The sequence below is a fragment of the Aquila chrysaetos genome, chromosome 16 (assembly GCF_900496995.4).
Source record: "Aquila chrysaetos chrysaetos chromosome 16, bAquChr1.4, whole genome shotgun sequence".
NCBI classification, from domain to species: domain Eukaryota; kingdom Metazoa; phylum Chordata; class Aves; order Accipitriformes; family Accipitridae; genus Aquila; species Aquila chrysaetos.
In genome coordinates this window covers 9,109,279-9,397,636 of record NC_044019.1, presented here as the reverse complement: position 1 = coordinate 9,397,636, position 288,358 = coordinate 9,109,279, and the positions used below count along the sequence as shown (strand labels likewise).

The 288,358-nt window shown below is 42.3% G+C and overlaps 2 protein-coding genes and 1 long non-coding RNA gene across 14 annotated transcripts; 2 read left to right on the top strand and 1 right to left on the bottom strand.

The window, feature by feature from the left end:
• The first annotated feature begins 22,157 nt into the window (after positions 1–22,157).
• On the top strand, positions 22,158–53,469 carry C16H11orf24 (chromosome 16 C11orf24 homolog). Of its 10 annotated transcripts, none has more exons than XM_030039132.2 (6): positions 22,882–22,997; positions 23,956–24,078; positions 28,351–28,397; positions 45,564–45,802; positions 50,325–50,441; positions 51,632–53,469. In XM_030039132.2, the coding sequence occupies exons 4-6, from the start codon at positions 45,646–45,648 to the stop codon at positions 52,813–52,815; spliced, it is 1,458 nt and encodes a 485-aa protein (XP_029894992.1). In that variant the 5' UTR covers positions 22,882–22,997; positions 23,956–24,078; positions 28,351–28,397; positions 45,564–45,645; the 3' UTR covers positions 52,816–53,469. The 10 variants fall into 10 exon arrangements, with proteins under 10 accessions (XP_029894997.1, XP_029894992.1, XP_029894989.1 ...); XM_030039129.2 differs by having other exon boundaries at positions 28,301–28,397; XM_041129192.1 differs by having other exon boundaries at positions 22,931–22,997; positions 23,546–24,078; positions 28,301–28,397.
• A 41,586-nt stretch (positions 53,470–95,055) lies between these two features.
• On the top strand, positions 95,056–265,934 carry LRP5 (LDL receptor related protein 5). 3 transcript variants are annotated; one of them, XM_030039100.2, is made up of 23 exons: positions 95,056–95,248; positions 130,172–130,568; positions 147,769–147,966; positions 152,338–152,534; positions 154,501–154,632; positions 174,082–174,478; positions 174,952–175,123; positions 221,489–221,705; positions 223,260–223,549; positions 225,446–225,672; positions 226,005–226,189; positions 229,023–229,346; positions 231,525–231,727; positions 234,090–234,301; positions 235,927–236,117; positions 241,423–241,632; positions 243,823–243,948; positions 246,948–247,184; positions 250,360–250,470; positions 253,373–253,618; positions 256,064–256,203; positions 259,098–259,195; positions 259,825–265,934. In XM_030039100.2, the coding sequence occupies exons 1-23, from the start codon at positions 95,155–95,157 to the stop codon at positions 260,084–260,086; spliced, it is 4,866 nt and encodes a 1,621-aa protein (XP_029894960.1). In that variant the 5' UTR covers positions 95,056–95,154; the 3' UTR covers positions 260,087–265,934. The 3 variants fall into 3 exon arrangements, with proteins under 3 accessions (XP_029894960.1, XP_029894961.1, XP_040985112.1); XM_030039101.2 differs by having other exon boundaries at positions 95,057–95,248; positions 253,373–253,609; XM_041129178.1 differs by lacking the exons at positions 95,056–95,248; positions 130,172–130,568; positions 147,769–147,966 and adding an exon at positions 150,071–150,334.
• Positions 256,210–263,654, bottom strand: LOC115351821. Its single transcript, XR_003926920.2, has 4 exons — positions 263,556–263,654; positions 260,964–261,168; positions 257,214–257,366; positions 256,210–256,555 (listed from the first exon to the last, which is right to left on the bottom strand). It is a non-coding gene; the product is annotated as an uncharacterized LOC115351821 (long non-coding RNA).
• Positions 265,935–288,358: the final 22,424 nt, after the last annotated feature.

The window sequence follows — 288,358 nt, the reverse complement described above, 5'->3', positions numbered from 1 at the left end:
AGGAAGAGCCTGAAGATATCACCAGCTGGCCTCCCTCCTTGGGAGTCTCCTTGGAGGAGAGGGTTAAACCGTAGAGTTGTTGCAGAGCTAGAGATTGCTCCCAGGCAGAGAGGTCTGAGGCTGCCAGTCTCAGCCAGGCCCTGGTGAAGCTAAAGGAGTCAGCTGAAACACCCCCAAGGTGTGCAGTTCCAGAATCCCACTTGTGTGCAGCACATACCTCTGGCAAGATCAGAGGCTCTGAGGCCAGTCTAAAACATGCAGGGACCTTCTGATGATAAACAGCATCTGTGGATGCAGCTGATACCTGAACTCAAAACAAAAAGCAGTTTGCTGCTTCTGGTAAACACTATCCCTATAGGAGAAATGCAGTTTCATCCTCCTTCCTGGCTGAATGAGCTAACTAGAGAAATCGAGCTTTTGTGAAGTGTCCCTAACCAATACAGAACTACTATGGGCCCCTGGTGCCCAGTCTTTCTCCTATAGAGTATCTTGTTTCTGACTGATGGACCAAATCTTGCTGTAGTTTCAGCTTTGGGGCTCTCCTCCTCCTCAGAGGCCTGGTGCCCTCATAAACCACCCTGGCTTTGCTCTTGTGTCTTGTGCTTTATGGTGTGAGTCTGACACTTGCTGGTTGCTTTACAGCCTTCTGTCCACTCCAGTAACACAGCCTTGCTGCAATCCAACAGCACCCTCCTCCAGCCAAGCTAGGAGAGGACACAGACACTAGTCCTCTGGTCCCAGCTTGTAATACCCCCATTCCAGCCGGTTTTAAGTCCCAAGTGTACACAGGTCAGTAGCACCCTCACTGACAGTGCACAGTCCCACCGCACCTGAGCTGGGGTTGGGGTGCAGGGATGGTAACGGCAACGGGTCCCATCAATGCTCTTGTGACGGTCAAGTAGAAGTAAGGATGCAAGTCAGGTCTGAGGTCGAGTCAGGAAATCCAAACACCCCAGGAAGAGGTGTGGGAGCAGGTATGCCTACAACATATCTCAGGCCAGGACTGAAGAGGCAGGGATGAACTTAAACAGGGCTCCTGGGCCCATGGGCAGAGGTTGTGGTGGGGGTCCCAGGTGAGGCTGGTTGGGTTGCCTATGGATGTCCTCAGGGCCCTGACACAGAGCTGCACATAAGCAGTTGTTAAAGTTGTGAATGACTCTTGGGCACAGTGAGAGCCTCCAAGTCACCTTGCTTCCTCTCCTGTGGCAGTGGGCAATCACAGACACCTGAAGTAGAGCCTAAGAACAGAGCAAGCCCAGAGTCAAACTTCTGGGGGTTTTCACAGCCTCCACCAATGTAGGGTTTAGGCACTACCTGAGCCAAGTAGGGCTTCTGTGTCCTGGCGGATTTGTCTTCCCTGAAGCCGTCCCATCTTTCCTGTCCAGCATTCACCACATCCTGCTGTGGGCAGTTCTGCAGCATCACCGCACATCATGTAAAAGCTGCCTCTTCCTGAACGTTTCGAATCTGCCACCTCTTGCCTTCATTTGAGCCCTCTGAGTTTTTGTATCAGAGGAGGCAGAGGTTAGTTATCTTTGCTAATTTCTTCCATGCCATCTGAACCACTGATTTCACATCAATGGGCACAGAATGGCTGAAAGCTGCAAAGTCTGTGTGCTGTAACATGTCAGTGGACATACAGTGGATTGGTAGAAGAATCTGTATCCTCTCTCTTAGAATCATAGAATCATTTAGGTTGGAAAAGACCTTCAAGATCATTGAGTCCAACCATCAGCCATGCCTACTAAACCATGTCCTGAAGTGCCTTGTCTACGTGCTTTTTGAATACCTCCAGGGATGGTGACTCAAGCACTTCCCTGGGCAGCCTGTTCCAATGTCTGACAACCCTCTCAGTAAAGAAGTTTTTCCTAATATCCGATCTAAAACTCCCCTGCTGCAACTTGAGGCCATTTCCTCTCATCCTATCACCAGCCACCTGACAGAAGAGACCAGCACCCACCTCACTACAACCCCCTTTCAGGTAGTTGTAGAGAGTGATAAGGTCTCCCCTCAGCCTCCTTTTCTCCAGACTAAACAACCCCACTTCCCTCAGCCGCTCCTCATAAGAGTTGTGCTCCAGGCCCCTCACCAACTCGGTTGCCCTTCTCTGGACACGCTCTAACACTGAACACAGGACTCGAGGTGCAGCCTCACCAGTGCTGAGTACAGGGGAACAATCACCTCCCTGCTCCTGCTGGCCACACTATTTCTGATACAGGCCAGGATGCCGTTGGCCTTCTTGGCCACCTGGGCACACTGCTGGCTCATATTCAGCCGGCTGTCGACCAACACCCCCAGGTCTTTTTCTACTGGGCAGCTTTCCAGCCACTCTTCCCCAAGCCTGTAGTGCTGCATGGAGTTGTTGTGACCAAAGTGCAGGACCCAGCACTTGGCCTTGTTGAACCTCATACAATTGGCCTCAGCCCATCGATCCAGCCTGTCCAGATCCCTCTGTAGAGCCTCCCTACCCTCCAGCAGATCAACCCTCCCTCCCAACTTGGTGTCATCCGCAAACTTACTGAGGGTGCACTCGATCCCCTCATCCAGATCACTGATAAAGATATTAAACAGAACTGGCCCCAGTACTGAGCCCTGGGGAACACCACTTGTGACCCACTGCCAACTGGATTTCACCCCATTCACCACCACCCTCTGGGCTCGTCCATCCAGCCAGTTTTTTACCCACTGAAGAGTACACTTGTCTAAGCCATGAGCTGCCAGCTTCTCAAGGAGTATGCTATGAGAGACAGTGTCAAAAGCCTTACTAAAGTCCAGGTAGACAACATCTACAGAGTTTCCCTCATCCACTAGGCGGGTTGGTCAAGCAGGACCTGCCTTTCATGAACCCATGCTGGCTGGGCCCGATCCCCTGTTTGTCCTGCACATGCCATGTGAGCGCACTCAAGATGAACCATTCCATAATCTTTCCCGGCACCGAGGTCAGGCTGACAGGCCCATAGTTCCCCGGATCCTCCCTCCAACCCTTCTTATAAATGGGCATCACACTGGCAAGCCTCCAGTCATCTGAGACCTCCCCCATTCACCAGGATTGCTGATAGATGATGGAAAGGGGCTTGGCAAGCACCTCTGCCAGTTCCCTCAGTACTCTTGGATGGATCCCATCTGGTCCCATAGGTTTGTGAGTGTCCAGATGGCGTAGTAGGTCACTAACTATTTCCTCCTGGATTAAGGGGGGGTATATTCTGCTCTTCGTCCTTGCCTTCCAGCTCAGGGGGCAGAGTACCCTGAGGATAAATGGTCTCCCTATTAAAGACTGAGGCAAAGAAGGTATTAAGTACCTCAGCCTTTTCCTCATCTCTGGTGGCAATGTTCCCTTCTGTATCCATTAAAGGATAGATATTCTCCTTGGCTTTCTTTTTATTGTTAACATATTTGTAAAAGCATTTTTTTTTTTGTTGTCTCTTACAATAGTGGCTAGATTGAGTTCTCTTCCTTTGAATGAGCTGATTTTGGTAACTTGATAGCACAGAGGGAAAGAGATGGAGGTACCTAGGCAGATGCTTCTCTCCAGTCTCACAACTGCTAGACTCTTCCAGAAAAAATAAAGCTCCCAGTGCTGTGAAACGATGGCCTCTCTTGCCTTATCCCAGGTTGGCTGGTTGCCAGGCCAGCTAGGCAGATCAAATCCCCTTTGCACCTCACTGCTTGCTGTGACCTGATGCCGAAAAATGCACTTTTTCTGTCCATGTTCTTACCTGTCACCCATTTCCTGAGTCAGCCTGTGGAAATTCAGTTTGAGATAGGGAGTGACATTCAACTATGCTCTTCTCTCCTCCACAAGTATAAGTATTTCTTTATATGTTTGTAGGTTTTTTTTTTAAGTCAGGCCCTCTGGGAAACAATCCCTCCTTTCCCTAAAATACTGGGAGTTACAAACACTGAGGCCTTGGCCTCTGTGTTAAATGTTGCTGGAATAAGCTGCATCTCTCCGCTTGTTTTTTCTTTCAGTTTTACCCTTCAACTCTGAATGTATCCCTGGAAATGATTCTTTCAGACAGCTAGTCCCCAGCAGCTTAGAGGATACTACTGCCTGCACAAGAGCAGCTGGACGCTCTGCATGCCTGCAAGGCTAAAAACTGCTGATTATTTCACGGGAGGAGATGGGAATGGAGAAACCTGGACAGCCAGAGCAGAATGGCTTAACGCCTGAGCAGCTGGATCTCCTACCCCACTGTTGTGCTGGTGATCTGGCAGAGCATGTGTAGGCTGGGATACACCCAGGCACTGCCTGGATGCCCTCACTCTTGGAAGAATGGTTGGTAGGAGGAAAAGAGGTGAAGGTGGTACCAAGCAGCAAGGAAAATAATGCAGCATCAAAAAGATGCAGCACCTGCAAGTATCAAGGAGAGACAGCAGAGAGAAGCTGGGAGATGCTGGTGCATTTCCTGCTGAGCAGAAGCAATGCCAGGGCTGGGTATCCTTTCTGAAACAGCCGTGTTGTAGTTGTACCGTTTTTTTCTCACCTGGAGTCATCCTCTGCTCTCAGAGGCAGAAACATCATTGTTCCTAGAGGGTCAGGCTGTTATGGAGTGCAAGCCAAAGTGCCCTGCGGATGGTGAGGACCACCAGCAGCCTGTGGAGGGTGAGGAGAAGTGGGCAGGTGGGGGCACGGTTTCTTGGAAGAAAGCCCCTCTGTTCTCTCCCCCTAAAGCCCCCTCCAGTAGCTGGAACCTTCAGTCCTCCCCAGAGCTCTGTCTGATCCCGAGGCATCTGCCAGGCCCTCTGCCTTGCTTTGTGGAGCAGCAAAATCCCTGGGGACTCAGGAGAATTTTCTCTTGTGCCATTGCAGACCTTTTCCTATTTTACTCCTCTGGCTTGGCTGTCTGCTGGGCTTTGTGCCATCCTCAGCCCCAGCTGGTAGGCATAGCTCCCCGCTGGACACCATCCCTTCCTTCCCCACACCCCCGCCACTTGCAGGGCCACCCTCCAGCTGTGCATTTGCAAGACTGCGAGTGCAGGCACTCAAAAATGGTCCGTGATGCTTTGCAAGGAGACTTAGGGATCACTTGCAGTGCCCTCCCCTTCCAGATCACTCTAGTTCTTGCTCCTAAATACTCCTGTTTGCTTCTGTTCACCAGCACATGAGTGGAGCCAGTGTGTTGTGAGGCCAGCGAGCTCTTCAGTGTACCCCAAGTATGGAAAAGCAGTTGTACATCATATTTACAAATGAGGGCTTTCCACCCCTCTGTGCTTCTCCCCCTCCCCAGTGGCAGCCTCCACCGCTCCTCCCATGCACTGAGTGAGGGCTGCTCTGCTGGGCACAGCTACGTCCCTGCGGGACAGGAGAGGACGCACTGCAGGCACCTCAGCAGCATGCCCTCCTCCTTCCCTGCCGGTAATGCTGGGGAGCTGCATCAGCCTGAAGGAACTTTGAGCCGAGCTGTCACAACACGAGTGGGAAGTGGCAGCACAAAGGGACTTGCAGCCTGTATGTGTCTGCCCACCATCCTGCCTCCTCGCTCCCTTCACACCCAGGCTGTGGCTTGCTTCCTGCAGAAATTCCTGTACTGTCAGTGGCAGGAGCAAGGCGGAGAGAGAGGGATGCAGAGGGGATGTATTGCCCCACAGCATGGGACCCAGCAGCGAGCAGGTAGTGACCCAACACACCAGGACACTCCCAGAGCTACAGCTGCTCCATGCCGCACAGGCCATCAGCATGTTTTATGTGATGGCTCTGGGATGAAGCCAGTCTGGTTTTTGGGTGTGGATCAGGAGAAATGCATCCTCGGGGTAACACCCCACAAGGCATGTTGCCATGCCGCCTGCCCCTTCTTGAAGCAAAGTTTCAGCATGTCTCGCCCAGATCTCTCTGCTGTCCACTTTATCCGGAGTCCACCGCACTTGGTGGGAACAGTTCAATCAGCTTTGGATGGGACCTATGTCAGCAGGGATCAGCAAAGCCCGCCAGATGAGGTGGAGGTGCCAGTAAACCAGTGGCGCCCTCTCCTGCCTTATCCTTCCTTTTTGGTTTGCAGCCAAGTCCTCACTGCCTTTACAGGGTTTTGCTAGGCAGAAATACCCTCTGTCTCTCCCCCACCCCAGGAAAGCAAAACTTGGTGCATCCTCCTGGAGACCTCTTCTCCCACAGCAGTTTGCAAGCCACCACTCTTACGTAAAGCTTGGCACTTTGCCCCCTTCTGCCTCTCATTTCCATCTAACAGTCCCTAAAATCTTGCAGACTCACTTATTTCCTCTGTCGTGTGCTGCTGGCAGAGATTTCCCTGTTCCTAGTTTGGCTGAGGTCTGAGCGGACCCTGCTCTCACCTATCCTGCACCAGTACTCCTAATGGTGGCAGCTGGACCCTTTCTATCTGCAGCACACCCTAGGCTTTATTTGCAGCTGCCTGGTACATTGACCTGTACAGACCTGCACTGGTGTGTAGTGGGAGAGGTCTGATTCATTCAGCTACAGGGCTTGCAGTTCCACCAGTGGGGTCCTGCAGCAATGAACCAGTCTCAGTCTGACACAGATGCACACCTGGCCTGCAAACTCAAGTGTAAGAAGTGAATTTGCTAGGTAATAATTTTTAATCTATATAAACAGCAGCTAAGGGTTTATTTATTATTTCCCAGCAAGCAATTGCATTTAAAGGGGAAAGAAGACATTTTGCCATTGACTGTAGTAGTTATAAGAGTATGATGCAGGTTTGGAGGTCCAGGTTGTTTTCTAGGGTGCAGGGAGCTAACTTTCCACCTAGATCTCATGTGTGAATACAGAACCATCTGCAGTGAAAAAAACCTGCATCTTACTCTGCCTATGATTCCCCCCTAAGGTACTTCTCTGTTTAGGTAGAAATTTCCAGCAGTCAGTTGTCCTTCATAACCCCAGCAGCTAATGCTCCAACCCAAGCTGTCCAGAAAGTTGTCTGCTGTGGGGGAAGAGGTCTCCAGGCAGATGCACCAAGTTTTGCTTTCCTGGGGTGGGGGAGAGACAGAGGGTATTTCTGTCCAGCAAAACCCATAAAGGAGCCCTGCAGAGAAGGACTTGGAGGTATTAGTGGGTGAAAAACTGAGTATGAGCCAGCAATGTGCGCCGAAAGCCAATCGCATTCTGGGCTGCATTAAAGGCTGCGTGGCCAGCAGGTCGAGGGAGGTGATTCTGCCCCTCTACTCTGCTCTTGTGAGACCCCACCTGCAGTACTGTGCTCAGCGCTGGGACCCCCAACAGAAGAAAGACATGGACCTGCTGCAGCAGGTCCAGAGGAGGGCCACGAAGATGATCAGAGGGTTGGAGCACCTCTCCTATGAAGACAGGCTGAGAAAGTTGGAGTTGTTCAGCCTGGAGAAGAGAAGGCTCTGGGGAGACTTTACAGCAGCCTTCCAGTACCTAAAGGGGCCTACAGGAAAGCCAGAGAAGGACTTTTTACAAGGGCATGTAGTGATAGGACAGGGGGTAATGGCTTTAAACTGAAAGATGGTAGATTTAGATTAGATATTAGGAAGAAATTCTTTACCGTGAGGATGGTCAGACACTAGAAAAGGTTGTCCAAAGAGGTTGTGGATGCCCCATCATTGGAAGTGTTCAAGGCCAGGTTGGATGGGGCTTTGAGCAACCTGGTCTAGTGGAAGGTGTCCCTGCCCATGGCAGGGGGGTTGGAATGAGATGATCTTTAAGGTCCCTTCCAACCCAAACCATTCTATGATTCTATGATTATTGTGGCTATTGCCATTAATGAAAACTTCCAGCTTAAGTGGGAGTGTCATTATCTGTAATATGGTACTAAGGGCAATGGTTCCAGCAGCAAATGATGAAGCCTGAGAAAACTCTGCAGGCTTGAGATCATGGGAAATACAGGAATCTCTGACCTTGTATAGTCTGTGCAATTTTTCTGCCAGCTGATGCTAAAGTGAACAGAAAAGAGGGAATAGATTGGCTGGCAAAGGGTGAAGTCAGGATGCCCACTGATCTGCCTATGCCCTTGCTCTGAAGTTTGACAGTGTTGTTGGAGTCATTCAAGCCCTTCTGTTTTCTTTTGGCAGCCACTGCGGTCCAGCCCAGTGGGAGAAACCTTGCTAGCTGAGCTGGAATGTGGTTTTATTGCATTGATGCTGACTCAGCTGGTTCACAAGGGTAAATTCTGAACCTCATCTACCTGCTAATGTTTCCTTAGATGTCTGGGGAGTCAGAGCATGGGGGCAGACCATCTGTCACCCCCAAATCAGAAGAAATACTTGAAAAGTTCACTTGGAAACAGAAATGTTTGTAGGCTTGGGGTCAAATCTTGGACTCTCTTACACTTGAATAACCCCGCATGGATTGCCGTTGTAGGAACCAGCAAGCTCTAGGGCATACAGACATGCCGCATTATGCATCTGAAATGCATGGCCATACATGAAGATTGCTAGAGTCAGGAAGAAACAGCTGCAAAAAGAAGCACCAGGTTTTGATGAAATACGTACTGACTTCTGTAGGATCAGAAACAAAACCCGTGGGGAGGAGGAAGGGCTGTCCTCTCAGGTGACCTAGCTTCCTGTCCTAAAATGGTCACTTCACTGCCAGCTTCCAGCAAAGGTTTAGCTCCCGTCAGCAAAGTGAGGCCACACAACCTAGACCCCAGGGGCACCCACAGGGTGAAGCAGTCCCAAGGACCATCAGAGGCATGAGGACACAAGCTGCAAGGACAGTAATTCTTTCTGAGAGCACAACAAAATTTGTATATCACTGTTGGATTTGGGGCTTTTAGCCTGCTATGACACCGTGAGCCCAGGAATTGCCAAGGAGTGGGGTGGCTACCAATTTTTTCTGATATAGGTCTTGGATGACCAAGAGTGGGTTAATTACAGATCAATTCACTCTGCTCTGCTTGACCTACGAAAGTTGTTGTATGCAGAGAGAGAAATAAAAGGCTCAGCTCAGCTGTCTCTCAATGGTGAAGAAGGACTGGTGCCCTTAGGCAGTGGTGGTGGGACAACTAGGTTGGAAGGAGGTGTTTTACTAGCTCAGTGGGAGTCTGGTTCAAGATTCAAGAAGTGACTTTAAACTTCGGATGCCTCAAAGGAGAGTGAAGCTGGAGGCTGGAAAGAGTGATCATAAGCATCACAAGTGTTAGTTCAGTGGTAAGCATCCTGAAATATTAAGGGTTTTTTTTCCCCTAAAAACATAGCTCTCTGCTGGTTACTGTAGGCTACAGGGTGCACTTGTTCTTAGTTTTTTTTCTCTAATCCTAAGGATTATAAATCTGTATTATTGCTACTAGGTGAAAGCTCAGGTATCTAAATCACTGTTAAGAAGCTGGAAACCCACAGCCCTGTTGCATTACTGCAAAATAGCCAGAGTTGACAATGCTGCAGATAAGTCAGGCCCAAAGCATCTGAGTTAATTTCCAAAGGTTCCTCTTCTGCAATTCCTCCTTCTAAAGGCTCCTGGCTTCTCTGATGAGGGTGACCTTGATTAATGATGAAGAGCCATGTGAGAAGGCAAAATCAGCAGCAATCCTAGAGACAGTTCAATAAAGCAACAAATGCTGTTTTCCCCTGAAGTTTTTATTTATCCTGGCAGTGCTGTGATGAGGCAGAAGAAAAGCCAGGTAGGAGGGCTGGTTCTGGTGACTCCTGGAGCAACAGGCATTTTGTGTGGCTTCCCTTCTGTCTCATAATGGATATAGGCTTAGTGCCTCCTCTTCCTCAGCAGGGGTACTGCCAAGATCCTTCCTCCTTCCTGTCTCAGCTCATATGAACTCAGCATCAGAGAACACAACCTTTCTGAACACAACCTTTCTGTCCCATGGGCCCCAGTGGTACTGGAGGGTAGGACTATAAACTTCACTTCATAGGGAAGCCAGAACAACAAATATGTAGTTGAGGATTAAAAAGAAGTGCTTGGAATTGGAACCTCTTCTGTGTCTGGTCTGTAGCTGCTTTACCAGGGAGGTGCAAGATGGCTGGAGAAGCCTGGGATTAGCAGACATGGTCTAAATGCTCTTGCCATGGTTATTTATTTAAGACGCATGATATCCTATGGAATGAAACAATGCCCTGATGAGCTCACTCTCCCATTCTCTATTCACATTGTTCAGAGGTGCAGTAACACAGGTTCTCAGTGAGGATAAAATGTCAGTGCTCCTTTCCTTTCAGAAGAAAAGCCCGTCTTCTCACCCACAGATCTAGCCTAGGAGTCTCCTCTTCCCCCATGTTCTGAACAAACCCTTGGACCACTGCTAATGCAACCATGCTCTGTCTTCCTGCATCTCGCTGGCAGGAGCTGGTCCAACCAGCCACAGCTCCACTTAACGCCCTCCTGACACGCTTCTACAGACTGTGCTGCTGCTCCTCTCAGCTCCCCCAAATCGTGCTGGGAGCCCATGATCCCAAGGCCTTCTTGCCTCTGGGCTCTACCACCAGCTTTAAGACTGCAGCCCACCTCCTGGGCTGGAAATAAATGGTATGTGTATGTGATTGTTCATACTGGGTACGTGACCCGCAGCAAAATGGAGATATGTGAGAAGCAACTTCACCACTATGTCCAGAGGGACAAGCTCCGATGGCATACATGCATGTCCATATTCAGAGAAGTAGGCCTCAGTTCATGCAGTGACAACCAGCTCAAATGAAACTTAACATGAACCAAAAAGAAAAAAACATCTTGACAACACAAACCCTTGGCAAAATGAAACCAGTTTGAAAGCCCAGCTGCAAAAAATATGGCCAATAACAATTTTAATTCTCTTGTGATGAGTAATGTCTCCTGGCACCTAGCAAGCAGTTGACATCAAGCTAGCAGAAGTCAGGAAGGACGTTGAATAATCCTGTGGTTTGCGGTGATGTCAGCAGGTGTGACCATTCTGGAGCCAGAAAGCAGGCAGCAGCCTCCTGAGATGCCTAACAGTAATAACAGACCCCTTCTGGTACTCCATGAGTGGGCAACTGTGGAGCTAGTCTTGTGTCGTGGTTTAACCCCAGCCAGCAACTAAGGACCACGCAGCTGCTCACTGACTTCCCCCCCCCTGCAGTGGGATGGGGGAGAGAATCAGGAAAAAAAAAAAGTAAAACTTGTGGGTTGAGATAAGAACAGTTTAATAGAACAGAAAAGAAGAAACTAATAATGATAATGATAACACTAATAAAATGACAGTAATAATAATGAAAGGATTGGAATATACAAAACAAGTGACGCACAATGCAATTGCTCACCACTTGCTTTCTCATGCCCAGTTAGTTCCCGAGCAGTGATCCGCCCCTCCTGGCCAACTCCCCCCATTTTATATACTGGGCATGACATCACATGGTATGGAATACCTTATTGGCCAGTTTGGGTCAGCTGTCCTGGCTGTGTCTCCTCCCAACTCCTTGTGCCCCTCCAGCCTTCTCGCTGGCTGGGCATGAGAAGCTGAAAAATCCTTGACTTTAGACTAAACACTACTAAGCAACAACTGAAAACATCAGTGTGTTATCAACATTATTCTCATACTGAACCCAAAACATAACAGTATACCAGCTACTAGAAAGACAGTTAACTCTATCCCAGCTGAAAGCAGGACATCTTGGCAGCTCCTGAACTGGTGTAGTGGGTACAAACTATACCATTTCCCAAATCAGTTTGCAGCAGCTGGTGGAGCTTCTGAACTGAGATAATCCCTGAAGCCCACGTGCTGCTCCTGCAAACACCAAAGCTGGGGGGTGGGTGGGGAGTACAACACTGCAGTAAGCACGAGAGCTGAGCAATACCTTTCTTTGTGGAAGATACCCAGTGAGCAAGTGTCTTCCCTGGCTCTTCTAAAGGCTCTAGCACTTTCAAAGGGAAGGCTGCAAGCCATGGTTGCAATCCATGAATATGATCTCTGAAATTTAGTTATTTTTTTGAAGGGTGCTAGCCTTCTCTTGCAGGAACTCCAGCTTTCATTTCCCCTTCTACTCCCTTGTCTATTAAACCAGAGAATATATGTTACTGTAGGTAAGGTAAAAACTACTTAAAATGGTTTGTGATCTCCTAAAAATCTAGGAAGTTTTATCTAGCATTTTGGGGAACCGTGTGAAGTATTGTCTAAGTTGCTTGGTCTACTGAAGGTTTGATGTGGCTTGAGCAATGCAGCAAAAAACAGTTGCTGCACTTAGTCTTTAATGAATGGAGGGCCATATATCTCACTTATTCAGCTCATATGCCAGCAATGACAGACTTCTTCAGTGTGTTACGTTGTTCCTCAACACATTACGCAGCCACTCAGGGTTTAGAAGGACTGCACCCGGTACCTTATTAATTCAAATAGCATGGTGCCAGCCTCAGATCAAGGGGAACTAGGGACCTCTTGCAGTGTCAGTGGTTTGTTTGCATTGTTTTCTGTGCCAACAGCTGTGAACATTTTCTCTGGACAGGAGTGATGAAACTTCCTCTAGTTGGGTTCTCACTGATGACCAAATGAGAAGTGGCACGTGGCCATATTGCTTCACACTGATAGACAAAAAAAGCCTGCAAGTATATTTGTTTGCTTAAGGGTTTTCTTTCCTGATGTGATTATGCATTTTTTTTCTATGCTTCTGCAATATCAGGGATGTCAATTCCTCTTATTTCTCACTGTTGATGGAATACTTGTAAAGTACTGAAAAGGTGCCTAACATACAGATATGACTCACGACTCTAACTCTGATTGCCAGTTGTCAGCCCTGAATAATTCCCAGGTTCCTTTTCCTGTGCTCCCCCTATATACAACTCTTTAGGATACACAGATCTTTGATATGAGCTCCCAAGCCACCTGCTCTCTCCTCACCTGCTGCTCTTTCTCTCTCGGCATGAAACGTCTGGCTAAGGTTACTGGCCTGAAGGACCTAACAACTGCTGAACTGGGTTATTATCCACAAAGAAAGGAGCTAGGGAAATAGAAAGACCAGTCACTCAGCTGTATTTTTTTCCCCTCCAAGCGAGGAACACTCATGAGAGTAAAAGGCAAGAAAAGAAGATTTGTTTGAATTGCCGGTTTTGTGTCCTACCTCCCTCAAGCGTGATCAATCTATATGGCTTCTGCCAGTCCAAAGCTAATTCTTAGTACTCAATAAAATAGAGTTTTTCCTCTATACCAACAGAGACCTCCTGTTAACTCACCCCAAAGTTGTATTAGCTGTTTCTGCTAAGTCTTTTGCAAGGCTCCGTAGCCTGTGTTCAGCTTGTGTTTTACCACATTCACCATGTCCCTATCCAAGATGTAGCCTGTGCTTTTCTCTCCTCCACACCATCTCTTGATAGCTTGGGATGAAACTCTTTTATTTCTTGGTGTTTTTCCTTCCACATGGTTGTATTAAAAAGTCCTTTGATTGAATGGGCCCATGGCCAAGTAAGCCAGCCCACACCATATGAGTGATGGTGGTAGGTACTCCCCTGTAGCCTGTAAGGATTTTTGCAGGAGTTGAACCACCTGGAAGTATTGTGCTGCCCCTAGGCACAGTTGTCAGAGAGTACAGTAGTACAGTGCGATTATTATTAATTGCATCCTTTTCTTCCCTCTCTATCCTCTTCCTTCTTACAAAAAAACCCAGATTTAGTCTGAGTACCACAATGTATCCATAAGACCTGGTGGACTTTGGTGTAAGAATATTTCTTAGGGACTCATTCAACAGCTCCTGCTTAAACTCTTCTTTCCCTTCCCCTCCCATGATGGAACACTCTTACTTCTCCCTTCAGTGGTTTCCCTCTCTCCTCTAGCAAATGCCCTTTGAGCAAGCCAATTGGCATTGCAGAAGAGCAAGCCTGGACCAAAGAAGTTTCCACACTTCTGATTTAGGAAACAGAGATTAGATGAGTCATCAGCCCAGAGCAACAAGCAGGAGGGTTTAGCTGTCCGCTAGATCAGTGGTCTCCAAAGTAGGGTGCATGCACCCCATGGGGTGTGCAAGATGATCCATTGAAGTGCAGGAAGAAAATACTGTAACTTCAGTACTACATGTATATAATGTATAAATAAATAAATATACATCTACTGGGGATGTGTGCTCAAAATTTTCTTACTGAGAGGGGTATGCAATTAAAAAAGTTTGGAGACCACTGATCTACATTACCACAACACGCCTCCCCTCCCAGGCTGGTCTGCCTGGAGGGTCTGAGCTCTACATTTGCAGTCCAAGGAGCCAACAGCACCAGCCATTGCAAGTGTACTTTAAACTTGGCTATAAACAGAAAGACCTCAGAGACAGGAGGGCCACATGAAAAAAAGATGACCAGGGAGAGACCTCTGATGACCTGGTTTCTGCATACAGACAAGCTAGAGGCTATTATTTGCCCTGTGGACAAGCAGAACTCCAAGGGTCGGCATGAGTCAATGTTTGCCAAGCGGTTGTTTTCTGTTTTGAAGGTGATCCTCTGAAGTCCTGAGCATAGATGCTGACAGATGGTGATCTCTGGTACAGTGAATGTGTATGTAGGAGTGTTTTCCAGTATAAGAACATACATTTTAGTACCATTCTGAAAGCAATACTTACACTGTATATAAAGGGCAACAGATATTTTGCCCCATTAATATGGACATTTGCATACTTGCAGTTTGCTGTTGTGTTAGGCAGTGCTTCTGCATTCATATTCAGTCTCTCATCTTAATGAAAATAAAGCACGTGAAGCCAAAGAAAGCAAATATCTGTCCACTGATGATTTAGGGACATGGATGTATTTTTGTGTGTATGTATTTTGGAGACACTTCTATTTTTCCTACCACTATCTAGGTGTGTGGTTACAGGGTAAGAGAAGAGTAGTGTCTTTCCAGGTTTGAGCAGCTGGGTGCCACTTCTAAACAACTTACATTTTAAAGTCATTATCATTAGGTTTCAGAGTTAAATGACCTAGTTGTAAGGATGGAGGCAGTGCACACCTTCTGCCACTCTGAAAGAGGCAGAATAGACACTGCTATGACCAGAGATTGTAGTGCAGCTGTAAGATCAAGTACTTTGAAGAGCACTTTGAAGTCCATTGAAAAGCACTTTGCTAGTTCTGAAGGCATCACCATGGAGCAAAGGGGCAGAAGGACATACCAGGGCTGAAGGAAAGGTAATGGATACAACCAGCAGCTGGTGATGGTCTGTTCTGCACTGTTTGTGTGAAGTGGTCTTTGGGGGGTATAGATGTCAAAGGAGATCCATTTGCCATGACACCAGCAGGCTGAGGAACCTCGCAAACAGCCCAGGCTGCAGTATGAAACTCAGACTGCTTTGTAACCGTGTTGCAGAGTGGGGGTGGGACACTTACAAAACATCCCAGCTTGTCTCAGAAATGTGCAAGTCTGTGGGGCAATGAGCAAGTCTCCCCTGCCAGCATGCTCCCACATTATGCTGTCCCTTTGGACCGCCTCGTGTTTATTAGCAGCTGCTTTGCCGAGATGTGCAGGAGAGCTGGTGCAGCGGGAGAAGGTGGTCGTGGTGCAGAGTCCCTCTCCACCCCCCGTGCTCCTCATTTCTACCTGCATCCAGCGCACACCCTCCTGCCTGTGTGTGCGTGCACGTGTGTGTGTGTTTGGGAGCAGCCTGGAGCACCCGGAGTGCTGCAGCTTTACTGCCCGGTAGTGGGGCACGTTCCCCACCAGCAGATGCTGGTGTGAAGGCGAACGAACACTCCTTAGCCAGCTGCTGAGTGTGGCTTGTGGAGTGCAGGGTGGCACATGCATGAATGGAACGTGGTTGCTTTGCTTCTAGGACGGGGTCAAGTCCAGAAGAGAAGGTCAAAGAAAGCCTTAAGGGATCCGGCTGAGTGCTGGTCTTGGGGCTTTACAGAGTGACTTCAGCTCTGTTGCCAAAGTGGCATGAGGGTGGGCTTATATCAAAGACATTCATTTTGGCTGACAGGATAGCAATAGGTTAATCAAGCAGAAAAAACAGCGAGGAGAAGAAGCTTTAACCCTTCTCTGCTTCCTCGCAGGCTCTGGGAAGGGGAGTCAGTCCCTAAGGCACCCCTGGACTTGTGCATGCACCTCCTTGTCTAGCCTGCTTTCCAGCCAGTCCAACCCCCCACTGGTGTTCAGGCAATCTTCTTCCACCACCCCGCTCCTTCTTTGAGGCTTTTGGTAGTCCTGGGGTTTCCTGGGTGGAGGCTGGGAAACCCACAGTGTCCTGGGCAGGCTGGCGAGGAAACTCTCATATGGCACCCAGAGTGTCCCCCGCCATAACTGCAGCCTCCTGCTGCCCTTTCCCCTGCCAGCCCCAGGGAAGTTTCTGAATCCCTTTGCTGGGATATGCCTCCCACATGGAAGGGGAAAAATCCATAATCAGCTCAGTTAATGTTAAACAGATTGTTATTTAGGAAACTAAGCACCAGAAAGTATGTTACTGGTTAACTGCCCTCTCTTGCCCTGGCTGTACCTGAACTCAGGAGGAGACTGGCACCATGCATTGCTGTCCTCCAGCTTATGTGGACACTGCATGGACCCCTGTTCAAAAAGATGTAAGTGTTTGTGGGCGTGCTGTGTCATTAGAGCAGCTACCCTGTTCTTCCATCAGTGCTTCCACTGTTTAGACTGCTGTGTGATTTGTTTGGGTTCATTTTTCTTTTTTCAAAAAAATCTACAAGTACAGACTGTGATGGCTTGTTAATAATACAGTGCCTCTTTCTATGGAGGGATGCCTCAGAGCTTGTCTGAATCCAGTCAAAAAGCTTTTTTTTTTTTTTAATAACTAGCTTCATTTTGAAGCACAACAAACCAAACCACATGTACTCCATGCTGAGTTCATTTGTTTAGGCTTCTGTTCACCTCACATTTTAATATCGAAACTATAAACCCTGGAGTGGAAAGGTGGTGGGCAGAATGATGTCTTGCAGAAATGCCACCAGACATGAGGCTGACAGCAACACTGCCAGGCATTGCTGTAACGATCTTTGTTTCTTTGAGTCATGCAAATAGCTATAGCCTCTTCCTTCTGTGCCTGTCTAAGGCAAGAAGGCTGATGGTTCAATGGATGCTACTTTTAAGGCAGCGAGTAGAGAGAAAACAACACAAAATTCATTAGCAAATCCATTACTTGCACACACACAAGCTGGAAAAAGCAAAAAATCAACAGCAACATTCACAGAGCATTCAGTCAGCTCCGGCTTCAGCTGCACGTAATCTTCAGGTGTTCTTGGCATAGGATCAAGGTCCTGGTTTGGGGTGTGAGGAGGGAGGGAGGGAGGAGGATTGAAGCAGGATGCCCTGTATTTGACTTGAATACGTTGCACTCAAAATCAGGTGTGGTGCAAAGTCTGCCGCTTATTTGACTGGGAAAGTTGCTTGATTCCTTATTGTGGCTGGTCTCTTCAAGCAGGACAAACACTGCTTTCAGCATAAAGGATACAGGCTCAGGTTCCAGGTTATTTTTTTTAAGCACTTAATCCCTCAAGTTGAAAATCCTCCTGGCATAGCTCTAGGGAAAGATGGGATTTGGCGACTACTCTCACTACTTCTTTTTCTTTTCTGAATGGCGGTTCCCTGTTCTCTGCCACCCCACTCAGCAACCCACTTTTTTCACTGTTTGGACTCTTGCTTATGTTGCTTTTCCAGCTTTACTTTCTGGAGGGATTGTCTCTTGTTCCCAAATGCATTGTTTGCATCAGCTTGGGCTGTCCTTAAAAAAGGGAAGCAGCCAGTGGAAAGCATTCTGGTGTGAGTCAGATATCCTCATGGATGAGCTAAACACAGCACAGCAGAAACCAGGTCAACAGTAGCTCTCATGCAAATTTAGCTATATCCCTGGCATGGCACTTCTGATCTGTCTCTCTCCCAACCCTTCTACTTCCCTGTATGGCCACACCTATGCCAGAAGGAGAGGCGTGCTTAATATCTTTGTGTGGACAAGGCAGGTTGTATTGACCAGTCAAAGCATGTTTCGCTTTCCCTTAGGGAAAATTCATCAGTTAACGCACTGGAAACATGTCCCTTCTCCTTTTCCACCCCCATTAGTGAGGACAAAGCCTGTCTGCTCTTCTTCAGGATGGCATTTTAGGAGTGCGGACCGGCTCTTGTGTGTGGCTGTACAGTACCCATCAGACATGTTCCATGCCTGTTCAGCAAGAACACTACAAACCCGAAGTAGAAAACAACCATATGCTACCCCTTTGTGGTGATGTTGGGGTCACTGTGTCATGAGAAATCCAAATGCTAGAACAGCCAAGAAGCGTGAATTTGGGCCCTTGGGAATTGGAATGAATTTATATTGTAAGCTCCAGTTCTGGTTTTATTATATATCCCTAGAGTATATGATGGCACCATTGCCTACTGGAGTGTATACCAGGCCACATCAGTGGAGTGTAGCTGCCAACTGCAGCCCAGAGATGAGCTATGACAGCACTCCCACCCAGTCTTCACATGGCACAACATCTGCCATGGATGAACCATGCATTTGTACTCGGCTAAGAGATTTTCTAGGTTGCAGTGTGGTAGCAGGGTAACATGGTGAGACTGTGGTTAGAAACTTCTCAGGAGCTGCTTTCTGCCTTGTGCCATGGCCTAAAGGAAATTTTAACAGTTTGCTGGCACCCCCTTTCTGCCCTACCTCTTGCACAGTCTGTGGCTCTCTTCAGTCCCAGGTTCCCTCCGCTCTCAGCCAGTACTTTCTCTTCCACTCCATCAAGGATGATGAGCCTAGAAAGGAGCTGCACCAGGAAGCAATGCTAGCCAGCAAGGAGAAAGATAGTGAAGTACAGGACGTTGCAACACATTGTGCCATGATGTCATGTACAATATATGTCTGATAATGCACTGCTAGAAATGTCTTTCATGCTGCTTCTTAGCTGTGAGGAGTTAATGTATGTTTTAACTTGTGCTTCAGAGATTCCCATGGCTTCAGAGAGGCAGGATTTCTGGCAGAGCATGATATCCATTTTTCATGATGAAGCTGCAGTAACATGATGCCAGTGGGACAGCTCTAGGAGTTTGAACATAACTGGAGCATCATGATGGGTCCTGAGTAATGTTATTTCTGCGGATGCACAGAGAAGATAATTTTTAGCTGTTTGCATGTATTTAATTCTTTATAATAATTCAAAATGCAGTCAATTTGATGGTCTCTCCCTGTGACCAATTCTTTAATTTGGTGCACATTGCTACAATTACATTACATGAGAATCTTGGCTTTAAAATAAGTTTATAAAGAGCATTTGGAATTATAATTATGAAATTTGACTTTTAAGTGACAGCTGTCAGTGGATGGGAACCCTTGTGCTCAAACATGAGGAGTTCAGCTCACTGAAATTGAGATATGCTTATCCACATTTCCATGTTTCAGAGCACTTTTGTTTCACATCTCCAGACATTTCCTCACATACACCAAGCCATTCTAAAATGATAGTCAAGATTCTCATGCAGTATCTTGATTGAGGAAGCTAGAACGCTCAGAAAAGACTCAAAATTACAAGAGCTGGTCAGACTCACGATTTGATGGGACTGAATTCCGGGCTGGGAAAGATGCAAGACCAGAAAGGAACCATGGCCAAATCCCTTCAAGACCATCATGCCAAAGCAAGCCATTGTAGAGCTGGCTGCAGGTACTAGTCCTGCTGGAGAAGGGCTCTCCTTCCCCAACTAAAATGTCCTTCATTTTGGCCTAGGGCTCCTCGCGAGGGAAACCTGCACTCCTGCAGTGTGTGCTGCCTCAGTTCCACAGAGCAATAGTGCCTACTCCAGCACTGAAATTTTGGAGAGAATGTGATTCCTAAGGAATGTATTTGCTTATCACACCATTGTCTTTAATAAAATAGCTCCAAAGAATCAGCATGGACTGTTTTTTCACAATGTGATTTTTATTAGTAATTTATTCAGCCTAGCAGATGACAGCATGCAAACTATGCAAAGAGCAAATCTCTTCCTCCAAGTGTAAATATTTACAGACCATATTCAATGGTATTTAGTACTCTGCAAACATATTGTCAACATTTCTATCCAGACTCTTCCCTAATCACAGCCTGAGAGTTGGCAGAGGCATGTCCTCCGTGAAAAGATGGTTATGGAAAAAAATGATAGCAGGCTGAATAAGTTCTTGGCTTAATTAGACTGGAGTTATACCGGAGGTGAATCTGGCCCATGCCAAGCTAAAACTGTTATAGGAGCTTGTACCTGCCACATGCAGAGTTGGAGGGATGACGCTTGTAGGGGGACAGCTCTCCCAAGGTTCCCTGGGAACCTCTCTTGGCACTGGACGAAAACGGCCATTACAATGCAGGGCAGGGAGGTTCAACCTTCCATGTGTTTTAAGGGACGTAGTTCCACCTTTTCTTAGGCATAATAGGAGATGTGTGACTATTCTTTGCATTGCATCAACTGGCTAAGATTATCTGAATAGTCCAGAAGAGCAAATATTCCCTATCCCAATCAACATCTGTTCTTAAAACAGAGTTGTGTTATTTCTTAAATGCAGACCTGCCTTTTGGTCTCTAGCTCAGTAAGTGCAAAACCCCTGAATGAGTTAACATCTGGGACATAGCTTGACTATATTGGAGCCATTTCTGTTTAAACTAATATCCTAAAATCTCCTTCCTGCACCTCCAGCCCAATCCCCTTTGATAGCATTTCATTACATCCCATAATCTCTGCTCTCCTGACAATGTGGAATAAATACAAACTGAAAGCTCAATGGTGGTTTAGCCCTCATTTACATTCTATGAAAACCTGCTATTGCAAGCATGTCTTAGCACCCCAGCTTTTCACACAACACATGTAAAGTTGCAAAGATCTCTAAACACTTCAAAATTATGTTTGTCCTCTGGGATTGTCAAAGGAAACAGACTGACCTATTGACATTCCCCGTGCATCATAGGGAGAGAAGTGAGCGAGGGCACATTCGTGACATCCTGTTCTCTTTGCGTGATCACAGCTTTTTTTCAGTGCCTGTATTTTCCCATTCCACATCTGGGCTTCTCCATGTACATTTTTTTTTCCTCCTGAGACTGTTTTCCCAGAAATGTGCTCGTTCCCCACTACACCAAGCCTTAGGGCCATGTGCCCTCCTCCTTTGCCTAACAGCTTCACATTATTTCCTCCATCGTTGTGCTTGGTCCTGCCAGATAATCTGTTCTACAGCAGACAGTCCTCCTTCCCCCTTCAACTGTCTCTTCTAATTCTCATAAATTGCAGAGCTTCCTTCTCCCTTCCTCCTTCTCTGGAAAGGAGGGGAGGGAATATTTCAGTAGATGTCAGTATCCTACGTGAATGATGGAATGATATATCTATAAAATATCTACAAACAGACAGGCTTTAAATTGAGTCCTTAATGTGGAGTGCTGGCCAGCTCTGCATTTTGTCTGCTTTTAATTAACTGATGGACCAGCGTAACAACTCCTCCTCCTCCTCATTGCTCCTTTCAAAAAGCAAATGTGTGTGTTCTAAAATTACACTGGGATGCGCGAACGATTTCAGCATCACTTTCATCTATGGCCAGATTAGAAGTAGCAGGGGAAATCCTTACATGATTTGAAGTAGCAAGGGCTCCTTCTTCACCTGTTCAATGCCACAATCACTATGTAAAGCATCTCACAATACGGACTGTGCCTGTGTGTGCACAGTGCTGTTTTCTGCACCTTTTTTTTTGATTACTCTTCTTTGGGCAATCTGGAAATAACCCGAAGGAGCTGAATTCAGAAGATGGTGTGCTTGCTCTAAAATGGGCACCCACGGCTTAAAGGAAGTCCTGCACCTTTGGCCATTTCATGGAGCTGGCTCCATGCTTCAGAATGTGGGTCAGACACTTGTATCATATGTGTGTCTGTATATGCATGTATATAACGTGGTATAGAAAATCTTCAAAGCTCCACAGCTGCTAGAGTTTGCCCCAAGCAGCTGTGGGCTGCTGCATGCAAACTTTTGGCATAGGCAGCAGCACTAAAACCAGTAAAACAATCAACAAGGAGCTGATTTCTGCTGTTTGATTCAGTAATTCAGCAGCATTCTCTACTTAAACAATGCTGTTGACAGTGGACTATCATGTCTAGTAAACCAGAGACTTGCATAGTTTAGGGATTACACGGGAAAAGTTATGCCTAGATTATGGTGGAGTTATCTGTGTTCTTCATAGTCCAGGGTAGCAAGAAGCTGTTGCCCTGTACATTTTTCTGTTTTTTCCCCCTTGGTGGCGATTATGAAAGTTTGGACCCAACCAACCCAGCCACAGGTCCTCTGCTTGTTGCAAAAAATCCCGTGACGTCTGCTTGCAGGAGACACGGGCAAAACGTGTTGGTATTAAACCCCAGTTTTGCCAAAAAGACACTCCTGCTGCTGTGCCGCAAGTTGCAGAAGATGGCAGATGCTGGAGTTTGTGTTACGAAGATTCAGGAGGAGAACGAAAATACTTCATCTGACTACAGGTTCTCACTGGCGTATCCTAGGCCAAACTCTAAACCCCACGGATCTCAAGCTCATCTCTGGCGCATATTTAGGGTAATTTATACAGAGTAAGTGCAACCGGGGCCATTTCTGTCTCGGTGTAGCGGTAGGGAACCGGCAGTACGGCCACCGCTGACGCTCGGGCCGCGCTCGGGAACGGCGGGCCCGCAGCGAAGGCAGCAAAGCTCTCCCTGAGGAGACGGGTCGGTACTGGCCGGCCCGGCCGGGGCTCGGGCAGGCGGGGGACGGCCGGGGCCGAGCTCGCGCTCCCGCCAGGCGGGGCCCGCCGCACAAGGCCGGCCTTCGCACCGCGGAGCCGAGTGGCGACTCGCCCGGCCCGGCCCCGCCGGCCGCTGCTGCCGTTGCCCCCGCACCCCCCCCCCCAGCCGCTTCCGCCCCCTAGCCCCGCCCCAAACCCCGCCCCCGCGGGCACGTCATATCCGCGGGCAGGTAGCCTCCCTCCCCCTCTCTGCCCCCCGCGCCCCGCTGTTTCCGGGGTGAAAGGCCCTGCCTGCGCACGGGGAGGCCCCGTCCCCGGCGCGGGCGGAGGGGGGCGGGGCGGGAGGTGCGGCCGGGGCGGGGAGATAGGCGGGAGAGCCAATGAAAGGCGGAGGGAGGCGCGGCCGGGGCGGGGCGCGGCCGTGGCATGTGGCGGGGCGCGGGGCTCCTCTCGCTGCCCGTGGGGGCCGCGGCAGCGCCGGGCGTGCGGCCGCCTCCGCCGGGGTAAGCGTCTCTTCCGCCCCGCGGGCCGCGCCCTCCGCCGGGCTCCGCCACGTCGTCGGGACGGGAGGGAGGGAAGGGGGGGGCGGTGGCTCGTCCCGGGCCTGGAGGAGCGGGGCCGGGGGGGACGCCGTGCCGGGTGAGCGGCGGGGACGGGGGTCTCCGGGCCGGGGGGGGGGGGAGGGAGGGAGGGGGGGGGCTGTGGAGCGGGTGTCGGTTTGAACCGCTGCGGGCCGCGGGCGGGACGAGGACGGGTGGCCGCGGCCTGGGAGCGGGGGAGCAGGGTCTCGGCAGCCGTCCCCATAAACTGCCGCAGAAGTGGCAGATAAATTTGCAAATGAGTTGTAAATACATTTACAAGTAACTTGCAACCCCGCTCTAGCAGTCATGGCAGTGATGGCTTTGCGCTTGCCCGTTGCTCTCCTGCGATGCAATGTGCTCGCAGGTGATGTTCTTGGGGAGGTGGGAGTGGAGGAAACTCCGTTTCACTGTGGGGAAGAGAGCTGATTGACTCAGCAAGTAATTCACTGCCTCAAATGTAACATTTTTAGGCCCTGTGGACCACTTCAGAAATACAGGGTCTGTGGCAGGTCACCCTTATGCATGACATCACAGATACGTAAAAATATCTTGTGTCTTATTTATTCAGTAATGTTGAGAGTACAGTTGAGATACCTTTGTCAACGGAATCCTGCTTTGTGTGGTATCCTACTGAAATCTTCTTCATCTTCTTGTAGCTTCAGTAAAGGTTTTCAGTAGGTTTAACTGTACCCTGGGCAATGATGTTAGCAAGGTGTCAGCTGGAATCCAGTAAGTGGTAGGAAGAATAAATACTGTTCTTTGACCAAGCTCTCAAATACAGCATCCTGTGAGGATATCCTATCGCAGTAGATCATGTTCTGGTGGATTCAGTGAATCCCTTACCTTTCCCTTCTGCTGTCTCCCAAACTTTGTCTTCTAGGACTGGCAAAGAAAAATCCTGTCTCAGGATCCTGTCAGGTCAGGTGCCTTGGTGTCCTATATGTTAGCCGACTGAATCCCTGCCAGGCTTGGTCATGCAACAGCACTCCTGTTTCCTGATAAAGTGAGTTAACTGATTGCTTACTGGAGGAATAAACCCATAGATACACTAATCCTCCCTGCCTTGAGCTAAGTTGCAGCCTTGCTGAGTGAGGTAAACTTGCTGATAATGAGCGTTTGGTGCCCTTTAGACCTCAGAGGGTTTGTGGCTGATCAGTAGCTTTGAAAACTAGGCTGTAAGATGCATGGTGATGCAGTATCTCTCTCTAGAAAGTGCATGTATTTCTGTATTAATCTTACTTATCTACCATAATCATCCAGTACTATATATGTTAATGCAGTCCATTACATGGTAATGGATAGTTTAAAAGGAATCTATCCATTTTTATTAGCTTCCATGTCTGTAGTAGATTAATGCACTTACTGTGCATGTTTGCTGCTTGATTCTAGTTTTTACACACACACACACATATATATATATATATATATAAAATGTATGTATACGCGCATGCATTGCTTTAGTACTTTCTGGGCGAAATTCCAGACTACATACCTCTTAACACGTTGGTGCAGACATCTTTATTTTTTGTTTTAATTGCAAATTCCCTGCTGGATTTATAAACCCATCTGCCAGAAAACAGGCTTTGCATCTGGTTATCTCCTATTGAAATTCTAATTGGCACATCCATGCAACCTGCAGTCTCTGGCTTCTAAGGGAAGTCTCCTGGCACAGACAAATTACTGCGAGTAATTTGCAAGCAAAATTTCAAGCTTCAGTGGTGAAAAACATCCATGCTGAAGGCCTGGTAATGTATTTAAAAATGTCTGGCTTCATACCCTGGATTACAGTGTTAGGTAATGTAGCTACTTTTAAAAGTAATAGCTGACTTTTTCAATTGTATGTGACTGACTAAATTTTTAAGTGAAAATGTCACAGGGACATTAAGGAATGAAGATCTTTGTTTAAAGCAGTGCATGCTGGAAATGTCCAAAACTTTGCTTGAAGAAACCATGAAGAATTGATTTGTTTGGGTAGAGTTTCTTACCTCTTTTTGGTTTTGTTTTTGGTTTTTTTTAAGGTGTGGATAAAACTTTTCTCCATGAAGCTTTTAGTATACAGTTCTGCTGATGTCTCCCCATGCTCTGACACATAGTGTTAACCGAGTCCATGTTCTATGGATCTATGTATCATCATCCATGTTTGAACGCAGTTTTATAAACTGAAAACACCGTAAAGCATGTCCAGCAAGAGTTTACGCCAGCATATTTGCAGTGAAAAATTACAGGGGACCTGGATGCAAGGGGAATGAACTTGTTGCTCTGCTGCGTACCCACAAACCAGGTGTATCGCAGCAGCTGCTTCATCCTGGCTGACGTGCATGTTCTGAGTGATGCTGGGCTTATGGCTCAGAGCAGTCATCTGGGTGGCTGGGTGTTGTGCACATGCATTTCCTCGCAGCCCTCATCTCCATATGGAGATCATCTGCATTGCCTGCATGTGTGTGCTGAACAGCCATGCTCAGATCCATCTGCTCTGGCCTGTTTCTGCTCTCATCACTGGACCCTGTGTATAAGCATGTTCAGGCACTGCTAATGTCTGTTTTAGATTTATCCTTGCCCTTTAATTGTTGCTTTGTGTTTGATACAAACTTCTAATAGCAAGAACAATTATGCACTGGGAAAGCTGGAGGAAAAAGCAGTCAATTCACTGGCACTTGCATGTACATCCTCAGCTGCTGTGCATTGCTACAGCTCCCTTGCAGAGAAATAACAATCCATGCCAGCTGGCCATTTGCCCTTTGAAGTGTTTAAATTGGGATCGGGTGCCTTTCTGAAGGAGGGGGTTCATTCCTACAAACACAAGAGCTGGCACAAAGTTCATTTGTGCGTTAGATGAGATACCCTTCCCCGGTCCCCACCCCCAGTACAGTAATTGCTGGATGAAACTCCATGGCTTATGCTGTACCAGGAGCCAGACTAGATGATCTTTGAGGCTTTTTTCCTCCTACCCTTAAGAGGACTGGGAGGGCAATATCCCTACTGTGTGCACTGTTGCTGGATGCCATCTGACACTGTGTGCTCTGGCTCAGCAAGGTGGCTTCCCTTCCTGGCTTCCAGCCTGTCCTGCAGGTGTAACCCTTCATCATACCCTGCCTGTCAGTGATACCCAGCCCCTCTGGATCTGGGAAGGACTCCCAAAGGACTGTTGACTTTGTTGACTGGGAAGCCAAGAAGTCCTGTGGAGTAAACTGCGATTGAACCCTTTCTGTCTGGATGGTAGCAAGCGCTTAACATCTTTGTTCCTCCTGTCAGTTCTGCTCCCTTGGACTGAAGTTGTGGTTCCCTCTCTACAGCTTAGACTTGGAGGAGTCGGTGGGGCTTGTGAGTTGACCCCTGGGGTGTAAGGATGCTGCTGGTGCTGCAGGGACAGTAGCGATGCTGAAAATGAGTGAAGGAGGAAGCTGGTTGTGCACTTTGGAAACGTTGTTCACAGCTCCTCCAGCTTTTCACTGCTGGCAGTCCAAGGAGGTCACCATGCAGGTAGGGCACCCAGGGTGCCTGTGGTACAGCAATTCATCCAGGAAAGGACAACGTATCTCCAGCATGGTACGGGGGCCCCCTTGAAGGAATGTCTGCATGGACATTGCCGCATGATCCTGAGAACAACTTCTCCAACAAAAGCAAGTGGCAAGAACTGCAGAAGTGGGTTTTAATGCTCAGTGGAACCACACACTTGCCTCGCTGGTGTGTAGAGCAGTGCTTGGCTGCTTGCTGTTGTGCTGTCTGGCTTCCTTGTTGCTTTAGTTCTTCAGGCATGTTCGTGGAAACCCTACATTTAGCTAATTGCTCGTCTGTGCTGTTATTGTGGTTATCACTGAAATGAAGTTTCCTCTGGGCAATTTTGAATGTTGATCAGTGTAGGTGCCAAAACTTCTGTCAGTCTTCCATTGCCGTTGCTGGCTTTGTTTTTCTTTGCCGTTGTGGGCTTGGCCTCAAGGATCAGATCTTGGGTTGCAGTGCTGAGAGGTAGGAGTGCTACTGCACTGACACCGAGTTGGTGCTGTGCAGTGTCATCAGACAGGATGAGACCAAAACACGGTCCCTGATGGCTGCATCACTGTGGTGGGAGAGCTAGTCTTCAAATGCACTTTGCAGAATGTGAGATCTCCGGAATGACAGTGTGTGAGCCTGGATTTTCCATCACGTCCTTTCCTCGCAGTTCACATGATAACTTGTCAACCACTTGGAAAGCATGTTGGGCACTTGTTTGTTTGTTTTTTCTTGTAGGACAATGTGGTATGAAGAAAAGAATGGAGGGCAGAGAGCCAGGGATATGGGTACTTGCTTATATGCAGCCAGCTGTACAGTCCCCCAGTGCATGTGGCAGGACCCACAGTCCATCTGTACATCTTGCACCTGCTTGAGGAACCAGCCGGGTCCTCCACTTGAGCAGGAAGTTAGGTCTGCGCAGTCGGTGCAGGTTGCAGTTGCATGCCTGGATTATCTCTGTACATCACCACAGCTCCTGTCACCTTTGCTTGGGGAGTCTCAGTTGAGCTGTGTCCTCTAAAGGACAACTAAATTGTGCTCTGCAGACGTGGCTATGGAGTGTCCAAGCCCCCATAGCCACCTCCGTTATTACCTAAATACACAGGGAAGGGGAGGTTGTCTGTGTTCAAGGGCCATTTTTTTAATTTATTGAGACATTCAACAAGTCCTCTTCACAACCATCACTGCTTCTGGTAATGATGACCCTCTTGCCTCTGACTGTCCAGGACGGTGTTGGGATTGCCTTCCCTGAGCTCCAGCTGCCTTGGTGCCAGCCTGGAGAACTGCTTATGCAATAGTTCAGCAAAACACTTGAGCACATACTTCAGATGGAGAAGGTGCACTGGTTTTAGATTTGTTTCATAAAAAAAAAAAAAAAAAGGGAGAAATTGACTTTTGCATGTATATTTGTGTTGGATTTATTTTTATTTGGCTTGGGGAGACTTTGCAGCACTTTAACCAAATCTGGGTTTAAATCCACTTAAGTTAAACTCCCAATATGACTTGTGTGTGGAGACCAGGGTGAAATCTCATTAACTTTAATAGGATTAAGCATGTTCTTTTGCTGAGTTGTCTTCTCTATCTTTTTTTTGTTTGGCTTCTCTGTATTAAACGGCAGGATAAACCTTTCCACTCTTCTATCTCTTTGTGAAGATGCTTTGACAGTCTCAGAGAAGTGGATCTCTGGTAGCATACAATAATACTTCACACGTTTATTTTTTTCCCTATGCTTTCAGCTGTAGTCCTACTGTATCCAGGCTTTTATCGGCCTTTGCATCCCCTACAGGTGCGATAATTCCTGACAGCAAGAAAACGGTTAAAAGTGTTTGCCTGGTAAGTTTCTACACTCAAAATTTTTTTTTTTTTTTCTTTTGCTCCCTCTGGACAGATTTGAAACTGCTGTGAAACAAGTCCATTAGTAGAGGGAAATTTTGTAGAAGTCAGCAGGAAATGAGCATATGTGGATGGGTGAGCGCAAAATTCATCCCTATTCATGAACTGGGAATAAATTGAAGAACAGGGAATAAAGGTAGAAGTGTTATGAATGCAAACTGGTTGAAGGGAAATACTGGGGATCCATCTAAGATCAAGCAAGCCATTAATTGGAGAGGAGGCTACTTCACACGTTTGTGCTAACTCTTCATTTCCCCATTTCTCAATATACATCATCCCCTGAATCTTACTATTGATTATTTTTGATTTGTATGTGACTTATGTATTAGGAACACTCCTCTTCCCCCTCTCCTTCAGAAAAAACAAACCTCACAGCAGGTATTTCTGGATGTTCCTGAGATGCTCTTAATGACACTCTTACTAAATATATGCTTTCACAGGAAAAGTAGACTGTCTTGTAGCTCATGCACTAAGCTGGATTTAAAGAGACTCAGTTTTCATTTCCAGCTCTGACCAGTTCCTGCTATAGCTATACACAAATGGCTCAGTCTTCTCACGCCTGTCTTTCCACCCTGTGAGATAAGGGAGGGTTGGTCTACCTTATCTACACTCTGCTCTTTTGAACTGATGCCCTGTTGTGCTATGGACTGACCTGTGTTACAAAGATTGGGCTGGTGTATTTGTGTTAGCAGAGCTCCTTTACATCGTCATCCTTTTGGTGAAACTTCACAGCATCAGTGTGTCTTTTTGCTGGCAGTAGCATCTGGACTCCCATATCTAATTAAAAAGGAGAGCATGGTGGAAAAGAAGCCCTCTAATTTTTCTGCCATAAGATAAACAGGAGATTGGCCTATTAAGGGAGTTAAGGATGGGGGTTTCTGATGGGTTAGAAATGCCCAGTGATAAGTTGAAGTTCTCAATGTCCAAGCAAAAAGCATTTACTCCCTCAATCTCTACCCACAGTAAATAGGTGCTAATCCAGTTGTTGACTTAATAAACAGTAAGTATTGCCATAAACATTCTTCTGCCTTTCTCAGCTGTGCTGATCAAGGTTTTTTCCCTGCTGAGACTGGTTTTCTTTTAAGTTATCATTTCTTCCCATTTCTAAAGCTCTTTGTATCCTAGCTGATCTGGAAGGATGATAATTGTCACTAGGATTTCACAGCAACTTGTGTGAATCATTGTGTGGGTTTCTGACACTCTGACCTGATGAGGCTTAAAAAAGGAGTAACGTGCTTCCCTCCTTTAAAAGAAAACATCCTATACCTAGGTTTCATTTTTGTAAAAAAATTTGTTTGGAAAATATCTCATTTGTGAGTGTGATGGAAAGTGCTGGGACTGTAGGCATGACCAGCTGGTCTGAGTGTGAAAACTTGAGACCAGCTTTGAAAAGAGCAAACACACTCCCTCCTCAAGTGTTTTTTTGTCATTAGTCCTTTTTGTTAACAAATCCTGATTATCTAGAGCTTTACAAAATGTGCAAAACCTATTTAATCTTTCCAGGTCCTTTTTATAGTGAGGCTTTTGTGGGATAGTCACGGTATTTTCCTTGTTTTGTGATACAGATGATGTAGTGACTTTACAATACTTGCTTAGGCTGATGTAGAACTGCTAAGCCTGATGTATCTCAGATGCTTTCCATGTCTGGAAATGGCCTCGTTTGCAAGAGCAGCAGCTCCTGCATTGTCTCAATGTGGTACTGCTATGCAGAACTCCTTTAGGAAGAAGAGGTGTAAGTGCTATGGCGGAAGACCACCTCTCACCTGATAGTGAGGTGGAGCATATGCCCTTGAAGGTGACAGTTCTTCCTGACAGTGCATTAAGCCATATCACATGGCCATTAGTGCAGTCCATATGAACTGTCCTTCATTTCTATGTTTGTAGAGGCTTCTGTTCTTGAATTGATTTTGCAACTTCTGTTCTGGGAAACTGTCTTATGAGGAAAGGCTGAAAGAGCCGGGACTGCTCAGCCTGGAGAAGAGAAGGCTCAGGGGGATCTTATCAATCTATATAAATACCCGAAGGGAGGGTGTTAAGAAGATTGGAGTCAGGTTCTTCTTAGTGGTGCCCAGTGACAGGACTAGAGGCCATGGGCAGAAACTGAAAACACAGGAGGAGGTTCCCTCTGAACATCAGGAAACCCTTTCTCACTGTGAGGGTGACTGAGCCCTGGAACAGGTTGCCCTGGAAAGCTGTGGAGTCTCCATCCTTGGAGATACAGAAAAGCCATCTGGACATGGTCCTGGGCAACTGGCCATAGGTGGCCCTGCTTGAGCAGGGAGATTGGACCAGGTGACCTCCAGAGGTCCCTTCCAACCTCAACTATGCTGTGATTCTGTGAAGATTGTACAGAGAGCTTCTTTAATGTCTAACTGGAAGTCATAACCCTGGCCAAGCTATCTGGTGCAAAATAAACTTAGTTTGCATGGTGTGTAGGTTCCCATGTCTCTACAAGAGCTTCTGGCCTTTGTCATCTGAACTGTATGTCCACACCCCTGCTTCTGGGCCTTTATTAAAAATGGTGCAGTGGACATTTGGTCAATAAGAGCTGTAGAACTCATTCATCAGTCAGCTTATTGCGCCATGGTAGTGGACCTTAAGTGCGTGAGACTCACCTGTGTGAGGTAGAAGTAGAGGTCTGTCTAGTACAGTATTGTCTTCAACAGTGATCAGTAGTGTTGGATAGAGACATCATCCCCCAGTGCTTGATATCATGAGACCCTCTGGCAGTTCAGTTAAAAGCCAATATCCTCCCACCATTCCCTTTATTTTCAGATCTCTTCTGTGAGTTGAATAGCTGAGGCCCCAGCACAGACCTCTGGAACTTCACTGGTGGTCACTTGTCTTCATGAAAACCTATGGCTTCTTTTTGCTCTTTGTTTCCTATTCTAATCAGTTATCCGTCCATGCAAAAGCCTTTCTTTGTAGCCAACAGCTCCTTAGTTTGCATTAGAACTTTGAAATGGTCCCTCACCAAAAACCTTTATACAAATCCATGTGTAATGAATAGCCTCAAAGTTTTTAGATATGAAAGATAATTTCCTGCTACAAAAGCTGTGGTGACTTAGAGCCTTGCCTCATGGCTTCAGGAAAGCTGACACCAAGAACAATTATATCTTCATGTATGATGGTGTTTTTCGAGGGACGCCCAACAGTTTATATTTGCCTAGTGGATACAGCAGGATCCATGTGTTCTGGCTGCAGTGACCATCTCTGAGATGGCTGGACTACGCATGTGCTGCGGCTGAAATGTGTCACTGGTGATGTCTGGAGTACACCTGGCTCTAGTGGGCACATTTTGGGCAGTGAAGCCAGCAGGGGTATGCAATGTCATGAGCCTGCCAGTGGTTATGTGACTTAATTTTATGCAGGTCATAGGTTCCGCTAGTTCTGCTAGACTTACTCTCACGTATAAAGTTAAACACATGCTTTGTGTGTTTGAAGAATTGCTGCCTAAGGCAGATATGCTGACTTGGAAAGAACTGATAACGTTCTTCAGGGACACTTGCTGCTTGAGTTTGAGAAGCACGTGGCCTGGATGGAGCTGTAATGCAGATGGCTTTTGTTACCAGCTAACTTGAAAAGCAAAAGCATGGAAGTTGGGTTTGTTTTCTATTTAGCAAACAGCTTTTGACTGGATCTGGTGTATTCATGGATTCCCATTTGTTGCTTTTCTGTCTGTTGCAAAGGGAGCAAGGATTTCTAGGCTTTGAAAAATCTTGTAATGTCTAGAAGCTGGATATGTGTTGATGCAATGAAATGCATTCTGCAAATAAACAGCTCTAACAGAAGTGGATTTCTGGTGCTGATGACCCGTCCTCCTAAGGAATAGCTGAATGAAAGGGAGTTTTAGAATAAAATATAAACAGAAAATGCTGGTGAGGTGGGGGGTTTTGGTTGCCGCCGTTCCCCCCCCCCCCCCCCCCCCCCCCGCAGGTTTTGGCAATATTAGCAAGCAGTTCTTTCTGGGTAGTATGTTCTCCACTTGGTCTTTGACCCCTCTGAAAGTGGAAACATATGTAATGCAAACCGTGGAGTGGGCAAGCTGTCCCCTGGGAGCTGACCGAAAACTGCAAACCCTTCTGCTAAATGAGCTCTTAGGTTATTGTATGTCTTGGGACAAATTTGTTTGCAGAGCCATATTGAAATTGGTAGGATTACACCTTCAGGGGTTCCTTCTGGAGTTAAAATACATGGCCCAAAATTGTGATTCATTAGGTATATCCCACAGCATGCTCAAGCATTCACGTTTACAGTTGCTTCTGAGCAAGATACAGTGAATGTCATCCAATGAATATACAGCCATAATACTGGATTTCATATGGCAATTCATCTGCATACAGGATGTCTGGATGAAGGAGAGAATTTGTAAATAAAATACATGTACAAATTTATTTCAGTATTTTTCTCTCATCTCCAGGAAAGTTATTGCTGGAGGGAAGTGAAGGAAATGTGCAGCACCTTTTAAAAACAAAGACTGACATGGTGGGCATGCAGTTTAAGTGGTTAGAGATTGCTTGATGTTGTAGACATTAATATGTGGGAAGAGAGAGTTTTCTATCTTGGCCTATCAGTGCTAGAGGATTTGCTAAGCAAGATTTGATGTGTAGTTCCTCTTCAGATGGCTGTCACAAAAAAAACCAACCAACAAACCCAGACCCAAAAACAACCCCCAAAAAACCCCAACCCATGCTGTGAACATCTAATCCTCACTGCAGGGCACTTTTTCTGCTCCATTATCTGCTTGGGCATCTTTACCTCGTGATACTATTTCAGGCCATTGAAGTGAAAGTGCCCTCCTGCAAAGTGGCTCAGATGCCCAAGAAGCCGAGTGCTGAGACAGAAGCTGGATTTTGTTGGGAAGCTGGTGGAGGCAGAAGCGCTGCTTTCTAGGGCAGAGGAAGCCTTTAATTTCTCCACACTTGCAAATGAAACTCATGAAGATCCTTCCACTGAATGCTAAAAGTACTTGACTGTTCAGTTACAGCCAGGCTCTTGGGAAAATTAGTGAGTTTAAAGAGTGACCTGTTATAATAGCTTTGTTAAACCCTCCTGTGGGTGCTTGCATTGTTTGAGATGCAGCTGTTAGGGGAGATGGTGTCTCCTTGCCCTGCTGAATGCTACCTGTGTGTCTCGTGCATCATCACTCTGAAATGGAACCCTGGACCTGGAGCAGAGACCCTTCTGATGGAGAACCCTTCTTTTCCATGGTGGTTCACCTGAATATTATCTGCACTCTGCCTTCTGAAGTCCTCATGGTTACTAACATGATAATAATTTATGTACTTCCTGCTGATGAAAAGGTGTCAGATACAAAGTCATCAGGCTTAGAGCTGTGTTTTCAGGTCATCTCATGCTTTCGCCAAATACATAGATGTTCTGTAGCCAAGAACAGGTTGTGCAAATGTTTCATTGATGATAACTAAGGCTTATTGCTAGCTTTAGGTACAGGCTAACCATGCTAGATAAAAAGACGTGCAACTCAGTCGCAGCTTCTGGTCTCAGAGAGATAGTCACAGTGTCCCGGCTGGAGCTGATTCTTCCCTAAAGTGGAGCGTGCCAAGTCTTTTCTCTGTTAAAAGCAAATGCACCTTTTTTAGTACCATGACAGGTCTTGTAAGACTTAATCCTTGCTAGATTGAGATTCGCTCTGTTGGCTCTTGCATTATAAGCCTGAAGACAGATTTCTGTGTGAAATGCCAAAATACCTCTTTTAAAGAGGTGCTTCAGAGTTTGTTAAAAAAAAAAAAACAACAAACTGTGGAGTTACAGAGGAGAGCTGGAAGAGCTGAGGGTTGTTGCCCAACATCCAGTGGAAATGTTCTTTCTTTTTCTTGTTTGTTTATGCTTGAAAGTTGGTGGCTTCATACTGCTAAAGCCTGATGCCCACTGTTTGTTAATGGAGAAGGTAAAAACCTGCTATCAGTTGCAATCTTCCTTCATATTGCCTTGCCAGGGCACCTTGTGCCCAACCAAGGCTAGGGGAACTTACTTTCTCTGCCTCTTTAATTTTTGGCCTTTTGCAAGTGAGCATTGGCATTAGATTTACCAGAAACATGTTGGGAAGTTGCTTTTCCAGCTTCTTACAGAGATGGCCACAGTCTTCACAAAAGATCCTTCTCCCTTAAGTCCTGAGAAGATGCTGCTTCTCCACTAAACTGACCCAGAATAGAGAGGGAACCTGAAGAGACTGCTGGTCCTCTGACCCACGCAGTCACTTAAAAGATAGCTCTGGAGTTTTCTCTGATCTCCTTTGGAAGCTTTCAGGCTCCTGAATGATTTTAAGAAGCAAATATGCTTCCTAGTAGTTGGCAGTTACCATGCCAGAGCATGCATTATGTTACTTGGAGGTTCCTGTCCTTCTGTACAGATGACTCTGCTGCTTATGGGGCAGTTCTCGGTTTGCTACAAATTGCAGCTTTCAAGGAAAGCAGAATTGGTGACAGTTCACCTTGTGTACCTGGCTCTAAACTGATGTAGTTTACTGGTGTGATTTACTGCTGCTTCGTGAGTAGTTGAGCAGTCCCTAACAGGAGCAAGAGCAGCTGAAAGGGCTGAGCTGGGTTGATGGGTGGGAGGCCCCTATGACCAGCTGATGGGACTCTCCAGACTGCAAGCTGGACTTGTTTGTCTGATGTCTAGTTCTGAGGATCCTAAACTTGCTTTAAAGGATGAGGCTGAAGAAGCGTTGTACCTCAGTGCTGGCCACCTGGGTCCTTGCTCTTCTGCATTTATAGCCTTTTCTCATTTCAGGCTTGCAGAGACTCTAGCAGCAAACTGGATTGGAGCAAAAGGTAGGGTTTGGTAGGCAGGATGTTCATGTTAATTCAAGTGTGAATTATTTAATTCTTGGCATGTCCTTTGTTTTGTATCTGATTTCATTCAGTCACAGCCTGTTCCACCTCTTGCTTCCTGACCTGTAATGGTGTTCTGCTGTGATCTGATGATATCAGACAGGTTTGTATTGGATTAAGCTGGAGCCAAAGTCTTCAAAACACCATTCAGTGTATCGAAGCAAGTGGTAAGAGTTACTACTTGTAGTATGGCTTTCACATGTTTGTCCTTATCCTTGTTTTTGTTGTCTGTGCTTGGACAACATCCCCCAGGCAGTCTCTTGACCTAGATAATTAGTGTATGCTGAGCTCATCTTTGGACCAGGGTGGACTGATCTTGTTGGTATTTTGCCTTTTCTAGTTCACTGTTCCCCTCGTTACAGAATCAGAGCGTCTTTGGCACAAAATCAGTAGCCAGAAGTTTCTAATGGGTTCAGTCTGTGCTGCTGCTTCTAGGTCACAACTTCTGGAGCAGTAAGAATAACCTCTTGCTTTTGTTTCAAGTTCAGGTGTTACAGCTGAGAGAGAGGTTTCAACTTTGTTTTTTCCATATTCTGTTGCTGTACTGCTGAGCAAAAATCGAAGACTGAGATAAGCAAGGAGGTATCCCAGAGTGGTTTAGAAAATATCTGTATTTGGACCCCATCTGTCCAGTAAAATACAGAGCATGAGAGAGATTATGGGAAAACATGCAGTTTTTCACTTCCATGTCTTTGGTATAAGTTAAACTGATGTTTGTGGTTGTTGTAATCTCTCTTGGTGAGCTGCTTTGCTCACTGTCTGTAGATGCCCATGGTATTCAGGTAATCCTATGGAATAGTTTTGAAGTCCTTGTTAGCAGCATCAGCAGCAGACTGATAGATGGACAGGCCTTCCATATATTGCTCAGAAAGGTTCAGAAGAACCTGCTACTGCCTGTGCAGTCCCCCTTCCATGAAAAAGGGGCTCTTTGTATGAAGAATTTTGTACTGGAAAAGCTTTGAGGAGCTCAAACCAAGCTTATTTTGCTTTGACCTATTAATCAGGTAGCATCAGGACTCAACACTTAAATGAGTTCCTCTGAAACTGAAAAGAGGGAACGTATAACAAGGTAGCACAGCTGCTACCGCATCGGAGATGAGGCCCAAGAGTTGGGCTGAAGCACTTCTACAGATGCTGCCTTGGCAGCCACGGACATCCATGAGAGTAAGGAGGGGGAAGGATGTTTTTCCTCTAGGTTCTGATGACCCATAGGTTTAAATTCAGGTTAGTGCATGACTTGAAGATTTACTGGCTATGAAGAACCTGCCACAGGGAAGGCCAGCAAGGATGAGGAAAGCTGCTATTGCATTTAATTCTCTCTTTGTTTGGAGAAAATAGACTTGGCTAAGCTTCCCCACGCACCCTGCCCTGTGATTTCCACATCTTTCAAGCTGTCAAAATCACAAAGCAGGGAGGCATGTGCCAGCAACCTTCATTTGGTATTGCTATAAATGTCTTCCTGGCTTGGAGAGTTTGGGAAGAATCTTTTGGTTTGTGCTAATATATATGGTGAAAAGCTCCTCAGTATCATATTGCATTGTGATAAGCTGCAGTGTCTTTTTGCTGCATCTCACCTAGCAGACGTTCCATATAAAGCTGTCTTTGTTTTTTAACCAGAGCTGTTAGCTTAAAAGGAAGAAACCTCTTATAATCTAGGAGCCTTCAGGTTGTTTTGCTTGTGAGGATAGCTGGAGGAGGAGACACCTATCTTTTGATTTTTTTAAAAAAATATTTTTTTTTATTCTCCTTATTTGAGGATATGCACAAAGATCCTAATTCCTTGCAGAAAGGAGAAATAGCCCCAGATGCTTTCCTTTCTTGCAGTTCTTTTAGCAGTGAGCAGAAGTTCCCCTTCAGTTGTTGCACTGGGACCATGTTTTGGCTGTTTCCAGGCTGTCTGAACTTCTCCGTTTCTGAGCTCTCCACAATATCGCCTAATGCTTTTGTAACTTAGGGTGCCATCACTACTGTGTGTAATCCTGCTGAAAACCATACATAACCTTAAATTCCTGAACAAACTGGCAGAACCTTATGTTCTGGACAGAGATGTCCTCTGTTTCTACACACCTAAAATTAGTATTACAGCTACATGAACCTATAGAGGAGCATAATGATTTCTCAAAAATGACTGGAGTCAAAGACAGCATTGAAACTATCAACTTCAGTGAAATTTAACTTGACCTGAATTGCCAGGAAATTGCTGACTGCGGTAAAATTCTGCAGGGCAGGAGGTGGGTGGGTGACCAGACTTTAACACACTGGCAGTTTTATTTGCTCCAAAAGTAACACTTGGTTAATTGTACCTTCAGGCTGAAGTTCCTGCTTGTTTAAGTCTCTGTTAGCTCCAGACTTGGCAGGTTTGAATTTAATAGCACCTCAGACACAATTTATTCCTGTGCACATACACTGTGCTGGTTCTAGCTTCTAATGCAGTCTCTCAGCAAGCATGAAGCACCCATGCTGCAGAGTATCTGCTTCTGCAGGCACTTGGAGAAGCCAACATCATGAGCTTGCCTTTTACCCTTCTTGACCTCCTTTGCTCTGTATTAGCTCAGTGGCTGCAGAGTTCATGTGGGTGCCCACTAGGATGGTTCCTTTGAGGGTCTTGTTGAAAGCTGTTTAATTTGAAACATGTGGTAAGAAATGCCCTGCATACCATCTCCTGTTCCCGTGAGACAGCAGCATGTCTGAAAATTTGCTAGCTGCTTGGGGTGTGGATCAGACCAGGGAAGGTTGCAGTTGAGCCATAGTGCCCATTTTTATTGCTTGGAGGTATTTTTGTTGGCAGATTTATTGTCCAGTCACAGCTTTATGCAGTTAGCCTTTGGCAGTTCATTTTTCTTCCTATTAAAACTGGATTGTTTCAGATATTCCGAAACAAGCCACATTCACATAAATAAAATAGCTGTCTGGTCATTTTTCACAGGAAAAGCATCCCGCTGAGTAGTACTTCTCACCATCTGAACTGCAGAACATGGCACTAATATGGGTGAGAAAGGATGATGGATGGGTGATGCTGGTATTGGAGTTTTAGGCTTTAACATTTATTTTCTCAGAGGCAAAGTGTGATGGCCACGAAGCCTTAGTGGTGCCAGCGTGGGCTGCCCTCGTTAGTGGGGTAACAAATGCATAAGCTTTCTGCCTTGTGCCCTGAGAGAGGAATGTGGGTGGGGAACTGAGGCACAGAAAGATGGAGATGGGTAAAGCCGGTACTACTCAAAACAAAACTAACCCCCCAAAACCGCCCACAAAACCCACTGTGGCTAAATGTGCAAAAGATTGTGAATCTGTAGCCCTGCATCACTTCCACAGGAAGCTGGAAGCAGGGAAGGAGCCTGAGCTCGGGTTGTGTCACTGTCAGATGTGGGCTCTAACCACTAAAACCTCCTTCCTCTCTGGGTTCCTGGTAGGGAAAGGAAGATTGAGCGAGCTGCTGAAAATCTTGAACCTGAAGGATACAGCACTTCAATATCTGCGTGAATGAGGTCTGCTGTTCAGAGCCTGCAATTAATCTACCACTTGCATGAAAGTGGCTTTCCATTCCTTTTGTGGAGCGTAGTGGTGTTGACCTTGCAGAGATGCTGTTCCTCATGAGCTTTGCACTGCCTTGGCCCTGTGTAGCATAAGGTACCTTTGTCAGCATGGAACCTGAAGTGCATTATACTTCTGAAAGTTGGCCACGTCCAAGTGTGATCACAGAGTTTCTCAGCAAAACTTGGCATTCCACCTCTTTGAAAGAGACTTTAAGGTGTTTGTTCTATTCATGCAGAACATCCTGAAAGTCCTGAGCTATTGTGTTTGGCCATTTACAAACAGAAGAATGGTTTTTCTTGCAGAGAGTAATATGTAGCAGCTGGAGAAATACTTCAGCAGCTGCAAACTTCTTTTTAAAAGCACTGTTTCCATACTAGTCTTCCAGAGGATGCAGCAGCCTTCTTAGAGGCTGTCTGCTCAGTGATATTGGATTATTTCTTGCTCTCTGGCTTAACTCCCATCAAAGTCAGTCAAATGTGAATCTAGAGGGTGTGTTGGGTGCACTGAGCAAGGATGCTGTCTCTGTTCTTTTGACTTCATTGTTTGCGGCTGTTGGCATCTTTTTAGCTCATTCCCTGAAGCTTGTAGATGCTGCTGAAGGCATCGCAGTAACATTTCCTGTGGGATGTGTGTCGTGCAGATTGATGGGAAATTCAGCCATAGATGGGGACTACATCACAAACTGAAGGAGATGGTTCATATTTAGGGGAGGAGAAGATATATAACTTTACGGCTGCCTAATTAAAGTGGTTTTGCTTATTGGGCTGTTGTGCATCCACACATTCCAGTGTGATGCAGTCTGTGTGGACTTTTTGGCTTTTAAAATCTTTTTTTTGTGGACACATATCAGGAGGAACATCAGAAAAGGCAGCAGCAGACCAAACCAATGTCCATCCAATACCCTATTCTGCCTGCTGCAGTGAGGACTGTGCCTGCTAAGGTGGAGGGATGTGCCAGCTCTTTCGTAATACATGGTCCGCTGTGTGGTGTTACACTCTGAAGAAATTGTGTGGTAGGAGAAGGAATATAAGTGATGGTCTTCCGGACCTGAGCTGGCAATGTTTCTCCTCTGAATCACATTTTGGAGCATGTGTAATTTGCATCCTACTGTTGCAGCAGATCAGCCTCGAATGCTCTGCTGGCCTCATGTCAGCCCCAGGTGTTTATCAGATCCAGCTTGTTGGTCACCAGCCTAGCCTGGCTGATGTATCCATGAGATAAGACTCAGTGATTTCTAGGCATATTTTTCTTCAAAACTCCCTCTGAAAGTATGGAACTGTGCATGTCCCACCTCAGTCATCCTCCCAGAGGAGCATTTTGTTTATATTAGAAATGCCGGTGGCATGGAGAGCTTGTATTGTGGCAGCAAATGGACCTTTGACCATTGCATCCTGGGTTTTCTAAGGAAGTGGGAACACTTCAGGCTGTGCAGGCATCTGGGGAAGTCAAAGGAACTATGTCCAGACCAGGGACCTACTAATGCATTTCCTCCCCTATAATCAATAAAGCCCCTCTGCTTCACAATCTCTCTGTTCAGTTTGTCCTTCATTGTTGATAGCACATGACATTTTGCAGAAACAGCTTTGTAGCTTGCCATTAAATTTCTTTGGGAGTCAGAGGAACCTAATGGCTCTAAAGCTGCTGTTCTGGGAATGATACAACTTCATCTGGTCATGCTCGGCTGACAGTGGGTCAGCCTCATGTGCCTTGGTGCTGCCCCTTCTGTCTCCAGACCTATCCACATGTGCAACTTCAGCCTTGGAGGTAAGCTTGGGAATCCAAATGTTTCTCAAGATTGCAGCACAGATTCCCTGCCTCCTGCATTCTAGCCTCAATTCACAAAATGAGATGTGCTTGTCTTCCCTTAGCAAAATCCGGTTTAATTCTGTTTTTCTAAAGAGTGAAATATAGCACTTGTTTTGAGAGCTGACAACATGTGAAGTGTTTAGCAGCAATTGCAAGTTGAAACCAGGCTTTATGTCTTCTCAACTTGATGGGAGGGTAGCACTGTTATCTGCAAAAGGTATTCCACCCTTGTTTTCCCTGCTTTGTTGTTATACTGAGGATAGAAGATTTCTTTGCAGCTCTTTGACCTTACTTCATGCCTCGTCCATGCATGCTTGTAAGTATGAATTTGGGGGCAGTGTCTGCTGGCTCTTTGATGACAGCTTAAAGGAGCATGTGTTACCCTAAATGATTTGCTTTGTTCACTTTGTACCTGTGATCTCTAACGCGTACACTCGTCCCATGTTTTTTGTCTAGTTCTATATCTCTCCTTTTGCCTTGGTGCAGTCACTGCATGCACCTTGCAGCTACTTAACCAGGAGCCAATGAGGCTGGCTGGGAGGGCATGGAGACAAGGAGTTTATATTCCAAAGGCTTCACTCTGCTCTTGCACAATCACCCCAATCAATATTGTTTGAAATAATACTTCGATTTTTTTTTTTTTTTCTTTGCACAAATTCCTTGTCTCAAGCACAGGGAGATCAGCAAGAAGGGAGGAACGCTTCTGAAACCTAGCAGGCAATGCCCTTTGGATGTGTGTGTGCATTGCAAAGTCATCAGTCATTTAGTTGTTGACTCAGTTATTCTGGTTTTCCAGCATGCTGGTTCCCTGCTGAGTTATAGCCACAGATGGTAAAAGTAAACTTTGCACTTTTCAGAGTGTAGTCCTTTCCCAGATTTTTTTTGTTGCTGTCTTTTGTGGTTTGGTTTGACTTTCAGTTTCCTTGGGGATGCTCTACAGATGGAGAAGGTAGTGCTCAAAGAGTGAATTTTGCCCAGATTTCTCAAAATTACTTCTGATGGGAACAGTAGTGTTCATCTCTTCCTCAGTGTTGTCTCCGACAGCCAAAGGGTGGTTTCTTCTGGGGAGCAGCACGATCTGGAGGAGAAGCTTTAGCTGGTGCTTTTCTGGGATGTAGGTGTGTGGGGTGGGTGCTCAGTGGGATCTCAGAGTACAAATGGAGCCATGTGGGACTGGCTAGAAGTGTGATGGGAAGGCAGAAATGAATCTTATTGCTTGTAATTATAAAAGGCAGTTGTTAAGTTGGGAAAAGTGATCTGCAAGTAATTGCGACTCTTGTTCTGGATGTATGGGATTGTGCTAAGGTGGAAGAAGCCAAAAAAACAACCACCCCTAGCTGGAGGTTCTGGTATTTAATACAGCATCCCAAGCATCATCTGGACTGCATTAAGGTACAACTGCTTCTGGTTATCCCTTTGCTGGACTTGGGAATGAGCTGTTTGCTTGACTACCTTACTTAGAGTCTGTGTATTGTGTTTGTCTACTTCGCACGCTCACTCTGCAATTCATAAAGGGATTTTTAGAATTGGCTAAAGAACACTTAAAATTCTTTTAAGCTTGTAAGTTTGTATTGAGCACCTTGGGGGAGGGATTAGCAGTTGGCCCCTGAGGAGACCATGCTTAGTGAGAGGGAAAGGGGAGACAAACCTCTTGCGTCTGAGCTCAGCGTGTCCCCCTTAACCGGTGCTGGCCTAATCCAGAAAGGCTGCCAGGTGCTTTGGAAGAGGTGAGAGGCAGTTACTGGGATTTTGCTTTCCTCTGGAGCTGTTGCAGTCAAGTGGGACCAAAGTCAGCTGTGATGAGAAGGACTTCTGGTGGGTTAGTGTGGTTGGGGATACAAAGCATCTCTGTGCATAGGGGACAGGTGGCTATGTCCTTCTAGACACTGAGTATGATCAACATTTGATCTTACAAATATATGTAGCTTTTGAGTCAGTTGAGATGAATTAAGATTATTTTATTTGTCCTAAAAGACTGAGATTTAAAATATAATAATAATTACAGTATTTATGCATACATATAATGCTGCTATATCTGCATTTCTGAAATGCAGTGGAAGATGTTTATTCTTTGAGGGTTGGTTAGTATAACTACAAAGGTATTAGTAATGGTAGGAAAACTCCCCTATAATAAGAGAGTGCTCTGTGTTTGTATTCATTGCTGTTATTTACCATTTTCTTTAAAATAGTAAATGCATACATTATTGCACAGCCAATTCATTCTCAGGGTCACTTGTTAGGCTAGAAAATGTTGCTTCTTGTAAGCCTTTTACCTTGAAAAGGGACAGCAAACATAAGCTGGACTCTCTTTAAAATGTAAAATTTACCCGTAATGATGTATTTTTTTCTTTTTTTTCTGTGGGTCAGATACTGCTTGCTGAATCTGCCTGTGACCTGTGAACCTTACAAAAAGTCCACTTACTTCTGCGTAGTGTGGTGGGAGTGCAGGTTGACAAACAGTGCTCTGAGTGTCTTGGTGAGGTACCTATGGTGTCGGTGAGGGAACCCAAATCACCTGCTTTAAGTTGAAGGATTCAGCATTTAAAGCAAACTTGTGCTGTCTGTCAGCGGTAAGGGTCTGTCTGCTCTAGAAAAATCTCCCGTGCGCAGAGTATTTCATATCTACCCTTGCTTTCTCCCCTTGCTCCCAGTCTTGTCAACTGGAGTTTTCAGTGTACGCATGTGCTAAGAGTGACAGCAAGAGCGTGCTACAGGCTAAGGCAAACTTGTGGAAGTGCTTTGTAATTCAGAACAGTTGGAAAGGTATTGAAGTTATCTTGGCTGAGAAACACAAACTTGTATTACCAATTCCCTGCCGAAGATGCGAGACCACTTTCCCGGGCAGCCAATGCCTGTGTACCATGTTGGAGGGGCTGCGGTTGCATATCTATCACACAGCTCCTCTCCTCTCCTCCTCTGTGCTGATTCTTGCAACTCCTGCAAAGTTGTACTTGGAAGAGCAAGTGATGAGGAGGAGGAGGGAGCAAAGTGCGCACTGTGAAACGCGGCGGAGCTGGTGCTGGCTGGGAGCAGTCTCTGGTACGCGGGGCTAGATGGGGCTGGTGAGCTGCCTTTCCCCGCCAAGACCTCTGTTGTCAGGTCAGACTTAGAAATTCTATTTCCAGCTGCCAGGTGGGGTGACCCAGGCATGAACTTTTGGCTGCAGTGAGAAACCTGCTTGCACAAAACTATCGTGATGCTGTGCACACTTACTCCAGGGAGAAAGCCGGAGAGGAGCGCACGAGCTAAGGTCAGCTGTGCAAGTACCCTGCAGTCCAGTCCTTTTGGGCTCCCCTGCTCTCTGGGAGAGCAGAAGATGTAGAAATGCTCCATCTATTTTCAACATGCAAAATAACTCTTTTTATTAGAATTAAGTAAAAGGGCAGGAAGGAGGCTTTGAGTTCCTTAGGGAACTTGTAGGGTGACTAGACATGCTAAATTTGAGGCGCTGCATTTTAGTATCAAGTTTTGCCCCCACCTTTGACTCTTTGGTAGTCCATTGTGGACCTCTGTGTTGTGTGTCCTCTGCGAAGCTTGGGGTAGCTGTTTATCTTTCACCCTTTTTCAGGCAGGGTGGTTCTGAGGCTAAAACTCTGTTACCCTGTTGGGGCTTTAGGACATAGAGTAAGGAGGGAAATTTGGAAACAAAAGTTTCATGGTGTGAAGCGTCAAAATGTTGCAATCTGGGAGTCAAAGCTAATAAATGTCATCTTGGGCTTTCTTGGAGGAAAAAAAGGCTCTTACTCAGACTCTTAAATTCACAAGCATGGTTGCAGCTGGAGTTGAGAGCTCAGGATGAAACTTCTTGCATGGATGGCTAAATCAGGGTCTTAGGCGTGTTACTGATGACTGTTGGATGTTGTTCACTATGCTATTTATACCATTCACACATGCTACTCATTCTGTGTTGTGAACCGCCTTTGCATCTTTAACTGCAGTTGTCACGTACACCTCTGATGTCACGCAAAGTTGAATCTCAGCACTCTTCGAAGGCCATGACATTTCTCTTCATAACTGCAGGGTGAGGACTAAAGCTTGCTCCAGTGATGAGGAAGAGGGTTGCCCTTAAAAACTACTTAGGAAAGAGACTTACAATTGGTCTGGTTCAGGCTGAACTGTTTGGAAGCTCATATAAAGCTTTAAAAACTCTTGGAAACAAGAGGGTAAATCCAGGTAAAAGCTGACGATCTGCTCCGAAGTCAATGGGAGCTGCTCCAGTGACTTCAAGGATGAGAGCCCATCCATTGGGAGAGAGTCTTGTGTGTTCATTAATAATGAAGAAAAGACATTGCCTATTTATTGTTTTATGTGGGGAAATGAAGGCTTACTGTTGCTTACTTCTTCAGCAACAGCTGATGTGTTGGTGTAATCTCTTGGAAGACTGGAAATATTGGCTTTTGCTTGTTTTCAATCAGAGGGATTTTTTTAGCTTATTGCAATGAGCAGGAAAATCAAAGCAGGAATCAGCTAAGGTTGATGCTTGGTTTTGACTGACTTGGTGTAAAGGCAGGGCCAGGACTATAGTTCCCCATATTATCAGTGTGCTCAAGCTGGTGCAAACCCTTCTGCTGAGCCTGGGAACAACATTAAGGATCCCAGAGTGAGTCAAAAAACATCATGTCTGTGCTGCCGTATGCCTGTGGGCTTTGAGTTTGGCTTTGTATATGTGGCTTTTGACTTGAGCTGTTCTGTGGTTGGGCCTGAGGGAAGAAGAACAAAGTACCGTTTCCAAAGAAAAAGCCTCTCTGTGAATTTGGGTATGGTCTTTTCTCTTCCTGCCTCTGCATCATTGCCTGTATGTTGTGTGTATTGATACTTGCCTTTTGTATTTTTTTTTTCTATCCCTGCTGATAGGAGTGTGTTTAGTAGAACACTCTCTTGATATAAATTGATAATTTTTTTTTTTTTATAGGTATATTGCAGTGGATCTGAAAGTGATATAAGAAAGAATTGCTCCTGGGAAGAGAAGCATCCCTGCAAGGCCAACCTTGAAGATGTGGACTGCCATTGTATTCTTCCTGCTGATTTCCTTCTGTATATGTGAAAACAGGTTTTCTGTCCTGAAAGGGAGAGGAGTCCATGTAGTACGAATAAACAGGCTTACAACTGAAAAGCAGTGCAGGCAGGCTTGTCAAAGCCCAGGTGGTTCAGGTGAGGTTCTTGTCCCTTAGCTGGAATTCCAGCTGGGTTTTCTGTTCCTTAAAGGTCTCTTCTGCTCCCCTGACAACTATCTTTCTTAATTTCAGTTGTTTACAGGCTTTTACAGTTATGGCTTCTCTGTGCAGTCTTGCGGTGCTAAATAACTTCTGACAGCTTTGGTTAAATTGAATCCAGAACAACCATATCCCAGGGCCCTTGTAGCTTCCGTAAGAAACAGAATGCATGTGCACTTGGTATGTGCTGGTAGCGTGCAAATGGTGTTAGGTCACTTCACTTGAAGAATGATTATTCCATGCTGCCAGATGTTTGCAAGTAAACAGTGCTGTTGAAGACAGCTGCACTGGAATGAGTAGTCTTTGCTCACTGATATTTGTTTTTTCTGCCTTAGAAGAAACCGGTTGTATCCTGCAACCAAGCACAGGGTTAAACAAGTCTGGGGAGATGAAAGCCTTCTGCTGTCTACCTCTGGGATGTCTTTAAAAAGCATTAAACTTCTAAATGAGTCTTTCGGAGTTGCCCTATCTTACCTAGCCGCATGTGAAAGCTTGTAGCACCTACAAACTGGGCTGCAGTGGTGAAGATGAGACCTTGGCTCAGGTGGATGAATGTCTGACAATCAGATTGATAGGAACATCATAAAGATGCCTTTTTTTAATGCCCAGTGGTTTCAAACCTTTGTTTTAAATGAGACATCTCTTCATAGTGGAAAGAAAGCACCTTTATAAACTAAGCATTTTACTTAGGAGGTAAAATATGAGTGGGTTTGTCTCCCAGGCACTAAAGCTGTGAAAACTTCAGCTTCTGCTTTTTAAGGTAGTAAACCCTAGAGAGATGACACATTCACACTGACTGTGCTGACACTTAGGGTCTGTAGCACTGCATGTTTGTCTGTTCCACCTGAGAATCTCTCAATACAGTGCATGTGTCTTCTTAACCTTCTGATATCTTAATAAGGGTAGAAAAGGTGCTGTCTGCTGCCTCTTCCAGAGGAGGGGCATAAGGAATTTAGTTTGTCTGTGATCAGGGCTGGGAGATTATCTGAGTGCATACTTTGGCCTGTTGCTGACTTCAGCCACTTTTTTTTATACCCTTTACCTCGTTCTCTCCTGACGTATTTTGTACACAGCAAGTCCAGTTGGGTGTTAGCTTTGTTGGGCAGAGGTGGTTGAGCCTCTACAATTAGGTGACTTGTTCCATCTTCAGGAAACCACGTAAAACTAAACCCAAAAGCTTTTCGGGTTTTACCTTCTGTATTAAGCCCACTTAATTCCTTTTTGTTACTTGATGGCCAGTCTGTTGCACTGCTTGATGTCAAGGGAGATGGAAAAGATACAAACTCTTGACGTAAATGTATAGCCATGTGCAGAGAGATCATCTGGAGAGGAGGACCTGAAATGTCTTTTTTTTATGATTAGCTTTAGGTTTTAAGATCAGTTTTACTTCTCTCCTTCTCCATTCCCACCTTCCCCAAGTATGTTTATTTTTGTGCTTGCTTTCATTACAGACGTGAGGCCTGAGGCTTAGATGTCTGAATAGTTACACCTATGTAACTGGCAGTAAAGGAGCAGTGGTGGTTATTTTTTAAGGTATTATGGTGTTAAGTTGCAGGCCAAAGTTGCATGGGGAGACATCTTCATAGCTGCATTGCTTGGAAAAGTGGAAAAATAACATTCCTAGCTGGTTAGGCTCTCTTCTGTAGATGTAATTTATACCCTTGCTGACAGAACATCACTAACTTAGAGAAGTAGTGCAACTATCACAGAAAGAACTGCTTTTGTCAGTATATTCACATCTCAAATGTGCCCTGCAGAAAAGGGAATGGTTGCTGATCTAGCTATTCCAGCATCGTCTTTGAATATCCACACCAGAGGCCAGGATACATAGTTAGCAAACTAACGTATCGCAAAATGATTGTACCAATATCATGAGACGGTTTGACACTTCAATTACATGCTAATAAAAGCAGCAAAACTCTCTGGTGCTGACAGCATGGATAGTAACTCTAACCTCCGTACGTTGTCTAACGGAATGGGTTCAAGTCTCCATATGCTGCTAGGGTAAGTGATATACTTGATGGAGAAAGTGCCCATCCTAGCAAAGATCTGGCAATCCAGAATTCCCAGATGCCTGATGAGCACAGTGAACCCATGTTGGGAGGTAAGATAAGCTCGTACTCTTCCCTTTGCATCCCCAGCCATATTCAGAGCTCTCCCAAGTTTCTTCTAAGGTGGCCAGCCCAGGGCTGGGGGGAAACCTCTTGGCCGTCAGAGCAGTTTGGCTCTGAGAACAGAGCCCCTTGGCCGTACTTCTGGGCTATCTTGCATGCTCTGGGGAAAATGAAGGGAAAATATGACATGGCTGTGAGAGCAAATATTCCTGCTCCCTACTTCCACAATACATTTGCTTACCTGGGTTCTGCTTGCCTTTGGGCATCTGCGATTCCTTTCCAGTAACAGCATGCTTAAAAATGAAATAAACCAGTTTGATAGGGCAAGACCTTGGCATCTGCCTATGTGGTTTCCTTTCAAAAGAGCTCTGAAGAGCTTTTGTTGCCCTTCCACTTTCTATTTATTCTTTTCTTTTCTTTTTTTTTCTTTTTTCTTTTTTCTTCTGTCTCCTAATTGGAAGTGAGCAAAAAGGAACCACTGGGTAGCAAGGATCTTGCAGTGGACACATCAGTTGGAGCCTCAGTCTGGAGTTGCATCAGAGAGTACTAATCAGTCCGGTTCAATAGAGGTGTCTGCTTGTCCTGGGGAGCAACAGGGAACTCATGAGCAACTGGATACCATTCTGATGGCAGCAGAAACCAGGGTGCTTTAACCATGCTGTCCCCATTAATCACCTGACCTTTCTGAACTGACTGACTTAGATAAGTAGCCAATGCAAGATAGCTGCTGGCTTTTTGTTTGCCCCTTCCCAAGAAGTGAGAAATGGCACGATTTACATTAGTAGATGGTCTACGTTTCTCCACTAGTGTGGCTTATTGAGTGAGGGACAGGAGGTGTGATGGGGAGTCAGGGCACATCCAAACATGCTTTCATTTCTGAGGAGTGGATTTTAATTTCTTGAAGGGCTGCTGCTGTATCTCCTGCTCTGTGTGACTGTTGAAGCTTTTTATTTTACTGCTTTTGAAGTACCATTTTTTAAAGGCTTTGAATGGTTTCAGGCACTTTCTTAACATTTTATCGAAGACAGTAAAATTCCACCTTGACTAGTTTCTTTAGGACTTTCGAAACAGACTGCAGTTCTTGGTACAGGAATTTCTCCAAGTTCATAAGTTTTCCACAAGCCCTCTTAATAACTGTGGTAACATAAATGTTTTTTTAATGAAAAGTTCAAGCTTCCCATAGCCTTAATCCTCAGTGAGAGTAACTCTCTTTGTAGATAACAGCTTTAAATATAGCCATATGTACTACATAGGTGTGTTCTTTGCCCTTTGTCACACCTATAAACACAGAAATTAATTTATCCTGCTGTACACTTAAGTTCCCTTTAATCCACTGATGGGGGGTCAGTTGGGCACACGTCTGCTTCATCCCAGACCGAGCACTGTATTACCTTCTTCTGGTTTTTTGTTACAGCATGTCCCAGAAATTAATTGCGTGCTACTGTGATATTACATAAAATAATAGCATAATTTACACAGGAAGGATCTTTTGAAGATCTTTGGTCTGAACTCAACTTAGATCTGGCTGTCCAGCCCAGTGTTTGAGTGCCCTTGTGGTGGAAACTAAATTTTTCCCTTGATGTTGAGTTGTAAATCATCTGCTTTGGCCCCTCAGACACCTAGTAGTCTCCCTTGGACCCACTCCAGTACATCAATACTGTTCTCGTTATGCTGGGGAGCCCAAAACTGGGCACAGTGTTTGAGATGTCTCCTCAGCACTGATTAGGGGAGGTTCATTCCTTCCCTCAAAGCTTGGTTATGTGTATGTAGACATGCCCAGAAAGAAGTTAGTGAATTCAAAGGGATGCCAGGAGAGAGAGTTCTTGCTGTGATGAGCTTATTTAGCTTGTGTTGGGATTTGACTTACTAAAAGACAATTTCTGTGATGGCTCCCATGGCTAATGGTATCATTGTTCAGCAAAGGCAGAGTAAATTTCAGCGTAACTCCAAGCACTGAGGTGAGAGCTGTCTCCCATGGGTTATAAGATGGGTGTCTTCTCAGTTTCAGCGCACTTTTTTCCCCTGATTAAGACATCTAGGTGAATGCTAGCATTTAGATGAGTCCAAGCTGTAGTGCACTCTCTTGGTCCCTGTCTGGATGAGTGAATTGCTGTTGTTAGGAGATGTTGGTACCAGAAGACAAGCAGGAATGTAGGCTGCAGCTGCTATATTGATTTCATTGACTTTCCAGTTATTTTCACTAAGGCTGAGTCAGGATCCTTTAAGGCCAGACCTTCCAGCTATCATGTTGGGTTTTTTTTTTTTTCTCTAATTCTTTGATTACAGCCATGAAGCAGTGTGTTCAGTATACTGTGTGTAGCGACCCATTTTCTCTGCTGTTTTCAGGTAACCATCACTGTAATTGGGCTGTGCCCTACCAGAATCACTGCATCCTCTTGCAGTGTCACCAGCTGAGCGTGTGCCAGAATGCCAGCGAACAAGACATCAGAGATCTGCTTGGAGGTAACGCCATGCTTCAGGCTCCTGCTAAATCCAGGATCCTGGTCCTTTTGCTTTAAATGCCTACATTTAGACCTTGACTGGCTTTCAGCTGAGAGAGATGGGTTGTGAAATGCCTGCAGGGTGATTCCATAGGTGAAGTTGGTTCACTGAAAGAACTGTTTCAGTAGCCTGGTAAGGGCTCTGGCACTTATATGTGCATGATGTGTCTTTGAGTAACTTTTGTAGCTGTTACTGAGTAACAGTTTGTCTCCATGTTGAAGACATCATTCATTCAAGCCATTTGCACTCCACACACTGTCCTTTGGAAAATAAAGGCATAAACAGGTGTATTTATATTTTTTTAAGAGAAAGGAAAATGTCTTGGCATTGTTTTTTTTGAGATTGCCAGGATTTTGTGCCAGAGGCAGCAGGCTGCTTCCATAATCAGAGAAGCCTTAGCAGCAATTGCTCGTGGTGACTTTCCAGTGCCAGGATCTTCAATTTTAATTAAGTGATGCAATAACAAAATGCAGCTTGTTGGTGATTGGGGAATCAGTCTTCTAAAGTATGTTTCAGCAGTTCTCTGTACCCAAGTTAAAAAAAGAGAAAGTTTGTTCATGGTTCTTTTGGGTTGGCAAAGGTTTCTCTGCAGCATAGCAACCAGACCTTTGATAAGCAGATGGGATTTATGTCACTATAAATCTAGAACACTAGTTGTGAAGGAAATTCTCCCAAAGTATGAAGGTGTAAGTGGAAATTTCCACTCAATTTTGAGAGGTGAAAATTATGAATCTAAGCATAAAGGGTTTGTCAGTGCTGTGTAGCTTTGAACGCATGAGTCTTCTCAGGAGCTGGCATTTGTAAATGCTGCAGCTCTTGTTGATAATGTGCTTCAGCATTGTAGGTCAGTACTTTGTTACCTCCCTTTTGTGGAATTAATTCCCTGGTTGGGCAAATGCCAGAGGTCTGTGGCAAAAAAAACAAAGCAAAACAACCCCCCCAAAACAAACAAAAAAACCTCACCCCAAAAAACCCGAGAGGGAGCAGGGGTCTGAGTTTTCACGTTCTTGCTGACTTCAGGACTGATTTATTCCAGTTGTACTACATGTACTGCAGAATTTGTGTTCTGGTTTGCATGTTGGGGGTATGAGGTCAGATTTGAGCTTGAGAGTTTTATCCTTACGAAACTTATTGGTTTTGTCTTTTTGAAGAAATTGTCGGTGGGAAAAGGCAAACAGTCCTGTTTCACCACCAAAGCTATCCACAGAAAAAGGAGAGGATGGTGAATGCACAGGTTGACCAACACAATGTCGAAAACCTGCTTTCCTCAATTCCTCGAACTCACAAGATCCAACTGAGGCATTTGCTTGAGATTCAGAGTGAAGGTGTAATGACAAATGCAAGAAAAACAATTGCAAGAAAAACAATTGCAAGCAATGCTACCACCACCACAGTGACCACCACCACAGCCACAGCCGTAACAACAAACATTACAAACACAACTGTCCTCGCTACAGCTTATGAAACAACTGCCAAAGCCTCAAACGCCCCTGGAAGTTCTGGTGTCCTTGCTGAAGCCATGTCATCCACTGCCTCTTCTCCCACTTCTGGTCACATCCCTGCTTCCACTTCTAGCCATTTCACCAAGCTTGTGACCACCAACAAAAAATCAGGAAGTAGTAGCTCTGTCTCAGTATCCTCCCCCACTTCGGCTCCCCTCACTGTCATTTCTCAAGCAGGTACTCAAATGCCTCAAACAGAGCAGTTTAACCCAACCACCACTGCCAGCGCTTCCCGCTCTAGCAGCCCCACTGCTGTTGGAGCTGGCCCGAAGACAGTGAGCGCAACTTTGACTATCCTCATCCCGCAGGATGCAGGAATGTCTTCCACCACTTCTGCTCGTGCTATGGCACTCACTCCCTCAGAGATTTCACACTCTGCGAACCCACTGCCTGTCGTTACGTCGCTATATCTAGACCCAGAAGCAAGTAGAGCCGCAACATCCTTGAGTAAATCAACTTCTCAGGGCTCTACGAGAGGTGCCACGGTTTTAACTACTGCCTCTACAGCAGAAACAACAGCTAGGCATGAGATAAAGTCAACATCTCACACTTTTTCAACAATGACGGCTCCAGCAGATGCACCCAAAACAACAGCTTCAGGCCTTGCAGAAACGCTGGACATGGACAATGAATATCTTCTCATTGCTGCCGAGCCCCTGACTCAGTACTTAGTGGATAAAAGTTCACTTCTTGCAGTGCTTTTAGTTGGTACATTTTTTTTCATAACTGTTATAGTTCTTTTCCTTATGCAGGCCTATGAAAGCTACAAGAAGAAGGATTACACACAAGTGGATTACCTGATCAATGGCATGTATGTGGACTCGGAGATGTGAAAGGGTGGGGATAAAACAGCGGGCAGAGAGATGGAAAGGAGATTGAAAGCCTGCCTGACTTGTTTTTCTTTCCTGTTTGCCTATAACACAAACTTAAAGTGCTTCCAAATTTACTTCTAGTGCAATTGAGGAGAAATGCCATGTACTGTATTAAGAAAAAAAATAATTTTTTTTTTATCCAACTGTGCAACAGGTTGCTGTAAAAAAAAAAAGTAGTAATTTTTAAAACTTTCATAATGCACAATAGCTTTGGCCATTATTTTTCGTTGTAAAATAAGCCTAACAAGGGGTAAGCCATCATCCTCGGAAAATGCTGTGGCACTTTTTCAAGTGTTTACACTGCAAGTTCCTTATGTTATATTCATTTCACGTGTGCTCTGAAAACAGAGCAAATAATGCTCTCACCTTTTGCAAAGTGCTTGGAAATTGCCAGATGAGAAGTGTGCAGTTTTGCTGCAACAGGGAACTTTTAATCGAATGTATGTCATGTTTCAGTATGCTTCTTGCTTGTAAAGAGGTCTGTTTACAAAGCATTGTAAACTCTGTTTACTGCTAACCCAAGATACCTTTTCACCGTGGAGCAGATTACTGTGCCTCTGCACTTAAATGATCTTATTTTTATATTCACTTAATAAAGGGGGCCCTGGAAGGGCATATCTTGTTGCATTTCTGTTTTCATTCCTCTCCCTGCCAGTTCAGAAGCAGGCAAGTGGGCTTTTGGGGCTTAAGCAAATTAGCTCTACTTCAATATTCCAAGTACAGGGGCTTTGAAGACCTCCCTGGAAGTATGGACATGTCACAGAAGATGCTAATCATCTTCCAGGCTACTGCTGCTGTGCTTTCAGAGCAGTAAGCCGTCGGTCTCCCAGGTATACAGACCCATTCACTGCTTTTTATCTTTCATGCAAAAAGCATCAGGCTCTGTTTTGTTTTTTGTTTTGCATTTAGGACCAGCTCAGAGTTGCTAGTAATTTGGAAACCTTATTGCACGTGCAGTTGCAGCTTACCTCCCAAGATCTGCAGCTGAGAGAGTGAGTAGAAAACACTTGATTTTTGGCAAGTATTCTTCAGTGATGAATGCATCTTATTTGAATGACACACGTACATACCAATAGCAAAATGCTGGATCAAGGAGCATCATATTTTTTTTTTAACCAGATTGATAGCTTGTGTCTCACTCTGAATTAGTTGGCTGCTCTTTAATCCTGCTTGCATGTAAACTTGAGGCTGATAACAGGCAAACCTCAGAATTTGAGCTGTTGGGTTTTGGTTTGGGTATTTATCCAAATTCTTTGGCTGTTTGGAATTTGGAGGGAGTCTTTACCTTGGAAGAGGTTACTTTGGAGACTTCTTGTTCATCATCAAGCTGAAAGTGCTACGAAAACAGCTGCAAACAGCACAAGTAGCAGCAAAGGCAAGGGGTTTGAAAGAAATGGATGGGAGGTAGTTTCCTAAATCTTACCCAATACAAATTTTGAGGACAAAATTTCAGCAAGTAGAGTATGTTGAGGAAAGGAAAGAGATTGCTTTGGAAGTGAGATGACTTGGTTGTCAGCATCAGGTTGCATTTTGCAGTGCTTTTGCATGGACTGCATCTGCATGCTGGTAGGCTAGAGCATCTCTCGGGGTAAAAGGATAGCGTGGTTTTGGGAGCCTCCCTCCTTGGAAGGCTTGAAGTATAAGCCACAAAATTCACATGATGTTTCCTGGAAGGGAAAAAAAAAGCTTGAGGGACTGAATTTTGTTGTATTTTAAGGTTATTTTAAATTGGCTTCTCCTCAGCAGAAGGGAACCAAACCTTTATTTCTGCCATCTTCCAGGAGCTGCCCGTGTGCAGTATCTGTGCAACAAGGTGCTGGGAACATCCCCCAGCGTGGCTGGGGACTTGCACCCCGTTGAGATGTTTGGGACTGTTCGCCTCTCAGCACAACTGTTCTGAGCTGTTAGCAGATGTCAGGCAGATGCTGCTCTACAACCACAATGTCCAGAGACTTATCTTTACTTAGGGATCTTGGGTTTCACCTTAATTGCAGGTGAGTCACTAACCATAGACCTAAGCATGTGGTCTTCGAGCTCTGCTCCAGATACTGAGATAAGAGCTGTCTCCTTCACTCCCAAGTAAGGAGACGGGTGTTACCTCAGGTTCAGCTCACTTCTTTTTCTCCTTATTTAGGCAACTCAAATAAATGTTTGCATTTTGATAGGGTGAATCCAGGCAATAGTGCTTTTCCTTGTAATTTATCCCTGCCTATGTAAGTGAATTCCTGTCTGTAGGAAGTGCCTTCCTGCAAAAAGGCTCAGTGTTGCAGCTGTTCTGCTAGTGCTCTGCAGTATTTTATTATTTTTTTTTAAGTTGCCTGAGCCATTCACACAAAGGCAAACTACCATCATCAGCCTTGTAATTGCTTATCCTGGAAACGGGGAAATTTTTGGATAAACTTTGCACTAACTGTGGCCTTGTTTCTTTTGGTCTCTGTGGATCACTTCATAGACCCAAGGTCGGACACCAGATTCTGTGGAGTGGAAGCTTGTGAAGTTGCACCAAGTTTTATTTTCTTTGAAGAGATATTGGGCTCCTGTGCTGATTTCCTGGAGGGAGTAGGAAGGGAAGGGAGAGGAAAGGGGTGTTACTTAAACAAAACTCTGAAAGAGTTTTCTATTCTAAAAACAGATACTTTCTAAGATTGGTTTATTAAAAACAAATAAAACCCTTCGGGCATAATTTAAGTGGGTTTGATGTAATTACAGGAGTTGGAATTGGGTTACAATTCTATTTACAAGAGTCTTAGGGAGTTTCTCATGGACACAGTGAGAATATTACAACTACATCATGTCTAAGAGAAACCACCACCATAAAAATCTTTGTGGCTTCTTAACAGGTTCTTACAGGAAGGTGAGTACTCATCAGAAGCTTGTTGCAGTTCCCACAGTCCTGGTATGTTTACATCCAGGTCTCCTCTTCAGATACTGGCACAGCCTGTCTTTTTTGTTCTTATTTGAGTTACTGCACTTCCAGCTGTGAAATACTTTCTCAGCAGAAACTGAGCTTTTTAGTGTAAGGCTGAGCGCCAGAGCAAGTCTTGCCTCAGTGCATTTCTGCACACAAAGTAGAGATCTTCATGCTTACCATAGAATCATAGAACGGTTTGGGTTGGAAGGGACCCTTAAAGTTCATCTAGTGCAACCCCCCTGCAATGACCAGGGACGCCTTCCACTAGACCATGTTGCTCAGAGCCCCGTCCAGCCAGACCTTGACTGTTTCCAGGGATGGGGCATCTACCACCTCTCTGGGCAACATCTTCAAGTGTTTCATCACCCTCATCGTAAAAAGTTTCTTCATCTAGTCTGAATCTGCCCTCTTTCAGTTTAAAACTGTTACCCCTTGTCCTATCACAATGGTGCTCAAAGTGCAGTGTCAGCTAGAGAAATGTCAAGTAGGTTTTTCTTTGCATCCCAATGGTTTTGTCTTATACTAGCGCTCAGTTTAGGCATTAAAAAATAAAAATATTGGGCTGTAGCCTGGCCACTGAAAGTTAAGGTGTGTTTTCTGGCTGGTACGTTGAAACCCAATTGTAAAGATTTGGCAGCTTTGGTGGTTCTGTTTTGCATCTAGCTACTTGTGAGAATTGAAGGAGAGCAGTGGGACTGTGGAAGGTAGACTGCATATTCAGTCCTCTAAAGGGCTCTTCCGGAGTGGTGGCTTGATGTGCAAGTCCAAAGCAATTAGGATTTCTTCCCTTCTGGTTCTTTTTGTGTTGGAGGTCACCAGCAGCAAACATTCACTTGGTTGTTTCTACCTCCAACCTATCGTTTCTGTTTGGGCCAAAGCCAGCCTCCTAGAATGGCTTCACTTGTTTTGCTTTTGAGACTGCAAATGATGGCAAATCTATTCATTTCATGGTGTACTGTTGCAGTAGTTAATAGTGAGTATATTAGATGAGGAAATGCAACACCTTTGAAAGTTTGCTTGCAGAATTGACAATATAACAATAGATGGGGTTCTACCAAGTTATCTAGAAGACATCTGCCAAGAGACTGCCAAAAACAACATTCCACTGCTGTGAAGCATAGCATGTCTGGTGCACATTGGGTTTCATTGGGTTGCACAGCCTCTTTCTCAATAAAACACAAGAACATCCTGGAATTAAATTTAGATTAGATTGATTCTAAATGCCACCTCCCTCTTATTTAATTGCCTGTATTCAAGTATGTTGTTCTAGGCAGCAGAGAAGAAAGGAAATAATGGAATATTAAAACATTTAAAGGAATAATAGGAATGAAGAACTTTTTGACTGCAAATGTGAGTTTGCAATATGCCATGTGGTGTCTAGAGAATTGGGGAGCATATGCAGAACTCTAAAGCATGACCTTTAAAACAGCTAATGCATGTAGTCGGAAAACACCCAGGGAGCTCTGGCAACAGAGGTATATCGTGGAGTTGGTTTCTCTGGATTTGTCTGGTGGCTGCTTATTTCTGGCATCAAAAAAGGAAATCTGAGCCCTGCCCTACTGAAGCATTTCTAAGGGCTTTTTCCACTGTGGGTTCTCTGGTATGCAGTAAAGGCAAGTTCACATTGCAGCATCTCCCCTGACCAGCGCAACTCTAGTTGTCTCCTTTCCATGGCCTCTAAGTCTTAGGAAACTTAATTACCTTTGTTGCACTTGGCTGAGGTTGGCCTGTGGGTTCAAGAGCAAATGCTTTCATCTTGCACAAAGCATGGGCTCGCAAGTTTGTGCTTTCCTAGAAGAAACCAGGCTAAACAACAGCAAAGCCTAGAGCTGCAATGATTCCTATCTGCTAGAAGGCCTAAGGTAGTTCAGGGTTAGGACTCTGCTTTGACTTTTTGTTCTTGCTGGATAGCAAGTTATTGTGGGCAAAGCTGGTCTTTGCTCTACGGCATTTTGGGTCGTTTCGGGACAGTTGCGACGTTCGGGTCATTGGGACAGTTTCATGTCCTTGGACCTTGTCTTTCTGTGCTGCTGCTAGGCTGGATAATTTATTTAGAGCAGTCCTGCCTTGGCTGAGAGATGCCAGCAGGTTGTGCTGCGGGGCAGCTCTTCAGGAGCTTGTCTGCTCAGCCTCCCTCTGGCAGGGAAATCCCAAAGGGTCTGGGGAAAAAGGAGTCTCCGCCTCATCTGGGGCTTCCTGGTTAGCCCTGGGTGATGTTCAACTTGTGCTTTGGCTGGAGTTACATTTGAATTACGAAGCATGTTTGAAGGAGAGCTCCTTTGCTAGCATGCAGAACTTGCCCAATGTCCTGCTGGTCCTAATTAAAAAGACTAAAGCTGCATGGATGGGATTGTACAATCTGTTTGAAAAAGCAAACAAATAACTTCATGAAAAGTGGCTAAATATTTTAACCCCTTCAAGCTGGGACAAGTGAAACTAATTACACTGGCTTGAGGGTCATGGACTTATTCGAGTGGTTCCTGTTCTTTACTACATGCAGATGAAATTGTAGAGCCCAAGCTTATGAGTGTAAACACTGTTAAATCTTCCCACATAACTCTTATAACAGTAAGGAATGGAGAAGAAAGGAGGAGGGATTTATTCAGCTTGAAAATGCTCACATTTTGAAGTGACTATTCAGGGCTAGTTTAAAAAAAGTAAAAAAAAAAAAAAAAGTAAAAAAAAAAGTAAAGATTTAACCAAATTCTGGAGTTAGTTTAATCACAAACTCTGCTCTAAGGACTTGAGATTTCAGCCACTGCTGCAGATTAGAAGGTGAGAGTTTTCAAAAGTATCTAAACAGGGACATAAAATCCCAGTTATGTTATGATTTCTCACACGTGCCCCTCCCCTGCTGTAGGCATGTTTCTGAGCAGCTTTGCTGATCCTTGGTCAATGCAGCAGCTAAGCTGAAGTCAGCAGCTGAATAATGATTAATGTAAGCTGTACCATGGGGCAGAAGTTCCCTGTGCTCTTGGGAAACTGAGACACCTTTTACTGCAGTAGGGGAATGGGGAGGTGCACAGTGGCTGCCAGCTGGTCCTGCAGCCTTGTGGTATCAAGCAATAACAAGAATATCCTTCGTATGGTGTGGTACCTTCTGTGATCCAGGTGTTGCCAGAAGCAGATAAGTCTGTAAAATGCCAGAAAAGAGAGTTTGCTCAGGGAGGAAGCTTTGCCGATATTGGTGCACAGGGCAGTACTCTTGGGGAGTGGCTGAAATCCTTGCTGATGACTTTAATCAGAACTAGGTAAAGCCTGTTATGGAGGTATGTGCTAATATGGCTATTCAAGGTGCACAGGGTAAATGGAGGAGATGTGTGCTCTGAATGAATGTGCTGTGCACTTCCGACCAGTTACAGGGACCTGTTGCTGGTAGAAGATAGCTCTAAACTGGTTCTTCCTGCACACATCCTGGTGAATATTCCCACCAGTGAGAGGTCAGCAGCAGCACTGTATGTTACAAGCCAATGTCTACAGATTCCAGGCAGAAAGGCTGTGATCTGTAGGATAAAAGCCAGCTCTTCTACCTCATCCTCCTGTTTGCTGTGTCAAAGTGTATTGCAAGGATGTCGTAAGAGGTGAAGGCACTTTTTTTTTTTTCCTGATTTATTAATTTTTACGTATTGCTACATGTCTTCAGGATTTAGATTGTGCTTAGTATTGGGCTAAAGATCTTCAGGAAAAATGAGCTTCCCTGGAAACAGCAACCTGGAGTGGGTCAGTTTTCACTGGAGCTTTCCCCAGGGCCCGGCACCTGGCTGGGGTTGAAGTCCCCAGCGTCTCCCTGAGGGTCAGGCAGGTTCCTGTGGTCCAGAAATGCCTCCAGAATTTCTGTGGAAAGTTTTTCACTTTCCTTTGTACTTCAGTCTGCAAGGAGAAGTAGAGAGACTCTTCTGCAGGAGGGAGCAATCTCGTCCCCCAGCAGTTTGTGACATGCAGCGAGCATCCCATTTTGAAGGAAATGCTGAGCCTCATTAACACGGTCTCTGTGCCTCTCCTGGATCACACGCAGCTCTGGGGTCTGTTTGTAGACAAACAGAAAGCTTTTTCAAAAGGCGATCTCACCAGTTGAAAACCACATGTATGTGAACCGAAGCAGGAAGGGGAGCAGTGGCTGAAAGGGTTGGAGGGCTCCACATGGGCAGCAGATGCACATGGCTTGCACTGGGACAACCCGTGCGTTTTTTTTGAGCTGTGAGCCTTGGTTCTGCCATCAGAATGTGCAGGGCTTGGTAGAGTGTCCTTTTCTTTGAATGTTTGCAGTTTTGTTAGCCAGTGGGAAATTCTGGAAAATGTTAGTGAGAGCTGTCAGGCTGTGTAGTGATCTCCCAAGGGAAGGAGTAGCAACCCCACAGGAGTTCAAAACCTTGCAGGCTAATGTAGCACAGGAAAAATCCTGAGGATGAGTGGGATGACCTGAGAACTCTTCCGTGGAGAAGTAATGAATGATGGAAGAAACCAGATGAGCTGGAGAGAACTGTGTGTATGCTAAAGGAAAAGAAAGACCAGCCACTCCCATGAAGAATAGTCCTTTCTTAACTGGACTGGGCTATTAGTCTTCATGCTTCTGGGTATACATGATTGCTAGCCAGATGAAAGAGAAATACACCTCTGTGTGCATTTGTACAGAACTGTCTGCAGAGGGAATTAAAAGCCAGAACAGAAGCATTCTTTGAGGTACCTGATGTTAGTGCTGAAGAGATGTTGTTACCCTGTTGAGTTGCTAGCTGAAAATACTGGGCTTTGCTGATCTATGTAGCAGTGTCATGAAGCCAGTTTCTGGCTGCAGGACTCTGTAAAGGTTTGCTTCATTACCTTGTCCTTTTCCTAGCTTAGCTTTAAAGCTCTTTCCCGTTGCCTCTCGCTAGGAAGAGAGCGCTGCAGCAGCAAGGTGAGACTGCCTCATCTCCCAGGTAGGGTATGTGGATACCCACTGTGGCTGCTCCTTCCCACCCTGCAACATATGTGTGTTCATGTGTGCATGTGTTGGTTTAGGAACTGTTGTCCCACAACAGCTTTGAAGTGTATATACTTCACCCATTGCCAACACAGATGTCACTCCTCTTTTCAAAGGAAAACGCAAGACCTCTCCTGTAAAAAAAGGCATGTGTGAGATGTCTCTTCCACATCTCTGACTCTGGCTCCAGCCCTGAAGCGTGAGGTTTAATATTCCTTCGTGTCTTGCCATTTCCTGCCAGAAATGACCAGCAAGGTGCCACAGGGAGGCTAATCCTTATTCTGAGATTTATTACACCACAACCCCCCCTTTACCACTGCTAATTAAAACTAAACTCCACTTATCAAATGACCATGTACCTTTTGCAGGGCTACCATGTGCTATCTGTTTGTTCTCTCTCCATGGGTCTCCTGGTCATTCCAGTGAGTTGAGGAGGTTGTAATGTAGATGAGACTAGTAATAAACCTGCACTAAAAGCAGCTGCATTGTGGAGGAACTTAAATCCAAAAGAAAAGCAGGCAGGGACAGTTTTAACCGCAATGTGCTCTTTAATTGAAACCTGGGCTGGAGCTGACCTGCCTGCCTTGTGATACTGTGTGGGTTGGGTGGGGATGCAGTCTGCATTATTAACCTACTGCTATAACATTTACACAGATGGTTTTAGCCTCTGACAACGGGAAAATTATTTTCTGTACAACCTTTTGGCTTGGGCCACCCATGTGCCACCGGAGAGCAGAGGTTGCAGGAGCACTGGCATCGCTCCTTCTGCAAGGTTCTCGTGCTCCTGAGAGGTAAACAGTCCCTGGGCATGAGACAGAAGTACCTCCAGGGAAGGTGGATTTTAAATCACCTCACCTTGTCTTTTGTTCATCCCCTAGCTATAGCAGCCTTGCTGAAGGCTTTTTCGAGTGCAGATCCCTCTCATTGTGTGCTTATGTAGGCTTCACAAGAGACCCTTGCCTCTACCAGCTGGCTTTGAATTGCACTGGTGGAGCTGGGCAAGGGTGTGGGACAGATGGAGCAACCTGTGCTGCAAGTTGAGCTGGGGCTGAGGTATACCAAGGCAGGTCACTGGAAGGCTGAGACTGCCTTTTTTTTTTTCGTTTTCTTTTTTTTCTCTCCAAGGTTTCCAAAGTGCCTGGCCAATACATTTTAGCTACAGCTGTCATGTGTTGGGGATGTGCTGCAGTATCACCTTTTTGAGCCAGCAGAACCTAGAGAAGAAGGGGTGCTTTAAGAGAAAGGCCATGCTAGTGAGGCCTCTGGGCTGATTTGCCGAAATGGCTTAGGCAAAGGAAGAATTTCAGTGCTGATTTCATTGGGACCTCCTGAGGTGCCTCCTCGTTCACTGGGAATCTGGACCACAAGCTAAAGCAGAAGGTTTCCCGAGCACAGCTGCTGCTCAGCCCCAAGCAGGGGTGAGCTGTGGCTGCCCTAGCCAGGCAGCAGCTGTTTTGTGTTACTGGGTCCCAATAACAACTTCCTCTTCCCTGTGTGTATGCTGGTGGCTTGGTGCTTGTGGGGCTGTAGCTGCTCCTTGCCCTTGGCGCTGCTCTCTGGGCAGTCTGTCTGTGCAGGCAGCAGAAGGGAGGGCAAAATACTGATTTTCTAGCTTTGGTGTCAGGGCAGGGTTTCTCCTCTTGGCTCAGAAGAGAAGGGGCTAGGAGAACTGAAAATGAGCTGAGGGGGCTGCTGCTGCTTGTTTTTGGGCCAGCTGTTCTTGCTCACAGCTGCATTCACCAGAGTCAGAGAAAGGCAGAAAATGGGAGTGTTCCGCAAGCTACAGTAAAAGTAGAGAGCAGGAGGAAGAGGAGATAGGTCCTTGAAGTTTTTTATCGAGCACCCTGTCTGTTGAAGTTTGGCTACCTGCTCAGAAAGAGCAGTCCTTGCATGAGCAGGCTGATGAAGAGCACCACGTTCTCCTCTTGCTTGTAAGATGGGCTGGAGGCATGATCCCGGACAGCTGGCAAAGCAGCGGCCGTGGGATGGGTGAGAGCATGGAGGGGAGAGTGGCTGCACCTTGTTCATCCCAGATACAGTGCAGTGTGATCAGACACACTGGTAAACCTCACTTCCTGATGGTGCATTTGCCAGGATGTGGTGCTTGACGTTGTCGCCAGCCTAAGGAGATTTAGGTGTGCCTGAAAATGTCACTGGTAAGCTGTGCCATGTGTCATGATACAGCTGCTGTAGAGAATGCAGGCCACTTGAAGCCAGAGGAGATGACCCCATTGGCTTGGTGGGGTTGGAGCCAGGGCCAGAGGGTCACTTAGGCTCTGTAGTCTTCTAACGTGTTGCATTAGTGGCACTGACAGTTTCCTGTAGTGCAGGTGCCTGGCAATGGGTGACAGGTGAATTCAAGTGACAAGAGCCAGCCTTGCTGCTCATGCTCTGGAACACCTTGGTGGTGGGGTCTGTTCTCCATCATTCTGTGTCTGTCACCCAAAGGCCAGAGGTACTTTTAGATCTTGGGACAGAAGAGCAAGAGATGCTTCCTTAATGTTGCATTCTCCAGAGTAGCTGACACAGGCATGTGCTACAAAGCATTTAGCCTTCAAGTGCATAAAAAGAAGAAAAGCTGACCAGCCCCTCCTACACAACGTGGTTTTCATTAATTGATATTTAATTATTTAAAATATTTTAGTCATGCTACCCATTGCATTAGGTTGGAAGCATACATATATTGAGATGCTGCCCACGTCTTGAAGAGCTTGTGACGTGTGCAGACTAGACAGCTTTGGGGTAGAAAAGAGAGTGAATGCAGAGAAGTGGCAACTAACTTAGGGAGGTACAGAAGAGTGGTGGAGTCAAGAGAAGTGGCTGGGCCTCTGGTTTCCAGTTTACTGCTTCCCGCCCCATCCCTGACGATACAGCTTCTCCTGTTTTTATACAAGCAGCAGCATCTGTGGTAGGAGGGGAAGGAAACAGAAGCTGTCCTGCTCTAGAGGTAGTGTCAGTTCTGCTTTGAAGCTTTCCACGAGGCATCAGCTCACCATCAGAGATGTCCGCTCCAAATAAAACTGTTCCAGGACATTTCCTCAGCATGCTGCGCCGCAGCAGTCCACGTTGGCTGTAACACTGAGCAGACCGCTCAGGGCGGTTTGGAAGAGCAACAAACTTCTTGCCAGGAAACACGCCTTCATTTTGTGGCAGGCCAGGAGAAAATGTGTACAGGGCTGCAGTTGTTTTGCATGTAAAAAACACTGGGTATTTCAAATCACAGGAGAGGGAACATGGTACCAAGGCTCAGCATGCCTTAAAAGGACCAGAGATGGTCTGCTGAGTACAAGGTCCTAGAATACATGGATTTTTCACAAAAATATATTTCTAGCCTTGTCTGGGATATAGGTGGCCATGGCAAAAAAAAAAAGATACTTTTGCATTGTCCTAATATCCATATTCTCCTTCTGCTAGCTGGATAAGAGTCTTGTGTTGAACCTGTGGCTTCGTGCTGCTGTTCTGTCAGCTATAGGCCCCATTTGAGGTGTCACTTCATCAGGTATTTGGTCCCCAGGGGTTGCTGCATCTTCTCTGGTACTGATTCATATATTTCTGCTGCTCTGTACTGAATTAACAGCATGACTTGTTGGGGGTGGGAGGGTGTTGCTTGCTTTTTTACTTTTCAACAAAAAAAATCAGGAACAGGCTGTTCTCCAGCACCATCTTCTTCTCTTCGGATGTTGGATGCAATGTTTCCTTTAAACCACCTTCCTTTGACCTGAAGAACAGGCTCTGCAAAATGTCTTTTCTAGCATTCAAGGGCCATGACCTCTATCATCATTGCTGTTATTGAGTGGCTATTGCCTAAGAGACTCATCTCTGGATTTGTTCCTGGATTTTAAGTAGTGGATTCTGGGTCGGTTAGCTCAGTAGGCATTGATGTGATTCAGCTAATTTGAGATGTGTTTTCACTGAAAAACTAACAAGTGTATGTCTGAGCCAACTTTAAAAGTTCTCTTTTCTTGGTGAAGTGTGGGATTGCTCAAGACAAGGTGACAGAATATTTATTTTAACTTTTAAATCATGGCAACAGTTGTATTTTTCCCTGCCTACTTGCTGCCTTAAAACTAAAAAACAGCTGAACCAAACTTTCAAAAAATATTAGGCAGGAACCAGAATGGCAAAATTCCACCTGAAAAGGTTAAAGTTTAATGAAGTTGCTTACAACTGAAAAAAGCCATTTGAGAATAGAAATGAGAGCTGTCCATACATGCTTCTCTTCTAATATTAATAGTAATAAGAGTGCTAGATGGCCAAGGAGCATTTTATAGGTACTTCAGGTACCTAAGAAGATGCCAGAAGTCTGTCATGTCAACAGGTCTTAACAGTATATGGCAGCATTGCACAACAGCTCTTCAGGAGTGGAGAAAACTGGTTCCTGGTGAAAATTGAATTAAAGGGAACTATAACTACTCCAGCTGGGGTATGGCCTGGCCAGTAAGACTCCTAAAACTTTGCCTGCTGTAAGCTGTGTCAAAAGTGGTCAGTTCTCCACTTTGCATCTCATGCAGAAAAGGAACCTCTGACAGCGAAGCTTCAGCTGGCACTGTGGGAGGGTACAGAGCTTAACCTGGGAAGGGAATCATCTAGTAAAATTCAAATGCCACTGCTGGCAGCACAAGGTGTTTCACTGGCAGCTGTTTATTCAAGTGTTGACTCAGCCTAGCTTTTGAGATCTGACAAGATCGAGAGCCCTAAAGGGCTATGGCCATGGGCATTAATAAAGCAATCTCGTTAAGAGATAATTAAGTCACATTTATTAAATTCCTAATTAAGCAGCCAAGTGTAAGTTTGTTAGGTAAGGAATGCTCAATTGGGATTATTCACTTTCCACACCCTAGCAAAAGGTTAAAATGGGGGGGGAAAAAAAACCAAAACAAAACAAAACCAAAATCCCCCACCTTCTGGAATATAATTTATATTTCAGGTGTGGTGCCTGTGAAGGAAGCAAAGACTAAAGCCTCTGCCCTGCTGAGTTGGAGGGATAGTATTTCCATAAAGTTAGCCGCCGCCTCCTAGGAGTGATTGCACAGTGGGAATGGATGGTACCACAGCAAGAGCTCTGCATAGGTGCTGCTCCTTCGGAACAAGAGAAATGCAAATCTGAACATGGGAAGGGATCTCTGTTTGCCTCTCGGTGTCTTAAGCAGCTTGGGTTTAACTCAGCTCTGTTGTGAACCCATGGCCTCAAGTCTTAACAAAGACCACAACCAGACCTGAACTGCAGGCTATACAATCTGGCCAGACAAAAGGGATGCGGAGAAATGAGATATTTTGCTACCCCTGTTTAATAGATGGGGAAAAATAGGACCTAAGAGGAACTGATGACATACCTAAGATGACCCAGGGAGACCGTAATTGTAAACCGAATTCAAGGCTTTGGAGCAACCTCCCTTAAGCAGCATATCCTCCCTCTGTACTGTGAAGGCTGGCTTGTCCTTTATATGGCACACTTTGGGCTCCTTAAAACAGTTTTCTGCTTTTACTTTCCATTAGCTTCAGCTCTTTGCAGAATCCCAAACAGGTCAGTTTTTTCTCTGCTTAAACTGAACAACAACAAAAAAACCTCCTGAATCGATATTTACTGGCTTGGGAACATGGGAATCCAGAAGAAAAACGTGTCAGTATTATCTTGGGGGTTTTTGTTTGATGATGCAGAGAGGAGGATGATGGGAGAGGGCTCCACCAGTGCCTGTGAACCTTGCACAGAGCTGGCGAGGGCACAGTGATACCGGTGGGTTTGGCCGCACCTGGGGAGTGGATGGTAGGCAGCAGCGTTTGGCCTGGGGCTCTGGGGCAGACTTCTAGGTGGAGCCTAATAACCATCCATTCCTGCTCCTCCTAGCTACTGACAGCAGCACTGGAAGCTGTGCTGGGTTGCTAATTTGCCTCCCAAACTGTGCTCCTTTCCTGAAAACTCTTCTGGAGCCTATCACTAAGATAAATGTCTTGCCACAGGGTTTACCTTCCCTCTGTCCTTTATATTGGAAGGGATGGATGCACGTATAGCTGTAGACAGCTTGTGTATTTGGACTGATCATAGGCATCTCTGATCTTCTGTTTCTACTGTTTGTCTGTCTGGTTCAAGCTCCCCTGTTTTCCAGAAGATGACAAAAATGCTGATAGAGTTATTGGAACGGTTAATAGTCTGGGGCATTGGCTGTTGTCCAGGTTTAGCAACTGCTAAACTGTGGCTCAGGGCAGTGAATTCCAGTCCAAGCTATTTAAACACCTGGCCTGGCTGGGAGGAGTTGTTTCTTTCAGCAGTCCCAGAGCAGCAGTTGGAGTCAGGAATAGCAGATTTCCAGATCAAATGAGGATTATTTTCCTTTCGCACACACACCGTGGCTGGAGATCACATCCAGGGCTAGTGTGGATCAAAATCGTGACTGAGGGATAAAAGTGGTAGGCATATACGTACACAGCAATAAGCAGTTTATGAATAGTTTGCACTCCTGTTTTGTTCCTTCAGCCTTTCCTGCTGCCTCTGTCTTTGCCTCCCATTCTGCTATGTGTTCCTCGGTCTGTAACAGGACCTACAGCATTAATGACATTTTCAGCCAGAGCTGAGTCTGCTCCTTGCTGTCCTGAGTCCAGTAAACTACTGTCATTAAGTTTCAGGCTTTCTTTGGCTTGCATAATTTTGAGAGGCCCCTTGCTTCTCAGAGCCTGGGGTTTAAGGATGGCAGTAAGCTCAAGGTGCTCCAAAGCTCTTAAAACTCTTAACACAGCTCACAAAAGAGAGCTAGTGGTGTGGTTGGGCTTGTATGAAGCAGGCTGAAGCTCTGAAACATAGGGCTTTAGGCCAAGTTGCCAGCTAATTTTATCATTTTCAGTTATATTTTGCCCTTCACCGTTGTAGGGCATGCAGGTCAAAGGGGCCAGTCATGCTGCTTTCTTTTACCTTGCCCAGCTTGAGCAGTCTCAGTGAAGGTCTAGGTTACAAGGTGGACTGTGAAGATTAAATTCTGATGATGGAGCAGAGGCACTGTGGTGTGGAGCAGTTTATGCTGCTTCATCACTTGCATCTAGTCCAGCTCTGGATTCGCCTTCAGACCTTCTTTAAGGAAAGCAGGTCTGAGCAGATAAGCTGGTTGAGAGACAGGACCTGGAATTAGAGGCTGAGACTATGCATAACAGTTTCTGAAAGACTTTTGTTGGGGGGTGGCTGCAGCTGGAGCCACGTGGTGCCAGGTGTCTCCCATTTAGGGTGGCAGAGCTTGCATGTAGCACACAGAGCTGGACTGTGCCTTAAAGCCATTCACTTCAAATCACTTCAGGTGTTAGCATCATTACAAGGTGGATGAATGTAGACAAGGAGGATGTTTCCTTTTGACTTCTCCCTTTTTCCCATTCAAGTAGCAGGCCCATCACTCAGAGCAGTATTTTCTTGAGTATACTGTACCTGGGTCACATAAGTACCCCTAGTATCTATTTTCATTTCAGCCAGGCAGGAAAGCAGTTAACGCAGAGGTGACATCTCAGATAGGATCAGTCCCTTGTCTGACAGCTGTGCAGAGTTGGAAATTGTTATGAGGATATAAAGTGCCTGCGAAATGATCTATCAGTCTTTCCTCCCCTGTTGATCTAGGTCCATGGTTTGGTAGAAAGGTATGGTCTTGGGCAGCAGGCAGAGCCATCTTTGGCACACCAGGAACACTAGCCAAAACTGAAGCCTCCCTTCATATGGACTTGAATTTGCTGATCTGAATTTGCACTGTCAGAAGCTGAGGGATGCTTGTTACTTACGCAGATTTATATTCACAAACACACAGTCACTTCTACATACTACTAATAGTTGGTTGTTTTTTTTTTCTCCTTTCTTTTCTTTCTTTTAGGTTTGCTTTCTCCATGTGAATTCTGATTTACAGTGATTCTCTTTCTGGTTATTAAGACTCCTTTTCTCTACACCCTTCCTCTTGCCTCTTTCACAGCCTAAGCCAAAAATATTTGTCTACCACAAGCGATCAATGCCAGATTTGTTGTGTGGGCAGGACTAACAGTGAGTAAGGGATAACAAAACAGAGAAAATTGATGCTTCACTAAAAATAGACCTGCTACAGAAGGTGGAAACTGGTTCCTCATGTTGAAGCTAAAGGATAATTAATTGAGCAATTGGGATGAATTTGGAAAATGATTCTTGGTGAACCACATCCTTCCCGAGCTCAGTGAGGAGGCAGAAGATGATAGAGTTTTGAAGCAAGCGCAGCAGTGGTGAGAGGGCCATGTTCGCAGCCATTGGTGACTAAAGCTGCCTATCATTTGGCTTTGTTGTAAGAGGTTAGAGCATTATTGCCCACGGTGCATGCTGGCAATTTTTGAGATCTTCCTTTCTGAATGAGTAGGAATCTATGTGGAGCTCAGTCTCAAGTGGAGCAGACAAAATTTGCAGAGAGAGGGGACGCGACAAGGTTTCCTTCTTGCTTGCTTGTCTGTTTTCCCCCTGTACTTTGCCTGTCAAGCTCACAGTTTGGGGGACTGTCACTTGCCATGGCCTCAGGCAGTGCCAAATACTGATTTTAGTGAGGGCATCCATACTCTAAGACAGCAAATGCTACTGGTCTGGTCCAATGCTGCTGAAGGTAATTTAGACTTAATTCAGTGTTTTGCACTCTGGATCAAGCTCTGAAACTTAACCCAGCTATGTTATTGCACCTACTGAAGATCATTCCATAATTTAATCTGTTGTGCTGTAACCCACAGCCTCTGCACCTACTCAAATGATGTTTTCATCATTTTACTACAACAGATTATAGCAGCTGATTCCCAAGGCAGTGCCTGCTGTTTAATTATAGCTAATAGATCGTTAGCTACAAGCACCATGGTTGCCAACATGGGGAAGAAACCTGTGCCAGAAATAAGCTGTTCCGGATGCTGGGGAGCTGGAAGCTGCTTGACAACAAGGAGAATGCCTGGCTGAGTCTGGTGCACTCTTCTTTGAAGGTGATTTGCAGTGAGAGCAGGGGCAGAAATGACCTAAAATGTCCTGGGATGGGGTTAAAGACCATTCAGCGGGCTAGAGGAAGGATGTGTCCCACTGAAACCAGTAGGTGAACCAGTCACTACTTGAATCATTTATTTCCTATGATGTCCACTGATGACAAATTAGGCAGAGGGCTTGCCGTCACAATAGTAAAGTGCCTATAAGTTCAATGAAACCCCTGGGTAGGCAGAAGAGAGGAGCATAGATCGGTGCCCTAACTGGGGAAGAGACCAGCAGAACTCAGCTGTGACACTGTCCTAGTATCTGTTTTTCCAAACCAGTACCATGTGGGCTGGCCAGCTAGCACATGTGCTAAGCAGATGGTCAGCCTACGCATAGCACTTGACTAGCAGCAAAGCTTTATTTTTTGCCTGGTGGGCATGAAACAGGGGAGCTGCAGGGTTTTTAACTGTGGACATATCACAGTGGACACAGGACATACATCAGTGGAAAGAGTTGTATCAATTCTACTTTTTCCAGAGCAACTTATTAACATCTTGACAATGATTTGTCTATACCTGTTCCTGAAGATCCTACCTGAAGAGGATTCTACAATCTCAGTTCTCTACTATAATGCTTAACTAACTTCATAATTATGAAGTTTTATTGCAATGATTAACTGAAATCTTGCTTATTATAAATTTAGCCTTTTATATTGTTTTTCCAGGCAGAGAACAGTTTGAACAATGTTCTGTAGTTTAAAAAGTTGATGTATTTAAGGTTTTGCCATATATTCCTCATTTTTTTCCTGTGATGCAAAACAAGTGTGTTCTTTCTAACCTTTTTTCTTGATCATAATTCCTGAACTATCAATATTATTCATTTTCCTTTAACTAGATCACATTTTGAATGAAAGAGAATTGGAAAAGTGTAAAACTCTGCTAAGGCAGAGATCTGTATTTGTAGAAGAACACTTTAATACCAACTCCTACAAAACAGTTCAGCCCAGTATCAGGTGTCTCATATGGCCAGTAATGAATAGGAAAAATATAAAAATCAGGGTATGCTTACTCCATAAGGCGCTCTCAGCAATCAGTGGTTTAAAAACTTCCTGAACTGGAGGTTACATCTATATCATCACATTTAATACACCCTGATGGACTAATTTAATTGGCTGAAAAAGAGATTAGACAAATTTTATGGTTAATCTTCAAAGCATCTGGTGACATTGAGTTCCTCAATTTACATGCTATCCACACAAAAAAAACATATTTCCTGCAGCTTGTCTCAGATGTGTTTGCCTGGCAATTTAACCACTGCTCCCACCCCCTTTATCCCCTGTTAGCTCTTGCATTGTGAGAAATAGCAAGTGTTCTCCGTATCATTCAGGTTTGCACAGCTCAGTGGTAACATGTTTGGGTTTTTTCCTAGTATCAAATGCATATCGCTCCTAAAGTCCTAGAATAAGATTGACCACCTCTAGACAAATTATGGCAATTGGTCTGTACTCCTGGCTCTTGTTTAGTTTGTGGTTTAGTCCAAGTCCTGACCCTTTTTTTCAGTGCATTCTCTAGTCAGTTACTCCCCTTTTTGAATAGGTGTGCTTGATTTATTATTTTCCTTCTCCTTCTTTAGGGTAGTCCCTCACACTTTTCTTCACTGAACTTTGCTTTTCACGATGCAGACATTTGTCTGCAGGTGGAGACCACTGGAAGCCTTACTGTTAGTCTTCATCAAGGGCAGAGCCCTGCACCCCGGCACCAAAACTCTATGTCTCACAAGATATGTATAACCAGCAGTTTGCTTTGGAGTTGTCTACTTCTAAAACATCTTTGTTTGCAGGAACAGAAGGAGAAGCCTGTCTTCAGGAAGAATCTAGACTGAATCATTTTGCCTGTGCCAGGGAATTAGCATGCTTATGGACAGTTACTGCAGGTTAGGTGTCACATGGGCTGTGAACTTTGAGAATTGAGGATTACTGGCTTGACTAGACTAGACCAAGAACCTCCTTCATCCACCTTGATTGCTGGTTCCACAAGAGAAAGTAAAAATTAAACGCTGGGCCCTGGCCAAATTAGTCTGCCAATTCTTGCATCATATGTGGTATTTCACCTTAACAGTTCCATCCAGCTAAACAGGTAAGATGATCACTTAAGGATCAAAGTTTTCATCTGAAAGTTTAAGGATGAGTAGATGTGTTGGGAAATGTGACCCCTAATGACAATTAAAAAAAAAAAAATCAATGGGAATTCATGATTTCTTGAAAGCTTGTTTGCAAGGACTCATCACCAGGAGCCAGTGACTGCCACCTCGGCACCTGAGCTGTTGGGTTCCAGCAGTTGGCTGTGAGGTTTGGATAGTTTGATGATAATCCACCTCCTCGTACCAACCTCAGCCTTGATGTTCCCGTGCTACACTGTGCCACCAAAGGAAGATGGAGGGCAAACTTCTCGGTGGACCTGGTTTGGGTTCTCCAGCTTCTCTGCAAGCTTTCCAGGGCACTCCTGTATGTTGAGGACTGCCCCTGTGTGCTGCTCCAAGGATGGACAGGTTCTACTCCAGGTATTGCATGTGTGTGTGCACCTGTACATGTTAAGTTATAAAACTACATGACCTAAAACAATTACAGCAGCAAAAGATCCCCAACACAGGTCGTCATGATCTCTTGCCTCTCTTCCAAACATGACCTGATTTAATGGCATTGGTTGTGACCAAACAACCTCTAGCACTTTGTAGAAGGGAGTTCTTGTGGCTGAACAAAGCGGCATAGCAGTCGTTTGGACTCTTCCTCTTATTACTTGTTCTACATACCTGATCTCAGGAAAGTTACCAGGAATCTTCCAGAGCACAGCTAGGTGCTGGAGATGATACGTGCGGGGAGACATAGAAACCATAGAGTGGCCCTGCCTCTTTATTAAAGGGTAGTACAGTTGTGTGTAATACAGGAAATTATAGGCCAAATATTGACCACCGCATCCATGTAGATCTTGCTGAGATGGGCTTTGATTGCCAACTGGTGGCCAGAAACTGTCTCTGCCTCAGTCATTCCCCAAGGCCACCCACCTGGTGGCTCAGGGGCACTGGAGTAGGCAGATTGCTTGTGGCTGCAGCAATGCTCTAGCCAGAGGTCAAGTGAGCATCTCCTGCCAATGCATAACGGGCTGTCCGGATCCCATCTTATTTGTAGATTTGTGTTAAGAAATTAGGTAAGCTCCATGTCCCGTGGTACTAAAATGTCATATATATTTATACAGCCCCTTCTACTGGAAAAGCGCAAGTATCAGGGTTTGACAGTAGTTTGTGAAAATCTGTTGGGAGGGCAGGTAGGAGGAAGTATTTCCAAACCATCCCCCTGGGGACTTCTGCTAGCAGACTCATCGACTTACTGCAGTAAATTGGCCAAGAACCCCAGTGGGAGGTGAACTTTGAGATGCTTGCGGATGGGGCTGGGATTGCCTTAAGAAAAACATAGCTGCCTGCAGGTACAAGCTCTAGGGAGTCCCATGAAGGCTGGTGTTTGCTACTTATGGCCTCTAGGTACTCTGGTGAGACCGACCTTCCTGGGATATCTGAGTGATTTGCTGATGGTCTGGAGTAGGGAGAATGTGGCAGGGGAATGATTGCTCTATGGCGTGTGATCTAGCAAGCTGCCTGCGTAGCAAAGCTGCTGGGCTGCGAAGGAGAACCAGGTGGGAGTTAAAAGGCAGGAAAGCTTGTTCTTTGGCTGTCAGGCTGACAGAAGACTTGCCTTTCTAAGCCTCAAGAATTCCAGTGTTAGGGAAATTGGTGCCTGAAGATAGCTTACAGGAGAGCAAGCCTTGAGGTAGTCTTAATATGTCCTGGCTATTCAAGAAGTAGCGTCCTCAATAAAGGTCTTGCGGGAGAAGCTGCTTTTTGACCTTCCTTTGCTTGGCTTTGCTTTCAGACTCTCACTCGCTTGTTTGTGTAATGTTGGAACAAACTTTGATAACTTAAATTGCTGGCCTGGAGCTCAGACAACTGGCAAAAAAATGGTCAGGAAGGAAAGTATAGTGCTACTGCTTTCCCCTGGCTGGTGACCACTCCTTCTCCCCATCACTGAGGCTGTTGGTAGCTCAGGTTGCCCTTGTTCTTGTGACAAAGATTGCTGGATAGGAGGAGAATTGAGCAGCAAAAAGGCAGACAAGACCTCAGCTTCGCAGGAGCACGTTTTAAGGCTTGGTCTAGACTAAGGGGTGAGCATAGCCTGCACAGAAAACCTTATCTGCAAAAAGCTGCACAAATCTTGGCAAATATACAGCCCTGTGCTCCACTCTCCATTTCCAGACTGCAGTCTGTGGCTGGTGGAGTTGAATCCTGCTCATGGGAGACTTCTGCTAAGCTCTGTCATCTACCTCATCCTTGGCAGTGACTGAGAAGAGCCTTACACTTACTGCTGGTGCCACTTGCTGCTGGGGGTAAGGAAGAGGAGCAGCATGGTAGGGGTGGGTGCCAGTTACCAGCTGTGAGAAGAGAGGAGGTGCAAAGCACCCCATTGGGTACCCTAAAACCTATCTGAAGCCCCTGTATGGCAGCTGGGGGCTGTGTGGGACTCAAGCTGGTTCATTCTAGATCACCCTAGTACTTAAAAGTCACCACATTACAACAGGATATACTGCCATGTACCGCTGGTGCCTGAACTCATCCTGTATGTCTTGGCTATGTCAGTGGTTTGCGTATGGTTATTTTTGTCTCTTGTGAGTAGCAAAAATAACAGATGATAACTCACTGGGGTTCATGGAGTGGTTCAGATCAATGCGTGTTGTCCCCAGGTTTCTGAGAGTGCAATCTACAAAAATCAATTTAATTGCTTTTGTGCCAGCACAGGTCCAGTTCAAGACTTGGCTTTCACAGCCAAACTGAAGGGGTAAAATGCTCATTGGCCTGCTGCTCACAGTAGGCACCTACCACTTTTCTTTGTACTGAAACCTAAACTGAATTGCCCAGGCTTCTTCAGTTTGCAGAACTGGACCTGAAATATCCCAAGCCCAGGCTTTCCCTCTGAATTTTGCCACAGTAGTTTCTGGTCAATACTGCCAGAAAGTAGGATGCAAAGTAAAACACAAGTGAGAGAGGAGAGATGTTCACTGCCTGCCTGTTTTTGAACAGGGGTCCACCTGGTGAGAAGGTCTAGTGCAGTTCAGATGGATTCTTGTTGTGCCCCAGAGATTTTCCTATCTCTACTTCAAACCACCCTCTGCGGTCTTTTTCAGAGAAGGAAGAATGTGCTACTCTGCTCCACAGAAGCTACTTATAGCAATGTTCATGGTGCTGGAGGGCTGTCAGCTTTGCCGGGTGCTGGGGCAGGGGGGAAGCAGGGACTCGAGATAAGAATAGTACGTGAAATCTTATATTTGATGGGCCTGTCAGGGAGGAAATTACAGCTTGGAGGAGGAAAAGTGGTTGTGTTTTGAATTTTCTGTAGTAAATATAAAGTCTGGGGGTTTTGGCAGTGAGGAGGCAGTTCCACCAGGAATGTGTAAGGCTTTGTTTGGGACATGCCTGCCACAGCTGTTTTTCATTATAAGAGAGCAAGAGGAGGACTTGGTGACAAGGAACCCTTATATACTATGGTAGAGCTGGTGTAAAAGGTGCAGGAAGGCAGGCAGGGATGAGTGTGAAGGGAGACGGGTTAGAGCCTGGAGGACAGTGGAAATCACTTAAACAGCCCAGGTGGTACCTGAATGAATCTGGCATAGGATTGCCCTTTCCTCCCCATCTGCAATGAAACAACAGATTGCTGACCTCACCTGGCAGTAACTGCTGTGCCGTTCCCAGCTGTGCCAGGGGCCGGGCACTTGTCTCTTTATGGTCTGTGTTTAAGAATATGTTGCTCGCTTTTTAAATTATATTTTAAATTCTGCTCTCAGGCCAGCTTGACCTTGTACTGTGGGAGAAGTTCTAGTATTTATGGCTGCTCTGCTCTGCAAAGATTTCTGCCAGAGGGAGTGGAGGGTAGAAGGGGAGGTGAGGGACATGCAGAAGAGCTCTGCAGGTCCAATCTGGAAATGCGCCACCATGCAGGCACGCACCATCACCTGCTGTTCACAGGAGGCAGAAAAGTAAAATAACATGTCCAGGGCCACACAACAGGCTGCTGTCAAAGCACGAGCAGTGCAGCCGTGTCTCAGCCCTTTCTGCTGGGCTGTGCACTTCTCTGGCTAAGCTGTCCTAGCTGTCCCCTGGTCCTCCATGTGGAGCATCAGCTTCTTTTTCTGCAGGATGTGTCCATGTAAACTGAATGCAGTTTGGAATGAAAATAGAAGAGAGAAACACCTTCATCCTTTTCTTCCCAATCAGGCTACTGAGAAGGTTTGGTGCTGTACCGGTAATGCCACCAGTGATGTGGTTGGCAAAGGGAGGATCTGGGGCACGAGAAATGACAGTGCTGCAGTCAAAGGATGTTCTGGTCTCATCTTCGAGGCAAACTCTCAGTGTATTGTCCTAGCGTTGGAACAAAGTTGTCCAGCGGGCTGACGTTGAGACACTCCGTAACAGTGTGCTGTGCTGTATGGTGTCCCCTGGACGGGACTCCTGTTTGCCAGCTCCTGTGCAGCTCCTTCAGTGGAGTTCAGTCTGTGACCTGTCTGTAAGCCATCCTCACCTCAGCAGGCTTGGGCTGGCTTAGGCTGTTGGGAGGACCTTCCCCAAGGGAAAAGGGGACGTTTCCAGATAGTGCATGTGTTAGTGGAGTGGGGCCAGATACCCTAATGCTATCAATACCCAGCAGCTGGTCTTGGTTTTTGCAAGCGTGACCCCCAGGATCAGTCTGTCCATACTTAGCACACTGAGATGTTTAAGAAATCTAGCCCTTTATTTCGATGCTTTTCTGCCTACTGGTCTAATTTAAATACCTGGTCTCAAGAAGTGAATGCTGAAGCACCTCTAAAAGTTGCTCTTTCAACAAGTCACTCTTGGATCGCTGTTATAGTGTGGCGCTCAAACTGTGGCTTATAAGAGATCTAGCTCGTAGCTGCCTGGGCAGAGGTGAGAATGAAGCTGTTCTATGGATCTGTCTTTTACTCCTATGGAATCTTCAGTGCCTACTAAGAGAGAATCTCTGTTTTGAAAAATTACTTAGACATGGGATTCCCATAATGAGTCTTGTCCTGTACAGATTCTCTGGCGTCTTAAGAAGAGTTCAGGTCCTGCCTGTCCCTTCCTTTTTATGGGAATACTAATAAGGTTTCTCTCCTCAACTAGCCATCTATTTCTGTGAAACTTGTGCACATTTGGTATCTTTGAGCCCTCTTCTGTCAAGACTGACAAACAGATTTAAAAGATTTCAGGAGGAAAGAGAAAATGACGACTGCTGTCTGCTAACAGGCATAGGTAGAGCATTGTCACATAAACTGAAAATACAGTTCTGTTTCTGCCCATTTCTGGCCATTTAAGAGGGCCATGATGCTCCTTGGATTGTGTGTGTAAGATACCAGGTATTTGTATTTGTACTTCTCACATCCCAATAGTTTGGGTTGGATCACAAGTTAAGCAGTGGGCTTCATGTCCTCGCTCCTGGCAAAGACAGTGCAGAGAGGATGTGCCGGTCATGTTGCCAAAGGAGAGGGTGGTGATAAGGCATTGCTCAATTTCAGGAGGATAGCTTGAGAGCCTGGCTGTTGTTTCTCTAGGTCTGTCTTCCTTTTGGCTCCCCAAAGAGGTTGCAATACTTGAGAACAAGAGCAGGTCTGGCTCCTGCATCCCAGTCAGCTAAAATGCCACAGAATATGGCTTCTCTGTTTTTCCTTTCTAGTCCTCCGGGGACAAGACCTTTGTATTCCAAATACAGCTACTTCGGAGGGGCACGGGTAGATTTTCCCACACCCACCTCTCTGAGCTGAGTGACTTGCGTGGTGTTCCTTTGACCACACAGCAGTACACTGAGTCCTTTCCACAGCTTCTTGCTAAAGTTAACTGCCATAGCTATCACTTGCTTTCTTTTAATTTCAAATTATTAACAGACTAAAACATACGTTTTAATTCAAAAACAAGGAGTCCTGATATTTTATACTAAGTAGACTCATGCTCATATTTCAGCCTGCAGTTTTTAGAGCCTTGGAAATAAACATCTGTTTTTTCTCAAAGACAAGTTGCTTAATAACCTGTTACAGCCTACACCTACTAATGCTCTCAGAGACAGAGCTATTGCCCCTTTATAGATTTTTTTTTTTCCTGGGCATGTCTTCTTGAGGTTTATTTTTTCAGTCTTGGCAGATAAAGTGCAATCGCTTTGTGAGTAGCCACTTTAAACTTTCCACTTTGGCTTGTTATTGCCCAATTGCTAAGAATCCGTCATTCCTATTGTATTTTCCCTTTATTTTCCATTTGGTTTTGGGTAGTTCCTGAGTTATGGTGTCTTCTCACAATAATAACAGATGTCAGCATGGCTTCTCTTGTGTCATAGACTGTATAGAGCAAAACGGTATTGCCCTCTGTGCCCATTCATATGAACAGGCAGTGCATCCTAAAAGTCCTTTAGCGCATAAAAGAAGGTAAATATAGACTGTGGTTTTAATGTGAGGAAGCTTTTGCCTGCCTTGCTGATGAACTGATGGAACTAGTGTGTAGCTGTTCTGTAGTGTGCTTTACTGGTGGACTTGAAAGCATTTTGGAGGAAAGCAAGATTAGTTCCCACCCTTTTATAGGTGGGAAAACCAAAGCACGTGGAAAAGTTATTCAGCAGATCAGCTGCTGAACTGAGAATACAATCAGAATACAAGTCTCCAGCCTCTCAGACCATGCCCTACTCATTAGGCGATGCTGCCTCTATTTTCATTCCCTTCCTATCCAAATCTGCCTGCTGGTGTCAGGTCTCCCATTACACAAACATTATGTGGGCTAGCAGGACCTCCCTGGCATTTCCCAGAACAGCCCTCCCGCAAGGCATACTGGGAGGTCTCACTGGTTTAGGCATTGGCCCAAACTTGTCTCCTGCCCAAGCTGGGTACAAATCCACAGCTAGACGCATGTGTGATTCCAGGGCAGCGTTGGGAGACTGTCCTGCTGAGGCCATGCTGTGGGTTGGGTAGGGTTTGAAGAGCAGCTGTGGAGGAAGGGGGAGATAGACCTAGTGTACAGACAGTGAACAGCTTTGGGAGATGGGAAGCCCAATATCACAGGGGAAGAGTGTGTGCCATGCCTGGATGGGCATCCTCTCACCTCATGAACGCATAGAGCAACACCAGCCCTTTGGAGCGTGGCAGAGTTCTTCCTAACCCTGTGGCTTCCCCCTCCACTGTGTGGACAGGGTTAATGCACAAGGATGATTAAAAATGCCAAAAAGCTGTGCCTTGTCCAGGTTATTGCCTTCATGGCAGCCACTGTTGACATCTGCTGATGTTTTCCAAGGCTTACATAGCAAATGGCGAGAAAAATCCAAAACTATAGAAAGAGTTAGAATGTGTTTGCAAAGTCATAGCAGTGACGATGGATCAGGGCAACATGGTAATGTAAGTAGAAATCTTTTTCAAGGGGAAATAAGGCTTAGGAACTGCTCAGATTGGGGAGCATGATGAATCATTCAAGAGGTTGCATGAAAAGGCATGGGATTACTTGCAAGGAGTAGAAGATCCATCATAGAAAAAGAAGTGCCGGGGAGATCTGTAGGGCATGGGGAATCCTAAGTCAGGCACCGCAAATCTCGCTCTCTCACAGAGTCCTGGACCCATCAGGTGAGAGGAGCCTTGAGAGTTGGAGGGGGAAAAAGCAGCACCAGGTCACTTCTGGCAAGTCCTACGTCACTTGGGAGAGGAGGAGGGAGGCTCTCTGGTCATGGGTTGGGTACCTCTGTGTGCCCATTCTGGGGCGCTTACAAGAAAGAAAGATGTGTTGGACTTCCAGATCATTCACAGCAATGGAGGAAAGAAATTATGGGAAAGTAAGGTTGGGGAGTCTTGTTTTTTCTCACCCCTTCCCTTCCTCCTTTGAATCTCCACTGTCCTCTAAATGAGAGTTTCTGAAATCACTGAAAACTCTTTTTCCTACAGGACTTTTAAAGAGATTTTATTAGTTGTTGATGTTGCCCTCTTTAAAAATGTTTGGGTTTTTTTTAGTGTTGTCTGATATTACAGAAGTCAGGTGGTTCAACAGCCTTATCTACTTGTTTTATCTCTTTTTTTTTTTCCTGTGTATATTTGATTCTTTTCAGTCTGGGCAAGAGAGAGAAGCTGATCAACTTGTACTTCTGTTCATTAGCACTGGTTTACCTCTCTATACTGGTGGACATCCTAGAAAACGAATGTAATTCTTTGGTAAAGAAGTGTTAAGATTAAGGTAAACAAGGGAGAAAAGGGACATCAAGAAGTCAGCTGCCCCATGCCCCAGCCTCAGGACAGAACTGACTGTGTACAATAAATCTGAGAGGTGTTTGTCTTACCTGACCTCCTAAAACCTCTGGCAGGGCTGATTCCTCAATCTCCTTGAGTATTTGTTCCAGCTATGCACATCACTGTAATGTTTTTCCTCATATCTAACCTGGACTCCTCTCTTGCTGTGATTTGATTCCTGTAGTTCTTGTGCTGTTTACCAAGGGCATGGAAGGTAGGTTATTTCTTCTCTCTTTACAGAAGCTAGTACTGTTCTCACCTCTTCTCTCAGTCATCCTTCCTTTAGACTGCCAATCCTGACGAACATTGCAGCTACTGATGCAGTTTTACAATGAATATCACAGTTACCCCATAATATTTTCATCCAGAGCATATATCTCCTGGTTCGTTTTTGCCAAGGTCACGTGAAACAGTGTTAAAGCCCTCAGCAGAGTCAGTGTATGTGGTTCCTTGTGCTTGCTTTGTCTCTCTACAAGGTCTTTGTCATAAAAAGAAATTAAACATGCTACATTGGATCTGTTTGTGACGGATATGGGTTGGATGTTACCTACCTCCCGATTACCTGGTAGGTGCTCCCAAATGGTTTGTTAGGTTTTTTTTTTTTCTTGGAATTGAAGTTAAATGAAGCAAGTCATAATTCTAACTCCTCCCTTTCCCCTTTTCAAAGATAGACACTGTCTTCACAACTCTTCTGGAAACATGCTTGTCCTGCACAGGCTGTCAGATACTACTGCTGATGGCTCTGAGGGTTCTTCTAAATTTCCCTGGATTAATTTCATCCAGCTAAAAACTCTGTAGCTTATCTATTCTGTTCTTTCTGAATTCTAGCCTGAGGTTATCCCTGATGTTGCTGATGTTAATTCTGTTGACTGCCTGATCCACAATGACTTTTTAATAGGCACTGAAGCAAAAAAATCACTAAACACTGCCTGCTTCGCGATGTCTAATAAGAGCTTTCACTGCCTCTTAATAGATCTGTTCCTTGGTTGTTTTCCTTTTACTAATATTGTACCAATGCAAGGCTTATCATCTTTTTCCTCTGTGCTAGTTGTATTTTACTTTCTGCCATAGCCTTTCTGGTTTTTATCTCTGTAAGTCTGTACCATCATTGCTTGTAATTTTTATCTCTTTTCCCACAATCTACATGTGTTCTCTCTACGGGGGACGTTGCTGAAGAACCTCGTGATTTAGCCTCTTTCTCCCCACCACTTCTACATTAGGACAGTTTGTGTCTTAGGTATGCTTTGTTTAAGGACTGGAGATCCCTGTGAACTTCTTTCCCATGGGATCTGAGTTCTGTTCATTTAATTCCGTGTTCTTTACAACAGCTTATTTTGCTTTCTCACTCTTTCCTCTCCTAAGACTCTGAGACTTTATCATTTGCTCCTTCTCAACCAGCTTCCTTTCCTGCTTTGCTGTTTCAGTGCATTTCAATGCTGTCATCATCAAATAAGGAGGACTTCGCTTCTCTGTGTGATTTCTCAGAATTTTGCATCTGCAGCATTTCTCCTCGCATATGGCTGAACAACCTGTGGAGCAGCCTGTCCTCTGGGGCATTCCTGTCTCTGCAGTCCCTTACTTAACCTGGCAACTAAAGGTAACAGTTGCCATGTTTCAATTTGGCTAAAGTTTTGTAATTTGGTTTCTAGACTGTTTTCCTATGGCCTGAATTTACCCCAGCCATCTCTGCACTCTCTGTCAGATCTTATTCCAACTTAGCAGCCGCACTGAGGAGTTTAAATGGTTGTTTTACAAAATCACTCAGGGAAGATAGCAGCAAGGAAAACTCGGAAATGCTGGATGTGTGTGCGGCAGAGGGTGATGGAAATCAGTGTAGCAAAGCTAACTTCAAGGCTGGCTGTTTCTGAAGTGAAGTCAGTAAACTGAAGACAGAGCTGATAGAAGTTTCTTGTAAGGACCCCATTTGCCTCTGGAGTGAAGGGGACCGAGACCTTACCTCAGGCACGTCCTCCTCTTTGGAAAAGCGCCCAACTGCATTGGCTGAAGCAATTGTTCTGATCTCATAGAAGTCCAAGAGGTAATGAAACCTTAAACATTCTGTTTCCTAAGCAGAACATCATGTTTTCTCTATTTTAACTGAATTGAAGCCATACTGGTACTTCATTAGTACAACTATTAGCCTTACATAAATTCTTGTGCATAAGTTCTGAACTCCTGAATGGTGCTTCAGCATCACATTCCTGTGCCTGCTGTATCATTTTGTCAAAATTCATGTCTGTTACATCTTTGCTGTGCAAATATTGTATGATTGATGCATACACCTAGTATCAGAGAAAGATCAGTGAAGGGAAACTGTAGAGTCCAGAATATGCCAAGTATCTGATCATAGAATCATAGGATGGTTTGGGTTGGAAGGGACCTTTAAAGATCATCTAGTCCAACTCCCCTGCAATGAACAGGGACATCTTCAACTAGATCAAGTTGCTCAGAGCCCCGTCCAGCCTGACCTTGACTGTTTCCAGGGATGGGGCATCTACCACCTCTCTGGGCAACCTCTTCCAGTGTTTCACCACCCCCATTGTAAAAAATTTCTTCCTTGTATCTAGTCTGAATCTACCCTCTTTCGGTTTAAAACCATTACCCCTTGTCCTATCGCAACAGGCCCTACTGAAAAGTCTGTCCCCATCTTTCTTATAAGCCCCCTTTAACTATTGAAAGGCTGAAATAAGGTCTCCCCGGAGCCTTCTCTTCTCCAGGCTGAAACAACCCCAGCTCTTTCAGCCTTTCCTCATAGGAGAGGTGTTCCAGCCCTCTGATCATTTTTGTGGCCCTCCTCTGGACCTGCTCCAACAGGTCCATGGCTTTCCTGTACTGAGGACTCCAGAGGTGGATGCAGTACTGCAGGTGGGGTCTCACCAGAACGGAGTAGAGAGGCAGAATCACCTCCCTCGACCTGCTGGCCCACAGTTCTTTTGATGCGGCCCAGGGTACAGTCGGCTTTCTGGGCTGCAAGCGCACATTGCCGGCTCATGTCCAGCTTTTCATCCACCAGAACCTCCAAGTCCTTCTCCACAGGGCTGCTCTCAATCCCTTCATCCCCCAGCCTGTATTGATACTGGGGATTGCCCTGACCCAGGTGCAGGACCTTGCACTTGGCCTTGTTGAACCTCATGGGGTTCACATGGTCCCACTTCTCGAGTGTATCCAGGTCCCTCTGGATAGCATCCCGTCCCTCAGGTGTGTCAACCGCACCACTCAGCTTGGTGTCATCTGCAAACCTGCTGAGGGTGCGCTCAATCCCACTGTCCATGTCATTGATGAAGACATTAAATGGTACTGGTCCCAGTACGGACCCCTGAGGGACACCACTCATCACTGATCTCCATCTGGACTTTGAGCCATTGACCACTATGCTCTGGATGCAACCATCCAGGCAATTCCTCATCCAGTGAACAGTCCATCCATCAAATCCATATCTCTCCAGTTTAGAGAGAATGATGTTGTGGGGGACCGTGTCAAAGGCCTTACAGAAGTCCAGAGAGATAACACCCGTAGCTTTTCCCTTGTCCACTGGTGTAGTCACTCCATCATAGAAGGCAACTAGGTTGGTCAGGCAAGACTTGCCCTTGGTGAAGCCATGCTGGCTGTCTTGAATGACCTCCATGTGCCTTAATACAGCTTCTAGGAGGATGTGTTCAATGATCTTCCCAGGCACAGAGGTGAGGCTGCCAGGTCAGTAGTTCCCACGGTCCTCCTTTCCACCCTTTTTAAAAATGGGTGCAATGTTTCCCTTTTCACAGTCTTCAAGGACTTCACCTGACTGCCATGACTTTTCAAATATCATGGAGAGTGGCTTGGCAACTACATCCCTCAGGACTCTGGGATGCATCTTGTCAGGTCCCATAGACTTATGTATGTTCAGGTTCCTCAGGTGGTCTCAAACCTGATCTTCTCTTACAGTGGGAGGGACTTTGCTCCCCCAGTCCCTGCTTCGAGGTCCATCCACTCGAGAAGTGGGGGAAGAGAGGTTGCCAGTGAAGACTGAGGCAAAAAAGTTGTTGAGTACCTCAGCCTTCTCCGCGTCCATTGTTACCAGTTTGCCAGTCATGTTCGTTGGGGGGATACACTTTCTTTGACCTTCCTTTTCAGGCTGACATACCTATAGAATCCCTTCTTATTATTCTTTGCATCCCTTGCCAAGTTCAGCTCCAGTCACACCTTGGCCTTCCTGATCCCATCCCTACACAACTGGGCAATGTCCCTATACTCTTCCCAGGACACCTGTCCCTGCTTCCACTGCCTGTGCATTTTCTTCTTGCCCTTTAGTTTGACCAGCAGGTCTCGACTCATCCATGCTGGTCTCTTGGCATCCTTGACTTCTTACACCTGGGAATTGAGAGCTCTTGTGCTTTATGCAAAGCGTCCTTAAAGATCTGCCAGCTCTGTTCTGCTCCCTTGTCACTGACGGCAGTTTCCCAGGGGGTCCTACTGACTAACTCCTTGAACAGCTGGAATTTTTCTTTCCTAAAATTCAGGGTCCTGACTTCAGTCTTTGCATGACCCATATCCCTCAGGACTGCGAACTCCACCAGTGTGTGATCGCTGCAGGCCAGGCTGCCTCCAATCCTGATGCCACCAATGAGCTCACTTGCGTTGGTCACCAACAGGTCCAGTAACGCATCCCCTCTGGTAGGGCTGTCTACTACCTGGCTTAAGAAGTTATCCTCAATGCACTCCAGGAGTCTCCTAGATTGTCTACAGCTCGCCGTGCTACTTTTCCAGCAGATGTTGGGGTGGTTGAAGTCTCCCAGCAGGATGAGAGCCCTGATTAAGATTTTCAGCTTCTCTTCTGGACACTACAGCTTTGTAAGGTGCAAACTGTGTGAAGAACTGAACAGATACTAGGAGCAGAAAATCCAGCCCCAAACCCAGTTTGTAAGAATTAATGGTTTTAGGGTAGAGAAGCTCACAGAAATAGTGTTGTCATGGTTGCTTATCACTGTGGATGCAGTCCAACCTGATCAGTTCCCCCATGCTGTTTGCAAAACAAATTCAACAGCCATCTGCTGGCACATGGGAGTTTGAAACTCAAATTGACTTTAAAGTGAGAACAGGTTTTGTAGTTCTGTATGAGCAAAAGTGTGTTCATTTTATAGTTAATCTTGGACTCCCTGCAAAAGAAAATGTATGTTCTTTAAATAGTGTTGACAGACCAGTAGGAACTCAGGTTTTGCCTTCAGTAGGCTCCTAAGCATTGTGATTTATGACTCTCCCAGGAATAGCAGCGATCCTTATTATAGCTAGATAGTACCCATTGCAGCAAGTCCCTTATCACTGACCAGAGTTCCCATGAGCTGCTGAAACAGTTCTGATTTTTTTCAGAGAGGTATTGCTGCCAGGCCAATGTGCTTTGTCCAACAGGGATGAGAGAGAAAATACTAATTATTTAAAAAGCACAAATTGTGAAAAGTAAATCAATGATGAAAAAACCGCCTGTTTTCAACAACAAAAAGTGCTACAAACCCTTTGAATAAAAGCATAGGTGTTGGTTAGCTGGGCTCTGTGGAGCTGTGGTTTCCCGGGTGGTGCTCACCAATGCTGCCATCTGCAGCTCCTCAGCCTGGGGCCGGACCTTCAGGAGCACTTCATGCTCTTGCACCGCTGTGGAAATGACTTCGTTTGTCCCTGCAGGCAGAGTTTCAGTCATCTGATTTGCCACATAGCAAACTCAGTATAGGCATATTTATATATTCTTATATATTACAAAGTGCTGACCAGATACTGTTCAAGAGATTGTTAAATGCAATAAATTTGTGTGTGCATTGATGTCTAGTAATACATAAATCTTGTAGGAAACTTTATCAGGACTTTTTTTTCCCCCAGTTATGCCTGTCTGCAACTTTCCCCCACAGGTCACCTTCCTTTTTTTCCTTCCTTAACTTCCTCCTACTGTCTTTGGCAGCCAACAGGAGCATGCAGTGTAATCCCAGCAAGAACCACTCCCAGTACTGTCAGCAAACAGATAGCAGGTAAGAGTTCATATAGCCAATTGCATTCAGGATTGGTTTCGACATCCACCGTTTTAATATCTAAATAGTCATGGCACTGAGCCATATCATGGGGCCTTTCCCACTGCGTACAGGAAAGATTCCCATCTTGCCGGGACAGAGCAAGTCTTGCCTGGCATCTTAACCACCCACAAAAAATAGTCAGATGGTAACTAGTCGAGCATGGCTTCACCCCTGCTTACAACATTCTTTATCTTGAGCAGCTTTCAAAGGTAGAAGAAACTTTTTTAATGCTGAAACTGTCAAAGAAATTACCTTAGTCTGTGACCTTGTCTGTGATCTAGTTAAGGGAGCACCTTACCACCAGGTTGTTCTGATTCTATTTCTACATTCTACATTTTCCAGTCTTACAGTACTTGACTTGGTGATGCTTTTAATGGTGGAAGTGAGCTTTGTAATTTAAGGTATGAATAAATATGACAGGCATGTACTAGTGCTAACAGATCACAGTGTTTTGCAATGTTTCTTCCATACACCCAAGTGCTCACTGAATGGGTAATCATACTACAAAGGTTGCATACTCCATGGCATAACAAATTACTATTATTTATTTTACATGTGCGTATCAACCGCAGTTGGTTGGGGTTTAAAGTGAAGCAGGACTTGGCTGTTACATGAATAAACATTGTGTTTATTCTTCCTTCAAAAGAAGCTTTTCTTGCTCTACTCAGTACCCAGACACTTGTGCAGTGCAGAGATGCTTGGAGCAGTGTAGGGGCATGTAAAGATGCTACCCTAAATAAAATCATTTCTCCATGACCCATTCAGCATCTGTTCTTGCATCCTCACTATCTCAAGGACAGCTCCGTCTCATTAATACTGCATTTGGAGAAGGCTTCTCCTGTTACCCTCTTTCCTGTGTTGTTTAGGACCCTGCAAGCTATGGAGAGAGGGCAGTGCCTTGCTTTACAAACAGACCTGCTTTGTTGGTTGTGGAGATGCAGCTTAGGCTAGATAATGACCTCGCAGTCTGGGGAAAGCAGAAGGAGGAGGCAGAACATATTTTCTTGTTATGTTCAACTTTTAATGTTAATTTCTCTATAAGGAAAGTATTTCACGACATCCTTCTCTCTAAACTGGAGAGATATGGACTTGATGGATGGACTGTTCACTGGATGAGGAATTGCCTGGATGGTTGCATCCAGAGCATAGTGGTCAATGGCTCAAAGTCCAGATGGAGATCAGTGATGAGTGGTGTCCCTCAGGGGTCCGTACTGGGACCAGTACTGTTTAATGTCTTCATCAATAACATGGACAGTGGGATCGAGTGCACCCTCAGCAGGTTTGCAGATGTGTCGTGGTTTAACCCCAGCCAGCAACTAAGCACCACGCAGCCGCTCACTCACTCCCCTCACATCCAGTGGGATGGGGGAGAAAATCAGGAAAAGAAGTAAAACTCATGGATTGAGATAAGAACGGCTTAATAGAACAGAAAAGAAGCAGCTAATAATGATAATGATAACACTAATAAAATGACAACAGTAATAATAAAAGGATTGGAATGTACAAATGATGCACAGTGCAGTTGCTCACCACCCACTGATTGACGCCCAGTTAGTCCCTGAGCGGCGATCCCCCACCCCCACTCCCCCCAGTTTATACACTAGATGGGATGTCACATGGTATGGAATACACCGTTGGCCAGTTTGGGTCAGCTGCCCTGGCTGTGTCCTGTGCCAACTTCTTGTGCCCCTCCAGCTTTCTCGCTGGCTGGGCATGAGAAGCTGAAAAATCCTTGACTTTAGACTAAACACTACTTAGCAACAACTGAAAACATCAGTGTTATCAACATTCTTCTCATACTGAACTCAAAACATAGCACTGTACCAGCTACTAGGAAGACAATTAACTCTATCCCAGCTGAAACCAGCACAAGATGACACCAAGCTGAGTGGTGCGGTTGACACACCTGAGGGACGGGATGCTATCCAGAGGGACCTGGATACACTCGAGAAGTGGGACCATGTGAACCCCATGAGGTTCAACAAGGCCAAGTGCAAGGTCCTGCACCTGGGTCAGGGCAATCCCCAGTATCAATACAGGCTGGGGGATGAAGGGATTGAGAGCAGCCCTGTGGAGAAGGACTTGGAGGTTCTGGTGGATGAAAAGCTGGACATGAGCCGGCAATGTGCGCTTGCAGCCCAGAAAGCCGACTGTACCCTGGGCCGCATCAAAAGAACTGTGGGCCAGCAGGTCGAGGGAGGTGATTCTGCCTCTCTACTCCGTTCTGGTGAGACCCCACCTGCAGTACTGCATCCACCTCTGGAGTCCTCAGTACAGGAAAGCCATGGACCTGTTGGAGCAGGTCCAGAGGAGGGCCACAAAAATGATCAGAGGGCTGGAACACCTCTCCTATGAGGAAAGGCTGAAAGAGCTGGGGTTGTTTCAGCCTGGAGAAGAGAAGGCTCCGGGGAGACCTTATTTCAGCCTTTCAATAGTTAAAGGGGGCTTATAAGAAAGATGGGGACAGACTTTTCAGTAGGGCCTGTTGCGATAGGACAAGGGGTAATGGTTTTAAACCGAAAGAGGGTAGATTCAGACTAGATACAAGGAAGAAATTTTTTACAATGGGGGTGGTGAAACACTGGAAGAGGTTGCCCAGAGAGGTGGTAGATGCCCCATCCCTGGAAACAGTCAAGGTCAGGCTGGATGGGGCTCTGAGCAACCTGATCTAGTTGAAGATGTCCCTGTTCATTGCAGGGGGGTTGGACTAGATGATCTTTAAAGGTCCCTTCCAACCCAAACCATCCTATGATTCACTTAGGGATTCTTTTAGTGTTACTTCAATACTTATTTCTGTGCTGACTTCTTTAATTTTTGCTAATGCTTTAGATTGCTACAGAAATATTGGTGGTGTTTGTAAGAAAAATTGGTCCTTCACAAGGAACATAAGGCAAAGGAACTGTGAGGAGAGGAATCCTACTTTGTCACACTGGAGATGGTAATCTTCTCCTTCCTTTGCAACTGAATTTCCATGCGCATTCAGAATAGTTCCTCTCATTGATACAGAACTTTTGTGACTAAGAAGTAGATATAAGGTGCAGCTCCAGTGCCAAGAATAGTTAACTTTTCAAGCAGCTTTGCAAAGGTAGCTGTCATGGAGGTTTTAAAGAGAATCTCTTGCTTATACAGTGCAGGGAAATGCGATGACTGCTGTTCTGGTAGCTGTAGCAGGGAATGTAGTTGTAACCAGAAAAGCATTCAGAGTCCAAGAATCACCACCAAAGAAACCCACTGAACTATTTTTATGTTTTCAGAACTTTTTATGGTGACATGTTTCTCAAGCAGTGTCAGCCCCTCTGTTCCTGAGGTTGGTAGCCAGCAGGAGGCTTGGGGAACAGGCTCTTTACCCTCGTCATCTCACTGACACAGAAAACCCTTAAATGTTGTTTCAAATTATATGAGTGGGACATTTTTCATACTTTTTTTTAATATTAGTTTTCCTCTTGCAAACTTATGTGGGTCATCTCTCTCTTTAAACTCACTTCTGCTGGGAAGTCTCTGTCCTGCAGCACTCTGATCCCTTGGCTTGCAATGTCTCCAGATTTCCCTGTATTTGAGTTACTGGCATGTGTGTCCTATTTGTCCCTGTTGGAGCAGAAGCTCTTGGCAGATGGGCCCTGGGTATTGCGGGAAATCTCAAGCACTGGCAAATGCTGAAAGACTGATATTGTCTGTCTTTTTCCTTCTGTAGTCCCACCTAGATTACTTGCAGCACTTCTGTCCCCTAAAATATACCATAATTATTTCACAAAACCATTTTTTTTGCGAGCTCCCAGCCCTGTTTGTGACTGCCATAACCAGCCTCTCTGGGGTCATGACACTGGAAATGGCTGCACTGGAAATGCTGGGGTTGCAATTCCAGGTGTGGCACTGGAGCCCTGTCTATGCAGGAAAGTTCTCCAGATTAAATATAATGAATATAATATAATATAATGCTTTTCTCCAGTTATACCTATAATGCACCTGTGCTCTTTCGCATGGCTGCCTAGGCTCTGGAAGAGTAGCTTGCTTTGATATTTAATGTTAACCTTTCCCTGAGCAGCCTAAGCATTTCAACCTTTTTCAACACTTAAAGCTTTCCCAATAAGCATAAAGAGTCCTGTATAGAAGATTTAAATGCGCCAAAGTTTGGCTTGGTTTTCGTTGTTACTTTTAGGAGTGTCTTAAAAGTAGCATACAAACCACAGACTGAAAGATCACTGGTTTTAATCTAAACTGAAAAAGTTGCTCCTTTTTGTGTCTGCATGGCAGATTGTGCTGGTTTAACTGTTCAATTTGTGTAAGAGTTTATCTGGGGAAGGGGGATAAAGAAGAGGAAGAAAACTGCCATGTAGACAAAGTTGGGTTGCTGAGATATTTTGGGGAATAATTACTTTGAACAAAATCTGCTATTATCCTTGTGCAATGCCAAGGAAACTGCATGATATAAACAAAGGTATTTTTTGTTTTACTGTCACCTCTTCTATGGATAAGGAGGTGGTGATGATAACACTTTCCCACCATTTCAGGCACTTAATGAGTGGCAGTGCAGTGATTCAGTTTTTGACATTAGAAGGCACCTTTTTCAAAGCAGTGCCTAGAAGCCCCATACACCCCTCATGCCACTATTGGGCTAGCTTGTGCTGAGAAGGATGTTCTGAATGGGCAAGGCAGATAAAGGAGGAGTGAAAATACCACCTGAATGGGACAAACATGAGCACCTGATGTTGGAGGAGAATCCAAGTGGTGTCTATAGAGTCTGTGATAGATGGACCTGGAGACTAAACCCAGGTTTTCTGAAGCTTGTCCTGGTGAGTCCTTGACCAAACCCATCCCTTGCTAAGATTACACGTCCTGAGGAGAAATCTGAAGTAATCTTAACTATGGCTGTTGTATGTATATGTTTCCTTAGTGTGCCTATTTTTTGGAGGAGATGAGGGAACTTGCATCCGGATGATGCTTTCTTCTGTAATTTCTGACTCATTCTAGATTACCTGTAAACATTTTCTCCCATGATACAGGGTGAGAAAGAATAGGGGTCCCTACATATGTTTAGTTTGAGACTGCTTCCTAGCTGAAAGCTGGGAGAGGAAGTGTGAGGAAGTGTATTTGAGACACGGGGAAAGGAAAATGATTTTGTCCTATAGCCTTAGAAGTAGCGAAGGAAAATGTTTTGATGCTGTCTTTGTTTCTCATTGTTCACTTTACCTTCCCTTTGCAAAACACCAAAGAGCATCCTCAGCCTATCCAGATCTACTGACTTTATCTTAACTAAATAGCTCCCCAGAGGAGCAAAGATTCATGTCTTGGTATGATATTCATCATAAAATAAACCTGGGTGTCATTTATAAGGCAGTAAATTCACTTTAGGGGCTTCTGCAATTGTCATTAAATGTTAGCTCTACAGGAGCTCAGACAGCTCTGGCAGCTGGGAGAGAAGGATGCTGTAAACTGGGGTAGGAGGGAGAAATCCAGTAGGAGTAAATGTGCAGAAAACATTTGGAGCGTTTCAGTCAAGCCAAGTTTCCCAGCTGTGGTGGGATGGCTAGGTTATCCTGGAGGACATCTCTAGGTGCTCAGATACAGCTGGGCTCTTTGTTTTCCCTCCTTTGTCTCTGCATGTCCCTCCTTTCTCCATCAGTGATGGCAATGGCAGAATGCAGGAACTGGCCTGCTTACAGCTTGGCAGGGGAGTGCTGGGCTCCCAGTCTGGATTTTTCCCTTTCCTGCTTCCTACAGCCAGGCCCCAAATTTGCTGCAGCTTCCTTCACTCTATACACAGAAAGGATGAAAGTTAGGAAAATTATTCCCCCCGTTCCTTTTATTGTAGGAGAAACTGAGGAAATGCTGGACTGTGACTTGCCCAGGATTACACAAGAAATCTTGGGTGCAATGGGGTTTTGGCTCTGTTTCTGCAGTCCTACTTGGGCACTGTGAGCATACAACAGTATGGGAAGGGATCCCTCTTTCTTCCATTAAAAGGAAAGGTAGGACCATGCTTTTGCTATCCTGATAAGTTTGTTTTTTTGTTTTTTTTTTTTTTTCTTAAAAACCTGTTTTTTACTTTCTTATAGAAATCTATATATTGGACATTTCAGGAGTGTCGCAGGTTTGCCTCCCCCAGTTTTGCTGGAGGAATTCTTGCAGGGCTGGAAAACAGGTCAAGGCAGCTTTCTCAGCACATGGGTGAGACTTCTTTTCAGAGTTGCCCAACTTTCATTTCCTCCAAATTCCCCTACAACATATTAACGGAGTTTAAGATGGCATCTTCTGGTTGGAGGAATACTGCATTCCTGGCTGCTACTAGATTTGCCATCACTTTAGATCATGACTAATGTCTTTTTAGCGGAGGTGTTATGGTCAAAGCCCCGAAGATGCATTCTGGTAAGAGTCTCTTCCCTAGCTGCCTGCCTCCCTGGACTGGTTTCTCTCCTCATTTTGTTTTAGCTTTGAGTCTATCACCCACCGCTAATTGTGGTAGACCTAGTCAGGAAGGAAAGGGGGTACCAGGCAAGAATACTCCACTCTCAAAATGAACTTTCATACCAGATCTGTGCTATGGTGAAGAACGAACTTTAATGTGGTGTGAAACTCTGTGGTTTACACCTGTGAATAATCATCCATTGCAGCAAGGTTGGTGTGTGGTTCTGATCGGTCACCAGTGGATCTACCTGGTCTCAATATCTCTTCTTATGGTGGGTACCTTCCTTTGAAAAATGTTCTAGTTTGAAATCTCTCTCTCCAAATCCCTTTGTCAGTCAGTGTCATCTTTATCTCTTTTAGCCTCTTGTATAAAATACTGGTTCTTTCTCCAGTGTGGCCATTCACATGCTGCTATTTCTCTCCATTGGTATAAAATGCTGCCAATCTTAAATTGCCCATGCACTTTGACAGGGTCAGATAGGGATATAAACAAGCAACACTTGGATGGAGCAGGGATAGCAGCAGCCATATTACATCCCAGTATGGGACATTGGGCCCCAAGACACCAAGTGGTGGGAGCAGCTGCCAGCTGAAACAGAAGTTGCTGCTCCCCTCCAGCAGCCTTACGGGCAGGCTCACCCACCCCACATGGCTTGACGCTGGCTTTGGTGCTGTGGGTAAGTCATCTTAGGAACTGGTCCCTGCTCCTGTCAGGAGGAGGATGGGATAGGGAACCCAGTTGCCCTGGTGGCAAGAGGGACTCAGGTGGTGCCACCAATGCCATCTCAGGATGGCCTGGCTCTCCGTGGAGGCACACAAACCAGTTTTGCGTATGGGTGCTGCAATTCTCCCAAGCTGCTGGGGGTGTGGGATATCGGTCTCCATGCCCCACTGCTCCCCGCTGCCTGCTGCAAGTGCAACTGTTTCACCTGCCCCTTCTCTGTCTCTGACTTTAATTACCCCCAGTTACTGTGATGCCAGCACTACCGGGTAATTTCCATGATGCAGGAGGTCAGACCCATCAAAAGTAAAGTCCGATCGCTGTCTTCAATAAAGAAATCTTTCTTCCAGTTATTTGTCTGGTGTTGGGCAGGTTTTTTTAAACAGATCCAAAACAAAACCCTTATTCAGTTGATGTTCACCCAAAGTTTTGCCATTAATGATTTACAGCAGCACAGATTTGGGCTCCAGTTTATTACAGACCTTCTATCAAGAAAGACCAACTTTTGGTTTTCCTGTCTTCAAGGAAGTTGAGATTTTTCTAGGTTTTAAATGCCACCTAAAATGAGCCCTCTTTAAAATACATGTTCTTCATACATTAAAACAGCCGCAAGATAGAGAAGAAAACTTTATTTTCCTTTGGAGTTCAACTTTAACATCAGCACTATAAGCCTTTTGTAACTCCTTGAAATTTTAAACTGCTTTCTTAGCTAAGTTGAATACCACTGACTAAAACCAAAACAAACTACTAGACCTTTTCCCCTTCTGAGGAAAGGAAGTCTGAGGGGAGGTCTGCAACGGAGTAACCAACAGGACCTAAAACAATTCCCAAATATTTGGTCCTGGTATTTGGGATGGACAGGGATCCACAGGGCACCAAGAAGAAATCTCAGCTGCTGCTGTAGCACCTACAGCAAGGCAGCTAAGTTGGTACATGGCAACTGGGAAACCTGGAACTTGCTCATCTCTGAAATGAAACAAAACTATTAAGCTTAACCTCCACTTGTTAAGTAATTGTTTGTGATTTACAGCTTCTGCTCCAAGACTTGCAAAAATGGTTTAAGGGGGTGCCAGGCAGACTCCGGTTGTTTCCATCCCTGTATAAGGCCATCTAGCAACTTTTTTTCCTGTTGTAGAATTGGTGCCAGCCCAAGGGAAAATGCAGACTCAAATGGACCTTCTTGACTTGGGCTGTTTCTTTTCGTCCTTGCTAGGGAGGTGGGGGCAGTGTCTGATGTGTGGAAGGCGCAGGACGGTTCAGTGAGAGCCGGGTGCTGCCCAGCTCTCTGCAGCCTGTCCCCAGCACGGCAAAGGCCTCGTCTCACGGGGCAGAGTTTCTGCCCCTTTCCTAGTGCTAATGTGTTTACGCGAGCAGGTGGCCTGTTTGGGGGGGGGGGGCCCGCCGGACGACAAAAGGTTGTTGTTGAATGCGCCTTTCTTTGAAAAGTAGCGTTTTGTAGAAGAGCGGCTTTATAAAACGTTTGTTTTGGTGGGAGGAGGAAGGCAAAAGCGAACCTCCTCCTGGAAAGCAAACAGCCACCCTCTTCCCTGGAGACAGAAAAAGGGGCGGGCGTCCCCACGCTCAACTTCTAGATCTACCACAGAAAGGTTGCTTTCTGAACGCGCAGCGAGCCATCTTCTCCGACCTTCCTGGCTGCTTTTGGAGTAATTGCTCCAGAACGAAAGAGGGGAAAAAAAAAAAGAAAGAAGAAAGCCCTGAGATCCCACCTCCTGCCCCCCTCCCCGGCCAGGTGTACCCACGCGTGGGCTACGCTGCGGCGGGACGCTTCGCCCTCGGCTCCTCCCAGGGCCGCGGGTGCGAGCGGCGGCTCCCAGCCCCCTCCCTGGCGGCGGCGGCGGGAGGAGGAGGAGGAGGAGGAGGAGGGAGGGTCGGCTCCAGCGCCTCCCCCCTTCCCCGCCTCCCTCCCTCCTCGCCGAGCGCAGCGCCCCGAGCATGGAGCCTGCCTGAGACGCTCCGCGGGCTCCGGCAGCTGCTGCGGCGGCACAACATGGAGGCGGCGGCGGCCCCGCCGCTCCCGCTGCTGCTGCTGCTGCGGCTCCTGGCCGCCTCGGTGCTGCGGTGCGGGCCGGGCTCGGCCGGGGGTAAGCTCGCCGGGGCGTCGCGGGGCCCGGGTCGGCGGGGAGGGGGAGCGCCGCTGTCCCTTTTGTTGTCGGACTTGGGCAAACTTTCCGCCGCGCTCCGCCGGGAGGGCTGCGGGGGCCGCGGCGGCGGGGAGGGGGGCGGGGGGCGGGAGCGGGACCCTGCGGGGCGGGGGGGCGCGGGCCGGGCTGCCGCGGGGGTGCCCGGAGGGGAGGACGCGCACATGGACGAGACGGGACGGGGCGGGAGGAGGACGGGAGGCTGGATGCATCTCCCCCCCTCCCCCGGCCCCGCTCCCCAAACTACTCCTCCTCGCCCCCCTTTTCTTCAAAAGGGGGTCGCAGGAAGAGGAGGCCTCTCCTCCCTCTTCTCTGCGGACCTGTCCCGCCGCGGTGGGGAAGCCGTTTCCCCCGGGGGTGGCTCAGGTAAACGCGTACAGTTGCAAAAAGAGAGACAAAAGTCGCTCCCCCCCCCGCCGCCCCCCCATCCCCGCGGCCGTCCTTCCGCGATCCCGGGCAGGGATTTCTCTGGGGTTTGGAGAGGCGGGTGTCGGGTGTCGCTTATCCAACTCTTGGCAGGGCTGGGGAGGGGGTGGGGGGAAGGCGAGTGTCCCCCCCGCAGCTCCGTTTAAGGCTGTAGGCGGGCGACAGGGCCGAGGAGGGGGGGGATGTCGCTGCGGCGGGAGGAACCGGCCGGCCCGGCTGGAGGCAGCGGCGGGCGGGGGTGCGGGGTCCGGCCCGGCCCGGGGGTCCGGGGTCCGGCCCCGGTGCAGCCCCGCGGGCGCTGCCGGAGCCCGGTCGCCCCGCGCCGGCGGAGCGCTGGGCCCCCCGCTAACCCGCATTCTGTCCCGGGCACCGAGCCTGCCCTTTGCTTTCCCTTTGCAACACCGTTTTGAAGTGCATGCGCTAATGCTTTAAAATCAGAAATAAGCGGAGGCTCTGCTCTGCCTGCAGCACCCGTGGGGAGGGGGCCGGGGCGCGTCCCCCAGCCTTTCTCCCTGCGCGCTGCTTCGGCCCCGACTTTGTATCGCTGAAGATGCAGAGTTGGGGCAGCGTGTGCGGGACTTCTGGTTTGTGGCTGCGCCTGGTCTGCCTGAATACCTCAGGCCGGTGCTTCAGCAAGCTGAAGCCTACTTGTTGCAATTTCCGAGGTAGTTTAGAAAACTCAGCAGTGTGGCCAAGGCTGTCAGAACATCACCTCAGGGCCTCTTTTATTAGGCCACCCACCTTTTCAAACCGTCTGTAATTATTAGAACTGTCATTTAGAGCAAGAGAACTGACCATTTTCTGCTGGCATCGTTGTTCCATCTTTAGTTGGAGCTCTGTGTAGGTGTGTCTTATGTATTGCTTATTCTGTCAGGATTATATGAAAAAGATGCCCTTTGCATCTCAGGATGCACCTTCTCCATACACATTGCCACAATCTTATAAAAATGTTTCAGAAAACCTGAAGTGTGGCTTTTTCCTTTCTGAACATTTATGCTTGTGTAAAGACGTTCACGTTTCTACTTGACTGAATGAAGCTATGTAGCTGGGGGGGGGGGGGGGGGAGGAAAATCAACTTACAGGAGTTAAATGAAGAGAGAACAGGCTGATAGTGTTGCTTGAGGGTTTCCTTACATTTACTTAACAGACTCTAATAGAAAGTATTTTTTAAAAGGGGTAACTTTGCTTTTGGAACTCTTAGGAAAATAAGAACTCAAACTTGGAGTTTGGTTTTCATTCACTTCATTTTAGGGACAGTGATTCTTTTAATATAGTGTATGTTCTGTATCAATAGTCACCTTCCTTAACATGCATGGAGAAACTCTTCTACAAAGGTACCGTTTTTCAGTAATTAGCTAAAGAGTCTTGGTTATAAATCTTAATGACATTGCTTTTGTTCTGCCTACTTAGTAGGAAGGTATGTGATTCTTTTGTTAGGTTGATCTGGACAGTACTTTTAAGGACAGCTTATCTGTCCTTTTAGAAGGAGCATGGATGCACTATGAGAGGCTCTCCATGTTTTTAGTTCCATTCCTGAGAACCCCCACTCTGTAAGCAGACACCTGACTTTAAGGGACTTTTACCTCTTAAAAGTATTCTGATGTGCTTATCTTACAAATATGTAAATACATCTCTGCAAGATGGGGAATGTGCTGGAACTTCTGCAGTGTTAAAGCTTCTGTGAAGTTTGGCATGTTATAATAGATCCTGAATACTTTGACTGTGAAATAATTTTGCTGTGGAGCTAAGTCCTTGCTCTATATGTGGTGGTGTCAGGGGTGGTTTTATTTATGTGGCTTGAAATAATGATAAACCTGTTTCAGATGTGGGTTATACTTGAGACTTCTTTCACTGAGGTAAGACAAAATGATCATTGCATTTCGGGCTTCCTTGAAAGGAGGAATCTCTTGCTTGTGTAAAGTATTCAGGAACAAGATGGTTATGACAATGGCATGTTTTTGTCTGCAGATATTGTAAGTTCTGAATGTTTAATACTACACAGCAGGTGTTTTATGTGGGGCTCTTAAAACCTGGAAGTAGCTGAGATAATTCTTGTTGAAGTTCTTGTTTAAGAATTATCTCAAACAAGAATTATTTTTACTTAAACTCATAAAAGCTTGGTTAGCTATTGGTTGTCGTGTACTAGAACATTTCCCAAAATTGTGAGACTGTGTCTTAGTTTTCTTTAACAGAAGGACTATTTGCCTGATATAAGAAACACAAGATACAGAAAGGTGAACAGAGAAGTGTGACAGAATGGTTTCAGAAGTTTGAAACTAGGGACACAGCATGGAATAAAAAATGCATTTGAGCACAACCCTAAAATGACTTTTAATTAATACTGTTTTTCCTGACATAATTGAAAGCTAATGCTACCTATCACTATGTTTAAATGTAGAATGTAGTAGGAAAGAACACTTGCTAATTTTATGATGGGGAAATGTGCTATCTAGGAGTCCTCAACTGCATTTCAGTGCCATTTCAGTCAGTCTGTCATTGATTAGGGGGCTATTTTCCTAGTAACTACTACTAGCATGATGTGAGGGTCTGTCACAAATTATGGTCATAAATCCTCTTGAAATAGTGAGGAAATACTGAAACTCCAGACTGACTCTGAAGCTTAAGTTGATACTTTCAAAGCACTGAATCTTCTCTCTCCAGACAGAGGATAATGGCTTTAACTGTCTTTTAGGTATAGTGTGTGAATTAATTTGTTACTATTTCATTTTAGATTAAATTAATTTCATTTTAAATTCATCTTAAAGCATCGAGATGCTTTAAAATTACTCATACTGTAGACGTGTCCGTAATACGTAAATCAGCATGATACACAAAGTCAATACTTTAGAAGGGTGTGAATGTATTTTATCAATAGCCCAGTGTAAATTCCACCATTGCCTCTTGCTATTTTGGAATCTTTTTTTTTGATCTGAGCTACTTTAACTTTTATCTTAAGAATTTTTTTTTTTTTACTTGTTGATAATGTAGTCATTAGTAAAATAGGCCATGAGTTTTGTTCCAGCTGTAAATTTTCTCAGTCCTGCATGCCTCTTGAATAACGCAAGCCAAGGTAACTTTTTAGCAAACACAGAGATTGTTTTTGAGAACTTGTTATCCTTTATTGTTAGGGTAAGATCTGGCAGTGTAACAACAATTAAAGGTTACAAAACCTCTCCTAGAATATAGAGGCATGTGACTTATAAAGAGTGTGTAATGTAACATTGCTTCTAGTTAAAATTTAGCCAACAATGTAGAGTTAAAAGTAGTTGTCTCGCTTTTTGTCAAAGCAGAAATAAAAGAAATTTCTTTATTTGTGATGCTCAGAAATAGCTTTAGTGACGAGGTTTAGTTCCATGTTAGATCAGTATTTTTTGTGAACATACTGTATTGTATGAAAGCAACCTGCCATCCTGAGGTCGAGAACAATAACTAGGCTTAAATTCCTTGTTTAGAAAGAAGCTATTGTGGGTAACTTTATTTCTCTTCATTCTAAGAAATGCTCTTAATTTTTCCTTACATCTTTAACCAGAGAGCTATTAAACATTCAAAATGTCTGGCTTTTGTAAGTTCAGAATTTCTCACAGGAGATGATACGGCTGAAAAAACCACAGCACTGAGAACACTTGAAGGAAATAGTTGTTACTTTCTGCTCAAGACTTTTGTGAAGAACTCAAATAGGTATCGACCTGAGTCTTGAGGGAAGAACAACGGTAGAATAAGTATCCCCACAGTTTACAGCACAGGCCAGCAGCGATGCAATTCTACTATGCACAATGGAGTCAGCATTTTGTTTAGAGATTGAGACACGTGGATTATTTTCCTTTTTCGCTATATTGCTTTCCAACAGGACCTGTCCTACAACACTGGAAGTTCACTTCGGGCAGGAGCAAATAATTAGGATATTGGCTGGGGACACTGGCTGGCCAAAGCCACGTGCTGTTTGGATGCTTGGGACTTTCTGAAGAAGTCGAAGATGTGCCATCTCCTGACAGCCCACAGCTAGGACTTCTGAACTGGGAAAAATACTTCTGGAGAGTCCTACCCCCGTTCAGTTAGGCCAGGGAAAGTCTCACGATAGAGTCAAAGAATATTTTGAGCAGTTCTTGAGATGTTGGGTGATTAAACAGTTGTGATGAGAGGAAGAGAGAAAATGGGAAGTATGTCCCACAAAGTATTGTTCACTATGGCTGTTAGAAGTTTGTGGGCCAACAATCCTTTCGATTCCTTCTCTCGGGAAAATCAGGATGTGGAGCTCACCAGCGTTTCATCTTTGTGGTTTTTGTTTACTAAAGATTTAAAATATCTGTTAAGCCACAAAATTCTACTGAGAAGCTCCAAAGAATGGGTGATGGGTTGGTAAGGGTGGTGAGGGTCCATGTAATAAACAGGATTTTTAATTTAGCTGTTGTTTCCTTTACTCTTGCTTGACTCACACTTAGCCTGCCAGCATAGGCAGTTGTAAGGTGTCATTTTGTATTGATGTTAAATCCATGGGAGACTTTGGCAAGGACGCCAGTAAACTGACACATGCTTGACTTAAATTGGTTTGTTTGCTCTGGATGATAAAAGGGTTAAAGCAACTGAAACCACTTTTAAACCAGTAAATACTTTATGTGAGTGTGTTGTGTTAGATTAGCTTAATGGGGACAGTCTGCTGGGAGAAGGAATTTCTCGACTGTGAATCAGCTACAGCATTGTCTTCATTTCACAGTATGAAGGTTTATTGCTATTGCAATAAACAGCACTGACAGCAGATGCAATAGTAAGTTCCTGGTGCGATTGTCATGGTCTGAGAACCTCAAATGTTGGCATATGTATTTAAAAATGTCCCTGCTTAGTAATATAATAGTTGTTGAATATTGTTTGGCACTTTAGCTTTCTGAAGTGCTGTGCGAGTATTAGCTAATTCTGAATATTCTGCTAATATAGCATCTATTATTTATCTTTTATACATACGGAAGTTGAGCTTCCCCAGTTTGAGTTGACTGCATTTAAACAGTAATAAAAGTTGTCTTTGTGGCAGGCAGAATTAAGGTTTCTGAACTCTGGTTGTCCTGTTGAGACTACAGAGGTAAAACAGGTAATTGTTCAATAAAACTATGAAGTGTGCTGTTCCTGAGCTGTGGTGAAAAATGATGCAACTGGAGAAATGAAGTTGCAAGTGTGTTAGGTTCTAAGTCTCCCCTCTACTATGAAAAGCAGAAGGATGAAAGTTATATTTCTGCCTTTGGTGTGGTTACACAAAGGGCTTGATTTTCAGTTTTTTTCTCATGGATTCTTGTTAAAGGGCATGTGGTGTCCTGTCAAAGTGCAGTGCTCTTAATTTGGGGGTTCTGTCCTTCTTGCAGGACCCCTGTTGGCTTGAGTTTTGTCTGAGAGGGAGATAAATGGTTGAGTTGCTTACCTTGGCATCTCTTCATTTGGCTTGGGATTTGACAACATATTGTGATTCTAGAGGTGCTCTGTTGCCCTTTCTTTAGGTTGCCTTGAGTGTATATTGACTTTAATTTCACCATGTTGTTGCATTAAATGTGATTCATTAAACATTTATTAATACTTCTTTTTGGAAGTGGCTTGTTACACATGCTAGTAAAGGTGATAAATTAGCCCTGGGGACTCTTGATCCTCAGCCTGCAAGAATTAGATTGGAGGTAGGAGGTGACAGTCAGTGAAGACAGAAGCTTGACCTCTTCTTTCTGTGGTGTTTAATTAAGAGTCAAAAAAAAGCCAGAGAGTGTGAGCAAGTGTTGGCTGCTTCGTGTTTCAAAACCTCTTGGTGGATTAGGAGGACTTGTGGATTGAGTGGACCTGCTCAGTGAATTTCTTGGCTTTGGGGTTTGGGAATCAAATAGTATTACTACAATGTGATTTTGTAGATGTTCTTTTTCTTTTCTGCTGTTCAGTGCTGGTTTTAACTAAATCAAAAGGAAAAGGAGTGGAGGATCTGAGAAAATGTGATGAAAGTGTACAGTGCTGCTACAATCTATGGGTTATTGATATGTCATTTGAGAGCTTTCATGGAACACTGTAGGTACTTATGGTTTAACCCATATACTCCAAGTTTTGAATTAGGCACAGATTATGCCTAACAGCAGTAATGCACTTAAATACTTGTTGATAACTTAAGCACACCTTCTGTGGAAATTTCAGTTTTACTTGGATTCCAGATCCATGGATGGTTTGTCCAGTCCTTGTACTTTTTTTTTTTTCATTCACTTTGCATGAGCATGTTCTTTTCTGTTCTTCCAAATTAAAACTGTCCTAGCTAGACTTCAGAAGGAAAAAAAAACCAAAAAAAGTGTTTAGAAGACCAGAAATGTAATTAAATCTTTTTGGGGTTGTTTTTTGTTTTTTGTTTTTTTTTAATGCAAAACTTCACACTATAGAGTATGGCTGTCGAGAAGGTGAAGTTGCTTCCTTTATAAATTGAGAGGGAGACATACCCCTAAGCCTACCCAGTGTAATTGTCTTTATATGAATTAAAAAAACAACAGCACAGAATGCCTAAGTGGCAATATATCTTGTGGATCAATCAAAACAAAATGCTTTTGTAAGACTTAATGTTGCTTCAAATTAGCCAGCTTGTAGGACGCCCTGACCTACAGCTGCTCTTTGTTACGCCATGCTTCTGCCATTCTCTTTTCTCTAGATAATTCTTAAATAAAGATTTGCATTTGGCCTTGTTATAAGAGATGAAATGCTTTTTTCAGTGGACTCTCTATGACAGTGGTGGTCAAAAGTACGCCGTTTTCATATTGTAGGTGCTCCCGAAGTAGAGACCTGGGTTGTGCGTGGTGTAGGAAAGTGTTTTGCAGGTTTCCCACCATGACACATCTGTAGGAGCTTTCTGGATTAGCTGGTGTGTGCTACCTGAAGCTTTATTTCTTTGTACTGTCGATTTTTTTTTTCTTGTTTCTCAGATTTCCTAAATAACATACTCCATGTCTGGCTCTTCAGGTAAGACTGAAGGGTACTTTTTGTGACATTGAGTTTGTGGTCTGCCAGGTACTTTGTCATTACCAGGTTTTGCTCTTTCTCACACCCGGTGGGGTGCGTGGGCACTTTGTCACGTCCTTTTCTGTCAGCCAGCCCATCATTTCTAGGTTGCTACATAAGCTGTGGCATGTTTCTATGTCACCAGACTTTGTCTGAAGAGGCTGTTGAGGGTTGAAATCTCAGTGCATCAAATTTTAGAAAGTCTTCAAAGCTGATAGATATCTCTAGTTTTAGTTTTAGAAGTGGTGCATACTTGATATTTGAGGTGATGTGAAAGACCTCATTTTTGTCTTTATTATTATTATTGTTCAAGGATTCTTTCCAAACAATTGGTAAAGGACAGTTTCTACAAGTTTTTGTGCAGATGGAAAAATAAGTTTTTGGGGTCAAAGAGTGATTGCTTTGAAAGGACAATCCCAAAGCTGTGGCATTTGGAGTAACCTAGGAAATGTTGCTGCTGTGTATCTGTCTTCAAATAATGTTTTTAGTTCAATCTCTTAGACCGATGTCTTGGTGATGCCACAAAAAAAAAATATTGTGAAATAGAAGTATATTTGCATCTGGTTTACATTTCATTGTGGAGGAAGAGAAAAAGCAAGAGTTTAGCTCTTGGATAACAAGCTGTCTCTGCTGATGACAGTGAATAATTCAAGGAGGAGAAGGAATGAAAGGTTATGAGATTTATTCTCTGATGTGTAACTATAGGGGATATCTGTATAACATACTTAGTGTTCCTTCTTAGCACTTGTAGCTTAATACAAAAGTCAGAATGCTGTTTCTTGAACTTCTCAAAGCAGCAGAATTTAAAAAACAAAAACCTCATCCTTTGTTTTATAGAAGGTGTCACCTTTGACCACTGAATCATAAATTACCCAGTGTTAAATGTATATCGATCACTACTTATGTTGTGCATATAGTTTAAAGGAGCTTTGGAGGCTTTAATGTGCATAACTAGTTATTTCAAATATACTGTGGCTTACTTATGAATTCTGTCCTGTTTAAGGACAGTCACTCATGGCCACCAAGTTTCCCATTTTCTCTGTCACATTTTGTTTTCATTTGTCATTGAAAATTTTCTAGTTCTAGAACAATTGAGAAGCTCAGCATAGAGCTGCCTGCCCTATAGGGATGAATTTTGACATTAAATAGGTTTTCTTCAGATTTTTCTCTGATTGCATTCCCTTCTTGAGAGTTGGCAGCTTGAAGTATGATGTGTTTAAACATTTATTTTTTTTCTTTCCAAGGGGAAAATGTTTTAGCCTCAGAAATCTTTATTGGTGACTTACCTAGATGTGTCTTTCACAGATTATATGAAAGCAAATTAAACTGCTGTGTTAGCATTTTCCACCAATAGAAGGTCTGCCCAGCTGTGGATGATTTAAGAAAAAAAAAAAAAAAAAAAGGTTATACATTATCTGCATCGTTAGCTGAGTAAAAGAAATCTGTAGTTATGGAGAATTTTTCTCTGACTGGGTTTTAACACCATGTTTTCTACTGTCTGGATAAAGTTGACTGTTACCCATATTCTAAAACTCCAGTTTGCAGGTGTTGAAGTGCTAGAAAAAGTGTATAGTCAGAAAGAGTTTACACATCTGGACTTATTTAGGCAAGCTGCATAGTGAGAGTTAGGTAGGCTGTGGCTAGTGCAGGCAAAACTGTAATGAAGTCTCAATAAATTGGACTTGAATCATCTGTCCCTTTTACCTGCCCCCAAAACCTGTATGAACCTGGATTTTCATCTCATCTAATCTTTCTTCAACACCCACCCCGCCTGGAACTCAAAACTTAGTTCTGTGGACATTGTAGTTAATGGTAAAATTGGGAGAAATTGCACACACACCAGCAAAAATCTAAGTGAGCATTGGATGATACTTGCAGTAAATAAACCATTATCTGCAGGTGTTCTGTAAGAGCTGCAGACGAATAAGTGAAGTGAGCGCTGTAGCTTGTGTGCAAAACTAATCCATACCATTTGAACTTCGAATGGCGTGCTTGACACTTGGTAAGTCTGCTGATAGATCTTATTTGCCTAATAAACTTTGTCAAACAAGTTCTACAGATGGTTAATATTTTCAGAAGAATTGCTGTCTGATCACAGCCAGTTTGTGGCCAAAAATGTGATATAGGTTGTGATTAATCATTCCACTCATTGTTACCATTGCATCTGACTGCAACTGAAAAATGAAATGCTCAGCTAGGAAGATTTTTAATTTCATTTTAAAGGGCAGAGAGTTGGCCATGGAGTTATCCTGGCTACTTTTGAACTTCCCTTCCTCTATCAAAGCAGCAGAAAACAACGTGTTTGTCAGGATTGGGGGGTGGTAATCCTTCTACTTGAAGGAATCCTGGATGGTTGTGACAAAAATCCCCGTGTTAGATGCCTGTTAGTGCTGAAGTCATTCTGCTGTTTGCAAATTTTAGTGTCTTAAAGAGCCTTCAAGACATTTATGGAAAGTGAAACCATTTTGCGTGAGCCAGAGAACTGGAAAATACCTGGATTTTACTTTAGTGACTTGTAGTTACTTGGAGTTTAAATGTGCTACCAGACCACTCGGTTCCCTGGAGCAGAGGCAGATTTGCTTGTAGTTCGCAGAAGTGCTGCTCTAGGGAGAAGTAATCTCTTACAAGGTCCTGGCTAGTTCATGCTTGTATGTACATGTGGAAGGGTGTAAGATTTTTTTTTTTCTTTTTGGGGGGGCGGTATTCCACATATGTGTATGTGTGAGTGCGTATATAATATGTATGTAGGTTCTTATGTGCTTAAATACTTGGTTAACCAATTTCTCCTGCTCTGTTTTTTTCCTTTCATTCTAATGGTTGTATTATTGAATAACCTTCTGTTTCTCAAAAAAAACCCCTGCTTTTTATGTAGACTTCAACTCCTGATGTTAGATCTTGATACATAACTTTATGGAGGAAAGTTTCACAGTCACTAGGTATGGGACTGGAATTCAGTATACCTGGATTTGGTGTTGTTACTGAAGCATGCCCTTCAGTCTGTGAACTCCCAACTTTTCACCTGAGAAAAGGTGACAGTGATACATAAATGGTCTCTCTGAACGCATCTTGCAGTGTTTTACACAAGGGGCATCTCAGAGTAATCTTTTCCTATACATATGCTTTTTAAATAACCTTCTAGTAATAAATCCGCTTTGACTCCATTGTATTACTTTCTCAATGACTGGTGTTTCATTAGAGAGAAACGAAGCTGCAAACTAACAGAATGGTAGGTAAAGTATCCCTGGAAAGGTAGGGTGATGTGCATTCTATTAATCAAAATTGTATGCCTGAGCAATTTTGAGCACCTAAGTCTTTACTCTTGGATAACCACTTTCCATACCTTTTGCAGTCCTTATTTTACCATTTCTGCATGTCGTATCCTTTTCCTGTATTGGTAGTATTTCTTAGAGTGAAAGCTCTTCTAGGCAGGGATCTTGTGTATTGTTTTTTCTTTTACCTGCTTGCTTTGTGTTGCGTTTGGCCCCTCCCCACCCCTGGCCACTGTCTGAAGAACCAAGATTGCTAAAGGCTGGAATGTCTGTAGGTGGGTAATTAAAAACAGTGGTCAAGAGAGCTCTTGGAAACTTGTTGGGTTACTTCTGTAAGTAGGATGATGAGGCAGCATCATTGAATGGAAGGAAAAAAAGCCCAACCCAAAACAAAACAAACAACCCCAAACCACCCTCCTTTTTCTGGCAGTTTGAAGAGGCTGCCTGCTCCCCTTAGCGTGTGGCTCCACTAACATTGTCTGCCCATGACAGAATTGATAAAACTGGAGAAGCTGCAACTTAGCCTCAGTTTGAGGATTGCTGCTTAGCATTCAGCCTAGTGCACAATGGAGAGAAGATGAGCAGGTAGAAGTACTTTATGCTTGTGACCTGTGTTCCATATTATCTCTCAACTTGCATGGTCCACATTAAGGTTTTCATCGTTATCTGCAAAAGATTTAAGTGATCTAGGATTCATTTACCTTGGGGATTACCACCTTCACACATCCAGCCCTTCTCCATCCTGCTACAGTAATTACAGCTCGTGGAAAATAACTCAGGTTGCTGATCCCCAGGGTGTGGAACTCCTGGCATCTGGAGATAGAGCACATCTGGCGCTGGTCCTCAGAGGCAGAATTCAGCCAGCCCAAAGCTTATTGCATGTGGGGAGTGATGCAAGTGACTTGTTTTCTCTGAACAATGGCTATGGGATCTTTGTAAGCATTGGCCTCTCGCCTGGTTATTCTGAGTTGGTTTTTTTGTTGTTGTTTTTTTTTTTTTTTCCTGAGGAAGTCTGTGTGCAATGAGGGAGGATGTGGAGTACTGTGAGTTCTTGATACAGCTGTCTCAGTCCTCCACGTCATACTTGCTCCTTGACACTGGTGGGCTTACATATGCAAAATGCATGTGTAAAAGCCACTGTGCCTGTCCAGAAGGCACTTGGTAGATACAGGTAAAGATTCTGGCATGATTTTTTTTTGTGCTTTTCTGATTCCTAGGATTCTGTGGCGTTAATGTTGCAGGGACACAGAAGAAATTTTTCTTTTTAAAGGAGATGTACTGCAGTGCCCTACTTTGAAGAATGTTCTTGGGACCTGTTAGTATCCTTCCTTGTACAGATTATAAGGTTTCTGTAGGGTAACAAAACTTGCTTTGTTTCAGATAGAATATGAATTCAAAACCTAACAGCTATTCCACAATTACTTCCCCAAGGGTGCTTGTATTTTGGAATGGTTTCCCCACAAAGATCTGTTCTGGAATACTTTATTACAGTCCTTTCTGAGTCTTAGCCTTTGAGCTCATTTCATACTGTAGGGATTGGGATTGTGTAACAGGCTCGCGTTACTGAATCTGAGCATCTGCTGGTAACATCGTGATATAAACTGATTCATTATTGTGGTTGTATATAACATCACACCTGTCCATATGCTTGTTGACAGCCTGTTAGGACCTTCTTGTCCACAAATGCTAGTTTCTGAGAGAGGATGCCTTCTTTTAGGTATTCCTTCACTTAACTTATTGCCAAGAGCCTATGAGGACGTTTCAGGGCATGAGGCAAGAGTGTCTTCCAGACACGTTTTTGGCCCTTGATTGGCACTGAGCCTGCGGAAGGTGGGAGGACTTGTTCGAATGGACGACAGCAAAAGTCATGATTTGCTTGGGAGCTCACACTGCAGGACAGGTACACTCAAACCAGTGTACTAGTATGGGATAGGAATTTGTTCTTTTACTTGTGAATTCTGCTGCTCTTTTTTAATCACTGCTAAATTCTCCAGCTGTGTAGTTCCCTGGCCATTAATTGGGAGGAAGCTGCTTTACACATTCTTTCTTATGCTCATTTTGAGACTCTAGCAGCAGGGTTTTTTTGTTGGTTATTTTTAAAAATTTTTTAATAAATAAAATCTTGGTCTGTGTTGGAAACTAAATGACTTCAGGTCTTTCTTCCCTGCTGTGTGACTGTCATTGCTGTTGCAAACCACTATGTTGACAGGAACTCATCATTGGTTCAGTAAAGCTTCATAGCAATTGAGAGACTATGTACCAGTGCTAATGAAAAGCCTTTGCGTTTTTTCTGGAGGCTTGGGCATCAACAGGCACGTGGAGAGGTTGCAGGGATAAAAATATAACTTGTCAGCTGCTGTGCTCTGAATTACAGCTGCATGCAATGCTTTCTCCTGTATAACATGTCCACCACTTTATTGTGAGGCAGAAGGAATATACTGAATTCTACAAAAACATCCCTGTTTTCTCCAGGAACTAGAGTTTTGATAACTTTTTTTTTTTTTTTTTAAAACTGAAGTGTTTGTAGGCACGAATAGAGCAGTCAAGCACGGTGGGAGATGGGTAAGCGTTATGCGCACACACTTCGGACTGCAAAAAGAAACTTTAGCACCAGTTTGTTATTATAAAGTCTGAACTAATGTTGGCTGTTTATAAAAAGGAATGGACTTTGCAGGGTTATTTTCCTATTTAAACAGCAGCGGGACACTGGAAACAGATTACTGTGAGTATTTGAGTAAGTTGTGTTTGCTTAGTGCTTGGCAACATTTCTTTCAATGAAAGTTTAACTTTTAAGCTATCCATGTTCAATTTCAAAACTTTGGCCTTCATCAGGAAGGTAACATGGCGGGGGGGGGGGGGGGGAGAAAAAAAAAGTGGGTTGTTTTTGGTTTTTTTGTTTGTTTGTTTGTTTTGTTTGTTTGTTTTTGTTTTTTTTCCCAGCTATTGATGTGTAAGATGTCAGTTGTCACATCATGTGACATCATGTGTATGTGGCCAGAAGTGAGTGTGGTTTATTATGTTTATTTAGAAAGGCTTTGAAACATGGAATGGTAATTTATTCAAAGTCCTGTCATATATATTGCTTATTCCTAAGAGGATAATTTTTTTGGAGATGATCCCAAAACACTAACAAATAGATCAGTCTACAGCAGATAGCATTCTGTGCCTGTCTTTCCTCCACGTTTGGCTGAGCATGTGCCCAATGTACGATCAGACTCTTTTCGCTGGATACTACAGATCTTCCAACTTCTACTCCACCTGTTGCGCTGTCTTCAGCGATGCATCGGCAAAGCAGTAATGATTTCAGAATTCTTCCCAGTGTCTGAAATGGCATGAAACTTTCTAGTTCTGACAGCCATACATTCATGTTAAAAACCAAGAATTCCTGAAACTTGTCTATTAGCAACCTCAAAGCACATCTTTTTATACAGTTGTAAAATTGGCACTAATAAAAAAGGCTTTATTTGACTAGTACATAAAAGTTTACATGCAAACCCCAAATAGCCCCAAATTCGGTTTATCTGCAGCTTACTGTTTAGATTTTAATTAATTTTTTTTTCTTCCCTGGAGGCTGATTTGATACTTAAATTGAACTCAAAAGTGGTTCTCTTGTTGCTTCCTAAATCCTGGAGAAGTTGTTTTTGTTGTTGTTGGTGGTGGGTTTTTTGGTTGTTTTTGTTTTGGTTTGGTTTAGTTTTTTTAAAACAATTTAAACAACATTTACGCACAGGTCACTGCAAATGAGGTTGCAACAGCGTCATGCTATTCAGTAGATGTATTAATTTTAAATGTTCTAGAGTCTACTGGGAACCTTTTCGTAACTAATGGTGTTGCTTTAAGCCTGAACAAAAAGGAATTTGTTTGCAACACCTGGCGCAGGTTAGGAAGAGACTGTGTTTCAAAGGGAGTATTTTGTCCAGTGGTTTTAGTTTAAGCAGTATCCAGCTTCCGTAGCATGCCCCATCCAGTGACAGCAAAAAATGTGTGGCCATGTAGTAAACTAGATTAGAGGACTGGGCTGAAAGTAACCTCCTGAGTTACCTTTTGTTTTGTGGGATTTCTTTTCCTTGCTCAGTTTTTTTTAATTATTATTTTTTTTTCTCTTCTCCCTCCTTCTTTCCCCCCTCTCTCTCCCTTCTCTCATCAAACATGTTTATTAATAAACACCTGCATAAGAGAGGGGAAGAAGAGAGGCTGCTTTATGATATAGGGTAAAAAATGATTTAAATAGTTTTTTGTCTAGTCTAATAAAACTGTGATAATGCAAGATCAAGGATTTGATGGGTCTAACATGTTCAGCTTTGAAGGAAGGATAATGCCATGTTTCCATGCAATTCAGATGTTACACAGCTTATGATGTTTTGTTCTCTGTGTTCTTTTTTGTTTTGGTGTTTTTTTTTTTATAAATAAAATCTAAACTCAATGTGTTATTTTTGTGAGTCTAATTGTGCTGCACCTCATTAGTGACAAGAATAGCATCTTGGAGAATCTTCTGAGCAACACAGAAATGGAACATGTGTTCGCATTTATAGTGTGATGTGATAGAGGGTTAGTTGTATGGATTAACTGTTCTGCAGGAGTAGATAGATGTTTTCTCCTTTGATGTTGTGCTATTCTGTGGTGTCCTTGGACAATTACTGCATGAGATGAAGTTTTTAGTTTGAAAGCTTCAACCTAAGTAGCCTTTAGAAATATTTGGTGTCGTTTGATGTCAAGTCTTGTTACCTTATTAAGTGTGTGTGCATATATATATACACACACACTTGATACATATATATGTATATATAAACATACTTTGCATTCTAGGGTTTTATAAAGGAAACAACATAATGCTGTAATCAGTAGAGCACATTCTTGAAAGGTTTTAGATGCCCTAACTTCCTCCAAGTAAAACATAAGAAAGTTGATGTTTTTCACATGTTGATAACATAAAGGAAATCAAGTGCATCTTCTCGCTTCAGAGCTTCATGGTGCAATTATCGAGAAGAAGTGGTGAATGGATGGATGATAATGGCTTCTAGTTATTGTCTCATCAGTGACTTTTATAAAATGAGTTGGTGATTTTGAATATCATTCCTGATGAGTTGATAACGTGTATTGCACAGTGCTGCTCTACATTGCAAGTATTAGTGACAGCAAAGGAGACAACAAAACTTGAATTGTCCTCAAAAGTGAATTACTTTGTCACCCAAGTGAGGTCTGTTGATGGCAAGGTTGACCCATATTGCGCATGGTAATTAATAGAAGACTGACATGAGCAGGGAGTTCTGGATTTTAGGTCCTCTTTTTAAAGGAGAAAGAAATCTTCATTTTTATTTGTGTTGTCTTTAGTTAATTTCTGCATTAGATGAACTTAATAAAGGAGTTATCTGTTTCTACTCTGTACTACTTTTATTGTAATGTTACAATGCTTTCTGTAAGTAGAACGTGAAGGTTGCCCTAACTCTGAGCAAGTATTTAGTTACAGTATGAGGTGCCTAAGTTTAGTACAGAAGTGAAAGGCTTCTGTCAACTGTGCTTCAGGTTAGTGCTTGTTTGGTGTGGGTTTGTTTGTCGTTTTTGTTTTTTTTTTTTTTTTTTTTTTTTTTTTGTAAGTTGGCACTTGTTTTTGAGGAGAAAGCTGTTTTTCATAAAAAGCAAGTGCTTTTGTGGTCTAGTTTACATCTAGTTTTTAGAGAAGGTAGGTTTTTCGTTTAGTTTCACAATACTCTGGTTGTTCAGTTCTCTCTTTCAGATGGTGCTTCAAAGGCTAGGTGGGTGCAGGCACCATGTTCAATTTTCTTGCAGTTCACTAATGAAATTTAAGATGTCTTTGTTTTTTAAATTATTCACATAAGGCTTACATTTGGGGCATAATATAATTTTTTAAGCAAGACTTCCATCTTTACTATGTAGGAAAAACAGCCCTTCTCCTTTGCATGTAAATATGTGGGTTAAATTGGGTCCATAAGGCCCTGTTGTATTTTAAGAGGGTAGATGTCTGCTTCTGTGTTTAGTCATTATTGTTCATACCTGGAGGGAGTTTACTAAAATGCATGTGGTCATTTCTTGCATGTATTTCATGTTTATTAACAATCTGCTGCAGAGTCTTGTTTATAAAAAGTTAAAATGCAGTTGTTAATTAATTGCTGGCAGTATGCTAGAGTCTGGCATGTTGAATGTGCCATGTTTGTCACGTTTCTGGATTGGAAATGTGATTTTAGGCTGTGGGTCGTAGCTTTTTGTATTAACATTTGTATTTTGCGGTGTTTTTAATTAGTAAAAAAATAGGCACATGTGTAATAGGGACGGCAGAATCCAGAACATTTAAACTCCAAACCAGTCTGCAACAACTGGAAATAGAAGAGGTGTAAAAACTGGTTGTAATAAGCTTACTGTGCTTAAAAGGCATTCAACAGAGAGGGGACACGTGGCACTAATACTTAGTCCATCTATGAGTGTGTGAAATGCTAGGCAGTGCATTGCAGCGGTGAATGTTTTAAGTGTATTCTGCCTTAGTCAGACTCCCAGTCTGGCTCCTGAAGGACGGCAGTATTAATTTCTTTTTCTCAACTATAGCATAGGGTTGGAATAGTTGTTTGGAATATCATTTCATCTGAAATGCCCTGGATGTTTTCCAGACACAAAGGGAGAAGGCTTCCTGCTCTGAAAGTCCCAGGTCATGTCTTCATTGCTGAAACAGGTGCAATTATTACACTGATATTGTTATCTTGACGTAAAAGTCCTGATAGAGTCAGTGCAACTCCATGCAGATGATGAAATCTCAGGTGAGGAGTGAAATAATGACACTGGCTTTTTACTTGATGTGAAAGTTTCCTTTTCGCTGCTGGCATTTTTACAGTGCAATAGCTGTCTCAATGTAATAATTACATCTTTCTTTTAGCAATGAAGACACAGCCAAATAGTGCAAATGAAGGGTGGAGGAAAGGGATACAGTGCACAAAACAGGATAATCAGATCAGTGACAGCCACACATCGCTTGAGTTAATTTTGTTTTAGTATAAACAAATGCACTTTGCTCTGCCCTCCATGATACTGCTTCCTTGTGTAATGCTAATAGGCTTGTACCCTTCCTTCTGCAGAAATAAGGGGTAGGTTTTGGTCAAAATTAAATAAATCAAACACCCCGTGAATGCGTTTTGTCGACTGTGTGCTACAAGCAGTTTTAGAATTTATATATTTTAATTTATATGTGGGGAAAAATGTCTGCATTCCTGTTTTTCTGTCTACCCTTCCAGCAAGGTGCTGCTTATATTTGTGGCCCTCTGATTTTGGTGATGAGCTATGTGTCTTTTGACTCCCAAAAATGGCAGCTAGGATTTTCTTTGAACTGGCACTGTGGCATTTGTGTCTTTTTTTTTTTTTTTTTTTTTTTCCCTTTCTGTTTTCTTCTGTATTTGAACCATTTGCACTGTTGCATAGTCATGGAGTTATTTCTTTTGGCACTTAAATTCGCTGAAATTAGAGCATAGAGAAGATGAAAAAACATTTAGTCATACTTCTCTAGATGTGTTGTGTATCAGGAGTCCAGCTTCTTACTTGCAGTACACCTTGTCTAGGCTGCCAAAGGGATGGGGGAGTTGGGGTGGCTGAGATCGTTCCTAAACCATTTGCCATAGTAAAATGTATGCCTTTTTTTACTCTATTAAAATTTGTTTGTAAGGTCTAAAAAGGTTGTAAGTTTACTCTGTCTGGAAGGAAACATTGTTTATGGTTCTGCTTGGCACATTGGGTTCTCATCTTGGCTATGCCATGGACTGCGTGTCTTGCTCATAGGCAAGACCCTTAATCCTGGTCTTCTGTGGGCTTCCCTTCATTCTCTGCCTTGTGTATCTAGACAGCAAGTTCTTCAGGTAGGACAATCCTTCACAATGTGTCTATGTTTTGTCTTTCCGGGTGCAAATCTCAATTCTGGCTTCTAGGTGTTGCCATAATATGGATGATGACAGTTCATGTTGTGTAAAGTTTGTGCTGTTTCTTTTTTTTTTCTCCACGTAGTTCTTTTGTAGGGAACAGATTGACTTCCTTCTGATTTTGGACCCCTTTTATGATGAACTGAAAGCTTTTTAGACTTTCATTTCCTTTCTTGTTTGGGAAAGGCAGATGTGTGTTGGGTTAAAAGAATAATTAGGCTTGGCTGTTTATATAGGTGGGGAAACCATGGGTAGAAGAAAACTGAAGAATTAAGTCTCAGAGTGAACTGGGAAGAAAAGAATAGTATGTTTTTTTGCTTCTACCTGCTGCTGAAGTTGAGGTGCAGCGTATGTTTCTAGTACCTCTCCTACTTTGTGTTTCAGCCGTATGAAAGTATTTGACAACGTTGTGGCAGATTCTCTTGTGTATGCATTGCAGACAGTTAATTTCTTATGCCAGTGGGATGTTATTGAGACTCACATGAAAATTTCAAGAGGTAAATAAGCCTAAATTGAAAAATAAAAGATGACTAATAATTTGCTCTAGCTCTACATAAAAATATTTTGAAGTCTTAAGTTTGTGAGTTTGTGGATGGCTGGGTTTATGCTTAAAGCATATGAGTAAAGCAAACCTGTGTGTGCCACTGTATTATTTTTTTTTTTTAAGCACAAACCCACCTATAAAGTTCCTTCCCCTGAGCATCATGTGTACAAGACACAGCAGCACAGAGACAGTGCTCTGCAAGTCTGCAACCAGACAATATTCTGGCTGCAGCTGAGCTGGACAAAGAAATTGCCATAGTCCCTTTTTTTTTAATCAACTTGCCTTTTTAAACCTGGCACCCTTTTAAACGAAGACCCTTTTGACAAGATCAGTTCAAGGAAAGCAACTATGTGTGCAGTCACGCTGGCAGATTTCAGGGCACCAAAACATCTGTGAGGTAGTAGGAGACTGGGGGATGGGGAGCAACATGCAACTGGGGATGGGCAGGAATGGGGAGGGCAATTAAAAAATTAAAAAATTCAACCAGACTCAGCTTCAGGCAGAACAAAACACATCTGACCCAGCCCAATACAAAGGGCATATTTAAATCAAGATCCCTCCTAACACAGTGTAGCTGGAGTTTGGTTTGTACAGAGTTTATGGTTTGGCCTGGAATATGGTGTTTGTCAGGGGAGTATGTACTACACCATGCACTGCCCTGGGAGCTTGAGGAACCCTTCCAGCTGCTCAGCCTTTTGCAGTTTTACAACCTTCCCTCAGCTCAGAGTGTCACCACTTCTTTAATATTGTTTTTAGTCTCCTTTTTGGGACCTTGATAGTGCAATATGTAATCAAGAATAACATACATACGTATCACAATTCTGCAAACACCAGAATTCAACAGACACTAGGGAGAGTGACCGATTCATAACCATGAGATTGTACAGATCAGTAGGCAGCTGCAGAAAAAACAGACCCAAAAATGTTAAACAGTCCTGTGTAACTCATCTTTTAAGGCCCCAAACTTCCACTCTCTCAGATTTTCTTCAGTTTTAAATAATAATCTAGACGCAAAACCTTTTCCAAGAAAAAAAATGAGGCATTCTGGGGCTGAGTTCCAAAACACGTTTCCCTTTTTGCACACACAAACTACCAGCCTATAAAAATAGGTACAAGGAGACTGATACAGTCTGCTTTCTTTTGAATATTACCAACGCAGGTCCAAATGTAGTGAGCCTCTTTTATTCTGGAGGTTTGGAAGTGACAACTGTTTATTTTGGAAATGTCCTTAAATTCCACATTTTGGAGGGACAAATAGCACAGACAATTATTTTATGTTTCTTCAGCTAGGCTAGCATTTGTACTTTATTGCTCTCTGTTGGGACCCTTTGCACACTTAGATAAAGGAAGGAGCAATTTCAGGCAGTTTATGATCTTCACTAATTTGCAATACAGCAGAATTATGAGCAAGCCACATGCACTTCCAATGTAAAGGGAAAATAATTTCATGGGGAAAACATCACTCAAGCTCTTCTGTCCAACAGTGATATTCTACCAAATCTTAGTTTGGTACTAAGAGTCCTTGGGACTCAGTGTTGAAGTAAATACAGTTACCGGTGGAGACCTTAACAAAAATTTTTGGACCCAGCGATGAAAATATATCACAGTTGCAGATGATGACTGCCAGGTAAATGATAATAGAATGTGGTCTACCCTCTAAAGCAGGAATATCATCAGTTAATGAGCAATATTCACTTACCTACCTTATTCAGATCAGTTTGATCTAACCACGTGCTTTGCAAGTATGTGAACTGCAACACCATTGAAGATAATGCTGGCGTTAATTTGCATTAACAGCAGAGTACAGGCATGCCCCAAAGAGCATAGGATCCTACTCCGTTATGTCCGTAAAAGTCACACACTGATCACCAAAGACACATGAAATCAATTTATCAGAACAGCTCTATTCAATGGCATTGTGACACCTCTTTAATTAACGCTTCCCTTCAGACCTTGGAAGAGTTGAATCTTGAACTCAATTTGTAATATACTATGATCATTTTAACCCAAAAATAAAGCAAGTCAGATTTTTTTTTTTTTCCCCCGACCCTTGGCTGACTTCTGACAAAAAATGGAAGAAAAGTTAGTGAAATCCTGAACATGCTCTCTCTTCCAGCAAATCCACTATTTTTGAACAGATGTTTGAGAAGAAGCTAAATTATCAGAAGTGCCATGTCTTTGCCATCACAATACTGAAAACCAGTTAGATTTATAGAATCAAAATAATAAGAGAGAGCAGAAAGTCTTCCTTTGTGTAGTTCTGGCAGGACAAAGCTCCAGATAACTTGCAGGACAAACGCTGACCTTAGACAGGCAAAAGGAGCCATAAGAAATGAATTTAGTTTAATCAATGTTCTTGGCTAAAGCAGAATCATCTCCAGCAAGGAGTGATTTACAAAGCTTGGAGCAGATTACTGTATTTATTTGCTACGTTAGAGGAGGCGAATTAAGTATTAGCAGCACTATAAATACAAGTACAATATTACGGATTTCATCTTAAATAATCCATTTCATCTCATCATCTTTTTGCTCTCCTTCCTAACAAGCTCTCACAAAACCAAAATCTTTGGAAGACAGTCAGGAGACTTGCACAGAAATCAGAAGTCCTGTCCACAACTTGGCACTAAAAACTTCTCTCAACTTCGCACCCTCTAAAGCCCAGTATCATATGGCAGGTTCGCTTTAACAAGGTGGTTTTATCTGGGAAGATTCTTAACTGTTGGAAGAAAACCACATCAGACTGTGGAACCTACGTTTGAGTCTTCCACTTCTGACTTGACTACACTTTAGTTCCAATGAAAAACATTTGCCAGCAGCTGAATCCAGCGCATGCTATTTCTGAGTAATTTTCTGCATTTTAGAAATATGTTACATTTTCAAGGGTACATATTGTACATTTGGTGGACATAGAAGCAAAATGTCCTTTTCCACCTTTCTTAAGATTTGCGTCTTTCAGAGTTAACATAACATCTGGAACTGGAACTAGAAAGTGGAAACAATTCCGATCAGAAACAAGCATACCTTTGTCAAGCCTGTATTTGTTCAAGTCCTGGAGAATATTTGCAAGCCAAATTTTCCAGATGATGTAGAACGTCTATTTTATCCATTAGAAGTTTGGAACCATCATCGCTGCATAATCTACTATATTATTGGCCAGACAGCTGTCTGCCAAACCAAGGAAGAATAAAATAAACTGCAAAAAAACTCCCAGAAAAGAACCTTGCTCCTGTTGGCATGCAGAATCTAAAAAGGGGACACTGCAGGGTTTTTTTCCATTCATGGATTGACCTGAACTGTTATTCACAGCAAGAGTTGTGTTTAGATGTTCAAGGAGGTCACCCCTTTGCATTCTTCTAAACCAGTTTATGCAGAAGTAGGACAAATCTTCATTTTTCCTCTATAGTTTTAAAACTGTACTGAGCATAACATGGGGGCGGGGGGAAATCCATGCCTACTGCATTTAAAGTAACAATAGCAAAATTATTGCCATGTACTCTGCATCACAGAATGTGAAACATCCAAGTATGTTTTTTTCCTGCCACATCCCCCATCCCTATTTTTAAGCACTGCTGTTGCACTTACCCGTTTTGGCAAAGCCCAACGGCAACACCACGTAAGAGACTACTTCAGTGCCATTTCTGCTTATTCTAAAATCAGAAAATACCAGAAATCTCAATGGGCAGGCTGTTTCCAATTTTTGTGGATACAAGCAGAGTGCCATATTAATTCTCACAAAGAAAACCATCATGAGTCAGCTGACAGATAGCTCCATTGTGGTTTAAATATGGTAAACACTGTTATGGAAATGAAACTAGTGTCCTATGGTATTAGACAAAATACAAGTTTGTACTTTAAAGAATCCTTAATCAAAATATGAAACCTTCTCACTGATAAGAGAATGAAAGTATTCGGTATTACAAAATTGATGCAAAGGGAAGTGATATTTGAACAGGGTGGTCTGGTAGAATGGAAATCAAATCCTCATTGGCCAAGTTCCTTCCCAGTACCACCACACCACGAGCACCCATTCCTAACTCAACTCTCTGGGTCCAACATAGAAACACAGTCCAGTAAGGAATTAATGCACAATCCACCACCTTGCAAAGAGAGGGTAATGGGGTGGACTTTGCTAGCAGCATGCACGTGAACACCACTGCTCGTATCAAGTTGAAGCCATTAATTTCTTAAGTTCCACATCAGAATAGGTCGATGCCTGCTCAGACAGCATGTTTGCAATAAACAAATTTGTGTTTTGGTTAACGAGCCAAGACATGTAACAGGCTGAGGAGAGAGGTAAAGTATTTGTTCTTTAGCATCTGAACAGCTATGGGTAACACAAGTCTGAGTTTTTATTTAGCAAACGCTTTGACTAGTGCTGCAGTAGTGATGCCAGTGTATTCTTATAAAAGGGCCATGGACCTCCCCTTGATGTGAATGTGCCTGCCATAAGCAACTGTATTTTTATGATGATATCTTCGCAGTGACTTGCTTAGTGACTTGCCTCAGAACATGGTCCTTGGAGACTTCTGAACTGAGCTTCTAGCTGAGGTAGGGTCACTGCGGGCTTTCGCTTGAGAGACGCTGTAAAGCAATACTCCTCTTCCCTCAGTGCAAGTAATTGGTCATTAAAGATTGCCTGTACAGTTCGCTTTTTTGACCCAGGGTTACAAAATGTAAGTGCTTACAGCTTATTTCACTCTTACAGATGGCAGCGTAAAGACCATAGTTTTGTATAGCTGGAGGAGGTGGGCGTCCAGTGCGGTGGTTTGTGATGGATCTGGACAAGTTTGCTTGTTGCCTACCTTGTATCACACCATTCTTAATTTAACGTGGAGGAAGTTTGGAGGCCACCTGTGGTGCAGGTCAGTAGATCGCCTGTGCGTATGTGATCCCTCTGCTATCCAATTCCTCTGTTTGGATGCAGTGTCGGACTCAAACATCCCAGCGCAGACCTGTGAGGTACTGCTGCCTAGTTGTTCTTAAAGAGCGGGAAAGTTTTCACCTTCCTTGTGGGGCTTACTGTCTACATTTAGACTGGGATTTTCAGTGGACCTTGGGACCTTTCGTCATCATCACTGAAGTCTGATGGAAGTTGTCAGTTTAACGCCCCTTGGAGTTCAGTGCAGGTTCTAATCTCCAACCAGCACCGAACTCAAAAGTTAGCTTTTAAGATTGGAGGATGCTCAGTTCAACAGCCATTTTCAAAGTGGTAGTTTTCAAAGCTTGTTGTTGGTGTCTGTCTGGAGCCAAAACGCCCTAATCCCTAATAGACAGTCTATTTGCATTTAAGCTATCGTGTGCATAGTGGTTCTTGAGCAGCAAATTGCAGCAGAACCCTCAGAAGAATAAGCAAATTATATCAACAGTATACTTCTGCTTTTGGGAAAAATCCCACGTATGTTTTAACCTCTGTAAAATGGTCCAGTGAGAACCTGAGGTCAGGAAGAGGTAGGGGTTCAGACTGCAGAGATACTATCTGGTTAGCATTAGCTAGTCAGAATTGCACGAGACTGCAATCCTCACAACTGTTTGGCTGAACACCAGTTGTGCATTGCACAGGGAGAGATTGCCAAGAGCCAGTTTTGCAGTAATATTTAGAAATTTCCTCTAACAAAACAGACCAGATGAAAATTGCTTTATGCTCTAGTGAATCTGTTTTCTCCTCTAAATAAAATGGTTAAAGTGCTTGCGAGTCTTATCTAATGAGTATCTCAGCAACTTGATGTAAGTGTCCCCAAATCACAGCTGATATTCTGGGTTTTGTTTAGTTTTTCAGCAGATCTCTAAATATGTTCTGTATGCTGCTTGGTGGTCCATGTAGTGTTGGCTGCTTGCATGGACTTGGCTGTCCTCCTTTCCAGCTGCTAAACTGTGTTAAAAGAAGGTGAAATATGCTCTTCCATGTAACCAATTTCAGTATTTGCTATAGGGGTATTAAGGACAGTCTGATGGAGCCATTGCCTTGTGCACCAGGAAGGGAGTTCATGGGGCATGCTTAATGGGTGGTCTGTGGGAAAAGTCTGAAAAGTTTGAGGAACCCTCCTTTAAAATAATGTGTCCATAGAAAAGTGATCTTTAACACACATAGTTTTCTGCCAGCCTCTGCAGAGATGGAAGTCCACTAAATGAAGCACACTGAATCCAATCACTTGGCTCTTCTGGTATGTGAAGATTTTTACTTGAAGTAGGTAATATAACTAGAAACTGGACAAAACAATAATGAATAAGTTCGGAGTGTGCTGTTGGAGAGTTTTAAAACATTCTATTGCCATCCCAGACAATCTGAACAAATCCTAAGTTTCATAATTAGCATAAAGCACCTTTGCTGGACTTCTTCAGAGCATGCTCTTCAGAGGAATCCTTTGGCATCTCTTGACCAAGGGAAATGAACTAGTTCAGGTCAATGGTGATGAAATGGTATATAATCAGCGCTATATTTTGTTGTTACTGATAACATTATTATTTAAAAATTGTAGGCTGCCAAACAAAACCAAAACCAACAGTCTGAAGTAAATCTCTTGTCTTCCTAAAACGCTGTCATTACGGGGCGGGGGGGAACCCTACACTATCCAGAAAATGTAACAAGATCTTCAGAAAACTTACTGCTTGTTTACTTAAAAAAATAAAATAAAAGGTAGCTAGCAGGTTATCTAACAACATTTTAACGCTACTGTTTGATAAAGCTACTAAATTAATCTGCTTCAGGAGGGCAACAGAAACAGTTATGTGAGTATTATGTTACAGGGAGAGTTTTTAAAACTGTTTTGTGTAAAACCAAGCATAAACACAAGCAGCCCCACAGCCTCGTAGTCAACATTTTTAGTGAAATGCTATGGGGAGTTCAGTCCACTGAGCTCTTTTTTTTTTGTCTTCGATTTCAAGACACACACATGAAACTCCTTTGCTGAGGCAGGAATTAATTGTAAAAAAGCCATACCTGAGGAATGGCTATCCAACTGCTGTTAAAAATCACCTTTTGCAAGCAATTCTGCAGCTTCTGTACTGTGCTCCAGTATCTTCAGAGCATGTTTCTCACTGCATCATTTCTACTTTCCCTTCCCCATCAATGAAAAACCCAAAGCCTAACCTGATCTAATTTCTTTAGTGTGTCCTTTCTCTAGTGGCTAAGAATAAATGATCTTCAGCCTCTCAAAACCGTTTACTGGTTGGACTGTTGTTTTACTCTTTTTTTTTATCTCGCTGCCTTCTCAGCTCCTCTCCTAGAAGAGAAGAACAAACTTTGTATGTTTTCTAAACCCACTTAAAACTTTTTTTTTTTTAAATACTGTTCTGTGGACCCTTTCCGGCTTGCAGCTGCTAAACCAGATGTCCTTTAAACTTACATAATTTATTTACATACTCCCCCCCCCCCCCCCCAACATATTTGTGGCTAAAGCCATGTCACTTCTTGTAGGTACACTGATGGATGAACAGCCTCCCTTTTACTATAGCCTGATGGCAAATAGATCACTGAGATCCTGCCTGTCTTCTAGTATTCAGCAGTGATACTCAAGATAATACTTAGGACATATGAATAAAACTGGCACCAAATATATTTCATAATATGGGATACTAGTGTGGATTGGATTACTTTGCACTGGTTTATGCCTGGTGTGACCCTGTAAACAATTTAAAATACAGGCTGTTAAAGCGTAAAATTTACAAAAATTCCCTGACATCTGCTGCGCATAATGTGTATAAATATGTATAATATTCTTAGTGGTTTAAAATGACACTCCTGTCTCCCCCTGAATTTCAGACCTTGATTCTACCTAAAATCAGATAAAATGGAAATGAATCCTCCTTACTTGATAACCAGAAAACTTTGGTTCATGGTTTGGAGAGGGAAATTACTATCAAATGGCTTGAGCTGCAGGGTTAGAGGAATGGGATGGAATTTGGGGAAGGAGTGTATTTTCCTCTTAAAGTAGTACTGTAAACTAGCCATCACTGACAAGCCATTCTTTCACAGCTCACTGACCCACACACACTCCCTGATTCACAGAGAGGAGAAGTCTAAGCTGTGTCAGGAATGAAAAGCTGAGTGTATCATGGAGCCTTCTGCTGGAAGATCTTCAAGCGCCTTGCTCAAGCATGAGTAGGCTTCATGACAGTCCTTTGAGATAATTAATGTCAGAAGGAAGGGTATGTTTGTAGCAGGTGGAATAATGTTTACAAATCATTGGGCTGAAGCCCCTGCTCAAGTTCACTAAGGGGGTCTAAGTGGGAGTGAAACCGAGGAGCCCCAATTTTTTTAGTCTTGCGCTCTACAGACTGCTACCACCTACAGCAGCAAGAATATTCTATGATTTAGTAATTACACTGGGAATTCACCTTATCTACAATAATGTGTTTTGAGAATGAAGGCAATAGCCCTCTATTCTTTGGAGGACTGTACCTGGCAAGTTTATACTTGGGTTGAGTATGTGGAGTTAGTACAGGAAGATCAACATTTAATCTGTCTTTTGAAGTTGGTGATTTCAGAATGTCTGCAGCAGCAACAGCTGCCAGTAAAAAGGACCAGGGTCCAGAATGCAGAGCTTAGAGTATTTGAGGAAGAAACTTTTTTTTTTGTCCTTCTAAATACATAACAGTTGCATTACACATAAGTTTATTTTAGTCTTTATCTGTGGGATTTGTACCTGCCATATTCCCTTCTTGCCTAGCAAGGTGTCAGACTGTGTTTTTTAGTTGTGCATGCTTTTAGGAGACAGGTTTGGCTAAACTCTTGATTACCTTCCTTTCTCTTCCATGCCTGAATCTCTCTCCTTTCTACCTTCTTTCATGTGTCTTTATGGCTCCAGTGGTGTCTGTGTGTCCTGGCACATGAGCTTCCTGCTGCCACCAGCTGCTGTCTCTCTCCCCTTGAGCTAAGCCATGAAAAATGGGGATAACGCCCAAAAGGCGTTATCCAACAGCATGTGGAATAACTTCCTTCCCTAAATGTTTGGAAGGAACCGTATGCTACACATCAAAGGTCTAAGCCTCCTTATGCTCCAAAAGAGTTAGAGCTGGATAGGAGCACTTTGTGCTGTAGAACTGGTTTCTCTGATTGATTTATGGCTGCTAGGACCCTACCTACATGGTCTTGTTTTGGCATAACAGCTATTTTTAAGCGTAGAAAGCTGATGCATGCTTACTCCATATCCTGTCTTAGGGTTTCCATAAAACTCTACACCCTTGGGTGCAAAAGTTTTGACACGTTTGTTTTTTACCATCTGGTGTGCCTGTGGCGGGGTGGGGGGGTTGTTTTTGTTCCTTGGTAATGAAAGTTTTTGCCGTTTGGGACACTGACTGCTGCAAGAATTGTATGCTATTCTTTCTGTCCAGCAGTACAGATGGCTTAACCACAGAGGTCCCCTATGCATTTGTCTTGTTAAGAATTGAAATAATATTTAAAATACAAGTTGTTGCGCATACTGTAATTTTGGATGGCTATTTTTGCTTGTATGCTTATTAAAATGAGATCTTCATTTTATGTTGTATACCAGGCTCCCAAGATCTTCGTTCACTTTTCTTAAAAGCACAGCTAAACCTTTCCATGACCTTTAGCCTAGTTAATTGGTTTAAGAATTGTTAAATAAGGCTTTTCTCCTGTGCTATACATAGGATTTGTGTGTGTTCTGCACTTCTGGTGCTTTCAAGAGTAGGAATCATGCATGTGCCCCAGTATTCTCATGGCTTTCTATTTTGGCTTTAAGGGGAAGGAGACAAAATGTAGGAATGTCAACAGGTATGAAGCAGTAGTATAAATATAACTTTTTAAAACTCTCTTGCTCAGCTTGTCTTAGAACTGTTGCAGCTTTGCAGCTAACCAGCAACTGATGACAAATGCTCTGTTGATTGTAATTCATGATCATCTTAGTCTTAATATGTAAATGAGTTGAGCCCTGTCAGACTGGTTTTCGGAACTACTACTGAAACTAATAGCAAAGATCATATAGTGCAATTGTTAGTGGTTTGTCTCATGTCAGCTTCCTGGGGCTAATGGGTGCCCCTGAAGCACTTAATAAAATTTAAGTGCTGTATATGGGATTAGTACAATTACAACAAAAAAAGAAAGTTAATGGCTGAATTCAGAAGCAACACACTGGCCTGTTCTGTTGGAAGGTAGTTACAGCTGGGCAGATGGCAGTAGACTTGCCGTACTTCATAGAGCTTACATTTTTAACAGGGATGGATGGAAGGCAGAGAAAAAAAGAAAGATTATTACTGCCTTTTTTTGTATGGTGAAGTGCAGAGGAGTTGAAGCCTCAGTGCTTTTAAAAAAATGCTTTTTTTTATTGCTTATATATGTGATAAGAGATGGAGGTAAGGGAACTATAGTATATATGCTAAAACTGATACTGTTTGTAGTGGTCCACCAAATGAATTATACATAATGTGTACAAATCTTCCAGTCTTATATTATGTCTGCACAAGACAGCTTTCCCAATGCAGGTAAAACAATTAAAATTCAGTAATTAAACATAGACAAGGAACAGATTTTCTCAAGAGCATTCAGGAGATCAAGAGCAAAGCTGGAAATTGAACCCATGCTTGATTCCTAACCAGCTGGATCAGGAGGGTTTCCTTTTCTCCAGTTAATAAACTGATGAGAAGCTCTATTTTCACACTGTTGTACGCGAAGCCTCTGTGTAGATAGCTCCGTTATCAAGTCAAGGGTGTGTTTTCCACTTAGCAGAAAACCACTGGAAAATTGGTGGTTTTTTTAACAGAAATAATATGTCTTTCTAGAATGAAGGATTGTTGATCAACTGCTTCATGATCCAAATGAGATTGTAGAATTGCTGCAAGAAGTCTGTAACTTTCTACAGTTTAGGCTGTTATCTGTTCAGAGTTCATTTGATAATTTGTGGGATTTCAGGTTCTTTTTTTGCTTTGTCAAAGGATTGCGGACTCCAGCTATGTACAGAGGTTTTAAATATTGCCTATTATGGAAAAATATGAACTTTTCTAATTTTACTGAAAAAGAATACAGCTTTTTTTTTTTTTTTTTTTTTTTTTTTTTTTTTTTTTTTTTTTTTTTTTGTAACTACATTAAAATGTTGTCCTTTCAATTGGGTGGTAATAGACTGGATACAAACAGTTTGTCCTCCACATTCATCATTCATCCTGTTACTGTTTATTCTTTTCAAAATAGAAGCTGGTGTTTCCCTTTTCAAGCAATTTGCAGTTGTCGGGAGCATTGCTGATCAAAATAGAGCATAACACTAAGTGTTCCTTTGAGAGTCTCCTAACTTTCTAACCATGGAATATTTTCTCAAGTAAGGGATACTGCCTCTTGTTGTGTAACAGATAAACTCATTTGAAGGTCAATGGTAATCATAGTTGTTGCTAGTTTTTTTGGGTCTCCCCCATCCCTCCATCCCTCTCCTCAGAAACTGCTGTTAACTGGCCCTTTGGTTTGCCTCATCAAGAGTTGTACAGTAAAGAATTAAATGCACCAAGGATAAGAGTGTTCTTTGGACCTTCAAGTCCAGTTCAGGATTGAGAAGACAGCATGATTTGAAAGGAGATTGGTCTGCACGTTTTTGGAAATGAACCTTGGATTCTACATACATGTGTGATTCAAAATAAACAAACTTGCACACTGTATCGGTGGGATGATCTTGAATCTCTAGGATGGTTTGTTGATGGTGCAGCAAATCAAGTTTTTGGTCAATGCCATTTGTTTTGTTGCTTTTTGAGCTTGCTTTGTTTCTCATTATAATGCCTTAAAAAAAACTGTTGGTTATAATCACATAGACTATGAATGTGTCTTTTGAATTGCTAAACTTTTGAGTTTAGTAATTCTATGAAACTAAATGCTATGCATCTATCCTTCTAGAAAGGCATCTGCTTGCTTGGTCGCCTCTTTCAAATTTACTGCTTACTAACAGGGAAAGTTGGACATTTGAAAAGTTCTGTAAGCTTTTCTTGGGGCATCTTGGATGTTGTATTTAGTTGAAGCTGCAGAGTTACCAGAGCTAGCTTTGCCTGCTAGTGAACTATCACATTCTGAGCTGATGTGATAAATACAAGGCCATGGAAACAGAGCGTTTAATCGCTCTTCTGACTTTGGTATTATTTTTAAAGGTGGGAGAGCCTGTGTTTCTTCAGCAGCATTCCAGGCAAGAATCAGTGTTGAGAACCAGTTACTTGTTCTGATCACTGTTTTTTGGGTTTTGTTTTGTTTTGTTTTGTTTTTTGTTTTCCCATACCAGTAATGCTTTAAAAGGGCTCTGCAACCATTTTTTATAAAATTTGGACTGAATAAAATAGGCTGGTGGGGAGGAGCTGAGAAGTGAATATGCTTGTCAAAGTCTCTGCCTCATCTCTTCTATTTTTTCCAAAGGAAATTGAATACTCATTTGTTCTTAAAGGGGACAAACTCTGGCCATTTTCAATAATCAATCAGTTTACATCAGTGTATAAACACAGTAAAATTCTAATGCAATTGCAAGCAGGGCAATGTGATTTCCCTGCTGGATGTTCATAGCCAACACAATGTGGCTACACATCAATCAGGATGACTCTGAAGCACAGAAGTGACACAGAACACAGTGGTTAATGTGTTATCTGTATGCTGTTGCCCTACTGTGTGCATCAGTGGGGAAGAATTCTCTTGAAAGGGATGGGGAGCTGGGATAATATTGATACTGATTGGATTAGACATTGTTCATGTCTGATCTTTAGTTAAGAAGCTGTTGAGTTCCTCTGCTGTTGATTGGAGTCGATATTTCAGGTTCCTTTTTCCTTTGTAATAGCATTAATAATGGCTTCAGCGTGGAAATGTCTAGATGAAAATCTGTCTATTCATGTTCCTCAAAACACAGTTTTGGGACAACGTTTTTTTTTAAATTTGTACATAGACTTTTTACGGCTTTGATCTTTGGCTTGATATGGGGCTGGTTTTGTGAGGCAATGTGCATAACTCGAGAAGTTCTCTACCCCAGAGAACTTGTGACTTAAACAGAGCTGGCTAACATCAAACTTTCCAAGTGTTCAAATGCTTTGGTACAGTGCCACTTAAAATAGACATGGTTACGGGAAACGAATGAGTTGCAGAGAAGAAAACAAGTACTTTGCATTCTAGACATTTTTTCTTCTGTTTTCAATAACTAACCTGTCGGGCTTTCATGATACTATTCCTAGTGTTTTTAAAGATGACAGAGAGGAGGACTTGGCAAGTTAGGAAATGAGATAGGAGTGATACTGAGACTTCATTTCTTAAGAAATAATTCTCAAGCTGTATAAATGTTCTTGAGTTAAATATTGTAGAAAACAAAGATATTACATTTTCAGTGAAACATTTGTGATAACAATTGTCGGTGTCCTTGCTGTCCAAGATCCTCACTAAAACGACCAGCTGATTTAAATTTTCCTTATTACTTTCATCAGCATAGACTTCCTCCAAAAAGAAAAATAAAGCAATCTCTTTCCTGACTTGGGGGAAAAAAAGACCATGCAGAATAATAATAAAAAGGCTGAATTTTTATGCATGTTTTTTAAGCTCATCTGAAGCTGAGTTGTAGATTCTAACTGAGGTCCTTGGCCTGCACATAAATACACCAGCTGTTGTCAGAGACGTACCTTGCTTTGGCCTATGCAGTGGCACACACTCTCCAGTGAGTGTGTAGCTGGAGCCAGAGTTCACAAAAAAGGCAACAGCATGTGGCAGGGTTGCTGCCATAGCAGACCTGCAGCTCAGACCTCCTATAAACTGTCTTCTTTTAAAAGTGCAAGAGGAATTGAATCTGAAAGAAAATATCAAGAGCTAACTCTCATATATTATATACAGTAACCTGAATTTGAAACTAAAGGTATTTATATCACAGGCTTGAACCCCTAGAAGATGAAATAACATACCTGTTTTTTCTGCTCTGTTCTGTGCGTTGTTCGTGGTGTTGAGTGGCCAGTGTTTGGACCTCTGATGGGTGCGTGTGGGAAGCAGCAGCATCAAGTGAAAGGGTTGGGTATGAAGCTCGGAGTCAGCAGTTGCCTGGTGTAGAACTCCAGCAGCTGCCGCTTGAGTTAGAATTGGGGTAAGGAGTGAGAAGGGTAGTGGGGTTCAAGGTGACAAACAGTAGGGGCAAATGAAAATAGCTTTTTGTTTGATGACATAAGATCCCTACCAGACTTTGGCAATTGGAGGAGAGGCTGAGGGAGCTCCATTACTTCCAGCATCTAGTGGCTTTTTCTGAAATACTGGCGTTCTCCTCAGCTGCCAGTGGCGTTCACAGTTGGGGCTGGTATGATGGCATCTTTGTACTTGGCTGCTGCCTTCCCAGCCATATCTGCAGATAACCATTTTTCTTGTTTACTGCTGGATGAAGAAGCAAGCCTGCACTTTTAGGAGAGAAATGGTTTACTTGGCCATCAGTCTGGCTGGTATGGTTGGGAAGGAATGTTCTGCAGTATGTCTACTTAATGTCCTCTTCTGGAAGAAGCAGTTGGGCCGAATCATGCCTTTGTCTCTGTTTGTTTGAATCATGCCTCCTCCCACCATAGTGGGTCCTTCAGAGGATCTTTACAGTCTCCCTCTGCCAGAGTTTTGTAATATTCTGCCTGGGGAGCGGAGGGAGGAGTTGTAGGACTCAGACCTTCACACCTTTCTCTCCCTCTCAGTGTGTGGAGGGACAGCCTCAATTGCAAGCACAGATTTCTCTCTCTCTTTGTATAATGGCAGATGAGATCTGGTATGACAGAAAAGTCATCCTGTCTGTGCTAAAATCTCTGCTAGTGTTACTACTGCTTTTGTATGTCTTGCTGTCAGATCCAACTCAACGACGTTCATTTCCTTGCCTCTCATGAGTCTCTCTCCACACCTCCTTCTTTTCTGTCTGTGAATGCCAGCGTCATCTGCTGAGGTCCTGTCATGGTCCAGATGAACCTCGCACAGAAGAGATGTAGAATTTGTGCAGGTACTGCTGGAATATCTCTACGGCTGTCACTTGGACATATCTTTAAGCTTCCCATCCCTTTTGCATCAATCATAAGTTAGCTCCCCTTTTAAAGCCTGTTCCCTGTCATTCAATACTAGGACTCCAGCTTCCACCACCCACTTAGAGCTTCAAACAGCAAGAACCTTTGTCCTTTTTCTCTGGCTGCCTCTTCCAGCTAACAGCAGTCCCCACAAATTTCCACAACCCGTATCATCATCTTCCTTCAAACTTTCCTTGAATTTCTCTCCCTTTGTGGTGTAAGGGAGAAGATAGTAGTTCTGAACCTCTGTCACAGTCTTTGCCATCTAGGAGGGCACTTGGTAGGAGCATTTCAGGGTGTTGTGTCTAGTGCTGTTAGCTTCCAGCCTGCTACTAAAAGGCATCAGAACTTGCCTTCTGTGTGTTGTTACTACCTCAGCTGGGTGAACCAAGCTTTTAAACCGTGAAGACTTAATTTGTTCTAAACCTGGGTTTATGGATTGACAGAAGGTATTGTTGAAGGGCCACAGTTTGAACTCTTAACTATGGTGAAGGCGCTATCCATATCCTGTAGATACAGAATTGGGCCTGCTTTTCCCTCTGTCTTTTACTCCTTTGTCTGATGTGTGGAAGGAAGAGGTTTTTGGGTAGTGTGCATTTTTCTCTCATGTGAAACTTCCATGTTCCTTCTGCTGTACTACCTGCCCTGCTGATCTCGGAAAAGAAATCCTCCTCTGCCATATTCATACTCAGTGCTTTAACATCTGTAGATGCCAGTAATACTAACATGTTTTCATTTTTTTCTTCTGTAGCATCTCCCTTTCTGCTTTTTGCCAACCGGCGGGATGTTCGACTTGTGGATGCTGGAGGCACAAAGCTGGAGTCCACTGTGGTGGTCAGTGGTTTAGAGGATGCTGCTGCGGTTGACTTCCAGTATTCGCAAGGCATCGTTTTCTGGACAGATGTGAGTGAAGAAGCCATCAAGCAAACTTACATTAACCAAACTGGGAATGTGGTGCAGAATGTCATCATTTCTGGTCTGGTTTCCCCGGATGGCCTGGCATGTGATTGGATTGGGAAAAAACTTTACTGGACGGATTCAGAAACCAATAGGATAGAAGTAGCTAATCTCAATGGAACATCTAGAAAAGTCCTCTTCTGGCAAGACCTTGATCAGCCCAGGGCAATAGCTTTGGATCCTGCTCATGGGTAAATATTAATTTGACTTAAATGCTTAAATGGATACAGTGGTGACTTATGTTGAGTTTTTAGTTCTGAAAAAGAAACACAGCCTTTTGTTTCAGTTCACATTTTCCCGAGGTATTTTTTGCAAGATCTGTAGCTGAACATATGTTTGAGCTTAAATATTTTGTGGCAAGAAATGACAGGCCAGACATAGAGCCAAAAAGAAAAATACAGCTGTTCTTAGATGCCAAGCCAAATATTCAACCAGTATGATGGCCTAACTTACTCCATTGCACTTCTGAAAAGTAATTAATTTTCCAATCCTTTTTTATTGTTATCTTCTCAGTTGTCTTGCCTGGTAAGTTAACTTTCATTTGATATGTGATGTCTATTTAATGTATCTAGACAGCAAGGCGTGTAAATCTGCTTGAGTTGAAACAGGAATTCTCACTTGCTATGCTCTGGTAAACAAAATCAGGGTATTTTTGAGTGTTGATATTGATAATCATTTTTGTGCCAGCAAGTAAAAGAATCCAGGTGAAACTGGGGACTCTCAATGCTGTTAGGTGACCAGGTTAGGAAGTAATAAGGGAGCAGGCTGGATGTGTCACTTCTAGTGCTCTTGAAAATACTTGTACCTCTGTATGGCTCCTCCCTCCCTCTTCAATACTCCCCACCATTTCACATGTGCTATTTGCTATCCCTGTGCATGAATAGTACTGATGTTGTGCAGTTTGGGCCCCATATTCATTGTAGTGATGACTGAAGATCTGCTGTGCTAGTTGGATCCCTGGAATAAGGGGAAAAGAGAAGAAGTGAGGTGCACTTCTCTTGTGTGCTGTGGTGGGTTGACCCTGGCTGGAGGCCTGGTGCCCACCAAAGCCGCTCTATCACCTCCCCCCCTCAGCTGGACAGGGGAGAGAAAATATAACAAAAGGGCTTGTGGGTTGAGATGAGGACGGGGAGAGATCACTCAACCAATTACCGTCATGGGCAAAACAGACTTGACTTGGAGAATTAATTTAAGTTATTGCCAATCAGATCAGAGTAGGATAATGAGAAATAAAACCAAACCTTAAAACACCTTCCCCTCACCCCTCCCTTCTTCCTGGGCTTAACTTTACTCCCAGTCTTCTCTCCCTCCTCCCTGCCAGCAGCGCAGGGGGACGGGGAATGGGGCTTGTGGTCAGTTCATCACACGTTGTCTCTGCCATTCCTTCCTCCTCAGGAGCAGGACTCATCACACTCTTCCCCTGCTCCAGCATGGGGTCCCTCCCACAGGAGACAGTCCTCCACGAACTTCTCCAATGTGGGTCCTTCCCATGGGCTGCAGTTCTTCATGAACTGCTCCAGCGTGGGTCCCTTCCACGGTGTGCAGTCCTTCAGGCACAGACTGTACCAGCCTGGGTCCCCCGCAGGGTCACAAGTCCTGCCAGAAAACCTGCTCCAGTGTGGGCTCCTCTCTCCACAGATCCGCAGATCCTGCCAGGAGCCTGCTCCGGGGCAGGCTTCCCACGGGGTCACAGCCTCCTTCGGGCATCCACCTTCTCCGGCGTGGGGTCCTCCATGGGCTGCAGGTGGATATCTGCTCCACCGTGGACCTCCCTGGGCTGCAGGGGGACAGCCTGCCTCAGCATGGTCTTCCCCACCATGGGCTGCAGGGGAATCTCTGCTCCATCACCTGGAGCACCTCCTCCTCCTCCTCCTCCTCCTCCTCCTCCTCCTTCACTGACCATGGTGTCTGCAGGGTTGTTTCTCTTACATGCTCTCACTGCTCTCTCTGGCTGCAGTTTCTGTTGGGCAGCAACTTTTTTTTTCCCTTCTTAAACACATTCTCCCAGAGGCACTACCACCATCGCTGATGGGCTTGGCCTTGGCCAGCGGCGGGTCTGTCTTGGAGCTGCCTGGCATTGGCTCCATTGGACATGGGGGGAGCTTCTAGCAGCTTCTCACAGAAGCCACCCCTGTAGCCCCCTGCTACCAAAACCTTGCCACACAAAGCCAATGTGTGTGCACAAATCCATACAAGTGAGGTGGTTTGCACTAATCTACTGCCGTTTTCACAACTTTTTCTCAGGGACCACTTTATCTTCCTCTTCTGTACGGTATGTGTAGGTAGGTTTCTCATCTGTAAGAAAATCTGGCGTCAGCTGGCATTTTCACTGAGTCTGGCCTCATTGCAAAGGGATGGTGAGTTAATACAAGGGCTTAGGATAAACTACAAACTACTTTATATTTGTGGTTTATCCTACACTGGGAGTTGGACAGTCTCGTGAGAAACCACCTTCTTCAGGTGTATGAGAAGTGAAAATTGAAACTAAGCAACAGAGGGCAGCTTAAGGTTGCCATGTCAGCAACTGCCATGCTACAGCCTGGAAATTTGTCAGGTGGTTTTTGCAGTCATTCCTGCATAAGGCTTCCCAGATGAATGTGACGAGTTAGGGGTACATTTATGATTAATATGTAAAGGATGTATAAGTACTAAATGAGACTGTATGTACCCAAAGAAACAAAATCCTTAGTTTTGTTGACAAGTCAAGTGCTGGGGCTGCCTGTATCCTTCAGATAACTCGTGGAAAGGTACAGCCATAATCAGTAAAAGGGAAAGTGGAGCGACTTTGTTGGAGCAAAGGAATTTTCCAGAGGGGACCTTCTCCTCTTAATCCTGACTTCACTATGGATGCCTTTAGGTGAAAGGAATTCTTCCCATAGCAAATTGCTGTATTGAAGTATTTTAAATAAATTAGCAGGAATCCTGTGTGTATCCTGACAGCAAGTAATCCATGCAGAATTAATTAATGCTGAAGACTAACTTTAGATCTAGAGTTCAGTAGTATAATTTAAAGAGGGAATATGATGTTAAATTGAGTATTTTATAATGAGGTAGATCAGAGAGAGTGGAATGGTGCTTTCCATGAAATACCAGTGCTAGGCTGACATCTCATAAGTGGATGCAGTTCCTTGCCTTTTGACTATTTTCTTTAAGGTAGCTTAAATATTGGTTGTGGCAATACATTTCATGCCATATTATGTGCTTTTTTACTCTCCTGTTTTGCAAAACTGAAGGGATTAACTGGGGATTTCTGGTAGTATATTGCTCCTATGCTACAGGACATAGGAGATTATTATTTTTAATGAAAACTGCATTAGAACAACCGGGAGAGAAAGTATTGTTGGTACAGGTCAAAAGGAAGGCTTTCTTAAAATCATCAGTGATGATGGTGAAGTTGCAGTGCTTCTGCACCAAGCAAACTTCTGTTTGTGTTTGGAAGGAGGGATGCAGGCATGGTTTATTTTGCGTGACTTTGAAAGGCAGTTCTTTGCAGCAGAACTGTGCAGCAGTTTGCAGCACTCTGTGCAGAACAGATGTGCTACATTTCTTAAACATACACAAAATCCAGTAACTGTAACAACAGAAAACACTGTTTTGGTGTGTGTTAGGTATCTTACATTGTTTTTGCCTTTCTGTAGATTTGTGGTAGCCTATTCTTTCTTTCCCAGAAGGGTTCTCCACTTCCAAGTATCTTGCATTTACTCTTCTAGGGAAGGTGTGCAAGTATGAACAGTTACTGTGGAATGGGCTAATATAAAGAAGAAGATTCATTTGCCAGAAATGTAGATGTCTGATTGTGAGCTGGTCAACTTGAGACTTTCTAGTATTAATCAACAAAATTGCTTGAGATGAGGAGAGAATGACAGTTCTTCTGACTTTTGCTCAGATCAGTTCCTTGAGTTGCCAGTGCTGCTGTCCTGATCATTAGTTCAGTCTACAAGTTGGGGTTTTTTTCCACTGGGAGCAGCAGCTTTATGTGAAACGCCTTTATCGGTTTTACCTTGTGGCAGACGTTTCTAATTGTTAGCCTGTTTGATTTGTGTATTAATCCAATGCAACAAAGCAACATAAATAAATGGTCTGTGAAAATGTATTACAGCGATACGTGTATCCTTTATAATTAACCAATTAATCCCTGCTATGGTCTATTAAAATTAGCCTCCATATTGCTGCTTTTCTGGGTAAAAGTGACAAAGTCCAATATTGCAGAAGTGTCCTGTTGAATTAAAGGCAGGTTTTCCAAATAACTATCTAATATAGTAAACTTAATAAACCAAAAAATCATGCTTTCTGTATATTTGTGGAATAAAACATTCAAATTTAATTTGCTTTTACAACCACTTCATTTCACATGGTAGTTCTGAAATATTTCATAGGTGCATCTGTGAAGTACTGATCATTACATTTGATTTAGGCACAGCAGGCTCTGGGTTTGAGCTCCCCTAGAACCAGTTATTCCTGGTTTAGTGGTATTTTCTGGGAAAAAAAAAAGAACCATTTAGTACCTTTTAATTTGTCTTTTTGTTAATAAGTTTTTGTGATCAGGTGGCTAATGCAGTTATTACAACTGACAGGAGTAAGAATTTGTGCTAAAATTTAGAGCACTTCAGTAAGTTTGTGGTTTTTTTTTTCTGGATCATAAAATCTGATGACATTTAGACTAGGATTCTTCAAATAGTTGATGCAGCCTTAAAGTTGCTAGACATTTGCTTTTGGTCTGGAATAATTTCCGCAAATGTGATTTTGGCCTTTTAACAGTTTCTTCTAGAAAAGTGTGGGAAAGCTTAGAAAATGAGGAAGAAAACTTCATTAGGTATAGGCCAGTCAACTTCTGTTCCCAGAAGAAAAATGGGACAAATAAGCAGTTTGTAAATGTTTAGCCGATACTAATAGTGCCCAAGCATGGGTTTGTTAAGAATGCTCCGTGTCAAACAAATCTGATTTCCTTCTGTTGACAAAATAACATGTCCTTGTGTAGATGGGTGACACCTTCTCTTCTCTTTTAGCTTTAGTAAGGCTGTTCTGCAGAGATGGATGCAGGACTCCATTTAATGTTATGGTGTTCACAGTGGGATGTCGTGCCCAGCGTGGCATTTGCCTAATAAATAGGTTTTATTCCATTTTGAGTGCGGTTCTAAGACATAGACTAGTTCTAGAGAATAGAGGAGAACATATTGAATATACAGTGATCATCTCTCAGGAATGTTATAGGTGTAATGACGAAGCCTTAGGGCATGGGAGATGAGCTAGCTGACTTATAGCGATTCCTTTCGAAGCCTGTTTTTCTGTGATTTCCGGCTGACGCTCAAAAGTCTGATTTTTTTTGATGTTTTGGTGGGCTTGCTAAATATTAAGTTTGATGGTTTTGGCGTAATGCCATTTTTAAAGACAGCTTCATCATTTCGACACTCAGCCTACCTTCCTCCTTTAACGGCAATGCTTATCTGAAGGTTATAACTTGAAAGAGAGAAGCCCTTGTCATCTCTCCCAACAATCATTCAGATCATTTCTAAAATGTCTTTCTTTTAAGGCAAGCTGTGAGAGACTATTGCAGATCGTCTGTGGGTCTCTACTCTTCCCAGCTAGTGAAAATCATTAAATGTACAGGATTTTCTGATGCTCCAAGACAGTATCATATGTAACATGGCATTCTTTTCCATACACCTTAAAGTTTTCTTGCTGGATCCACTAGATATTCTAGGAATCAAAGCAGGCAGAATATGTGATAAACCAATTATCCTGCTTCCCTGAAATTAAGGATGAACTAAGCAGACAGAGGAGAGTACAAAACATTTTTTCTGCAAATTCACTGACATTTTGTTCTGAACATCCAGATCCCAGACCTGGTGTAGGTTATGTGAAGCTGAGTTTATTTAATGGAAGACATTAGGCTAAAATTCATAGCACTGTTTTGGAGAACATTAGCATTTATATACATTCTTGCTAGGTGGACCGCTGATGGGGGATTCAGTAGTGTTGGTATTTTATTAAGTTTGAGTTCACAGCTTTTGCATAAGTATTTTTGTGTTTTCAGGACAGCAACTTCTAACAAAACTTAGGTTAGTGTATGTAAAGATTTTATTTAAGACCAACTAAAGACATAGCTCAAATTCTGTGCAACACAGTGCAAAGAACCAGAAGCAGGAATGCATTTCAGAAGCAGGTCCTTATCATGTGTCGAGGCAAGCAAACTTCAGTTTCCCAAAAAGAAATTTTGAAGAGAACATATGAATGCATAGCCAAAACAAATGAGTTAATTCTCAGTCCTGTAGGGAAGATCTTAGATCTGAACAGCCTAGAATGTGTGTTGATAAGGGCCATTAAATCTTGGACCTCTAAATCTAATTCTAAAGGCTTGCTACCTTCAACCTGTAACACAGGGCTCTGATTCTGAGAAGCTGTGGCATATCTGTAATCCTCAAATCTGATTTTCACTGCTGAGTGCTTAATGAAGTGGTTAGTTCACATTATTAAAGCCTACAATGTATTAGAAACATCTGCTTTGGTTAATATAAATCTTGAATTTGTTCCTAGTTGTGTGATGGCTGCTGCGATATCTTCCGGAGCAAGCGTACTGTTTAAGTTCAGGCTGTATTTTCTATGGTTTGGCTTATTCAGCAGACAGTACTGCTTGAGAAGTTTCTGCCCCCTCTGTCTGCTGAAGCACAAAGAGCTGAAACATCTGACATCTGTGAAATGGTTGTTTTAAGGAAAAATAAAACCTGATTGCCTCCAGAAAAACTGTGCTGTCTTGTGGGGTTTTTTGCATGTGTGTAGCAGCAGCCTTGGTGCAGTCACTGGGGTTGTTGAATTGGCCAGACCCGAGCTGGCATGCTAACTTTGGTGGGGTTTGTAGAAATGATGTTTGTGGAGGAGGGGAGCAAGGACTTTTGAAGTGGTGTGACTGGCTGAAGGAAAGCTCCAAACCTGTTTCTACATTTCCTCCCTCATTTTAGTTCTTAAAATGTCTTTCATGACTTGCTATGGGTCTGTTGGGCAGTGGAAGTGCCAGCGGACTAGCGCAGAAGCCGACTTCATTTATGGAGCAGTCTTCCCCTTTTGGAATAGCAGAGGCTTTAGGGGAAGGAAATAAGATGCAAATTAGAAAACAGCAATAAAAAAAATTATTGAGTACAAAGGATAAAGCTATTAATCATCAGTTTTGGCATTCTGCAGAGTGGCCATTGGTTTAGAGGTGAAAACAAGTCTAATCAGGTTCTGAACACCGTTAGGGAAGTGTGTGCCATAGCCCAGCCTAACCATCGCTTCGGGTTGCTTATGGCAAATTAGCCAAAATCTGCAAGCAATGACTGTCACTGGCAAACTAGCTAAAATCCACAAGCAATGATTGTCATTGACCTAACATATATTTGGCACTGAAGGAAGGAAAGGATTGGATGACTAAATATCACAAGTGGGATATTCAAAAATGGATTTAGAAGGGACAGCTATCAAGATTAGAAAGCTCTCAGTTCAGAGTCTAAAGTTAAAAGCCTCAGACATGCCTAGTTGTTAATCCAACTTTTCCCCAGTGTCACAGCAAAACCGTGAATCAGACCTGTAGCTGTTCTTACATAACTCACAACTGTGTTTATAGCAGCACTTAAATAAAACTGTAGTGGTGTTTACTGCTGATTCACCAGGACCTTGGTCCCACACAGCAGTATGTTGTGTACTTAAGGTTAAGCATGTTGGCTTTCTGTGTTGAAATCATTGGGATCTGTATGCTGAAGCCTGATCTGTATGAGCTGCAGTAGACTGAGGCTTTGAATATTTTGATTTAAATGACTGTGAATGGTGAAATGTTTTTAACAGTGTATCATCTGATCTTATCTCCTTTGCAATAGTTGAGGGGAGAGGGAATACTGAATAAAATTCGTGACTGTTAAAAATACTGAAGAAGAAAAATATCAAACATGGTTTTGGTAAAGATTATGCTTTTTTAGCAACTCTTACTTCTGCTTATGGCTACTCAGTTAAAATGCAGAAGATGTCCTGTTTTTGAGTGAAGCATGATTATTGCTGCCTTGAAAGCTGGAGATTAGTTTATATTCTGTGTGTCTCTATTTAGTAATTAATTTCAAGTATAAAATTATTTTGAAGCTTTTGGTTAATTATTTGAAACACTGTAATGAGGATGAATATGAGTAGCACGGTTGTTTTCTTAGAATGTAAGAAAAGTACTCAACCATAAAATTGGTTACGAGTCATATCCAGTATCTTGGTATGGCTGTAATTTCTGGGAGTTGGAAAGTTTTTGATATGTTGTGTGGCCAAATAGCTGCATATAGTCTCATGCATGTGAAACTTGAAGTTCGTGTGGGAAGTGTTATTTACTCTAATTTTCAGATGGATGCCCTTGATGGTGGCAGCCTTTCCATAAATGTTTCATCAGTCTCTTTTCCTGCTCATACATATGACTAAAGGGCATAAATTGTTCAAAGACCATTTGCTTCATTTGAGAGCAGAGCTGCCTGTTCAGAGATGGCAGAAAAAAGTGATTCCCCCCCCCCCCCCCCCCCCCCCCGCAACTGGAATTGCATGGGGAAGAGGTAGAAATGTGTAGACTTCCTTAATAACCCCATTGAACTCACTCCACTGTTAGCATTCTTTTTTTGCTACAAGTTCTGTGATTCCTCATATCCTGAGTCCTGGAGACTGAGGCTTCTTTGCCCTGTATGCATATAGTCTTCTTAAGTAGTTTGGGAATTACGGTATTCTTATCTTTTTAATTTCTACAGCATTTCTTAAGGGAACAGGATGGCTTTGGTTGTCTCAGTGCCAGTGTGTCTTGCATTGGGTTCTCAGGTGAAGTGAGGAATGTAGCTTTGGGACCAAAGAGATGGTGGAAGCTGGGATTCTCTTTGATTAGAGGACGTGATGGATGCAGTTTATAGCTGCACAGAGGCAGTGTGGAAGTCATGGCATATATGACGTGTTGGTCTGGCTGGACTGGCACCATTCTGTTTGTCATGAATAGGTGGCTTTGGTTTAACTCAAAACATGTTTCTAATTTTTTCATGTAAAATTAAGCAATAGTATAAGCTGAAGTAAGAGTTTTTCCACATAACCTGTTGAATGTGTACTTAAAACAGGGTTTTGTTAAATTGTGTTTAAAATCATAAGCGTGGAAATGAACATGCTTAGATTGCATGCCTTGACAAATTATTGCCTGTTGAGTGTACTGTTTTCCCAAACATTGAGTTAAACTGCATCAGCATGCTGAAATAGATAAAACGCATTGGCTTGAGCTAAATGTTCAAGGGCAGTTGTGAGATCTGTAAGAGAGCAACCATCACCTTACTTGCACAATTGAATTACTGTTGTTCAATATGTTTGCTGGACCCCTGTCCTCCATTAAGTCAGTACAGTGTGTAGACATAATTTCTTGAACTGTCCTGATACGCTTCGATCCAGTGTTCCTTATGGAGAGAGGAAGAAATCTAGGCTTAACTTTAGGTAGAGGTAGTTAAGTCAGAGGTTAAGTCATGACTGGGTCTACCTGTAAACAGCAGAGGGTGGGAGGTGTCTCACAAGCTGATGGAGAGAGAGTTTAACAATTCATTCTACACCTTTTGGTAGGAGGATCCCCTGACTTTTGAGTTGCTGCAGTGTGTCTTAAAATGGGTTGAAGGTAGTGATATTTGGACTATTTTTCCCTTTCCTAAACTAAATCATACTTTTTGAAAGAAGAGGAGGACCTGGGGTCAATGAACTGAATATGAGCCAGCAATATGCCCTTGCTGCAAAAGAAAGCCTGGGCTTCATTAGGAGTGTTGCCAGCAGATCAAGGGAGGTGAGCCTTCCCCTCTACTCAGTGCTGGTGATGCCACCCTGGAGTACTGTGTCCAGTTCTGGGTTCCTCAGCACAGAAGAGATGTGGATGTGTTGGTGTGAGCCTAACAAAGGGCCACAAAGATGATTAAGGGATTGGAGCATCCACCATAGAAGGTGGGGCTGATTGAGTTGGGATTGTTTACCCTGGAAAAGAGAAGGCTCAGGGGATCTTATCACTGTGTATAAATATGTGATGTGAAGGAGTAAAGACGATAGAGCCAGACTCTTCTCAATGGTATCCAGTGAAAGGACTAGAAGCAATAGGCACAAACTGAAGTAGAGGAAGTTCCACTTAAATGAAGGAAAATACTTGTCTACTGAAAGAGTGATGAATCACTGGAACAGGTTGCCCGGAGAGGTTTTGGAGTCTCCAACCTTAGAGATACTCAAAACCTGACTGGATGAGGTCCTGGGTAACCTGCTCTGGTTGACCCTGCTTTGAGTGGTGGAGTTGCAGCAATCTCCAGAGGTGCCTTCCAACCTCAGGAATTCACTGATTCTGTGAAAAAGCAGCCTTTTTGGTGCAGGGCTTGTGACCTCAATGAGGTCCTTTCCCTACCTTGTTTTCTGCGACTTCCCTGACCACCCTAGAGTGGTGGTGTGATGCTGAGTTGCTTGTGAAGTGCTTTCAATATGAAATTATTTCTTTATGTATAATATTGCTTCATGTCTCCTCAGAAATGTCTGGGAAGAAAAAGTTATATTGTGTTGTCTTTTGTACCTTATCTAGTGACCATGAGGAGCAATTATGAAGGCTCATTTTATCTTCTTACGGCTGTTTTTCTGTTCCCTGTAGAGTTTTTGCATAGAATGTGCTGGACATTCTTTTAGAGGGGAAAGTGTGTAACACACAAAGCATGTGCAAGTCTTTTTTTTTTTTTTTTTTCCCCCCCAGGAAATCCTACCAGTGCAGTTTCTTTTTCTCAATGTATCAGAGATATTTGCAGTAATACTGCATTCCAAGTTGAAAATTCTCTTTCTAACCTCCCCAAGTAGTGTTGCAAGTATCTCATTACTGCTGCCCTCCTTCTCTAACTTAATGTGTTTGGAAATCTTCTTGAGTCCCTCTCTCCGAGGATTCTTCAGCTTCATGGTGTCATGTATCCTGACTTTTTAACAGGCTGTTGAAGCTGTATCGAGTGTGTGCTTATTTACCTTTGAGAAATCACTAGGGTGTCTTACTCCCTTCCATATGGGTGAGCAGGGAAAGATGTGGTCTTTCTTTGCAAGCACTTCATTGCAATGGTATTTGAGCATCCATCAGTTGACAGGCAATTATGTTTTTCCTCTTTGTTCTCAGTTGCCAAATAGCATACTATTTATATGTGTAATGTATATATTTTAAAAGAATAAACTTGTCAGAGTAAAACATGTTGTAAGAAAACTGTAGTGGAGAAGGGTGGTTCTTGGGGGTTTTGTTTGCTTTGCTTTAAATACATGTCTTTGAATACAATGTGATTAGTTGTGATGGTTACCTGCTGTGGCATATTTTGGGGTTTGATGTAATGTTTTTTGTCAAGAACATCCAGGTCTCAACGTTCAGTGCTTGAAAAAAACGAAAGAGGTAATTTGAGTAAGTAATTTGCAGCTTAATGCTCTACAAGATAGCCATTCTTTTCCCTTCTGTAAACAATTGGTGCTATTTAATTTCACGGTTGAGTTTTTGTAACTTTAAAGGTGGGATGGGGGAAGTAAGTTTTAAATGTGCAGGAATCTAAACTTTGTAGCAATTTCCTGTAAACTCCTGTTTTGTGCCCTGGGCTCATATAAGTTTGAGAACATTGTTGAAATTGGAGGAGTTTTTGCTGATTTACATCATCTGTACAACTGGCTCCTTTTGTGTAAGCAGGTTATGTAAGATTTGGCAACCTTACTGCATTTCAGGAGGTGGAAAAAGCGTTTGGGCAGTGTTGGCCGCTTTTTATTATGTCTGTGATACCTTCCAGTTCCGATGGCTGATTGGCTGCTCTTTGAGGGCATGGCCGTGATTTCTAATCTTTGCAAAAATGATGACAAGAGAGGTGAAGCGCCAGGAAATAAGAAATGACCTGCAGCTTTAAAACTGAGGGGAAGTATGGTCTTCATCCTGTTTTTGCTCCTGCACCTGGTTAAAATGAGTTAAGCAGGAGGAAAAAAAAAAAAAAAAAAGACTGCTGGAGTGCAGTTTACCAACTTTAAAATCTGATTATTTTTGCAAGGTGACTTTCAGTCCCATTCTTATGATAGTACTGAAGCACTATTCAAGCCCTGATTCAATGTGGTAATTAAGTATGTGCCAAAACCCAGTGACTTGCTGACTGCAGTTGAACTGCATTTGTTTAATTGCCTTCTGACTAGAAAGCTTGGTAGCAAAGCTTGCAGCTACTGTGCTTACTAATAAAGCAGTAACTGAATTTTACAAACTGTTGAGTCTGGTACTTCTGGCTACTGGATGATAGACTGGATAAACTGTTAGTGGTTGTGTGTTCAGAAAGAAGTATAAATTTACATCATCTCCCTGATGAAGCTTTGGCTTTTGCTCTGCTTTGTTCCTGCTGGTTTCTTTGGTGTAACAAAGTGCAATTCAGTTTAGGGACAGAATTGGTGTAATTGTTGCAAAATTATTATTAGATGTTAATCTCTTCTCCCCCTGCCCCCCCTTCCTTTTTGCCTTGAAAGTCTGGAATTAAAGGTTAAAACCCAGTAAGGGAGAAGACACTTAAGCTTCCTTGAAGAACTGAATAAAGTAACCTGAGAGTTTGTCCCAGGGCTGCTTTTTGTTCAGTGCTTCTCTAGTGCTGTTTGGTTGGGGGTTTTTTAAGAGCATTGGTTTGTGATAGCTGCTTAGCAGGGAATTTTGCTCACAATGGCGCTTTTTTTTTTTTTTTTTTTTTTTAATTAGCCCTAGCTAATTGTAGAGTCCAAGGCCCTAATTTGTGAGTGACTTATCTAGGGGGAGTTGGAGAGTAGTGCTTCTTTCTCTGGGGAAGTTTCATAGATGGCTTCAGCTGTGTGGCCGCTGCCTTTATTTGTTCCTTCTGTTTAAGCACCACTGCTGTGGAACCATTGGCTGGACTGATCATTTGCTAAGGTAACTGAAAGTTGTTTTTGTTTTTTTTCTTGTAGGGTGCTAATGTCAGCACCAGGGGTAGGAACCAGGGGAGGAACTGCTCCATTTGGCAAATGTAAACCAGAGACTCCCACTCCTGTTACACAAACAACTGGTCTCTTCTTACAGTGATATCCAAACTCCCACTCCCACTTCAGGGTCTTGATGTGTTCAGAGACCCCCAAACCAGAGCTGATTTCCTATAATTGATGGCAACTCAGGACCTGCTGCCTGCAGAAAGGGTGGAAACCTGTTGGAAAAGGGGAGGAGGTTAAATGGAGACAAGAATTGCTTTTGCCATTCTCTTGCTTGGCATGCTTTCCTGTGATGGACCACGGGGGTGCTTTGTAGCACATGGAGGGAGTGAAACCATTACTTCAGTAGGTGCTTGATTACTGCAGAGACTCGATATATTCTGGAAAGTTCACCAGGAAGATCAGCTTTATGATACTTCCAGGATTGCAGAGACACCCTACAATCAGGATGAGGTGGTGACAGGGTAATAATAATCTTTTATATGTTGCATTAAAAAAGTCCAACTGGGAGAGAAATGCTTTGAAAGAATGCTGACTGCATTCAGATTGTTCTACATGCTGTCTAAATGCATCTTCATCCTGCTAGCTTTCCTTTGTGGTACACTTACTTTGCTAATACTGTGTAGTTTTAGACCTTTGACTGACACAGACATTGGTGAGGATTGAACTTGGTACCTGTTAATGAGTTAAAACCTAGGGATCTCATTTTCCTGTGGCAAATTAATGTGTGAAGTTGAAAGTACTACTTTTGTCCAACAGTGTCTGTGTGGCCAAGGATAAACACACATCACCTATGGAAATAGCCAACAGGTTTTTTGGGGGGGAGAGGCTCTTGAGCTGGAGCTCCTTTAATATAGAAAATCCGTGAGGGCCCTTTGGCTTACAGACTTGTTTTTTCCTTTGCTTCATCTGAATGCATTGAGCTTCAGGGCAGGCTGCAATTTTAATGGGAGGTTTGAGGAGAGGAATTTTGCTCAAGGGTAATTTTGGGGATATTTTTTCATTCTTTTTATTTTAACCTACTTTTAAGGTTTAATTGGACTTAGCTAGTTTTGTCTCCTTTGGTTTTGCTTTTAAATAACTGTCATGGGATTTTTGATTTTGGTCTAAGCTCCTTTTTAGTCTGCGTTTATACATTTCAATATATGAGTAAGTTTGGGACTGTCATAGCCATATGATATAACCCAAAGTCACCTTTAATAGCCAGGTTTTTCTTAATTCAACAGTCCATCTTTTGTCCGTCTTCATTCCTGCAGAGGTGGATCACGGTGTCCTTTTGTCATGGTTTAAGCCCAGCTGGTAACAAAGCACCATGAAGCTGCTTGCTCACTCCTCCCCACTGGTGGGATGTAGAGGAGAAAAATATAACAAAAAGCTTATGGGTCGAGACAAGGACAGGGAGGGATCACTCACCAATTATGGTCATGGGCAAAACAGACTGGATTTGGGGGGGGGGGGGGAACCCCAATTTAATTTGTTACCAATCAAATCAAAACAAGGATAATGAGGAGTAAACCCCAAATCTTAAAACACCTTCCCCCCACCCCTCCCTCCTTCCTGGGCTCAACTCCACTCCTGATTTCTCCACCTTCTCCTGCCAGTGGCACAGGGGGATGGGGAATGGGGGTTGGGGTCAGTTCATCACATGTTGTCTCTGCCGCTCCTTCCTCCTCAGGGGCAGGACTCCTCACTTTTCCCCTGCTCCAGCGTGGGGTCCCTCCCACGGGAGACAGTTCTCCATGAACTTCTGCAGCATGAGTCCTTCCCATGGGCTGCAGTTCTTCGTGAGCTGTTCTAGTGTGGGTCCTTTCCGTGGGCCGCAGTTCTTCAGGTACAGGCTGCTCCAGCACAGGTTTTCCCATGGAGCCACGGCCATCTTCGGGGGCATCCCCGTGTTCCGGTGTGGGCACCTCCCCAGGCTGCAGGTGGGCATCTGCTCCCCCGCTCCCCTCCATGGGCTGCAAGGGGACAGCCTGCTGTCTCCCCATGGGCTGCGGGGGCATCCCTCCTCCAGCGCACCTCTTCCCCCTCCTTCTTCACTGACCTTGCTGTCTGCACAGGGGTTTCTCTCACATCCCACTGCCCTCCTCCACTGCAGGTTTCCTCTTCTTAACACAGAGGCACTACCACTGTCACTGATGGGCTCAGCCTTGGAGAAGCTTCGAGCAGCTTCTCACAGGAGCTACCCCTGTAGCCCCCTCCCCCACTACCAAAACCTTGCCACACAAACCCAAAACACCTTTGAATACTTAAAGGTTGTGCAGGTGAGCCAGATCAGAGAACTCATTTGGCCTGACCAAAACCGAGTATTTGGCCGGATCAGTTCCACAGTCTGATTCACCAGCTGTTTGTGTAGACAGTTTCTTTTATGTCTGCTTTTCTCTGGCTTCCATTGTTTCTCAATAGCTGCTTCCCCACACAGTTTGAGCTGCCACAAATTACAGCCTGACTTGTTGAGGAAAACCAAAATGAGTGGCAATTTACATTCATAGGTTGTCCTATGAACTGGGGCAGCTCAGCTACTGCTGCCGCTTCTTCAGGAGCAGTCACTCTGTCCTGGCTGCTGGAGTTGAGATGTTTTGGGGAAGGCATCTGGGGACACGAGTCCGCTGCAGCCACTCTGAGGTGAGCTGTCTCAGAAGCCTGAGGACTCATCTGAATGGAAGCTTTACCATTTCAACTAGAAATTCCTTGTTTTACCCTCCCATGCTCAAGTGTATGTGTATTGTGATACAGGTGAGTCATTTCTACCTGTCTGTGTGTATCTGTATTTTTATCTATATTCCCCTCTTCAGTAGGATACCCATGCTAATGATTAGGTATGCTGCTGTGATCAGAATGGTCTAAACAGGTGCTGTGACTGCGCTGGAACTGGAGGTACAGCTGAATCAGGGTGCAGTATGTACATGGAGAGCATAGCATTTTAAGCCTAAATGAGTTGTGAGGCACGTGTGCTGGGGATAACTGTACAGCTGCTTGTTCCTCCTTGGCTGAAGTGATGGTCCCAGCTGCACATGAAGCAGCTACAGAGCTACTGCAGTTTACAGGAGCAGCTTTTGTTGCGAAGGGGAGAACATCCTGCTGAGGAACATGACAGCAATTGCAAATGTAGTCCCCTCTTTGTTCCCAAAGTGGATGGCATTCTTTCATAAAAGAAACCATGAAGCTTTTTTCCTCTGTGTGTGTTCATAGTGCACATTCATTTACTTCCTTTGTGGTTCCTAGCATGGTTGCATAGCCAATGCTGTCTTCTGCAGGGGATCTGAAGGTCTGGGATAATCCAGGTTATGAAAAGTCTGGCTAACCGTGGGCTCTGCAGGACTGAATAGATGCCTCTTTACCATGCTTTTCTGGAGCTCCAGTGGTAGCAGGACTTAGCTTAGATGTAGCTCGGTGCACTTACCCAGCTGATGCCCATCCGGCACCATTGTTGATCTACTATAGTGCAATGAACTGGAGTGGTGGAGAGTCCAATCAGTGCACATACACCTAATTTTGTTTGAGGGCTCACTTGGGTCAAAGGCTTCCTGACACAGGCCCTGCCAGAAGTGGCTGTATTGGCAATATTGTTTCTCTGACTGGCCTGAGGTAGCTGTGCAAGGGGTCGGCTGTGTTGTGTTTGCACCCCTGGCATGCCAAATTTGCAACCTGGATATACTATGCTGAGTAATGTTTGCCAGCTGGGAACTGACTGGCCTCTTCTGATCAGACAATTTCTCTCCTAACTGTACAGTCTCAACTTTTCAGTCAGACGTTGCGCGATTTGCCACATTTTGATCTGGTCCTTTCCAATTGATAAGTGCTGTTAGTGTCTCTATTCAGGCTACTTAAATTGCCCATAGGTAGGGTGACAGGGGAACTGGGACATGGATGGGAGGGGAAAAAAAAGCACCCCAAAATTTAATCTAATGTCATTCTAAGTCTGCATGGAATCATGATTTATTTATTGACAGAAACAAATTTCAGGGCACTTGATTTATTTTATTCTTTTCTGTGTACAGACTTGCAAAAGGAAGCTTGGCTATGGTCATTGCCTGCTTGGATAGGTAATTAGTTGCTTCGGAATGTGATTTAGGTTATTAATGTGTAATAGCTGGCCATGCAAGGATGATACTCGGTTGTAAATGCTTATAGCAATCAGGTGCTGCCCAACATTGAAAGAGAATGGTAATACATTATGCAGAGGCAATGCTTGTGAGAGATGCTCTCATGAAGGACTTTTTTTTGCACCCTCTGGAACTGTGGTTTGATTCACGTCAACAAGTATGTTAATAAGTATGTTAAAGTTTTGGGGATATACATTTGTGTATATACACCACTCTATGTATATATACTTACAGGCTTTGCAAAGAGCTGCCATCCCTTCTGTTCCTAAAGCTAACCAGCATTTATTGTGATTTAATTTGTGTGCACCTCTGCTTTCTTTTTCAGATACATGTATTGGACTGACTGGGGTGAAACACCTAGAATAGAACGGGCAGGAATGGACAGCAGCACGCGAAAAATAATTGTCGATTCAGATATTTATTGGCCAAATGGACTCACGATAGATCTTGATGAGCAGAAACTTTATTGGGCTGATGCAAAACTGAGTTTCATTCATAGGGCAAATCTGGATGGTTCCTTTAGGTAAGTTTCCTTTAGAAAATAATATGGTGTAAGTTATTTCTCACTTCCTGCATTTATTTTGAACTGAGGTGGGTTTTTTTCAGTAATCTAGAATAATGCCAATACCTTAGTGTTCTTTTTAAATGCAGTTGCTAATAGCCTTGCAAAAAGTAAAATAGCCTCACAAACTATAAAGCTGGTTCTAAAAGTAAGACTATTTGTATCAGTATTTCACTATAGACTGTTTATAGCCTTCTTGTACAACAGGATTTTTCATTTTTAGGCTCATATTTGTCTTGAAAATAGTTGGAGATGCTTATCATTGGCCCTAGCCAATCTAACATTTAACTAATGACTGGGATTTTGCAGTATTGTTACTGTATTTTCTTTCAGCAGGAAATACACATTGAGACACACTTGTCCTTGGCATCATCCAAACATGTCCTTTGTAGCACGCCTATAAATTAACCAACTTCACCTTATTTCAGATGCCAAGCAAGCAGGAAGCAGATTTTCCTAAAGCCTGATAGAAAGCACAGTATGGAAGTTTTGGTTGGTGGCTCCTGTCTAAGTGTGCTGTTGAGTTTTGGCTTTTGTAGATGCAGAGAGGTGACCCTTCAGACGGAGCAGACCTAGGTGTTTGAGATTGCACTTTGAATTCTATGCAGTGTTCAATGGGCAGGTTGTGTTGGTCCTGAAGGGCGAGTGTCATCTGCCAGTGAAATGTCCTGCCGACACGGCAAGTCTCTGCATTCTGGTCTGGCTTTGGCCTTCAGATAGTTTAAAATGATGTTTTCATTTTCATAATTTCATAACATTTTAAATGTCTGTGTTATGAAGTCATTCTGCTTTGGTAAAAAGTTGAAGGAGTTTTATTTTATGTATATCTGTGTAATAGAATAGTATGCCTTCCCCCAAAAAACCACTGCATTTTCCATGGTGTTTTCCAATTTTTTTACTGTGGTGCATCCTGTGCCTGATTTTCACGCTCCTAAAAGAGGAATAACAATATTGACATCCTTTATAAAACACTCTTAAGTTCTTTGAGAGCGCTATGTAAGAGCTAGATAATGGCGGCATTGTAGTACATGACAAGTACTGACTGACAGTCAGAAGTATAGGCAAGGGAAGAGGCCTTTATGGAAGGGAGTGGTAACTCAAAGGCTAGGTGCAGGTTCATAGACAGAAAGAAAATGCTCTCTCAAAATTCAAATTCTAAGAGAGATTTTCATACAATACAAGGTGAATATGTATCTCTGATTTGGGTGAGTGGCAGAGAGTAAGGTTTCCGGACCTGATTCTGCAGTTACTATGCACATACAAATTGTATAAACTTTACTTGCCTGTCTGTGTAAAAACTTAAAGTTGTAATTGGTAAGTAAAATTTATTTTGCTCGTTTTAGGGTAGAGAAAGGCCACCTGAAAGGAAGCAAGCCTTTGAATAGACTAATTCCACCAATCTGTCCAAATTACTTTGTGATAGATTAGTGCATGTGCCCCACCTCCCAAGCAGTTTTCCATTGAACCATAAATGAAACAGTATGTTAGGAAAAATTAATGTATTTTGCATTAAAAAAAAAAAATCAGCTCACTGGTGTACACTTACATATTTTACTCAACTGGAATAAATGAGGTTAGTGGAGTTAATGAGTCCAATTGCTGCTGGAGGGTGTAAATGCACACTTGAGGTCAGGATATGCCTGTGCAGGATGCATTCTGGAAATTCCTTGTGTCTAACTGCATGTGGACTTTTAGGTGTTGTCCAATATAATAGCTTGATGTCATTTAGCTGTGTATATTTTATATTGTTACCATATCATAAAACTTCCTTCCTAAAATGTTATGCATATTAATAAAATGCCATGAATATTGATCTTAATTTAAACTGTTTTAAAATGAAATTTTTATTTATTCTTTCCCTTCCACTGATCAATGTTGAAACAGATGTCTGTGAAGTTGTGACTCTTAGGTTCTGGTGTCAAGGTAGACTTCAATAATGGTTCAAACTAGTTGATAACTTTGGAGGTTGCTTCTGTTCCTTAAATATAGAGCAAAATAAGTTTCACCCAGACTTGTCAATAAAGAAATCTTATGGTGTTTCATATGCTTCTACCCCTCCCATCCCAGAATCATTTCAGAATTCAAATAAAAAGGAAATTTGCATTTTGCATGGTGGGTTAATGTTACTGGAGCAATCTGCCTGTTGCATCTTGGCAAGCTTCCGTTTGCAAACACATCAGCTGGAACTGTTTCAAGGGATGTAATTACAGGAGAAGGGGAGACTTGATATCTAAGAATGATGGAAATAGGGGTAATATATAATGGAAAACAGCTGCTATGATACTAGAATACAGCCACTGCTGTTACTAGTAAAGAGGCGACAGCAACGGTGAGAGTGGAAAGAGAAAGTGAAATCAGTATTTCTATTTATTCTGTCATGTTTTATGGTGAGAGAAGTAGTAGTGATAATTTGAAAGACAGAAATTTTAGAGCAGTTTCAATTTTATTCTGTTCTAGAGAAAATAATAATTTTGTTTTCTTTTTTCCACATTTTCTGCTTTGTACATGTGTATGTAGATACTTGTTTGTATGTGTCAGTCTGTTCTAAACTTGTCCATGTCTGAATACATATGAAGAATTTTGGGGGTACTTTTTATATTCCGCCCTGCCCCCGCAGGAAACGCAAATGGTACCTATGCTGCTCAAAATGAAACAGAATCCTTCCGTGCCAAATGTTAGCTGTTTTTTGGTTTTTTTCTGTAATCTCTTCAATGGTAACAATTTAAATGCAGATGTGAATCTAGGTATAAGAAAAATGTTCCTCGTTCCTTCAAGATGATGCTGAGACTTCAGCTTTTTCAAAGCTGTGTGATAGAAAATTTTGAATACTGGTTTGCTGTGTTAGAACACTGGTTTGGAAGGTGTATGTTTGTGCACACATCAAATGCATGAATTTTGTGAAAACGGAGTTCATATTGTTTTGACTGAGGAATTGTTAAGTATGTTTTCACTGGCTTAGTAAATGTCCCCAAAACTACTGAATCTAATTTATACAAATTTATTGCAATGTGTATAAATTTGGGGATCCCGTGAGTTTAGAAGACATGTTGGGATAGAGTTAATATTCTTTCTAGTAGCTGGTATAGTGCTGTGTTTTGGATTTAGGATGAGAAGAATGTTGGTAACACACTGATGTTTTCAGTTGTTGCTAAGTAGTGTTTAGTCTAAAGTCAAGGATTTTTCAGCTTCTCATGCCCAGCCAGCAAGAAGGCTGGAGGGGCACAAGAAGTTGGCACAGGACACAGCCAGGGCAGCTGACCCAAACTGGCCAAAGGGATATTCCATACTATGCGGCGTCATGCCCAGTATATAAACTGGGGGGAGTTGGCCTGGACTGGGGACGTGTTGCTGCTGAGGGACTAACTGGTCATTGGTTGGTGAGTGGTGAGCAATTGCATTGTGCATCACTTGTTTTGTGTATTCCAATTCTTTTATTTTTATTATTATTATTATTATCACTGATATTATCTTTTTCCTTTCTGTCCTATTAAGCTGTCTTTATCTGAACCCATGAGTTTTAAATTTTCCTGATTCTCTCCCGCGTCCCACTGGGTGGGGGGACAGCGGGCGAGCGGCTGTGTAGTGCTTAGTTGCTGGTTGGGGTTTAACCATGACAGTTGGAAACATCATGCATTTTGTGGCTTTCCGTTCAGCTAATAACCAATGTGAAAATATATGCATCCCCAGCAGAGGTGTGGCTGAATGAGGTCATTGAAAAACACCTGAAATGTTTCTGATTTATATTAGTTATAAATATTTAGTCTTAGAAAAAATATAACTGAGCCTTGCTCTACATTTGAAAAGATAATCTGAAATACATTTGTTTCTGCAGTTGACCAAGTTAAGAGAGGTAATTTAAAGAGACTCTTGGGTTGTTTCTTCCTTTTCCTGCTACAAGAAAGGACTGAGTGCAACTCAAGTCCTGGGCAAAGATGTCATATATTGCATAGGGGGACAAAAAGAGTAATGCTTTGATTGGAGGAGCCCTCTTTGGACCTGTGTTTCCTCCAAAAGGCAAGTGTGTTTTGGTATCTGCACAACCCTGTTAAGGAGCTTCAATGTGGCCTTTCAGAAGTCAGTGTGGAGCTGAATTAGATACCGTGTCACTATGAAACCCAGTATATTTGTGTCCTTATTGCTATGAAGGGGCAAAGCCTTGTTTTACATACTTCAGTCTGATTATCACTTTTACCACCGGGTGAATCTCTCAGTCCAGTGAATTCGTTAAAAGAAGACGATTCCTATATGAGTTTTTACAAAAACAGATTTTTTTTCTGCATGGTAACAAGTGGAAGCAATGCATTTTTAATCCTTGCTCTTTCTTTCATCTAGGCAAAAGGTTGTTGAAGGTAGTCTTACTCATCCCTTTGCACTGACATTGTCTGGAGACACTTTGTATTGGACAGACTGGCAAACGCGCTCCATTCATGCCTGTAACAAAAGGACAGGAGAGAAAAGGAGAGAAATATTGTCCGCCCTATATTCACCGATGGACATCCAGGTCTTAAGTCCAGACCGGCAGCCATACTGTATGTTTTACTTTTCCCTGAAACTTTTTGCATGACTGTTACTTATCTATCAGGAAAAACGTTAATCATAAAAGTGGTTTAGTGTGAAGTTGTAAGGTTGTGAACACTTGTCAGGAGATTTGTTGTTAAAGGTATAAGTACCCAAATCCTGTACCTTTCTTTGAAAATTCCAGCCTGAATTGGTATGAGCTCAGTTATCATTCCAGTTGGTGACAAAATCCAAAATCCAGTGGAGTACTTCAGTGACATCTTTTGATTTGGAATATCTGAATGAGAATGATAAAGACTCACCTGGCATGTGTTTAACACCATTATTTTAAAGACAACTGAAAAAAATGTTTACCATTACTTTTTTTTAGTAAGTAGAATTACCACAAAATATGTAATGTTCAGGTACTTGCAAGTCTGGTTTTTGCAGTCTAGACTTGATCGTGTTTATCTTCAATATGTAACAAATAGTTTATGAATGCTTTGGTATGGAAGGGATTTAGTTCTGAGCTTTTGTAATAAAACATATATGTGCCTCTATTTTTTCCTTTATGCATGATCCTACTTCAAAGGAAGGCAGGTGTAGAGAATCGAGAGTTGAATGAGGCTGCATATATTTTGTATATGCCTGTGATTCCATGTGGGAGTTGGTCTAGGGTTTTTTTAGGATTGTGAGAATGGGACTTAAAAGCAATGGTGTGGAAACATATATAATTGAGTAGCTATGAGAAAAATCATTTCTTGCCTAGGGGAGATACTCTTGCCATTTGGACTGGCTGCTTTATTTACGCCAACTGTAAAGTTTGCTTCCCCAAAGATAACGTTTGTCATTCCAGTAAAGTTTACAGTATGTCAGTAAACAGGCTAGAAAGTAAGTAAAAGGAGTTTGGAGATCATCTTGGTGATGGAACATGTTTTCATTGAGGTTGTCGGGTATGCACAGCACCCTGGTTTATCTCACAGCTCCAGATAAGAGTTTGTCTATGCTGAATTTTTGTCATTGCTTTTAGCTCAGGGAAAGTCCCAGCCTTGGGTCATAGTATTTCTGGGCCAGTCACAAAGAAAATACAGCACGCAGGGAAATAGCATATGCTGAAAGTAGCTCAGATGCCATTGACTTCATTAAGATCAGGCTTGGATTCCTTCCTCTCCCTTTTTTACCTCTTTTTGACTGTCAGTGGAAGCAACACAAGCCAAATTTTCTGGTTTTATATTAAAGCAGTTCAGATGCTTATTCAAACTAGGATTGATTTTGGAGACCTCTTGCACAACTTGCAATATTTAATTTATTTTTTTTTAATAGCTGGCAATATTCTCCATAATTATTTATGGTTACAGTTTCATCTCTTGCTGCCACTTTTTTTCCCATGTAAATGAGATAGGTGTGTGCAGTTGTCGTGTGTCTGTCCCCATCCTGTCGTCATCCCCTCCCAGTTTTTTTGGGTTTTTTGGTTTTTTTCATTTTCAAGATTGCTGACTTTACATGTTGCTCCTCTGGATTTCCTGGTGATTCAGGGATATGTCTGGCTGTGAAGGCTTTCCAGTAGGAAAAGATATTTCTGACACGCAACGCTACTGTAATGTAGGAATTGTACAAATTGTTATGTTTTGCTTTCTTTCACAGAACTGGTTACCCCCCCACCATCACCATCTTCCAAGCCCTGTTTTCCATTTTCATGATGCTTAGCAGACCTGATATCTGCAAAGTAACTGATGTCCAAAGCTCTTAGCTGTGTTCAGCTTTAGAAACATTGAAAGAACTGTATAGTGGGAATGTGCTGAGCTGTCAGCTCTTTAAAAACCAGTGTTTGTGTGCATCTCAATTTAGGTGCCCCTAGAAGCAAGGTGCTGGGGAGGGGGGAATCAAACACTTTTATTTTGTGGTTCCTCTGTCTTTTAGCACTAAAGCTTGTGCCAGTCATTTGGGATCTATAATTTCTTCCTCATGGAGAAAATAAATCTGTTTGGTTTCTTGAAGTTCACACTCCATGTGAAGAAAACAACGGTGGTTGCTCCCATCTGTGCCTGCTGTCTCCAAGAGACCCCTTCTACAGCTGTGCCTGTCCCACTGGTGTGCAGCTAGAAGACGATGGCAGGACATGCAAATCAGGTAGGAGCTTGGCTTTTCTACAGTCATAGTATTGAGTTGTTTGGGGTTTGCTGCTTAGAAGTTGAGCCTTGAAAAAGTGAGTTGAGAGGAACTGCCTGACACTGAAATGTCACTCGTCCTGATGAAGATGCAGAAATTTTACACTCAAATCTCCTGCCAGGCTACCACAGACGGTGATTTTTATGAACTAAAGTAATCCCTTGCATCAGAAATTGGAGAATTTGACTGTAATTTATTTTGTGTCTTTTGACTGTATTTTGTGTTGCCAGTTCTCTGTAGGAATGAAGTAGTATGTGGACCCCATTGTGGAATTTTATTAGAAGTAAGCTATTGTAGGACATCTTTCCATTTAGACAATAGACCATGGACAGACTTCTGCTCCTTCTACTCCCGTCCAGTAGTGGTCAATGATGCAGTAGTGGTGGCCGACTTGTTGCCCTCCAGTTGCATCTTAAAGTTAGCAATATGCTTGAGACATGTTCTGCACACCGCTGTGCCAAAAATTTGTCCACGTGCCCATGTAGTATTTTAGAGATAAACCAGTGAGTTGCCCCTGCTTCGATTAGTTTTATAATGAAATAATTTGTACTGAAAAATTCAAAATTAAGATTTAAACTAAAATACCGTTTTGCTGGTTCTGAAGATTAATCAACCCTCTGTTTCCCTTTGGGCTGCTCTGTGGGAAGGATTTATGAGAAAATTGCACTGGGAGTTTTTTTTTTCCTGGGTATAGTTTGTGTTTTAATTGAGAAGTGTAACTAGATGCGTATTTTTGTATCCCTAAGTTGAATAAGTCTAGTGGTATATTTTGAAAGCTTGGTTTTATCATTGACCAGGAAGCCTCTTTTAAAAATGCATCTTACAAAAGCAGGCATTTAACACCGATACGGCGGTAGGACACTAGGAGGCAAGGTTTTGGAGAATGTTCTGCCAACAAACTAAAAGACACTCTGCTGCCTGTCTCTGATGCGTTTGCAATGAGTCTAGTCAAAGAGTATAGTCATTTTCTGATGTGGCTTGATTCCTCAGAGTACTAAAGCAAGCATAATAGATTCCTTTCATTTGTGAACTTGAAGCAGAATTTGAACACTGAACCTCCAGGGTTTAAGGGCCAGCTTTATTAGCTCATCCTGCTGCAATTGAAAGGCTTATAAGGTAGTTTTTGCAGCTGCTGAAATACCTTTCTCTTTCCTCCTTCCAGCTTTGGAAATTTTCCCTTTCACAGCTTTTAAAAAAACATTGCTGAATGCTCAGGACAACCTTTTTAGATGTTCATATTGACCTTATGTTTCTGGCAGTGGGAATGAAGGTCAGCCTGCTTTTGGCATGTTGGCGGATAGCACAAGCAGGAGTGACTGCTTATACTGTGCTTTCACCTTTCCATTGTCAGGCCAGACAATCTGTCAAGGGTGTTCAGTCAAAGGAGGGCAAAAAAGTGGAATGGGAACAGGAAATCTGGTTTTGCATAAGAATGTGCCCTTTTGGTTCAGTTTTATGGATTATTTCTTTCCCAAGCTCCACATCTTTTGTTGTCCTGTCTGCCTTATGCCAACATCCATGTGCTTCTCTTTCCCCTCTTATTAATTAACTCCTTGGTTGCAAGGAACTGACTTTTTGTTCTCTGCACGAGTCCTTTGTAGTAAAGTTGTATTGGGAACTATGGAAGCAACAGTGTTGACCACCTCTCCATTTTGTTCCCTATTGGCTTGGGCAAAAGTGCAAAAGTATAAAGTCAGTTGGGTATATCAGCGGCTTTTAAGTGAATTACACAAATGCTACTGGGGATTTGTCTGCACGAGGAAAAAGCATTCTGTTCTTAAAATCTGTGTCCACATGGGGAGTTTATTGGCGCAAGTATAACTATATAATGTTACTGTATAGCTCTGTCAGAAAGTATTCTTGTGCAGAAAAGCCCTGAGACTCTTAGGCGATTTCAGCTCTCTTGGATATTGAAGAACACATCTGTTGGTAATGTTCAAGTATGAGAGCTCTGTAGCTCTTTACAAAGAGTGTTCAATGGTAATAGGCCTAGGTAATTAAGAAAACATGAATTCAAGGACAGACTGTGCCACTATTTGCTTTGCTGTGGGTTGTGTCTGTATGCATTGAAACTCTGGATTTTTACACTTTTTCTAAACATATAACTGTTGATATACTGAAACTATAAGGATTGTGTCTGTGTTAAAAGAATAGTTCATTATTTTGTAGTTTTGGCTTTTGGTGTCGATTCATTCTTGCTTTCTCTCTGGTTCTAAACAGTTGCTCTGAGTAAATAAAAAAAATTAGCTCTACAGTAGATATCCATCACTAATAATTGATATTAAATATAAGGATAGATTGCAACTGGCATCAAGTATAAGTTCCTTTCTGGGAATGTGTACTGGTTTTGTGCAGGTAGATGTTTTGTGTTGCTTCCCTCCAGATGTGTGATATTAAGTCTGTTTTCCTCTGTTGACTGTGAAAATGCTCTGGACTTGCTTGAAGTTCCCATATCAACAAGGAGAGGGGTTATAAGTTTGGAAAGTAAATCAGCTGCACCTGACCATGTACTCTTAGCAAAGTGAGCATTCAAGCTATGATCTTTGGAATTACTTAAGAAGTTGTGTTGGACCACTGCTGTCTTGGTGGATGTGTCCAAATACACGATTTTAGATAGGTATCTGAACCCAATCTTGCCTACATAGAAGATAATGAAGTCACGGTTTGTAATGCCCATCAGAGCCTGACGGCTCTAGTCTGAAGTGCCTTTGGAGGATGGCCTAGTCAGTAGTAGCTCTTATTACCTCGTAACTTCCAGGAATGACTGACCTCTGAAATTCCATGTTTCAAAACAGAGCTTCAGTTCTTAGACCAGGTGGCTTTCTTGATTTGTGCTTGGTTTTTGTATTTGTTTGGGTTTTTTTAATTTGCTTTTTTTGTTTGAAAGTCTTCTCTAAGCCTGCTTGAGCAAAGGTGCGAAGGTTTGGTTGCAGTCATTTAAAAGGGATGTGTAATTCTTCCCAATTAGCTCTTTATTCATGCAGTCATAAAATTGTAAGTCTGCTTTAGTTAATCTTCAGTTTCTTGCTTTAGATGCTTTCTGATGCAAATAATCAAAGTCTTAAGACCAAAGTAAAAATTATGTGTGTTCTGTGCATATTTTGAGAGAAGCAAAGTTTGATATGATCAGCGATGGACAAGCAAATAGGCCAGTTTAGCAAGCAGAGCAGAAGTGTGGAAATTTTAAAAGCTTGGGGACCTTGTTTCAGTCATCTTGCTGACTTAGGGCTATCCTGAGGCTTTTCTTTCTTTCTTTCTTTCTTTAAGGATCAAATTTATCATTTTATGAACAGAATTACTTTGATTCATGAGTCTTTTGTTTGTCTGTGAGGGCTCCTTTCAGGCAGCTGTTCCTTCTCCTGAGGTTCCCTTCCTAGGATTTAGTGAGTTCTGTTATTGGGCTAGTAGTGGTTTCAAGTGTTGTGAGAAAGACAGATGTATTAGTGCCTAGTGTCATGTCTCCAACAGTAAACCATTTGAACCTTTCTTACCTTGCAGGGCAGAGTCTTCAGGTGATAGCTGCATGCCATCTCCTTTGAGCAGCTTCACCTTCCTCGTGCTTCTCATTCTTGCTTTCTTTGGTACGCAGTGAATGACATGAATTTATCCATTTCTGACTACAGCTCTGGTGCACCTTTGGTATAATTTGCACCACTTAATGTGAATATTTCCAGGCAAAATGGAGCCAGAATCTTTCCATCCTGTTCCGCTTTCATGGAGCGGGTTTGTTTTGCTCTGCTAGGTGGAGGTACTGTCTCAAAATGTTGGATGACTCCCCCTGCTTTTTCCTTTCCTCTTTGACTTGACCGTGTGGTTCAGTTTAATCACATTCACGCAAGTCTAGAGGTTTGTTGTGTATCTTGTCAGCAAATTGTGATTAAACCCTGATCCCAGTCTCTTGTACACTATCTGTATGCTACTATCTGTAGCTATCTGTATGCATCCTTCCAAGATTGAGCTGGTTTCTGTAAACAGCGTTCAGTAGCCTGTTTCTCTTATGTTTCTGGAAAAGATATAATTTCTTTCTGCTGTATTCAGTGTTGCTGGCATACAGCTATTGCTGCAGGCCTTCTAAAAGAATGTCAAAAGCCTCATCTTTTTTCTTAGAAGTCGATATATTTCCCTGTAAGTGGTCACTCTGTCTTCCTAACTGCCCTCTGCCTGTTAATGTTGTATTCCCAAAGGATCTTACTCTCATTGCACATCCTTTTCTGATATCATGGTACCAAGTAAGTCAATTGTATATGAACTAAAATTAATTTGACAGAATTTTCAAACTGGTCATCCATGCCTGATACCACAAAACATTTTGAGTGAAAGCTCAACTACTCCCCACCTTGCCCTCCCAATTTTTTACTGGCTTGGCTCTATGGCTATGGAGCTGTAATAAGTAGGATAAACTAGGACTTCAGCCAATGTTCTTTTTTATTGTATATTTTTTAACTTCAGCTAGAGCATTCGGAGCTATACAATGTCAGAATTAGTCCAGATCCGTGCAGCTTCTGGAAGCTGTGTACCCCAAGGTTTAAAAAACTATTTTCCAGTTTTATTTTTGTTTTACATTAAATGTGCAATGTTTTGCTGCAGTATATTGTCCTGGTTTCAGCTGGGATAGAGTTAATTTTCTTTCTAGTAGCTGGTATAGTGTTACATTTTGGATTTAGTAGGAGAATAAGGTTGGTAACACACTGATGTTTTCAGTTGTTGCTAAGTAGTGTTTAGTCTAAAGTCAAGGATTTTTCAGCTTCTCATGCCCTGCCAGCAAGAAGGCTGGAGGGGCACAAGAAGTTGGGAGGGGACACAGCCAGGGCAGCTGACCCAAACTGGCCAATAAGGTATTCCATACCATGTGATGTCATGCCCAGTATATAAACTGAGGGGAGTTGGCCAGGAGGGGCGTATCACTGCTGAGGGACTAACAGGGCATCGGTCAGTGAGTAGTGAGCAATTGCATTGTGCATCACTTGTTTTGTATATTCTAATTATTTTTATTATTATTATTGTTTATTATTATTATTAAATTTTTTTCTTTTCTGTCCTATTAAACTGTCTTTATCTGAACCCATGAGTTCTACTTTTTTTTTATTCTCTCCCCATCCCACTGGGTGGGGGGAATGAGCAAGCGGCTGCATGGTGCTTAGCTGCCAACTGGATTAAACCATGAAGATGTGGATAAAATATTTCAGTAAAAGCTACAGAATTTTACTCTACTTGTTAACGCAACTTCATTGCAGCAATTTCACTTGGCCTAGGCATCATTAGGTTTTGATCCATTTTACTAAAATTGCTGCACTGGTTTTGGCTGGGATGGAGTTAATTTTCTTCATAGCAGTTTGTACGGTGCTCTGTTTTGGATTTGTGACCAAAACAGTGTGGATAACACAGGGATTTTTTAGCTAGTGCTGCACAGTGCTTGCACAGTGTCAAGGCTTCTCTGTTTCTCACCCTGCCCTGCCAGCAAGCAGGCTGGGGGCGCACCAGAAGTCGGGAGGGGACACAGCCGGGACAGCTGACCCCAACTGACCCAAGGGATATTCCATACCATACAGCGTCATGCTCAGCAGTAAAAGCTGGGGTAAAGAAGGAGGAAGGGGGGACATTTGGAGTGATGGCATTTGTCTTCCCAAGTCGCTGTTAGGTGTGACGGAGCCCTGCTTTCCTGGAATCAGCTGAACACCTGCCTGCCCACGGGAAGCGGTGAATGAATTCCTTATGTTGCTTTGCTTGTGCGCGCGGCTTTTGCTTTACCTATTAAAGTATCTTTATCTCAACCCATGATTTTTCTCACTTTTACCCTTCCCATTCTCTCCCCGCCCGACTGCAGGGTGCCAGTGGGTGGCTAGGTGGGACTGAGCTGCCCACCAGGGTTAACCCATAACAATTGTGCAAACAGTAGCTGTGTTTTCTTTATCTTCTCTGGAGTTTGGAGGAGAAGCTATTCATTTCTGTAAAGTCCTCCTGTTAATTTTCCCTGATGTATTTTTATACTCTCTAATATGATGGAAGTTCCCTGATGATATTTTATCTGGTCATTCTGTGCTGGGTGATTTCTGTGTTTCCTGTGCAACCTGTGGCATATGTACTTTTAATAAATCAAACATTCCTAAGTGTTATACACACTTGTTATATCTAAATTCATCTCCAACCAAATTTAAGTCTCCCGTAAGAGGAATCTTTTTGTGCTTGCTTCCACAAGAAAACCCCAATCCTTTCTGTGCGTTTCTGTAGGCATTGTTTACACTGAAGTCTCTTGGAGATTTAATTTTGCACTGATTTATTTTCTTTCCATTTGTGTTGAAAAGATGATGAGTCTCTTCCCTTTCTTGTACTTCAAAGCAAGATGAGAGACCTGTTGGTAAGAAGGCATATGGGTGGTTGAGGTATTGGTGTATTTGCATGCCATGCAAACAATGGACGACAAATGTGACATCAAGTGCAACCTAAGCAAGTATTTGGCAGGGGGAAGCATTTAGTGGCCGAGTCATCAGTCTTTCATCATAGCTAGACTACTCCTATCTTCTAGTGCTAAATCCAGGCTCTGATCTTTAACACCAGTAAAAGCTTGATGTCCATCTATATGAGATACCCCTTCTCTGTCCATGACCTCCAAGTTTGCCATACTCTCAGAGAAATGCTCTTGGCGCACAAAGGAGCGATGCCTGGATCTCAGGGCAGTGCCGAGTAAAGTATGTTCCTTTAATACGCTGAGCATTGCTCAGTATAGATCTAAGTCAAGGAGCGACTGGACAAAGCTCTTAGTCACATGGTTTAGTTTTAGGTAGTCCTGCAAGGAACAGGGATTTGGACTCGATGATCCTTATGGGTCCCTTCCAACTTGAGATATTCTATGATTCTAAGGAGACTGAGCACAACCATCTCCAGCAAGGGCTATAAAAACGTAAATGATTTTCTGCAGTAACTGAAGACAAGGAATTTGGCTGCAAAAGCAACAACATAGTAATGGTACCTTAGCTTCTGCTTACCTTGTTATTATTACTGAACTAGGAAAAAGTAAATGCCTATATACTGTAGACGGCTTTGTGAGCTTGATGCTGTACTTAAAATGCTTGATAGTAGATTACTTCTATCAGGGATCTTTTCCTAAATGCCGTGTAAAAAAGTTCAGCTGGTTAATATGTTAAGGATCAATGTCCAGGATTACATTTACTCCTACCTAGTGACTTGCTTTAAGATTTGATAGAGGGGAAGTATAGAGCAGAAATAAAGGAAATTTGGTTATTTGCATCCCTGTAAAGAGCAGGACCTATTAGATACTGCAGCTGAATACAGATACAGAAAATCCTCCGGTACAATGGCAAGTGCCTGCTTGGTCCTCTACAGGTATAGATGATACTATTTTGGTTGTTAACACATCTTTTTTTTCTATGACTTTTGCTTCTTTCTGGTTTCCTCTTCTCAGGTGCTTTTATATATATTTATACATAAACATGTGAGATTTTTAAAAAAACCTTTCAAGTTTAAATTTCTCATTCTTAAGCTAGAGGTAATGTCGAGGTGAGTTGATAAGTTGAATAAAGTACACTGAAAAATGATTTGTCCATTTCATGATGGTAGTGAAAACTGGCCCTACTGAGATCACAGGAAAGTTCCCATAAGTTTCCCTGGGACCAAGGATTGCGTCCAAGATCCTCTCTGGATATTTTTTTATGCCCTTTAATAACCCTAAAGTGTTTGTTGTTGTTATTTTATATTTTAAATTCTTTACATCATCTGGAACAAAGGACGATCAGCTTTATTGTGTTGGGGTAAATTGGCATACAAGTTAGGGTATGAATTTTTTAAAAATATATATATATGTACACACTCAGTGTGTGCTATAAGTGCTCAATTGCAGGAACTTTTAGTGTCTGTATGTCACAGGTTACCCGTGAATGGCCTGCTGACATAGCTGGCAGGTTTCACATTGAAACAGGTACCTGAATTGTCAATTGCGTTGGTGGCTTCTTTACCCTGGCAAATCTACGCTTACAAAAGAGAGGGTTTACGCTACTTGAAATGTGGAAATTAAACTCTTACTGTATGTCATTGTGAACATTCCTTAAAGCCAGCATAAGAGCCACTGCCATATCTCTAGCTTTAAACATGAGTCAAACTAAAAAAGTTACTCATTTTCAGAACCTTCTTTTAGTCAATCAATGGCAGGAGGTAAGTTGTTTTAAAGCAGTAAGAAGGAGAGTTCCTCCCTCTCAAATGGGTGATGAGTACTTTCTAGAAATCTGGTTCCTTTAAGGTATCTCAGTCTAGCCAGCTGCTTTAGCAGTAATCTTATCCCTGATATGTCAGAATGTAAGTGGTCATTTGTGACATATGGCATGTTGACCTCAACTGATCAGAGACACGTTTCTCCAGTTGAAGGCAACTGTTACTTGCTTCAGAGTGGGAGAGCTTTGGCTGTTGAGTCAGTCTCACATGGTGGTAGGGGCTCTAGGTTTCTGCTGGGGTAGTATGACAGCTGTAGTTTCTCAAATGAACTAGGAAATTCTGTTTTCTCAAGTGAAAACCGGAAAAAAAAAATTGTAATTGGAGAAGAAGATGCTACCTTCAGCCATTTGAAGAGTCACCTTTCCTTATTTATCCTTGATCCTGTTGGTGAGGCAGTTGATCAGGGTTGGGTAACATTCCCAGTGTCGAATTTCTCCGTGCCATTCTTCACAATGCAAAACAGAAAGCAGTGGTTTTGGAACCTGCTGGTTAATACTGCAGGGCTGAGACTGGTTTTTTTGTGCAGGAGATAGAAGAGTAATGAAGGAAGAAATGTTAAGGCACTCCCTTCTCATCTCCCTTGTGTTTCTTGGTGCACATCATATGTTTCAAAAGTTTTGTGTCTGCAGTTCTTGGCTGAGCAATTGTCAGGTTATTTGAGCAACTAAGCCTCCAAGCAAGACAAGCAGGCAGACAAATACTTCCATTGTAACGTATTTATTCTCATGCGATTTAACCACCAGAGAAGAAGGTCCCTTTGCTAATGCATCTTCCTGATTAGTAAAGAGAAACAGTATGGGCTAATCCAGACTTTCTGATTAAGTAGATCAACTACTAATTAGAGATGAACAGCCTCTTTGTGAAAGGGAAGGGTTAGGGAGACATTTGTTATTTGGGATAATTGCAGTAAATCAGCTCTTTCAAGTACCTGAGAAAGCTTCTGCTATCGTTGTGTGAATAACCTAAAATAACTGTCAGGAGTCATAGCACTTGGGAGATGCTGGAAGAGAAGTCTTGTATATCAGTAGATAAACTCTGATTATATTCTGGCATTGATTTGGGGCTGTATTGGGAAGGAGCACTCGTGTCCTAATCTGTTTGTCATGAGGTAAGTAAACAAAAGGAAAAATCTGTTTTCCCTTATTTCCTAGAACCTTAACAGCTGCCTGCATGCCTGTCTCTCCCCCTTGCTCACTCTGTGATTGAAATGCACTGTGGAAAACCATGATCTTTGGTTTGTGAGATGCTTTGACTTCATACGTGTCTTCTGTTCTGTGCCTTGTGTCTGACTGCCATAGGGAGATGTTATCCAGAAGTTCTTCCTCATTCCCCCTCTCCCTACTGCACTCCCCAAGGTGTATCACGCTTCTTTTGCTTATCAAGAAATTGTCGATCTCATGTTTTTCCTTTGTTAGGCTGAGATGGGCTTCTTAAAGATTACTGTGATCCTTCTCTGAAGGAGGGATTTGTGTAGTTGGCATGTCCCTTAATGCCTGCAGCCACATTAGTTCACTGATCATAGCAGTGTCTTCTCTTCAGCCAGCAGATGATCTACTGAAAGGACCTCTGGGTGTTTTGTGCCAGATGAGAGGGAAAGTTTGGATATCAAATGTACAAGTAGTCTACGGTGGTTCCTGCAAGCTGGAAAATTATCCAGATTCCAGGCTATGAAAATGAGATGCAGTGGGTTGAATGAGGAAATAGCATTTCACTTGCTGCATCTGGACCTGTGTTACATTACTTACTCCAAACACATCCTATTGAGTCTTTAGCACTAAAACAATGGGCTAGGATGTTATTTACTCAGTAAGAAATAGTATTATGTGGAACTATATTTCACTGAGATACCTTTGCAATACACCGGAAGGGGTTGTAGAAACAGTTGTAGAAACTGTCCAGCAATGGGTACCTGACAGTCTAGGAAATCTAGAGGTTACCTCTTTTATTTCTACTCTATTTCATAAAAACCTCATGAGTTTTTTTTTTCTTTTATTCACATGTAGGTCTTGTTTGTTTTGAATATGTTTTCCCCTTGCTTTTGTTAGTACGTTATGTTTATGATTTTATTTGATCTGTATGAAAAAATTGTATTACTTTCTATTCATAGCAGCTTTTATCCTCCTAAATGGGGAGTACTTTGTGTAGCAACAAAATGAAATAGCCTCATATGGAAATGGCCTTCTTTATAATTTCGTTGGATAAAAGCCATTAGAAACATGCTGTAAGGAAGAAACCTGGAGGGAGTGAGGAGCATTCTGGAAGGTCTGCCATATCATCTTCTAGCTCTGTTGTCAGTGGTTTTGCTGGGCTAGTGAATGAAACTCTCATTTTGGGCTTTGGTGCATGTTTCAGATTGATGACTACTTTCCAGGACTCTAAAACACTGCCTAGTTAGAGATGGTAACCACCTCATTTTGTGTGTGGTTATGGGGGTTTTCTTTGTGTGTATGTGTGTATAAAGTAAGAAGCAACACTCTCCCTTTTCAGCGCTATTGAGCCTCTGGATTGATTCTGGTTTTACGCTGCAGGAGAACCACACCCTGCGTCTGCACTGAAAAGGTTTATGTGTAAACTTTGTTATCTTGTGTTCACCATGGGCTAGGTACATACACATGGAAAGTTACTAAGGCCCAGTGATAAGTTGTTAAGCTGCTGTAGCTTGACTGCCTCTTCAAAAATTGGGTGGCCAAGCTCTATTTTACTGCATCTATGTAGTAACAGTGAGGTTGAGATGCTCCCTAGATTTGCAAGCCCTAATTTATAGCTGTTTATAACTTTTTTCCATGATGTTTACCCTTTGACAGATGATTGTGTTTGCTTGGAATTGAATTTTCTGTGGCTCCATCATACTTGGAACATAATGAATAACTCTTAAACTTCAAAGCATTATACAGCTATGAGCCTCAGAGAGGGCCTGTGGGATGTAAAGTATTTCTGTTTGTGTAAAGAAGGACAGCAGTGCAGAGGAACTAGTATGCTCAAGGTCTCTTGGTGAGTGAGAAATGTCTGCAATTAGAACTCAACAGAAGTGGGATGGTAGAAAAACTATTGTAAGTGTATTTCAGTATTTTTTTTTAATGTTATTTATTTATCTTGTTGGGTTATAATGAATTTTTGATCATCATCTGTGTGTATTTGAAGGTGTCACTGCCAAAACTCTGTTTAGCAGAAACTAGGTGGTTAAATAGCTGTCACCTCTAAATTCAGTGATTCCTTGCTCTGAGCCAGTGGGGTTGTGTATCTCCAGCAGAGAATAGGTGCATTTAAACTTTAAAACCGTGCTTTGCAAGGAAATGCCAGAATCCAAAGACTGTACCCTTTTTCTAGCAGTGGGGATTTCTGACAGACTTTTTCTTGGCCCATCCTTTTTCCTATGGCTTGCAATGAACTGTTATTAAGAGTTCTGTGCAAAGGGATGTTAAATTTTTTTGTTAATAAAAAGTAGAAGCTGGGACTATGGTATCTGTAAGCTAACATTCAGATTTACCACTTAACTTTTCCAACTTTCTGTTCTCTTTCTTTAAAGCACATGTAGTATAGACAGACCTCAGGGTGGGGAGGTGAGACTTAGTTGTTCCAGTGCTTTGAGGTCTTTGGATGAAACCTCTGTATAAAGGCAGATTCTTTGCTTGGTACAGCGGTAGCCAGACAATTGTTCTTATCTTTGATTCTGGTTACTACCAATGCAGTTATGACTGTTATGCTATTTCGAGTAAGTCTTCGTAAGAGTTATCTACTCCTCTGCTAGTAGTAACTTTACAAAGCTTTGTGCTCGCAAGTGTAGCACTGGGTATGTACAAACTTGAGGTGTCTCACAGAAGCTCAGTCCTAAATTAGAGTAGGGTAACTGTGACTTCTGTCTTGAAATGGCTTTGTCTGGAAGAAACATTACTTTTGTCTTAGCTGTTTCATGCTAATGATTTTATCAGCTGTACAGTTTAATTAATATTCTGTTTGTGGGAGTTTTTTTAGTGGCTGTATAAATGTGTCAAAACCCTGAACTGTAGGGGTTTTTTTCCTGGTTCAGGCAAAGTAACTGTTAGAAGTCTGCTACTGCGATAATGGAAGGAACAGTAGACAATAGCTTTTCACTGTAACATGCAGACAGATATGATGTAATTTATGAGTTACGTGAGTGCTCTGGTATTTCCTTTCTTTGTCATAAGTGTTAGTTTTCCTTATGCCTACTTACCTTTCAATTAAATCAAGTCCTGTCTGAATTTGGGCACTCAAAACATTCTTTCAAAGAAACCTTTCCTGTTTCTATTTTGTTGGTTACGTATTCCCACCGCACGCAACTCTTGGTTTTAAATTGGGAAATATGATGTGCGTTGCACGCTCTCCCCAGTCCGCAGTGTCAAGTAGGAGACTACATCACCAGTTTTTCCCAGCCCACCGCCATCACACTGTATGAAGCAGTGTTCTCTTCCTCTCAGACTGGAAGATAAATACAGACCTGAACTGGGATGTGTAGTGCTGTTCATGTTGCAACGAGCCCTTTTAATGTACCCAAGGAGAATATATAAAAAGAATTTCCATTTGTTTCTAGGTATTACCAAAGTTTGTTTCAACTCCTTAAATATTTTTATTTTCTGTGGAAGTTGAATAGCAGGAATGGGATTTTACATGGTGTTGTTGATTTAAACTTCTTATAATGAGTTTCATTACATCATTATTCCTGTGGTGTGAAGAGCAGCCAATGCTAATGTAATTGTTTTGAATATTGGCAAGCTTATTAAACAGCATGGGAACGATACCTATTTTCATACACTCCATGCAGAATAATGAAGTTTTCTCCCACCCCTATGTTCTGCGCCCCCCCCACTCCTTTTTGCCATACACTGAAACTTTGCCAGGTAATTCACTGTATTACAGCAACTAGCAAAATCCCTTGCTTTTCTGATAAATCTTCTTAGTTTATCAAGAGTGCTGAGGTAGCTGTACTCAAAGAGCTTGTAAAAGAGTTGCCTGCAGTCAAAGTACTTCTAATGCACTTTTTAAAATGCACTTACCATTTTGTTCTTCAGAGAAGAGCTAAAAGCTTTCTGGTTGTTAGAGTTTATCTGATTTTTTTCACCACAAATACAGAGATTTCCAAAGTTGCCTGTAAATAGACTGCGTCTGTACGTGCAGATGCATGCACATGGACGTACATAAAACTGGGGGAAGAGTCCCACAATGGAGCATTGTTCTAACCTAATTAGCAGAGAGACAAATGGGAAAGGAATAGCATGGTGTTTTCTGGCATAGATTAGCAGAGGCAGCCACCACAGTCTACATTTGTTTAGGTTGGGTGAATAAATTGGAGCATTTGTTACTGTATTATAGATGTCTTGTCACTTGTCAAATGTGAAGTGTGCCAAGGGAAGAATAAAAAAGGCTCTCTTGTTAAGCTGGTGAGATGGCCTGCTTCGCTGCTGTCAGCTCTGATTGCAGTTAATTTTGCAAATAGAATACAGTTGCCATTTCTAGCACTGAAGCATGAATTTTTAATAACAAGAGCACAAACCGATGAAATCAAAGCAAACACTTTACCTAGCATAGATATTAAAAATAATTGATCAGTGGGTATGGGAGGAAAGCATCACATGTACAAGCAAAAAAAAAAGTCTCTTAACCTGTTTCTATAGGATTTCTGGATTGCAAAGGGAGAATATAGTCTTCAGGGAGTGAGAATGACTGCCTTGAATGGTATTATTTTGTTTTCTGTTCTGTTTGTTTTTTAAATTCAGATACTGTTCTGCATGTTAACCAGAACAGTTCATTGGCTTTTATGGATATGAGACCTAGTGAAAAGTTCTGTGGAAGGTCTGCAGAAAGCTTTTGCTGAATAAAAAAAGACTAGAGAAAAAAAAAACAACAACCAGTTCAAAGTTTAAACCAGTTGGAAAAATAAAACAACAATTTGAACTTGGGTCTTTTGAAATGCTTTCTAAATGGAAACTTTAGAGTGACCTAATTCCTTCTGTTTTTCTGATCTATGATTTGCACAGAGGACATTACATAAACTTCTGCTGAAGTGTTTGGTCGCTGCAGTTGTGATGTTGGTATAGCTTGCATTCCCCGCTCCCCCCAAAAAAGGCTTTTGTTCATTGTATGGTGTTATATATGACCATGTTATAACAGTTAGCAATTCTGCTGGGAATCTCTTAATCATGTGGTTACAAAAGTGACTGCGGTGAGGAAGGTTTTTGAAGATGAATTTAATTAAATAAATGCCATAGCACTTTAGCACTAGGTAAATAGCTAGCTGTAATTTATTAGGCAGGTTCTAGTATATCTAGGATAACACTAGGCAAGTCACAGCATAACACTTCTGTAGCCCTGAAAACATTCCTACCAACATTAATAATCAAAATACCTCCATGATACAGATAAAACTAATGAGCCAGACAAGCATGTTTGTCCAGGTTTTTAGAGAGAACCAATGTCAGGTTCTCATCTTTTAGTGAGGTGCTCAGAGCCTACTGCCAACTCTTTTTTCTGTAGCAGAAATTTGTTAATAGAGTCAAATACGGTTATAACCAACACTGTGATTTTAAACTGCATTGTAATAAAAGCCAGGATTTTTGCACCTATCAAAAATTACCCATGATAACAATCTTTTACCAACTTTCAAGGAGGGGGCGGATCGTAGTGAGATATGCTGTGATAACATTTTCTCTGTTCATGTGTTTTTTAAAATGTCCAAGGATGTAAATGCGTGTCTGTCAAGTTCTTGTTGTGTAATAATTTAATTTTAGGCATCCCTACAGTAGAAATTGCCAAGCAGCCAGAACTTCAAATTGGCCAAGTAGCTCATTCCCCTTATTATTTCTTAAGTCTCAGTTAGAAGTGTGTTAGAAATTAGAAGAATTTCCCAAGGAGTATTCAGTTCAACTACCAATAAACTGTCCCAGTTGTCAACTGAAGATTTTTTTTTTCTGGTCTGCTAGGTCAGCAGAGAAAAGTTTTCTTCTCCTTGTTCGTTTTTAGCTGTGTATGTCCGTGGGACAGAACTGAGGTTGAGAATATTTCTACAGTAGTGTTCGCCTGCAGAAAAAGCCAGAGCAGCTGAATATGTCAGAAACAGGATTGTTTTCTTCCCTTTGCAAGAAGGTTGTAGTCATTATGTAATTCAAGGGGTCCTGGCTGTCCTGTTCCTGATCAAAATATTATTTTGTATGCATGTGAATGTGTGATCATTTGCAGCGGTGAGTATATGAGAGCTGGATGAGATAAAATCGAGTCCAGTTATTGCTGCTGTGAAGAACTGAAGACTGTTTTGGTATTACTTGTGAATTTTAGGGGAGTATTAACAGTGTCTTTCAGCCTGTTGTCTAGCCAGCACCTTTAGGCATAATCTGGGCGTTAGACTGCCAGTTCCTTCCTCTGGTACGTTCAACTCTGGCCTTGTTCACAGTGAACCACGGTGAAGCTGCAGTCAGTTGTGTGAAGAAGCAAAACACATGCATTTGATTCTTATCTGTCTGTTCCCATGCAATGATGCTTGTAATGTTAGTTGTCTTAGAAATACATGTAATATTGGTAATTGCTGTGTTATCAGTTGCTAGGCATGTGTTTGATGCTCTTCTGCTTCACACTACTTGTACTTTAATATTAAGATTATGATTGCAGACACATTAATATAGTAGAAGTTCAGAAGTTAAGGTGGATATGAAACTGAGCGCTGTGGGGTGGATGAACAGCTGCAGTGCTGCTCATTTTTTGACAGTTGAGCTAAAATAATTTAAAATTAATATATAATTTAAAGATCTTCTGTGTTTGTAGAGCACTTGGATGACCTGGTACATCCCCCTTTCCATGTTGAGTTTTGAGGCCTGAATTTTTACTTGACTTACACTGAACAGGAGGTTTTATTTTGACTCCCACAAGTGAAATATTTCAGAAACACAGAAGCAAGACAAAACTTTGTTACGTGAGGTATTTGTTTCTGCTGTAGTTGCTATGCTGTTGTAGCTTGCTCCCTGACCTCTGCAGTTGCAGATCAGTGTCCTGGTTTGCAGATGCTCTCTCTAACAGTGATTCCCCCCCGCCCCCGCTTTGGCTATTAAGCTGTAATTTTCATTTGTATTAGAAAATCAAATGTTTTCTGTGTGTTTAAATGTATTAAGAAATAGGACCTTTTGGAAATTTTACCTGTAAAGAGACTAAAGGTGGTGGACAATTTGTACTGTTGGAGGTAATATGGAGGTAATATTGATCCATATATTAATATGACCTGGGTGCCTTTTCATTTCTGCTGTTGTCAAGCTAACATGCTCTGGACAAACCAGTGTCTGGTGACACTGTAAGTTCTTTGGAGATGGTAATGTCAGGGAAAAAAAAAAGTATGCTTAATACTTCGCAACATGGGACTTGATACCAGTTAAGTACTTCTAACAAAATGTCAACACAAATAAGTTAATGAAACAAAAGAGATCTAAAAGCCTTTCTATTGGAACAGTGTCCATAAAAATACCGTATTTAACACTGCGTAGATCAGGTTTGAATACAGCCCTTTTACTATTTTGAAAATCCTCCCTTTCTGCTTAAAGTTGATTCTCTCCATATTGTTTTGGTTTTGACCTGTTTTCTAATCCAGAGATGTCAGCATAGCCCCAAGACTACTGTTCCTGGGGTAATCCTTTATGTAGAGAGCAGGAACAGCATCACAGACTATGGACTGCTTTTGTTCCCAGATAGCTTTTTAAAATAGCTGTCTGGGAACTGTCTTGCATTTGATGTACTGTGAAGTAGTTACAGTGAAGTAGTTGATAGTGTCACCTTTCGCGCACACTGTTTGCCATTATATGTAGTTAATCTTTCAGAGGTGATATGTTGCAATATACATCTAGCCAAGAAGCATGGTAGAAGAGGAGGTATAAGCTATATATTGGACTTCTGTCCACCATGGTCTTTTTTAAGAAAACAGTTGATTGATTTTTTTTTTTTTTTTTCACTGTTCAGGAAGTAAACCAACATTTTTAAGCATAATATAAAATATCAAATTCTGTTTTAGGTATCCCATTATTTTTATGTAGTAAAGGTGCTAAAATCCTGGAGATTCATAAAGCTTTTGAAAATGAATACTTTTGTTAGCAGTGCCTTCTAAGGATTGCTGATGCATGTTGTTCCCTTAACAGCAAGGAAACTTGAAAAAATGAAAACCTGTTGCCATGCTTACTTAAGGGGGCAATGGAGGAAGGAAGCATTGTAAGTTGTCTGGTCAGCTGGGGCTATTCCCTTCTCAACTTGGGCAACAGGTTACTAGTTTTGCTGTGTCTAGGGAAGCGAGCAGAAGTTTCAAGCGTAAGAAACACTCTTCCTGCAAACCTCTTTTTATTTTGCAACCTGTGAAGTTAGAAAAATCTGTATTAAGGAAATTTGATGGTAAACATCACTCTTGCTTTGCTGTCAAGAATATATGGGCTTTCCCTCCTCCCTTTTCTCCACGTGGTTTTTGAGCTCTGAGTTATTGTTGCTTTCCTTCTACCCAAGCCTTCCCTCAAAGTTTGTTCGTGCAGCTGATGCTGTAGTTATCAAACCTTGTCAGCTAACGCTGACTGGAAGAAGCATTCTTGCTGGAGTCCCTCCCCGTGACAGCACAAGTGTTTGTGGAGCTCTGCAGTGAACCAGTCTAGTTGTTAACTTAGGCTGATGGCTTTATTTCTGTTAGTTTTTGTTTGGATCACCTCTTTAGTGTGGTTTGCAACACACAGCCATGCTGTGCTTGCATGTGAGAATGAGTGATACAGAAGTGAGAACAAGCAGCCCATGGCAAAGAGAAGGGCAGCACCACTTAATCTAGGAGCTGCGGTAACTTGAGGTAGTTGAAAGGGCACATCAAACTATGTCCTTCGTGCTGTGTAGCAAACTTGTTCTGGTGATGTTACAACACTGCTTCTCTAGATCCTTGCCTTTTATTATACACTTGCAGCTTGAGCACTGTTTTTTTTTCCAGAGCTTCTGAGATCTTATTTGGAGACGAAGCTCTGATTTCCAAACCCAAAAAGCAAATAGCAGCACAGTCCAGCTCCCAAAGCAAATGTGAATTTGGTTTTGATGTGCAATTGATTCAACTTCTGAGTCTCCAGAACTCCATATGCATGCCTAGGTGTGAATTATTTCTAGAAGAATATTCTCATGAGGATTTGAATTTCTGTTATTCTCAGTGGTCTCAAAAGATATGTCCTGTGTTGGCCATATTGATTCAAATTGCGGTGTTGGTGGGAACTGGAAGTTACCACCTCCTGCTGCTGTTTGCTGGTCTGGATGAAATGTGACAAGTTACTTTTGTTCTGGTTTCCAGTTTTGGAGTGTTGCTAAATGATAAAAACTCCTTGTCAGTTTTCAAACTATACGGCATCGCTTTAGTAACAGAGTAGGAAAAAGGCACATACTTGTATTGCTCTTTTTGTGCTGAAGCATGCATGGGTGAATGTGGGGAAGCTGTGTTAAGCAACTGGATGGTTCACTGTGTGTCCTGTTTTTGTACTGATAAAAAGTTGCCAGAAAGGCGACACTGACAGTGCCATTTGTCTTTGAAATGTGCTCCAGGTTGTTGTTGGACACCCTTTCCACAAGCAGTGAAACTTCACAGTGGGAAGGAAGAATACAGAAAAGATCAACAACCCTATTGCCTTAGAATTTAGTTTTGCATCAACTTTGGCCAGATGAGAAATACTTGCTGTAGTTGTGACTTGCTTTCTTGTTGGGCTGTCTGGAGCAAATAATTAATGTAATTTCTTTACAAATACTCAAGTTTTCCATTAGCCCTTGTCATTTATTATGTAGGGCTTGTGTGTGAAAACCACATCTAATGCACTGATACAGCTAGTGGGAAGTTTGGCTGAGCTGAGGAATTCTGTAACGTGATGAAATATTTGGACGTACCCACACCAAATTAATTATTTATTTTTTTAAGATTCTGGATAGAGATTGCTATGTTCCTTATTAGTTTAGGAGCCGGGAGAAAGATGCTGCCATTGTGAAATAAGAGTGCCAGCCCAAGTAGCTAGTTGAGAAGAACTGATTAGGAATAACTCCCTGCTCAGACAAGTCTATATTTTCAGTGAAAGTTTGTCCTTATTTTAGGGAAATATCTTCTTATTATAGTGACAGTGGCAGTTCACAGCCTTCTGTGCTGTATTGAAGTGTTCACATCAATAGCAAAGGAAATGATACCATGAATGGTTTTCTCTCCAGGTGCTGAAGAAGTCTTGCTGCTTGCTAGAAGGACTGACTTGAGGAGGATTTCCCTGGACATGCCAGATTTCACTGACATTATTCTGCAGATAGACAATATCAGACATGCAATTGCCATAGACTACGATCCCGTGGAAGGCTACATCTACTGGACTGATGATGATGTCCGGGCAATTCGTCGAGCCTACCTTGATGGCTCTGGAGCACAGACTCTGGTAACCACAGAAATCAACCATCCAGATGGTATTGCTGTGGATTGGGTAGCGAGGAACCTGTACTGGACTGATACTGGAACAGACCGCATTGAAGTGACCCGGTTGAATGGGACATCAAGAAAGATCCTTATCTCAGAAAACCTAGATGAACCTCGAGCAATAGTGCTCAATCCTGTAATGGGGTAAGTTTTGTGTTTATTGATAGCCCTGTGATAGGATTGGATCCAGTTTATGGTCTCCTGAAACTGAAAATCTGCAAATTGCAAGATGATGTGTGTATTATTTGTCAAATGTTCTAGAAATAACTGGCTTTCCCTTGCTTTGTCCCTTTAATACTGTGTATATAAAAGGTGACTTCTAAATATAGTGTTCTTCAATGAACATATACATTGTGTGTTTGGTTGAATTTTCTTTTCTCTGCATCTTCGGTGTTATCGTAACTATGAAAGAATTAGGCCACTACACATTTTCAATAGTTTAATTTATTTAATGCTGAAACTTACATTGTCATCACTGATTACAGTTCCAGTTGGCTTGTTTGCTGCAGTTGGGGAAGCAGAAAGTTAGTAAGTTCTTTCAAAAGCGGGACAGATTTTGACAGTTTTTGGTCTTGCATGTTAGTGCATTGAGTGTTTCCCCTCTGTTTTTTTCATAGCTACATGTATTGGACAGACTGGGGTGAAAGTCCGAAGATAGAATGTGCTTATTTGGACGGCTCAGAAAGGCGAGTTCTGGTGAATACGTCCCTAGGTTGGCCTAATGGCTTGGCACTGGATCTTGAAAAAGACAAGCTTTACTGGGGAGATGCAAAAACAGATAAAATTGAGGTGAGTAATAGAGCCATACTTCAGTGCATTCTTAGGAAAAAAAGTGCAGGTCTCATGTGCCACTTTGTCTTAGATACATTTATCCGTTTTTTGAGGAGTCTGTTGTTTCATTAATATTAACATGTTATTTAGCATAACAAGACATATTTGAGAAGAAAGGAAACACATTCATGTGGTTCAGAAAACTTTTGCAAGAAATGTTTGTTATGTCTACATTGTTACAAGTGTAATTTAATTGCTTGAAATCTCAGGTTTTACCTGAGGCTTTTGCAACAAATTGGGACACTGGGGTACAACCTCTTTAAAAGATATTTTGACATGTCTGTAGTGCTTGGAACTAGTATCTAATATTGCTGCATGCAAAAGACTTGATGCAAGGTTCATGTACAGGAGAAGGTGGATGTGGGGGCCCTAGAGAGCCATATTTGCAGGACCTTAATGATTATGTGGTGTCCAGATGCATGGACAAGAAGTAATTTTTAATGTATCACCAGCTTTGAAAACAACGTAGACATTCTACCTATGAATTTGAGGGGAGGAAATCTTCACAATGTTGTATAAACTTTCATGACAATATTTAGTACTTATTAATTGTTGAAAGAATGTCTGATAAAACACAGTGTGATTCCCTTATGCCCCCCCTTTCTTTGGGAAGAATTTTCTTAAAAATGCAAAAAAAACATCCTGTCTATCTATTGCTCAAACACTAGACAAAGTTGGACAAATTATCAACTCATTTGTTATGATGTGCTCCCAGGAGTAAGGCAGTGAAGTGTGTCTGGAGATTCACTGCTTTAAATTTAAAATATGGTCAAAGCAGGCATCTGCACTGGTCTAGTCATGGACATTGACAATTGCACCAGGGAGGCCTGAGATGTTCCAAGACACATTCTCCTAAAGGAGATGCTTTTTTCCCCATTGTTTTTGCATTAGTATCCCATGATTAAATCTTAATCTAAAAGAATAATTGTGCTGCCACAGAAGTGAAACAAGTCTAAGATATCGTTGCCGGGAACCGAGTCCCAAAGTAGTTTCACTCAGAGCAGAAGGTGATAAATTAAATAACTGAAAGAGTTAGAATGAAGGTTTGGGGCAAGGTTTTTTGGGGCTTCTGAGCACGTGGTCATGAGATTCGGAGGTTTCAGTGAATAATTAACAACTGAGTATTCAACTGAGAGGAAATTCAGCAAATTGGTAGAGCTTGATAATATTGTGATGTAGAGGGGCACATGGCTTTTGTGTAATCTAGGAATACTGATTAACAGCCATTTTATACATTTGTTGTGGATGTGTTCATGGAGTTAATGAAGACCTGTATGTATTAGCAGGCTTAACTTGCATGAGTGTGTCCATTTAATTTGAGACAGCTGAGGATATGGATAGAGAATATGGATACAGCCAGATGTGAAGAAGTCTCAAACAGTTGCTTAAGATCCTATTGTGTTCCTCACCACCTTCAATGCTTAGTTTCTAAATAAAATAGTTGTTTAAGAAGTGCATCTTGTTAGTGGTGTGAAATGTGTTCATCTGATTCGTGTCAATATAAATAACGCTAGGGCCGCATAATAAAATGTGACCCTCACTTTAACCATTTTGTCGGTCCTCGTATAACCACAGGCCAGGAGGAAACAGATGATATGTATATAGTTCTTTTTTGCCAGCCCAAAACCGGTTTTGTTGTTAACTGCACAGTGTTAAACAAAAGATCCTAGGGAAGAACTGAGGCATTTATCATAGTATTAAGCGAGGTTACGAACGGGGTGATCTTTAGTATGTATGAATAGAGGGTGTATTGAAGTGGCAGTGTGTAGCAATATGTTATATGCATTTGTTGGGGGGAGGTGTCTGTTGCAAACTTGCTTGGGTTTTGATGGCCACAGCTGGTGCTGTGCAGGGTGTCGCCTGTTGCACAGGATGTCTGCTGTCATGCCTGAGCAGCGAGGAGCAGTGAAGAGATACATTGTATAGAAGACCCCTCAGCCAATGAGGAGAGTTCGAGAAGTTTCTAGGACAACTGAAGACCCCTCAGCCAATGAGGAGAGTTCGAGAAGTTTCTAGGAGAACTGAAGACCCCTCAGCCAATGAGGAGAGTCTTGAAAGGACACGATGTAACTAATGTTAGACTATAAAAGAAGCTGGGTTGTTTTTCACAGTGTGCATCTTGGTGGAGGAGAGAGTGCCGATGCACGCACTCCTGTTTGCTTGCCTTTATTCATTTAATAAATTGTAAACTTTGATTGGAATCCTGTTTGAGACTAAATTCATTTATCACAGTGGCCACTTGTGCTCATGTTTCTAAGAAGGAAAAATTGGATTTTGAACCTCAATCTAAAGTTGTTATCATAGGTTATGATTAACCCGTGGGTTTAGATGACATGAGATGTGACCTGAGATCAGGCAAATTAAAAAATTCCTGCTCTGTTATCATTAGATAATTAGATTTGTTAGCCAGAGAAATGTTCCTCTTTAATGTCTTGTTAAGCTCCAGGTGACTGGTGGCCATAGGTCCCTTGACCTGGTTGTGGTACGCTCTTAGTATGAAGTAGTTGTTTATCTTCCACAAAGATGTCAGAAGAACAGTTTGAAAATTAAAGGTGCTAAATAATTAGCTCTGAGTATTTGAAAAGGGAATTCTCTAGGGAATTTGAATTAGCTTCAAAGTAAGATGAGGGGGATAACTAGCTAATTGAAATCAGTTCATAAAAACAATTCTCAAACCAGAATATGAGAGTAAAGACCTCCAAAAAGTTTCTTCTCTTTAAAGCAATAATTAAAAATTTTCTTCCTATGTTATAAGCCAGTTTGCAGAAGTTGTGTTTTGACTATACTGTTACAACAGTCCGTTTCTGTACCAATACCTAAGAACAGGAATATAGAATTTTTTCCCTTGGTTATGGCCTGTGAAGTTGATCCAGTTTTTGTGTTGTTTGGGGGAGTAGCGTATGCAGCATTTTTAGAGAAATAAATTTTGAGGAATGACTGTGCTTTCTAAAGGTTTTGCCCTCAGGAAGAGGGGAAGCAAGACTGTCTACTAGCTCCAGAAATGTAACTTCAGTGTTTGGCGGTAGCTAAGTAGTGGGCTTGATGACTATCAGACAGGTCCTGTTCTCCCTTATCTTTCAGCCTGCAGAACAGGGAATGTTCCAGATGCCGCCTTATATAGCTGGGACCATAGTTGTGCAATGCATTGCATGGGTTTAAGTGATTTATTCAGTCTGTCTCACTTCACTGTAAAGTAGCAAAGCCAGCGATACTGTTTGGTTTGGCATCAAAGTTTAGGAAAATCAGGGAAGCCAAAGTAAGAGCTTTTTATTCCCTCAGTTTTTCTTTGCTTACTATACTTACTTTTTGTGGTTCTCTTCTATTTGCAAAAATAGAGAAGCGCGTGGTTCACTTGGTCTTGCAAACAGAAGATATTCTTTGCATGAAGTGGATTGTGACATCTGTAGATACATTGATTCCTATATATTATGCAACCCCATTTTAATTCTTACCGCAAAGAATGAAATCTCCATGCTCCTAGCAATGGATTCCACGTTTTCTTAGGTTAAAACAGGTGTAAATTCTCTCATTTTAAGTCTCTCCCCCTCACCCCGCCTTCCCCCCCCCCCCCCCCCCCCCCATCTTTTTCTCTTTATGCTTGGAGTTTACTTTTGCTGGCTATCATGAACAGACTCCTTCTGAGGCTGTATTTAAAAATATCTAAATAGGCCCATTTAGAATATGATGGGGGAAAAAATCATGCGTGTTTGCCCACAGTTCTGAACTGTGCTGTGAAGGGGTCTGTCGTGGTCCGTTCTGGACTGGCACGAGTTAAAATGGCACTGACGTTATCAGTAGAAATGGATGTTAGATGTCTCTTGCAGAACTTCCATTAGGAAACAAATTTTCTGTTTCCATTTTGGAAGATGTGCCAGACCCATTTGTGTATTCTGCTCACTTGGGAAAGAGCTGTGTGACTTAACCAGTCACTGACACACCTCAGATACTGGCCAGTTTGAGACTGGTCTCTAATACAGCTTCTTTTCATTAATACTCCTCTACAAGATGAAAAAATTGCACTAAGAAAATATTTTAGAATAGAAGCAAATTGATCCAATGGATTGTATTTCACATTTCTTGCTCATTTCGCTATATTGTAACCTGACAGTCCTTTCCTGCAAGATTCCTCTGTTTGAGAGGTTCTGTCGATACCCTAGATTTTCCCAGTAAGCCATAGTTTGTACTATTCTGCTGGCCCCAGTACACGTGAAACCTCACTGTATGGTGTATGAGGTGGGGCATTTCCACTTTTACTTGCTGTTGAAGTTATTCAGCATAAACTCATTCTCTCATGCATGTGTTCTGTTGCCAAGAGCACGCCATTTAAATGGCTTGCTAATGCAGCTGGTGTCTTGGTGATTTGTTCTGTATGTGCATGTATGTCTGTTGCATTCACAGCTTGTCAGAAACAAGGACAAGCTGACTGCAAGTCAAGGATACGCGTTTATATTTTATATTATAGTTGACCTAGCTGAGTATTAGGATTTTTCTTTTTCCTGGTAAGCACCTAAACTACCTTGAAGCATGTTACTGGATAAATTTAATTTATGTTAACACCTAAAACCAGCATAGGTGGGATAGTAGATAGTAAGCTGTAACTCTATTTTGTAACTCACTAGGTAGCAAAAAAAAAAAAAAAAAAGTTGATGAAGTTTTGGGTGGTTTACTCTGTTGCTACACTGCAAGGAGAGAGTTCTTGCTTCATCAAAAAATGACATTCAGGTTTATGTTGAGCACTCCTGAAGGAGGAAGACTTCAACCAACTGGAGGGCCCCTACGTGGTTCAGAAAGTGGCACTCTACAGCTGCACTCCGTGGCAGAAGGCAAAGAAGGTGGCATGTGGATCGCTGCCTGCTGCCTTGTACATGCTGAAGATGGTAGTGGAGAGGGACAGTGGCTGGGCCAGTATGTTGCTCTGCATTGAAGTAGTGGACTGTTAAAGCACATCCTCTACTCCCATCGCCTTCTTTTCAGAGCAATTAGTTTCTCTTGGACTTTTGCAGTGCTGTCACTTGACAGTTTTCTCACCTAGAAACTGCAGTCCCAGATTTCCTGAAGCAACTAGAAATTTTCCAGAGACCACAGATCTGCAGAAGGCATAAGGTAAAGGAGAAAATTCCCATCTCCGCTGTTTTGCTCTATCCATCTACTTTCACCTGCCTCAAAATGTCCCAGCTCACTGTGTAGAAATTGCAAAATAAAATAAACGGAAACTATTATCTCTACTACTGTGCAGAGCATGGTTGGACTTAAAGCCTATTGGGGAAGAAGTAGTATTAAGACTGATGTCCAGTAATGTGAGAAGTGCACTATGTAGGCTTTTCTGTAGCTTTCTGATGAACTGTTTGTAGATGAGAATTGCTTTCATCACATAGCATGCCTTCAACTGCTTTCCATATAGAAAAAAAAAACAAGAGTGAATATAGCTTGTACATATTTGTGCATATCTCTGCTTGGTATTCTGCTCTGGTTTCTGATATTTTAGATCTGCAGGGAGTCATCTTACTCTTCCTGGGAAGGCCTGTTCATATATGAAGTGACTGAACTTTGTACAGCTTGGAAATTTGATAAGCTGAAGACATCTGTCCTATTTTTGCTGGACCTCCTGTTTGAAATGTACTGTAAATGTCTCTGGTTTGGTTTTTTTTGTTTGTTTGCTTGTTTTGGGGGTGGTTTTGTTTGGTTTTGGTAACGCATTTTGACATTGCTTTTGGGTGTGCTCTTCCACAGTTAGAAGAGAAAGACTGCAGAGCAGCATCCTATACCAGGAGAGTATGTTCTTATTTGTGTGTGTAAAACTTCACGGGGTGAAAACAGCAGTTACCCTTTCCTGGTAAAAACCCTTTCCTAACTTTCCCATCTGCAGCATTCAGCTGCAACACAAAGGGCCCAGTCACTTTGCAAGCAGTTTGCATCCTGAAGAAACCATTTGGCAAGGCTTGTCAAAATTTTGTGTGACAGGAGCCTATGGGTCTTTTGCTGCAAATTTGGCACCCTGTGGTAACACTGTTCCCAGCTTTTAATTTTTTTTTTTTTTGTTAGTTTGGCAAAGTGTATAGCAAGGAAAAATATATGTAGCGAATATTGAATCATGTCTGTCAAAATCACGTGTCTGTCCGCACAGCTTCAGCTACAAGTAAGGGGCATGGATTAATCCAAATGAACTCTGGATTTTACTGACAGAGAAAAGGTACTTCCCAGGAACAAACAGCAGATTAATAAGGATTACAGGGTTGCAGCAGAGAGAGAAGCAAAGACCCAATGGCATCCACGTGTAGAGTTTCCTCATTCTCCTTAAAACCAATTTTGTGGTTAGCCAGGTTTTCCCATGTATTATTTCTTCAGCATTTGCTTAAAGTGCCTAAGGTATAATTGCATAATGAGCAATTACTGAATTCTCAGGTGCCTGTTATTATGTATGCATTTTACTTAAGTTTGTGCAATATTCTTGGAATAAATGTTATGCAGACTATCCCTTCTGGCAGCTTCCCCTCATCCCCCCCCTTCCCCTCTATTGACAAATGTCCTTCATTTGTCTTTGCAGAAGACTCCTAATTATGTACAGTAATTCTTTGCAACTTTGTAGGGTGTTTCAGTCTAAAGTGTAAGTCAGCACCAGATGACAATCCTGGAGTTCACTGAAAAAATTTTCCAAGATGCAGTTATGTGGGCTGTCCTTGAAACTTAAGGAAACAATCTTTATAATTACTTTGTTGTAGATTACATTCTCCATAAATAGCGTAAAAGGACATCTGGAACAATTTGCTACTTAAATGGGAGTAGGCTTTGCAGAAGTCAGTTGTACTGGGGAGAAAAATTAACAACTAAACTAATTTAAGGCTGTTTTTTCTAAACAAGACTGAGTATACTTCACATATTGTACTTTGTTTGCCAGTCATTTGACCTAAAAAAATGCAAGTTTTAATGTATACATGAGACGTTTTCTCATAACTGATATATTTGTGTGTATGTGTTTCTTTGCATTGGCAGTTTTCATGGAAGCATTAAAAAGACTATGTAGTGTAATAAACTACTTGGGAGATATTCTGGACTGATTTATTGAAACAGGCAAATCTCAGAGAGAGAACAACTAATTTAAACTTATTGCCACATGCTAATTAGATATAAAGAACTCAAGGAATAATTTTTCTATAAATATACATGTATTTCAGAAGACCTAGTTTATATTTATATTAATGTAAATAATCCCCACAGTGCATATTTGTATTAATACATGAGAAGGGAGAAGTGAAATGTGGATATAGAAATAAGAAATACCAGATCTCCTTGATCTAAAGAATAGATATCAGTCTAAGTAGACAGCTGCAGTAATAAAATCACTTAAATTGATGACAGTGAGGGAGCCTTAATTTCAGTGATTTGTTTGGAACTTCTTGGTGACTTTTGATTCGATTTAGAACTGTGGCAGAGAAGTGTCAGCTAATAGAATTGTTAGAAATAAGTTATTAATTGAAGCTTATACTGTGGTCCCAAGATGAAACATATATACACTATATCCTATGCTTTTTACTTCTGATAGATTTGTAAATTATACTCTTTTCTAGATGCAAGTGCTACATATCTAAAGTGATGCGTATGATATGATATTGACATATAATAATGTAATGTTGAACAGCACATGTCAGCATTGGGCTAGCAAACCATGTATACGTCCTGGCTGTTCATATAGCTCTGTTCAGCAGCATATTTCTGCAACCTGGACTGCTCCTTTGAATGCTACCATCAGTGCCACTTCTAGTTTTTCTTTTTGCAATGTGCTACTCTCCTGCCTGGGATTAAGCTATGTTGTTGGAGAAGTGACAGGTGTACATGATTGTGGCCATTGGGTATGGGGGTTTTTGTAGGAGGTTATGTATGTGGTTTGTGAGCATTATATACCACTATGTTTTTGTTAGTTTTAAATAGCTGTTAGGCCTCTGTTGCTATGTGTTTTGCTTGAAGGACCAGCAAGCACGAATGCTGTTGTAGGTGGATGGGGTTTTTTGTTTTACCTGAAGGTAGCTGCTCAGCAAACACTATCACGAGAGCTATATTTGTAGCGGTGTCCAAAAACCTGGCGTATAACTATCTTTTAACGTTCCAAAGGGTAATAATCTATACTAATGAGCTTGGGACCAAATTTTTACCAGCAGCCAGATAGTCATTGTAGAATGGATGAGAGGAGTCATTTAGAGGAAGGACTAAAAATGTTATCTCAGGGTTCTGGCAGTTCTTGGACTTTGTTAAGACTGATGACAAATTAGTTATGATTGCTTTTCCCAGAGGGGCGTTGCTGGGATGGAACACAGGCTTTCTGGGAGGGAAGAGAGCTGTATCTGACTTCAGTGCTTTAACGATGACAATTACAAATATCTGTGGAGAGTTGCATAAAGAATAAAACAGATTCTCACTAATTCTAAAAAATTATATAAAGCCTGACAGGGTTCCTTCAGTGAAAAGGGGGTGTTGCATCTTTAGGAAGAAGGAGGAAACCTGGCAGCTAGGAAAAGAGGGTCTTTTATTCTCTCCTCTTCAGGAGTCCTCACTCTCCTGTCTGCCTGTTGGCTGTGTTCTGCTTGTACCATCACACTCATCACCAGATTTGGAGTCAAGAATAAGCACCTCAGTTCAGACTGGCAGGTGATTTCCTGCTGTGAGACTACCTTTCTGGATGGAACACACAAGCATAGCCAGCCTCTACCTGCTAACACACACTATCCATATCCTCTTTAGGAGCACAGAGCCTTCTAGCTCCACTCTTCTAACTACAAGATCAAGTTGTCTGTATTTTGCTTACTGCTTAATTAGGAATTTCAGTATGTTATTTTATACCTTGCACCACATGACCTGTGTTTACTTTTAAGAGGACTGTTACCAAGTGTGGGAGCTACCGAAGAAAAGACAGATTCTGGTTCACAAAATAAGATGCTTTAGCTTATCAGAACATAAGTGTTGCACCTTTCTGCTCTAAGCTCCATAAGGAGGTGTTCACAGAGCAGAGAGATTCATTGACCAAGTGGAAGAAGATGAACTTATCAAGGTGAATTCCCTCCTGTCCCTTTTCAGCATTCTGAATTAGCTACCAGGTGAACTTGTATCTGAGCCCTGCACAAGAGAAAGGTATGACAGTGTTGAAGAGGAAAGTGTTTGGTATAAGGGAGACATCCAAACTGTGGGCAATCCCATCCTGTGTTCAGTAGTGCTGTTGGAGATACATATAATTTTCCATTCTTCAGCAGTGTTGAGTATAACTTTTTCTGCCATTCCAGATGGGATGGGATGGGGAGTGCCTCCACAGGTGGGTGATGACCTAGCCTCAATTAGTCTTGTCTTTATCACCTTTTGGCTGAAATACAGCAGCCCAGTAGACAGGTTTGGAGGCTTCAGTCCTCAAGGCAAACATCATGGACCAAAAATATTATACCATGTCTCCTCAGCAGTATGTGGTGCCATGAGCACATTCTTAGTTCTTTAAGCTGAGATTTCCCAGTTAACTTCAAATCAAATTTAAGACTCCAGTTCTTTTATCCATGGTCTAGTCCATGCATATGGAAAAGGCAGCTACACATCTGAAGTGAACACTGCTGTCTGGGGTACTGTTGAGCATAAATGGATTTTCCACAATAAAGGCAAATCTTTTCTGTAGTGAAGAGAGTTTTTTCTTAAAGGCTGTGCTAAGGTACTGGATTAACCTCCCCTCCTCCCCCCTGTTCCCAATTTCCAGCAACTAAAAAACATCAAAAAGTTCAGTACTCTCTGTTCCAAGTGCAAGGTTCATATTAGTTGACCTTGCCTTCAGCATTGTAAATAACGAGAAATGTTCATCTGTAAAGAAGTAGAGCAAAACCAGCCTTGCAGCAAAACCCCATTGTGTGGAAGCAGTCACAGCATGGGCTTCTTGTCCCAAGTAGAGGATACAGGAGATGATGTGGCCTGTGTTAGTCATGCCACTTAATGCACTAGTAGAAAAGCCTCAAATAATGATTTGATTGAGTGACCTTCCATAGGATGCTCTTGATCAGGGATTCTCCCAAACTTTTATATGCCCAGCTTGATACTGTATCCATTAGCTTCAAAGTGAAAAATCCACAAATACTGCCAGCTGCCAGTTTAAATACTCCTTTGAGCCTTTCCACAGTGGAATCTGCACCACTATGCACTTAATTTCATCTACAACCATTTACGATTTATTAGGGTTGCTGTATAGTCATAAAGACCTCTAAATCTTGTCAATTTTCCACGGACTATATTGTTTTGTACTACTTTTTTTAAAGGGACAACTTAAAAAAAGAAACAACTGACAGCTTCTAAATTTGGTCTTTGTGGAGTGCTCAGGAATTACTTCTGTATGTGCAACTTTTGCTATATTTATCAAGAGGAAATCCTGAGGATGTATTAAACTACAAAGTTGAAGAATTATTTGAGTTTTACATGCTTGAGGCTCCCCTTTCTCCCTGAAGAATTATTTTAGGCTATCTGATATCAAATCACCCTTTTCCGCTGGCTCTCCTTTCTCCCTGAAGACTTATTTTAGACTATCTGATATCAAATCACCCTTTTCCACTTGCTAGGGAGAGAATTCTGCTTTACTTCCCTTGCTGGGATCAGCTTTCTGTATTTAAAAGAGGGATTTTTGTATTTACTGGTACAAAGGCTTCTGTACCTGTGAAGTGTGGAAATAGGCCCTCCTTTATGAGAACCTGATGTCTTTTCTGGTGCAGAATAAGTATGTCTTTTTCCAGTTGCTGAGAAAAAGGTGGTTTCTATGGAAGCTGGAGTAACTTGGAGTTTCTTTGTCAGACTAGCAGGTAGGATAGTTAAGAGAGTTTTTAACTTAGTAACCTTCTTGAAGTTACTTGCTATATTGTTTGCCAATAGCTAGGAGGAATTTTCTTTAAATACTATTCCCCTTTTTGCTTTTGTTTTCCTACTTTCTCCTGTTCTCTTCCAAGAATAATATTGAGTTTTGCCATACAGCTTACCTCTGACCTAGAGGGAACGTGATTTGTGCTGCCCAGGAGTTGTGATCCCATTAATACTGTCTTATAGCAGTGTTGAGAGAAACTTGTTTCTCTGATACTTTGGGGCTAGTTGTGTCAATATGCAGTGTACCCTATCAGGTAGGTTGGTTTGTCACTGTAGTTTGGGAACTAACTTTTCACTGGGAAAAAGTCCTTCCCCTGCTCTTATTTTCCTATTGCTGTTTTGGAAGGAAAGTATTGGAGATACTTGACCTTTCAGTGTCTGCAACTCACCTTCTTGTATATAATCCTTTGAACCCACTGGGGAGGATACCATACCTTCTTGGTGTTTAGTGACCTTAGGTGTAAGTTTTTCAAATGAAGAATACAGAGTTTTGTGCCACAAACATAAATTCTAGCCTCCTTCTATTTCAGTTTTGTTGGGTTTTTTAAGGGTTCTGCATTAGTGATGGTATTTCACAGCACCACAAAGATAATGTTGGAAAGCACCAGCTGGATTGTCTTGAGCAACGCTGGGAGGGCAGGCAGTGGTACCACATGTGCCTATTGCTGCAACCTTTGGTTGTGAAACACGTGAACCTGGATGCTGTTAGAAACAGGAGACTTGGTGTAATGTGCTGGCCTGGTGGGGTTCCCGTGTTTCTGAAGAACGCATGCTAAAAATAGAAGTGTAGAACTTGCTTTTCATGCCATGTCTTATTAGTGAAATTTTGAAAGCTGTCAGTACCATTTTTAGACTCATATCATCCATCCCTGATGAGAAAGAAATCTAACAGATATACATGACAGCCACTGCCAGCCTACCCTAGTTCTCCCAAGATTGCCTGCAACGGTGGGAAATTTTTCTGATAAATGTTGGTAGTGTAGATGAGACCAAAGGGTTTTGTGTCTATTTAGCCTTTCTAAAAATTCTTCAGTGCACTGATGGGATAGCAGTCACTCAAAGGAAGACTTCCTTTGCTTGGCTTGATTGACCAGAGTCATTCTGTGGGAAAGGATGCTAACTTATTCTAAACTGAAGGTGACCCTTGCCTTTTTGTGAGCAATAAAGACATAATAGAGGCCCAGTTAGGGTTCAGCGGAACCCCCACAGCCATCTGCACACTTCATTGGCAGAAGTGGCTTTCACTTGAACTTGCATTTGACAAGTGTTTTCTGTCTCTTTCTCATTCAGAAGGGTCCTTCAAAGCCAAGTAATTGAAATGCTCTCACCCCTTGCTCCTTTTCCTCCTTCCCCCAGACTTGCTCAAATTGCAGGGCAACTGGTATTCAGTGTTAATGAGTAAAAATACATGCACTTCCAAAGCTTACACTTTTTTTCCTTCCCATAGGGAAGTTTCTGAACCGCCCCCCCCCCCCCCCCCCCCCCCCTTTTCCACACTCTCCAGCACCAGCTTCATAAAGGAAAAGTTGGGGGGAAAAAAAAGTGTTTCTGTTGCATGTTGCATTGCTGTTTCTCCACACCCCCCCCCCCTTTTTTTTTTTTTTTTCATCGGGCTGGACTTTTTTAAATGAAACACAAATCAGGTCTCTGGAATAAAAGGTTGTGAGTATGCCTTGTGGCATTTGGAATGAGACTATTCACTGCCTGAATGACTATAAATAGAAAGCAAGGAGCTGCGTATTTCTCAGTTCAGACTCCCTGCAAAGCAGCGCCCTTCCAGTTAAAGGGTGACTTTTTGAAAGAAACCTTGTTCCTTGTGCTGAATTGAATTGCTCCAGGAATTCTTCTCCTTGCAGCTTGCATAAAGAAGCATTAATCTCTAATTTATTTCTCCTTTTAAAAGGCGGTATCCTCCATCATAAATGTATATTCTTAGCCATGTTGCCAGATACGCCTGTCTTGTCTGTACAGAGTTGCGTGTAAAAAAATTTCTGAGCGCAGAACAAATGTTGTTCTCGGAAATTTTTGCGCCTGAAAGCTTTCTCTTTGGCTCTGGGCCAGCTGTCGGCTCCCTTTTTATCTGGTATTCATTCTTCAGTGAGAAGGCTAAATTAGCAGTACTCAGGTCTTTTGGGGTTTTTTATAGGAATTGAGGAAAAGAATGGGAATTGTGATGGATTTTTGTAATAAAAGATTTGATTCTCCCAACACACTTGTGATGTTGCCGACGGTAAGAACCCCAATAGCTTACTGTTGCAGTTCTGCAGACAATTTGTTTGGCTGATTTGGCTGTTAAAAAATGCTCATAAATCTCCCGTGTTGTGCAGTTATGCAAATTTAGTGCAATCATTTTTCTTCCTCCTCCCCTTTTCAGAAGGACTTTAGTATTAAAGAAAGAAGCATAGTAAATGTGAGGAAAATGTTTGATGGGTTTGTGAGCTGGCAATGTTAAAGATCCTAGCACTTGAGCTGTTGGATTGGCTTTCTCCTCTTTTTTCCCCTTTTTTTTCATTTTGCCTTTTTTTTCTTTTTTCCCCTCTCTGTTCCTCTTCCCCCCCTTCCCCTTTTTCCTTCCTAACACAGTGGTGTTTGTGTGGTGTTATTTTGAAAGCTGCTTCTAATTTTCTCCTCAGACCTTTTGTTTCACATTTTTTTCTGCCCTCAAAAAACTAGCAAGGGCAGCCTTCTTCATAGAGTCTTCTTTTCCCTGTTCATAGTTTTTAAAGAATGGGTCTGTAGATTTGTTGCATTGCTCTTTCCGTTACTGATGGATTCCTAGTTGTGTGGGTTGTGGGTTTTTTGTTTGTTTAACAGAGGAATTAAAAGGTTGACAAATACCCACCTTAGTTTTTTAAAGCTTATCCTGTGCATGGTTTGCAGTGTTTTTTGCATTAGTACTAATCTAAAAATGTGAGCAACAGCGAACGGGCAGGAAATAAAGGGAGTATTATGAGGTTGCTGTTCATATTTCTAATAAAAGGGGGGAAAAAGCAGAAAAAAAAAAAGTGTTCTTCAGCAAGCCCAGGAAAGCAGATTTTAAGAGGTCGTCAAGCAGGCTAAGGAGAAAAGAGATTCTACAATATTTAATTTCTTTGTAGTTTTCTAAATTTTAATTTTCTTAGCTTAAAACTGATGGTCAGTGTCACTCTTAATAGGATTTTTCATAGCTGGACACATGAATAACAAACTTTATAGAGAAATGTATTCAAGTTGGTCATTTCCTTCTCTTGATCCCGACTATTGAGACATCTTGGTTATCCTTGTCATTTTACGTTTTGTCTGCATGCTGGTTTCTATCCGGGGCACCATATGTTTTCCTTGTCACCTTTATTGTGTGACTGACTTCACCTACGATGGGCCCCAGCTGTCCTTTCCCATTTGCAGCTAGTGTAGGTATTTCTGTCACCTTTTCCATTTCCCTCGGGAGCCTCTTGTGAGCCATTGTACAAACACGTTGGACTCTTTTTCGTCTTGCCTTGCCTCCAGTGACTTCTGTCCAACATTTAAAGCCACTTGTCAGGTGTCAGCTAACATCCACTCACAGTTGTAAAATTTGCCTGCTACTATTCCCACCTTAGCTCATATTTTTACAGTAATTTTTTTCTTGCCTCTTAATTTGAAGTGACTTTGCTTCATGGGATGTTTTACCTTTATAAATCTCCTTGAGCAGAGCTCCTAGTTTAGAAAGACAAGCGATTGCTCAGATTATATTTTGCCAGTTATTCATCTGAGTTGCCTTTGAGTTCTTCACTTAAAGTTACTTTCTAGCTAAAAAAACACATGCAGTTTTTCTTAGGTCAAATATTGCATTGGCTTATTTTTAATTGTGTTGCCCACTAGTTCATGATTATATGAAGTTTTGGATCATATGCTTTTTTAACTTATCGGTAAGATCTTTTTATATGTAGTGTTTATATATATATAATGTGTATATTTAATAATTATATATGTATATCCTGTTGAAAAGTAAAACATTATGATTTGTAAAATGGGTGGCAAGCACAGAGTGCACCTTTCTGCTAGCTGTGGGTCTGGTTTTATTCCTTGTTAAAATACCAAACATTTTTGGCAAATTTAAGGCAAGAAGAAACTTTTCAGGAAGGACATCGTTAGAACCTAGGTAGTTGCTTCTAACATAAAACTCACCTCCTTTCTGTCTTATGTATTATTAACACTTTAGTCTTACTTTGAACGCCTGAAAACCCCATTGCTCTCACCTAGCAGGTAAAGCACAGGAGAGCCCCTCTGCTTTAGAAACCACTAGTCATGAAAGCTGTGTCCTTGGGTAGAAGGTAGGTGCGATCTGTCTCTAGGAGAGCAGAACTGGTTTTTTGTTTCCCTCCCCTGGGGTTTCTCCTTATCAAGCTGGTTAAAGCAGCAAGGTTGTAGACCCAGCTACCCTGTTGTCATCTTCCATTCCTGTCATGAGTCCTGGTTAGCCCCAAGCAGTTAGCATAGATCTACATGAGGAAAGTCCCCACTCAACCCCCTTGTCTCTTGAAAACATCTCAGAACGGATCTTCAATTTATCAGATAATCAGTAAGAATTAACGAACTCAATGCATCAATTTCACCAATGTCTATGGTGAAAGATCTGTTTTGGTTTGAGGCCTCCCTCCCCTTACTCAGATAGCAATAAGGAGGGTTTTACAAATTGTGGTCAAAAAGTGCGGATAGTCAATCTTACAGGTTACTTAGGTTCCTCTCTGCTCTTGTCATATGAGGTTTTCCTAACCCAGAAGCAATGGATGTTTAAGTCTCACCAAATTCTGTGCTATCTGTGAACAATAATAGCTATGGAATTGCCGCCTTCAGTGATGTAAGGTATAAATACTTTACATTGCTTTTACTTTAATACTGCATTTACTGGATTCTTCTCTATGTTCCTTTGGTTTTTTTCTTTGCTTTACTTTTCTTCAGTCTAACCTCAAGAGGTAGCATTATTGTTAACTCCCATGGCTCAGGGCTCCAGCTGCATGCCTGTAGGAGTCAGGACATTTCTGTGTCTCATGTATAAATGAGAAAACCTATTCACCTTGGCTGCATCTGGACACATGACACTGAATCAGTGGTCTGAGGTGATGCCGAAAATCCTTTCTTAATAGGTACTTGGTGTACCTTGTGTGTATGTGCAGAGTCATAAGGATCTGGGGTTAGGAAGGATTATTCTCTAGCATATTCTCTAGAACTTGCTGTCCAGCCTGATATGTGATCCTCTTACCATTGTGTAGAAGTGGGAGCCATGCATCTTTGTGGCAATATTGGTGTCATCCACTTTGGCTGTGGCATGCTGATTAGTCATCTTCATTGCAACTAGAGGGAGCTCAGTATGGAGCAATGTGTATGAATTTAAGTGGACCCTGTTTTCTTAAATGGTTTTGAGATTGAAGTCTATGAACCATTTAATGAGTTGGTGATTTTAGGAGTCTGTGTGTGTGTTTTTCTTTGGAAGGCAACACAGTTATGGGTTTTTTTGGCAAAAAATAGGTTTTTTATTTATCATTTTATTAAAATGATAAATGGTGTCATCATATAGCAGCACAGGGTAATCTACATATTCCCTGTTCTCATTGTGTAACTGTTTCTGAACACTGGAGTTGCTGGTGCAGATTCATACTCACTGGAAATAACACAACTACCCATGTCTGTTGTCAGAACAGAATATTAATGGGTGGCATATTATTAAATCAAATTAATAAAAAGGCTTAAAAGAGAAGCTGCAATCAGTAGCTGAATGTAGAGCCAGTACTACGTGCATGTAGCAACATGAAGCAGGACCTGGACTGAAAGCACAGAAATGCATCTTTGTTAAAGTATAAATGAAATATTTGTCATGAGCATTAAAAAGAGAATTGCTTGGATTTGCTTGCACAGCTCCCACAAAAATAATGTCAACTTAAGCAAATTTTCAACACCCAACTTGTCACTACCTGTGACAGCTTGTGTAGAGATCACTGCAGCTGGGAAATCTCGTGCCTGTGACGTTATGCTTAGATTGGAAGTTACTCCTGAAGACCGTGCCGTGCTTCAGAGATACCATTTTTGCTAGTCCAAACTGATACAAGAGATGACTTTGCCCTGCTGAACTCCTACTCTAAAATGACAAGGCCCAGCCAAAGGTGTTTTGACACTAAGAACTGCCCAGCCAAATATTTACCTTAGCGATTTGGAAATGTTGGGCACAAGAAGAATGAGCAATTAATGCCAGGTTCCATGGGGAATCTGAGAGGTGACAGAGGTCAGAACCATGACATTCTGAAGATTCTTCCAGAGTAGTAATTACAAAACTCCTGGGTTTGGGTTTGTTTTTTTTCTTAAAGGCTGGTTGTGTTCTGATGGCCCAGCAGAGGTTTAATAAGGACCAGCCTTGGGTTTGCTCCCCTAGGGAGATACTGTAGTTTGCAGCAACTTTTCAAGAGCATCCTCTGACGCAGTGAAACACAAGTACTTTCCTTTTAGAGAAGGATTAAACTTTGCACTACCCACTTCTAGAAAGTTGAAGAGCTCTTGGAGGTAGGGAGCATCTTTGCCCTTCATGTTATAGATAATTAAATTGAGACATGTTTCAGTTATGTGAGGTGCCTGGAGGTGGTTAGATTTGGGACTCGGGCCAGGTCTGAGAGCTGGGAAGGTTAGGAGTGTGGAAGAAGTCATGCCCCTCAGCCTATGCTAGAGCTGGGAAGGTCATTTGCTCAGAGTGCTTATGTCATCCAGAGAGTGCCAGCACTCCTTTCTTTGGTATGAGATGTTCCCCTGAGAGTGGGCGTTTCTGGCAGAGTTGTACTGGGGAAATATTCCAGCATAAAGTAGATCCCCAGGGGACAAAAGTAGGTGGTACTTGTACTGACTTGCTGCAAGACCTTGGGTTGGGTGTTTCAGTATCGTGTGCCCCTGCAGTAGAGGAAGGTTAGTGTTTTCCAGCTTGTTGAAGCCTTACTAATTTAAGGTTTGTGAAATGCTACATAAATGCAAACTTAATGATGCCAGGAAATGGGGAGATTCAAGGCATCTTTGTGGAGTGCCACTGCATCTCCTTTGGCCTCTGCTCTTTCCTCCCTGTTGTTTGTCTTATGCTTTTAATGTTCTGATCTCACGAATCCGCCTTCAAGGATTCAGTAGCAGACCAAATGTCAAAATTGTTCTTGGTACAAGCATTTGCCTTTTGTCTTGTTTTATCAGCAGGCTTCTGGCATGGCCATACAGGCAGCAAAAGGAATGTCTTCTCCTTGTCTTTGACACTTTGCATTCATGGCATTATGGAATGTGGGTATGGAGACTTTGTAGGGTGCTTACACATTAACAGGATCTCCTTTTGGTGTGAGCTTAACACCCTCACAACAGTTCTACCTTGTCTGTCACCTGGTGGTTTCTGCTATGGAGACAGTTCACAGGGAGGAGGAATCCCATTTGTTCCACACAACCAGTGCACTTGATGCCACCCTTGTGCAGTCAAGAGCTTCTTACCCATGTTTTTTCTTGTTTTCTGAGATGGGAAGGATCTACAAGAGAACTGGCCTTTTTTTCCTTCATTTTCATAGTTACCAGTAACCTGTTGATTGTGCTACAATGTATGGAAATCGATGCTAGCTGTTACCTACCATTTTTAAGAACAAAGTAAAGGTTGCATCAGTTTGTACCTTCATTATCTATTTCCTGGCTTTTGAAAGTTTGAACTTGTGATTATAATAGGGCACCCAATAGCACAGGACAGCTTTGTTAATGCAAAGTTAAAGTTGTTTTTGTTGGTGAATATCCCAGCTTGTTTAGATCTTGTGAAAGAAGTTGAAAACACACAGCAAATGGTTCTCAAAAGAGAAAAGCTTGCCAGTGAGGTTTAGGAAGGGGAGGACGGGCTGAGATCAAAGATAATTTGCTGCTACAGACTGATAATAAAACACAAATAATTTGGTTTGGAGCAACAAACTTAAGTTCTTAAACATGTCAGATCAGTCCGGTCTCCAAAGTGGAGTGGGATACCTCATGCTATGAATGAATGCTGGAATAGTTGAGAGAATTTCTTTTTCTCCAAATTTAACTTAGTACAAATGCACTTTGGTTTTCAGTGTTTACATGCTGAAACAAACATTTGGAGGAGAGGCATAGATAGAGTGAAGAGGTCCTATGCATCTATATACTGTATTAACATCTGACAAGTTTATGTCAGCAGATGAGGCTCAGTTTATTCTGATAACATCCAGGTCTTTGCCCTTCTTTGAGTTCTTGAGCAACTAATCCATTGGTGAATCAACTTGAGAGCTGCTGTCTTTTTCAGCCTTGATGCTTTAAAGTAAATGGACTCAAGCTTCTCCGTTAGAGACCCTAGCAAAGAGTGAAATTAAATTCATTTCAATAAGTTCTTAGATTTCTTCTGCTTTGGAGAGGTGAGTACTAGACAAGCCAAAAGCATGTCGCTTGTCAGCTTCTCACCCTGGTATCTTTCCAAATAAGTGGATGAAAGTTTTCACCCTAGCTTTTTGCAAGTATTTTTTTTCTCCATGTTGCAGCTGCTTTTGACAGTTTGTTAGAGAACCAACTGAGTGGGCAGTGCCAGCTGTTCACAGTCAAGGGGTAGGTCAAAGTCTCTTGTGTTGAATATACAGTTGGAACTTGCACATTGGCATTAAGATACAGGCAGTGGAAGGTCACAGAGAGTCTCCTATTTCTGATCAAACCAGCTTCAGCTTCCTTTTCAAGAGGAACTTCCTTTGAGTATCTAATAGTTTACTATATAACAGCTGCATAGCCCAGGCATTCCCAAAATTTCAAATACTTTGCATGTTGAAATGACCAATTCTTTTTAAAAAGGAATTGGGATTGGATGTACTGAACAATTTCACCACAGGCAGTGTTTGAGTAAATTAGTTGATTTTTTTATTTTTTTTAACTCACAATCAGCATAACGTTGACAAATGTAAACACTGTGATCCCAATCAGGAAACTGCCTTATCCCTAATACAAACAAACCAACCAACCTTCCCTCTGTCCAGAGAAACCTCTCGGACAATAAGCCATCAAGTCTAAATACGGTCCCAAATTTAAACAGGAAACTGATATTTTTGTAGTTACAGTGGCTGCCTCCTCCCATGTCCTCAGGCTCAAAAAAAGCATATGTTTCCAATAGATGCACGGAACGGTTGTTATAAATGCTGTTCTTTCATGTCAACCCAGTAACTTGGAGTAGAAAATTAATTATTTTGGTCTGTTTATATTACTCTCTCTGGTTTTCAGCCTTGTTAAATGAAATCGGGGGAGAGGTCCTCCATGAGTTTGTACCTCTGCTGACACACAGGGTTCTCAGCAACATCCCTGTGACCTGGCTTGTCATACTTGCTGACAGTGAGCTGGGAACTAAGGCTCAGGCATGGCCTTAAGCCATTCTCTGTAGCAGGTAAAACCCTGTGTGCTCAGTGCCAGGCATGCCAGGCTGGGTGGGTGTCCATCTGTCCTTACCCTCTGCTCCAATGAGGTGCAGTGCCACCTCATCTTGTTCAGTTGGGTCACATGAGAATAATACAGTTTAGTCCTTTCCAGCAGCAGTACTGGGAGATTTTATTCAGATGGGGTTTGCATTCCTTAAATAAATGAGCGATTGCAGCAACTTTCTTAGTGTCTAAAGAGTGCTTAGAATATGTACCACTCACTGGGTCAGAGAAAAACTCCAGTTTTCTCACACACCCATGAGTGAAGAGTGGAGTTCTGGTGGCCAGGAGCATCCAGGCTTTCCATGTATTACCTATGAGTCCCCTTCCTTCTGTAGTTCTGCAGTGAATCTGTTTTCAGAAGATGCTGAAAGGTCTGTAAAAGTGCCTTTTCTACCAGATCTGGAGTGTTGTTACACTGTCACTCTCCTTCCCCTCCACTTTCACCATCATAATTTTTTTCCACCAGAATACTACAATGATCATAAACAACTAAATTGGTCAAAACAAATCATTGAATAAATATGAAGAGACAAAGATATACCCCCAAGCAGAAGTTTCATTCTGAAAAAGCAGCTCTGGAGTGTCCACAAAGTACTCTGAAAAGCTATTCTCCCATTGCAAGTGGTCAGATACTGTAATTTTAAAAGATCCTCATGTTAAAATTAAATGTTTAAATGAGGCTAATTTGTGAAACTGAAATGATAAAAGCCCCTGCAGCATTCTCAAAGTGACAACTGGGAGGCAAAACTTACTTTGGCAAGACAGATTTATTTTCCAGGCTTTCACACAGTAAGACCTGGTATTCAGGCTTTAATTTACATGTAAGTGAACTGCACCAGAAACTTCATTTAATAATGTGGGGTTTTTTTCCCCAAAACGGTCATCTCTATCTTGGGTACTAAGTACTTGACCCTGGAGATTATGAGATATCATTCTTCTGTATTGTAGAGGTACAGTTTCATTCTTGCTTCTGGCATAAATGCCTAATTTCAAGAGTGTAATAATTTGTACATGGACTTTGAGCTTCTGAAGGGAGAAAAAAGTAGTGCTGTAGTTTGTGGTCTTGGCATTTGGAAGCAGGAGTAACAGGACCCATACATATTCCCCTGCTTAAATTTTTTGTACTCCTTTTAAAAACTTCTTCAGCCAAACCTTCCCCTCAACTTTGTTCTTTCTGCCCTCTTATGCACTACCTGTCAAAGATGTGAAAATTACGGATCCTTATTTCTGGTAGTACCTGTGCTTTTCAAAATATGCGGGTGGCAGTGTCAATTTGGAGGCAGCAGTGGGTCGGTCCTGTGACTCTACTAGTGCTGCATTAACCACCCATGTGACGTACAGCAGTGTGTGGCAGTGTCCTGACTCAGTTTCCTTGCATGTAAGGTGGGGATAACTGATAGCTTTCTGTACAAAGTGTTTGGATCCGTGGATGGAAAGAACTATGAAAGGCGCTAAGCACTGTAGTTTGTGAGTAGAAAATTGACCTCTAGTTAGCCTCCCCCTTCTTCTAAGTATACACTGTATTTGTTTGATAGTGGAAATCTAATCCTTTGGGAAGCACAAATTTCTGTAACAGCTCTGAAATGTATAAATAAAAACATATTCCTCATTACAGACAACATCAAAGCAATCACAATATGGATTAAAATACATCCCCCCCGCCCCCACTCCTCCATACTAATATGCAGCAATGTGGAGTTCAAATGAAGCCATTAGCAGCATCTCCAAGTATTTGGCAAAAGCAACCACACTTGTGTAGCTACAGGCAATGAAAGTCCCTACTACAAAAAGGGAGGGACAAGGGGAGTAGCCTGCATTGATCTAATTAGTCAATGAGGCACAAAGTATGTAAAATCTCATTATATATCACCAGGAAAATTTGGCTTGAGAAGTGAAGAATATGTAACTGATTTGTCCATGGGTGGATTATTCATGTCTTTGAATCTTCCAACAGGAAACAGGATTTCTGAAAACATATTAGAAACAAACACATATGCACTTACATGCACACACATACAAATATATATGTATGTATGTATATATCTGTGTTTATACATATGCACATGCATACATGTAGCTAGATCCTGAAACTCTTTCTAAGCCCTTACTCAAGGCGTGCTTTCATGAGAAAGTTCCTGATAGGGACAAAGTGAAGATTTTTTTTTTTTTTTTTTTGTTATTGCTAATGAAGACTGTGAATCTTGCTAATGCCAGTCACAGCTTGAAAACACAGTGTGTTGCTGTTCCAGTATTAGTAAACCCAGACGATGGGTTTGTCCCATTGCCCCAGGCAGTGCAGCTCATGCATGAAACAGCCCTTCTCCCTAAAGATCTGCTTAAAAATGGGCACTTAAAATGACTTTTTATAACTTGCCTTTTGCCCTTTTATTTTAAGCCTTTCAGGGATTCAAGTTACATTTTTTAAAATTTCTCTGAAACCCAGAACACTTGAAACATTTACATTATAATTTAAGCCAAGATTCCCACCCAGTCAGTGTCTCTCAAGAGCTGAACATTTAAGTAAAATGCAAAATATAAGTTAGAAAAAACCCCAAACAACAAAAAAACCCCACCACAACACCCAAGCAGCCACCCACCAAGCCCCAAAGCTAAATAGACAGAACAAAAGGGCAGAGGGAGAAACAGAGGCATTGAAATGAAGAGACTAGTTCAGTCTTGCAGATGGCCAGTAGCAGAAAAAAAGGAAGAAGTCTTCCCACTCTAGCATCCCATTTCTTCCATGCATGGAGTAAAACAGAAGGTTTGTGTTTCCAGAAGTTTGTAGAATCAGAAGAAGGGATGGGATTTGGGGAAAGTGATAAGTGTTATCACTGCAGGTGCAATTAGTGATTCAGCTCTTGTTTGCAAGGTTCTTTAATAAATATTTAATGTTGGCTGTGTTCCAACCGCATTCTGTTCTGTCCTTTCCACCACTTCTCCATGCTGACAAGATCATTTGTTTAATCCCGTTCTTGAAGAAGTTGTTCCCATTCTTTAGCTTAGGTGTTAAAACCTGTGTTGACCTAGTCAAGTACTTGTTTATCAGAACAAAGCAGGGGTCATTCTTTTTCCTTGCTTGCTTTCTCAGCTTTCTAATGCATCTCTTAAATATGGGGAATTTGGATGTATCTTACATGCTTCCCCTTTTGTCCTTTATTTCTACCTACCCTGCTTCAATAAACAAACATCAAGTGTGGAACTGGTGTACCAGTGCACTGGGAAATCGGGATTTTTGTACCCTCTTTGGTAAGTGAAGACCAAAGCCAGAAGCTTCCCCCAGTTACCATTTAATAGGTAGGTACAGTGATGATAGTTTCTGTAACCTGCTACAAGATCTGAGGGCACATTAATGTCTTAGTAGCTGTGTATGCAGACATCCTGTGAAGCAGAAGAGGGAGTTATGCATGTTTAAAATGTGTTTCATCCCAATTTATGGAAGAACTCCTAGAGGAATTATGAACATTATGATTTCCCTGCTCCAGCTACATGACACTTAACCTCCCTACCTACTCCGAGTGTCTCTCCTCTGTCTGAAGGAAGAAGAGCCTTCCAACATTACAGAGTATGTACAGCCTCCGTGTTATACTGATCCTCATCCTTGTCACTTAAAGATGGCCTTACCTTTCCCATCAGGTCAATAAACTATTTTCACAGAAGCAGCCCTTCTTTGTCCTGTTACGCAGCCCATTCTTCAGGAGATGGCATCTTCTGAAAGGCAGGTCCAGTAGGTCTGCTGATCCCCATACTAGACAGAACTGCAGCTGCTTAGCATATGGCAGTCTGTGTCTTTATCTTCTCTGCCCCAGCCAGACTGGTAGGGTCATTTTTGTTGGTCACCTTTGCATCTGTCACTCTGGTTCGGCTTTGCTTCTCTCCCTTGAGCTCTGCTAGGATACAAGTTCCACACAACTCCTCCTTTTACTCTGGCTGAGGAGGTAATGTGGATCCTGGTCATATCAGAAGTGATTTGGTGAAGAGGAGAAGGATCTTGTGGCTCTCAGAAGTCGTGGTGAGCACAGTCAGATCCCACAGTTCTGACTGGGTGTTGCTTGTAGTAAACTGGCAAAAAAACCCCTCTTCCCTTCTCCCCAAAACTGGAAGCACCTATCTGCTGGTCCCTCTCAGAGACTGCAAACTAACCATCTTGAGCTCTTCCTGAGCGGTGACCACAACTCGCCATGTTAGAATGGAATCTAGAAAACAGCAAAACCGTGTTGCTGATGTTTAAATTTGAGCCTGGATCTGCAGAAAGAAAAAAAAATTATGCATCTGTGCCACTGACAATGGCACCAAACTACCCAGGGGTTATTGATGCTTCACAGCTACTTTGAGAATTCTCTGCTCTATGGGTAAGGACACACCAGAACATGGAGGAGCTGTAGTGCAAGATATTTCCTATTTTCTGGGACTAAATCTCTGGTCCTCAGTTGCCTTGTCTGATACCTGTGCCTATCTACAGATTATTTTCATGTGACATGGAGCAGCCATATTTCAAATGCATTTATCAGCAGAACGCATCCAAGTGTCTGCTCACACACGCAAGTATGGCTCTAATTATTCTTTGTTTCTGAACATACAAGACAACTTCCTCTTTCCAAAATTCAGATGATTGAAGTTAAATATCACAGTGGAAATTACTTATGCTGTTTTTTTAATCTGTGTCAGAGTAGAAGTCTATATTAGGTGGTCTTTGGCTTGCAACTCCCCATTGACGTTGTTCTATCAGCAATGGTGAAGGCACTAGGAGTGCCTCAGTGGAAAGTATTGCATCAGGTAAACTTAACTGCTGGAAGGCTACATGATATGATGACTTTCTTCTTTTTAAATGGAGGAATTCTGATGTTGATATGTATCACTGTTAAAGCTCACATCAGGGATTAATTACAGATACTTGTTTTCTCTCTATGAACGGTGCTAAGCAGAACTATATCAAGATGCAGCTGGCTGTAGGTTTTTCCTTCCCATGGGGTAGTGGAGGCCTTAGAAATTGTATTTTAGCCTTAGCTATTTAGAGAAGGTTTTTTTGGTGGTTGGTTTTTTTTTTTGGTCCCAAGAGAGCGTTCTGAATGGTTTGTCTGATTGGAGATTGCCTTCATGACCACTTTACTGCAATTAAGAGTGTGTGTTTTTTGGTTTTGCAGCTGTTTGTTTTTATAGCTATTTCAGAGTGTTTTACAATGGAGTTGTAAACCACTACTGGTGAAATGGTGTATAGAAATTAATCCCTTTCAGCTAATTATAAATAAATAATTATAAATAAATAAACAAACCCACAATAATCAGATGTGCAGGTGGCCATCTCAGGACCTAGCTTTTCGATGACACCAGTCTCATTCCTGAACCTCTTACATCCTTTCATTCTGTGCTTTCCACTGAATGGTACAGCAACTTTAAAGCCAGAAGTGCTGTGCAAGGTATGAGATCAAAAGGATAGCTGAAGCTAAAGCAGGAATGCTGAGCCCTTTTTGGAACAGGGGTAGAATGGTTCACAAGTGTTGGGGCTCTAAACTTTGAGCCAAAGTTTAAATCTAACTTTAGAAAAGAAGTTCAATATTTGTGTCCATGAAAACTGAAACCAGGTCTTTTTTGCAGGCCTGCAAACTTGGTGAAGATTATAATGAAAACAAAAAACATTGGCAACTACTGAGGTTGCTAAATGAGAGATTAATACCATGTGGGGTTGGCAGAGATCTCTGGTAAAGGGTAGACAGGGTGTCTCCACAGCCCATTAGCGTATTTCAGCTGGTACTGGGAGCCTTATACCTAGCAGGTGGCACGATTCCTGAGAGGTGGACCTCAGCCAGCGTTCTCTGGAGCTGGACTTGACCCTTGGGTGAGAGACTGGAGGGAATGATTTATACATGTGGAGTATGAATGCAGCATAGCATCTCATTCTGAATAGCTGGTGTGCTTTTGCAGCAGACTTCTTAAATGAAAAGGCAGAAGGTAGCTGAAACAGACTGTCTAGCCTTTTTATGAGCTGCTTTGTTTTAAAGTTGGCCAAAGGAATGAGTGGAATATTAGCTGTGGTATGTTGAGGAAGACTGCATCTTGACTAAACAACCAAAAAAGTAGCTCGGATACTCACCCAGTACAGTTTACGAAGAGAACATGGCAAATGCAACACCAAAATCAGATGTTACACTTTTTTTTTTTTTTTTTTTTTTAAAGTATGATTGTTCCCTTATAAAAATAGACCTCTTCTTAAAGGAGAAACACTTTTACGTTGTCCACAAGTATATACATAAAGGAGGTGCATAAGCCTGCAGATACTGGGGAAAATAAGTCCTGTAGTGCAGTGAGCAGGGCACTGGGAGCCAGTGAAACCATGATCTTGTGTTAGGAAGCTCTCCTTCCCCCCCAGTCACGTGCTTTTTCTATAATTCGCATCACAGGGCAGCTAAGTCACTTGCTTTCATTAACCACAAGCTCTAGGAAGGGCAAACTTAGAGTATGCAAGTGCTTTCCTAAATTTAATGTAAAATAAATGCAGGGGGGTAGTGATATATCTGAGAAATACCTGTTAACTAGTAATCTGATTTCTGATCTTTCAAAAGCTGGGTCTGATACCCATGTCTCAAACTAAGGTCACAAGAGTCTCCTGAGCCCACGCAGTACTGAGAGAAATATGTTTGTTTTTCTCTACGGTACCAGTTTGTTGTCATCAAGAGGTTTTTTCATCACAATGGCAAAATGACTTTTAGATCCAGTACATCCTTGGTGTGAAGTATCCTGCTAGTCTGACAAGTAGCATGCAGGTTTGCCCAACTGCATCAACAATTCCTCAGTTTTTTTTCTAATGTGATAAGGTGACTTTTTTAATTGAATGGAACCACATAGACCTGACAAAAAGGAAGTCTTGATTAAATGTGTGATAATACTGCAGAGGTTCTTCCTCTTGTACTACTAAATGGTTCGAGTGTATGAAAAGATGGAGGACTGTGAAGGGAAATAAGATTTCAGGAGTGAGTGTGTCATCTATTATGGGATTATTACTTCAAATTATGCTTACAAACACTATCTAGAAAGATGCAGCTTCTGGCTACATATGGGGGACTTTACACCTATGAGATGGTAATAACGTATAGCAAAACCAAACAGAAAGAATATATTGTTAACAATACATATGTTTTAAACAATGCCCAGAAATATATCTGAAATCTAAGTTTACCTTATAAAATGAGATTTTAAAAGATTAGGGTTTTTTATGTAGAAGAAAAATTAGAAGTTCTGTAACTTAACTTACCAAAGTGCAGCTTTTTTTTTTTTTAATCTAATTAAATCAATCTAAAGAAAAAGCAGAGAATATTTTTTGTTGTTATGGTTGTTTGAGGCTTATTAACATAATTGCACCAAAACTGGGATTGAATTTTCTTGTTTTATAACAGCATTGTGGTTCTCAGTTGCCACCACAGCTGGCGGATTGTCTGTTTGCAATGCATTCCATATGTGCTGGAGACCACAACGTGGAGGGATTTACAGGGTACAAGATGGAGTGCAAATAATGGAGGTGGGAAGCACTCACCTCTGCTTATTTTTTAGAATCAAAAGGCTTCACAAAACAGCAGTCACACAGAATCACAGAATGGTTGAGGTGGGAAGGGACTTCTGGTGGTCGTCACGTTCAGCCCCTGTGCTCAAGCAGGGCCACCTAGACCTGGTTGCCCAGGACCATGACTTTTTGGTTGCACAGGACCAGATGACTTTGGAATATCTCCAAGGGTGGAGACTCCACAGCCTCCCTGGGCAACCTGTGCCAGTGCTCGGTCACCCTCACAGTAAAAAAGTATTTCCTGATGTTCAGAGGGAACCTCCTGTGTTTCAATCTGTGCCCATTGCCTCTGGTCCTGTCACTGGGTACCACTGAAAAGAGCCTGACTCCACCTTTTTTACACCCTTCCTGCAGGTATTTACCTGCATTCATGAGATTTCCCCCTGAGCCTTCTCTTCTCCAGTCTAAACAGGCCCAGGTCTCTCAGCATTTTCTCATAAGAGAGATGCTCCAGTCTCTTAATTATCTTCCTAGCCCTTTGTTAGACTCACACCAACACGTCCACATCTCTTTTGTGCTGAGGAGCCCAGAACTGGACAGAGTACTACAGGTGTAGCCTCACCAGTGCTGAGCAGAGGAGAAGCATCACCTCCCTCGACCTGCTGGTAACACTCCTCCTGATGCAGCCCAGAATACCATTAGCCGCCTTTGCAGCAAGGGCACACTGCTGGCTCGTATTCAACTTGGTGTCCACCAGGACCCCCAGGTCCTTTTCTGCCAAGCTGCTTTCCAGCTGGGTGGCCCCCAGCATATACAGGTGCTGTGGGTTTGTTTCTCCCCAGGTGCAGGACTTCACAGTTCTCCTTGTTGAACTTTACCAGGTTCCTGTCAGCATGATTCTCCAGCCTTCATGTACAACCTTTGAATGAACATCCAAACACAATTTAATTACAGCTAAGGGATCACAGGATTGGCAGAAGGGCTTGAAGAAACTGCAGACATATGTTGTGTTTAATGTAACATGGGGGTGACCACGTCATTGACCTTACTGCAGAAAAGGCTAAATGAAAAAGTAGTATTATGTGTGCTTCAAGTTCTGTGTGACTGTTTTGTCCACAGGTAATCAAGAAAAATATAAATATATGTTGTAGAGTGCATTACACCCGCAAAAATAAACTAGTGGTCAATATATATAGTTCTTTACCCTATTTGTATAATTTTAAGCGGTTGACAGCACCCAGTTGTTTTGAAAGGCTGAAGCTGGAATGCCAGGAGAATAGTGTGCTGTTCTTGTGTCTCAGAGTGGCTCACTTAGGTTTCCTTGCTACCTACAGCTTTAAAGTGTTTCTTCAGTTGAACTTGAGTCACAGAGGCCACAGGTCACCTGATAGCATATACCCTGGGTCAGGTAGGAGTGCCATCTTCCTGGTGCGTTATCGAAAGCACACAACACTGCTGTAAATCCCTTATTATGGCAGCTGTGGGAAGACAGTGCGTCATGTGGTATAAAAATGATACAAACCTAGCCCTTCAGTGCTTTCTGAGTAAAATTAGTGGAAAAAATTCATAAAAGCACTTTGCTTCAGGTGGCCATGGCATTTCTGATTTGGAGACAAAAGCCTTCAAACCAGATTTACACCAAATTGTTGAGATTGGTTTAAGTCAGGACTATAGCTGAGAGAGGACAGGAAAAGAAATAAGTTTTAGCCTGAATCAAATCCTTGGTCTAGCTGACTGTACAGCCACAGAAATGGATATGCTGGCAGAGAAGGAAATGAGATGAGCTGCAAAAGCTGATGTGTAGGGAAGGTTCTTGGACCATCTCTTCCAGTGGCTTAAATTGATCATGAAGTTGCAGGTCTATTGTATAATAAAATTATAGTCTCAGCTTATGTTGAGAGTGGTGAATAAGAGTCTTAAACCTTTACCTCTGGCTTCCATTTTCTCAAGTATTTGGAGCCAGGCATTCACCTGGGGGGAAAAAGACTTAACCCTTCTCATGGATACCTGCTGAATGACACTGGCTTTTGTAGCTCTTAATACAAACCAAGAGGAGAATTGGATTGAAGAACTTTGTCCTAGGAAGCATATAAAATAGTTTTGCACTCGTAGCAACGAGAGCTGGGAGAATTAGTTTCTTGCCTTCACATACCTCTGAAAGAAGCGAGCAAAGGGAATTGGAAATCTTAATACACATTTCTAGGGGTACTAACTTTAGAAGAAATAGTACTGTTTGAATTACCATACTTCAGTTTTTCTTGGCTGGAAAATGGTAAGATTTTTTTTTTTTTTACACAAAAATATTTTCAGGAAAACATTCTTTGACTATGTAACTGTTTTCACAGAAGCAGCTTTTAGATTCATTTTCCAGTAGAATGTGATTTCTTTATTATTTCTTTATTATTCTATATTTCTGATATTAGATACCTGATTCCTAAATGGACTGCTGTGAATACCCCTGCAACATCTTTTGGTTGTGCCATTGACCTCTTCTGAGCTGAGAACAGGCTTCTCTAATTCCTTGTTTAAAAAAATGAAAAAAAGGTTGTATTGCCTTCATTGTCTGTACTGAAATGAACTGCTGCTTTCTTTTGGAAGCCTTAGTTCAGGCAAGGCTGACATACCTAGGTTGGAACTGAACACAGGAGAGGTGAATAGTTCTGTGTTACTCAAGCAAGATCAGGAGTGATCCAGCCCTCCTCGTACAATGACTTAAATTATAGTGTCCATCCCTCAGGACCAGATTAATGTTTTAGAATTCGAGGAACCATCCTGGCAGTTAAATTAGCTGGGGATTTCTATGAAATGTTAGTAAACACTGTCATTTCCAATTAAAGCTAAACCCCTAATATCATTCATCTTAATGGATGAGGCCAGCGAAAGAAGCTGAGTTTAAAATGGCCTCGTGCTTTTGTGCCTTTTTGCAGTTTATAATTTATAGTATGTGAAATTTGACTATTTTAACAAGGTTAAAATAATTACCTGTAACATATGTTGAATAAATTCCCTTTACGATTAAATTAAATTAGTGTATTTTGTTTGCAAATTTAAGTATTTGTGGCTCAAATCCTTGTTCAGAAGTAACCTCATATTGGTGATTGTTTACTTTTTTTGTTTCAAAATAAATGCTTATTTCAGGAATTTCATGCAGAATTTTAGATTTTTTGTGTTTTCACAGGCAGCTTACCTTTAAGCTTTTTTTATTGTTTTCTGAAGTTCCAGCAGGTTTAAATAAAGCTTAAGCATGTGTTTCTGATTAATTTGTAAGCTTTCTGTAGGAACATTGGAAAGTACACCAATAATATGACTGCAAATATTTTTGTTTAATTTAGAATACATGCTTTTATGGTGCTTTCAAAACAAAAAAAAAAGGCAGTGTAATGCCATATATCCTTAAAGATACTCACACAAACAAGTGCTGTAGTAGGGTTATGCCTTTATGTTACAGTAGCAGGTAAAACTTGCATCCAAGTTGAATGCTGTTGTGCTCACTGTTGTACGCACATATCTTGTTTGGCAGAGTTCCTCCAAAGCCTTTACTGTTGTACAGTATTTGCGTTTGTCTCCAATTCTCCCTTCCTTTCCACCTCTTACTTTTCTATCGATTGAAAGTATTATGAACCAGAAATGTCACATCTAGTCTAGATGCAAACTCTGCCTACTACTAATGAGAGATGCAGCTTTGGGTTTGCATGAATCAATTCCAACTGTCTTGTCTCTCTTCTTGTACTTGAGAGTCGCGTTGTTTGAAGAGGCATTAATAACATCTGGGCAAGGAGAAGTGGGTGCAGCTGATTATCTCCTGTGATCCCTGTTTTTTATTTGAGAGCGTGAGTACTGCTAAAACCATGCTGGAGCTCAGGGGCAGAGAGGATTCTAATTTGGAGATTCTTCCCCTCCTAATTAGGATCAGAAGGTAGGAGACACTTTGCTCAGATGATCATTTCCAGTCTTTCTTTCTAAGTCAACTTTTACTTCTTGTTCCTTTCAGGACTTCCTATTACATTATTGAGTTAGAACTTAAAAAAGGGCATCTGGGGTCAGGCTAAAGTCCATCTACTCGTAGTATCAGACTCCAACAGTGAACCAAAACAGGTATCTGCAGAAGAGGAAAAGCTGGGTATGCATACACTATTTACCTGAACTACTTTCTCATCTTTCAAATATTTTTAAGCTCAGGGGTTTTCCCTTGACGTGGTAGGGCAACAATTGATCCATATAGTTTGGGTGCCTGGGAGCTAAGAGTTTAGTGATCAGCATATTTCTGTCTTTGCCCTTTACCTGTACTAAAATCTACTGTTAGAGCAGTGTATTTGTGGCTCACATGAAATGCTTTATTTTTTAATCTACTACTCCATCACTGTTGCTCTAGCCTGGGCTGCCATGCTTGCAGTTGCTTGTATGCTACACAAACAACTATTTTAGAAATAACCATCCTTCTGAAAACAAGCCCTCAAATCCAAAACCATAAAAATATAGCTACTGGTGTTTCAATGTCCTTCTCTTGTAAGCCCAATCTCCTGTAATATCAGGTTTTCAGTTGTGCCAGCCTTCAGGGAGGGAAATACTGTCATTAATGAATTCTTTTAAAAAATTTATAGTTCAAATTCACATACATTTCCCTCCCCACCCCTTTAAAATTGAATCCTGATTTTCTGCTGAACCTTTCCAGGCTTAGAAGCATCGTGTTGCAATCTCTGTTTGGAAAGATGAGGTTTTGCTCCAATCCAGTGTTTGCAAGGTCAAGGGAATACAGGGCAGAAAGAGAAAACTTGGAGTGCAAGCAGGTAGACTCCTTGCCACCTCTGCAAATTCAGGGTGAAAAAACTGTGCTCTTTTCCCCTGTCATCAGGCTCCTCACCTTTCACACATACTAATTGGAAAGTGAGCCTGGAGGTTTGGATTTTTGTTATTACAGGAGAGTGATTAGTGGGCAGATCACAGGTGAGAGCTGCTGTTGGGTCAGTTTTTATTGCTTGGCTTTGCAGGCATGCCCTGTGGGTGACTCAGTCACATGTGCAGACTGTATTTTGCCCCTTTTACCTAGGATTGAGTGTCTTCAAATAGTGCTGGTTTCACATTAAATATGAGCTTTTGGGGCATTTGCATAGGAATAAGAGAGCACAAGCTTTATGATTTGTTTCTAAACTGTCAGCCCTCTAAGGTACAATTATCAACTATATAAACTAGAAGTCTTCAATTATTTAATGTATGTATTATTTTAGAATATGTCCCCCAATTAATTTTAAGTGTAAAATCACTCCTACTGTTTCCAATGGAAAGAAATCCTTTTGTTACCCAGTGAGGCACACTATAAAGACATACTTTTCCTGTGGGTCTATTACTTCGCTGAAGATGGTGTTACACAAGTTCTTTGCATGTGTGCCTGCAGGTGGTCCCTGCCCTCCCTCTCTCACAGTGTGCTCCTGCTCTGTTCTGGCTGGCGTAGCAGTCTGTGCAGCCACATGGAAAACCAGAGCAGGGACGATCCAGCTGAAAAATAACCGGCTGAAAAGGTTTATATTTTTCAGTCTGATACGTTTTGTGCCACACAAGTAGTTGTGCTGACATGGCAAGAAGGTGAATAGGGGAATGAGGGGCCAGAGGCAAGGTGGCATCTGCTTGAACTGGCCTGAGCAGCACTGCCTGCCAAATTTTAAGCTGTGTTCTGAAAGATATATTAGCTTGGCTCCTTTCTTTGGTATTGAGAAGCAGTTTGAACAGACAAGGCAGGGTTCGGAAAAGAGGGAGAAATTTTATCCCTGTTATGCACATGGAGAAATAATATTTGGTGACTAACTTGAGGTTACGCACAAGGATCCATCTTTGTCTAGTATTTGAGCTGTAAAACCAAACCATCCTCCCGATACCTGAATTAACTGCTCAATTTTGAATAGAAGGGACTCCTAGGGACTTTTCTTTTGGAGTGGAGTTGTTAATTATGATCTTAGACCAGCCTAATGAAGGCAGAGAAGCAGCATGCAAGTTTCAGTTGACTGTAGCTAACTTCTTGAAGACATTGTGTATGTTTGCTCTTCTCCTATCAGTAGATGCCAAATATACCTCTTTTAATTACTTATGCTGGGGTACAGGGAATCATACCCTAAAAGATCTGCCTTGTAAGCTAAAAGGTCATCCTAAATTTCTGCTAAACTCGACTCCACTATTTCATACTGGTTTGATCTACTCTCAGGAGCCTTCTACACATCTCTCACTCTCTGCTGATTAGGCCTTGGGCCTTGGATTGAAAATAAGCCGCGTGATATGGACTGAAGAATTTCTATTCTCTTGAGTGAAACCAGCCCTGTATATGGGTGGTGGGGAGGCTATTTATTTATTTCTTTTTCTCCCAGTAAGTGGAAAATATTGCACATTAACCTCAGTTGAAAGGTTATTCCACCTGGCAAATGCTCTCACTTGCCTGAGCATGGGAAGGGAGGCACTGTGGTGTGGTGAATCCAATGTTAGGTTGGCCCTTGAGTCTCTTGAGTTCTCAGTGTTGCTTGATGGTTCAAGGCAACTTCTTTCTTATGCCTCTCTTCTGTCGGGAGAACAGGATGGTGCTATTTTCCTTTTTGTTAAAGTACACTGAGCTCATCTGGTGAAAAAGCTGTTTAAGAACTGGGGTGGGACACTTAGCTCATACAATTGTAAGACCTATGTGAAAAATGTAACATTGTGAGCAATTCAACTGATGGTCTGACCTCCAGAGAGGGCTACTGAAGAGAGCAATGTGATGCAGCATCTTCCTGCATTACATTTACCCCACAAGAGAGTTTGAGTTTTGGCTGCAGAAGTACTGGCACCCTCCCTATGCAACACCACAGAACACATTCTGTACTGCAGTCGTCGGAGACAGGGTTGTGCGGCACTTGGTTTCCTGTGGTGAACCTAATGGGCTGAGCTTCAGAACATCCTCGTAAGGGTCTGTCTGTCCTGCCAGGCTTTGGCCTGAGAAGGAAGAGTAGCTTTATTTGAAAACAGGTCAAGATTGTGCTGACCAAAAGTTATGTGTTTTGCCTTTTTAATCGTTTGCAGGGACTGGAGACCATTCGGTAACTACATTTTGTTGATAAATTCTCTGAATGCTACCTTGCATAACTTCTGAATACTAATAGTGTCTCAAATAAATATGACTGATAGTATTGCTTATCCCAAGTGACAGTGGAGTGCAGGCATCTTATCAAGGCAGGAGAAGTCTTGCCATGATCTGTTCTTCCAGCAGATACATTTCAGCTGTGAGAGGGCTTGCATGTGTCAGAGTTTGCTGTGCTGAGGTACCTGGCTTAGTTCTGCAGGAGCTAGCAATGTACTTGTGTTAGCACAGTATCTTAGCCTGGGCTCTGTACAGGTGTTGGTACTCCAGCTAACTGTGGACAACCTAGTTTAGGTTTCCGTGCATGGCTTTTACTTGTGCTTTGTTGACATACACCCCACATGGTGGTATGTAAGACTGGATTTGTTGGATTAGGCTAATGCAGTGTTTCTATAAACAGTACAAATAGGAGGGAATCATGGTCAGAATTTGCTGTTTACTTGGGCGAGGAGGCTTCATGAGATGAGGAACTGAATGAACATTTGTAGATGCATGCAGTAGTCCTTAGACTTTAATTGCCTGCCTCCAAGGAGGCATTCTATGCCCGCTTCCTTTGGTTGTATTTGTATGGGATTAGTATTTCATCTGTCTCCCTTTGATAGAAATATTTGTTTAATGAGAGAACTTTGATTCAATTTCTGAGGAATAACTAAGGGAGGTACATGAGACTTGGCCAATCCATTATCAAATGAGGAAAAAAGCATCCATTCTTCAAAGTGCAGTGCCATGAATAGATGGCCACGCCAACTAATCTAGGGTCTATTCTTTTAACCTTTGACTTCCCATGGAATTTCCATGTGTGACACTTCTGGTGACTTAGAGCATAAAGGATTCATTGTTTGACTCTCTGAAGCACTGTGCGTGCCTATCACAGTATAAAGAATATGTGAAGAGCTACAAGTGGCTTCTGATAATTCCACTGGATAGAGATTGACTGCACGAGACCTAGCATTGTATGTAAAACAGAGATGGAAAGACCACAAGAGGGGGTCATGACTAGACCAGTGTTTCTCAATCAATTGTTCGCTGACCTCTCATTGTCCGTAAGATAAAAGATGATTTTAAAAAAAAATGTAAAATCCACATATATTTGGGTAAGCAAACAAAAAGGAGGAAAATAGGAGTAATAAGTACTACATTTAGCTTAATTTTTATTTCATTGCAAGTTAATGTTAGCATGGTAACATTGGTCAGGAGGCAAATCTTTTCTTTGGAAAGGTTGACCAGCACTGGTGCCACTTTCTACTTTAAGATCAAGTGTAACTGTTATTCTTGACATCCTTTTGACTTTTTAAGGAATTCTAGTTAGCTACTGAAATTGCTGATTTGTTTTGGGGACTCAAAATTTTACCACAAATTTTTTCTCATATCAAGCTTATTATTTTATTTTTTTTGTCTTTCCTTCATGTTGTACATATAGCTTATAAATGTGCTTGCAGTCCCAGTTTCATCAGCAGGAGTACAACATGTTAAATATTTATATGATGTGCTATTTTCACAGACTTCTAGCTGTCTATAGAGTTGGGAAGATGTTTGGATTTGGAAAGGAGAGGGTAAAGATCTCACCGGACTATTCAAATCCCTTTGAAGAAAAGGGAAATCAGGAGAGAAGTGAGAAAAATTAAGATATGTGTGTTTTAAAAATATTACTGTAAAAATTCTTCTTCACCTTTCCCAGGCTAGTTAACCAGAAGTTGGAAAGGTGTATTGTTTTCATAGTGGATATTAGCTAAATTTCAGAGTTGTTACATGCCCCTTTAAACTTAAGTCATGGTGGTCAACACGTAAGAATGAGAAAGTACTTACAGAAGATAAAATTTCCCTGAAGTGTATTAAATAAGCAACTTCTACCTAAAAATAAAACTGAAATACTAATTCAGTAGATCCTCTATGCTTTAGGGTCTAGCCACCAGTTGCCATAAATTATTTTAAGAATGTTTGTGTTTAACTTTTTCCCCATTTAAGGAGTTTCGAAGCATGCCATCATGTTTCTGCTTATGAGAGATAAGTTGCAGAATTGACCAGCTGCACTCTTAAGCCTTTGATATCCTGTAAGCAGAGCAAAGTTCTGGAAATACCAGGCTGGTGTAACTCATACGGAGAACATTAACTGCTCTTAGATGAGGTTTATAAAATATAAGCAGGTTCAAAATTACAGTCATGTTAACACAACCTTTCCAACAAGAAGAAATTTATCCATTGATCACTGTCTGTTAGAGCTTATTAGATGTGCTCATGTTTTCAAAAGTCTGTCTGAAAATGCAGTACTCTATCTGGAACTCATAAGATTTTGTTAAGTCCTAGGAGAAAATCAGGTGTAGTGGTGATTTGATATGGAAAAATACAAACAGATCAACACTGCAGATAAATAACCACTTCACATGGTGATAATATGAGCACAAGAATAAGAATATATTTTTGTTTCCCAGAGAAAATGGGAGATGACTGTAAACTACTATTTTTCATAATGTAAATTTACACTCTGTTGCATTTGGCATCTTTGTAGGTGGTTAGGTTGGGGTTTTTTTACAAGTCACTATGTAACTCTCTTACATTCATTTGTAAGTGTAGATTTTAATTTGTTTGAAACAGAACAAATGGATAAAGAAAATGTGCTGGAGTCATTGCATTTAGAACAAACAGTTTTCGAGTATCCCGTCAAGAAGCCGACATAACTAGATTTTGAGAATGTTTTTGGTGTGTGTAAGACTATCAGAAAAAGTTTGAGTGCAGGCTCTTTTACCAATGGCTTTAATTTGGTATTACACACCAGCTACTTTTTCCTAGCCTGTCTCTAGGACAGGCATGTCTGCCCTACCAGCCATAGCATACTGCCACGGCTGCAAGATATAGCCTAGCAGCAGGGGTGGTTTGTCATTACTACCATGCTTTAGCTGTAGGAGGCTGTAAAGGTACTTGTGAGGGAAGGCTGCCAAAAAAGAGTACTGACATTTGATAATCCTCCTTGGAATTCTCTTTACTCAGCATCTCATAGTAGCTTTTGTATTATGCATGAAAATATGACCTTTGTGTGTAGCCATAGAGAGGTATCTTGTCATGCTGTATCCTCAACAAGCTAAAATGACATGTTCTGCAGTGAGAAATGAGGAAATGTCTCTTAGAGAAAGGAGAAGAATATGTAAGAAAAGAGTGGTGGCGTGTCACTGTGTATTTGCCAATGGCAAATTGTTATCCACAGTTCAGTAGGGGTGTTTCACTCATGATGTTGTATAGATTCATTCTCCATGCTGTCTTGGTTCATAGATTATTCTAAAGGTAGGTGGGTGCTGATAGTTTGCAATTGGCAACCAACACCTAAGCAATGTGAAAGTTCAGAAAATAATAATGAAAATGTACGCCAACATCAAAACTTACCTGCAATGAGAATGACCTGAAAGAACAACCACAATAGTACATGTAGGATTAATCTATGAAATATAATGACAATAGAAACCTGATGAATTTTATTTATGAGGCAGCTTTTACCAGCTAGCCTAAATACCGTCAAGGTGGACAGAAGTTATTGAGAACAAAGAGGAACTGCTTTCTAAATTCTCGAGTCTTACTCAAGTGTTTGAGGCAACAGATTGCTAAGAGACTCATGTAGTCTTTTTTTGCAGAACATGGCCAGATATGTCTGTTGTCTGCCCACCCCCACCCTTTTTTGATATATGGGTTCTGGTACTGTTTGTTTTAATGTTATTCTCTTTTCTGCTTGCCAGTGTCTGCCAATACATGCCTGGCATCAAGCCCCTTCAGACCAGAAAAAAAACAGGAGTTCACTTTTATCCCAAAGCACTGATGAAAGGTGGTTGTGTTTCAGCTGTTGGAAATGTTAACGAATGGCTTATACTCAGCTGAATATAGATTGTGGTACAGACTGCTCACAGCTGCTCTATTCTTCTCTTTTTGGGACAGGCTTCTTCACCCTCTCGAGTTTTCTACTTCTCTCCATTTTTCTTTGTCTTTTTCTCTCCCTGTTGACTGCCATCCACATGATTTTTCTCACAAGTTCTTTCTCCAGCCAAAGAAGACTTGACATTTTTCACTCAAGATGTCTTTTTAGAGTCTTCTGGTGAGAATCGTTAGAAGCCATTCGTAGAATCACAGGCTGGTTGAGGTTGGAAGGGACCTCTGGAGGTCATCTGGTCCAATGCCCCTGCTCAGACAGGGCCACCTGCAGCCAGAAGCCCAAGACTGTAACCAGACGGTTTTTGAATACCTCCAAAGATGGAGACTCCACAACCTCCCTGGGCAACCTGTTTCAGTTCTCAGTCACCCTCACAGCAAAAGAAAGTGTAGCTCACCTCTTCCACAGTTGAAGAGGAATAGATCCACAAGAGAAGAGTCATAGATCCACAAGCCCACCACATGGGTCTCCTAATAATATGGCAGTCATGTCATTTTACTGTTGCCAACCTGCTATGTCTGCTTACTGCTCACATAGTGATTTAGCTCAGCCCAAGAACTGGTTTCCATTTGACTACAGTTTTGTCTGTAGCAATTGAATAAATTTTGTTTTATCTTAATGAATTAAATATAGGAGCAAGGTGTCCGAGTTCTCTTTGTTGTTCTGTCAAAAGACATCCTATATGTATGCTGAATAGTTGTTTTTTTCACAGATGCACCTGAAATATAACTTGACTATATGAATCACGCTGATGTGTAGAATTTAATTGCATTGTTTTACTTTAATCTTCTTCAAAGAGCCAAGAGCTTTTGAGTGTTATATTTGGAAATATTTGTTAAATCATTTTGCATACACTGCAGCAGCATGTAAAAAAAAAAAATCACACCTTATCGTGGTTTTTGTGTAATTCAGTTCATTAAGGTGTTTGATGTTGATTTCATTTTGCCCACAACAGATTTTAGCTGAGCTTGGTGATGCCTTGTTAGGAGATTTGTCATTGAAGCCTTAAGACTAATCAGGGACTTTTAGTGTGTGCCTCTGTTCAAGGGGGGCTTTCAGTGTTTCGTATGGAAAGCACAACAGAATTAGTGTTGCATTTATCCTTTGACCCAAGTCGAGATCTATTTATCAGTTATAGAAAGAGGATGAAAACCCTGAGTAGAAAAAAGCCTATGCTAATCTCTTTGTGCTAAATGATAAGGAATGCACCGTAACAGCTTCCCATTGGCTGCAGTTGGCTGGCTACACACCATTTCAGATATTAAATGATGAGTTAATACGGTATTTTATTAGCTGTGCCTTTTTAGTGAAAGGAGTCGTGCTTTTGGCCATATTGTGAGGCCTGTTTGTAGGGTTTTATTTTGGATCCTCATGGTTTCGGTTAATGTGCTAGAGTAGAGGTGAACCTCTGGGAAGATGGTTGGCAGCAAAATTTGAAGTAAAGACCATGTATATGTACCTGTATTGAACTGCATGTGACAGCTCACTGTTCAGGCTTTGCCCTAGATGGTACTAGAAGATGGTCTCATGGTTAAGTTAGTGTTTCCTGCCTGTTGCCATGAATTAGCTACCACTAAGAAGGCTCGATTGCCCATGGCACAGAAAAATCCTCCAAGTCAGAGCTGCCCTTCTGCATGCAAGGGAAGCCTGCTTGGATTCATAGGTGTTCTGCCCACAGGATTCTGGGGAGGGATGTTTCAGAGGCAGAGCACAAACATTTATTCCATCGACTTAGCCAAAATATAAGTCATTAAGTATTTTATTGCTGTCTGATTCCACATTTTGGATCTCCGTTCCCACTATGCTTGAACAGCCATATAATGTAGGAATGCTGCAATAAGGTCTTCCCGGAGCCTTCTCCTCTCCAGGCTGAACAATCCCAACTCTCAGCCTTTCTTCATAGCAGAAGTCTTCCAGCCCTCAGATAATTTTTGTGGCCCTTCTCTGGACTCACTCTAACAGGTCCATGTCTGTCTTGTACTGGGAACTCCAGAGCTGGATGCAGTACTGCAGGTAGGGTCTCACAAAAGCAGCGTAGAGGGGGAGAATCGCTTCCCTTGACTGCCAGCCACGCTGCTTCTTATGCAGCCCAGGACATGATTGGCTTTCTGAGCTGCAAGTGCACATTTGCCAGCTCATGTCCAATTTTTTGTCCACCAGTGTCCCCAAGTCCTTCTCGGCAGGGCTGCTCAATCCACTCATCGCCCAGCCTGTATTTGTGCTTGGGATTGCCCGGACCCAGGTGCAGGACCTTGCACTTGGCCTTGTTGAACTTCATGAGGTTCATGAAGTTCATCTGCAACATCCACAGATGCGCATGGATTTAAATAATGTGTGTTTCTGCATCCTTGGATCCAATCTTCGTCTGTTGTATTTTAGTCAGCAGCTCTAGTGTTTGAATTATACTTTTACTGTCCATGTCTGTAAAAGCAGTTGGAAATGTGGTAGTTTGATCACCATCCTGCTGATGCATTGTTGTAAAGGAAATGGTGTCTCATTTACTTAGTGTGGTACCAGTTTGGCTCCAGCACCTGAGTATGCATAATGAACTTTTGAACCTGCAGTATTGCCTGTGGGATTGATACTGTTTTAAATACGTGAGCATTTGGGGTTTGTCTGGACATGATGTAATGAGATAATTGCAGAACCATTTGGCTTTTAACCACAGATACAGTTGTCTTTTTTTTTTTTTTCAATATACACAGTTTAACAAAATAAAAAAACATTAATCTTCAGTCTCTGGTACTTCATCAAGTAGTAGAAGAATCGGAGGTTGATGGGCTGACAGAAAACTCCCCTGAAACTTAGTTTTCAGGAATGCCAGTGTTATTTTTAACTGTCTCCAGCAGGAGGCTTTTTGCATGGAAGGAATCCAGAAGTTTACCTTGTAGCATGTGTTCAAATTCACATAAGCTACTAGTCTTAAAGTTCTTGTGAAGTTGTTTTCCTCTGTGGTTGAAGACATCTGCACTCTAGTGTTGCAAGACAGACTGTGTTACAGCGATGATTTTTGTGTACAGCATAGGTAAATATAGGATGCAGTAGTTGACTGCGCACCTCTGCTGCTAGGCTGGTGGTGCCTGGAAGATGTAGTGCGTGTCCCATGTGTGTGGTGAGTTGACTGTAGCTGGATGCCAGGTGCCCACCAAAGCTGCTCTATTACTCCCCCTCCTCAGCTGGACAGGAGAGAGAAAATATAACGAAAGGCTCGTGGGTCAAGATAAGGACAGGGAGAGATCACTCACCGATTACCATCATGGGCAAAACAGATTCAATTTGGGGAAAATTAATTTATTACCAATCAAATCACACTAGGTTAATAAGAAATAAACCCAAATCTTGAAACACCTTCCCCCCACCCCTCCCTTCTTCCCGGCTCAACTTCACTCCTGATTTTCTCCACCTCCTCCCCCCCAGCAGCACGGGGGGATGGGGGATGGGGCTTGTGGTCAGTTCATCACACATTGTCTCTGCCGTTCCTTCCTCCTCAGGGGCAGGACTCCTCACTCTTCCCCTGCTCCAGCATGGGGTCCCTCCCACAGGAGACAGTTCTCCATGAACTTCTTCAATGTGGGTCCTTCCCACGGGCTGCAGTTCTTCATGAACTGCTCCAGCATGGGCTCCTCTCTCCACGGGTCCTGCCAGGAGCCTGCTTCAGCGTGGGCTTCTCACAGGGTCACAGCCTCCTTCGGGCATCCACCTGCTCCGGCGTGGGGTCCTCCATGGGCTGCAGGTGGATATCTGCTCCACCGTGGACCTCCATGAGCTGCAGTGGGACAGCCTGCCTCACCATGGTCTTCCCCACCATGGGCTGCAGGGGAACCTCTGCTCCAGTGCCTGGAACACCTCCTCCTCCTCCTGCTTCTTCACTGACCTTGGTGTCTGCAGGGTTGTTTCTCTTACATGTTTTCACTCCTCTCTCCAGCTGCAGTTTCTGTTGGGCAGTGACTTTTTTCCCCTTCTTAAATACATTCTCCCAGAGGCACTACCACCATCACTGATGGGCTCGGCCTTGGCCAGCAGCAGATCCATCTTGGAGCTGGCTGGCATTGGCTCTGCCGGACACAGGGGAAACTTCTAGCAGCTTCTCACAGAACCCACCCCTGTAGCCCCCCTGCTACCAAAACCTTGCCACACAAACCCAATACAGTGTGCTAGGATTTAAGAATTTTTTTCAGGTAAAATTCATGTAGTAAAATTGGTAACCACATCTTATTTGTGTTTCTCTGAAGGGGAGATGTTGTGCCCAAATTAACTGTGTCACAGTAGTAATGCATGTTGTTTTCATAAATTTGTAAAGTACTATAAGATTTCAAAGTAGAGATTTCATTTTTTAATTTATTTGGATATCTCCCGTGGGTGTGCTTGAACGTACTGAAATTCACATGCTAATTTAGTAAGTTGTGGTGATTGTCATTGGTCATCTTAAAAAAAGAAATCGTAGGTGCTTCTGCTGCTTACCGTGTATGGACAGAGGCTTACAACTTACTGTTTTATTACATCGGTATTAAATTGTGGTAAAACTGATCATAGACTCATTTAGGTTGGAAAAGACCTTCAAGATCATTGAGTCCAACCATCAGCCATGCCTACTAAACCATGCCCTGAAGTGCCTTGTCTACGTGCTTTTTGAATACCTCCAGGGATGGTGACTCAAGCACTTCCCTGGGCAGCCTGTTCCAATGTCTGACAACCCTCTCAGTAAAGAAGTTTTTCCTAATATCCGATCTAAACCTCCCCTGCCGCAACTTGAGGCCATTTCCTCTCATCCTATCACCAGCCACCTGACAGAAGAGACCAGCACCCACCTCAGACCAACCCCCTTTCAGGTAGTTGTAGAGAGTGATAAGGTCTCCCCTCAGCCTCCTTTTCTCCAGACTAAACAGCCCCAGCTCCCTCAGCCGCTCCTCATAAGACTTGTGCTCCAGGCCCCTCACCAGCTCTGTTGCCCTCCTCTGGACACGCTCCAGCACCTCAATGTCTTTCCTGTAGTGAGGGGCCCAAAACTGAACACAGGACTCGAGGTGCGGCCTCACCAGTGCTGAGTACAGGGGAACAATCACCTCCCTGCTCCTGCTGGCCACACTATTTCTGATACAGGCCAGGATGCCATTGGCCTTCTTGGCCACCTGGGCACACTGCTGGCTCATATTCAGCCGGCTGTCGACCAGCACCCCCAGGTCTTTTTCTACTGGGCAGCTTTCCAGCCACTCTTCCCCAAGCCTGTAGTGTTGCATGGGGTTGTTGTGACCGAAGTGCAGGACGCGGCACTTGGCCTTGTTGAACCTCATACAATTGGCCTCAGCCCATCGATCCAGCCTGTCCAGATCCCTCTGTAGAGCCTCCCTACCCTCCAGCAGATCAACCCTCCCTCCCAACTTGGTGTCATCCACAAACTTGCTGAGGGTGCACTCGATCCCCTCATCCAGATCACTGATAAAGATATTAAACAGAACTGGCCCCAGTACTGAGCCCTGGGGAACACCACTTGTGACCCACTGCCAACTGGATTTCACCCCATTCACCACCACCCTCTGGGCTCGTCCATCCAGCCAGTTTTTTACCCACTGAAGAGTACACTTGTCTAAGCCATGAGCTGCCAGCTTCTCAAGGAGTATGCTATGAGAGACAGTGTCAAAAGCCTTACTAAAGTCCAGGTAGACAACATCTACAGACTTTCCCTCATCCACTAGGCGGGTTGGTCAAGCAGGACCTGCCTTTCATGAACCCATGCTGGCTGGGCCTGATCCCCTGTTTGTCCTGCACATACCATGTGAGCGCACTCAAGATGAACCATTCCATAATCTTTCCCGGCACCGAGGTCAGGGTGACAGGCCCATAGTTCCCCGGATCCTCCCTCCGACCCTTCTTGTAAATGGGCGTCACACTGGCAAGCCTCCAGTCGTCTGGGACCTCCCCTGTTCACCAGGATTGCTGATAAATGATGGAGATTGGCTTGGCAAGCTTCTCCGCCAGCTCCCTCAGTACTTTTGGATGGATCCCATCTGGTCCCATAGGTTTGTGAGTGTCCAGATGGCGTAGTAGGTCACTAACTATTTCCTCCCCATGGTTGATTTTGACTGCCCACAATATTGTTAGGCATTTAATGGTTTAATATTACATTGCATTTAAGTTTTAGACATTCTTTAATAAGAAATAAATATTGCTTGAACATTTAGCAATTTAAAAGTAGGGGAATACAGTATTGAAATGACCATAGCTGTCTTTAAATCACAAGAAAATAGAAGCATTGTACAGTGAAGGCAGCTTAATCACCTACAAGGTACAGGTTTAGTATTTTGAGTCTGAATAAAGAAATAATTTCTAAATAATAGTAAAGAGGAGACTATTTAAAACCCCTATCACAGGCCACAGTAGCCTAAATTAAAGCACAGCAGTTGTCCACCTTTGAAGCGTTTCTAGCAACAAATGGAGATTTGATTGAATCACATTGAAAAATAAATTGTCTTAAGTTGTGGTCTTTTGTTTTTGTTTTAATATGATACTGAACTTGATGCTGCTTACAGTATAAATTTTCAAGTAGCACCTTAAAAATATTGCAGTTATATTGCAGCTACCAATTGCAAGAAGTAGGATGCGGAATAATCTGGAGATTTGTCAGATAAATATTTTGCCTGAGTCTTATAGATATACACTCTTTGCCATGGGTAAGAGATGTCTGGATGATTGAAAAGATTATTGCAGTTTGTGTAGTAGGTGGGGGTGACTTTAGGCATGTGGTATGGGAAATTGTATGTGGACATTTTAATTTCCTATCTTGCTCAATGATTCTTGATCAGGGTCAGACTATATGAATCTCTTTCCTTAGGCCAAGCAAAGTGGGGTAGCATGAGATCATTGTAGTAATTGCTTATGAAATAATTAAACAATAGTGTATATATATCCGTGGGGCTTATCCCATCTCCAATACTATTCTGCTTTCTCTGCAGGTGTAGGAATACGAATTTATGTAAGTCAATACTTATTCTACATCTTAAAGATCTTGCTTAACACAAGAGTGAGAAAAACTTAATTCTTTTATAGTAAAAAACTGAAATTCCAGAAACCGCAGATTCTACATGGCCTTGTTGTGCCCTGAAAGAATTCTGATGGCCTCTGTTCTCCATGATTGAGTGCTGAATGTCACTCCAGCAATCCCTTGTTTCTGGGGAGAGAGTTCAGTAGTGAGACGAAGACATGAATGAAGACCAAAAATCTCCTGAACGTCACTCCCATCCCCAAAACTACTCCCTTTGCTGTGGTCTTTGCAGATTTGAACTGATGCAAGTTAAATTCATGTTGCTTAGATTTTTCAGTGAAGAAGGGGTGAGATAAGCCACTTTCAGTCTTGTCATTCCAATATATTTATCTTTCCAACAAACCTAGAAGTACATTCTTTTGAAAGAAGCATGCTGTGAATTTCAGGGGGTTCTTGTGCAAAAATAGAGGACTTGTCAAAATATGATTGATAATGCTATTTTAATTGTATCCACATTAAAGCAGATTATTTTTTCCTTTTTTCTCATGCATCCCATAGGTCATAAATGTTGATGGAACAATGAGGAAAACCCTCCTAGAAGATAAGCTTCCACATATATTTGGGTTCACGCTGCTGGGAGATTACATCTACTGGACTGACTGGCAGAGACGAAGCATTGAAAGAGTTCATAAGATAAAGGCTAGCAGAGACATCATTATTGATCAGCTTCCAGATTTAATGGGCCTTAAAGCAACAAGTGTTACCAAAGTGTTTGGTAAGCATGAGCAATCATAGGATGGATCTATAGTAGTTTCTAGATGGGCTTGCTTTCATTAAGCAACTGGTGATCGCTTGTAATGAGAATAACTGTGGTCTCATGTTTGAATCATTTTAAAGGAAAACTGCACCTGTTGTTTGTAATGTTGTGAAAATATAGTGTTGCAAAAGAAGTATGGGCTTCCAGTTTTTAGTGACATTTGATATAAATCTTCTACAGCTTCCACTACACTCTCTGAATTTTTTGTGAGGAGAATTTTATTCCTGCCTCCAATCTACAGGAATCATTACTTCTGGCGGTCACAGAATTGCTCCATTTTCTGTTGCTCTTTTCTTCCAGTACAAAGTCCCAGTGATGTTCAGGTAGCAGAATGCTTTTTACTGTGTTGGGTGGTACAGGCAGAGTTAGAGGCCATTACAACGTTGCCTCAAAGCATGTGGCGCTTAACTTTAACACCCAAATCTTAGCTAAATCTTAACAATTAAATCTTGCCCATAGCATGGGTTCAGCAGCTGGAGCTTCGTGCTCTTACACTGCATCTGCTGAAGGGTGCAGCGAGTGTTTTAGGTCCTCTGCTAGCATTCTGCAGAGGAGCATGTCACAGGACCTCCTGGCTTCAGTAGCAATTCATGAGAGGTGCGTGTTCACCACAGATGTGTCTACTACCTGGGACTTTGGAGTCTGGGCATACCAGTAAATGGATTTGTTGGTCAGCTATTAAAATTACAGGGAATAGTTGCAACAGAATCATATAAAGTAGGCTGTCAAATTATATCCTGCCAGTACATGGATTTCCAGCCTTTCAGGAAGCTTTACTTGAAAGATACTCAAGTCCTCAAGCTGCAAGTTATGGCATCAGTCTGAAATATGTATGTTCTAAAAAGGGAAAATTAAAAGAAACCTGATTGAGACTGATGTTGGAGGGTTTTTTGTGGTTACGGTCTTTAAATACCTAAATCCTTGGTTCCAGCAGATGGAGAAAGGCACTCATTTATCTTTTGGTCCTTACTTCCCCCTCCACATGCCCTCCCCATCTGGCCATGGTCGTTCACATGAAAAAATAAGTGTGAGATTGTGATGATCTTGTTGGAGCTGCTTCTGCTATTGAATCTTCTCAGCTTTAAATTAAACAGCTGGAAAAGAACTGCAGTTATCCAGCTCTTCTCACCATTTTGTATCATTGAACATTTGTAAAACTGGTGGTTTCAAAGAGATACAAAGATGGGAGACTTGGCCAAAAATAACCAAGCAGAACATGTATGTAATTACCTGCCTTAAGTGAAGAAATTTAATCTTTGGGAAAACTAGAAAGACATATTTTGTAGCTGTTATTTGTACTATAGGAGGGATAGGACCAACTTCCTAATCCTTGGGTAGAAGGAAAGAAGCAGTTTTGAATGTTTTTTTTAGAATTCCCTGTTGACAACCCATAGTGTTAACTTATTTTGAAAAATTATAATTACACTACGTTTCCGCTCAGCCTCGCCCCCTCCTCCTTCCCCCCTACATCCACAGTGCACCAATATCTGTTTTGTTTTGGTTTTTTTTAAGGAACTAATTCATGTGCAGAGAACAACGGAGGTTGCAGCCATCTGTGTTTCTTTACACCCCAGGAGACGAGGTGTGCCTGTCCCATTGGCCTTGAGCTGCTGAGTGACATGAAGACTTGCATCATTCCTGAAGCCTTCTTAGTTTTCACAAGCAGAGCAGCAATTCATAGGATTTCCCTTGAAACCAATAATAATGATGTTGCTATTCCTCTTACTGGAGTCAAGGAAGCATCTGCTCTGGATTTTGATGTCTCTGATAACAGAATCTATTGGACTGATGTTAGTTTGAAGGTATTACTGATGTGTGAATTCCCTGAATATAAAGCCACAGAGCAGTTACTTTGATCTAACAAAGGTCTCTGTTACATGATCCTTCCTGCAGTTGCTAATGTTGTCATTGAATTGCATCCAAGGAGACTCTTGGAGATGAAGACAGTTGCATTGTTGAATGCACAGTTGGGTGATAGGCATCTTCTGCATCAAATAAAAATCCAAAGTGGTGTCTGTTCATACCGAATGCCTAAGTCTTGGATGCTGCATGTGTTGCATCCATATATGTATCTATCGTAGAAAAGCTGTTTTCATGTCACATAGTAGAGTAATTTCAACATCGAGCTTGGCAACCCTCCGAGCTTTCTATCCTCTTCCAGTTTTGACTTGGAAGGCAATCTTACTCAATATTAACATTTGGCAAGTGAACTTTGGATTGGTTCCTGTTAGTCTGTGGCTCCAGCTTGGCACAGAAAAGGCCAGGGAACTTGTCCAGTCCCCTCCACCCTGTTAAGCCCCTGCCTGCGCCCAGTTCTATCTCAGTGTGTTCCCCAGGAGTCTGACATTTCCTGTGACGTGTTTGGTTCACATCCAGGTGCATGCTAAAGTGAGAGTTGTGCTGTTCATCAGTGTTACTTTGCTTTTTGAAGTGAATTAAGTAATGGTGAAAAATGACAGATTCACTTCATTGGAACTGAATTCCTCTGTTTAGCCTCTTAATAGGTTTTCCAAGAGCAATCAAAGTTTCCTTGCCAATGTGCCTAAGTCATAATAGGGAAAAGCTCACTTTTAGTGACTGCAGGGCACGTGCAGTTTCCATACTCTCTCTGTGAAGACTAATGAGGATTGTGCTTCAGCGTTAATAGTACTGCTTGTGGTGTGGATACCTTTCCTTCAGGAACAGTGCCAATGTAATAAATTAGTGTACTGCAGACACAGTTACTAAATAAATCTCACGCAAGCATGTGGAGAGCTGGAGCTACGGTCTTCTTAACCATCTGTAGTGGAAAATACATTACTTCAGCTGCATCAGTGCATAGATCCCAGTCTCATCCTATGCAGAACTAGAAAACATTTTACTTGTTTGTGGCCTGCTGAATTATCCAGCATACTGTATTTTCACATACATATCAGCATATGTTTTGGCACGTCTGGTTTTTCATTCCCCCTGTCCTCCCACCTCCTGCAGCTTAGCAGCAGGTAGCGTAACTTCAGAGCCCATAGCCATCTCCCTTTCCTTTGGTGACCACCACTTCCCTGATTTCCTCCTGCCTCTGGTTGTATGAGTTTTGACATTTACCTTTAAAAATATAAAATGTCTCTTAACCCTGTGTCATGGTTTAACCCCTAACATTCTTCTCATACTGAACTCAAAACATAGCAGTGTACCAGCTACTAGGAAGACAATTAACTCTATCCCAGCTGAGACCAGGACACCCTGATACATTCATTTCTCAAATTATTAAGAAATTAATAGCTGAAATATTAGCAGGCATGTAGAATGATTGCTTAGTGTTGATAACAGGGGTGGGTAGTTGTACATTGGTCCTGGAAGTTACCAATTATTTACCTGGGGGTTGTTTCAGTGCAACTCCTTGTTGGGAGTGGCTTATTTATATGTACACAGTCCTTGCCCTATGACTTGTTTTGTTGAGTGTGCGTAACTAAAATGTAGATGGGATCAGCAAACTTGCTCCAGGTGACTGATCACCCACTAGCTTTCTGAAAATTCAGGGGTTTTTATCCTGTGAATTGCTATATCTTTTTTGACAACAGAAATTTATTTTAAAAAATGTAACATGGGCTGATTTTTCTTACTAATTTCTTTTTGTACACTAAACTTCATAATAATTATTCCTTTTTATTTCAGTGGGGTATCTGTAAATGCCGTAATATTTTTACAAAATTGTTTTCCAGACCATAAGCCGAGCTTTCATGAATGGGAGCTCTGTTGAACATGTGATTGAGTTTGGGCTAGATTATCCTGAGGGAATGGCTGTAGACTGGATGGGAAAGAACCTCTACTGGGCAGATACTGGAACCAATCGCATTGAAGTAGCCCGCCTGGATGGACAGTATAGGCAGGTGCTTGTGTGGAAGGACTTGGACAACCCAAGGTCTCTGGCTCTTGATCCTACCAAAGGGTAAGGGATGGTGTTGTTTTTCAAAGCTTTGTGTACATATCTTGTACGTGACAAGTTAATTGGCAGTTTATATAGCTCCATTTCTTCAGAGTCTTTGAAAAGACAATAAACGCTCCACAACCGTATGGGTTACAATGAAAAATTAAGAACTGTCAATCATATTTTTCTGCCTTTGTCTAAAAAAGGAGTACTGTAATACTGCACATAACCACATGGGTTATTCCTTTTTATTTTTTTAAAGAACTGAAAATAAATTTTAAAAAATCAAAGCATGCAGCTAAACACAATCTTACCTAGCTGATGTAGTCTTTTTGTTCCACTTCTCATTGCAGATACATGTATTGGACTGAATGGGGAGGTAAACCTAGGATTGTTCGAGCGTATATGGACGGAACAAACAGCATCACTTTGGTGGATAAAGTGGGTCGTGCCAATGACCTCACTATTGATTATGCAGACCAAAGGCTATATTGGACTGACTTAGACACAAGCATGATTGAGTCATCAAATATGCTAGGTAATCTAGTGTTATATTACACCAGCCAGTACAGAAATATGCATTGACTGTAGTAAAGTAATTGAATAATATGAAATTGGAATAATATAATTGGTATTAAATCTGTGTGTGTATTTTTCTTATGAGAGGAAATGGAGAGTTAAATGTTTCATGAGATAAAAAAAAGCTTCCTAAATTAATAACTATATGATGATTTATAATGATGGTGACATATGATACCATTTCTCAGTATTGATATGAAACTGCCTGTGTTTTACCAAAGCAGAGATGACCTCTGAGTTTCTCAAAGTGAGGACAACTTATAGGTTCACTGTAAACCACCCCTGACTTTTCAGTCTGGATGCTAATTTTCTGTTGAAGTAGTATCTCTGTTTCCAGCTTCAGACTATTTGTATTAGCTCAAAACCAAAACCAAAATACTGCTTCCATTTCCTGCCATCTGGAAGGTTGTGCAGCTACTTCTGCAGCGTATCATAACAAGTTTTGTACACAACTTTACACATTTTCATGTCTTCCATTAGAATTTCATTTATACATACAAGGGATGTGCGAAGATCTACTAAACTTTGACGTTGATATTGACATGATAACTAACTGGATAAAAGAAGGGAGTTTTGTTTTCTGCCCCTGATATAGAACCTTTGTATTGTCCAGATGTTTTGTAAATATTAAATGGTCTTCAAGGTTTTAGCTGAGGCAGAAATTAATTCCTTTTTGAGAAAACAGAGTTTATATAAGTTTCCAAATGCCACACAGTGAATCAGTGACAGGATCAGAAATGGAATCCAGAAGTTCCTGACCTGACATCCTATCCCTGTTCCATTTCCAAGGAGAGACCTTTGTGAGATGGTAATTAATGCCTCTGGGATTCCAATGTAAAAATCAAAGTTTATGTGGCAGAACATACGGTATTTAAGCAAGCTTATACAGGATTGTTACAGCAATGCTCTGACTGATAATATATATAATTTCCCTGCAACTCTTTTTTTTAATCCGTGAAAAGGTACCATTAGAGTGAGATTTTTTTTTTTTAAGGTGTTATTGTATGTGCATATCTTCAGAGTATAGAAAATCTAAGCTCAGGAAAACAGAGCGAGCGATGCAGTTTTGGATTCCGAGGCTATCACTGATTTTGCATTTCTTGTATTTGTTGCTTTGGGATGAGAACTGCTGAATGGATGTTACTGTTTAGAAATTGCAGTAAGATTGTTTCTTTATCTAGAGTTGGGTTTTTCCCATCCACAGTGCACAATCTACCAAAGCTGTCACTAAGCTACTGCATTATACTTAGAGAAACAAAATAGCCAGAGGCAAGCTTGAACTAGAAACTGATTGTGACATTGAGAAGAAACACAAGATTGAAATAATCTGTGGTAAATTAAACTGGTTCTAAAGCTGAACCTACTGTTAACATTTATTTGTGGTGAGAAAGTAGAAGGCTGACCACTGAAGCTAACAATGTTGTATGATATCTTTTTAGTTAGCAGATTATAAAGACTCAGGTAGACTTCTAGCAAGTGGGCTCATTGGTTAAAGAAATGTTATTAGACTTCGCCTACGTTATGCAGTGCTGGTCTCCTTGCCAGGAGAAATCTGAATGAGTGTTGCTGATAGAAACGTCTGCCCCACCAGCAATGAATAAAGCACTCTTAAGTGGATGGATGAATTAATGCTGTCCTAGCTTAATCTCGGGCATTATAAACATTACCTAGCAGAAAGAAATCACTCTTTCAGCAGATTTTCCTCCCTCTACTGACTATCAAAATTCAATTAGACATCTTATCTGCTTCCTTCAAAAGAGCCTATCCCCTGAATTCATCGCTGTGAACCAGAATTGCTCTAAGAAGTACCTACCTGAGAGTGTGCAGGATATCTGTGCCCCTAACTTGGACAGTTTAGATGCCTAAAAGTAGTTGGGAAGGTTGCCTTTATATTTAGTTCTGGTGGTTTATAGGGAAGTGGCTTCATGTTCTAGTTTTTGGGTTTTTCATTCCTTTTCTAATCTTGGCCAAATGGGAGAGGGCATGATGGAAAGTAGGGCAGGGGAAGAAAACCAAGGTGTTCTGTAGAATCTAGCATCGGACGTTTATTTGAGGAAGGAGGTGACAGTGCTGATGAAGGCTACATCTTCATTTGATGTAAAGTGGCAGAGATTCATAGAGGTTTATTCTTGAAAATATTTAGGAAGGTGATTTACAGTAAGAATTTATCTACTTTAGTAGCATCTCTGGCAGAGGCCATCCAGTGCTCTAGAAGGTGTTAAATCTGTTGTGAAAGTTGCTAACTGAGCCACTGAATGTGGGAATATTGGGATTTCTGCCAAACAAATGGTTTCCTAATCTCTTGGGGTAGCTGTACGTTAAATTACACTGCAAAAGATTCGTGTTTGTTGAGTGAAACACCATAATTTCTAATAGCTGTTTCTCTCTGAAGCTCAAGTTTGTTGTATGTCATTGCTTTCATGCATATTAGTTGGATTTTTTTATTGGCCTAAGTGATTCCTGGAGCTGATAGTATTCTTGAATATGTTTTCCAATATCTATTTGGGACGATAAGCATGAGACATGCAGAGTAGTATTTATTTAAATGGCAATACACTGGCACAGATTCAAATGGCTCTATAGGCAAAAGGGTATCAGGATAAGGTTTTTGAATGCAAATGTTTAGGTTACCTCTTGAGCAGATACTGCTTAATAATGAATCCCATGATGCTGACTTGGGAAATGAGGTTTTATTTTAAAAAGGGAAGAAAAAACCTTTTCTTGATGCCAGTCATACTCTTCATTTCGTGACTTGGGAATTGTCCTTTAGCTGATTATCCTTATTTTTGCAGGACAAGAACGAGAAATCATAGCAGATGATCTACCTCATCCATTTGGATTAACCCAATACAGTGACTACATCTACTGGACAGACTGGAATCTTCACAGTATAGAAAGAGCAGACAAGACCAGTGGGAAGAACAGGACACTTATTCAGGGCCATCTGGATTTTGTGATGGATATATTGGTCTTCCATTCTTCACGTCAGGATGGCTTGAATGATTGTGTGCAAAATAATGGCCATTGTGGTCACTTGTGCCTTGCCATACCAAATGGATTTAGGTGTGGCTGTGCTGCTCATTATACCTTGGATCCCAACAGCAGGAACTGTAGTTGTAAGCCTTTTTGTTTGCTACTATATTCAGTGCTTGTGGCTCCCAGGTGCTTGTGAACCCTTTCAGTATAAGAAAGGGAAGGGATATCACAAGTCCATTTCAAAGGTTTGAAATACGAGGACAGAGTATGGAGTTTTATACCCATTATTGTGACATGAATTAGGGCTGAAGATTTGTATTTCAAATCTTAGAAATAACAGCGCTGTCAAGTCTGGTCTTTCTTGTTTTACTAGAAGTGCTTTCTAGGTGATTCAACTGTGTGACTGAAGCTTTCCCAGTCCTTACCTAAGTGTGTAGGTGGGCGGAAGAGAAATTCTAAACAAAAAATGTCTTTTTCTCTTAAGTGTTTAATAAAGTCAACAAAAATAACATCCAATAAAACAGCCTCCTAAGTAGTCTGTGCAACGTGCACATGCACTTGAAATTCATATGTTTGTTTTCCCCCTGTGTGTGATATTATGAGCCTGCCAGTTCACCGTTTGTCCAATAAGAATTTAAGTTCCTAGAAAAAATAGCAGATGAATAGAAAATGGACTGCTGACATAAAAAAAACCAACAAAGCTTTGGGCATCCTGGCACAGTAGCATATAAGGAAATTTTAACTGGATGAAAGGATGGGTTTATGAAAGGCAGGTCCTGCTTGACTAACCTCATCTCCTTTTATGACAAGATGACCTCCTTAGTGGATGAGGGAAAGGCTGTGGATGTTGTTTACCTGGACTTTAGTAAAGACTTTGACACCATCTCCCACAGCATTCTCCTTGAGAAACTGGCTGCTAATGTTTTGGATAGGTGTACTCTTCACTGGGTAAAAAACTGGCTGGATGGACGAGCCCAGAGGGTGGTGGTGAATGGGGTGAAATCCAGTTGGCAGTGGGTCACAAGTGGTGTTCCCCAGGGCTCAGTACTGGGGCCAGTTCTGTTTAATATCTTTATCAGTGATCTGGATGAGGGGATCGAGTGCACCCTCAGCAAGTTTGTGCATGACACCAAGTTGGGAGGGAGGGTTGATCTGCTGGAGGGTAGGGAGGCTCTACAGAGGGATCTGGACAGGCTGGATCGATGGGCCAAGGCCAATCGTATGAAGTTCAACAAGGCCAAGTGCTGGGTCCTGCACTTGGGTCATAGCAACCCCATGCAGTGCTACAGGCTTGGGGAAGAGTGGCTGGAAAGCTGCCCAGCAGAAAAAGACCTGGGGGTGCTGGTTGACAGCCGGCTGAATATGAGCCAGCAGTGTGCCCAGGTGGCCAAGAAGGCCAATGGCATCCTGGCCTGTATCAGAAATAGTGTGGCCAGCAGGAGCAGGGAGGTGATTGTTCCCCTGTACTCAGCACTGGTGAGGCTGCACCTCGAGTCCTGTGTTCAGTTTTGGGCCCCTCACTACAGGAAAGACATTGAGGTGCTGGAGCCTGTCCAGAGGAGGGCAACAGAGCTGGTGAGGGGCCTGGAGCACAAGTCTTATGAGGAGCGGCTGAGGGAGCTGGGGCTGTTTAGTCTGGAGAAAAGGAGGCTGAGGGGAGACCTTATCACTCTCTACAACTACCTGAAAGGGGGTTGGTCTGAGGTGGGTGCTGGTCTCTTCTGTCAGGTGGCTGGTGATAGGATGAGAGGAAATGGCCTCAAGTTGCGGCAGGGGAGGTTTAGATCGGATATTAGGAAAAACTTCTTTACTGAGAGGGTTGTCAGACATTGGAACAGGCTGCCCAGGGAAGTGCTTGAGTCACCATCCCTGGAGGTATTCAAAAGACGTGTAGATGTGGTGCTTAGGGACATGGCTTAGTGGTGGACTTCGCAGTGTTAGGTTTATGGTTGGACTCAATGATCTTACAGGTCTTTTCCAACTTAAATGTTTCTATGATAAAATAGGAAAACCTGTGACTCTGTATTGCCCACTCTCACTGGTGTTACTTAAATTCCACATGGGGAACGTTGTTATTTTATCATATGAAAAGGAAATACTTTCTGGGTGTGGGTGTGCACATTTACCTTCCAGAAGTATACAAAGAAACATTTTCAACTTCATAGCAAAAATCTCCAATTATGAATTACCTTAGTTTTCGTTGTGAATATAATTGTCTCTCTGGGATTTTGTTCTAAATATTCTTTGTCTTCTGTGTGGGTGTATTTTTGACTGTGTGAATTGCATTTTCTTATGCATTCTGTTTTGGCTTGTTTCAGCCCCTGCCAGCTTCCTGTTGTTTAGCCAGAAGTCTGCAATCAGCCGGATGATACCAGATGATCAGCAGAGTCCAGATATCATCTTGCCTATGCATGGTCTAAGGAATGTCAAGGCTATTGATTATGATCCCTTAGATAAATTGATCTACTGGGTGGATGGACGTCAGAATATTATAAAAAGAGCCAAAGATGATGGCACTCAGGCAAGTTTACATGGTGTATGTAGTTTTGCGTTGGTCTTTTTGTGTGCTTTGTACTTTATGCTTGACTTTCCCCTTCCATCCCCTGCGCCAAGGAATCATCGGTTTAAACTTTACTCTTGCCAGCACTTATTCATGTATATTCTATTTATGTGTGAAAATTACTGAAGGCTTTTAGGATAGTGATTTTAATTTATACACAAATAAGTGTAATAAAATATAGTACATCGTATGTATCTGAAACTATAAGCCTTGAATTGCAATCTTTAGTTAAGGACAGGCACTAAAGTAGGGCAGACTCACTATACTCAGGACAGGTAAATTGTATTCAAAAATCAATATTGTGCATGCCAATTGTGTGATAATATTGGCATCATTGTAAAGCTCTCTCAAAACGAAAACTCTCAGCTATCCAAGCTGTAGTTAAACCCTGAGTGAATGTAGAGTTGATTGCTGTGCCAGATAGGGACAGGCTTACCCACATGCTTAATTGTTTTACTGAGTTGGGGACAGTATTCTTTTGCGCTAGTTATTCACACAACAGTGGAAGGAAGTGTACTGTTCTTCCAGGCAGTGCTATGTGTTAACATAGCTTAACTCCCAGGTGAAGATAACAGATTATTTAAAAACTATGGTTTGAGTAGCAATATAAAATGAAATGGAGAACGGGCAAGTTATATTTTCCTAGTTCTTGGGCAGTCATATCTAAACAATATGACATGATATCAATAGAAATGGACTGGTCTCTTCATGCATCTAGGAACTCAGAGGTTTTATGGTTTCCTTTAAAGGAAGAGATGGCAATTTTATTTTTTGGCCATTTCTTTTAAAACTGGGAGGAGATATGTTGGGATGAGCAGCTAGCTGGGTTGTGGATGAATTTTGAAGAAGTTTTTCTCCTGCTTCTTGGGATTATGCTAGGTGCTAATTGTTGTAGTCTAGCTCCTCTTTGGTACTTGCTAGGTGCAAATTGCAGTAGAGATTCATTTGCTCTGTGTTTTCCTCTACCTTGGTCACACAGCTTTGAAGATGCAGATCCACTGCAAATTTTGACTTTCCAATTTTCACTAACTATATTTACTTATTTTTGCTAAATCATGCTGTTTGCAGGTGATGCATATGAATTTCATACCTGGCTAGTGTTACCTTTGATATCAGGAAAAGAATGATTTCTTTTTATTTCTAGGCACACTGTCAAGACAAAATAGGGATAAAGCTTTACATAAAAAAAGCCTGTATATCACTATGCAGAACCTGAAGGCTTAAAACCAAATTGTGGAAATATAACTTTCACAAGTAATGCTGTGTTAGGTAAATCATTTGACTTAAGCTGAGCACGGAATGGTGTCTTCAGCTTTCTTGACCCATACAAACTTTTTCTGGTACTGTTTTTGTGTTTGAATTGGGAGTGCCGCATTAGAACACTTAAGGAAGCCATGGCTTTCCCCTCACCATCATCATGTCACCAGAAGCAGTCACCTTTGAAGGCTAGTTGGATGTTGGGAGTCCTGACAGCAGTATTACTATCCCAGTGGCACTGGGATTGGCTGTACACTAGTGGATCTGTGTAACTTAAACAAACAATAGAAAGATTATTTTCCTTTAGGGATTTTTTAATATGCTCTAGTGCTCTTCACAGAAATAAAGTATGGAAATCTATGTTAGTATGCAGCATAGAGTTAAAAAGTGTAGTAAATAGTATGTTAGTTAGATTGGGAGAGGTTGAGGGTAATGATTCCAGGAACTTGGCAATAATGTCAAGTTTTCTAAGGTCCATCATAAAGACATGAGGGTGAAAGCAAGGTAATGTTGTTAGTATGGGTGTGAGGCAGAGCTGTAGCCATGTGAGCAAACAGAACTAAGTTTCATTAAAAAATTTTAGGTTTTGAGAGAAGCCAGGACTTAAAGAAAATCAATATCTACTACACTACAAATAATAAGGTAAGGAGACTTTGGCAAGAGATAGAGATACAGCTGACTGTATAATGGTGCAGGTCTGGCCAGAAGGCTGCCTTGTTACTTGTGTGGTTTCATTCAAGGTTGTTCCGTGCATGAATATTCACTATTGTTTACTTCCATCTCCTGCTAATTAATTCTACTTGTAGGAGGCCCCACAACTGCCTTCTGGGGAGTTTTACATAATCTTACAGATTTTGTCCAGATGTTTTTCCTCTAAACCACAGTTTGAATAAAATCTTTTCTTATTAAGCTTTATCGCATGTCTTGTATTTGTTGTTTCCTTGTGGGTGGTTTTAGGTTTTTCTGGACTGTCAGGTAGGTAAACCATGTTTTCTGTGCAACCAGTGTTCTTCAATCAATAATCAGAATAATTACTGGAAATAGTTCCCCATATGTTGTCTTGCAGCCTTTCACTGTCATGAGTACTCCAAACCAAAGCCAGAACCCAGAGAAGCAGCCACATGACCTCAGCATTGATATATACAGCCATACCTTGTACTGGACCTGTGAGGCCACAAATTCAGTCAATGTCCACAGGCTGAACGGCGAGTCAATTGGGATGGTGCTGCGAGGGGATCATGACAAGCCGAGAGCCATTGTAGTGAACGCAGAGCGAGGGTGAGATTCCTTTCTGTACCTTGTACAGACCTCTCTTGGGATGCATGTCAGCTGTCTGTGTGAATCTTGTGTTGCATCTGTATATTTTAAAAAGGAGAATTTTTGCGTGTTTAATTGTTCAGGATGTAGGTGACTGCTTGTCCGATACTGGCTTTTAAAGATATCCAGCTTTCTTTTCCTGTTCTCTCCTTTGCTGCCTCCTCTGGTGTGAACGACTTAGACGTTCACACAGCCATGTGGTTGGTTATAGTGAGGAACTAACCCAGGTGGGGAAAGCAAAGCAAAGCCACCTTGTCCTGTTCGCTGCATGAGTGCACAGCCCCGCTACCTAATATGAAATACAGGAGAGTTTACCCTATGTTTATATCAGCTGGGGACCTGGCTCATAAATGTTTGGTCATCATAAAACAAATGTTTCTGGAAAAAAAAAAAGAGATCGCTCATATCATACAACTATTCCTGCTAATGTAATAGTATAAATTTAAAGAAACAAACCAACCAACCTCTTATGTTCTATACATTTTTAAGTTAGTTCTGCTTTGATGTGTATCTCAAAAACTTATGGAATTAATTAAAACAGGTAGAATATACTAGAGTGATTTCCCACAGAAAGAAAATATGTTGTTTTGCTGCAAAGCAGTTTTGGTTAGATTCAGCAGACCCCATCTCCACTTCAGGTAGTTAGTAGCTTCATTCTTAGAGGTCAAAGATGGTCCTTTACTGTTCTTTTTAATAAGATAGATGCTTAAATCCCAATTTACTACTAAATGGCTTACCATGTGGTTGGCAGATGTTGAATGACAATATTTCGTAACTGTGTGGATACAGTAGTACCCAGAGACTCTATCCAGAGCATTTATAGGATTGGTATTTTATACAATACTCAGTGTACTCTGCATAGTTCAAAAGCTGGTGTGGGGAGAGGGGGATTGGAGGAAAGATTCTAATCTTATTGGGACTAAGTCACTTGGACGTAGTTTGTATTTATAAAAGCTTATCTGCTTTCTCCATTAAAATTGGAGTTTGGGTTTGTTGATCTCTAAAACTCTCAACTATTCTAGTCAGGTTGTCAAATTATTTAGGTGGATATAAAGAATTCATGGAACTAAGACACCAGGAATATGCCATCCTCAGTTGTTCTTCCTTCTGTGATCTTTGCTTCTCTCAAGTTTGGTAGGAACTTCTACCTGCTGAGAAGGAAGGCAACCCAGAAGGAGAGGAGGTGACAGTTAATGGTTTTTGTCAGAAAGAGCTGCTGGGCTTTGATTCACAGATAGGGACAGCTTTACTCAAGGAAGGTTACAGAAAGTCTGTGCTAGTCTCTTACAAGCCCCACCTCCACTGCAGGAACAGTGCTGCCAGTGCAGTGGTGCTGAGATCTGAGGCATTTTATGGCCTGGTGTATTAAGGACAAATGCTATTAATTTCAGACTATCTCAATATGCCAGTTAGCAAATGTTTGGGGTTCTGCAGCTGACAGATCTGGATCTTTGCAGCTGGAAGCAACAGTCACTGCAGTCATCCCTATGTAAAACATTCCCACTCACAATGTAGAACCTGTGTGCAAGGGTGAGTTGCCCCTCTTTTGAAGCTCTTAGTTAAGCAGCTGGTGTCTTTGTTCTCAGGTACATGTACTTCACCAACATGCAAGACCGAGCTCCCAAGATTGAGCGTGCAGCCCTTGATGGCACAGAGAGAGAAGTGCTTTTTACAACGGGGTTGATCCGACCAGTAGCACTGGTGATTGACAACAAACTTGGGAAGCTTTTCTGGGTGGATGCAGATCTGAAGCGCATCGAAAGCTGTGACTTGTCAGGTATGTGGTATGCAGTTAAACATTTGGAGTGGAGTATGTGTATGTATAGGACATCATTCCCTCTTTGATGGTGACCCCAGTAACTTCTGACTCCACTGTTGCCAGTTCTGTGTAGGCAGTCACAGATAACAATTGCTGGTGGGCTCCCATCTTTGATGTGATTGGAATAAACACGTCTGTAACGATTGCCACCCTCCAAGAGAGCCATTTGACTTTTGATCTGTTCTGAAAGCAACTCTTGCAAGATCAGATTTAAATAGGTGTTGCCAGTTATGGAACCCCTAAATCACCTCTCCTGTGCCCTTTTTTTTTTCCTTAATGGTTTGAAAAGTTTGCATAACTCTTCAATTTTTCTTTCTCTGGAGTTTACAGCTTAGTAAAACAAGGTAGCTTGAAAAACAAACAGAAGGAAGGGGAATGGCTTTCTTCTAACATGGTTGATAAGGCAGCTCATCTGTTGCTCTGTGTTGCAAGACAGTGCAGAGTAGCAGTTTTCCTATATTAGTAAAATAAAGCATTACTCCATGTCCATAGCAATAGCACCACATTGATCTTAGAGAGCGCTGTTCATTGTTGACTTTTAAAAGCACTTGATGGTGCTGAGTAAGTGGAGAAACAGGCTCACTCATCTGGTGAGCAGTATAGCACAGACAATCCAATGGCCCTACTTTCTGACTCATGATTCATTCTCTCATTATCATTCGTGTATCAAGAAATTAAACTCCTAAAGGAAGTGCAGAGAGAAGTGAACTAGTGTGAGGGAGTAGAAGCTGGACTGTTCTAGTGATTGGCATCTGCCATAAAAGGCTGATTCTCCAATTTTTGGTGGCTCTGCTCTTCTTGCCAGGTAGTCACGTCCTTCCCTTGTGTTGTAGTGAGACAATGAACTAAAACAGGAGAAAATTGTTCACTTTTTTACAAGGACAGTTCACTTTTGAGCACCTAAACCTGACTCAAGGTCAGACTCAGGTGTCTTCTGCCAGAGGAGGGATAAAAACATGAAGCTGAAGCTGGGAAGGTAAAGCAGCCCATGTCTTTCATCAGTTATCAAGCTGGATAGGGGGGTATTGTCAAACTGCCTGTGTAGACACAAAATGTCCAATCGAGGATAGGTGTCAGAGAACCTACAAAAATTTGTAGGACAAAAGAAGATAGGAGGGAGACAAGACTTGACCTATGAAACAACCCATGTTTGAGAAGAAAAGGTTGACAGAGTGGGCCACATAACAAGATGCATCAGAGATACTGAGAGGGTTTTGTCTACTGATGAAAGGAAAAGTGCTGTAGGAAGAAATCCAGAAGTAAAATGACAAGACGGAAAAGCTTCATATCTTGCAAGTATTGTGGCTGAAATAGTACCCACAAATGCAAGGGAGAGAGAAGAGGGACCAAAGAACGTTATGAGAAAATCATATGGTTTGGGAGAGGGGGAATGTGCCAGGGAGAAGTTAATGAATTGAGAAGGGAGGACATGATCACTAACTAGTGCTGCTGCTGATAAAAAGGTGGTAGCCATGTAATAGGAAGCCATATTATTTAATGAAGCTGTAGCATACAGTGGACCTAGCTATGCCTAGGTCTTCTACTTATATGTACATAAGCATCCTGTTTTCCCCTTTGATTTAGCATGCATGCAAGGTTGAGTCACAGCTAGCAGATGGGGGTGGGCAGGGGGCATGTGCTTTTTCCTTGTCATGTCACAGGTTGGAAGATGGGCTGTGTCCTTGCATAGTACAGCACAAAATGCAGAGTCTGTTTATTATTGTTTTAGATCTAAGTCTTGAATGAATAAGACCTGACAGTAGGACTTAGGTAAACTCATATATGAACAAATCAGCAGCTAGGCCATCACATGCTGGTAGTAGTGTCCTGTGACTGCAGCTTCCTTTGTACGCATTGTTCCTTTTCGTGACATTAAAACTCCATGTAAGCATGTTTGCATACTGGTTATACATTTTAATCCAATTCTTTGGATGTTTTTACAAGGAGAACCAAGCTTTGTCTGGTTAATATTGAACCAAAGCTTTTAGTGCACATTTATTTGATAGGGTCACAGGTAAAGAATCAAACCCTATAGGTAAGATAAAAGCAGGGGAAAGCTACAGGATTAAAATAAAACAATGTTTATTAACTAGAGGATATGTATCATGTAGCCAGAAACTATGGTTCTATTGCATCCAGCTGAGCTCACTGTAATTTGATTCACTGAGCTCTTGATTTTTTAAATGAGTTAACAGCGTATCTTTATTTTAAAATATTTGGCAGTCTTGCATCACAACTTCAGAAGAAATTTGACAGCCAAAGTTATGTTGGCTTGAATTAGTTCCTCTAAAAAGTATTTTCTGAGCAAAACACTTCAAAATGGGCATATATTAGCAAAAGGATTTTAGCGTAAACTGAGACTGCTGAATAAATTGGACCAAAATTGTGTATAGCATCCTTCATGCCAATTAGACTGCTCTAGACGACCTTATTCCTTTGTAGGCTTGGGGAGATGACGTGGTTATGGAGGTTTCTGAAGCTTGCACTACACCCTGATTAACAGTATCCTACTAAGTCATGGAATAACCTCAGATGTCCAGTGCTTATCTTTCAGAGAAGGATGAAAGAACTGTAAACCTATCTAACAGTTTTCTTTCAAGGTTCTTGAATTTTTCAGTTGGAGTTGTTGATGATTTTTAGACATTCATAAACCATTTGCAAATAACTTGTCTGCCACACCAGTCAATTAAAAAGTAGTGGTTTATATTATTGTTGAAGTGACTGGAAAAGCTATAAAATTGGTGCAGTGAAAACATGCTTTGTTTTTAATTAGACTTTAAATAGAGGAATTGTGTGTCCTTCCAGCTTGATGTTCTTTACATTTAACTATTGATTTCCATCTTGAAAAGACTACACATCTGTTTCATTCTGGGAATCAAAGTATTAAATTACTATGGAAATTCAACACTTCTTTAATTGCAACATGTTTTCTCTTCTTTTTTCTAACCATATCTGTTGAAAATATCCTTTTATTTATTCAGATTGAGTTTTTCATTTTGATCATTCTTCTAAACAAAAATTTGATGGTGTCATCCGGTGCTATAGGTGCCCTTTGCCTCTCCATTTAAAATTATTCATTAATAATTTGGACTGTCATTTACTCAATATCAAATCAAACATAATTATAGTATAGATTAATCACCTTATCCAGTGCTATCTCCAGCAGCTTCCCAAATCACCAATGTTCAGCTTTTTGTAGGTGAGGGAGAAAAAAGATGATGCTTGATGTAAACCCCCAAAAACCATTAAATGTAGCCTGGTTTAGGCCTGGATTTCGAAGGCTGTTCAAACAAGGTAGGATTCTAGCAGGACTGCTAGCTTGCGAGTGTCACCTGACACCTCATGTATTCATGATTTCAGGATGCCTTCAGAATTTCCTTCAGGAAACCAGCTTGCCTTTTATTTCTAAATGGATGAGCAATTTAGCACTTAAAAAATCAAGAAGGCATGGTATCTCGAATGCAGCTGAAAATTGTGCTTTTGGGTCAAAATGTGAGGTTTAGTCTGGCAAAAGGACAGTCATCTTTGAAAATCCAATGTCACTGAGGTTCATAGGAACTAAGGGTGCTTTGCAGGTTGCAGGGCAAATGAACAAAGCGCCCTGTGCTTTGTTCACCAAGAGCCTTCTTCTTTCAAAATCTCTTCTAGTATTTCTAAATTTTAAGACCTGTTTAGGAGAAGACAAAGAACATCTCAGGAACTGCACTGCTAGAGAGTAGTACTAAGGGTCAGGTTTAGTGCCCGTTTATTTAAATTAGTGCAGGTGCATCTATTCTGTTCTTTTACTCTTTACAAGAGTAAAATCCAGTGGTACCTTGGAAGTGTGTACAATAATAGACACATCAGATTACAACCAGGACTGTACTGTCACATAAAGTTCATGCATGTTTCTTCTGAAAATGGAATGAAACAAAGATGTCTTCCTCATTGGTTTGGAAACAAAAGAAATTCAGGGCTAAAGAACTAAAACCCCAATTGCAAGTCCAAGAATTTCTGATCTCTCTACAACTAAATTTGATTTCAATGCGTGCTGTATGTCACAACAGTCAAGCAAGAGTCATTGCAGGTGGTAATTTTATGTGCAAAACTAATAGAATCTGTAATTGAAATAAATGTTACATTCTTATGCTTGGCTGAGCTCTACATAATTTATGCAGCAAATTAGTTGAATCCAGTGCTCATAGCATTTTTATAATGTATCCAGATTTTATAATCTCATTTTGTGTAGATATTCAAAACTTTAATTTTTTAAATGCAAGCAGACGTAAGGTCTTTATTCCAAAATGAAATACAAGAGCAGAAGCACTACATTACAATTTTGTTTTGATTCCTCATTTTTAAAATAAAATATAATCAGTATACATAGGCATACGCAGCCTGAAAATGGTTTCTGTGAATTAACAGAATAATTTGGAATATCTTGTTCACCCTAAACAAGCATAACAAAAGCAACAATTAAATGCTGCTAAGTGTAGGGCAGCACACAGTAGAAGACTGCAAGCAATTAAAGTTAAAAGCAGTTATAAATGCATTTTTACTTAACCTGATTTTTACCTATTGGCTGAGAGCAGATTTTTACACGTTTCTGTAGAGCAGAAAACCTGAGCATTTCACAGTATTCCTGTTTAAGAGCATACTGAGTTACTCAGAGTTTGGGTTTTCTGGTCGGTTACCGAAGAAAAAAGAGAAGGTGAAGAAAGAAGTGTGGCTGTTAGAATAGAGCTTTTCTTTCATGGTCATATCTCTATGGTTGTGATATAGCATATGTCAGGGTTTGTGTACTTGCCTCTTGCTTTGCATGATGAGTGTGTTTTACTTGAGTAATGGCAGTGAAGCTAATTGTTTGTATTTCACTCTTGCTTGTAGATTCCAACAAAGTATACTGCTTGGTGTGTGAATGTATTGTAAAAATTTTGGCCCAGGAGCTGAGTCTGTATCAGTGACACAGGCTTTAGGGACTGCACACAGTTACACGTAATAGAGCATGTCAACACGAGGCTGATTGTGGCTGGCTGACCAGCCAGTGTATGCAAGGATGAGTGATGTTTCATATTGTATCTGCTTGCCCTCATGACATAGCAACTGGTTGCATTTACCTGAGATGAGGCTGAACAAGCAGAGCCTTGGTCTGCATGGACAAATGAAGCCAATGACCATACAGCTAACTATTTTCAGGGTTTGGTTTGGTTTTGGTTGTGTATTTTTTTAAGAAATGAGTTAAAAGTCAACTGGTGTAAATAAAACTAGTCTTTGTTGATTTCAGGTGCTAACCGTGTGACCCTGGAGGACTCCAACATCCTTCAGCCAATGGGACTCACTGTGCTGGGGAATCACTTGTATTGGATTGATCGTCAGCAGCAGATGATTGAAAGAGTGGAGAAAATGAATGGGTACAAAAGGACTAGAATTCAAGGCCGAATTGCTCACCTGACAGGCATTCATGCTGTGGAAGAGCTTGATATGGAGGAATTTTGTGAGTTTTTTTCAATATCTGATATCTGTCACTCTTGGTCACTGTCTCTCAAAGTCCTCATCCAGCTGAATATTGTAATAACATTGCCCAGTGGGCTTCAGGTAAGCCATGGAGTTCTTTCAACTTGGCCAGTCGGGATTCTAGAAGAGGAGGAGAAACAAGTTCCTCGTTCTTGTCCAGAGGAGTATTTCTGCACAGCCAGAATATGTGATTTCATGGCACTTAGTTATCTGCTTTGTACACAGTCGCATGATACTGATTCACTCTAAAAGCTACTTATAATTATGGTTGTTAATTTTTTAAGTACAACCAAGTAATAAGACTTGGAAAAACCTTTAAAAGGAAAGAAAAGGATTGTACTTGCCTTTTCTCCAGGGGTTTCAGACCCCTGTGTAAAGCATGACTGGTTTGACTCAGCACATCGATGATGTAAAAGCCTCCAGGGAGGGAGGGAGAATGGGCAGGAAGCTCCTACAATGAATTATTGTGGATGTGGAAATTCTCTCCCATCAGAGGTGGAGCCATTTTAGGTGCTCCCTTCTGAAAGGGCTCATGCATGCAGGACTTTCTTTTTCTGGACTGGTGGTCCAAGTTCCTGTGGTCTCAGGGATAGTGCAGAAACCTCTTAAAGTAGTCGCTCCTCAAAGTGACCAAGCTACAGCTCCTGCTTAACAGGAATATAAAAGAGAATATAAGAGCACAAACAAGATGTGGGAAACAGAGGGCTAATCACAGTGGCCTCTTTAAACTTTGTTGCCTGTGATGAGCTGTCTTTTATAGGGAGGGTACATTTCTGTATAATGCTTTAATTTTCAGAAGAAATTATTCCATTTTGCAACCCTCTGTGCCACTTACATTAGTTTCTGTGATAGCTGAAAGTATTTTCAAACTTGCCTATGTGGGTAAGCTGTTACAAATAAGGGAGTGTAAGTATTTAAACTGTAGTAGGTTCTATGTGCTAATCCTCATCCAGATGTTTTTTTTTTCTTTCACAATAGCCAGTTTTTCTTCTGTGCCATTTCTCATATTTTTAGTATATTTCAAACATAATACTGAATAATGGAAAAAGAATTTTTTAATTCTCAGCACTGTTAAAAAAAAAAGATTACTTTATATCCCATGTGTTTTTTAAAAATGTTTATTTTTTATGGTAAGAGTACTGTTCTAAGTCACACTGAAAGGAATCACCTTTTGCAGCAGAAAACTGTCCTACGTAGGTGACTTCTGATACAAGAGGCAAGTAAAAACACATATGCACATGTGAATGCCCACACAAGTATACATGCATGCACTTTTTCTGCTAGCAACCCATGCCTCAAACAGTAGTGTCTCCAACACTGTATTAAATTAATTAATTTGTTAAAGCTGAAAGCAGGTCACTGAGAAGCCTGGACAGATACTATTTCTTCCCTGTGGAAATTCTTCGTCCTTCCTAGTAGTAAAGAATGCATTGATCAGCAGGATCACAAATAACCCAGGCTATAGCCCCACAGATCACTCCAGCAGATGCTCAGCTGTCAGCTGGAATAAGCAGGCAGGAGACTGGGTCTCTTCTTATTGGGCTGGGGTCCTCAGACAGTGACCTCACTTCTCTGTGCCTGTTTCTTATCCACCTAATGTTCATTTAGAGTAATTCTATTAGGAGCACTCAGGTATTCAGTGCTTCTGGGTAACTGATTTGGGAACACAACCATGTAGCTTCCTATCTTTTAAAAAAAAAAAAAATCAACTCTGTGTGCTTATATTGCAGTTTTGTGAGTAACAGGGAAGTGGAGAGGCTACATATTAGCTCTGTAAGATTAAAGGAGAATTCCTGAGGATTTTGGGTGTTGGTATTCTTCAGCGACATATGTTAAGGAATGCAGGTGGGATGTCTAGGTATGCTGTAAATGCGACCTTCTCAAATCTGCCTTCTCATTCCTCTTCACCTGAGCTCCCAAATTCTTTTTAGAAGTCCTTTAAAGGTCTCCATATCACTGTGACTGGGAGAAACATAGTCCTCATGAAGTAGTAAATCAGCTTTTGAGCACTGAACTGAAAATCCTGCATTTATCTTCGTATTAATTTGTAGTGAAATCTTGTTTACTCAAACAGAAGTGGTTTGTGAGTAGTTTTGTGAGTTTGCCCTAGCTAGGAGTAGTTACGATTTCTTTTATGCTGTCTAATACTCTTTTCTGTGTGTTTCTCCAGCTGTCCATCCATGCTCCCGTGACAATGGTGGGTGTTCACACATATGCATTGCCAAAGGGGATGGGACTCCAAGATGTTCATGCCCCGAGCACCTTGTGCTTCTACAGAATCTCTTAACATGTGGAGGTGTGTGATGTTTAACAGTACTGCTAAGCACTTTACATCAAAAAAGATGGGGGTTGAGGTTGCATTCCAATCCAAAATGTGGATTTACACAGAGTGTTTTCCTACACATGGTGTGTTGCATCATGTGTTAAATTGACCTTCGATTCTTCTACCAGCTGTTTGCTGCTTCAGTTTTGGGATGTATGTGAGTTTCATTTTGAGCAGAATATTCTTGTTTGACCTTAAAATACTTGCATCTTCTACTGAGATTTTTATAAATGTATGATGTGACAGGTTTATGCTTTAAACAAATGCTTATAAGATGATGTTGCATCAATTTGTGGTGACCTAGCAGCAGAAATTGTGCATATGATTCCCACAGTGTGATACCGCAGTCTTTTAAATTAAATTGGCCTCATAACATTAAACATTGTACTGTCTAGTTATGAAATGTAGGCCAAAAGCTCCATTGCAATCCTTTTTAATTAAGGTAGCTCTCCTCTTTCCACATGGTAGACTTTTTCTTTAGACTTTCCTTTCACAATCCCAGGATTTTTGAAAATTGTAACATTAAACTTGCAGAGGGGATTAAAAACAAAACAAAAAACCATTGTTTCTTTTTGGGAGGCATCATATCTTAAATCGTTTGGCTCTGTTGGTCCTCTTGACTTCTTTTTATGTATTCATTTTGCTGTGGATTTCATTTTCTGGCTGAACTCTGACCTCCCATGGGACAGTCATTTCCATTATAAACTGTTTTCTTTCCCATGACCACAACATGCTATGTGGTTTTAGAATAGCGGTGGTTACATCTGCGGGGGGGGAGGAAATCAATCTACTTATATTTCTTGCTGTACTGTTGTTGCACAACATGGCCAACAAGAGATTATTACGTCCCACTCCTTTGTTATCTTCAGCTATAAATCTAAAAATTAAGAGGCTTCCATTTTAGTGTCTCTTTTTATTATTCTAATCCTTCACTAAGCCTGCAACAGCTTTTTAACCTATCTTGTCTGCCATAGTAGCAGCCAATAGCCAGTATTTCAAAATAGATTAATAGGTATTTTGGCTGGAGAACATTTGTCCATGTACCCTTATGAATGCTCTTGACAAGCTTTTAAATGCAAGCTTGTGCCTGCCAAGTGCAACCATAATGCAACATTAAACATGGCTCTAAATGCAGAAGTAGTAATCTGTCTGTTGAATTATCTAAACAGCACACTAACATCAAAATTTAATTCAAGAATTATCTTAATGTGTGTATCTGGCATCTTTATCTTACCTACAGCTGTCAGGTCACTGGCTACGTTTTTAATTCTCATATTGCCACACCAAATAATCATAAGTCAGAAACTTAAAAATCATAAAAATTTGAAAAATTGGATTAATTTGGATTTTTATTTACATTTTGCTTTCCAAGCTCTTGACTATACTTGAGTCTTGTTCTTGAACATTTCTCCCTAGTGAAGGAACGACAGCAGCACTTTAAAAATGGTTTGCATGTAATTGCATAGCTCTAGGATCTGTAACACCTCCCTCAGGAGAAAAATACTCATACAAAAGTCTTGTTATTGGTTACAACTGAGAAGCTTTCCTTATACTGGGTTCTTTGCGAAGTCCATTCCTGAGCCTGAATGTTAATAAAAGCTCATTGGGTTTCCAGAGGGGTGTTACCATCCAGTGTCAGAGCACACCTCCAGCTTGCTCAATATTGTTGTCATAGACAGGGTATGATGTGGTACTCTGTTAATCCAAGTGGTAAAGCATCTCAGAGCATTAGCTGGCAGCAGCAGCTGTGGGGATTAGTGACTGCCTGTGTCAACTGATTTAATTACATCACAGGGATTTGACCCAGCAACTTTTGAAATCAGTGGAAATGTATGTTTGCTGCAGCAGTGTTTTGAGATGGCCCCCTCATTTTGAACATAACTAACTGCTACTGATAACACCTGAAGGGACTTATACATTGACTGTTTCTTTCATTGGTACTAATGGTGAAAAAGTGTATGCTAATTTGCTGTATTTAAGAATTAGGAGCATTTTTTTCAATAGATTCTTGATCTGGATTGTCTTTGTCTTTTGACATTCTGAAGAAAGCAACTGTGAATGCCTTATTACAGCATAACTGTTGCATCTCTACATGAGGTTCTAGCTGCTGCTTAATGCTATCAGTGTGTGATTGCAACTTGAGCAATAGTGTGGATGTGGAATGGATTGATGCCAGGATCTTGGGGTCCATGAAAAGTCAAATTTGAAAGAAGTCCCAGCATTCTTAGGCCCAACAAATATAAAAATGGCTGTGCACAAGGTCCAGTGTTCTGTCTCTGACTGTAGTGAAAGAATATGAGATCAGGGCAGGCCTACAGTGCTCCTCAGACTGCTCTCTGAACCTCCACTAACCTGCAGCCCAGAGACTTTCCAGCAAGAGGACTTAGCTTAATGTTGAACAGGCCTTTACAGATACTTTTTCTCCATTCATATTTTTCAATTCATATCTGACTCGGAAATTTTTTTGTGGAGAAACCACTGGAAAAATAGAGAAACAGATATTGTAGAAGCCAATGTTACGTGTTTTAGGTGTACTCATTGCCAATTAACCCAATGCGCCAGTTTTTTTAATGAAGAATTGTTCCAGGCTAATATAATTGCAGGGATTAGAATTGTGTAGAATGTGGTTTGCAATCAGAAATTGAGTATTCATTTGAATTTATGTGTACGACAGTGTCTTCCGAAAGGTGGCTGTTAGAGCCAAAGTATTTGTAGTTCCTGTCCTTTGTTCAGTGCTTGCCTGCTAGAGTATGCTTCTTCAATTAGCATGCATCCAGGTTTTGTTTTGAAGTTGGCAAAATTTCATTCCCTATCCAAAATCATGTTTTCCTCTTTGCTGGAATCTTAATATTGTCACAGAAGAACTTCAGTCCAGACATGTGTGTTTTTCTTGAAAAAGTCCGTCACATTTTTACTCTGTTGTAAGAGCTAAAATTGAATATACAAATGTGATTTGTTTTCTCTTTCTCCAGAACCTCCAACTTGTTCCCCAGACCAGTTTACCTGTGCAACTGGAGAGATTGACTGTATCCCAATGGCATGGCGGTGTGATGGATTTCCAGAGTGTGATGACCAGAGTGATGAAGATAGTTGTCCCATATGCTCTGCATCCCAGTTCCAGTGTGAGAAAGGACAGTGTATCGATGCACACTTGCGGTGTAATGGAGAAATTGACTGCCAAGATAAATCTGATGAAATGGACTGTGATAGTAAGATTAGTTTTCCTGAACTCATGGTTCTAACATAAGCATCCATTTTTTATTCTAACTGTTCTAGATATATATATATATATATATATATATGATTTTTAATTTCAAATGGGGAAAATTAACCCCATGGTTAAAGCCTTAACCATAAGCCTAACTAATCTATCCACTGATTCTATTTTTCTTTCCCTCTTTCTTGCTCAAATTAAACTTCTCTGTAGCTACATAAATTGTTGACCATGTAACTATAGATGTGGGGGAGGTTGGGGAGAGTATCTTTATTCCATATTCAGAATGAAAACAGGAAAGAAACTGGCAGAACTTACCACATGCTTTTTTTTCCTGCATAATTACCATTTTGGCTTGCACTGTTTCCACGGTGTTCACTTCACCTTTGGACAGTGGTCACTGCAAGGTGCCACAGGGAGGAAGAGGTGGATTAATCCTGTGGCTGAATTTGCTGTTCTGAGAGTTCACTCTTAGCAAGCTGATGCTTATAATCCTGGATGTACCTTTCTGTGAAAAATCCGGGGAATGATGTCCAAGGAACTCTTGCTGCTGCAGCTGCTTTGTATGCAGTCAGCCGTAGGATCTGGGTCCAAGAGAGAAGCATGAATGGGTGCATTTGCGTCATCCTTTGGGTGATGGGAAAACTTGCATAGTCTGTGTCTAGTGTCAAGGCATAGCTGAAACAAGACACTTTACTATGATCTGGCACCATGGCTTCTTATTGCTGTACAAAATTTCAGGAGCTTATTCAGTAGGGTGTCTCTTGTCTGTGAAGCCTCAGGACCCTTGGCTCTACCCACTTAGTGGCTAACCATTGCCTCTGGACCAGCAGGGTAGATTTTTGTGGACATTTCAATGAGCAATTTTGTGGATTTGCAATGTCTTCTGTAACTCTGAGCCTGGACACCAGAACACCAGTACCTTCTCTGCAAACAAGGAGCATCAGCCATGTCTAAGTTCCTGTCTTTCTTGTGGGAGGTGGTACTTACTACTTGTACTGCTTCCTCAAAAGGCTCTGCTTTGCCCACCACACAGCCCATATGCAGTGTAATGGTGCCATTACCATTCCACAGAGTCAAAGTGGAAAGTGCATTTGGTCATCTCCATGTGAAATGGTGGGCACTGCTAAGCAAACAATCACAATGTTCCTGGCCTCGTACGAACTGTAGGCACCTGCGCTGCCCTGCACAGCCCCTTTGAGGGCACAGATGTGCCTTCCAGTCTGGTCTAGAATAGTTGAAGACGCGTTTCTTCAGCGGTTGAATGCTCAGTGGTTGTATGCCTAGTCCTCTGCAAGCACTTGGGCCACCCAAGACTGGACTTTTGTCCAGGATGCTGTCTGACACTTCCCTAGAAGGGCTATGAACATACTCAGTGTCCAGGCTTAGACTGAGGGAGATGTGGCAAACATGGCCTCTATTCCTCAGGAATCTTTACAGGCCAAGGCCTGAGTGGGTTCCTAAGAAAAATAAAACCGATAGGCCTTTCTCATCCCTTAGCATGTGTCAGCCTATAACCCACTGTGTTTCGGGAAGAGAAGGTGGCATATAGTACATTCTTGTTCTTTATATGAGGTTTATTAAAGTGGTGAGGCTAACTGGGCTTAACAGAACTTTCCTACTATACCTCATGCATCAGAGGAATTGCCTTCTGGTCAGAGCAGTGGTAATCACTGCCTTTCCATAGGTCTGAGTTCAATGCCTTGATTCTATCAGAAGCTGTTTCTCCTGTCTCCTGGTTTCCCAAGGCATGCTTTTGGAGAGTTGAATCTGAAACATTGGCACAGGGGTTGCAGACTATGACTGGAAGTGGCCAAAGAAATGTCCCTGGATATGTTCATGGTTCTTGTCCCACATCTTCAATCAAGACTGTGCCTTTCATCTTCTTGAATTTATTGTGGCATTGCTAGTTGGTCCTCTCATACCCAGTGGAAGTCACAAGGTTAACAGTCTTGATATTGCAACTGGATTACCATGCCACTGAAGAAACTTCGTCTCCTGTACAATACAGGTTCAGTTCTCCAAGTTGTCCGTTGCTGCATCAAGAAGAAACAAGGAGTCCAGCAAGGCAGGACAGCAACAGAAGATACGGCACGTAAGAAGGGAAAGGATATTAAGACAGAAGTCTTGATGGAAGACAAAGGAGCAGCAGACAGTTACAAGAATAACTAGAGGGCTGGTAGTCACTGGCAAATAGGAAGGTGCACACAGAACTTGGCCCTTCTCATAGTGCAAGAACCTAAGTGGTATGGTGGGAGCTCTAAGATGCTTTTAGAGCATTCTATCAATATGTGTGTGTTCTGTATGCACTGTAGGACCTTGTGGAACTGTATGCAACTTACTGGGGGCATAACAGTCCAAATCAGGAGCTGCTGCATTTGGAGCTTCTAGCTAAGTTTTTTCTCCGTAGAGAATTTAGTTCTCTTACACAAAATCTGCTCTGCAAACTGGACCATGGCAAAGTAAGTATGGCTATTCAGAAGGTCCACTTCACAACACCACCAGTGCTGTAATCCAAAACATGAACGTGGGTCTTCTCCTCCAGAAGAAAAGAACCTTTCTTCTTTTTGCATTGAATAACCTACACTGTGAGCCTTCCAGGATTGATGGTTACTAGCCCTCGTAAGACAGTTTCTTTACTGATAATTTAATATGCTTTGACTTGACAGAGATTCCAAAGTTAATTAACAAGTTGGTTTTGCTGAAACAGAGGCTTCTGAATATAGATAAGAAATTTAGCAGTTATTTGCAACGTTATATTATACAGGGCTACATAAGATAGTATAGCCTATATAAGGTTTTATAATATGCCGAGTTACTACATTTTGTTAACATGTCAGGTGATCAGCTATACTTTGTTAGTTATTGTAAAAGATTCTTGCTGATTTGATCCTAGGTTTGCCCCAACAGGACTGATTTGACAAAGGATGGGGAATTACTGGGATCAGAATTTTATTTTAGCCCTACTGGGTAGCATGTATAACAAGAAGGAAGAATCAGAGAAATGCAGACTTGCATTTTACCCACAGCAGCAAAGCAGGTGTTCTGGTGCCTACCTGGTCATAATATAAAATGCACAGTGGCTTCATGTCTCACTTCTTTTGGTTTTCTTAAGATGCTCAAACGCTCCCGTGCAAGTAGTACTTAATCTTTTCTTTCTTTCTGTGCAGCAATTTGTCTACCCAATCAGTTCCGATGTGCAAGTGGCCAGTGCATCCTCCTGAAGCAACAGTGTGACTCCTTTCCAGATTGCATTGACGGTTCTGATGAGCTTATGTGTGGTGAGATGTCTTTCCTTGAGATTCAAGTGCTGTGTTTAGGAGTAATGTCCTCCATCCCTATGCAGACCCCCAGTCTTTGCATAGTAATATTCTTTCAGGGAAGCCCAGTGAATCTTGGCCAAATACTCTCACAGTTGTATTTGGCTGCTAAATATAGTCATGCTTTTCCATTGGTCTGTGTGGCAAAAGAGTGTGAGCTTGCAGCATGTTGTAGCAAGTCTGTAATGCTATTATTCCAGGTCATGCAGGAGCAGCAGTAGTGAAGATGAACTGAAAACCCACTGTTAACTTCAAGCTAGTTCTAAAATGCTGTTTGGGATACAACGCTGCCTTGTTTAGATGGGCGTTCAGACCTATACCCAGAGGGACCTGATTCTACTATGCTCAGGACCTTGGAACTTGCAGAGCTGCTGCTAAGCTTGGCGTGGCTTTTAAAAATGCACAGCCCTATCCACTGCAATTACAGGGTCAAGCTGGGGGCTAATTATGTGGAGGAACTAAAATGCAATGAGCAAGTTCCACAAGAGACCACAAGCTGGTCTGTTAAAGTGCAGGTAGGAAAAGAATATAAGGAAAGACCTTGATTTTTTCTGGGTGAAATGTTACTTTGAATTCTCATGGCAGTAGGTATATGCAAGTTACAGGCATACAGATGGTAGTTGCTGTATTTAGTCCTTAGTGTGTTCTGTTATTTTGCAGTCCAAAGTGGACAGTAACTTACTTGTGCTCTGCTTGCAATTTCCCTCTTTTTGCACCATTGGGGTGACTAGTGCATGAAGTTTTCGGGCAATGGGGCAGATAAAGGGAGCATTTAGTAGCTCACAAGTGGTTTAGCAAAGTAGTTGGAACGTAGCATTTTAGAACAAAAGCAAATAGATGTGCCGATCTGTCGGTAGTTCATTCTGAACAAATACCTTGTGTTGGGTTTGTGTAGAGAAACACTGCACTTTGCTTAGTAATGTTACCTATAGGACCTTGGCTAATTGCAAGGTGTTTAATATCTTAGAGTCTTGTCAGGTTTTAAAGCACCAGTTGTCAGAAGCTGTGCCACTGATGGGGTGAGAGGAGGGGTCACCAGGTCTGGTCAGGGTAACCTTGTTTCTTCCTTCCATCCTCATGGTGGGAGCAAGTGTATTTCATGAGCAAGAATGGTGAAAGGAGCCGGAGTAGTGAATAGAAGAAAAGGCTTAAAGAATGGCGACAAAAACTGTTTAGCCGTTCTGGTGGAAATTTCAGACTGAACATGCTTGTCCTGCTTCTCCCACACCTTCCATTTATCTCTCAGCTCTCGCCCAGTTCCCCTAATTCCCTGGATAATGTAAAGCCACTTCTTCCTTTTTTTTTTTTAGTTTATTTTCTTTGTGCACTTGGCAAACTTTTGTGCTGCCAAGTTAATGCAGCCGTTTCCTGTTTGCACTTTGGCTCCAGTCCTGCAATTAGGTCTTCACTGATTTCAATGTGTCTTTATGTAGACATAAGATCATCTCCTCCGGAGTCTCTTTGTGGAACAGAGCATTCTGTGGTTTCTTGCTTGACTGAGGGCAAGAACTGAAGTAGGGAATAAAAATGATTGCTACTTTCTAGATAAGGATCTTGCATTCAAAAGAAGCTAGGTTTAACCAAAATGAGAATTGTGTGTTTTAATTTAGCTAATTTGGGAACATGTTTTAATTTTGGCTTTGCTTTTTTCTGGTATCATATCTGAACTAATCTGACTATTTGAAAGTTAGAGCCTTAGCTGACATAAGATTTGTCATGCACTAATAAGTGTGAAAAGTAGATAAAGACTTTAAGACTGAAATGAACTCTTGATGCTAAGATGTTAAGAGTTTATTTCTAGATCTTTGTATTTTGTTTATCTTCCCTCTCAAATTTTTGTTGTTTTTCATTCCCTTCCACTGAAGGGAATGAAACCAGAACCACTGGAGAAAAATTTCATGAACTGAAGGCCATTTCACTTCTTACAACTTCATTAAAGGGGGAAAGGGCTATATAGTTTGATCTGAACATGTAAAATTGATAGGCTTTGGCCAAGATTATTTTCATTTTTTTCAATTTATGAATATATGTATTTGTGTATGTAAAAAAAAATCATAAATGTTGTGTGAATCATGGCAAAAATAATTTTCACTGAAGAATGTCATATATGCGAAAAACATAGAGGTGTCAGGTTTATTTGGCAAAAATTTTGAATGTGTTACCCATAATCGGGGAGGTGTGATACGTAGCTCATCCCAAATACAGCAGCACTTTTTATTATTTAACATTGGGCTATACAGGGGAAGAAGAAATAAGAAGTAGAAAGTATTTGGGATATTCTGGACTGTGTTTTCTTTCCAATTTGTTAGGGTTTTTTTTTAGAAATCAAGTCATATTTTAGGAAGGAAGAGTATTCTGTTTTAGGGCCTATATTAGCTAGGAAGACATCCACTGCTTAATACATATGGTAGCTTCCCTACTGGTAAAACGTTTTAATTTTTTAATGTTATTGCTAGCCCAAATGACTTTTGAGGGAGCAGATGCCTCTCTGATTAAGGACTTCATGTTTTCAAGTGTCCTATATCCTTAACCCGTAGACTTTGTGGGGGCAAGAAAAGGAAATTTTCTAGCCTGTTGTTATATCAAGATGATAAGTAATCCTGTTACAAGATGAATTGCTAGACAGAAAGGAGAGTACCTTGCTAATACTGCTTTATGTACACAGAGGGGAAGAGGAGGCGTGAAGTCTTGTGCATTGAATCAGAATATACGGAGTTACAGATGCCTGAGTTTGATGCAGATACTTTCAGAGACACTGTGTGAATGACTGTGAGCTGACTGATTTGCTACATGAGCTCCAGAACAGCAACATATATATTGCTCCATGTTTAATGACCTCTATTATCTTCTCCTCTCTTTCCAGAAAAAACAAAGCCAGCCTCAGATGAGTCACAGCCACACAGTAGTGCCATCGGTCCTGTCATTGGTATAATACTGTCACTTTTTGTCATGGGAGGAATGTACTTTGTTTGCCAGCGAGTCGTGTGTCAGCGCTATGCTGGGCCAAATAGTCCTTTTCCACATGAGTATGTCAGTGGCACGCCTCACGTCCCTCTTAATTTTATTGCTCCAGGAAGTTCTCAACATGGCACTTTTACTGGTAAGGATGGTAAGAACCTTGCATCTAATCAGTACCGTTACATTGTCTGGATTTGGAGTTTTACAGGTAATTAAGAGTGCTAGATGCACAGTTTTCAAAAAGCAGAAATTAGATGTTGTTGATCTGCTCAGTGGTTTTGGTATAAATCTTGTCATTTGGATCAGATACGCAAAAATTGTTAGATGCATTTCATCAGGCATCTTGCCAGATTTTCAAATGCAATTTTCGTGCTAGGCTGCATCTGCACAGGTATCTATCTTTTTGATATAAGATCTACACTATTTTGCCAGTGAAAATATCCTCTTTAAATAGTTCATTCTGGTGTATGTAATAAAGCCTGGGTTTTGCATAGTACTTGCAAAACACTATAAAGGCCTGCAAAACACTATAAAGAGTAGTGAACCACATGCAATATTGGAAACTAAGAATGCACGTGCCATTCAGTGTTCTAGTGAGGGCTCTGTTGAGTTTTTCTTTGTGTCTTGTACTCAGATGTCCTTGTGTCCGTCCTGTCCATCAAAGGTCTTTACGCAGTTTTGTCCTGTCTGCTCCGGATGGATAAGCTATTCCACAGTGGAAAGAAGCAGAGGAGAGAAGTGAAGCAGCTTAGTTTACTATAATACAAAAAAGCAGGGGATAGACATCCCTTCCCCAAAGTTACAACAGCAAATGTGGAAGAACACAAGCAGTCTGGGTGTGGGTTTGTAGTCTGGCTGCTTGTTGCCTGAAGTGTAATGAAAACATCCCCTTTGGTTTAGCCCATCTCTGAGACAGCTTTCCTGTTTGCTTTTGGACAAAGTATTTATTCTCTCTGTGTCTTAGTCCTTCATCTGTAAAACAGCAAAGCTTCTCTACCTCGCAAAGAACTCAAAGCATCCGTTTGGAGAAGTGCATACAGCTACAATGCTGAGATCGAAGGAGGACTTGAAGTATACATAAAAGCTCAGGATATTCAGCTAATAGATAAGAACCCAGAAACCTCATATAGACGTCAAAGTAAACACTTAAATGATGTACCTCAAATTATTTTACAAATGTAAAATAGACTTGTCGTAGAGGAAATAGCAAATTCTTAACTACAAAGCCCTGAGAAGAAAGAATATCTCTTCGTGTTGTTCAGGAAGCTGCAAAGTAAATGTTCGCCTGTAAACCTGCCAGACAGGGTCAGAATACAAGAAATCCATACTTCAGAGTGCTTGGAGTCTGTTTTTCATGTCAGCTGAAAATCAGATAGATGATAAACTTAAAGACAAATGAAAAGATGTGGCACTTCTTTGTATTAAACAAGTTTTTGAGATGTGCTAATTGTTGTTTTCTTCTAGCCATGGCTTTGAAGGTAGCCAGATACAACTCAGGTTTAGCCTTTCTTGCACTTTAATGACTGTGGTCAGCTGTTCCTGCTTAAATTACATTTTTATGGTTATCAAGAGGTTTTTGTGGTAGGAAATAAAATTTGAGGATGAAATCATTGCAGGTGAAATCTTTGCAGTGGTGTTTTAAATTGGACTTCACACTAAAACTTTTTTAATTAAAGCAAGTATCAGTGGTTTTCGTCTGTACCTCTGTAGGTGCTAAACTAAGCTGTCATTCTGATTCTCATTCATATTTGTTAGCTTTTTCTAATCCATACTGCTGTGAAAAGTTACAACAGCTGAATATATTACTATTGATGTCAATTCTAAAGAAAAGACATAGGTTCTTAATACCATGGCATTTCCAAAAAAGATAAATAGTCATGAATGATAATCACAACTAGAGTCATTCTGCTTGTAATAAATATTTCCTGCATCTGAAAAATCTCTGAAAACTTCCCAAACTAAACTCTTCCGTTAGCACTAAAGAGTCTGACAGGAAGAAACTAAAAATGTATTGTCTGATTTAAGTGTATATTGGAGTAAAACAGATTGGAGAATGTTGTCCTCCCTTTTCCTGTCACCCAGGTTTCCTTCCTTTTGTCTCTGCTGATTTTTAGTTTAAGCAGTGATTTTTCAATAAAAATAATTAATTTTTGCTGTTGTTCATGTACTTGCAATTGAATTTCTGTGGCTGGAAATTAAAAGATTGGAGGTCTCTAGCTTGTTTTTCTTTGGCAATAATATATAATGCTTTTTTTGCAAATGCCTGAGTTTGCTTAATTGGAAAATTTCTTAGTTAACAATTTGGGTGAAAAGTTTGGTTCAACTGTTCTGGAGATTCCTTTCTCAGCAGAGTGTGAGGGGAGGTTGTAAGGAATTCAGTGCTGCAGTGAGACAATAGGTGGTCTGGGGATGAGAAGTTTTCTTTACAAAATATGTTGTTCCTTGTAATCCTGAAGTTTTTACATAAAACACTGTTCCCAAAGGACAACCAGTAGTGTTGCAGGGGTTTGCCGAGCTGTGGATTTGTTTTCCGTTTTGCATTGGTAGATAAAATTTTGGTTTACCTAATCTTGTTTTCCTCTCTGTCTCACTGCAGGCATCTCTTGTGGAAAGTCCATGATTAGCTCCATGAGTCTCATGGGAGGAAGCAGTGGTGCCCCCTTATATGACAGAAACCATGTTACTGGAGCCTCTTCAAGTAGCTCATCCAGCACTAAAGCCACTTTCTACCCACAGGTATGTCTTGAAAATATACCTGTGAGTTAGGTATCTTCTATTTCTGAAGAAAGGAAGATGAAAATTTGTGCTGCTAAATAGAGCGTTAATAACAGTTGGTTTTGGGTGTTACTGCTTATGATATACAGGCCCAGTCTGACACCCACTGAACTTCACAAAAGGGCTTTGTTGCAGTCCATCAGGATTACACAGTGCCATATGGTGTCTAAAATGTTTTGTTATTACTGATACTCAGCTGGGTTGTTCCTGGGTACTTCTGTTCTTCTGTCTTGACTCCCTTGGAGATGCCACCTCCTTTGTTCTTTGTAAACTCTGATGTCAATGGCCCAATGACATTTTGCACTGTGTAATGCTGCAGGCACACATGGAATAAAAAGACAAGATGTGACAGGACTGGAATGCAAACACATAAGAAATAAGCTTTGCTTGCTGTTTAGATAAAGTGTCGATTGTTGATTCAGAAAACCAAGTGCATGCACTGGGAGAAAACACTGGTACCAGCAGAAGTTGCTATGCTTGGGTTTTTTAGCTGTAATTTAGCTCCATTTCTGGCTTTTAACTGTTGGAAGTGACAGGATTTTCGATGCCATATCAGAGTTTTATGAATTCAAAGATGTATAGTATGAATGGAAATGATTCTCTAAGAACAGGTAGGAGAGACATACAAAGGTTACTGTTTACCAGCATTTTGTCATATGACAGTTTTTTTCCTTAGTGCTTCTCAGCAATACATACATTCACTTTTCTGTTCACACAAGCTTGCAGAGTCAATCTGCTAGCTACTGAGGTGATTCTTCAGTAGTATTTAATCAGGAGCCCACATACTGGGTGGCTGTATGTGCACTTGTGTTTACAGGTAAACTGTTACGCTGTGTATGGGCATTTTGATCGATAGTGTTTTGACCAGTGGCAAATGTGCTCTCTCTCCCCTTTAAGAAGGACAAAGACGGAAAAGAGAGGCTTGTGAGTTTATCTATTGATAAGGTAAAATTGGTTATTTCTCGCATTACCTTCTCAATGAAGCCATCAAGAAGCTAGACACAGCTAGCAGATGTTTGGAACTCAGCAGCCCTCCTAATTTACCTTGTCTCATGCTTCACCAGTGTCTCTGTAATATGCTGAACAATTTCATGCTAGTACCTGATTGATGTGTCAGTGCCACACTAAAAAGGATGAACAGAAAAAAACTAGCTGAATTTATATAAAAAAATTTATCTAAAAAAAGGAAAGAAGCCCAAGAGCTGATCTGCCTGTGCCATTCTGTGGGATCTGTGTCGGCCAAAAGATCAACTCTTCCGTTGGACTTCTGGCCTAAGCTAATCTGACTGTTACTGAAAATTCTTCTTTAACTTTCCACTCTGGGCTATGTCAGCCAGGGCCTGCAGGGATGATATCCTTCAGGAAAGGCATGCAGGATTCTTAGAAGGAAGCTGTTGCAAGGGCTTTGTTACATTAAAGTTACTGCTTAATCCAAATATTTTGGTCAGTTCTACCTGGTAGCTAATTACCCAGCTTTAGGTTAATAACAAAAAGGAGAGATCTGAGCATCTAGTTGTCTTGGCTTTTTTGTTTTGTTTTGTTTAACACATCTTGGTGGTACTGAGAGATGGTGTAGTGAATAAAGACTAGGAAGGAATTTATGTCATTGGAGTTATGCCAGTTTATATACCTGAGAACCTGGCCACAGGCGTCCTGGCTGACACTCACACTTAATCTGAACGCAAAGTGATGTTGATGCAGCTCAGGGTGCTAGTAGGAGAGAATCCAGAAGTAGCATGCCGTGCTCCTCCAAGGAAGAGGATTTCTGGAAGATACTCTTGGGGCAATTACTCATCACTCCCCACATCTGGCAATGGGTGGTATTCAAGGTTGTCTCCCCTCACATGAATCTGGATCCAGGGCTTGTCAGTATTTGTAATGATGAGCTCGACTCAATGGCCAGGAATCATTTTGCTAGACACTGCACAGTGAAGACCAAAACAATGATCTCCACTGCAGTGATTTTACAGTATTATTTTAAGAGAAGAGCAGAGGCAGAGGAAGGATGCTATCATGGTCACTGTGGCAGGCCATGGCATGGCAGAATGCCCAGGACAGGCTATGTACAAGATGCTCACATCAGTAGCAAGGCCCTACCATCAATAGCAATACTGTAATTTTCCACATTGGAAGGGATGAAGTGCTCTCCTTGTTTTTAGGCCAAAGTCCTGCTGGCCATGTCAGGGGTTCTGCTTCCTGCTAGGGGAAGAATCCTAAAGGATTCTGACGCATAATAAACTGTTTTCCTAGTGTGGGGGTTACCAGCAACTGTGTATATGCACACACAGGCTAGGGCAGGCTATAACTATTTTTAGCTCTTAGGCTCTTTGCATTGTGACCTGTGCCAAAACGTTATGTTTACAGAATGGCAGTAAAAAGGAAGTATTTATGGAAGGATGGAGTTGTGTTAGTTATAGTAAAGGAACTTGGCCTCCTGACCCTACTATTGACTGGGAGTATGTTTAGGGGCTGGGAGTGGAACAGACTTTATTTCCCATTAGCATCTGCTGAGGGTGATATCAGTCCTTACATCCAAGGAAGTGCACTGAGATTCAGCAAAACTGGGTCTAATTTCCAGCTTTACCCCAGCTTTCCACCGTAATAACAGATGTGGCAAGGAAGGAAATTCCCTGTACCGTGAGAACTTTGAAGGCCTGCAGTGTACCTAAGCCCAGAGTAAAGTCTCATAATGAACTTATGTGATCTTTAAAAATGCATTAACCCACCCAAGCAGCAAGAGGAGGAATCTAAAATAAGGATGAGTGACAGGGTAAAGGCATAAATAATATTTTCAAAAGAAGTAGAGTTGTATAATTAACCTAAACGTTCACACTGCTTTTTCCTATTCTTCCTAGATCTTGAACCCACCTCCTTCCCCAGCTACCGATCGCTCCCTGTATAATGCAGAGATGTTTTATTCCTCAAACATTCCTTCAACCACGAGATCTTACAGGTACAGCTCAGATAAAAAGGTTTGATAAATCTGCTGTTGATCTGTCCTCCAGTTTTGGATCTTAAGCAAAATGTTCTTGCTCAGACTTTACCTTGTTTAAAAAACCCTTTACCTCTCTTAATAAATGACCATTCAAATGGAGATTATGCCAGTTTTGATGTTAAACATTGGCTTTGTGTTCTTATTTTGACACAATAGTGTTCAGCACCTTTCAATATACAGTGTTGCTGAGTAATAATGCAATATGTGTAAGTTACATTGCTATGTAACAGTCGCTTAGCATCCTGTATAGAAAAGTTTGGTGTTTTCTGTTCAGTTCCTCAAGCTTATCTTAAAACTCTTTGATGAGTCAACCTGTTTGTTAGTGATTGGGCTAAATGGTCATGGTGGTCTCTTCTGGCTGGTCAGGGGCTGGAAGAATGCACTGCTGGCGGAGGGTAGTTGTTGCATTCAAATTTAACACAGTTCAGGTACTTCTTGTTGGGTTCTGATGAAAACCTGAATTAACGCTCACATAGTATTAATGAGCAGGCATTTTGACTGAGGACACAGAGCTGTTGATTTTCAATCTCTTTCTTTCTTTTTTTTCCCCAGATTGCAACTAATGCATGTCCTTTTTTTTTCTGCAGGCCATACCTTATACGAGGGATAGCTCCACCCACAACTCCATGCAGCACAGATGTTTGTGACAGTGACTATACTACTAGTCGATGGAAGGCCAACAAATACTATATAGATTTAAATTCAGACTCAGACCCTTATCCCCCTCCACCCACACCTCGCAGTCAGTACATGTCGGCAGAAGAAAGTTGCCCTCCATCTCCTGCCACAGAACGAAGCTATTTTCACCTCTATCCCCCTCCGCCCTCTCCTTGTACAGACTCCTCCTGACCTCAACAGAAGGAACTTTTCCTGTAAATATTTTAAAATATGAACAGATTTAAAATATATATTTTATGATTTAAAAATAAATCGGGGTGGGAATTAAAAAAAAGAAATGTGAATAAAAATGGGTGGGAGGGATGGGGCTGTGAAAAATTGTACAGAGGAAAAATATTTATAAAATTGATTTTTTTAACTTAATTTCCATTCTTTTGTGCCATATTTGCCTTTTTGAAGTCATGAAAATGACTCAATCTCCAAAGGATTTGGGGAGGGAATGTTGAGCCTTTTTGCATTTTTTAGTCACCTTTTTACATGCAAACTGTATGTAATTCTTTTTATTAATGTGAGACAAGAAAGCAAAGTGGCTTGTGGGAGGAGGAGTCTAAAGAAAGATGTAAGTTTATTTACAGAGAAGAAAAACACGTTTAAATAAAATTGTCAGTATCTCATCCCTTTACCACCACTGGAGAAAACATGCAAAGATCACAACCCTCAGATGCTCCTGTGTGCAAGTGAGCTGAATGCTTCCCAGCAGAACTTGTATGCTGAGACCTGGATTTCAAACCTCCCTCTCTGTTTGCTTAACATCAAACTGGAAGAACACTTCTTTTGGCCAAACCTTCAGCTTAAGTAGGCCCACAGGCATCATGCCCTACCTCATGTCAGTGCCACTCTGCACATGGCCAATTCTGGAACTGATTCAAGCTAAAAAAGATAACCAGCCCTAAAGAACTTGGTTTAGCTCCAATCAGTTGCCCCCTTGGCTGGGTGAATGGTAGCAGAAGTAGTTGTTTTGACCTGTGGGTGAGAGCAAGGGGCAAGTTTAAAGTGGTATTTAAGCTAAGAAAAATGCCTGACAAACTGCAGATTTGGTCAGACTTACCATCTTAATGTGATGAAACCAAGCTCCTTCATCCTTCCTTGTGAGGCTTTGATGACTGTCTGGCAAGAGGCTGTAACAGTCAGCTGCTTCTCAAAATACAGTGCTAGTTCTCTTTTTCCCAAAAGTCCAGTAATTCACTGTACCAGGCCTCTGAGATGTTCACCTGTGTTGACTTGATCAGAGAATTGCTTCATCTCTAATGTTCCTTTTCCAAAGTGGAATGATATGGTCACTTGTATTCATTTAAATGAGGAAAGTTGTTTGGTTTTTAATCGGTGTTTGTAGAAAATGGTATTTGCATAGCTCAAAACAAAAACATCTGCCATTCAAACAGTTTAGTCATATCTCATACAAATTTGCCACAAAATAAGTTCAGGTTTAGGAATAGACAGAAAAAGCAGAGGGGAGGAAGGAGAGGAGACAAATACTTTCTAATTGTGTTGAAAAAAAAAGATAAAATCTCATACAAACTGCTGTAACCTAAGGACATCATGATCAGCAAAGTGCTCATGTTCCCAACTCCTACCAAAAAAAACCCCTTTGGGAATTGGGGGGGTAGGATAAGTCCCTTTCAAAATACAGAACATAATTTTTTGCTTTGATTGCTCTCTTGCTGTAACAAAAGGGATTGGGCATTGTATGGCACTTTATAAATTCAACTCTGGTGATGACAATGTGACTGCCTAGTTGGGACATCTGAGGGAAGTTCTGAATATGCAGATTTGCACCTGTTTCTGCAGCTGCTGAATAACAGATGTGTTGGGCCTTTGACAGCCTTAATATTATTGGCAACAATGAAAACTTTTTTCTTGTTTGAACTGAAATTGTACTTGGTTTGGGGTCTTTTTAACAAGTTATTTGAGAGCACATCAGAGGAACTCTACAACTCCGGGACAGAGGTCTTTGTTGTGGTGGTAGAGGGGCTGGCACCATAGTGTTCCGATCCAGTTTGTGTTTTCAGATTTATTAGTCCAGATATGTTCTTCCTATCTACATTATTCAAAGATAGGATTTGTGCTGTCACTGGTGTGTTACTAAAACTCTTAAAAGTAATTTTTACAACCTTCATGTCTAAATTTTCACTTGAGAGACTGAGCACAAAGAAGATGCCCACCATTTTTCATAGAGAAAAATACAAAATTGGAGAATAGAGCATTGGGATTTTAAGAATGGGTTTTTTCCCTGTCCCTTATCAACATTAGTAATTCTGTAGTATGCCAAGAGGGCAAGGTCAGAGTGTGTTACTCTTAAGAGTGACTTGGCAGATCTCTGAACAAGTGTTAATGATTTGGTAAAACAAAGCAATTCTCATGTGATCATGTTTCAGTGAACTAAATTAGGAATATAGATCCACAGGATATTTTATGTACCACATTGATCATGTAAAGGAGTACTTCTTCTGTATTACAGCAGTTAGTAGTCCAGTTTCATGTCATATGTAATTTTGTGCAAGAGAACTATTCACCATTTATAATGAATTCATTAGTTTAGTTGTTTTGTGTTACAGTTCTAGCTGAGACAAACTACATCAATTTTCTTGTATTCCTATGATGACATTGGATGCAAAATTACATTGATTTTTTTTTTCATTAAATCCCTGATCTTTTTAAAGAGCCACAACTGTAACAATCCTAACAACTTCATCTGAAGACTTGTATTCTATTACGAAGTTTGGAATCAAGTCCAAGAAAATTGGCATTCTTGCTGAGAGCTAAACTGTCTTAAGAGTCAAATTCTTTTGGAGCTTAGGTATTCAGAAGTAAGGAAGCACTTGCTGTTGGGGTGAATTAAGCATGTACATTTTTATTTCAGTTGGACGTTCATAGCCTCTTGCTGCTGATGTTTGCTGAAAAATTGCCTCCTCTGAGGCACTTGAATTTTGGTGATCAGAATCTAAGACACACACTGCTCCATAATACTGACTTTAAAAGCCTCTTCTAAAAAGAAATTGTGTACAAATTTAGCATTTTAACATTTAAAATTAAATATTATTTTTGATTGCTGTAGACTATATACTTTAAAAGGATTAGTGTACTCCTGATGCTAGAAAAGACCAGAAAGAAAATTTGAGTGACAAGAACTACTTCTCTCCACAAATATCTTCAGTGTGTTCTTAGTGGTTTCCATCCTGTGAACTTTCAGGCTAAAATGTAGAAAATAGGTGCTATTTCCTTCTAGATCAGGATGAGAGAAAGAGTTGCAGGGAAATAGTGAATGCATATGGCAGGTTGTGGCAGTTTGGGGCTGAATAGGAAATAAGTGGGGGAAAGTTGTATTTTGGTGAGGTTTAGGCACAGTTTTAATAGTGCAAAAGTTTTCTATGAGAAAGCTGACTGAAATATTGTGAGAGTTCTCCCCTGAGAACCGAAAGGGGTTGCGTGATGGGACTACCTGTGTGAGCTTGTGAGTACTTACTTGAATCAGTGTTTTCAACCACTATTTCCCAAGCCCGTTATGACTGCATATTAGCACTTGAAACAGCTCAGGGTGTAATATAGAACTGTGTCTGGAGAGCAGCTAGTAACGGGCAAATGATATGGTTGATTCTATGTTACATTTAAAGGACAGATGTCCTAGCAGAAAGCAGCTTACCTGCCTTCCAGTGCAGTCATGAAAGCAGCTACTCAGGTTGTCTTCTCTTTTGTAGAATTTGTCTCATCTGCAGGACAGATGTAGCAACAGTGTGAAGCTGTAAGGTAAATGGACAAGTACATGATCTTTGACAGTGAAGTATTCTTTAATTTCAAGCAAAAGTTTTGTGTAAATTACAGCTTGACTTTACTTCAGCTAGACTGGTCAACAGTCACTGCACCCTGAAATTTGCAATGGAGCTAATTTATTCATTATTGCTGGAGGATTTTAAGGAAACTTCTTTAGCGCTATCCCAGCAGTCTTGCTGGTTCAGTTTTCTTCTGTCTGGACAGATCAATAAAGAGCATTTAGGCCAAGATTAAGCTAAATCTGCATGTATGACAAATAATGTTTTCTTTAGGATAGTGTCATAGTACACAATGTCCTATGTCTAAAAATGGGACTGTGCCATTATCAGCATGTTCTAAAGAGGAAGGCACAAATGAGTGGAAACAAGTTTCTTCTTCTGGAATAATGGGTTTGATTTTCAGTAATAAACCTTAATGTCTCTGGTTTGCAAAGGGTGCAAGCACTTCCCTAAAAGCTCTGATTCTTTTCAAAGTAACAACAAAATGGCCTTTTTCCTCAACACGTGTTCTGCATACCTAGGATAGGCCTTCTGGAAATCTCCAGGCCCTTTTATCCTAGATCTGTTTTCCATCTGATACCTAGAAGGTCATATGCTAGATCTAGGACAATGTTCTCCCCATTTTTATGCCAACTAGTGCCTCTTGGATTCTGGGGCTTTTGAAATTCTGAAGCTCTGTGCACAGCAGTGAAAAAGGATTTGGAAGCAGGAGCATTCAGTAAGGGCTGGTCACACTGGGCTGATGTGCCAGTCAGAAGGACGTTCCTCCATTGCCTGCAGGGTCAGATCCCTTTGCTAGGGAGAGCTCCTGTGCTACTCTTCATCAGAGCCTCTGGAGCATGTTGTACTACTTCATGAGTGTGGTCAGTCAAACTTCACAAAAGTTGTGTGTCCTGTTTGCTTCAAGCATTTTCAGAAGCAGATCTTTCTGATGTCAGTCATTTTGTTGGGGTATATGTTGAGTCGGTCCAAATGAGTAGCTGTGCTTATAATTGTACTACAAGTGATATCCATTAATGTCAGGAAATGAAAACAGAAGGCAAGCATGTTCCCAATAATTAGTAACACACAAGAGTGCCTGGCATGGAGCCCTGAATTGCAAGAAACATTTTCTGTTACAGTGCTGAAGGACATTTTTTAAATGTCCATGTTTGGACAGAGCCTTAGACAAGCCACAGTCAAAGATGATAGTTGTTTACAGATCAGTTATTCAGTTGTTTCTGTGTTTTTATTATGACTCCATTATGAATGATGAGTACAGTCCTCACCATAAATTTGGCTTGTTTCTAGAAGATTCAGGAAAGTCTGAATCCTAAATTCTGAGAGGTGTCTGCTGGTTCTGCTGCTGTTCCCTTAGGTACCGCAACACTTTCTGTGCATCATTAAATGTAAAAACCCCTTTCTTCAGCTATTATTGTAAGTTTAGCTAAACAGCTTATGGTATTTACTACATGTTAAAAGAAATATTAATATACATAGAATTTTTCAATCCTGTCATGTCTTCTAGCTCTCCTTCCTGAGAACACTTACTCTAGTTTTTGTAAAGGGTATTTTTCTTTAATTTGTTTATTTTGAGGTTGGCCAACTATGTTGTGGGCCTTTTCACATAAGATTGTACTCCCTGGAGGGAAAAAAGGAAAAATTGGTTTTAAATCAGTGTTAAGCCTGCTGATATGAATGATGAAACCCAGTCTGATACAAATAGCTTCTGCATTCCACAACAAAATCCTTCAAAATGCTATGTCCTGAAATACTGACAGTGCTCCCAGCCACACGTGACATCAAGCTGCCACATCCTGGCTGTTCCCAGCATGAGCCACGACCCTTGTTGCAGCCCACCTCTGGAGTCGGGCTGGGTTCTCTCCAGCCAACACAGAATCCTGGTGGATAGAAGACCACAATGGCAATTCCTAAATGGGTCACTTTATATTGACAAAGTATGCGCTGAGAATGTGCTTAGAAGGACTTATCAGAAGAGAAAAGCAAGTTTGACAGCTACAGTAAGTGACAGACTAATTGCCCAGCATTCACATCTTTGAAAAGCAAGTAGTCCCGCTGACACACCTTTCTCTAAATAAGAATGACGCTACTCCTGTGTCAGCATTCCCAGGGTAGCTGTGTTTGACTGACAAGGGAAGCAATATTCCAGTATGATTTGTACAGAGATCCTGCAGTGTGTAAATAAGTATGAAAGTATTTTGGTTGCGACTACAAACACAATAGTTATAAATGGAATTCATCAGCCTACAGAAGTAAAACAAAAGCTGTTGAAAACGGGAGGACTGCTTTGCTGTTATACGTGAAATTTGGAGGGCATCATAAACAAAGCTCTTAACCCAGACCGCTTTCTTACTTACCTAATTGTATTGCAATTGCTGCTATTGTAAATGTACATGAATATTAAAAGAGTACCAAGAATTTTTATGATAAAACCCACACACAGTCTTCTTTATATTTATATTAAAATGTATATTCTGCAAACAGCCTAATAATTACAGCTTTATATGTGTATCAGTTTGTAGCATTTGTTACTACAAAAGACAACCAAACCCAATAGTTCAGTGCCTTGCATATTTTAAACAGTTCAGCATATTAACTGAGGAAAAAAGTAAAGCCTTAAATCACAAGTGCCCCCAGAATCATATGTAGATTGTACTCTACTGGTTTAACAAAGCTTTGTATCATTGTTAGGGTTCTCGTCAGTTAAAATACATACATCCAGAAGTTGTGGAACTAACTGAAACTGACAGCTTCTGAATTTTTTAGAGCATGCATGTCTTGAATTTGTAATATATTGGAATTTCTCTCATGCATTATTTCAAGTGAACTTTGATTTATATATTCATATCTATTTCAACAGAAATCTTGATACCTGTTGAAAATACATAACATTAAAAAAAAAAAAAATGCCAGTAACTGACACTTAATGTATTTGGGGATTAAATTTACTCTATTTTCAGACTGTCACTACCATACTTTTCATTAGAGCCATAAAATCTTTGTTGTGTTACAGAAAGTCTTTACCAATTATTTTTCCAAGCATGGCCTTCTAGCATACAAATGAACTTGGTAATACTATCTTAAGAAAAACTTGTTTGAGGCTTTCATCACTTCAGACCATTATACATTAACAATTTTCTGGTCATGAAACTGCAATGTTTCTTTATGTTAACAAAACAAAAGTCTTGTTTGAAGTAACTGGTATTTTGTATAAATATCTGTACAGATAACAGACTCTGCATTTGTACTATAGATTCTGAGGATTTTGTTTTATAATAAATACTTTTAAAAGATTTGATTAGCAGCCCTTTTTATGAGCGAAGCTGTTTCGTCACCTACAGTAGAGGGAACCAGCCAGTATCACAATTGGTTTAGCTACTATTTAAGATAAAGATAGTGTAGCTGTCTCCTTGTTTTTAATTTTATAATGTACAATAACAGCAAGAGCAAGGAGGTGAAGAAGTTGATTGGAAAACTGATCACCTTTAGAATTACAATTGTTAGCTAGCTATAGAACTTACCACAAATTTGTCAGCATCATGACCTTATAAAAAATGTTACACTCCATAGGAATAATCTGTGTTTTGACCAGATCAGATCTGTATTTCTTTTTTTAATTGTATGATATCTTTTAAATTGATGCTATAGGATGTCAAAGTAAGTAACTAATGACTTTTTTTTTAAATGGTGAACATACTTTTTTTATGGTGAACATACTTGAAAACTCCATTAAGTCTACTTTGTTCTTGATTTCTGCAGCCCGTATTGGTGATCTCGGGTTTGTGAATTTACCATCTTAATCTAAAAGTCAAAATAATCTTTAATCAAGATATCCTTTCTCCTGCGTGCTGGTTAGATGAGACTCTGAATGAAGGAAATCTTTCTGAGCAGTCATCAAGCAGTCCTGGTGATGTCTAGTTCCATTTCTTTGTATTTTTCCAGGGTAGAAAAAAATCTAGCATACAAATTCAGAGACATGCTTCTGTTTCCTACAAAGTCCTTCCAGGTTTTGTATTGTACTGAACCAGAAAATGTAGACAAATTTTTTCTCTTAGCCACATTACCCTTGCTAATAATGCTTAATATAAATGGACCCTGGACCAGCCATGTGATGACTGCCTAACCCTAGTGATTTATTCCATCACTATGATTAAGATACACTTATAGTTTGAGGAAAAAAACCTGAAGGATCTGGACTTCTGGTGCTGTGCACAGCCTGGAACCGGCCATCCATGATCCTATTGTGTTAGAAACATTGGACCAAACTACCCAGAAGAACAGAAAACTTTTTAGGATTTTGTATGGCATGAAGCAGAGTGGCCCCACTCTTCTTTCCCGAACTCCTGGCTGTAGCTGGGCTTTCTCACCTGGGAAGATGCACAAGGTCTTCATGTCTTGGAGTGGACCCTGACTGACACAGTGGCTGGTTGCAGGGGGGTGTTTGATATACATATCCCACACAAGGAATACAGATTTCTACATGGCATACCTATTATTCCTATGCCTTAATCCCAGATGTTTCAGGGTCTCTCTTGAAACTGCAGGAGACAGTATTTGCTTTTTGCTCCAGAAAAGCTTGCTCAGCTGTCTGACTGGATCTTTGTAGCCTTACACTCACTCAGCTTACAGATTCCTTAATGCATTAATTGGGAAATACAGCTCTGTTATATCATTTGTCCCAGTGGAATCTGAATGTGTTCCCAGGACCAAACCTGTGGTCACAGGGAGGGATGCCTAATTCTAAATCCACTGGTCTTGATCTTTTACAAAATTGCCCCAGCTGTTATTGTCCATGGCAGGGCAGATCAAGGTGTTCTCCTCAGCAGGACAGGGAGGGCAGAAAATAAGACAGAACAAAAGTTGTGGGTCAAGACAAAGGCAGTTTGATAAAGTGAAAGCAAAGATCGTGTGTGGAAGCAAAGGAATACAAAAAATTTATTCTCTACTTCCCATCAGCAGGCGATGTCCAGCAACTACCCAGGAAGCAGGGCTTCAGTACAGGCAGTTGCTCCAGAAGACAAACATCATCAATAATGAATGCCCTCCCTTCCTCCTCCTTTCTCTTAGCTTTTATTGCTGAGCAGATACCATACAGTATGGAACATCCCTTTGGTCAGTTTGGGTCAGCTGTTCTGGCTATGTCCCTTCCCAAGATCTTGCCCACCCCAGCCTACTGGTGGGGGGGTGTGAGAATGTTGGAGAGACAGCCTTGATGCTGTGGGCGCACTGCTCAGCAGTAGCCAAAACACTGGTGTGTTATCAACACCTTTCTATCTACCAGTACAAAGCACAGCACTGTGAGGGCTGCTATGGGGAAAATTTAACTCCATCTCAGCCAGACCCAGTGGCCATGTGCTGCCAAAAAGCCCATGCAGCATTATGGGGAGAAAGATCTTCGTGCAAAACTAATGCTTTTTAGGACAGGTATTCCCCAGGTATGTTTGCCTTTCACCTACCTGTGCTCTGAGGGGTTTTACATGGGTTGTCCTGTGAGAGGCCAGGGAATGGTGGTGCAGCCTTTTAGGCAGTGCGTACTGCTGTGGAGAGCAGGGTGGAGGGAAGGCAATTGAACACACAGGCTCTGTGGCTTCCACAAGAGCGACTGACCACACCAGGCTGCACACAACCCTGCTAACAGCACAGAGCACTACGTACCACAAACTTTCTCGGAAGAGTCCAGGTGGTTGCTGGAATTTGCTCAAAAAGCACAGATAGGAAGAGGGTTGGTGTGCACAGGAGCCAATGCTGTTGTGGTTTTAGGCAGTACAAAAGGGCCCCTGCCTATAATTAAGATTCCAGACAAAGCTAGTGTTTGGGAAATGGAAGGCTTGATGAGCCAGGCTAATTGCCGGAGATTGAATATATTGCAGAAATGAGATGAGGCTAGTAACTGCAAGGGGTATTGCCAGATCAGCTGGCTAAGATCATAGCTACAGTGAAGATTAGGACAAGCATTTTACTTGGGTCTTCCCAGTTTGGATTTTTGATGGATTCCTCATGGTACACAAGAATTGGAAGAGGGATGGCAGGGGCAGGATAAGGTCTTGAATTTCCTCTTACAATTAGTGATTGGTCTCCTGTCTGTAATATGAGTAGTAGGCTTGAGGCTAGCATTGGCTTTTGGGATAGGAAGATATCAACAGCTTACATATATTCTGGACAGCCTGCAAAGACAGGATCTGGACTTGCCCTAATTGAGGCTATAAATCTGTTTTAAGGGATAGCAACAGCTTTAACAATCTATTACTCAGGGAGTAATGTTTGTTACTGAACTTTGCATGGCCTAGAAGGGTATGAGAAGGACTCATGAAAACTTGGCCAATGCTTTCTCTTGTATTTTAATTTAGCTCATTAGGCTATCGTTACAGGCTTGATTGGGGCTTAATTCTTAGATGATCTCTCACTCATAGAGATCTGAATTCCTCCTAGGTTGTAGAGAAATAGATTTAGTGCTTACATTCCCTTTACTGTAGGCATTGTACTATACATAGGCAGTCACTAAAACTGAGAAGCATTCAAAATAGAATTTGGAAATCTCAGGCTCAAAAAGTTACAGTCAGTTGCCATATTATACATAGCCTGCAGCATTAGGAAGGGTTGGTATCCTTAGGTTCTCTTTTCTATTGTAGGTTATGGTACAAAAAGCCCATGTATTGGGAACAATAGAGTGGTAAGAGTTCAGTTGCTGGATTCCCTGGAGCTGGAGTTGGGAGAAATGCTCATGTAGGTGAGACTGTGCCCTCAGCTTCTCTTGCACAGAAGGTGTCTATCCTTTGCCTATAGTTACAGGGAAGTGAGCAGGTTTAGGGATTAAAATAGTAAACCTATTGTTTGATTCAGCAGGATCCTGGAGCCAGGAAGGGTGCTGACTGATAGTGGCAAGCAACTGGTCTCTCAAAGCTTTCGGTTCCCCAGCACTACATTAACCTAAATGTTGAGAACTGATCATAACCCAAAAAAAAAAAAAAAAAAAAAGAAGAAGAAGAAAATAGCTCCCATTGAGTTCAATCCTTCTTTTTAACTCCTGATATGCTACAGGAGCCAGCAATAAACTGAAGCCCAGGTGTTTTACATTTCTCAATGTGAACACTAATCCTATCCCTTACAGGAAGGCTGACAAGGGATCCTGGCAGAGAGGTCAGCATCTCATGAGCTCTAGTCCTCACCCTTACCCTTTTCTCTGCAGTTCTGGCAGGTGTATCCAGGAAATACTGAAGCATAAAGTTAGGGGAGAGGTATGCCAGCATTCAGAGGACCTGTTTGTCACACAGTTCTACCCAGTTCCTAGAGAACGTTTCCTGTGTTTGTTCACATACAGCATTCATCCCTCAGGTAGAATTAAACAGGGTTAGGGAAAGTTCAAAGTTTGGGAATTCAAAATGTAGAGAGTATACTGCTGTGTCCGTACAGGATCAGGCAGTGCACTTAAAATGAAAGCTCGACTGAATAGGAACTCACTTCTCTTTACTAGTAGACCTGCTTGGAGGATCAGACCTGAAAAAAATCAGGAATTGGTGATGAAAGAGATTGAGGAATATGTGCATTCTGGAGCCCACTCTCCTAACTTGGGCCTTGTGAGAGATAGTGTTCACTGGGACAAGTATTTTGCCTCTTTTTATAAATTGGTATCTGTTTTCCATGTACAACTAAGGCTAGGTTTTGTGAATTGAGCACTTGAAGAGTCCAGTTTATTTCCAGATCCTGCTGGATTTCTAGAGATGCAACCAACAAGGAAATGCTTAGAATCCCTAGGACCACCATCTTCAATCTTGCTCCAGAAGTGCTTTTCAGAGGTCAGGCATTGTAAAGACAGCAACAGATGTAGTGACAAATGCTTCTCAGTCTTACAACAGAAGATTAGATTTCGTTGCTATAACTTCAGTAGCACTTATAATTGCAGTTAAGGTTGGGGAAGGAAGACTTGAAGAGGCATAGGAAGGCTTTCCAGCTTGCTCACAAAACAAGGGAGAGGGCAGGTGTCAAAGGGACAGCATCTCTTCTTCCAATTTTGCTAAAAGGTTATTTTTCCTTATATATTTCCTTATATATTATAAAGAAATAACAGTGACAGTAATTTTAAAAGGAATTTTCCCTTCCTTTATATGTTCTGTGTCATTCAAAGTTGTTTCAAACACTTTGAATTACTTCTTTTGAAGATGGATTAGTGGTGGGGTTTTTTTTTAATTTTTAATTGGAGTGGCATGTTCTGTCCCACATTCTTGTATCAACCACTTTTGGGTTTAGGAACCTGTTGAATTCTACTTCTTAAGATTTACAACCAGACAGGATGATTCTGCGGTATTTTCTCTGCAGAAGTAGTATTCTGTAGCCTGTAACGTAAGATATCAGACAATTCATGTTTCCCTACCACATGTGTGAACAGAGACACAGAAACATCCATCTTCCAAAAATCAATCCTGTGTGTCTAGAAAGACTGAAATCATCAGTATTACCAACAATTTGTCTCATTTAAGTCAAGCAGTTTAGTTACAATCAGCTTAAATTGTATGTAACAACTGGCCTCTTGCCTTATTGGTCCCCTCTCTTTCTTTGTTGCAAAGCCAGTGTCTATCTTTGATGTTTACATAAATGAAAGTGAAGTGGCATTGAAAGTCAGTGGGTCTGATAAGCTTTGACAAGGTAACACTGAGTTCTCAGTATTAAACATCACCTGTTTTCCAAAGGTCCCAGTGCCCCTCTGATTTAATAGAAAATAGATTAAGGATTTATGAGAATAATTAGTTCTGTTTGTTTGTTTGTTAGTTTCTAACTGTGGAGTAAGGGAGAACTGACTGTAGAAAAAAGCCTAGGGAGAAGACATAAATCAAAAAGGATAAGGAAAGACCCTGATGTCCATAAGATAGGTACTTCAAAGACCAGTCAGGTAAGTCAACAGCCTGGAGAGAGCAGACAATCCCCCAAGATATGCAAATAACATCCATCTCAGGTCAAGGCCTGCAGTTATGGCAGAATCATTCTGCTAAAACAGTCATAACTTCTCCCATTTCAAAGACTGGGATCACACAGCCAAAATTCATACTTAAATCTGCTTACAAGCATTTAACATTTTAGATAATAATGTCAGCATGTTGCATGTATTTAGACAGTGAGCTTAGTAGAGTGATTTCTTCTTTCTCTTCCTCTTTGAAAGAACTCACAAATTAACATTATTCTGTAGTAAAAATAGCTTGTATGCTTTCACAAGTTAATAGTTCTAACAACAAATGACTTATTTGTAAAGTCTCTGAGTGTCAGCAATATTTGGAGTTACAGAGATGAGAATCTGGATTTGGATTTCAAAAAACTCTAGCATGATAGCATATGAAACCCAGGCTTGGAGATAGAAAAGTTACTTAAAAGGCTTGGGGGGGATGAAACATATGAGTAGGAAAGAACAGATTTTTTTAACAAAAATCAAGTTACGGGGATCAAAAGGGCAAAACCTATCTAGGCCAGAAATCTACAACCAACTGCCCATGGACCAAATGTGGTAGTTCAGCAAGTGTAGGGCTGGCCTGTGCCATGTACAGGTATACAGAGGTTCAATGATTTGCCCAAGATTGGGTAAAAGAGGAAGACCAGGAACAGAATACAGTCTCCAGGGTCCTGATGCAGAAACAAGATTCTCCTTTTGCTTAAAGGCTGTATCAGCCTTGTTAGAAGGACCATTTCATATTGGCACAAGCAGCAGGCATAAACTTGTGATCACCACAGAAGGTGTCCACGGGTGGGATTTAAACCCCACAAGTGGTTCCAAGTGATCTTTGATAAAACTTCCAGTGTGGCCTTCAGTCTGGAGAAGGACAGTGGGAGGAAACTAGTTGTGTGAAGCTCCTAGGAGATGTCAACATGGGTCAGTGGGAGTCTTACTTGAAAGTGGAAATTTTATCAGTAAATTCTGTAAATCTTTAAACATCACAAGACATGAGAGGTTGGAAATACATCACCCTTTAAAGTCTCAGCTGCAGTGGGATAGATACATTCAAAGGTCAGTGCACAGCTTCTCTCCTGACTGGCTGTGACACCTGGTGGCATCTGTTGATGTTGTGGGTTTTTTTTTTTTTCTTCCTAAAGTTAGCTAATTGGAATGAAGAAATTCACCCTCCTCTTAGAGAAGTGTAGGAGTGATTTTTTTGTTTGTTTTTTGCTGCTCTCACTATCTGTAATCAAAGTTGCCAAGGGCAGCCAAGCCCTCTGCTCACTATCTGGCTGCTTAGTTACCTAAACAACAAAAGGAGTTAATGGCAGTTTAATTCCTCCTGCCAGTCTTATGTGTCAACACTACTTAGGACAAGCCAGTGGCATATTTCGGAGAGGAGACTGGTCTTTGAGTGTTCAGTACCATTTGGTAGCACTGCAAGCCAAGAGATCTTGTGGCTTTTCTTCATTTTGTGATTGATCTGGACCTGTGACCTTACTTCACAGGTTGCATCACTTCTCTGTTTCTGCTGGCCTTTCCTCCCTTCATCTGACATGGAGATAGGGCAGACTGCCTCTATCCATGCACAAAGTCTGATCCCAGGGAACCTCCTCTTTAAGCTTAAGGCCACCAAAACAGATGCTGGCCTTTTCCTTATAGAGCTCTCCATCTGTGCCCTCCTCAGATGCAGCAGGATCCAGCTGGTGCAGGCAGGCTGGGCATTAAGGATGCACCTGCTTGAGCAAAACCAGCATAGAGGTGATTTGTGGTGGTACCTCTGCTGTCAAGGTACTAGCGTTTCAGGTGACTTCTATTAAAAAACAACGGCAGTGACCAAAGGTTATCTAACATTGAAGATTTCAGGTTAAGTACCACCAAGAATAAACTGCCCTGCCTCCAGTGTAGCAGACAACTACTCATTTCAAGTGTTTGCCCCTCCCTTTAGGCTGGTAGGTTGAGTTGGGTGTATGGGCAGACTAATATGGGACGGTAGGACCAACAAATGTAAAGTTATTAGAGCTGACTCTTGACTCCTACTGCCTTTCTTGCAGTACTACTGGGCATTTTTTTTCTTGCTGTTTCACTAGATCTGGCATTTACAGGGACACATCCATGTCAAAAAACATAAATAAATACTTTAGAGCTTAGCACTAACCAAAGCGACAAGGTGACACAGTCATCTGCTGTGAAGCATTGCTCACCAAACTTCATTTCCCAAAGGAAACACAGGTCCAGAGCTTCCCTTTTCAGCAGGGAATTATTCTGTCTCCTTCCCTTGCACTAAGTTTCATAGAGTAAACACTGATGGTGGGTGTAGCTTTTCTCAGAGTGAGATTTTTAGTATAGAATAAATCCCTACCATGGAAATGATTACATGGCAATAAACATTTTGCTGCTATTGCTAATTTTCCTCAGCCCTAGAAAATCTGTAACAGTAGAACCCCCTTTTTTGCTGGTGGAAGCAGCATCTCTGCTAGGCAGCTTTATCTGTGTAACTATAGCAGCAATTTGTTTGGTGCCTGACTTCAGCTTTAATATCATGAGGCCAATGCAGGTTTTTAGAACAAAGTTAACCAATCTATCTCCTGCCTTTTCTTCTTTGGAGGGAAACATGGAATGTATGGAAATCCAGAGATGAGAATCAGGAAAAGGCAAATGCCCAGAGGGATCAAAGGATTTCTGAGGAAAAAAGAGGCTGTCCTTATATTCCTTGTTTGCAGAGACACCTGCATGGGGCAGGGGGAGGATTTAGCATTGCCAGGAAGAAGCAACGCAGTAAAGGGAAGCATCGGCATGTCTATCTTTCCCTCTATTCTTCTCACTGACCATAGGGTAAGTGCAGACACTTGGAGCTACTTTTCTTTGCAGACTGTGTGCTGTTTGACAGCAGGTGGAAATAATTTCTCTCATGTAGACTGTTTTGCTTGTCTCTAATAGGAATATGCCAGTGCCTGACCTACCCACAGACAGCCTGGTCCTTTGGCCTGGAGCAGCCCATGTTTTGCTGTTCACTTCTAACAGAAAGACACCCAGGAATGATGTGTCTCTTGACTAGTGCTTGGTGTTTAAACAGGTGGGACAACTGATACTTTGGTGTTGTTTAAAATAGATATCTATCTGTCTATACATATATACATACCCATTTGCTTCCCTGTCCCTCACTTCTGTATTGTCCCTTTTGTACTGTCCCTTTTTTGAGGTTATATATATAATATCTCCACATACATTGTATCTCTCTAGATATATATTTAAAATTTCTACATATGCTTAGATGTGACTGCTTGGGAATCCCCTTGACTCTCTCCAATTGAAATCAACTCCTGCGTATACCCCAAGCCAGATTCCCAGGAAGAAAATGTACACTTATTCCCCTGTCCCTCACTTCTGTACTGTCCCTTTTTTGAGCTTTGCTCCATGTCACAGGCTTAAATGTTGTGCTGAGCCTCCTGTCCTTTGTGAAGGCTTCATGCATGGGACAGATCAGGTGTGAGGGACAGCAGTGTGATTCTGTGGGGACCCAAGGTTGCTGCAGGAGCTGGGGAGAGGCAGACTTGGTGCTGGCTGCTTGGAAATCTGACCAAGCTAAGCCTGCCCTAGACTGTGCTGTTTGTCATGCAGTTGCATAAGCCCAGAGTTTATTTCAACAAGAATGAGATCAAATTTCTGGAGCTGCTTTGCTTCTCCTGTCCAGAGGGCAGGGATTTGCTTTGAGTAGCCTTTCTTTTATAATTAATGAAATAACTGGAGAATTCCTCCTCCTTGCATGGGAAATCAGAAGCTTGAAATGTCTGTGAACTCACACCCTGTACACGAGGCATATGGGGACGTAGCATCCAACTCATTACTTAAAAGAGAACAGGTAAGTAATTCGAACCCAGTGTCTACTCCTGGCCCCTATTGTTATTTCCTTCCATACATTGTGTGGGCTTTCACCATCAAACCTCACCAAAAGTCTGGAAGGCAACAGCAGTGCATCAGTATGGGCAAATTCCAATGGCAAAATGGATATATTCTCACTCCATCCCACAAGCTGAGGTGCCTGAGCACCTTCATCTGGGCTGCTGCAAAGGGAAATGCTACCCATCCCCTCCTGTTGGACCATCACTAGAAAAGGAGGCAGGACTGCCCAGCCAGAATTGATCTTTTCAGTGGCAGCTTGAAGTTATTATGAAAAATTAGTGAAAGGGCATCTCTACTGCATTATTTCTTTCCCAATCCCTGTGCACCTTCCTGTGCCCCCAGAGCCTGACAGAGCACGTACATTCTTGATCCAAACATGCCACCTGCTGTTTGTCAGAAGGGAGACATTGTATACTCAGTAAAACCAGTGCATAAATTAACCAAACTCGAAGCATATTTGCATTGCAAAACCAGTCAAAGGATCTGGGTACCACAGGTTTGAGTCTGCTCTCCACCACCGTGCAAGAATCACCCTGCAACACTACGCTCTTGACCTGCAAATCTGCAAATGCAATGGAGCAGCAAGGCCAGAGCCTGGACAAGGTTACAGACTACCACCATACCATCTAGAGCCAAGGCACATAATTGGCACTGCCTGAAAAAGCTGCAATGCAAGCAAACACCACTGCTGCCTCCTGCTGAGGGTTTCTAACACAGGGCAGGGAAGGGGCTAGCAAGGACAGGACAAACTGGTGTTGAAGCGGATTGCAAGGCAACACTCAAGGGCTGCTTCCTAAGAGCAGTGATAGCGGAGGAGGCCTCTGGGAAGCAGCAGTACCTCTGTGAAAGGGAAAATTCTGAATGGAGAGACTTCATAACATGCTTTAACTTTTGGTCAGCCCTGAAGTGGTCAGGCAGTTGTAGGTCTCATCCAACTGAGCTATTCCATTATATTCATGAGAAGCAGGATGAATATTTGATTTTTACCCCATGAGTGCTGCTGAGCAAACACAGCATCCCTGTTCAGCATAGGGAAGAAGTTTGTGGGGGAGCAAAAGTCTCTCTCAACACTGAGCCCAGGAACCTCCACTCAGGTGGAGACTGTCTCAGGGTCTGGGGGGCTTATCTGAACCAGGCAAGGAGAGCCCTTCCTTTGTTTCCAGGCTGCAGCCAACCCTGCAGCCTTCTGTTCCCCTGCTACCTCCCCTAACAGGCAGTGGCCTTGGTGCAGGGGGCTCTGCTGGTGAGGGAGGGAGGGAGCAGCGAGGGGCTCCCTATGGTGCTCTTCCAGTGCGGTGGGAAGCCAGGTGTGCCCCAGGCCTCCCACCTCAACACCCCAGCCCCACCACTACTTGCTGCTGAGCCGGGCCTGGGAGGAACTGCCTGCTGCTGATGGGCTGGATCCAGATCCCATGGGAAACTTGTCCAGCAATACCACAGCGCCAGCAGCAGGAGGCCTGGCTGGGTCACCAGCATGCGAAGGGGAGGTGAGGTGCCCCTGGACTTTCCAGCTGGTACCTGGGCCCAGACAGCTTTGGGGATGCTACTGGGGTGACCTGTGGCACAGAGGCAGAACTGCAATCCTCTTTGATGTCGTGTGTATACCCCCACTTCAGCACTGCTTTCTGGATTATCTGCCTGTCTCTGCGGAGGGGTCGCCCCAGTCCTAAAGCAGAGGCAGAGAGGGAGGGAGGGAAGAAGGGGTTAAAGGACAGAGGGAGGGACGGGCTACAGTTAGCAGATGTCCGGGGCTGAAAAGTAGGTCACCTATTTCTGCCGGGGGGGGGGGGGGGGGATTTGAAAATCGACACTACATCGATGCACAAACAAAGCCAAGTAATACAGCAAGGAATAAAACTGAGCCTTAGAAGCCTGACAGAAATCCTCCAAGTACACACAGCTCCTCTAACACACTATACACAGCTATTAATTAACATTGTCTAATTTAAAAAAATATATTTTTACCTACATATATATATAGTCACATAAGAGGCTAATAAAAAAAAAATAGTGAAATTAAAAAAACCTTCAAAACCTACAACCCCAAGAAAGCAGAAATTCTCTTATTACCCATGTACAAGGCTTAGACAGATATGAACTTAAGTCCAGGTTTTTCTCAGCAGCCTTAGGCACATTATTTAGGCCTAGATTCCCGAGGCTCAGTACTAACTCCTTCTGATGCCTTTGTGAGTCCTTGGAAGACAGACACTTGCAAATACTTCTGAGATTGTGGTCCTTGGTGTCTCTCAATATAAAAAGGTTTAAATAGCATTGCCCAAGCAGGTCATGAGGGCTCTGCAAGGCATTTGCTATCTCAGATGTTGGAACTATGTGAACAGTTAATTGCAGTCACACACACTTTTTAGGAACCTAATCCCTTTGACTGGCACTCCTCATGCTTGCATACATGTACATGCTATAGGGGCACCAGGTCAGGAGAGACTGGAAGAGAGGGAGATGAGATACAGAAAGCTAGGTGCATTTCTCTGGCCAGGTCAGGGTAGAGTCACTCAGTAAGTATTTATAGTCTCTAATTTATTCAGAAAAAATAAATTTGAGGACAAATTCTGATTGACATAAAAGCAGCCTCCAGCACATACTAATCTCTCCTGACACCACATTATCACTAAAGGTTGAGAGGTATTTGACTCACTGCAACACAAAAGATCTTTCAGGTAGAAAAAAATGGACTCATTACTTTGTACAATTTGTTCAGAAAAGAGAATATTTCATAACTTCCACAGAGTTTTAAAAGCAGTCTGGGCATTCTGAAATATTTTAAATGCTGCAGAAGGCATGTGGGTGGGTTTTTTATTTGTTTGGGGGTATCACAGAACAGTTATCAGGCACTCTTTAGAGCTCTCTCTTGCAGGATGGTCCAAGCCCAGCTTCAAAATTTTTATCCATTGATGTGCTTCTATGTCTTTCACACCAACAGCCAAATTACTCTTGGGAGAGAATCTGTTAGATGAAATCCTCAAGCACAAGGGATTAAATCAGTTACCTAAAGCCCAGACTGCGGGGGGGGGGGGGGGGGGGGGTGCGGGCAGGGGGAATGTTTCATATTTGCTACAAGTCAAGAAGTCCTTAGTGAGATCAATTGAATTTAGAGATATTTGCTTATGAAAGTCTCAAACAGGGGCTGGAAAACTACCACTTGCATTCTGGTCTCTGTCTTAATCCATCCCAAGGTTAGCTCAAGCCCTGTTCAGCCTGGATATGGCATCCTTTGTGTGCCTGTGCCTCTTCCCTCACTTAAAAAGGGTTAAATAGCATTGCCCAAGTGGGTCATCAGGTCTCTGCAAGGCATTTCCTATCTCAGAGGTGGGAACTACCTGCACAGTTAATTGCAATCACACACACTTTTTAGGAGCCTAATCCCTTTGTCTGGCACTCCTCAAATTTTGCATACATGTACCATACTATCAAGACAGCAGGTTAGGAGAGATAAGAAGAAAAGGGGGCTGAGATAAAGAAAGCATCTTTGTTTTCCTAGAAGTACTGTGAAGGTAATTTCTCCACCTTGTTTTTCCTGTGCTCATTTAATCATCTTAGCTACCAAAAGCTGGGCTAGCTGATCATAGCTGTCCTTTCTGGCCTTCAAACAGGGAAACACCTTGTCTTTCCTCTGTTCCTTCCTATCCAGTGGAACATGGGGGGTAAAACCAGAGTTTGGCTCTGTATTTCAAGGTTGCAATATTTAAACTCTGTACAAGTTTCCATCTTGACCCCTTTGGGGGATGACACACCCTTTGGGTGGTAGAATTGGAGGGGAAGAAAGAGAAGGGAAAGCTTAAAGCAAAAATAAATTGCAACAGTTGTTTATGACATACACCTAATTAGATAGCTATTCCCTGTGCTCACAAGTTTGCCTGGGTGATCCAGCCTGTTCCTATCATCTCTTCCAGTCCTGTGCTACAGTTTCAAAGAAATGTGAACTCAGTAGTTACTAGGCAGCTGTATCTTGGCTGGTTGGGAAATGACACGAGACAGGCACTTTGCATGCTTGGAAAGCACCTTAATTTTCCTGGGAGAAGTACCATGCAGGTAATTTCTCTAACTTGTTTTTCCTCTGTGCTAGTTTAATCAGCTTAGCTATTAAAAGATAACATGGGTTTAGGACTATCATTAGTCCAGAGTGGTCATGTGGTTATGCTGGTAATTAGCACTGCTGCTGAACTCGGTGGGTTTTTTTGTTTTTTTTTTTTAATAGGTAACTACATAACAAAACCAGTACCCACTGCACATCTAAAGAAGTAAAAGAAAAATGAACACTCTCTCTTCCTGAATCTGTATTCAATTATTTGTTTAGCAGCTTTCTTCCCTTTTTTCTCCTCTGTGATATTAGTATCTATAACCAAAGCATTTAACTGCTTGAAATGGGATTAAGACACTCCAGTCTAAAATTGCAAACTTGCAATCCTGCCATCCTCCCACTCAGTTGCTATGTAAACTTTAAGGTATCGAAAATCCCTGGGAGGGCTTTGAGAGGTCCAAGCAGCTACATACGAATCATGATGCAGAAACTCTGTATTGCTTGGCCTGGGTCCCCAGGAGTTCAGTTTGGTCAGCATCCCAAGTCCTAGGCATGCTTCCAGGATGCTGGACTCTCCACAACTCACAGTCCTTGGCTATGTTTTCTTCTGAAGCACAGCCAGAGGGAAAAGAAATGGAGGTGGGTGCTCCTTACATACAACAGTCTAGGGCTTAGCCCACTTAATGAGGCTGCAGGATACCAAGCTCCCATTCTCTTCTTTGCCCATGGGAATTTCAACCTGCACCTGTCAAGTGTACCTATAACCACCAGATTACAAACTCTCCCGGGACGGGAATGTGCTGCCAACCTCCTGTCAGGCCAGGAACACCAGAGAAAGATGAGCACTGCTGTAGACCAGCCACTGAAGGCAACTTCTCTGTCTGCTCTGGGTGCTGCAAGTGTATCTTGTCTGGTGAGTGTTTAATGGATATTTAATTAAGTTTTGCTCACCTTTATCCCTAGACTTGGGGTTTAGCCTCAAATGTTTGTTGGAAACTATACTTCATTATTTCTTCTGCTTACAGTACAACATGTTTTATTATTAGAACATTATTTGGTTCTGATATTAATAATTGATGTAACCAGATCTTCCCCTGTTCCTCATGATTTCTAATTAACAGTGTTGTGTTTGGATGGGAGATAAACTCTAAACATCTAACCCTTTTATCTGGCCAAAAATACACAGGTCGTTGCTCAAGGGAAACAACCTTGACATATACACGGAGTCAGTGGTAGCACCAGGGAGCAATGTTCAGGATCATCAGGCTTCCATTTCTGCACCCATTTTACCATGTAATAAGGTACAAGGAGTTTCCAACAAACTACATTAAGTTGCCTTGTGCTGCACAGCTTTTGACCATGCTCTGCCTAGTACATCACTGTTTCACCTGCTTTTTTAGAAAATGAATGGGAAGAAATTTTAAGAGGAATCCATGTTTCCTAGTTGTGTAATAGAGGCAAGAAAGACCACACATACAGATGTATACAGGTGCATACAACACAGCATGGAAACACAAAGATACCTCAGAGAGCTCAAACCATTTAAAAGGACCATATACTACACATGTGGCAATAGTACAGAGTCAAACCTGAGAGAATATTCCTCACAGCTCTTTACTACAGTCAAATTCACTGTTCTTAGCACATTGTGCAGCCCTTACACTTATCAGATAAAAGACGTCATGGTCCCTAATCCTCTGAGAATTTTCTACAGGTGGACAAGACATATTGATACTTGCAGGCATTTATCAATGGCAATATAATTGCTGTTCATCTGAGCACAGTTGGAGAAGTGGGGGAAACATGACTTTGAACAGCCCTTTAGCTCCTGGTAAAGGGGTTTCTTGCCACTGTGGAGATGACAGTCCTGTTGTAGAGCTCAGTATCTTTTCCTGTATTTTTCACTGTTAACAAACTTTTTATTTGCTTCCTCTCAAGGCAGACTCTCCTCTCCTACAGGGCTCACTGGAAGACTTTGATGCTAAAACAGGGATATATTTCTCCTGAGACACTTGTGAATCTCTTTACCCTTTCCTGCCAAAGCAACCCCCTTGATCACTGCAATACTTTTGGGGGAGAGAAGACCAGCACCTTCTACTTCCCTGTGTGCTGCTCATCTATGAGAAAGTTCAAATTTCCCCCTCATGTACAATAAATTACTCTTGATGACTTCAGAGCACTTGGAGCCTTAACCAGAATCTGCCTCAAACTCACTTATCCTCTCAATAAATCGCAGCTGCGAACTTCACCAGTCCTTCGTTGATTTCCAACTTTTCCATTTGCAAAACGTCCCAGAGAGAGGGCATACATTCCTATCAACCTCATGCAAGCAACAACCTTGTCCAGTCACATCCCAGACCCAAGCAACCTATAATTCCTGTAGGTTATTTCCTTTTTAGCTTCCCTCCATACTCCCTACCAAGCTCTTTACAATTAGGCCTCACTGCCTCAGGAATCTCCTTGCTGCTGCTCCCTTACTTGCTCCCCAAAACTGCCCTTTCCTACCCTCAGACCAACACCTCCTCCAGCAGGAGCAGCACAGAGATCATACTAGGGAGCCCAGTTGAGCTTATTAGGAATTTGCTCAGTGCTTTGCCCGTACCCCTGGTACACCTTGCCAGCCTCCAACATCCTCTGAGAAAATATAAGAACCATCCTGCCAAGAAGGATGGAGCTGGTTAGCCAGGACAGCTGTCCTGTGGGGCCACCCACACTGTGCACCTCACTGACAGATCACGAAAGCTAAGAAGTTCTCTTTGCTTTTTGCTCCCAGGTGACATGCCATGATTGCTAGTGCTGGGCAGGTGGGAGATAATATGTGAGGAGAGAGGAGGATGACCAGTACTGATATAAGCCTTCCTATGGTGATGGAAGGGGGATGGCTAAAGCACTCAAGGCACAGGTAAAAATCAAGTGGGTTGGTGCCAAAGCTTCCCTCCATGCCTATGCTCTTTCCAGCAGGGCCACAGGGATGGCATGGAGGTCCCATCCTACTACCCAGCAGTTTTGTCAGAAATGCTAATAGGATCAGTGCTGGGAATGAGATTAGAAAACTGAATTTGAACATTTTGTTTCAACTAAATGGATTAACTTGTGGGTTTGGTACAGCCAAACATCCATGTTCAGCCTCAGGAGCATAACCATGAAGTCATTGTTTAGAAATGCTCCTTCCCTCTCTTAAAGCTACTTAGTTTTCACAATTTTAATAAGATGTTGGGCTAAACATTAAGCCATTAAAATTCTTTAAAGGGCTTTATTCTCTCATGAACTATGAGGGGGAGAAAGAATTTTGTAAGGACTATGGTTAAATCAGAGGTGGTTTTGTCTCAGCTGACCTTACTCTACAAATATTCATTCAGTGTTAACACAGCTGCGGACTCTCTGGTGTAAGGCACCCAATTGTCCCACTTTTTCTAGTTCTGTTTCCTAACTGTAACTTGTCAGTGCTCAGAAGAGTTAACTACAATCAGATTAAAACCAATTTATACTATGGCTTCATTTTATGCCTGAGGTGATCAAATGGCCAGATGTTGCCAGTGGGGCGGTTCAGCTCCAGACCTGTATGCAGGTGCTCCCACTGCCTTGCAGGCACTGGCACTTCCCTGTTCCTGCAGGGAAACCCAAGTCTGCAAGCTGGGCAAACTGGAAACAAATAACTCTTCATAGGGTCCCTCAGCTAGGTCCCCCCCTGCCCTGCCTGGAGGGGCAAAGGGAAGGCAACACGTTGGTAGGGACAGGACTATAGTCATCCTGGCAGAGCTGAAGCAGAAGTACACCCCACATGCTCACAGTCTGACATTATGGCTATGAAGCTGCAGCAGCTAGTTATGAAATGCTGCTGAAAGGGTACAGTCCTGCCTCCCCTCCTCTGGTGTCACATCTAGCAATTGCAGAGCCATGGGATGAGCTGGCCTGGCAGGCTATGTCACTGCTTGGGAAGACAAGCTTGTTCTCCAAGGTGCAGCAGAGCTGCTGAGTCACAGCAGCCCCTAGCAAATGCTCCCCCTGGCACTTGTGCAGTGGGGTCCACCAGCCCCCACCAGTTTCAGGAGGTGGTAGCAGCTATGGCTGAGGGGTTAATGGTGCACAGTGAGGAACTATGCTCAGCATTGGTTGATGGGGTGATGGTGACTGAGGCAGGCTGATTTTTTTTTTTTATTTGCATACCACTTTATGTTGAGGAAGTGGCTGACTCAGATGGTTAGAGGAATCCATCAGAAGTGGCTGTCTCTGGAAGTACCCCAGGCAGCAGCCATCACAAAGTTAACATACTAACATTTGCGATACTAGCAACAACCCACTTAGTAAAACACTATCAACCTTCAGGTCACAGACCATGCCTATAAGTTCTCAGAGTTTCCCTGCCAGCAGTTAAATACTACACCCACCCAAAGCAGGCTAGAGTTTTTTTCAGATTTGCCTGTAATCACAGGTATAGGAATAGTGTGCAGGTCTTCAGATTTGCACACAACTCCCAGGGATAAAGCACTGGGATTTCAGTATTTTGCGTCTGGTTTAGCTTATTGTGTGACACCAGGCAAGCCGCGTAACCTCCTCATTTCCCCTAACTGTTCAGTAGCGCTTTGAGATCCAACTTGTAGACATGAAGTGTTTCTACCTTGAGGTAGTAGCACCCTAGCATTACCAACTAATATGGTAATGGTAGTATCATCTGGACAGTTGTAGTTTTAAAAAATAGTTACACAAAATCAAGATTTAGAAATATATTAACAGGAACTCTATAAGACAAAACCAGTGCCTGTGATGTCCCAAACCTTTCCGGAATTGAGATGGCAGTGATAATGCCCTTGAAAATCAGACATGTGCCAGTGCAAACATCATTGTGCCCCTTCTGAGTTGAGATCCATCCCTTACATCCAGGGCACATTTGCTCAGGATGTAGGATGTGTCAACAGCAGCACAGTTTAAAATACTTTGTTATGAAGACAAGCTTTATGCTTACAGAAACTATACTAAGTAGTTAACTATTTTACTGCTGTAGCTGTTCTACACTCAAACTATTAATTCCCTCTCCACATACTGCCTCTGGTGCTTGCTAAAGCTTATAATCTCATCATCCTTTTAACAACCTAGTTCCTTGTCCTGAGACTGCCATTTAACATTGTACTCTCATTTATCCATTATTTAAACCCATAGATGATTCTTTCTTATTATCTCCCTGCTCACAGTTTCCAATGCAAAGTCTCTCCTACAGACTGTCATTGACAACTGACAATACAACCAGAACTGCCTCTGTACACTTTATATTGTGAAATCTCCATTTGCTGTAGTCAGTGCAGGTACTCACTGCTAGAACATGCAAGTGGCATGACATAAACAAAACAAAACAAAAAACAGACACAGTGAAAGAAAAGAAAGAGGAGACAGCTAAAATAAATGTAGGACAAATACAGTCCAGAGAGCTTTCTGGACTGAGCACCAGCTGAAATACTGAAAAAAGAAACAATGTCCCATTTCATGTTGATTGTTTTGAGGATAAACATTTTTTTTTTTGCACATTTTACTAAATAAATCTGCTTGCATGAAAAAGAAAACAAAACCAGGCTCTACACTCAGAGACCTCACTGTGCAACTCTGTGGATCAGCAAATACATTTCATGCTGCTGTGTTTTTACCATGTGTTTGCGACACATTAAGATCACATGCATCCATAATTGCTGCAACTCTACTAACTTATTCAGGCAGAATAAGATGATCATGTGTCTGAGTTGGCAGCCAACAATCTCCTTCTAATGGAAGCAACCCACTGGGCTCACAGCTTGGGGAGAGCTTCTCTTCACAGAGGTTCTGTGAAATAAGGATGTGCAGATACATTATTCAAAGTGAAGTTGCTTTATCCTAGACTGCTGATTCATAACAAACTCAAAGAAATGCATTGTTTTCCCCTTCCTTTGGTATATGAAATAAACACAGCGATCTGTGCTACCCTTCAGTTATCATGCAAGAACTACCCTATCACTAAACTATCTTTTCAGCTCTGTTGTTTCTTCCCCTATTGTAAATAAATAAATAAGTCCTTGCCTTAATCATAACATACCTGTTTCTCTTAAATGTATTATGACCAGTAACTATCAGAATGAATATATGTAAATATAAAAAGAATCACCTAATGCATGATTCATACTTATTCATTATAAAACAGAGCTTGCTCTCTGCCACCATTCACAGAAAGAACACGCTACCCTCAATAATGGGCAAGGCAAATGCTAGCATGATGGAAAATTAGCTTTGGTGAGCCTGGACTGCACCATACCCCTTTCAGCTACTTGCTTACACACATTGACGAAGAGCTGCTAATGCCATGCTGTCATGGTATGCAAATGATGTCCTCACAGAGCAAGCCTCTGAGAAAGGGAGTGTTTTACAAGTCCATGATGTCAGTTGATAAGGAGAACAACAGGCTTTCCTGGCTCTGTTACTATATTGGGAAGAGACATCAAGAAGACAGAGGTACGGGACCTGGGACTTGCAGACAGGCGGTCTCCCTTTGCTCTAGGAGGTGACTCCCCCCTCTGCACCTTCATTCACAGATAGGCAGACATTTTATATATACAAACAGCATTGGCAACCCTAAACTTTTTTTAAAACCCCCAAACACACAAAATGTAAAGGGCAGAACTGTCATGCTGGGTCAGGCATGGTGGCTCGGGCTCAGCAGAGCCCCCTTCAGCTGCACCTTGCCTCCCAGGAAAACTGAGCTGGGTGGAGGGAGGGGGGGACCAAAACCAGTTGCAGGTGGTGACCGGGCCAGTACTGCTGCCCCAGGGTGCAACCAGCCATTTTTGGCACCCTCCGCCTTGCTGGTGCCACCTCCAATCAGCAGACCCCCCCAGTTCTTCAAGAGCCACGCACAGCAGAAACCAGTCAAAACCACATTGAAACCAGGCAAAAGCCCACCAAGACCAGACAAAACCTGTTGAAACCAGGCAAGGTGGTTACCTGATGGCAGCTCTGCTGCTGACAGGCAAAGTGCTGTTGACTACAGCCAGGTGGTCTCCTCCAGGGACTCCTGCCAAGTGACATTTCAAAACCTGGAGGGCTGCCCTGAGGGGTGAAGGGGAGCAGCCGGAGGGGTCACTGCCATTTTGGGCCAAGGTAATTCAGGAGGCTTTGTGAGGGAAGGCCACAGGCACCCTGGCTAGCTAGAATGTGTTCGTGCCTTTAAGACACAGGCTGTGAAACACCCCATCATAGGTGTTTTTTTGCCAGTTGTGGGGCACACGAGGCCGCCTGTTCAGCTGTCACCTGAGCTTTCAAGCAGAGGTCCTTGTCATTGGGGTTTGGCCAAGCAGCTTTGCGAAGTTGCCACCTCCGCCAGCAGCACTGCAGGTGATGTGCAGGGAGGGTTACCAGGGCCAGGGCGCAGTGCTCCCCCTGGTTTTCACACACGTTTATTCTGGTGCACTTTGGTTAAAACATACTGCCAGTTCTTAGGTAGAATTGGAGGTCCCACGGGCGCCCGCCCGGAAGCTCAGAAAAAAGTAAAACTCCGCTTACGGAAGCTGCGGGCATTGATCCCACAACCTCTCGCATACGCAGCGACCGCTCTACTATCTGAGCCAATTCCCTTCCTCAGCAGTACCTCCCCCTCCTCTCCTCTGTAGGCTGCCACATCGCACACCCTCCGCGCGCGCCACCGACTTGTTGTCAGGCAGTTTGGCGCCCGCACAGCGCCCTGAGGGGCGTGACTCCCCGAGCTGGCCAATGGCGAGGCGTAAGGGGCAAGGCTATGGTGAGATCGCCACCACTGGCGCCCACGCCTCCCGCCGTGGCCTCCTGCCGGGTCTGAACACCTCAGC

Coding starts and splice junctions, on each gene's coding strand:
- C16H11orf24 (XM_030039137.2), top strand. CDS start 45,646: ATGTGGACTGCCATTGTATTCTTCCTGCTGATTTCCTTCTGTATATGT. Junction 45,803..50,324: donor TCAAAGCCCAGGTGGTTCAG/GTGAGGTTCTTG, acceptor TGCTGTTTTCAG/GTAACCATCACTGTAATTGG. Junction 50,442..51,631: donor CATCAGAGATCTGCTTGGAG/GTAACGCCATGC, acceptor GTCTTTTTGAAG/AAATTGTCGGTGGGAAAAGG.
- LRP5 (XM_030039100.2), top strand. CDS start 95,155: ATGGAGGCGGCGGCGGCCCCGCCGCTCCCGCTGCTGCTGCTGCTGCGG. Junction 152,535..154,500: donor TCCAGACCGGCAGCCATACT/GTATGTTTTACT, acceptor GGTTTCTTGAAG/TTCACACTCCATGTGAAGAA. Junction 154,633..174,081: donor TGGCAGGACATGCAAATCAG/GTAGGAGCTTGG, acceptor TTTTCTCTCCAG/GTGCTGAAGAAGTCTTGCTG.